We start from the raw sequence: 259,735 nt of genomic DNA, 5'->3' as shown, positions 1-259,735 counted from the left end.
CCCTCACATTCCTGGACTCTAAGCTCAGACCCATAGATGGACTAGCAGGTGGATATGTAAGACATGCATGTGCAAGGTGTCTGAGGAGAAGAATGGGGAGAGACGGATTCTGTCCGAGTGGTCAGGCGGTGTCTCTGAGAAGACAAAACAAATTGGCAGGAATGTTAGTGTTGTGGCCCGGGCTCCAGGCCATCCAGGCAGCATGGGTCCACACACACAAGGCATTCACAGTCTGTCTCCTGGGAAAGAAGAGGAGAGCATCTTCCCCTATGACCACGGCTGAAAACAGTGCCGCAGCTCAGTGACAAACATTCCCTGCCCAGGACTGACTCTCACTTTCGGAGACATGAGAAGACACAGGCCTGGAGTCTGTGACAAGGTGAGAGTGACAGACACAATTTAAAACAACTAGAAATGAACAGGCTGGGGAAAGGCCAGTTTTCATGGAAACTGTATTCTGCGACATGCTGAAGAAAGGCACTTGGGATGGGAAAGAAGTATCCCAGCAGGTGATGCAAAGGGGAAGCCAGCTGTGCAGGAGGCAAGACTCAGAGAACCTGTGAGGGTAGGGGGACATGAAGCTTGCAGGATCTTGAAATGTGCTCCCAGAACAGGTGGTGGAGATCCCCCCCCGCCCCCGCCCAGGAAGAGACGCTTTGTATCAGACGCAGGTGCTACCACAGGCCCAACACCTGGCCTGAGCAGCTGAGAATCGCCAGGGAGTTTCCCTGTCTCCTAATGCTGCCTTCCTCTGCCCCGTCACCCATGCCTGCCTTCACACACAAAGAGGGTCTGCACCCAGTGCCCCTTCACCCAAGGTGCCACATTCCTTTTCTGAAGTCTTCTTAGCCAAGTGCCAGGGTCTGGGAGGCTCCAAAAGGCAAAAGCGGCTCCTTTTTGTCATTGGATTAGAGGTTGGAAGACTGAGGCCATATGCTGGCAGGACCTCAAGTCCTTGGCTTGGGGTGGAGAACGAGGACCCTGCTGGATGCCTCTAGCCTGTCTGTGTCTTCACTGGTGGATGCTTCTCCATCTCCCCTCTGACTGCAAATGACTTCCCCAGCCATCATTCTGTGGCCATCTGTGTCTTCTCTTCTTAAGGACACAGGTCCTATTGGATTAGACCCAATCTAATGACTTCATCTTAATTTGATTACCTTTGCAAAGACACTATTTCCAGATGCATGGCCTCAGGACTGTAGGAGGGGCTTGAAATGAAGGCTCCAGGTGCCTGGAGGCTGGGAGCTGACTCTGGAGGTCATATCACTGGAAGCAGCTGCAAGACAGAACTATATTTTTGCCTGTACACGTGATTTTGGTTGTTTTGTCTTTGAGAAAGGTTCTCACTATGTAGCCCTGACTGGCCTGGAACTCACTATGTAGTCCAGGCTGTCTTCCATCTCAGAAAGAGCCACCTGCCTCTGCCTCCCAAGACTTGTGTGCCACTATATCCAGCCTTTGTTGACGTTTTTATGAATCTCAAGGGCCTCAGACAGACTCTTCTTCTGTGTTTGGTTCATTTACCTGCCAATCCTTGGGACTTGTGGAGACAAAGCCGGGTTGGAGAGCACTCACGCTTGCTCTTCTGTGAATGAGTGGCTTTCTGGAGCAGTCATTGTAGGGGGGCTGGAAGAGTGTCTCTGGGGAGGGGCTGTGGGACTCTGCCAGGACACAAGAGCTAGAAAGGCAGAAGACTGGCCAGATGCAGGAAGTAGGGGTCCCAAGATGCTTAAGATGTGGGGTGCTAGAACCATACAGGAGATGAGGGAGCAGATTAAGCGAACTGCCCAACTGAAGACAGCCTTCAGGTTTGGGATTAGGTCAGCCTCAGGGCAGGGGACCTTCCTGGTCAACAACAGGACACCGATTTATGTAATGGGTTTATTTAATATTGTTATGTAACATCATTAGAAGCATCATCACAAATTGGATTCTGTTTGAGGTTCTGCAGGAGCCAGACCAGGGATCCCTTCCAACCCTGCAAGGCAGCCCCCACGGGGTCAGAGCCCCTGTTCCTCCACCAGCATTTCTTTCCAAGACTCAGGGTCTCACTCGTTATGATCTTTAGGGTCTTCCTACAGGATCTGGAGTTTAGATAGATGAAGCCAACTCCATTCTGGGGATCCCTGGGATCTTTTCTCTCTAGACAGAGCAACCCCTGGGGCCATTCAAATGCCTCTTCTCCACCTCCTGATGCTGGCACTTCAGTCGGTTGTGCACATGGCTCTCTAAACGTTTGTTGGTACTGATGTGAGACTTTTCACACGAGTGCAGTGTGCACCTTTTATACACACACACACACACACACACACACACACATACACACACACACACACACATGTCCCTTCCAGGCATCGTTGCTCACCTCTGCATTCAGGTCCATCTAGCTCAGCTTCCTCACATGAGAGAATTTGTGTCTGCTCATTTCACCCAAAGATTTCTGGTTCCAAATGGGAGCATGTCACTCCTCCCTGTGCACATGGGCTACCTTTTCTTTCTTTCTTTTTTTTATATATACAATATTATGTCAGTGTATATGCCTGCAAGCCATAAGAGGGCACCAGACCCCATTCCAGATGGTTGTGAGCCACCATGTAGTTGCTGGGAATTGAACTCAGGACCTTTGGAAGAGCAGGCAGTGCTCTTAACCTCTGAGTCATCTCTCCAGCCCCATGGGCTACCTTTTCCTTACCCAGTATTCAGTCAGTGGGCACCTAGGCTATTGTGAATAGTGCCATGATAAGCATGGATAACTCTCTCAAAAGAATGCGTGTTTAAGTAAGTTTGTGTATAAATTCAAAGTCTATGATCCACTCTTAATCCTATCCATGTGCCCTCGGGGCTGTCATAGACTCTGTTCTTTTCCTACATGTGAGACAATTTGGGCCTAGAGAGGGAGAGATGATCCCTCCCCCCAGGTGGAGGGAGGGAATGATGAACCTGTGGTGTAGTAGGGCAGGCCCTGCTTGCAAGCTTCAGGCTCCCCGTGTGGCCCTGTGCCCATACCTACTATAGCAGAGGCTAAAAGAAATTCTAGAACAGGTGGGTGTGCACAAGAAACACTCAGGCCTCAGTATCCCCCTTCTCTTTCAGGAGGAGGGTGGGATAGGTAGGGGAGGGTGGAGTAGGAAACAAACAGAGAGGCTAGGGCTGACCTGAGCTCATAGAGAGAAGCCTGCTGCAAACTAGTGGGGTGGCTTGCTGGGCAAAGGTGCTTGCTGCCAAGTCCAATGACTGGAGTTAACTTCCTGGAATCCTTATGCTGGAAGGAGAGAAGCATCTTCCATGAGTTGTCCATTGATCTCCACACTGACACCGTGACATGAGAATGTGAGGGGTTACTTACAAGGAGCACCTGTGACTCAAAGGCACCCACGTCACTGAAAAGCCCACCCACAAGGAGGGACAACTTAGGAAAGGCGCATCCCGTGAGCTCTTTACACTATCAGCGGACAATTGGGCTGCCCAGTCTCCTCTCCCCAGCAGCTGTTACCCTTAATAACCTTGGGAAGGGAGGCTTGGAAACCTTGTAAGTTTCAGGAACTTCCTGCGACTTGTGAGTTTTGTTCTATTCCTGAGCCTTTTAAGCTTCATTTACTTCCTGAGTCTTAATGCACCTCCTGTCCAGAGACAACAACACAGCGACGCAGCACCCTTCCCTTGGACAGCTCCAACAGTGTCCTGGGCACACTTGGGCCTTTCCTACTGTGTGTGATTTGTCTCAGGAAGGAAGCGCAGCACAAGGGAGATCTCATCCCCACCCTCACTTCTATTCCTAGCCAAGGTCACAATTGGGAGCTGTACAGGTTCTGTGGGTGATGTCTCAAGGGGAGCACTGCTGACTGGAGTAAAGAGTTCTCATGGGGACAACCAGGTAGGTACTTAGGCATCAGAGAATATGGGGGAGGGGCGCATCCAGACTCTATATAGCACCACTGTGTTATCTGCCGTTTGGTCACATAGCTAGTTCAACAAATTGTACTTAGTAGGTGGCAAGCAGGAGATCAGTATGTCTCCCACTACCACTTTCAAACATATTCTATTGGATTTCTTTTCCACCCTGTTAGTTTTCTATAACTGAGCAACGCGCCAATCCCAAACCAAGTGGGAAACAACAAGCCTTATTTGCTTTGATTTCATGACATATTAGTTACTCTTCTACATGCTATGTGAAGGGACACTGGCCCACTTCAACATAAGGTTGTGGCAGGTCTTACCCTTCTCTCTATCCCCTCTGTGCCTTCCTAAAAACCATTAAATTGCTTTCCTAAAGCTAGCCACCAAGTTCTATTCCCTTATTTGGCCACTTTTTCATTATGAGGCAATCAAAAGCCTCCTTTGGGTCACCTAATTAACATGCCCAATTAAAATTAAACCCCTCATCCTAACACAGGGTTTCCCCCTTTACTTTTATACACTGCCATTTACCTATGGGCCACGTCTGTCTCCTCTCTATCCAGAGGCAGTCCTTGCTCCCTCCAGGACAAACATCCCTGCTCTCATTCCCTTGTCCCCTTCCCCTTCTCCCTCATCCTCCATCTCCTTTACCATTGCTTCCTAGCTCATTCTAACACAGACCTCCCCCTTTTTCTCTTCTTCAGAATGACACCTGCAAGGTCATTTTGCTGCTGTTTTTCTGCTTAGTCAGAAAGCAGCCACTTGAACTTTTCTTCTCTACTTGATAAAGGATCTCTCCGAAAAAGGTGTATGGGTGTGGTTTCTGCCTAATCCGGGGTCTGAAAGGAAGCCCCCTGCTGTGCAAGAGTCCCCTTCACTCTGACAAAAGCATCTTATGGAAGGAAGGATTACTTTGGCTCATGGTTTAAGGAGAACACAATTATCTTAGTCAGGGTTTCTATTGCTGTGACAAAACACCATGACCAAAAAGCACGTTGGGGAGGACCGGGTTTATTAGGCTTACACTTCAGCATTGCTGTTCATCAGGACAGGAACTCAAACAGGGCAGGATTCTGAGGCTACTCAATGACAGGAGAAAAGCCCCAGGTCTCCATGGTCTCTGTCTTGTTTTCTACTGGGACACTGTGGACTCTCCCAGAAGAAGACAGGGGTTATGAAAAGAGAAAGAAATATCCCATTTGACTCATTCATTGTCACCCAGCAAGGGACCTTTGTGTGGCTGGATGCTGTTGGGATACTAACCTTCTATGTTCTAAGAGGCTGGCATGAGACCACATGAGGCTCAACTGTTCTCTGATGGGTGCCCACCCTTCACTTCCTGCCGAGCTGAGACACCACAAGCGACGGCTTTCTTCATTATGAATTGCTATAACTGCGTGCCTTGGTCTGAGTAATTTATAACAAATGCAATTGGATTTGGCTCATGGTTCATGGTTCTACACACTGAGTACCCCTTAGTTCAGTTACCTTGATGTATGACATGGACCATTATAAACAGCTCAACTAAACTAGCAAAGATAAAGAAGAAAATGATTCACTAAATCCATGGGAAGGCTTGTTTGGCCAAGCAGGACAGAATGAAAGGTTTATGAGGTAGTTCCCATGAGAGGAAAACAAAAAGCAAAAAAGGAAGGCATCCGAACCATACCATGCATATGGCCTCCTGAAAAGTAAAATGGGGGTCACGAGTAGACTCACATAGGCGGAGCCTCACACCTCTGTGCTCAAAACCTCAGCAACTCATCAGGGAGTTCTGAGCCAAGGATGGGTTGTCAGATGAGTCTACTGGGAAAAGGAGAACCCAGGCTAGTGCCCTGCCATGCTCAGGTAGGGCTGGTACTTCCCAGGGAAAGTGTGCCCTCAGCTCATGAGCTGAGGTGAATCCTGAAGTCCAGTGACTGCAGACGTCAGCCATTGCTTTCTTGAACTGAGCAGCACTGGGTTTACGTGAGACATTCAAGGGTGGCATCTCTCCAGTTCCTAGGAATGTAGGGCTCTGATTCAGTCTTGGGAATAACAAGAATCCGTGGTTCATTTGATCCCAGGATTCCCTCCCTGTCTCCTGCTTTCCTCCTGGGTCATCTCTCACTGGTGAGCAGCCTTCTCCACATGACAAGAAATATGGTCATGAAAGCTCTCAGGATTTGCTGCTTATGGCTTTTGCTAACCAAGAGAGTGATGCACACACTCCCTGATTTTAAGTTCCTGACCTTGAAAAAGGTGTTCTAGCTGGTCCAGCTTGGTGGGTACTCCCTTTTGGACCAATCAGCAGATGCCAAGAGCAAGACCACAGGGAAACATGGCAGCTATTGGCCAGGCAGGTGAAGCAGGAATAAAGAGCCACTGTAGCACAAATCTAATTTCTCTTAATAATAAAAACCTGGAGTCAGATATTAGGGGATGAAAGCTGAAAGATCAGAGAAGTAAAGCAGCCAGCCACTAACGTTCTTCACCATTTCATCATTGGTGCCCGGCAATGTTAGGCATGCATGAACAGCCTGTTTATGGTGGTTCTACTGTTCCTATCCTGGGCAGTCCTAGATGCTTGTGTTATTGTCATACCCAAGGTTCCACAGTCTTCCTCTATGATGTCTATCCAGCATTTTCTGAGCCTTCCTCTTCTCCTTATTCTGCGCACTCCTCCAAGCAGTGCTGTCTGTCTTCAGGTATCTTCTGTCATTCATTCTCATAACATGGCTGAAGTATCTCAAGCGCCATTGGCATCTCCTGTAGTTTACTTCCTCCTGTAGATAGTGATGTTTCTTCATGTCATCGTTGCATAGCCTATTTCCTTGTGTGATGCCTAGAACCCTCCTGATCTATGCCATCTTAAACACATTTAGTCACTGTTCTAAGGATCCTTTCATTGTCCAGGTCTTGGAGTTGTGAAGAAGGCAGCCCAAGACAAATGTCTCATAGACTTGTAATAACGTTGTTAATGTTATGTCGCTTGCTGACCAAACTTTTCCTAGTGCCTGGAATGCAGCCCTCGCTATCCATATCCTCCTCTTGACATCTGAAATAGTTCCCTCCTTTGAACTGAGGTTTCCTCCCAGATGGACAAAGTTTGCTTGATGTTCTGATTCTTTATTACAGTGTTAAAATCCCTGTGCACCCTTCCCGTGTGTTGCATCTCAGTCTTCTCGATGTTTGCTTTCATACCAAGGTTTTCACTGACTTCCACCATGCTGTTTACTGTGGCCTGCAGCTCATTTGGACTTTCGGCAAGTTGTGCAGTATCATCGGCGAAACTTAGGTTATTGATTCACACTCCACCTATCTGCACGTCTTTCTCCTCATCCTGCAGGACTGTTACTATTATTAATTTCAGGAATATATTAAGAGTAGTGGTGAGAGGACGCATCCCTGCAGCACGCCTACTATTGTCTTAAACTGATCACTTAGGTCTCCACAGACTTTGACTGGTGCAAAGGTATCTCTATAGACATTTTCTAGTATTCTTATGATTTTCTCTGGGTACCTGCTGAACCTCATTGTTTCCCAAAGTCCTTTTCTCCAAATGCTATCAAATGCCCTCCTGAAGTCGATGTAACGGACATGTAAGTCTTTTCCAAATTCTTCATATTTTCCTGCCAGTCGCCTCAAAGTGAGGATCTGATCAATTGTGCTCCTGTTAGCTCTAAATCTGCACTGGGCCTCTGCTAGGATTTCCTCTGTTCTGCCCTTGATCCTTTGCAGGATAATGGAAGAAAAGATCTTGCTGCTATGGCACAACAGACTAATGCCCCTGTAATCTGAGCAGTCAGCTTGTCCTTCTTCTTGTACATGGGACTTATGGCTGAGTGCTTCCATTCTGTGGAAATCACTTCGTGTTCCCATATCTCCCTAAGGAGTCTAAGTGCCTCGGCCCCTGAGTCTATTGTGGCCACCTTCAACTCCTCTGCCATGATGTCATCCGTTCCCAGAGCTTTCCTGCATTTCACTCTCTTGATAGCTTCCTCTATCTCGTTCCTGTCAGTATTTAATATTTCCTCATCATCTCTGGTGTTTGAGTGGCTGCTGAAGTGTTTCTTGTTGTAGTCTATGTTAACAGCCTTAGAACACCTTTGTATAGGGTGTCAAAGTATTGTCTCCATCTTTGCTTTACTCCCCCAGGTTCTGATAATAAATGATATGACCTTGCCCATCTTTAATCACTCGAATCTGAGGAGCCTATCTGTCAGTTATCTGTCTGATAGCTTCATAGACAAAATGTGTTTTATTTTGGAGTCTAGCCTCTTTGACCCCTTTGCAAATACCTTGTATATACAACTCTCTACCCTTCTTTTGATCACCCTGCACAGGTAGTTGTGGTGTTTTGCTGTCTGCAGATCGCCTCTTCATTTACCTTTTAGCTTCCTTCTTTCTTTCGCCAGGTTGGTCTCCTGGTAGCTGCCTTCTCCTTGGCGAGACTGGAAGCGACCATCTGGGCCCTCTGGAAACCTGGGGAATTTAGTCCGTGGGTGGAAAGAAGTCCAGCTGGCTGACTAAAAGCTACCACATGAAGAGGAAGAGACCTGGTTAGTTGTCCTCATCAACTCAGACCGTGAAACTCAATATAAACAAGTTCAACAGATTCTGGGTTAAAGTCCCAGAATCTGATAGGGTCCAAGTACCGCCATGTCCTAAGAGCAGGACAGATGTTGCTTTTCTTTTAAAGTCAAAAAGGAGGAGGAAAGCTGATAGAAATGGACAGGAAAGGCGCTTCCTCACACCGAAAAGAGTCACAATAGGGACCAGGAATGTGAGAACATTAAACATAGTCGGGGGAAATGGCTTGCTCGTGCATGAGCTCAGTCACTTCAGGTGGGATGTCATTGGGTTGGCAGAAATGCATTGGACAGGATGCAAGATTATAAACTCAGGTGGAGAGGGATGGCATCCAGCAGGTGTAGCTTTAGTGCCATCCAAAAATGCATGCTCGGGTACAGACCTGTAAGTGACCGAAGTAATCAGCCAGATTTCAGACACTTCGAGTACCTATCATACAGGTATATGCACCAACAGCTGAAGCAGAAGAGGATGTTATCAACTATTTCTACACAGATCTACAGGATGCGGTCAGCAGGGCACATGAGAATGACATACTAACAGTTATGGGTGACTTCAATGTCACCCATGAGCAGGATCTATGGTATCATGGGAACATGTGGATTCAGACAAAGAAATGATAGAGAAAAATAACTGCTTGACCTCTGCTATGCAAGTGATTGGTACATATCTAACACAAAATTCAAGCAGGTCAAACTATCGAGATACTGGATGTGGGAATCCCCTGACAAATGCACATACAACCAAATTGACTACATTCTGGTCAGCAGGAAACTTTTATCTAGCACCCAAAACAGCCAATCATTTCCTAGTGCTGACTTAGGGTCAGAACACCAACTTGTTCTGGCCAACATTCAGCTGAAACTGAGGAGAGGCATGCCAGGCAAGATGAACCGGAAAACAGATAGTAAACAACTCATGGACCCAGCTCGACGAAGAGAGTATAAGAGAACTGCTGAAAAGAAAATGAGGGAAATCACTAAACAACCCTTTACAAATATAGAAATTAAAAAAGCTATACAGGAGGCTTCAAAGGAGATGCTTGGTTGTGCAAAAAGGGCAACACCAGTAGAATGGCTTACTGCAGAGACTAAAGTTCTTAACTCTACAAAATCCTTAGACTGAAAGGGGCTGAGCTCTTCCTGTCTCTATGAATCCTCAGACTGAATGGTCAAGAGATCCTGTCTCTATCTGCCTTATATTCCTATCTTTACTTCCCTAGTGCTGGGACTACAAGCATGGGTCTCCCAAGTACTGGGATGAAAGGCATGAGATTTCAAGTGCTGGGATTAAAGGTGTGTACTACTACTGCCTGGCCTCTGTGGTTAACTAGTGGTTAGCTCTACACTCTGATCTCCAGGCAAGCTTAATTTGTTAGAGCACAAACAAAATTCACCAATTTCCCCTTTTTATGTCCAAAGTAGAAAAGGTTATAACTAATATAAGAAAAACTATATACAATAAGTACAATAACTATATACAATATGTACAGGCAATAAATACATCAACAATGTCTAGTCCATTACATTTGACAAATTCAGAGAAAATACTCCATATCTATCCTATCTTAGTGAGTCCAAAAGGTTGTACCTTGTTCATCTTATCCTAACTTGCATTAGCAACTCAAAGCTATCTTTTGATGTCTCTCAACCCCATATACTTTACACTGAATCTGGTAAAAAGGAAAATTATAACTACAAAGTCTTTAACTCCATCAGAGACCCAAGAAGGAAATATTATTACCTTAGTATGCAAGAAGTGCAAGCAAGCTACTTCCAAAAAATGTGAGAAATGACAGAAACAGCAGGCTCCCTGGGCAGTCACCCAAGACTACTCTGTAATGTTGGAGCATCCATCATTGGCTTACAGGCCTAGACTATCTGACAGAATTTTCTGCAAAGCAGGATATTCTGAAGGATTGTCCTAACTTGCCTTGGCAAAGTTCAGTAGTCATTTCTTTTGTGTCCTGCTTGTATAATTTGGATAGCATACTGCCAGCAGTTGGGGCACAAGCACTTCCTTGCCCAGTGGCTAACTTTTGGCACAAAGAAAGTAAGCTCCATGTGGAGTTTCTTTAACACCTATCATCTTCTCAGAAGTAGATTGGTGCTGCCAGGAGCAGACATGTCTTGTTGTCATAAAAAAAATAAACCTATGTTATTAAAACATCTTAAATAGCATATTCTGCAAATCTCTGAAGTGCTTGAAGTTCACCTGTCTATCTAAAATATATCTCTGTTTGACCTTGAAAACATACCTAATATAACTACAAGTTCAATTGTAATACTAATTACTAACCTGCATTTCCTTATCTTAAATAGTTGGTAATAATAACTTTCAAAGACTAGAAATTTGCATTACATTTTTAAATGACCTGTATACATACAATACCTTGAACAAGATTAGAAGCATATGTATATATATGTATTATATCACAAAGACAATCTTAAATTTGTATCAATATATAAAAATCCATATCAAAGTAAAATATTTAAGACTATTAGTTGCTTTTTTTCATTTAAAAGTAGATTCAATAATCTACCCTTATCCTATCATATCAATATCCCCCTTTTTTCTTTTCAGAACAAGATCCCTGAATCCAATCTCCTTTGTTCAGTTTTTGTTTTCTGATCATTACCAATAACAACTTATAACCAACCACCCCAAACAATGAAAAATATCCATAACCCAATGAAAGACCAAAAATCACCCACTCCACCTCTTGGGAATGTGGGTGTCATGTTCTTAAATTTACTTCTTGTTGTCTGGGGCGATGGCATCTTTAGGTGATCCTGAAATGAAAATTTTGGGTTAATTATCAAGTCCTGGGAGAAATATCATTTGTTATCCAGTCTCTGCATAATGTGAAAGGGCAGTCTCTGCATAAAGGGAAAGCTTGTCTCGAGTCCTGGCTAGAGTAGTCTGTGAGGCTGGATCATCTCAGCTAGCCACCTTGAAATTGTTCTGAGCAGTTTTTAGTCAAAAGGTGATCTCTAAATTGTAAATGGGCTGGGACTACAATGGGTCATATGTCTGCAGAGAAAAGCAGAAACAAACATTTAGGAAGGTTTATGAAATTTTATCCCGTTGGAGATATGATATACTTATAAGCCAATTTAGTCTTTTCCTTGGACTTTTTTTTCTGGATGGTTTATCCTTCTTCACATGTCTTGTTGGTCTACTGGTCTCCAGATTCCTTAGCTGGATGTCTTCACTCTCCCTAAAAGACAAAACCAAAATCCTGCCCCAACCCTAAATTTGGGGAGGTTCTCTTTTGGCAAGTTATATTGGATCAAATAAAAAGCATTTGTAAGTGTTATAAGTTAGTTTAGATTGAACAGTCACATGGTTTGATGAACTAAGAGATCTCTCTTGTTCAGATCTAATCTTTATACTTTATGCATATACTTAAAGCATAAAGCATATGCTTTATGGTTTCTCTTGCAATTTTTGTTTTATCTTCTAAGTTGTTCTATCATCTAGAGCAGTGTGGTTTTTTTACAATAGGCATTAGATTTTTTTAATTGCTCTGGGAAGTAGTTTCCTCCACAGTGACAGGAAATTATTAAACCACATTTGGTGGGGGGGTCTTCAGAAGCATCCCCCCAAGGTGGTTTCTGATGGCAAAGGTTGACTGTCCCTTGTTGATCTGGATTCATTAGTCCAGTGCCTGCCTTTGCCACTTTGTTTGGATTATGCTTAGAAAAAACATTTTTTCTAGAAATGCCCTGTTTACAATCCTTTTTTTTTTTTAGGTGATCTTGTTTATCACAATTAAAACACTTGACATTTTGATTTTTCTTCAAACCTCTGAAAATTACCTGTCTTATCATTATATCATCATCATGGTTATGAGACTCAATGCTGATTGTATCTTGGACCCGTTCCTCCAAGGGTGCTGATCTTGCCTTTAATGGCCTAATTACCCCTTTGCATTGTGCATTAGCATTTTCAAAAGCCAGAGATTCAATTATTATTCGTCTAGCTTCTGAATCTGATGTCATTCTATTTACTGCTGATGTCAATGTTTGTAAGAAATCAGTGGTTTCCTGTGTAACCTTAGGAAATGACTCAATTCTCTTTCCTACTTCTTCAGTTCTGTCCCAAGTATTCAAAGCTGCTGCACGGCATAAAGTAAGGGTGTGGCCATCATATATGGATTGCCTTTATACATTAGCATAATCTCCCTCTCCAAGAAGTTGATCTTGGGAGATTTCCATACTTCTAGCCCTACTTCATCGTTCAATGGTCTTAGCCTCTTCTTTCCACCAGGTTCTCCACTGTAATTGAAATCCAGGCCCCAAGACTGCGGTAACCAATTCTCCCCAGTCGTGAGGGATAATTATATTACAAGTGGACCACAATTTTAACAACTGTTTCACAAAAGGTGACAGCATTCCATATGAAACTATTGCTTCCTTGAATCTCCTTTAATCTAACATTTCCACAGGAGTCCATTCAGCTCCTACACAGCCTTGGTTATATCTAGCATTTGTCAATCCCTGTAAGGCTACTGGATAAATGAATGTTTGTTGTTTGAAAATCTTAGGCTGGTTCTCTCTAACCTTAGAAAGCAAGGCTGAAATTGGTTCTCCTTTAAATTCCTCTGTCTTAATGTGAACATCTCTATGATCTGTTTTCATAAGTTTTTCTAAAGTCTGTATCTTGGCACACATATCAACCAACTTTTTTTTAGAGATAAACCAAGAATTATCAAACCTTAAGTTGATTATCCCTTCATTTAATTGATTTAATTGTTCCAAATTTAAACCATGCATTGCATAATCATACAGAGACCTCTCTCCATCGTAATAGTGTTTCCCATTTTTTAATGTGGGAAAAAAATTCTCTCTTTTAACTAATTCTTCCCTTTAATAATTCCCAGTTGTCTCACTAAATCTGCTGACAACGATGACAATTCAGAAGACAGTGAAGAGTAAAGCTGACTGCTGTGTAGAACAATAGGAGCCCAAGAGGGTTTTCAGGACAGCTACCTAGTTTGGCAGCAGCCCAAGGAGGGGGTCCAGAGAAAAGCCAACCCACTGGGAGAAAACAAGTCAAAGAGGCGGCCATCTGCTTGAGGGAGCATGCAAGATCAGCTAACTCCTGCGGTTTGGAGCCAAAACACCTGTGGAATCTGCGGCAGAGAGGCTGTAACAGAAAAATTCAGACCTGCTCAGAGGGCTTTGGGGAAAAAAGAAAGGAAAACCTAGCTGGTGAGGCCGTGATTGAGGCGGGAGCAACTCTGGTGTTCGCTGGTGGCTGCAAAACCACAGGCAAATGGCTTTTTTTTGTGAATTCAGGCCCCCAAAATTGAATGCCAGATGTGCTGCGAATCTAATTGGTTTTAATAATAAAAACCCGGAGCCAGATATTAGGGGGTGAAAGCTGGAAGAGCCGAGAAGTAAAGCTAGTTCTTACCTCTATGAAAACCTCAGACCAAAAGGGGCTGAGCTTCTGTCTCTCCGAATCCGCAGGCTGAATGGTCAAGAGATCCCGTCTCCACCTGCCTTATATTCCTATCCCCACCTCTCTAGCGCTGGGATTAAACGCATTTGCCTCCCAATACTGGGACCAAGGGCATAAGATCCCAAATGCTGGGATTAAAGGTGTGGGCCACCTCTGCCTGGCCCCTATGGCTAAGTAGTGACTAGCTCCGCATGCTGATCTCCAGACAAGCTTCATTAGTTAGAGCACAAACAAAGTATCACCACGAGCTGCTTTATCCTGAAGAAGAGCACCACTAGGCAAATACAAATTGCATGCCTAGTCTATGCATGGTGGTGCATGCCTTTAATCCTAGGACTTTGGAGGCAGAGACAAGTAAATCTTTGTGAGTCTGAGGCCAATCTGCTCTACATAGTGAGTTCCAAGCCAGCCAGAGCTACGCAGAGATACCTCGTCTCAAAAACAGAAAGAAAATTACATATCTATTCTAAATAGTTGATACATCTTGTCTCTGCTTCCTCACTCCCATTTGTCACTAAACCGCCACGCTCTCATTCTCCTACGGAAGCAACCTTCTAAGTGACACCCAGCGGTTCCATGATTAGTAAATCTGACTGTCCCCAGGCTAAGCAGACAACTTGCCTATCTCTGCTTCAATTTCCTTTTCTGCAAAATAAGTATAAAACAACACTTTATTGGGTTGGCACCAGCATTAAATAAAATAATGCAAAATGATGATATAATATAACAGAGGGCATAGAGCATTCTGGATGTATTTCTAAGCTAGATTTAATTTTTAAAAAGACAATAAAACCATTAAATCTTATTTCATCAAACTGATCAAGAAATAGTCCCAAATCTTCAATGCAAGTTCTTTTAAAACACATGTTGAGGTTAGCACATAGGAAGTCTCCTCAGGGCTGGGGAGATGGCTCAGTGGGGAAAGAGATGGCTGTGCAAGCGTGGAGACCGGAGTTCAGATCCTCGACACTCATGAAAGGCCGGGTGTGGCAGGGCGCATCCAGGGCTGGGGATAGGTCAGAGGCAGGCAGATCCTAGGAGCCTGCTGGCAAGCCAGACTGGCCAAAATGGTGAGCAGCTGGTTTATTGAGAGACCGTGCCTCATAAAAGAAAATATAAAAACAATAAAAATAGGCATCCTGTTGCTGGCTTCTGACCTCCACATATGCACACACAGGCAAGTGTACCCTTGCACACACATACAAGTGTACCCTTGCACACACACACACACACACACACACACACACACACACACACACAGTGCATACCCCCTCTGTCTCTAAGTGATAGTTATGGCGATGCTGGTGGAGGCCACTATTCTCACCAGTAACATGTAGTACGGAGCTAATTTGCTAGCAAAGCTTCTCTCTGCAGGCCCAATGTGAAGTGTTGTACTGGGAAGCCTGTGGCAGAAAACCTTGGGTGCTCTCCTGGGCTCTGAGAATGGCTTTCCAGCTAGGCTATTAAGAAGCTGGCACCTCTCCCCTCAGCCCTGCAACTTCAACAAAATGAAATCTGCCAGCACACACCCAGGATGTTCTGTGTCCTCTGGTACCTTATCATCATTTTACATTAAATGCCTGTAACTCTAGCTCCAGGAGATCTGATGCTATCTCCTGGCCTCCGAGGGCACCTGCACTCAGGTGCATGGGGGTGGGGCATGCACACACAAAATAATAATAACATAAAAATAACTCTTTGAAACAAAATGCGGGAAAGGAAAGTATAAAGAAGAAAATGAAAATGTCTTCGTATGCCTCTTACACTCAAGTGTTTGCTATAGGCTTTCTCTGCCCAGGGCAGTTTTGCACGCTTACACATCCGAGCAGGCTGGTAAAGTGACCAAGACTTTGAGAAGTCAGGGCTTGCCGGGCCTCACATGCCTAGGTCACAAGCACGCATCCTCTCGGGATTTGAGGGATCCTTTCACACAGAGCTTTGACAGTGCACAACAAGAGATTTGAAGATTTGAAATAACGTTACGTGAGTCTGGAAAAGCCAAACACTACCACAATGACATTTAAAAAAATGTCTCAACAAGTCTAAAAGATTATCCCGCTACCCAGTTTATTTGGTGGCCTTTCCTTTCTGTCCCACTATTTAAAAGACTGAGTTGGAGCCAACACACCATTCTACCTGAGGCTCCTGTAGCAGACTTCCTGGGCTTTTCAGCGGCACCTCTTTGGCTGTCACATGACTTCTGTCGTATCATTTGCACTTCTGCTTGCTGTGACTGGTGCCTTACCCGATTCAGTGGTCTAACACCGTGTGTGTGTGTGTGTGTGTGTGTGTGTGTGTGTGTGTGTGTGTGTGTGTTAGTGTATGCCTGGTGTAGTGGCTTGAATGAGAATGCCCGGCATATGCTCAGATGTTTGAACATGTGGTATCCAGCAGGTGGCGCTGTTTGGGGGAGGGTTAGGAGGTGCAGCCTTCTTGTTGGAGGAAGCCACTGGAGGCTACTTTGGAGAGTTTCAGGTCTCTTGCCACTTCCAGTTTGCCCTCTCTCTCTGCTTCAGGCTTGCAGTTGAAGATGTGCCCTCTCTGCTGGCTGCTCCTGCTGCCATGACTCCCCACCATGATGGATTCTTACGTCTCTGGAAATGCAAAACCAGTTAAATGCATCCTTTTACAGGTTGCCTGGGTCATGACGTAAACTGAAGCTGGGATAGGCAAGTTGTCTGCTTAGCCTGGGCAGGCAGATGTACTAACCGTGGTCATGGTAGCGTTTTATCACGCTCACAGAAAAGTAACTACATATGGGAAAAGATGAGTGAGTGTACCAGTGTGTGTGTGTGTGTGTGTGTGTGTGTGTGTGTGTGTGTGTGTGTAACTAAGGGCCAGGTGGATCCAGAACTAACTCGATCTGTGTGTGAACTTCAGCATCAGTTTGCTTGTCTTAGATACTAGCTCACAGGCATCTCCTTCAATGTTGTTGAGCAGAGGAAAGACTTTCCCTATGACCATTCCAGAACATTCTCTTCTATCTATTGCTGCTGAATATAAAAAGGTCACTGCAGCTGGGCATGGTGGCACACACTTTCAATCCCAGCACTCAGGAGGCAAAGGCAGGCCATCTCTGTGGTTTGAGGGCATCTGGTTTGTGTGGCGAGGTCCAGACCAGCCAGGGCTACAGCATGATGTCCTATCTCTCAAAGACCAATCAAGGAAAAGACGGATAGGCCCAATCGAGGACCTGTGATGCTGAGAGAATCAAGAGTCAAGAACAAAGAGGCACTGGAAGTCAGGAGGAAAGGAATGCCAATGAGAGGCATTCCCAGGTTTAGGTAATCTCACTTTTTTAAAAAAATTTTTTATTAGATTTATTTGTTTTATTATGTATACAACATTCCTTCCATATATGCTTGCAGGCCAGAAGAGGACACCAGATCTCATTATAGATGGCTGTGAGCCACCATGTGGATGCTGGGAATTGAACTCAGGACCTCTGGAAGAGCAGTCAGTGAATCTCTCCAGCCCTGGTAATCTCACTTTTGAGAGGAGTTTATGGAGAAGAGTCTGATGGACGGTTTGCATGTCTTGGTGTGGCTTAGACATTGGGAACAGAACTCTGAACAGGCCTGTCCCTGTTCACAGGAAGCGGGAAGAGCCTGGTCTGACTCCCAAAGGAGACTACGTTTAACTGTAGCAGATGGAATCAAGCTTGCGAAGCTCTCAGTCAGCTGTTAGAGACTCCGACATGAGAGGGAAAGCTGACTTTCTGGGAGGGCAGCCAACACAGACGATGAGGACGCTGGGAGAGGAGATCCATGGAACAGTGCCACCTAGACCCCATCTTGGGAGCCTGTAGACTCAAGGGCCCCAGCCCAGGACTGTGAAGGCCACGTTGGGCACTGGTATAGAATACGCCATCTTCCCAGAGAGCTGCCTACATTGTGCTGAGCTGAGCTAGGTCCCACGGTGCTGAACTAGAGAATTCCTAAGATGCTGTAGAGCATTAAAAGTCAAAGTTACAACCAACTGTAACACTGCAGTCTGCAATCCTGGCACACAGGAACCAGAGCCAGGGGAATAGCAAGTTTGAGGCCAATCGAAGCTATATAGTGAGACTCCTGACTAAAGATAAAAGCCGTTAAGTCTCATCTTCAATGAAAGACAGACTTGTCTAAAATTTATTTTCTCTGGTTTCTTGGTGGTGGGGATGGGATAGTGGGGTTAGGTAGGGGTGTGGGTGTGGGGTGAGTTGGGGTGTGGAAGTGGCTAGAGCAATCTTCTGGATGATAGCACCTGATTACTGGGGCACGCACTATAACTATGTTTTGAGTGTTAACCTGAATGTATGTCTGTGCACCACATTTAAGTCTTATGCCCATGAGGTTTAGCAAAGGGTGTCAGACCCCCCAGAACTGGAGCTCTGCTGGGAAACAAATCCAGGTTCTTTGCAATTACAATAAATAAAAACCACTGAGACATAATCCCAACCTTTTTTAAAGAACATAAACAAATTTGTTTAGTGGGTTCACTCTTTATTACTGAGAGGCACTGGATTGATTTTAAATGTTTATTGTGGAGGCTCAAGAGATGGCTCAGCAATTAAAAACACTTAGTGCTCTTGCGGAGGACTGGATTGGGTTTCCAGCTCACGCTGCCTGTAACTCCACTTCCATGGGATCCAAGGCCCTCTGGCCTCTGAGGGTACCTGTATGTACCTGGTGCACAAAAACATACACACATATACACACTATGTAAAATATTAACTGTGCACCTGTTGTGTGTCAGGTACTGTGGGCGTAGCAGCTGAGGGAGCAGGAGTGGACAAAGTGACTTAATAGCACCTTGTCAGCAAAGTGCATTCGGGAAGGGGTAAGGAGGGCTATGGGCCACACTGCACTTTTAGCAAAGTGGCCAGGAAGGTCATAACTGAGGAGGTGACATTTACATTTAGTGACAGTATGTTTCAGTGGCACAGATGAATAAATACAACAGCTTCTGTGTGTGTTTTCCTACCTTCCCTTAGAGTTTTTGAGACAGGGTCTCACTGTGTAACCCTGGCTGGCCTGGAAATCACTTCGTAGAGCAGGCTGGCTTCCAGGCGTTCGGTCTCACGTGTGCACTAGCATGCCAGCTTTAACTGGCCGTCCTTTCTGAAGCTACTGATTGTGAGATCTTTCTCCTTTAGTTAATGATGGTGGTGGGTTGCCACTGGTGATTTCCAGATGTTAAAGTCGGTTTGGGACCTCACAGACACACCCAATGTGATCATGACTTTCTGCCCTTCTAATGTACGACTGGTTGTTGGTGTTCTGGTGCGATTTCAGCTTCCATGAGCTCCGAGGCTCATACTGATGCCCTTCTTTTGGATCGTCAGCAAGTTTTAGCTTCAAGGATGAGGTAGCCTCATACCAAGCTGGAGCCCCGACCTCCATGTCTCTAGATTATTTGGTTATTTCTACTCTTTGGGTAACCCATGAGGTTCTTGGTTTCTTCTGAAAGAAGATGCTTTATGAACAATCTTCTCAGCAGTATAAAACTCAGGCTTCCTATCCTTGTCAGTCTGCTTATATGTACTTTATGCTGATGTGGGATTCCCCTCTGTATGCTATGAATGTTTTATTACCATTGGTTAATAAGCTACTTTGGCCTATGGCAGATCAGAACACAGCGAGGATGGAAGAATATACAGAGAGATATAAGAGCTAGCTGGCAATACACCTAAGAGATTGGCCAAGCAGTGCTATAATTTTGTTTCTGTGTGATTATTTCGGGTCTGGGTGGCCAGGAATGAATGAACAGTCTCTGTCTGCATGATGCTTTAATTTTCAAGGTTTTGGCAAAAGGTTTCTTGCATCATCTTGTTACCTTTTACAGCCATAATGTCTATAGTAATGTCTTCTTTCATTCCTAAAGACAGGTTATTTGTGCTTTCTGTGTAGCACAAATTTACCACGGGCTAGCACATTTTACTACTTGCACTAGTTTTCATAGTATAATCATTGCTTTTTGAACGTACAAACGTCTGGGATTTGCTATTTGACTCTAGTAAGAAGGTAAATTTTGGACAGAGAACACAGTCCATGTAATTTCAAAACTTTTAAATTTGTTCAAACTTGCTCTGGGGCTTAGTTGGTTAGGTCAGTTTCTGCACTGTTCTGCATACTTGTGGACCAGCAACCCTGCGGCACTGTGTGCTTACATTGGGTCAATTTTGTTAATTAACTTGTTCAGAATTTTGGCTTCTTTCCTAACCTGTCTTATCAGTTTGAGAAAAGAATATCGAAATCTTCCAAAGAGAATTATGAATTTGAAATGTTTTACCTTCTAGTCTCTAGGAAGAGTAAATTTGGGAGAAATGGAGTATGAAAAAATTAAAGATGAAAATACATGATAGCCAATCCAACAAAACAAAACAAAACAAAAACAGGAAAGAAGGAAAACAAAACCCAAACCCAGCCGATCAGCCCCAAACTCTGAAGTGGAACAAAGCCCAAACTACAAAGGTGTGTTCAAGTGTAATGTATCAGTAACCAATGTCACCTAATTGGGCTATAAGGCCTCCAAGAACAAAAACTGTCAAGGTGGATTATGAGGGAAAAGCCTTGCAACCGTGAGTTATTCGTAGGAGCCACATGTGAAATCCAGAGACCAGCCAGTCCAGAGTTAAGTCATGTCACCAATGGGCGACACTGCTTTGGTGGAATACGGACTCTTAGGGAGCTGTAGAAGTCACAGATGTCCCCGTGACCACCTCCTTCAGCCTTCCATCTTCCTGCTCAGTGACCTGCACACTCCCATTTTTCTGCCCCTCGGGCGTTAGGAGAGAAGTTCCCCACCCAGGTGTGGCCTAGGGTCACTTCCCAGAACAGTATGGGACAGACCCTCCCCGGGCCCCACCTCCAGGCCCTAGATCTACACCAGATTTAAACAGGTTGTCCAGAACAAGCATCTGGTGGATTCCTTCTCAGTGAATGCAGAGGGCTTTCTGGTCATCAGTGGTGGCAGCAGTAGGTCCTGGGGGCCCTGTAGTGTGACTGCAGCAACCACCACACGACTTCAGCTGGTTATGTTACACTGTCTGACTAGATAGGAACCACGCAGGTTCTGTCCCAACTGCCATTATCCATCCTAACAGGCACAGCAAAGGGAGGTACTTAACACCCAGCAGAGGCCAGGCCCTGGCAACTCAGTCCTGCATTGCTGTTTGTCCACTCGTGCCGGCTGTCTGCAAGGCAGATGGGCCTGGCAGAGCATCACAGGGAGCCCTTTTCAGTGACTGACAGAACAACATGGCCTCTTGTTTAGAATTAAAGGAGTCACTCAACCAGGGTACACACCCCTGTCCTAGCCAGGGCCACCCACACCAGGTGCTGATAGACTTATCAATTTAAGAATACCTAAGTCTTCCAAGGATTTTGAATGTGAATGTTCCTTCTCCACCCTCTGAACCTCTTACCCCTGCCCACTGGCACTGGAGGCACCACACTGCCCCTCTAGCCCGGAGTGCAGCTGCCCATTCCTCACAGGTGGAGGCTGCCGCCCTTTGGTTCTGCTCCAACCTGCAGGCAGGGAGCTGGACCTGCTCCAGTCAACGCCCTGTGCATACTCTGTGCTACATTCTAGGCAGACTTTTGGGGGTTTTCCTTAGTCCCTAGGTCAGTGGTTCTGAACCTTCCTAATGCTATGACACTTTAATAGAGTTCCTCATGCTGTGGTGGCCCCAACCATAAAATTATTTCTTTCCTACTCATAACTATTATTTGGCTACTGCTATGAATTGTAATATTAATATCTGGTGTGACCTCTCGGGGGCCACGAACCACACACTGAGAAGTATGGCTCTAACACACTTTAATCTCTGCGCAAACCATACTCATCAAGTCCCAGGCATGGCTGCCTAAGGGACACTCAAGTCCTGGATGTCTCCAGAGACCAGAGTGTCACTGGCAGAGCAGCCACAAGACAGCTTTTGATTGTCACGGACAAGGTCACACTACCTTCCCAGCTCCCGTGTGTACAGGCACATCTCCTGAAACGTCCTCTTGTTCACAAGGAATTCAGATCAGCTCCAAAGGACATGAGCTGAGCAAAAGTGGATGGGCAGCTGCGGCACAGAGCCAAGCATCTCACCAGGGCAGAAGCAGGCAGTCAGGCCAAACCCGAGACCAGCCCAGGTCTCGGCTGTATTATAAGCTAGATGGTGCCCTCCTCCTAGTTTATATGTTGAAGTTTATATCCTGATAGGCACAGTCAACCTGGAACCCTTCTAACCTGCTTGTAGCTAAGGAATATTACATATGCAATCTAGCACAAACTTGTAAACATATTTAAAACATGAGGTGTTTTTTTTTTTTTAATCTCAACTGTCTGATTCTTGAATGTGAACTTTCTAGATGACAACACTATGTCATAATGTGGAAAGGCCGACCATACTGTGCACTCCGCTGGCACTTCAGAATGTGATGTTCCTTAGAGTCTTTGGAGATTAAATTCAAATGAGAATGAGTGCCATCCAAAACATCTGTGTTGTGGCAGGAAGGGCATTTGGAGAAGATGCCATGTGAGTATGAAGACAGCCCCCAGCAGAGCCAGATGCCCTCTGGAGAACCAACCCTGACAAGACCTTGATTTGGGACCCCTGGTTTGAGCTGCCCAGACTAAGCCTGTAACACTTGTGCACAGCCCGGGAGACTGATAGATGTGCTGTGCTCTTCCCCAGGAGCCCTGTGGCATGCTGCACCAGCCTCACAGCACATGCTCAGTTTTCTTGAGGTGTATGTATGGAAGAAGGGAACATGCCTAATTCTCACTGTACTGGTGACAATCCAGGCCACCATGCCGAAGTGCTGTCCCCTCTGAGCACCCTTCCACAGAAGCCGATGGTCTTTTCTTAGCAGCTAATGTATTTAGTTTTAGAATCCATGTGGATCAATTCAGCTCAGACCACAGGCCAGGCTCTCCCTAATCGGGAGCAGGTAATCAGATTAAGGTGCCTTTACGGTGCCACCAGCAGCTGGCTCTGTGCATATGCGATATGCATGACACCACCTGGAACGTAGACGGCTCTGATAACGGAGGAAGAACTGGCTGACTGAACCTGAGCCAAGGAAGTCAGAGGTATGGCTGAGAAATGCCTCTCTAGTGGCTCTATGCAGACACCATTGGAACCTGGCACAGCAGAGGCAAAGGGTCAGACTTGCAGCAGCACTGAGAGGGAGACACAACCCCTGGGAAACAGGCAGCCTGCAATGGCTGTACCCCAGAGGGTCCCACCAGGCACTCTCACAAGCCTGAGCAGAGGAACAGTACAGTTAATGAGCCCCCCACCTTGGATCCCTGTGGTCACCTCCCCAGAGGTCTTTGCTGAGGGCTCCCCCTAGCAGGCTGTTAGGTTCCTTGTGCTGGTTTGGAATGCTGGTTGCTGCCACTCTAGCTGCCTGAGGTTCTGTGTCTGCACTGGTTGCAGGTGAGGCCACAAGGGGGACCAAGGCAGGAGGCACTGAAGGGGAGAGGGGATTCTGGTGGCAACCAGTGTGTTCCAGAAGGGGATGTGCAGTCAGCATGGTGTGGCCTCCAGGTACTGAGACCTGCTGGGATGAGCTACAGGTGGACCTGGAAGATTCTACCAAGGAACCATCTGGAGGCAGTTGAGGCACCAAATTGCCCTTCCCCCTAGAGAGTCCTTGGCGGTCACCAGCCTTGCAGCCATCTGACTGGGCCCGCAGGATCTTTGGTCTGGGCTTGGTGGGGCCCTTCTGCCTCCAGTAGGGTAGGTTTCTGTGGTCCAGTCTGCTGGCCCAGCGAGGTCTCCGGGGAAGGGCCAACCGCCAGGAAGCCTGGCCTTTTGGTCCAAGGCTCTGTGGATGCCTTCCCAGTCGGTCCATCTGGGTCCTCATGGTGGTCACTTCCTGAGTCAAGCCTGCCAAGGCTGCTGCAAGCTGGTCCAGCTTGTTTGTAAGGGCAGTACCAAGGTTGTGCAGCTCTTGCTGCAGGGATCTACCACAGGGGCATGGTGGCTGTGAAGAAGTAGGTGGCCACTTTGACACGTCAGTTGTGGGAAGGGGAGACTTGCTAGGTGGCTCCAGAGGGTCCCCAGAGAGCAGCTTTCTTTGGGTCCTGGCTAAAACCAAAGAAACAATGGGTAAGAGTGCTTAGGTTGTAAGGGCCTTCTCTATGGTCTCAGAGACGTTTTTAGTGTAGTCAGTGTCCTGCCCCCATAAAGCCCGGTTTCCAGAGAATTTTGATCTTAGGGCTGCACCAACCCAGAAAAAAGTCTAGTTAATTCTTCAGTTCACATCCCCTGGAGTAGGTCTCACCCCAGGCAACATGGTGCTGGTCAAGGCCCCTGCCATTCTTCAGCCATTTAGCTCAGAATGGAAGAGGGTTCTGCTGTTTGCTAAACCCCAGCCAAGGCTCTGTCTTTGTCTTTTCAGTACCTTTCGGGCTGCAGACAGGGAAGGACCCACACCCGTCTCACTAAGTTCTTGAATTAAAGCAAGGATCTGAAATTGAGGCAGGGGATCACAAGTTTCAGGTGGCCTGGGATACTTGTCTCACACAAAATCTTTGAAACCTTGACTGAAACAAAAACTAACAATTCAACTTCACAAAACACTGTGGTCTGATGCTTCATCTGCGGGAGGGCAGCCAGGGCTTGTAACAAAACCTCGCATTCTTGGAGGGGCCAAAGCTTACATACAGGAAAACCCAGAACCCAGCACAGGGACACAAGTCAGCAAGGGGTGGCAAGACACCCGAGTCCTGCAAACCAAGAACGGCTCAGGATACGGGTGCACCATCCTGCCTGTTGTCAGTGTGGGTCCCTGAACAAGAGGATGTGAAGCCTATGCTCTGTGCAGGATCCCAGCCAGGTCACTCAACAGTGCTGAGGTTCAGTTCCCTCAAACCCAAACTTTGTCTCCAGATGCTTCTCAGTGCCTCTAAAAGGTGAGCCTGTGCACTTTTATGAAAACCCGGAAGTAAACCATGTACCTGAGTGGCTTCAATGAAGACTTCTACCCATGGCCCAGGTGATGGACTTGGACCACGTTTACCTCCTTAGGCTGGGGCCTGGGTTCTGATTTTCCCGGAGGCCACTAAAGCACAGCAAATGCTGGAGAAGCCACCAGCTCACCTGTGCTGCTGGGTTGCCCATGTCCAGGCTCCAGGTCCCTGGGGTCTTCAGTACCCTTGGGCTCAGGCCTTTCCTCTGGCTGAGAGGCAGGCCATGGGTATGCAGTTGCCTCTGCAGAAAGAGCACAGAGCACTTGGGACACGGACAATATTGTTTTCTTAGTGCCACTCCAACAGGGGGATATTCTGATGAGCCACATGTACCCATTCCCACCCTCATCCCAATTGCAAATGTGTAACTTTTAAGCAGTAATTAAGTCAGGTGCAATATGTTAGGGACCCTAACACTGGTGGGCTGGCCTGCTGTGGCATGTGGAACACATGTTGCCGTGTCCTAGAAATCCTCAGTGACTTGTAAGGAAATGGGAGGACTGTGGCTCATCTGAGTCCTGCACAGTTGGCAGCCTGTGAGCACAGCAGCCTCTGAAGACAATTCCAAGGTCCCTACCTCCTCTTTTTTCTTCTCCTTTAACTTCAGCACTGCTGACAGGGCCAGGCTGGCATGTGTGCTCTGCAGTTCCTTCTCTTCTGGGTGACTGGGCCTTGACTCCTGTCCCCTCTGCTTTTCCTGTTAGGAACAAAGTCTGAGTCATAGCTCAGGTGGAGAGTAAAGTGGCTTGTAATACCAGGTGTTATTTCTATACTTCTGGGCTAATCCCAAGAAGTTCTATTCTCACTGTGTATGAGATGTTGGGGAGACCCAGGGCCTCACGCATGCTAGAAAAGTGTATACCACTGAAAAAGATCACTTCTGATATTCCCTTTGTTTGCCAAGTTTTAAAAATGTTATTGAATACTAACTATATGGTATGTGTACACACACACACACACATATATATATATATATATATCTGTATATATACACACATATATATATGCATGTATTAATGAGCATATATGTATATATTATGTACCTATCATTCAGTGGTTTACCAAGATCTCCTTACAGAACACAGCCCTTGGTTCAGCTTCCCTCACAAGATCTAAAGTTCAACAAATTAGGGGGATGTTTTAATGAGAGTCAGCAGAATGTCAGTGAGACTCAGAGAATCGAGTCTGGACCTATGGACCAATGGGGACTGGTCTCTGTCATCCTAGGGGACTCCAGGCTTACCTGAACCGAGGCTGCTGCAGTCCCTGGGCTCTGTTCTCTCAGGGTCTTCAGGAAGACAACTATTGTTGTTGACTCTTGGAGATGCTCCAGAGACAGGGCACAGAGCGCCAGGACCCTTACTGGAGGGAAGGGGGTCTCTCTCTGTGTCATAAGTAAGCCAGCATCAGAGTACTGACAGGCACCTCAAGGAGCAGCTCACTGCCACCCCCACCCCCACAGCAGCAGACTCACTCTGGAGGGGTGGCTGCCAGAATGCAGGCTCTGGCCTTAGGTCTTCTCCATCAGAGCTGCTGATGCTGGAGCTGGAGCAGGGGCTGGGACTGGGGGCGGGGCCAGTCACGCAGGTGAACCGCAAGGGCCTCACGGGCAAGATTCCCCTCAGAGAGCTCTCCAGGCAGTGCAGAGGGGAGGGCATGGTGGCTGTCTCTAAACAAAGGAGAAGAAGAGTTCACTGCCCAGTACCTGACAGCATAGTTTTGAGGGTCAGGTACTCAGGATTCATCTTTTTCTGCTCAGCCACAGTCCATCTGGGCTCTGGGAGAGGGGCCTGAACAACTTACTTTCTGGTCCCATGTCCCTTGCCAAGTGAGCTGATGAACTTTCTGGAAATTCCAATCTCCTAGAAGCTACTCCTGGTCAGGTTCCAGTTAGGTCCCGAGTCTTGCAGGCTAGGCAGCCCTTCCCATTGGGTAGACCGCAACTATCAACTTAGCAGACCCTCTACCCAGCACTATGTAAGAGCTGGCAGTTGAGGGCTACCGATGAGCTAGGTCACCCTTCCACCCCACGCAGACTACAATGTCCTGCTGGAGCTGCCTAAGGTCAACAGTGTGTGCAGGAGTCTCCACTGCAGACACCCCACAGTGTGTGCAGGAGTCTCCACTGCAGACACCCCACAGTGTGTACAGGAGTCTCCACTGCAGACACCCCACAAGTAAACCACACATCCTATTCTTTCTCAGTCCACTCTGTTTCTGTCTACTTCTATATTCCATGCAAGAGAAGGAACAGAACAATAGAGAGACAGGAAGGCTATTGTCTTGGCAAAAGCTAACTGGAGGGAAACTATGGTGTGAACACTGAAGGTAGCTCACCATCTTTTGGCCATTGCCACGTTCCTGGTCTGGCAGTCATCTGTGGACTGCCTAGACGGAGACTCCTGCTGGGTACGTCTCCTCGACCCTGTCCGAGGTGGGGTGGCTCACAGGCCTCACCCCTCAGTCCTGTTTTAATGAGAAGAGTTCTGACAGTCCTATGGGACCTCATACTGTCACAGAATGGACAGATTTCTACCACTGCCAGGCTTTTAGCACACAAGTTTCAGGTGTGGAAATGTCCGTGCTTGGTCACCACACCAGCCCAAACCCCTGGGATCTCTTTACTCCCAACCCAAATGACATGGAATCCCAGGAGGTGTATAACTCAGTGCCCAGACAACAAGGCACAGGGGATGACACAGTCACAACAGAGACACTTGGCCAGCAAAGCTCTGGCTCACTGGAGCAGCAGACAGTGGTGCTGGGCCTTCCCATCCTGGACTCCATCACTCATTTAACTGAGTCTGCGTGACTGGGGAAGTGACTCTTTCCAGAACATCCTCTCAGCTCAGCTACACCACTGCCAAAGTCACAGTGAAGGAGGGATTGCTTTTCTTCCAGGTACCCACAAATACCTTCTCTGTCTGCAGTCCAGTTCCTGGGCTCTGGTCTCTTCAAGCCCCTGTCTATAGTCAAGGAACAAGGCCAGGCAGCCTGTGGCCTGGGAACAGGGATCTCTCTCAGACAATTCTCCAGGCCTTGGAGTGGAGAGTTTCCTGGTGGATATCCTGTAGACAAATATGAACAATCTTAGATGAGTAGCCAGTGCTCTGTGAATCCCTGAAGCCTGCCTCTTTTACCCTGATTAGGGCAGAGGAAGGAGGTTCAGAATATAGGACATGTCCTGGGAGCTCAGGGCCCCAGAAGGAGACATAGCCCCACATACTTGTCATCCTGGTTTGGGGTAGCCCTGCTCAGGCTGCCCTGAAAGAAGTCGACACAGAAGTCTGCCTTGGGGGTTAGAAAGAGAGCGTCTAGTTTAGCACAGCAGTTCTCACCATGTTGAGGGGTGATGCTGCCTGCTGAGAGCGAAAGACACCCCAACAATCAAATGTGCACAAGGCTTCTTTCACCCCTCCAAGGAGGGCAGTCATACAGGCCTTCTTGCCTCTCGGTGCATGCCTACTGATAGAGTCTTGTGCAGACACGGGAACTAGGCGATGTGAAATTCTAGAGGGATAAGGTAAGTAGACAGTACTGCCACGAGGCCACGAGGCACCTGCTGTCTGCTCTGGAACCAGGCAGAGGTGTAAATAAGAGGATCTCATGTGGGGCTGCTGTAGCATAGCAGTGAAGTATAGGCCAAGTGAGTGCCGAGCACACCTGAGTTTGGTTTGATCTCCAGAACACATATGGTGTTGGAAAATTTAGAACTGACTCTTGCAAATTATCCTCTGACCATATGGAAGCCACGGTACACATGGGGGGGCACTGAAGTTGAAGCACATTTGAGTTCTATATTGGGGGAGGTTCCTCAGTGGATTCAGGAAAAGAGAAAGCAGGCTCTGTAATGAAAGCAGTCTCCCATACGCTACAATAGTAACTCCTACTTGTAGCAAAATGTCACTTAGCTCTTCTATGTGCCAGGCAAGAGCAAAGCAAGGCATTCTGCCCACGATTAGGCAGTGTTTGGCAAGACTACCAGCATCTCTGATCAGGGCAATAATAGAGTAGACATATACGTGTGACTTGCCCAGCGTCTGGTTTTGTCTGTGCCTTCTGTCGTCTGGGCCTGTGTTCAGCTCTGCTGCTGTAACACTGGGTAGCACTTCGAGCCAAGCCTTACACTGATTCTGCCGTAGACTTAGAGTCATATAAATTAGGAGCTTGGTAGGCATGGGCTTGGGGACCTTGAGAAAATGCAGCTGTTTACAGTTGTCCATGATGCTAAAAACAGCAGGCAGACTTGTGTGACTCCTCTGGGCTGCTGGCGCCATGCGACCAAGGCAGATGTCAATTTACATTTCCAGGTCTTTAACAATGGATGTGGCCAGGGCACAGCTGGGCAGATGCACTGAGTATTCACTCACAGGACAAGACAGACATGATTGTTCCAAGAGGAAAGCACAGGGGAATGCTGAGAGAGCTCCTCCAGAAGACCCCACAGTTTCCAAGAGTGACTTCCCTTGGCAGGGCCCAGGGAGGCACAGGTGACTGAGTCTTCTGAGATCCTTATTCTATTTTCCCTAAGTCAGAGGTCATTTAGTATTATAGACACTTCTTTTTGTCTGTGATAGGGAAGTGTTTATTATAAGGGAGATTCAGGGCACACTGCCAGTCACTGTCCTATCCCTTCTGGGCCAAGCTAGTACAATAGACCCTTCTCACCCTGCCAAGACAAATCCTGGGTCTGTTTCTGCCTTGGTATACCCAGCTCTTCTGGCACTATGGCAGAGGTCATAGTGGGCAAGGACCAATGTATTCCTTCCCTGAGGATTCCAATCTCAGGCTGGACCAGCTCACCTTTCCCAAGTCGTTGCCCCAGATTGTTCCTGGCGCTCCTGAAATCCAGATCCCCATCACTGCTGCTGGCTGAGGAGAAGCTGGTAGGGGTACCCTGGGAACCAGAGGGTTGAATCCCAGGACCCTCTCTCATGCAGCCCTGCAAGCTCAGAGGTAGAAGTGGCTCTCTTGTAGCTTCTGTAGAATGAAGTATAATTGGGTCAAGGTAGAACATGATGGAGAAGTCCTTTAGCCTTACAGTATATGGCACCAGAAGACCCAGGCCAGGGAACCCCTTTCCCTTCCAGGGTTTCCCATAGCACTGATGAAAGTCTATGTACCACTCCCGTCCCCCCGCAATATAGTCTTGGGAATAGGGAAGTGGGTGGGTAGAATGTGGCTCTCACCAAACCTGGATAGCTATTTAGATCAGGCATGAAGCAGGGGTTAGGGAAGAAAGACACATATTCAAGGAGGCCCGGAGAGGATGACCAGATGGTGCCCTCAGTATCTCCCTCACTGTGTGCACAGGAATAACTGTCAGCCTGGGCCCAAGTACCTTCACTGTGGGATCCTTGTGGTTGGAGTTCAAGCCTCTGAGATCCAGAATCTCCTGGCTGGGGACTTCTGGACCATGAGGTGGCTAGCGGCTGAAGAGGTGATGACCCACCTGGAGGAATGCCCTTTAGACAGGCCTCTAGAGCTTCTAGTGGTGAGCTTGAGGCCCTGCTGGCTAGACAAGAGAGGTCACCTTGTCATCTTCTCTTGCTGGGCTCCGGCCTGCTAGTCAGACCCCAGCTTGGCCCCTGGCTGGCTGGCTGGCCCACAGCCTAACTTCTACAGTAGGCTCCAAGGATCTGCTACGCAGGAGATCCTCCAATGAGGAACCTTGAATGTGTTTTCTGCTTCTACAGAAGGAATGACGCTGTCCCCAGTTCTGAGGAGAAGGGTGGACTAGCCACCTGTGTGTTGTGGTCAGCTTCCACAGTCAGGACCTCACTGTAAAAAGAAGGTCCTGAAACCAGAGGGTGCCTGAGCATGGGCCTGGATTGAGAACACAGACTAAGAACAGCTTGAGAGTAGAGGCAGGGGAAAGGCTCACTGACCAAAAGAGAAGCAGGTTCTTCCCTGTGGGCTTTGGAACCCAGAACTTACCGAGAGTCATGGGGCCCCAGCGGGGTACACGGACCTCTCTGGTATCTCCAGTGAAATAGGGACTGTGGCCTTGCCTGCTAAGCTGGCAGGATGCTGGCGCTGGGGGACTCTGAACCCAGCCATCTTCTACTTTCACCATAGCAAGCGCATTTCCAGCTCCATGACTCCGGCGGAGAGGAGGAGTCTGGGGGCATCTCATCCCTGTGGGAAACCCAGGTTTCAGGCTTAGACTCAACCTAAGTCTTGGGAGCTCTACTTCATAGGGCTAGGAGAGACTTCCAAGGCTCCTCTGCCTACACAGCAGTCACTGTCTCTGGGTATGATCACCTCTCAAGCCCAAGCACAGTTCCAAGTAACACCCCTACCACCTCTAGGATGCTTGGGAGCTTTTTAAGGGACGTTACAGCGAACCATTCCCTGGTCAGCAACAAATCAGATCTTGTTCCTTGTGCAGCAGGTTTGGCTCAACCCCACCCTCTCAAGGCCAAGTTTTCAGGAACACACGCTATTGATAAGCTGACAAATAATCCCGGTCCAAACTTACACGCTAGGAATCACATCCTCCAGCCATAGACCCTAGCCTGAACACAGGAGGGCAGGAATCCCCCAGCCACAATTACTGTCTACTGTGCTACAACTCTTGCCTATTTCATTTCCTGTCCCTCCCCAATAGCCCCTCAAAAAAGTTCCTGTAACCCTTTTCTTCCTATAACAGGAGCCAGTTTGGAAAATTATGAGACACTCTATACACTTTGCTCTTGCACAGCATGATGAGGTTCAGCATGGGATTGCCTGACCTGCATGCTGACTTAAGGCATGAATTTGGTTGGGAAGGGTCACATACAGCTGTGCTCAGAGCAGAGAAGCCAAAGACAGACATCTAGCTCCCCAACCACTAATCTAGTCGATGACCTTTACCTCCAGAACTCCTTTTCCCTGGATCCTCCTGCAGTCGCACGTCCCCTGCTCCTGAGGGACTGGGACGCCTGTCTGGGGCTTCTGGGATTTCCTTCAGACAGTTCAGCAGGCCTTGAAGGGGACAATCCCCAGACACGGCCTCCGTCTTCACTAGGGGAAAGGACACACGTTTCACTTGAGCTCAGTGTCCTTCGTCTCCTGACAGACAGACAAGGACTGCCCTGGATTGAGCAGCACAGGGCTAAAAACCAGGACCTGTAAACCCTATGTGTGGGTAGCACCTAGCCACAGCTAGCACCCAGAGTGCAAACTGAAGGGTGTAGGCTGGCAGTTTCTGAGCATAACTTCAAGGTGTATCAGGCCTTGACATACACATGAGAGGAATTCTGTAGTTAAGTTCACCCCAACCCAGAGAGTGGAACAGCTATCCTCCACAGATGCAAGATCAAAGCTCAAAGCTTCAGTAGTCTTTTGAGGGGAAACCTCAGGCAGACCTCAGGGTCCATTGACACGTCATTCATGTCAAGAGAAAGTGACATTTGAGCACCAAAGTCCTCCTCAGAGTCGCATATCAGGAGCAGAGGACAGTGAAGAGAACAGGACAAAGTCTGCTGCTGCCGCCCTTGAAAGCCACTGACCCCAGGGACACAGGAGACAGCACGGAGCACAGCAATAGCTATGACCGGCAATCTGAGCTTCCCAGGGACTGTGGAGACTTTGGTCTGAGCAGGCCAGGTGCCCAGGGACTCACCCGGGCAGGGCAGGCTTCCTGGCTCCACCTCAGCTCTGGTCTGCTTCAACACACTCAGGCCAGGGAGAGAAGGGGGCAAGTCTGGGGCAGTCCCACGGTGCTGGGGCCCGGGCACAAGGATTTCCTTCAAACAGTTGATGAGGCCTTGCAAGGGACTGTTCTCAGGAGCAGTTCCTGTGCACACACAAAGCAGCTGAGGTCAGTGTAGTCCTAAGAGGCAGCACAAGATCCTCAGTTATCTCCGCCATCCCTGGGCAGCTGAGAATCATCCATACAAACACACAAGGCTTATCTTACAGCAGTGGTTCTCAACCTGTGGGTTGTGACCCCTTCAAGGTCACATAGCGGATATTTACATGATTCATAATAGTAGCAAAATTATAGTTATGAAGTAGCAATAAAATAACTTTATGGCGGGGGGTCAGCATAACATGAGGAACTGTATTAAAGCATTGCAGCACTAGGAAGGCTAAGGATCACTGTCCCGTAGGGTTGTCTTGAAGTTCAAATGAGAGAGACATGGCCTTCTCGACTGTGCTCAGCTTTAGACTGCGAGACCCCAGGGAAGCCAGTCTTTCACCTGTTCCTGTGCTGTCTCTATCCTGTCCTCGATGGCTCTTGCACTGGTCCAGGCTTTGAGTGGGATGGACGGAAGGCTCTCCTGAGGCTCCCAAGCCTTCCTTCTCTACAGACAGTGGGTTATTAGCAGTTCCTACTGCAAAATACAAAGAAAACAGTGTCACAGGGGACTTGGATTCTGGAATCACCCCAGATGTGCTCCCCAAGAGGACAGACCACTCGAACTCTCCAACCCTCTGAGAGTCACCGAAATCCTAAAAATTAGCCTCATGCCAGTGCTATCTTTGGAGGATTTGTTCCAGGAGGGTTGGAGGCTATTTCCTGTTTCCTTCTGGTTTAGCTGTAAATACCCAGACTCATTTATGCTGAATGTTTCCAGACCCATTCCCTGACCCCAGTGTCTATTTGGCCCAGATAAAGAAGCCAACAGTCACACACAGGTCAAGCTTGTACTCAAGCTTCTTCTTCTTGTGGTGTGTGTGTGTGTGTGTGTGTGTGTGTGTGTGTGTGTGTGTGTGTAGTGTTTGTTTGTTTGTTTTTTGTCTTATTTTCCCTTAGAGACACTCTTTCTCTGTGTAGTTCTGGCTGTCCTAGAACTTGCTTTGTAGACCAAGCTGGCTTCAAACTCACAGAGATCAGCCTGCCTCTGCCTTCTGAGTGCTGGGATAAAGACCTGCGCCACCACCACCCGGCTGCACTCAGCTTCCTCTGTGGGGCTTGTGAGACAGATGGTACACGGAACCATAGGTAACTGGGGTATATTTTAGGGGAGTGTCCATTTTAATCCTTATTCCTTTAAATATTCTCAATTAAAATACCAAAACAAGGCTAGAGAGATGGCTCAGCCATTAAAGGCTAAGCTTGCAACCAAAAATAAAAATCCAAAACATTCAGACAAATACAATTTAGAAGTATTTTAGAAGACAAACTGAGATCCCAGTAATGCTAGTGGGTAGCATTACTTCCCTGCTGCTAGCTTTGCTGAGGCAGTCTGAGAATCAAAGCAGGTGCACACAGATAAGTGACCAGCCTGGTGTGCACATTAGGAACTGCCCAGAGTTCTGTGTGTGTCTACAGTCCTCAGCAATCAACAAAGGGATGGGCCATCTGGAACTGAGCATCAGATCACCGGGTCTGCAGCAGAGGCCAAGCGTGTTTTCTCATGATTCAGAGACCTCTGTCTCCAGTCGCCTACAGAGGAAGCTGAGCCTGAGAAAGTGAAGAGGATGCAGGGTCCAAGGCCTTTGCAATGCTGGGTGTCCCTGTGTGCATCAGGTCAGACTCACTGGTAGGTAGGGGGCTTTCTTGTGTCCAGTCTCCAGAAGGGCCACCGGAAGATGAGCTGCCTGTGGGTGTGGCGGCCAGGCTGGGGTGGCTTGCGGGGCTCTCCGGCAGAGAAGTGAGCTGGCCACGGAGAGGGTAAGTGTCCACAGCCCCGGCTACTGTGGGAGATGGAGGAGATGCCAGCTGGTGAGCTGTCTGACATTACCAGTCAGTGCTTTCCCTGCCACGCTCCATTCACGACAACCAGAAGCCAGGGACCTATTCTTTGCCACTGCTGAGCTCTGAAACTTGAAGAGTTCTGACTTGGCCACGTCCTGAAGAGCACAGAGCAGTGAGTACGAAGTCGGTGCCGCTCTACACCTCTGCTCCCTTCCTGTGTCACCCAACATTAACTGAAGAGGGCTGCAGTAGGTAGAGGGACATGGTCTAGGGTGAGGTGGGTCCTGAGCTGACCGAGTGGAGAGGGGAAAAAAACGACAGTTGCTGAAGCAGAAGAGAAAGGCTGGCAATAGGATCTAGGACCCATTAGCCATCTGGACAAAGCTCTGCTTCTCTTCTGTTCCCCTTCTGTTTAATAGGGACCAACACCCTGCCCACCGCCATGCAAAGTGTAAGGCAGCAGGGAGGGACCGCCAGGTGACTGGACAAAGAGACACCGAGAGATGGCAGGAGCCGCTCCTGTACCCACTAGGACACCGAGAGATGGCAGGAGCTGCTCCCGTACCCACTAGGACACCGAGAGATGACAGGAGCCGCTCCCGTACCCACTAGGTCCCAAAAGCTCAGAGGACGAGCACACAGAGGAGGTCAAGAGCTGGGCTGAAAGACAGCTATGCAGTGCACTGTGGACTGTAGGGAGGTCACTCTTGCCGCTTGCGTGACTTACCCTCAGGGGTCGCTCGATCCCCTTCCAGACTGGTGCTCCCACTCTCGGAGTAGTCCTCAGCGCCCTTCACCTCTCCAAACAGGAACTCCGGTATCTCCTTTACCAGCTGCACTAGGGCGGTGAGGTGCAGGCTCTGCTGGGACTGCCCTCCTGTGGAAAGTGTGAGCCCTGTGCTCAGCCACCTAGCTCCTCAGGGAACCCTACCACAGATGGAGCAGCCCCAGGGAGCAAATGGCCCAGAGAAGGGAGGGCTGAGCTCATGAGGTTCTGCACTGTTACCCAGTAGCTCCTCTTGCATCCTTACCATTGGAGCAATACTGAAGGGCCCTGTGGCTCTATCTGGCCTGCTACCTTTCTTCCCTTACTCCGGCCCCAGGTGCCACCTCTACTGTCTAAGCTGCAGGCTGGCTCTGGGTAGTGGTAAGTGAGGTCAAAGGCAGACTCCTCCATGTGACCTCAGGTTTTATTCTGAACATTTCTCCATGGACTAGACTACATGCAACGAGCCTCCAACTCAGAGGAATAAGGGGTAAGCCTCGAGGAGGCCTAGGCTGAATTAGCTGAAAAACATGACAAGAAGGAGGTGCTCAAAGTCTATGGGGAGGACCTACCCCGGGACCCATGCTCCAGTGGGGGTTCTTGTCCCTTATCATGGTGGCTCTCTCCTGCTGTGGCTCCTCCAGGCCCCGAGGGTGACAGGAAAGCAGAGAGAGGAAGCAGCTCAGAGGTCCCTGGGGAAAGAATGAGCAGTTACTCTGGGAACTGAGTGGCTTCTACCCTCCCACAGTCATGTGATGGCCCAGATGCCTGCTTATCTATGTATAGCTTTCCATACGTCTGTGCAGTCAGCAAATTCAAAGGCCATATACCCCTAAATCTCTGTACCCAGACCCCCACTCCGGCTCACAGAAATGGACAAAGGAACAGAGAAAAGTGGGGCTCCGGGGAGCCTCGAGCTCTGAGCACCCCTAAAACTACTCAATTCACAGATGAGGCCAAGGCCTGGAGGAGTCTCGGGTCTCACAGAGACTCAAGACCCCTGGGCATGAACCCTGGCCTCCTTCACTGCTACCCTCTTCTGTCCCTGCAGCCCACACTCTGGAGGCCTCGGCCCTCACCCACAGACACCAACGTCTCGTAGTTCTCCCGCATCACGTCTCTGTAGAATTCCCGCTGCCCCTCCTGCAGGAGCCGCCACTCTTCCTCAGAGAACCGCACGGCCAAGTCCTTGAAGCTGATGGGCACCTGTGGGCACAGTCTCCGGGGGGGTTGGCTGCATCTATGCCAACAAGGCCCACCCAAACTGTCCCTTAGCTCAGTGAGCCACATGGGTCTCCTGGTAGACACTGGGAGCAGGCAGTGCAGACATGCGTGGGACCTGGCCTGGGTCTAACAGTTACTGGGACAGTGCTGCAGCTAGCTGGGCACCCAGGAAGATGGCCACCAGTCACATTTTAGAAACAAGGTCACCAGAGGTGTAACTAGGAATGAAATTACATTCCTTAGTGCACAGCCAGCCCTACTGGCTGTGCCAGTTAATAGGTGGCCATCTGGGAACCTGGAACTCCAGCACGGTGGCACCAAGAAGAAGACACCGGTTACTGTAAGACCAGCTTGTTACCAATGTCTGGTATTCTTTATCCCAAATTCTTGGGGTCGGACGTGTTTTGAATATTTAATTTTGAATATTCTCATGTACATAATGAATTATTAATAGAGATTCATCTATATTTTGTTCTTGACACACCTGAAGGTAACTTTACAGTGTTTTTTTTTTTGACAGCATTTGGACTGCAAGTGATCCTAGGAGCTCTTATGTGGACTTCTCCACACAGGGCATCTCAGCACTCTGAAGTTTGCCTTTTGGAGCATTTCTCATCTCAGATTCCCAGACTAGGGTTAACCAACTCATAGAACAAAGAAAAACCCCACTCACTGCTCCTCAGCAGTGATGACATAATTCATGTCAGAAATTAAACGCCCCCATGCTGGGGGGAGGGGCAGCAACAACAACAAAAAACCCTCACGAAGCCCTGAAGGTCTAAAGAACATCGACCCCTTTCCACCTGCCAGCCAGGCGCAGGTGAGCTAGGCACTCGTAGGTCTGACCTGTGCTTAGGGCCCCTCATCTCCAGACTCCAATCTGGTCCAGGTTCCGAGCTGCTGGGCAGAACCCACCTTCACTTTTCCAGTCCCACCTGCCCTGAAAGGCTTCAACTCTCCACAAACCCTGGTCCAGCTGTGGTCAGTTCCACAGGGAAAAGCTGTGACAGCCACCAGCAGGTGCATGTAGCAGAAGCATGCAGAGGGAGGTGAGGGTCACAGAGCCCTACTAGGCGCCCCACCTAGAGGCCCCAACTCACCATGCTCCCTACCCCACGTCTCCCACAACTGCAACTTAGCACTGAAAACCTCTAGTATATAGTCCTCAGGGACTCAGAAGAAACCCGAAACCCGGGAGCTTCAAATAGTTCTCCATAGCCACACTCCACGCCTCTATCTGCTACGCTCACCTCCTGCACCCCGTGACTTTGTAAGATGAAAGCAATCTCTTCCTTTAAAAGTCATCATTCAGTAGACTTTAAAACAGCCAGGAAAACTGAGACAATGACCAACATCTGATAGCCATGAACTTAAATTATGGGAGAAATTAACCACACAAGTGACACAAACAGAATGTAAATTATGGGAAGAATCCATCTAGGTTAGAAACAAGCGTGATCTGCAGGCAGGACCTGTGAAGAAAGCGTGGACACTTCTAATAAAGCAGAGGAGAGTTGACTGTCTAGTTCACGCATTTAAGTCAGTGACTTTAAAAACTGTCTCTCCTACTAACTGGCAGTCTTGCCACCCACTGCCTGCCATCTCCCTGCCTTCCATTCCTGACAGCTGACAGCTACCACTGTGCACACACTGAGCTCATATACCTAATGCCCTGACATTTTGAAGTAGTTAGGCTCCAACAACACATCTGGCTAGAGACCACATTTCCAGTGACTGTTGACAGCCAGAAGGCCAGAAGGCATCAGAGGCAGTGAGTGTCCTTTGCCTCTTAGCTCACTGTGTACTCCCAACCACCTCTGTGGTCTGCTGGTCAGCAGTCTCCCTCCCCAAGCTTAACTTGTGGCTCTGGCCCACTACAGCCACTATCCCTCAGACACCTCAGATACTCCACAAACCTCTAGCAGAGAGCCATTTTGCATTTCTTATTGGTCTCCAAGCATATAAAATGTGGACAATCTTAGGTTCTGTAGTGAGGAGCCAACGGAGCAGGCCTGCCACTGCTGTCCTTCAAAATGCCTAGACCTAGGCAGGCACCTGGGAATGTGCATCTCGAAGGATTTCTACCTAACCAGTTAGGGGCTAATTGGTTAACACAGTGGCTAATTTGTATGATACAGCTTGTGCTGAACATTCGTCTTCTTTCTAGGTGTCTGCTACTGAGGCAGGTGCCAGCAGAAGGTGCCAGAGTGACCTGTTCTCAGCAACAATCCTGGGTGCTGAGTCTCTGGCAAGATTCTCCCAGCTGGCATTCCACATGGGTCATTCACCATTATCCTGGGGGAGCTTAGTGCTTCTTGGAGACTGCACTGGAGGCCTCTGGGAAGCTGCCCTCAAGTTTCTCCTAACTTCGCTCTTGCACCTTTGCTATCTGCTGAATTTGTCGGATGTTTTCCTGTTGTCATGGAAATAGCTGTGAGTCTAACTACCTGCTGAGCCTGAATCCTTATGGGCATCTCTAATTCTCAGATGCTCTTGGGTATGCTACCACAGGGCCCCATTACACTTGGCCACCTTATAACACCTCCCCCACACCTATGCATTCAACCTATCACTTCTAGTCTCGCCTTTGGCATCTCTGCCACAGCTCTGTCCTCTGGTCCTTTCTGTGCTGCCCCCTTCTACCTCTTTCTTCTGGTATCCTATCAGCCAATGCCTGGGAGCCATGGGGGCCGGGTGGTAGAGGGGGAAGAAGCTGGTGAGTTCTCATGTGTGAGCCGCAGGCCCCAGGCCTGTGACAATAGGTTCAGAGTCCAAAGGGGCATACACATGCTCCCTACAGACCAAATACGCATTTTTGCTTACACACTTTAATTATTGTTTAAACATGTTCAGATGCTGCTGTGATGAAAGAGCATGTCCTTTAAAAATCATACAAATTATGACGTATGAACACCTACCATCCAGCAGCACTAAATAGAAAACTATGGGGGATCAGGGAAGGCTTGACCCAATGGGGCCTGCAACCTAAGAACTGGAACCTGGTCAACTGTTCCAGACCCTGTCAGAAGCAAGGGTGCTCCCACAGAATAGCATACGTTTGTGGATGGAGTCCAGCAAAAGAGAAGGACTAGCTTCTGAGCCCTTGACCTTAACCACAGGACGTGTGTACTCTGGCCTACATTGCAGAACTCTTCCTAAACAGCAGTGTGGTTCAGGCTACTAGAGCTCCATGCTGCCAGCTGTCAAGCTTGTCCGGCACCTCTGTGCTTAGAGACAGCTCTCCACTAGCACTTGGCTTCCCATGCAGGGTCCACTCTAGGCACAGGAATGAATGATTAGGCCATGCATAGATTAGGGCCATTATCTGGGGGAGCCATTTTCTGATGAAAGGATGGGTTCGGCCCTCTTCTTCCTCTGTTTACTTATGTTCTTCTGCCCTTCTTCCTTCCACTGTGGAGCAACACTGCTATTGGCTGAATGTGAAGTTCCCCACCCCACAAGCTCAGGTTTTAAAAGCTTGTTCCCTGCCCGCTGAACTTCTTTAGAAGGTTATAGACACTATAGAAAGTGGACCTAGTATGTCACTGGAGGTGGGTCCTTTGGGGTGTAGTACTCCTGGTCCCTTCCTGGCACACCCACTATCTCCCAATCATCAAAACTTGGAGAACATACACTTGCTGCAGTGATGTTCTGCCCAACTACAGCGCTCAAATGACCATGACTGAACCCTCTGAAAGCACAGACCAAAATAATCCTAGCCTCTCTTAGGTGTTTCTGCTGGGTGTTTGTCAACACAATCCTTGCCAGATGTCAGTTCCTTGCCAGACACTGGTCCCTTGATTTTGGATTTCTCGGCAACCCAAACAATAAAAGAAAGAAAGAAAAAGATCTATTTTGTAGTTGTTTGCTTTTTGAGAGCGGATCTCACTACTGCAGCTGTCCCAGAACACACTGTGTAGGCCAGGATGGCTTTAAACTTAGAGATTGGGCTGACTCTGCCTCTCAAGTGCTAGAATTAAAGTCGAGAGCCACCACATGCAGTCACAATCTCTGTTCATTGTCAGTGGTTCATGTTAGGCATTTTACCATAGAAATACAAACAAGACCCGTGGCCAGACATTCCATAGCTGTCTCTTCATGCTTCATGCATTCTCAGTTTGTCAGTTCCAGTTTTTACTGGCTTCCTCTCTGTCTGTGTCTGTTTCTACTTCTGTAACAGATACCTGAGCAGGGAGATTTATACAGAAAACAAAGTGATTTCTTATAGTTGCAGATGCCAGTAAGTCCAAGGTGACGAGGCCATGTTGGCTGAGGCCCTCTTTGCCACATCATTTAGTCCATAACAGTTTGATGGGGGGACCTCACACGGTGAAACAAGGCAAGCAAGCCAGAAAGGCCTTTTAAACAAGGCTACTCTCTCAATAACTCATTAATAATAAGTCCAATGACTTCCCCACAAAGCATGAACATGACACTGGGAACTGAGTTTCTAATAGGCAAAATTTGGAGAATATTGTTAAACTCCAGCATTCTAATTCTTTTGTCTTTTGTGATTCTGCTTAGTGTTAAGTTGGTTCTCTTGAGAACCACAACCTAAGGTGCACTGAATGCCAACATATTAGTTATGAGACGTCAAACAGTGCCCCATCTGAGCCTTGGCAAACTCATCTGCAATAGTGGCTCATGTCCTAGTTCACAGGGATATTGTAAATAAATAAACGCTGGGGCACGCAAAGTGCGAGACTTGTGTCACTGTAGCCAGGTCTATCTGCCTGACGTCCATCTCCAGAGCACGGTTTGTCACCTCAGGCTCTTCTAAACACATGGCCTGGGGGTGGGCACGTGAGGTTCTTTATCTCAAGGCTAAATATATCTGGCTCTTTTAGGCCTCTGTGTGCAATATTTTCCAGACCTCTCTTCATCCTCACTTAGGAAATCTTCACTGACAATGTTGTTTTATAAGATGTGAATGAGAACTCGCTGTGACTCCCAATGTTCCCTTCAGGGGTTTCCCAAACAGAAGACAGGGAGCTGGGATGTTGGTCAGATGGTAAACTGTTTGCCCAGCATGTTCTGGGATTAATCCCCAGTGCTACACAAGCCAGATACAGTGACACATGACTGCAATTCCAGGTGGTTGTAGGATGATCAGAAGTTCAAGGTCATATTCAGCCACATGAGTCCTTGTCTCCAAAACAAATAATAAATAGATGGTAAAAATAAAAAGTGAAGAAAGAGTGACTAGTGTGAGAGGGAGAAGGAACAGGAGGAGGAGGTGGGGAGACTGATGGAGGAAGATAGCTACCACTGGTTTGTCACATGGGTTCCTGCCCCCAACCATCAGAAGAAAAGTTTCTGGAGCTAACTTAGGACCATTGCAGATGACCGACCTCTTTCTGAAGGCTTCCACAATGGGCCTCCTAAAAAACTGCCTTTACTGTGTCAGTCTCTAAGACACTGCGGTTTCCGCACTCAACAGTATTGGTCGGTCCGCCTCACAGTCTTTGTCAACCCCATTGCCCCAGCATGCCTCAGGCTACCAGGTCCGGAACTTGTAGTCACACTGCCTACAGATTGCAGGCCTTCCCTATCCATCTCCAGCAGACCGTGTCTTTGCATTCCCAGAGACCATACTTGATCATCTTCTCCATGCAGCTACACAGTATGAGACATCCTTCCTTGAACATCAGATCTGAGAGGTTCAACTCCCTCTGGATACAGAACGGGAAATCCAAATAAGCAGTCTCTACTACAGGGTCAGTAAGAATTTCTGAGCAAGAGTGTTCTTGGGTTGCCTGTCAGCCAAAGCTACAAAGGACACTTCTGGGCCAGGCAATATCCCATTTCCCTTACTTACTGTTTCTCCCAAGGTACTAGTGCTAGCCACGACCCCAACACAGCTGCCCAAGTCTGTCAAAGCTTCTAGGCAACAAAATTGCACATCTGATTCTAGGTGTCTACCTACAAGGCAGTGCAGCAACTGCCCTGGCATTTTCACAGCCTATGACCCTGCCCAAACTGTGCCTAGGCCACAACAGATAAGACTCTTCTTCCAGCGCTGGGATTGACACATTTTACAAGCATAACTTGGATTTGTTTTCTTTTTTCCCACTTTCTTGGCCCCACTCCCCGGGATTCTATTTCTTAACAAAAGTAAATGTCAGATTTAGTTATCCCCTCAAATCCCGCCGAGGCCTCGATCGTGCACACCCTCTCATGGTATCTTATACTGAAAACCACAAGGAATGAGCTCCCCAGGTAGGAAAAAAAAAAACCTCCTGGGAGAAGGGGAGAGCGCTAGACTTCTGGCCTGGGAATCCTGGGCATCTAGCTGTCAGGACTGGGTTCACCGGAGCTCAAAGTCGGCGGTAACGGCCCCTTTCGCCCCCCGGGCCGCGCAGCACCGAGAAGCACGGCCGAGGCGTCCATCGGTCCGCAACGGCTCGCCTTACCTGGAGCGCCATGGCGGAACTCAGCTTCGCGACTCCCTGGCCCACCCAGCTTCCGGCGCGGCTCCGGCAGGAGGATGCACCGAGACCCTCGAGACCCTCGAGGACAGCGGCCCAGCTCCGCACGACAGGAGGCGGGGCCAGGGGCCGGGCCGCGCGGGGATCCGCAGTGTTGGCTCGTCTGGGTCGGCCCGGCAGCTCGCATCCCGGGAGGGGGGTGGTCCCGCTTCCGCCCGCAGCCCCCCCGGCCTCACCGCGATAACGACGCAGGCGCAGACTACACTTCCCAGAGGGCTCCGTGGCTGGGACGTGGCTCCGGGAGGTGTGGCGGGGACGCTCTTTACTGCTCCGCCCCTCGCACCTCCAGCTCTTCAGGTTCTGGGACCCGCTTGGAGTCGGCTTCGCCCAGGCAGGCTTGCGGCTGCGCATGCTCAGGTGCAAAGAACCGTTCACCCAAACAACCACCCACCCACCCGTGCCTTCTGAGCGCGTCCTGTGCAAGTGCCAGGTGGGGATGCGTGGATAAGAAGGGACCTGTTTCTCCCATAGGCCGCAGTCACGCAAACCCGACCCCGAGTGACTGAGGGGCCAGGGCACAGTGACTCATAGCCACCCTGACCTGCGTCTTTATATTTTGTGTGACTGTTTGCTGATCTCGCCCGCTGATGATGGCAGCCCCAGTAGTCTCTGACAAAGAGTAGGCCTAAGTATATGTGTGATGTGTGGGCTAAGTGTGAGTCCCACCACCCCTGGGTTCGTTTGTGCTCCTGTCAGAGGTGCGGGCGCAGGCCGCAGGATGAGCCCTGGAGGCTCCTTTTCCTTCCTGGAGGAGCTCCTGCCTGTTATATGGGAAAACTCAATGAGGAGAAGGTTGTGAAGCTTCACCTGATCTTTGAAACAGGTGCTTGGAACCCCAGCCGAAGCCACCCTGCCCAGTACTTGTGCCTACCACCCCCGCCCCGGCACCCACCCGCAGACGCCTGCAACAGTGTCCCCACTTCTGTGATTTTCCTAGGAAAGCCAATTTCTCTCCTAGTCACCCCAGTGTAGTTCTTCTTTAGCGACACTGGCCTACATGAGCTCCCCTGGCTTTGTATTCTGATACGCCAGAACACTGTGGCCCCGGAGGGAACAAGTGAGCACAGCTGAGAGAATTTCCTGCTTCATACTGCAGGACAGTACTGGAACCCGGAAAAGGCGAACAAAGTTCAATCTCATCTCCAGTAGCATCTCAGGGTAAGTCCTAGGCCTGAAGCCAGTGACTCATGATCCCTAAGGCTTAAAATCCTCTCAAATTAAAACCTTAAAAAGAAGGAAAGAAAGAAAGAAAGAAAGAAGGAAGGAAGGAAGGAAGGAAGGAAGGAAGGAAAGAAAGAAAGAAAGAAAGAAAGAAAGAGAAAGAAAGAAAGAAAGAAAGAAAGAAAGAAAGAAAGAAAGAAAGAAAGAAAGAAAGAAAGAAAGGCACAATGTCCATTATGTAAAGTCCTCCTCCTGGCTGGGCTTGGTGCAGCATTTGTAGATTCTGGGCCATCTGTCACTAAGAACAGCTTAGCAACATCAAACTTGCTGAATGGCCAGTTGTTAAATTTAATGGGAAAAAATCATTATCCCTTTGATGGTTCTTGCCCCTTCTCTAGCCCTTGTATCTCTGCGTTAAAAATTTTACTCCAAATGGCAGGGGTTGTAGTCTGGGGTGTGCTACCATGACAAACTATGATTATGTTAAGAGAGGCAAAGGTTTTGTTTTGTTTAGTTTTTTTTTTTTAATGACCAAGGTTGCAGAATTATTTTGAAATGAGTCCTTGGCTATAAGAATCAGAAAGGATCAATAAAATGTTGTTAGTCCCACTCTGAATAGGCCCTCGCTAAATTGGCATCCTTTGTAGAAGTACTTTTTTCCTACAAGGTTGCTGTGGCCTTTGTATAATAAGGTGGCCTTGGCAATCTTTTATGACCATTTTTGTTATCAGCAAATATGTTTGAAGAAAGCCCCATGGCTTTTTTTTATCACCATGGCTTCCTGGCTGCATTCTGTCAGCAGCTGACATAAGCGATTCTGTCAGTTTAATGTCAGTGGCTCTGGTTTGATCTCAACAGTTACCCAGGAGCTCTGCATGTTGACAAAGGGTGGAGCAGAAATGGAACACATTTGAAAAATCTCCGTGATTCAGATTGGTTGTTCAGGAAATTGATATTCAGGGGCTTAGTTTTCCGCATATCTGGCATTTGGTTACCTGGCCATTCAACGCATTGGATGGACCCAGTCGGCTGTTCTGATCAAATGAAACAGCTGGCTTTCAGTGGTAAGCTGTGCTGACCGTTACTCCGCATGAAAAATGCCTGGGACTTGAAATAGTTTCTGATTTTCATTATGGTTTTCTTTTCCATCCCTGAGTTAACCTAAGACGACGTTTGAATTCCCCATGATGAGGTATGTTGACCGTGGGGGGTGTGGCCAAACTTTGGACGTTGTGATAAAGTTTACCACCCAATCGACTTACAAAAAACAGCAAGAGAAATCTCATAAGGTTTTAAGTAAGTTCATTATTTTGTGTAGAGTTGCATCCATAGCTATTGTGGGTCGGGGGTTAGGCACACCTGCTGGAATTTTCTGAGGCTTATTTTGTGGTCAGTAAAGCAAGAAACATTGAAATGTTTCATATTTCCTTCAGAAGACTGTTCATGTTCTAATATCGGTTGTAATGAGCTAGTTAGAGATTACCAATCATATTGATTGTGTTATTTATGCCTTTTATATATTATCATTTATTTGTCTTTTGAATTATTGGTTATTGGTCTGTGATAAAATCTCAAGAATATGCATTTGTCTATTTTTCACTTTGTGTATTTGGTATTTAGAGTTATAGTATTTTCCAAGAGAATTGTTTAATTTTCAGAAGTAACACTATTTCCAACAATATATTTTGTCTATGATCTATTTTTGTCTTATACTGTGCTTGCTAGGTGTGGTGGTTTGAATGAGAATGACCCTCATGGGCTAATATATTTGAATGCTTGGTCCCCAGTTGGTGAACCTGGTTAGGAAGTATTAGAAGTTGTGACTTTGTTGGAGGAGGTCTGTCACTGGGCATGGGTCTTGAGGTTTCAAAGGACTCCCATCCCTAGTGTGTCTCTCTGTTTGTACACTGTGTGAAGGTGCAGTGCTGTGATTGGGGTAATAAAAAGCGGAATGGCCAATAGCTAGGTAGGAGGTATAGGTGGGGTTTCCAGGGAGAAAAAAGAAGAAAAGGAGAAATCTAGGCGCAGGGAAACTCCAGGAGGCATGGAGAAGAAACAGGATGCACAAAACAGAAGAAAGGTAATGTCAAATGGTAGAATGTAGTTTAATATAAATGACTTAATTTAAATTATAAGAGCTGGCTAGGAGCAAGCCTAAGCTATAGGCTGAGGTTTTATAATTAATAAGTCTCCATGTCATGATTTGGGAACTGGCTAAAACTGACTTGTTACATCTCTCTGCTTCAAAGTTGTGGGTCAATAGTGAGTTCTCAGCTATTTCTTCACTTTGCCATCACGAACTCTAACCCTCTACAAGGTTAGAGTAGCCAAATTAAATGTTTTCTGTTATAGGTTACCTCAGCCATGCTATTTAATTGCAGCAATAGAAAAGTAACTAAGCTGGGGGGTGGTGACATGCGCCTTTAATCCCAGCACTTGGGAGGCAGAGGCAGGCAGCTTGGTCTATAGAGTGAGCTCCAGGACAGCCAGGACTGTTACACAGAGAAACCCTGTCTCAAAAAACAACAACAACACAAACAGAAAGGAAGGACGGAAGGAAAGAAAAGTAACTAAGATATTATGTCTGTCTTTTCTTCATTCACTGAATGCTCCAGATAGGTCAAGTCCCTGAGGCTGTGCAAGGATAGTTTGATTCCCAGAACCCACATGACAAAGCCAGGCATGGTGGCTTGTACTATAATGCCAGCACTAGGGAGATGGAGGCAGGCTGGTCCCTGACTAGCCAGCCTAGCCTACTTGGTGAGTTCCAGGCCAGTAAGAAATCCTGTTAAAAACATCAACAAAAAAGTAAATGATACCCGAGAAACAATATCTGAGTTGTCCTATAGCCTTAGCATATATATCCTTGCCCAGCGTGCGTGCCCCCCCCCAGATACACACAGACACACAGACACAGAGAGAGAGAGAGAGAGAGAGAGAGAGAGAGAGAGAGAGAGAGAGAAGGAGGGAGGAAGGGAGGGAGGGGAGAGGTACACTTTAAAAGGAAAAAGAAAAAATAATTAAATTTGGTATGTGAAATTTGAAGCTTGGGTTGGAGGGACTTGCAGTGCTGGGTCCGTGACACTCGATGACCCAGTTTTAAATCACTCTGAATTTTCCCTGAGATTTTAGGAAGCGCAGTACCCTAAGCTTTAGGATTAGAGTAAAGAATGAGCTTTCAACACTTAGCCTTCGTAATAAAAATAATGATAATAATAGAAAAGCAGGGGGCACCTGGATTTGAACCAGGGACCTCTTGATCTGCAGTCAAATGCTCTACCCCTGAGCTATACCCCCTAATGATGATTAGGATCTAAGTAGTGCCTTCTACCTGTGTAACCATGCTTAACATGTCTATAAATTGTTGCTATGGGTATTCATTCAACTGTGACTCCCAGGAGCCACCAAGCTTGCCTGACTACAAATTTACCTCTACAATATAAAACAAGCAACAGATTCTCTTCCTAATCTTGAACTTTTTGGGACAGGACTGGCACTGGCACTGATGACTGATAGGGTCCTCAGGGTAGGGACTATGGGAGAGGGTAGAAGGGGAGGGGAGAGGAGAGGAAGGGAGGGGAATGGAGAAAAATATAGAGCTCAGTAAAAGCAATAAAATAATAATAATAATAATAAACCATGAGGAAACTTATTTTAAAACAACTCTGGAATTTTTTTAAAAAAAGGAGGCAGTCCTCTGTCCTCTGTGCCCTTCATAGCAGGCATCTGGCAACAGAATGTCAAAATTAACATGCTTCTCAGGCACACACAGCATTAGGAACCGAGTTCATTCTTCATCACTGGGTTTAGGACCCTTTACTAAACTATCTTATATTTTTCCCTTGCCTCAGTGCAAAGACCATACCAGGAGCTATGCGGATAGATTTATATGCTCTTAAGGCACTGGGGCAGGGAGGACTGGAACACGGATTTGAGAGGTCAGGAACATCCTCTACAACTTAAGGACCTCAGAGTTGACTGATGGGGACTCTGAGGATTTGAACAGGTGCTGAGTTGCTCCTCTGGGGACAGTCTGCAGACTTTATGTCCCAGAAATCATCCAGGGAGCTTGCTACAGACATCACTTGATATTAGGAATAAGTTACTGATGACAGTCAGGAAACCCCTTGGAAGAACTCCTGCCCCAGATCTAGATCTGCTGTCTGCACTCAGAAGGAAGAACTGCAACGTAAGAAGAGTCCAGCATGGGCATCTCATAGCGGCACCTAGTGTTGTTGGCCCAAAGTGCCAGGATGCTCTGAAATGTGCTCTAAACTAGGGGCTCCTAATTTTAGGGTGCATCAGGGTACCAGAAACAAACTCAGAGAGTAGGTCTAGTGGGAAAGGGGAGCATTCCAGTGAGGGAGGTCAGTACTAGCGGGAAGGCGCTGGCAACGTACCAGTCCTGTGTCTGCAGGTAGCACCTAGGTGGTGTCTGACCTTGTGACCAGGGAGTCTGTGAGCTGAGAGTAGGCCGGGCGTACTCCAGGGGTCTGACTGGGGACCCGGGGAAGTGACACTGCCAGCCCAAACACTAATCCACTTCAGGTATGTGCTGCACCAGGATCTGGGCTTTTGCATCCTTGTTCACTATAAACCTAGACTCCACATGGAGTGCTGCACGTAAGCTGAAGCTTTGTTGTGGGAGGGACAGGTGTGCTCTGTGCCAAAGTGACCCGAGTCCTCCAGAACAAAAGGATACTGCTTTTCCTTGGCGCCTCAAGAAGGAGCTTCAACCTGTTCACACTCTTGATTTTGGTCCAGTGATAGAAATTTTGAATATCAGTCCTCTGGGTCTATAAGAAGATAAGTTTGGTTTGCTTTAAGCTATGAGTTTTAAATGGATTTTTGTATTCTGACAGGCAACGTTGAAGTTCTGGTAGTCTGACTTTGGAAGACAGTAGTTTCTCAAAGAAGGGGCTGGTTTTGACATTCTGGAGCCTTGACTTTGGGAGAAATAGCTTTCCATGGTAACTTTACAGTTTAATTTCATAACTGCCTGTTGTTAATCAGAGATGATATTCACTTTTATACACTGAATTGATTGTTACTTTTATGGTCTCTTTTTGTGGAACAAAACAAAACAAAGCAATAACAACAAAAAACCAGTAAATAAACAAGGTAGATGTGACTTTGAACCAAGGACCTCTTGACTGGCAGCTAAATGCTGCCCTAAATTGTAATCCCAGTGTATTAAACACATCCTAATTGACACCTTTAACTCTTGGCAGCACATCTAAGACTCCAGTAACTCGTGGAGGCTTTGAGTGTGGGTTGAGTTGTGTCTTGAATCTATGTATATTAAAGCCCTGTTCCTGGTGAATGTGATCTAGTTAGAATTAGTCACTCAGTCATAATCGTCATAATCAAGTTGATTCATGCCGAGGTAGAATGGTTCTAACTCAATATGGTGGGTGTCTATATAGAAAGAAGAGGGGAGACACAATCAGGAAGAAAGGCTGTGGGAATAAAGACAGAGATGGGAGTGGTGCATTTACAAGATGAGGTAGGCCAAAGACTGCCCGCAGCTACCAGATGACTTGATTCCAAACTGTTAGCTTCCAGAGCTATGAAATAATAAATTCCTTTTTAGTCACCCAATTTGTGGTAACCTCTAATCACAGCTCTAAGAAGCCAATTCTCCTCCTATTACTTACGACTCCTCCTTCTACTTACTAAGGTGACATGGCTTCTGGTCATGCAGACTGCTCCTGTCTGGTCCTCATCTCATCAGAAATGGAATTGACCTCTAAGGAAATAACCCCCCACATAACTAATAAAAAAAAAGTGCTTCTGAAGATAGGAGGTTGTTGTGGGGTGGCAGAGCTCCTGGTTTGGGGGTGACAGAGTTTCTGGTTTTGGGTGGGCCATGGTGAAGGAGTGTAGTATGAAATAAGGATGTAGGTTCAGGGTCAAAACTGAGTAAGTGCTTACGGACAACTGCTGTAGGAAGGCTTGTGGCTTGTGGCTACCCGCCTACTGGGGCGTGGCCTCTTACACTACATACATGGATGCAGAGCCTGCATTCGGCCCCTTTTCCCTCCTTTTCATGGGCTGCTTGTTCGGATTGTTGGATTGCTGGATTCGATCTATGCCCACCGTTCAAACAGAGAATTCTGATTTGTGAGTTTACCCCTAAATAAATATCTATTTCTCATTTCTGAGCTAGTGTGGGATTTCTTTCAAGTGTCCATGCATCACTTGGGTCGTTCATCACGTGGATTTAAACTCCATGCCTACCGGCTGGACAGCCTGCCCGTCCCACTGCCCAGATGGGCTTGCCTTTGCCTAAGTGGTTTTTTTTGTAGAATCCCCGTCACAGAAAGAAGGAGAAAGTTAGTTTAGCCAACTAAATATTTTTGTTCCTGACAGACAAATCTAAAACATAAGAATACAAAACTGCTAAGAAATAAAAGAACAGGAGAGAAAACCTTCCAAGAGAAGCACAAAGTAAAGCAGTTAATGACCAGTAAACCTCTGCTGCGGAAGAATTCCACACACAAGTGAGGAAGAAGTACGGTGACAGACATTACAGCTCAGGAGAGAAATTAGGTGAGAAGAGTGATTGGAACCAAGAATTAGAAAGGCATCAAACACATTGTACTCAGTAAACCAGGAAGCCCCTACACTGAACAAGGGGTAAACAAACGAGCAAACAGTGCTTGCATCAACCAGGAAAAAAATACAACGAAATTTCAGGACTCATAATACTCAGTGACAATCCTAAATGTGAATGATTTTAACTATCCTGTTTAAAGAAAATGCAGACTAACTGACTGGATTGAAAAAACCATAGCCAGCTGGGTTGTTTTATTTATTTATTTATTTATTTATTTATTATTTTTTTAAAATTTTTTTTTCTGCAAGAAACACACCTCGCTGGCAAAGACCCATGCAGAGTCAAAGTGAAAGGATAGAAAATAACATACCAAGTGGTAGCTGAAAGCACATCGAATATATTTAAGCTAAAATAGTTGAACGAGACAAAGAAGCACTGTATATTAAGAAAATAAACAAGCAATCCACCACATAGATATAATGATACGAATACATACACCTGATGCTCATGCACCCAATTTCATAAAACTAATTACTGGGCATAAAGAGTTGGATAGGCTGAGACAGTGACCGCGGTGCCTCCAGCACACCACTGTCTTTGAAAGACAGATCAGGCAGATCAGCAAAATGAAGAGAAGGGCTCCAGCGGCACAGGCATCAAACCCCATGCACACAGAGTTGCAGCCCTTGTCCTGTCAACGTTTCAGAAAGAAAGGATGTCTTACACTTCTGGAGAATAGTGCTGATTTAAAAATGGTGTCTGAGTCTGTGAGTCCCCCACTCCAGAAAGGTGGCTTCTGTATTCATCTCACAAACTGACAAGATCTATTTCTGAAATGGCCCAGACTAGGATCCCAGGGTAAAGGAGAAGAATCACATACCATTAACACAGATGAAGAAAGCTTTTGGAAAGAGTGAATGCATGTTCATGGTTTCAAAATGGTTTTGGTCGATTAGGACAAGAATTTTATCTCTTTAGTGTACTCTGAGGAATCTCTATAAACGTAAAATAAATCCTATGAATGGTGGGGTGTTGAAATTTTTTCACTGAAATGCAAAACAAGATAAAATTATTCATTGTAGCTACATTTGATCTTTGATAAATGAGGGTCTTAGCCAGGGAGGAAGGAGATGATAAAAGATGAACAAAATATACGGTTTTAAGGGCAGAACAATATTTTTTCTGAAGACGAAATTATTATAGTATAGGTGAGAAATTTGCAGACGACCACATATATAAGTCCAAATTAGAATCCATCCTTTATTTTTGACTGACAATCGAGAGTGGTGTAGAGCCTCAGTCTCTTGGTGCCAAAGCTCAGGGGTGCAACATTTTCAAAAGTAAAACCCAGAATTACATCCATTTTAGAGATGCAGTCAGAGTTATTGCAACATTTGTTTTGGCAGAACATAGCAGTTATTGCAAACACAATTAATTTTGACTTATATTCTTTTAAATTATTTTAGCTTGTATTTAGTTTTATAAACATTATTTTGGCTACTACATCTGGACCATGGTCAAGATCTTGGAAATCTCAAATGTGTTGTCAAGGCAGACATGGATGTTGGGGGTGTAGAGAGCTGAAATGTATGTAAGCAGACAAAATGGAGTCAGGATATACCTAACTCATTTTAATATGATCATATGTGTAGAACTTAAAAAGATATCAAAGGCACACTAATTAGGATTATTAGCTGTTCGGCAATGTTTCTGGATTTAAAGTTGAAATTATTAGATCAATAATTATATTTCAGTGTACCTACAAGAAACTGGAAAAGGGGGGAAATTCCGTTTAGAATAACAAAATGTCAACCTTCTGTGTCAGTTAATTTCCTTATTGTTGTGAAAAATACCTGGCAAATACAACTCAAGGAAGGATGCATTTTGTCTCACAGTTTTTAAAGAGATACAATCTTTCATGGTGAGGGAGGCTTGGTGGGATAAGCATAAATGACTGGCTAAGTCACTTCTGCAGTCAGGAAGCAGAGGAAACGGATGCTGCTCCCTTTCTCTCTTATACTTAGTCCTGGACTACAGTTTGTGAGTTAGTGCACCCCACCTTTAGGCTTGTTCTTCTCTCGCCAGTTTAAACCTTTCTGGAATCACCTTCATGAATACCCACAGGTCGGTTTCCATGATGGTTTTAAATGTAGTCAAATTTATAACATTAACTGTCATCCTTCCTAACCAAAGATGAGCAAAAATTACACAAAATTTTCTGCAACTGCAAAACTCTGAAAAGTAACATATGAACCAAAATTCTGAGAAGACAGATGACTGTGGGTTGGGAACTGGTTATCAGAATTATATAGATTCTCCCTGCATTTGTCTAAAACGCCAATGCAAAAAAAAAATACTGGAAGTGTGTTTGTACTTGTGTGTGTTTAATTGCACAAATAGTTCCTAAAACATTTAAGTAAGTACAGTAGCCAAAAATAAGGATGGTCTTGGGTAAAATATAGAAGGATATATTGAACTAGAGCTCAAAGCTCACTTTAGAGAAAGGAAGGAAGTGTGGAGTTCTCATAAAGATGGGCAGATTCACAGGCTGAGGCTAGACGCATTAGAAAAAAATCATTTCTAACACTCCTCCATTACTGGTGGGAGTGCAAACTTGTACAGCCACTTTGGAAATCATTATGGCGGTTTCTTAGAAAATTGGGAATCAGTCTACCTCATGACCCAGCAATACCGCTTTTGGGCATATACCCAAAGGATACACAGTCATACCACAAGGACATTTTCTCAACTGTGTTTATAACAGCATTATTTGTAATAGTCAGAGCCGAGAAACAACCTAGATGCCCATCAATCAAAGAATGGATAAAGAAAATGTGGTACATCTATGCAATGGAGCACTACTCAGTGGTTAAAAAAAAAACAAACAATGACATCTTGAAATTTGCAGGCAAATGGATGGAACTAGAAAAAAAAATCCTGAGTGAGGTAACCCAGACTCAGAAAGAAAACATGGTATTTTTTCAGTCATTAGTGTATATTAGATGTAAAGCAAAGGATAACCAGGCTACAATCCTTAACCCCAGAGAAGCTAGGTAGAAAGGGGGACCCTAAGAGGGACACACACATAGAGGGCCCCAGAAAGGAAAATAGTTAAGATCTCCTGGGTAAACTGGGAAGGGGAGTAGAAGGAGGGAATGGGGGATAGGAACATGAGATGGCTGAGTTGGGGGAGGCACAGAGAAGGGGAGCAATAAAAGAGAGATCTTGATAGGGGGAGCCATTATGGGGTTATGGAGAAACCAGGTGCTAGGGAAATTCCCAGGAGTCCGCGAGGATGACCCCAGCTAAGACTCCTAACAATAGTGGGGAGGGTGCTTGAACTGGTCTTCCACTGTGATCAGATTAGTGACTTCCCTAATTATAATCATTAAACTTACATCCAGTAACTGATGGAAGCAGATACAGTGGCCCACAGCCAAGTGCTGGAGTTCAGCTGAAGAGAGGAAGGCTCATATGAACAAGGGGGCGGGGTCAAGAGCATGATGGGGAAAAGCACAGAGACAGCTGACTCGAGCTACTGGGAGCTCACCAACTGTGGGCTGACAGCTGGGGAACCTGCGTGGGACTGAACTAGACCCTCTGAATTGTGGCTGATAATAGTTATATGACTTGATCTATTGGGCAGGGGTCCTGGCAGTGGCACCAGGACCTGTCCCAGGTGCATGAACTGATGTTTTGGAGACCATTCCCTATGGTGGGATACCTTGCTCTGCCTTGATGCAGGTGGGGTGGCTTGGTCCTCCCTCAGTTTGGTATCCCAGACCTTGTTGACTCCCCAAGGAAGGCCTTACCCTCTCTGAGGAGTGGATGGGGGTTGGAGCAGGGAGGGAAGGATTGGGAGAAGGGACAAGAGGGGTAACTGGGTTTGGTAGGTAAAATGAAAAGTAATTTTTTTTTAGTGAAAAAATATGAAAAAGAAAGAATCCTTTCTGTATGGCTTGAATGTAAAATGTCCCCAAAGGCGAATTAATATGTTGAAGACTTGCTCCCTCCAACCCCTAACCCCCAGCTAGTGGATCTATGTTAGGAGGCTGTAGAAACTTCAAGAGGTGGGGCCTAGCTGGAAGAAGTAGGTTACTGAGGTGTTTTTAAAATAGTTTTTAATTTTTGAAATTATAATTACATCATTTCCTTTTCCTTCTTCCAGCACCTCCTTTGTACTTTGTTTTCTCTCAAATTATGGCCTTTTTCTTTAATTGTTGACACACACACACACACACACACACACACACACACACACTTCTAAATATAACCTACTCAGGCCATGTGATATCACGTGTGTGTATATGATTTCAGATTTCAGAGCTGACCATTTGGTACTGGATAATCAATTAGTGCTCTTCCCCAAGGAAGACTAGTTCTCCTGCTCTCATAACTCCGTGGTTGCCTATAGTTCTTTGTCTAGGGCTGAGGCCTTGTGAGCTTTCCCCCTTCCATGTTAGTATGTCTGTTGGTGTTGTCCTGCTCAGGACTTGTGTAGGCAGCCACAGCAATGAGACTTCATGGATATAGCTTCACTGACATTTCTAGGAGGCAAAATCTCACAGCAAACTTCCTGTTCCTCTGAATTTTACAGTCTTGCCCTGCCCCGCTTCCTCTGCAGTATCCCTGAGCCTTAGGCACAGAGCTGTGCTGTAGATACATCAGCTGGGGCTGGGCCGCAGGCTCTTGTTCTCTGGGTTTTGATCCGTTGTGGTTTTCTGTAATGGTCTCTGTTGCAAACAGAAATTTTCTTGATAAGGGGTGAGAACTATACTTGCTTGTGGGTATAAGGACAAATATTTAGAGTTTGTACTCCAATCAGGAATGCAGAAGTGTTCCCTTTTCCCCACATCCTCTCCAGCATAAGTTGTCATCAGTGTTTTTGACCTTGGCCATTCTTACAGGTGTAAGATGGAGTCTCAGAGTTGTTTTGATTTGCATTTCTCTGATGGCTGAAGATGTTGAACGTTTCCTTAAGTGTCTTTCAGCAATTTGAGAATTATCTGTTGAGAGTTCTCTGTTTAGGTCTGTACCCATTTTTTATTGGGTTATTTGATATTTTTGATGTCAAGTTTCTTTAGTTCTTTGTATATTTTGGAGATCAGACCTTTGTCTGATGTGGGGTTGGTGAAGATTTTTTTTCCATTCTGTAGACTGCCATTTTGTCTTGTTGACTGTGTCCTTTGCTTTACAGAAGCTTCTCAGTTTCAGGAGGTCCCATTTATTGTTTCTCTCATTGTCTGTGCTACTGGGGTTATATTTAGGAAGTGGTCCCCTGTGCCAATGTGTTCAAGTGTACTTCTGATGCCCTCTTCTGGCCTCTGTGGGTATCACACACACACACACACACACACACACACACACACACACACACACACACACACTGTGCACACAGTGCACAGACACATATACAGCCAAAACATTCCTATACGTAAAATAATATAAATTTTAAAAATGTTTCTTTTATTCCAAAAACGTCAGGAGCCTGGATCATTTTACAGGTTTCAACTTAAAAAAAAATGCAAACACAGGTTCTGAATACATCAGTCAGCTTCAGGTCCCATGGTTGGTTTTCTTTCTCCTGGGCTTTCTCTCATTCCTCCTTAAGGTCTCAGCTTTTCCTCCTTCCAGGTGCGACACAGGCTGCCACTTTACTGACTGCTCCCATCTGTAACCTAGGAAACACTTCTCACAATGCTGCTATGCTGGACCTAGAGCCTTCTACTGCTCGGCCCTCAATTCCTGGCCACAGAGCTTGGCAGAGTATCCTGTGTCCTGTTGCTGATGGGAGAGAGCTAGAGAGTTTCAATGGCCCCACAGAATTCCATGCAGAAGGCAACATCCCATCTTTCAGGCTGGGCAAGCAGAGGAGAGGCTTCTGGGCCACCTCATGAGAAGGTGGATAGGAGTTCAAGGGAGAGGCCTGTGGGTAGAAGAAGAAAGCTCCTTAAGAGGAAAAGATTGGGGGGGGGTAAACACATGCCCTTGGTTGTCTTAGGAGGTTGAATCGTACTAAGGGAAGTACATATTTTTCTAGATGAGGTAGGGCTTTGTAACTGACTGCCAGATCTGATGGGATCCATTGCTGGCAGCATTTCCTGGTCTTGATCTACGCTGCCATCTTTGCTTTCACACTCATAAATCCCAAATCCGCGTTTAAATATTTCTTTGAGGAACTCATTGTCTATCATATTTACCTATTTTAGCCGAAGAGGAAATTGGAGGGGCCCTCATATATCCTAGTCTGTAGTTGTGTAGGAAGTGCTATGAACTCTGTATTGGCCCAGGTGGGTCAGGCTTGACTTTGTCATTAAGTGTGAAAGGAAAGACATTTTGGTCTACAGTTTCTGTTTGTAGGTCTCCATCATGGTGGGTTCTGGCTTTGATGCTAAGGACGATTCTAGCAGACAGGTCCATGCTTCTCTAGGCACTAGCTAGTTCTAGGGGTTTGTGGAGAGGACACAACTGTAGAACTCCCAGGGTAGTTATCTTTTGGTGCACAGCAGAAGATAGGTTTCCTTTGACTCAGGCTTGGTGCTGCTGAGATCTCCATCCTGTACTGTCAGTAAATAGGTTATAATTGATATGAGTGTGATTCTAGGAGTAAAATATGTTAATTAAACTCCATGTGAGTAGAAGGGGGTATAGCTCAGGGGTAGAGCATTTGACTGCAGATCAAGAGGTCCCTGGTTCAAATCCAGGTGCCCCCTAACTTACATTTGCTTTTGTGTGTCAGGGATGGGCATCTATTTGTTTTGTTTGTTTGTTTGTTTTGTTTTGTTTTGTTTTTTTGAGACACGGTTTCTTACTGTATCTGGAGTTTACTGGTTGGCTGTACTGACAACCCCTCCTTGTCCTTCCTTGCACCTCCACTAGACTGGGTGGTCAGCAAGCTGCCTCCCAGTTCTCCCAGATCCTTTCTCTCTCCATCTTCGTCCTTCTGTGCCTGTCTCCCAGTTCTGGGATAACAGGGACACCATACCTCTCTACGCTTTTTGCACGGGAGCTGGAGATTTGAGCTTAGCTGTTAGTGCTCACAGGGCAGGGCACTTTCCCCAGTGAGCAGTCTTCACAGCCCTGCCACTAGTTCCAACCACTGAAATAGATGCTGGAATTCAAGTTCTTCTTCCCTAGCGGATATAAGGATACATTTTATTTTTCCAGACCCAGTACATGAGGCTTTATTGTGGTGGTTTTGAACCCCAAATATACATTAGGAACACCTCAAGAGTCTATAAAAGCTTCCTTTCCCAGGCCTCACCCATACCAATTAAACCAGAATATCCTGGGTGGGGCCCATACACCATAAAAGCTTCCTGGTGGTCTCTGTACCACGGAGGTGGGAAAAAGCACCACAGAGCTTCCTGGGAGCCTCCTCAGCCTACGGCACCCATCACCCATGTTATTTATTTTTTTATTTTAAATATTTCAAAGCAAGGTTTCTCTATAGCTCTGGAACTCACTCTACGTCACCCATGTTCTTAACCCTTGCTTAGGTCAACAGTAATCTGTGTATGCTTATACTTGCAACGCAGATAATCAGATCACTCCGGGGTAAACTTCTTCTGGGGACAGCCGCTCTCTCAGCTCTCTTTGGTTTTCTTGATTCTTCCTGTCTCTCCAATAATCCTGCTGGGAAGTAGGTGGAATTGGTCTTCTGTTCTTCAGTTTGAAGTGGCCTGGATTCTTTCTTCCTGTCAGGATTTTTCAAAACATAAAAGGTCTTATTTTGTGTTGCACCCTATGTCTTTGTAAAGAGGAGATAGTCTTTACAAAAAAATTTTTTTTTTTACTTAGGTTTGACTTAATGCTTTTCTTGACTTAGGTTCTTTTTTCTGTAAGCAACTGTTTTAGTTATTTCCATTTGGAATACCCTGCAGCTGTGCATGTCAGAGCTTATGTGACTTGCCTTCCACTCTGTTACCGAGTGGATGGTGGGTAGGTGCATATCTGCATTGCACTTTAAGAAAACAACACAATGTATTTCACCCATGGACTTTCTTGGCACTCAAATGAACAAACCTATATCCACTCATTTGCATATACCAGTTCCTTACAAAACACAACACACTTGTATAGAGAAGCTACTTAATAACCAACTAAATTAAGACATAAGGTTTTAAAAATAATCGATTTCTTTTATTTTGTGACCGTTTTGCCTGCATGTATGTATGTGTACCACATGTGTGCCTAGTGCCCAGGTTGGTCAGAAGAGGGTGTCAGATCCTGAATGTGGGTAGCATCATAGTGAGTTGAGCGTTAACATGCATCTCTCTCTTCACTTCCTGTTTGTGGAGAGAATGTGTCCAGCTTCCCCATGTTCCCTCTGCCTTGCCTGCCCCAGCATAATGGACTGTGCCGCCTTAGACTGTGAGCCCAAATAAAACCTCCATTTTTTCCTTAACTTGGCTTTTGTCAGGTAGTTTGTTACAATAAAGAGAAAAGTACTAATGCAGGGAGAGAATTCAGAGTACAGAAGGATGATGCTTAAACACAGTGACATTACTGAGTCTCTCCCGAATCCATGGCTGAAGCCTGATAGGTCTTCCTAACGTCGTCGCTTGGGAGTTCAGCTGCTTGGGCTCCAGCACAGGGCTTCTGTATCTTTACTGTGGTTCCAGAAATAGTAGCCGTGCCTTCGGACTGAAGCTCTGTGAGCTCATCACGTTCCTTCTGATCAGTGACGGACCCTTCACACCTGTTCTACCCCACTCCCTGTGTTCACTCATTTCAACATAGTCTCTCCTTCCTCTCTCTGCCTGTCTCAGGGGATGTGTGCAGAGGACAGGAGAAAACCTCAGGTGTTTCCTTAGGTCCCTTCCACTTTCAGTGCGCCCATCTCACACACGCACACACACACACACTCGCACACACGCACATACACACACACGCACATGCACACACACAGACACAGAGAAAGAGACAGAGGCCCAGAAAGAGACAGAGACAGAGGCAGAGAGAGCCATTTAAGAGTAGAAATGTAGAAAGTAAGGGTTTCACACAGAGAGAGTGGAAACAAAGAATGCCCTGGTGAGGGTGAAGGACTGGGTTCTTGGTCAGATAATATTCATTATCTGATGGCCCACATGTAGAAATTTGTTCTGAAAGATGTTTTATAGAGAAACCAAATTTTGTGAAAAAATATAGATACAAGAGCAACACCTCCGCCCCATGTCATTTGACTGGGGCTGGCAGAGCTCAGCGGATCACAGCCTGGGCTTTCTAGCTTACTCTCCAGCAACACCTCCATACCAACCAGGAGCCCTATCCGGTGCCTGACAGTTGGGTACTGTTAGGATCTCTTTGTGATGAGGAAGCATGGTCCTGCCCAGGGCTTGACACTCTAAGTGGGACAAGGAGACCCACACGCAGGCCTGGGGTAGTCTGACTAACCTATAAGTACCCAGGCCAAGAACCAGGGTTAAGTGTTGGCCCACCCCAGCGTCCACCCATCTGTGATCTGTTGGAGCGCAGTGGGGGAGTCGGTTCTGCAGACCCAGGGCTGCAGGATCTCCGTGACACAGAACAGTAACTGGATGTTCAGTCAGAGCCCCAGTGAGGCCCAGGGGCCTAGAATTGGACCGCTGATTCTTTTCAATAAACACCTGCACGTAAAATATATGGAGAAAGGGATTTGCTGCATGACTCACTGTGTCATACTGCAGTTTCCACGACAGATTTTTTCCCATTTTTTAAAAAAAATTTAATTTTTTGAGTATTTTTATTTAAAATTTTTATTCATTTTACATACCAACCACAGTTTCCCCCTCCCTCCCCTCCTCCTGACCCCCACCCCATCCATTTCTCAGAGAGGGTAAGGCTTCCCATGGGGAGTCAGCAAAGCCTGGCATATCAAATTGAGGCAGAACCAAGTCCCTCCCCACTGCATCAAGGCTGAAGCAAGGTAGCCCTCCATAGGCAGTGGCCCCCAAAAAACCATTCCAGGAATAAATCCTGGTCCCACTGCCAGGGGCCCCACAAACAGACCAAGCCACATAACTGTCACCCACATTCAGAGAGCCTAGTTTGGTCCCATGCAGGCTTCCCAGTTGTCAGTCCAGAGTCCATGAGCTCCGGCCAGGTCGGTCAGCTGTCTCTGTGGGCTTCCCCATCATGGTCTTGATCCCCATTGCTCATGTGATCCCTCCTCCCTCTCTGCAACTGGACTCCAGGAGCTTGGCCTGGGATCTCTGCATCTACTTCCATCAGCTACTGGGTGAGGGTTCCAGGATGACAGGTAGGGTGGTCACCTATCTGATCACAGGAGATGACAGTTCAGGTCACCTATCTGATCACAGGAGATGACAGTTCAGGTCCCCTATCTGATTACAGGAGAAGACAGTTCAGGTCCCCTATCTGATCACAGGAGATGACAGTTCAGGTCCCCTATCTGATCACAGGGGATGACAGTTCAGGTCCCCTATCTGATCACAGGAGATGACAGTTCAGGTCCCCTATCTGATCACAGGGGATGACAGTTCAGGTCCCTATCTGATCACAGGAGAAGACAGTTCAGGTCCCCTATCTGATTACAGGAGAAGACAGTTCAGGTCCCCTATCTGATTACAGGAGAAGACAGTTCAGGTCCCCTATCTGATTACAGGAGAAGACAGTTCAGGTCCCCTATCTGATCACAGGAGATGACAGTTCAGGTCCCCTATCTGATTACAGGAGATGACAGTTCAGGTCACCAATCATCTGATCACAGGAGATGACAGTTCAGGTCCCCTATCTGATCACAGGAGAAGACAGTTCAGGTCCCCTATCTGATCACAGGAGATGACAGTTCAGGTCCCCTATCTGATCACAGGAGATGACAGTTCAGGTCCCCTATCTGATCACAGGAGATGACAGTTCAGGTCCCCTATCTGATCACAGGAGATGACAGTTCAGGTCCCCTATCTGATCACAGGAGAAGACAGTTCAGGTCCCCTATCTGATCACAGGAGAAGACAGTTCAGGTCCCCTATCTGATCACAGGGGATGACAGTTCAGGTCCCCTATCTGATAACAGGAGAAGACAGTTCAGGTCACCTATCTGATCACAGGAGAAGACAGTTCAGGTCCCCTATCTGATTACAGGAGAAGACAGTTCAGGTCACCTATCTGATTACAGGAGAAGACAGTTCAGGTCCCCTATCTGATCACAGGAGAAGACAGTTCAGGTCACCTATCTGATCACAGGAGAAGACAGTTCAGGTCCCCTATCTGATCACAGGAGATGACAGTTCAGGTCCCCTATCTGATTGCAGGAGATGACAGTTCAGGTCCCCTATCTGATCACAGGAGATGACAGTTCAGGTCCCCTATCTGATTACAGGAGATGACAGTTCAGGTCACCTATCTGATTACAGGAGAAGACAGTTCAGGTCCCCTATCTGATTACAGGAGATGACAGTTCAGGTCCCCTATCTGATCACAGGGGATGACAGTTCAGGTCCCCTATCTGATCACAGGAGATGACAGTTCAGGTCCCCTATCTGATCACAGGGGATGACAGTTCAGGTCCCTATCTGATCACAGGAGAAGACAGTTCAGGTCCCCTATCTGATTACAGGAGAAGACAGTTCAGGTCCCCTATCTGATTACAGGAGAAGACAGTTCAGGTCCCCTATCTGATTACAGGAGAAGACAGTTCAGGTCCCCTATCTGATCACAGGAGATGACAGTTCAGGTCCCCTATCTGATTACAGGAGATGACAGTTCAGGTCACCTATCATCTGATCACAGGAGATGACAGTTCAGGTCCCCTATCTGATCACAGGAGAAGACAGTTCAGGTCACCTATCTGATCACAGGAGAAGACAGTTCAGGTCCCCTATCTGATTACAGGAGAAGACAGTTCAGGTCACCTATCTGATTACAGGAGAAGACAGTTCAGGTCCCCTATCTGATCACAGGAGAAGACAGTTCAGGTCACCTATCTGATCACAGGAGAAGACAGTTCAGGTCCCCTATCTGATCACAGGAGATGACAGTTCAGGTCCCCTATCTGATTGCAGGAGATGACAGTTCAGGTCCCCTATCTGATCACAGGAGATGACAGTTCAGGTCCCCTATCTGATTACAGGAGATGACAGTTCAGGTCACCTATCTGATTACAGGAGATGACAGTTCAGGTCCCCTATCTGATCACAGGGGATGACAGTTCAGGTCCCCTATCTGATCACAGGAGATGACAGTTCAGGTCCCCTATCTGATCACAGGGGATGACAGTTCAGGTCCCTATCTGATCACAGGAGAAGACAGTTCAGGTCCCCTATCTGATTACAGGAGAAGACAGTTCAGGTCCCCTATCTGATTACAGGAGAAGACAGTTCAGGTCCCCTATCTGATTACAGGAGAAGACAGTTCAGGTCCCCTATCTGATCACAGGAGATGACAGTTCAGGTCCCCTATCTGATTACAGGAGATGACAGTTCAGGTCACCTATCATCTGATCACAGGAGATGACAGTTCAGGTCCCCTATCTGATCACAGGAGAAGACAGTTCAGGTCCCCTATCTGATCACAGGAGATGACAGTTCAGGTCCCCTATCTGATCACAGGAGAAGACAGTTCAGGTCCCCTATCTGATCACAGGAGAAGACAGTTCAGGTCCCCTATCTGATCACAGGAGAAGACAGTTCAGGTCCCCTATCTGATCACAGGAGATGACAGTTCAGGTCCCCTATCTGATCACAGGAGAAGACAGTTCAGGTCACCTATCTGATCACAGGAGAAGACAGTTCAGGTCCCCTATCTGATCACAGGAGATGACAGTTCAGGTCCCCTATCTGATTGCAGGAGATGACAGTTCAGGTCCCCTATCTGATTACAGGAGAAGACAGTTCAGGTCCCCTATCTGATTGCAGGAGATGACAGTTCAGGTCCCCTATCTAATCACAGGAGATGACAGTTCAGCTCCCCTATCTGATTGCAGGAGATGACAGTTCAGGTCCCCTATCTGATTACAGGAGAAGACAGTTCAGGTCACCTATCTGATTACAGGAGATGACAGTTCAGGTCCCCTATCTGATCACAGGGGATGACAGTTCAGGTCCCCTATCTGATCACAGGAGATGACAGTTCAGGTCCCCTATCTGATCACAGGAGAAGACAGTTCAGGTCCCCTATCTGATCACAGGAGAAGACAGTTCAGGTCCCCTATCTGATTACAGGAGAAGACAGTTCAGGTCCCCTATCTGATTACAGGAGAAGACAGTTCAGGTCCCCTATCTGATTACAGGAGAAGACAGTTCAGGTCCCCTATCTGATCACAGGGGATGACAGTTCAGGTCCCCTATCTGATCACAGGAGATGACAGTTCAGGTCCCCTATCTGATCACAGGGGATGACAGTTCAGGTCCCCTATCTGATCACAGGAGAAGACAGTTCAGGTCCCCTATCTGATTACAGGAGAAGACAGTTCAGGTCCCCTATCTGATCACAGGAGAAGACAGTTCAGGTCCCCTATCTGATTACAGGAGAAGACAGTTCAGGTCCCCTATCTGATCACAGGAGATGACAGTTCAGGTCCCCTATCTGATTACAGGAGATGACAGTTCAGGTCACCTATCATCTGATCACAGGAGATGACTGTTCAGGTCCCCTATCTGATCACAGGAGAAGACAGTTCAGGTCCCCTATCTGATCACAGGAGATGACAGTTCAGGTCCCCTATCTGATCACAGGAGATGACAGTTCAGGTCACCTATCTGATTACAGGAGATGACAGTTCAGGTCCCCTATCTGATCACAGGAGAAGACAGTTCAGGTCCCCTATCTGATCACAGGAGATGACAGTTCAGGTCCCCTATCTGATCACAGGAGAAGACAGTTCAGGTCCCCTATCTGATCACAGGAGATGACAGTTCAGGTCCCCTATCTGATCACAGGAGAAGACAGTTCAGGTCACCTATCTGATCACAGGAGAAGACAGTTCAGGTCCCCTATCTGATCACAGGAGATGACAGTTCAGGTCCCCTATCTGATTGCAGGAGATGACAGTTCAGGTCCCCTATCTGATTACAGGAGAAGACAGTTCAGGTCCCCTATCTGATTGCAGGAGATGACAGTTCAGGTCCCCTATCTAATCACAGGAGATGACAGTTCAGGTCCCCTATCTGATCACAGGAGATGACAGTTCAGGTCCCCTATCTGATTACAGGAGAAGACAGTTCAGGTCACCTATCTGATTACAGGAGATGACAGTTCAGGTCCCCTATCTGATCACAGGGGATGACAGTTCAGGTCCCCTATCTGATCACAGGAGATGACAGTTCAGGTCCCCTATCTGATCACAGGGGATGACAGTTCAGGTCCCCTATCTGATCACAGGAGAAGACAGTTCAGGTCCCCTATCTGATTACAGGAGAAGACAGTTCAGTTCCCCTATCTGATTACAGGAGAAGACAGTTCAGGTCCCCTATCTGATTACAGGAGAAGACAATTCAGGTCCCCTATCTGATCACAGGGGATGACAGTTCAGGTCCCCTATCTGATCACAGGAGATGACAGTTCAGGTCCCCTATCTGATCACAGGGGATGACAGTTCAGGTCCCCTATCTGATCACAGGAGAAGACAGTTCAGGTCCCCTATCTGATTACAGGAGAAGACAGTTCAGGTCCCCTATCTGATCACAGGAGAAGACAGTTCAGGTCCCCTATCTGATTACAGGAGAAGACAGTTCAGGTCCCCTATCTGATCACAGGAGATGACAGTTCAGGTCCCCTATCTGATTACAGGAGATGACAGTTCAGGTCACCTATCATCTGATCACAGGAGATGAGTGTTTAGGTCCCCTATCTGATCACAGGAGAAGACAGTTCAGGTCCCCTATCTGATCACAGGAGATGACAGTTCAGGTCCCCTATCTGATCACAGGAGATGACAGTTCAGGTCACCTATCTGATTACAGGAGATGACAGTTCAGGTCCCCTATCTGATCACAGGAGAAGACAGTTCAGGTCCCCTATCTGATCACAGGGGATGACAGTTCAGGTCCCCTATCTGATCACAGGAGAAGACAGTTCAGGTCACCTATCTGATCACAGGAGAAGACAGTTCAGGTCACCTATCTGATTACAGGAGATGACAGTTCAGGTCCCCTATCTGATCACAGGAGAAGACAGTTCAGGTCACCTATCTGATCACAGGAGAAGACAGTTCAGGTCCCCTATCTGATCACAGGAGATGACAGTTCAGGTCCCCTATCTGATCACAGGGGATGACAGTTCAGGTCCCTATCTGATCACAGGAGAAGACAGTTCAGGTCCCCTATCTGATTACAGGAGAAGACAGTTCAGGTCCCCTATCTGATTACAGGAGAAGACAGTTCAGGTCCCCTATCTGATTACAGGAGAAGACAGTTCAGGTCCCCTATCTGATCACAGGAGATGACAGTTCAGGTCCCCTATCTGATTACAGGAGATGACAGTTCAGGTCACCTATCATCTGATCACAGGAGATGACTGTTCAGGTCCCCTATCTGATCACAGGAGAAGACAGTTCAGGTCCCCTATCTGATCACAGGAGATGACAGTTCAGGTCCCCTATCTGATCACAGGAGATGACAGTTCAGGTCACCTATCTGATTACAGGAGATGACAGTTCAGGTCCCCTATCTGATCACAGGAGAAGACAGTTCAGGTCCCCTATCTGATCACAGGAGATGACAGTTCAGGTCCCCTATCTGATCACAGGAGAAGACAGTTCAGGTCCCCTATCTGATCACAGGAGATGACAGTTCAGGTCCCCTATCTGATCACAGGAGAAGACAGTTCAGGTCACCTATCTGATCACAGGAGAAGACAGTTCAGGTCCCCTATCTGATCACAGGAGATGACAGTTCAGGTCCCCTATCTGATTGCAGGAGATGACAGTTCAGGTCCCCTATCTGATTACAGGAGAAGACAGTTCAGGTCCCCTATCTGATTGCAGGAGATGACAGTTCAGGTCCCCTATCTAATCACAGGAGATGACAGTTCAGGTCCCCTATCTGATCACAGGAGATGACAGTTCAGGTCCCCTATCTGATTACAGGAGAAGACAGTTCAGGTCACCTATCTGATTACAGGAGATGACAGTTCAGGTCCCCTATCTGATCACAGGGGATGACAGTTCAGGTCCCCTATCTGATCACAGGAGATGACAGTTCAGGTCCCCTATCTGATCACAGGGGATGACAGTTCAGGTCCCCTATCTGATCACAGGAGAAGACAGTTCAGGTCCCCTATCTGATTACAGGAGAAGACAGTTCAGTTCCCCTATCTGATTACAGGAGAAGACAGTTCAGGTCCCCTATCTGATTACAGGAGAAGACAATTCAGGTCCCCTATCTGATCACAGGGGATGACAGTTCAGGTCCCCTATCTGATCACAGGAGATGACAGTTCAGGTCCCCTATCTGATCACAGGGGATGACAGTTCAGGTCCCCTATCTGATCACAGGAGAAGACAGTTCAGGTCCCCTATCTGATTACAGGAGAAGACAGTTCAGGTCCCCTATCTGATCACAGGAGAAGACAGTTCAGGTCCCCTATCTGATTACAGGAGAAGACAGTTCAGGTCCCCTATCTGATCACAGGAGATGACAGTTCAGGTCCCCTATCTGATTACAGGAGATGACAGTTCAGGTCACCTATCATCTGATCACAGGAGATGAGTGTTCAGGTCCCCTATCTGATCACAGGAGAAGACAGTTCAGGTCCCCTATCTGATCACAGGAGATGACAGTTCAGGTCCCCTATCTGATCACAGGAGATGACAGTTCAGGTCACCTATCTGATTACAGGAGATGACAGTTCAGGTCCCCTATCTGATCACAGGAGAAGACAGTTCAGGTCCCCTATCTGATCACAGGGGATGACAGTTCAGGTCCCCTATCTGATCACAGGAGAAGACAGTTCAGGTCACCTATCTGATCACAGGAGAAGACAGTTCAGGTCACCTATCTGATTACAGGAGATGACAGTTCAGGTCCCCTATCTGATCACAGGAGAAGACAGTTCAGGTCACCTATCTGATCACAGGAGAAGACAGTTCAGGTCCCCTATCTGATCACAGGAGATGACAGTTCAGGTCCCCTATCTGATCACAGGGGATGACAGTTCAGGTCCCTATCTGATCACAGGAGAAGACAGTTCAGGTCCCCTATCTGATTACAGGAGAAGACAGTTCAGGTCCCCTATCTGATTACAGGAGAAGACAGTTCAGGTCCCCTATCTGATTACAGGAGAAGACAGTTCAGGTCCCCTATCTGATCACAGGAGATGACAGTTCAGGTCCCCTATCTGATTACAGGAGATGACAGTTCAGGTCCCCTATCTGATCACAGGAGAAGACAGTTCAGGTCCCCTATCTGATCACAGGAGATGACAGTTCAGGTCCCCTATCTGATCACAGGAGAAGACAGTTCAGGTCCCCTATCTGATCACAGGGGATGACAGTTCAGGTCCCCTATCTGATCACAGGAGAAGACAGTTCAGGTCACCTATCTGATCACAGGAGAAGACAGTTCAGGTCACCTATCTGATTACAGGAGATGACAGTTCAGGTCCCCTATCTGATCACAGGAGAAGACAGTTCAGGTCACCTATCTGATCACAGGAGAAGACAGTTCAGGTCCCCTATCTGATCACAGGAGATGACAGTTCAGGTCCCCTATCTGATCACAGGAGAAGACAGTTCAGGTCCCCTATCTGATCACAGGAGAAGACAGTTCAGGTCACCTATCTGATCACAGGAGAAGACAGTTCAGGTCCCCTATCTGATCACAGGAGATGACAGTTCAGGTCACCTATCTGATCACAGGGGATGACAGTTCAGGTCCCTATCTGATCACAGGATAAGATAGTTCAGGTCCCTATCTGATTACAGGAGAAGACAGTTCAGGTCCCCTATCTGATCACAGGAGATGACAGTTCAGGTCCCCTATCTGATTACAGGAGATGACAGTTCAGGTCACCTATCATCTGATCACAGGAGATGACTGTTCAGGTCCCCTATCTGATCACAGGAGAAGACAGTTCAGGTCCCCTATCTGATCACAGGAGATGACAGTTCAGGTCCCCTATCTGATCACAGGAGATGACAGTTCAGGTCACCTATCTGATTACAGGAGATGACAGTTCAGGTCCCCTATCTGATCACAGGAGAAGACAGTTCAGGTCCCCTATCTGATCACAGGAGATGACAGTTCAGGTCCCCTATCTGATCACAGGAGAAGACAGTTCAGGTCCCCTATCTGATCACAGGAGATGACAGTTCAGGTCCCCTATCTGATCACAGGAGAAGACAGTTCAGGTCACCTATCTGATCACAGGAGAAGACAGTTCAGGTCCCCTATCTGATCACAGGAGATGACAGTTCAGGTCCCCTATCTGATTGCAGGAGATGACAGTTCAGGTCCCCTATCTGATTACAGGAGAAGACAGTTCAGGTCCCCTATCTGATTGCAGGAGATGACAGTTCAGGTCCCCTATCTAATCACAGGAGATGACAGTTCAGGTCCCCTATCTGATTGCAGGAGATGACAGTTCAGGTCCCCTATCTGATTACAGGAGAAGACAGTTCAGGTCACCTATCTGATTACAGGAGATGACAGTTCAGGTCCCCTATCTGATTACAGGAGAAGACAGTTCAGGTCCCCTATCTGATCACAGGAGAAGACAGTTCAGGTCCCCTATCTGATTACAGGAGAAGACAGTTCAGGTCCCCTATCTGATCACAGGAGATGACAGTTCAGGTCCCCTATCTGATTACAGGAGATGACAGTTCAGGTCACCTATCATCTGATCACAGGAGATGAGTGTTCAGGTCCCCTATCTGATCACAGGAGAAGACAGTTCAGGTCCCCTATCTGATCACAGGAGATGACAGTTCAGGTCCCCTATCTGATCACAGGAGATGACAGTTCAGGTCACCTATCTGATTACAGGAGATGACAGTTCAGGTCCCCTATCTGATCACAGGAGAAGACAGTTCAGGTCCCCTATCTGATCACAGGGGATGACAGTTCAGGTCCCCTATCTGATCACAGGAGAAGACAGTTCATGTCACCTATCTGATCACAGGAGAAGACAGTTCAGGTCACCTATCTGATTACAGGAGATGACAGTTCAGGTCCCCTATCTGATCACAGGAGAAGACAGTTCAGGTCACCTATCTGATCACAGGAGAAGACAGTTCAGGTCCCCTATCTGATCACAGGAGATGACAGTTCAGGTCCCCTATCTGATCACAGGGGATGACAGTTCAGGTCCCTATCTGATCACAGGAGAAGACAGTTCAGGTCCCCTATCTGATTACAGGAGAAGACAGTTCAGGTCCCCTATCTGATTACAGGAGAAGACAGTTCAGGTCCCCTATCTGATTACAGGAGAAGACAGTTCAGGTCCCCTATCTGATCACAGGAGATGACAGTTCAGGTCCCCTATCTGATTACAGGAGATGACAGTTCAGGTCCCCTATCTGATCACAGGAGAAGACAGTTCAGGTCCCCTATCTGATCACAGGAGATGACAGTTCAGGTCCCCTATCTGATCACAGGAGAAGACAGTTCAGGTCCCCTATCTGATCACAGGGGATGACAGTTCAGGTCCCCTATCTGATCACAGGAGAAGACAGTTCAGGTCACCTATCTGATCACAGGAGAAGACAGTTCAGGTCACCTATCTGATTACAGGAGATGACAGTTCAGGTCCCCTATCTGATCACAGGAGAAGACAGTTCAGGTCACCTATCTGATCACAGGAGAAGACAGTTCAGGTCCCCTATCTGATCACAGGAGATGACAGTTCAGGTCCCCTATCTGATCACAGGAGAAGACAGTTCAGGTCCCCTATCTGATCACAGGAGAAGACAGTTCAGGTCACCTATCTGATCACAGGAGAAGACAGTTCAGGTCCCCTATCTGATCACAGGAGATGACAGTTCAGGTCACCTATCTGATCACAGGGGATGACAGTTCAGGTCCCTATCTGATCACAGGATAAGATAGTTCAGGTCCCTATCTGATTACAGGAGAAGACAGTTCAGGTCCCCTATCTGATCACAGGAGATGACAGTTCAGGTCCCCTATCTGATTACAGGAGATGACAGTTCAGGTCCCCTATCTGATCACAGGAGATGACAGTTCAGGTCACCTATCTGATCACAGGAGAAGACCAGTTCAGGCGTCCTCTCCACTATTGCTAGGAGTCTTAACTGGGGTCATCTTTGTGGATTCCTGGGAATTTCCCTAGCACCAGGTTTCTTTCCCTAACCCCATAAACGGCTCCCTCTATCAAAATACCTCTTTCCTTGCTCTCTCTCTCTGTCCCTCTCCTAACTCAACCACTGTATTTCCTCATGTTCCCCTTCTTCCTTTTTTCTTTCTTCTTTTTTTCTTAAATTTTATTTTGTTTTAGTTTGGACTGGTAAGGGAGATAAGTGATACCAGGAATTCTTTGTGTGAAAGACAGAAAGAATTAATTAAATAAATAAGTAAATAAATGAAATTTCACTCAATTAAAAAAAATAAAGAAGATTGTTACTATCCTCAGGAAAAGCAAAGAGTTCAACTCAAATTCTTAGCCCTGTGTAGCATGGCATTTACACTCACTGTTGGCTCTTCCCCGCTGCAACACAGAGGATTGAGCTCAGAGTGGAGGTATAAATGTATTGGAAAGTGACATGCTTGTCTACAAAAGAATGCTAATGATTCCTAAACTTGATTACTTTCCACCTACCTATACCTAGTCCTAAAGATGCTAAAGTACCAGAAGAAACAACCAGAACTATGGAAAGTGGCTGCCTGTGGCTGACAGGAGGTCTATACAAAGCATCGGCAGGTTTTTAGGCCAAGCTTTAGAACAGTATTTGACTCTGAAAAAATAACTGTAAAAGATACTTTGAAATAAGTGATACTTTGATATAAGTGCAAATATATACAAAAGTGGACATATCCATGTAGAGGGGACAAAGGTCACGGTAGAGCTGTCTCCATTGAGGCCCTTTGTGGCCCTCATTCTGTTTCCTCATGATGGGTGTCAGAACTCCTTCATTGTCCAGTCAAGACCTGGGAAGTCCACGGCCTTCTTTTGACACCACCCTTAGGATCCTTGGGCTGGAGAGATGTGTTCAGATGTGGGTACTTCTGGTGTCTCAGATAAGTTAGGCATGCTCCTTCCCTGAGTCTTTGTGGTATATGTACAACATGAGGAAGCATGGCGTCTGAATCCTAGAGCCTCTCAAGTATTGTGTGTGTATATATGTGTGTTGTTCCCACAGCCTGAAGAAAGGACGAAGGATGTGCAAGACGTGTGAGCAGGGCAGAGCTGAGGACTGGAGAAGGAGCCTCTAGGTCGAGTGTAAGAGGAACTAGTGCTGGTCTTACAACTCTCTAGAGGTAAATCAAAACTTCCAGCACATTGTCGAAATGCTATGTGTGTGAATATAAAAGATAATTAGTAGACCCTTATCCTAGAGCAGAGGGTATAGAGCATCTAGCTTCTAACCAGTAAGGTCCCTGGTTCAAGTCCGGGTGCTCCCTGCTAAGTCTTTTTGTTTTTCCTCTTAGAAACTGTTGCTCATATTCATTTCTGCTTTTCTCTCACTTATTCCAGTTCTTCTGGACCTTTCCTAGGCAGAGCAAATACATAGCTTATAGAAAGAACCCACATCCCAGCAAGGAGCCAACAGAGCACTCACCTGTGAAGTCCCATCCAGGTCACAGTCAGTCACAACTGCTATGACCCAGATAGTCTCCTGAGTGACCCTGAGACTTATTTCAGGAAGTCTAGTCTAGAGGAGTCTGAGGGGTTGTTGTAGTTTGAATAAGAATGACCCACATAGTCTTAAATATTTAAATGCTTGGTCGCAGGGGAGTAACATTATTTGAGAAGGATTGGGAGCTGTGGCCTTGTTGGAGTGGGTGTGGCCTTCTTGGAGAAAGTGTGTCACTGGGGATGGGCTTTGAGGTTTAAATAAGTCCACACCAGACCCAATCTCTTTCTCCCTCCACTCTCTCTGTCTGCAACTCGATGGCAAGTGTCAGAAGTGACAATTACTGGCTTTTTCTCCATCTATATTCAGGAGTAGCTGCAGAGCAGCTAAAGAGACCAAACACAGAGATTGGCTGATGGAGGGGCAAGGACATCAAGGGAGCATGAAGATGGGGTTATGATGATGGATACTGAGTGGGTAAAGAGGGAATGGGAGCTTTGGTGGACAGGAACAGTGATGAGGAGGTGATGTACTCGATGCCAGGATGCCTGCTGTGGAGTGTGTATGCCCATCACAGCCTGGGTGCATATTCTTGTTCTTTGAGTCAGGACTTGTCCAGCCGAAGAGAAACTTCTGGTATTTGCTGCTCCGCCTGGGCTGACCATCTGGTGTGCTCATGCTGTGCTTCTAAGTCCAATAATTATTAGGGAGTGACTTTTTCTATTTATTCCTGAGCTCAGTTAAGCTCCTGCCCCAAACTAAGACATAACTTAGGGGAGAATTAGAAAGAGCAGAGGGAGAAGCTGGCCAACAAAGCTCCCAAATGGAGGTTGTGAGGGAAGAGAAGTCTTCCAAGTTTACTGCCAGTAAAGCTTACTGAAGATGCAGAAGAAGGGACGGAGGGAAAGAGAACAAGAGGGAGAGTGGAGAAAAGAAGTATCCCAGATCTTAGCAAAAGTTTTTCAATTAGATGCCTCAAAATGGCACAAAGAAAAATGAGCTGGAAAGATTTTGTAGAGACACTTTCTGGGTACCAGCATGAGGATGAGGGCTCTATGGAAGAGAAGGACAAAAAGGTAATAATCTGCTGTGAGATAAAATGTGTTTATCATCAAAACTTTCTTAGGATTCATATAAAGTCTGCTCATAGGACAAATGGTGTTAGAATGCAGATAAGATGGTGTTTATTAGACATCCTCAGCAGGACTGATGGTATAGCTTAGGGGTTGAGAACCTGACTATGGATCAAGAGGTCCCTAGTTCAAGTTTCTATACCCCTGTGAGGTTTGCTTTTAGCGCCCTATACACAGACAGTACTTCTTCAGGTTGCGTCATGCCATTTTCCAGGTCAATGGGCACTAATAGAAGGTGACAGGAGAGAAACAGAGACACACTAGGCAGGAAGGACACTAGTCTAATCACCCATTGAGATGAATCAGTGGAATGTTCCAGAACCAGAAATGTGGTTCTAGAACATGATCATGTTACTAAGCCTCATGTGACTTAGGCAGGCTGCCTGTCATAGTCTTTTCCTTCAGGAATACAACATAGAAGTGCAGACTAAAACAAGTGTTTCTACATGCGCCTGAGCTCCAGAATGATCTGATTCTTGTACAGAGTCCCTGATCCCATCTCAAGACTTTCTGCAGGCAGAGACTGGAGCCGACCAAGGCAGAGCTTATATATGCTGCAGGGAGCAGAGTTGGGAATGTAATGTAATGGGGATGTACAGATGTCTATCATGAGCCTGATACCAGGCCTGAAGCGGAAGGCGTTTCCCTGTTGAGTTGCAGTCTGATTTTGGCCCAGTATTTCTCTGCTGCACTCCCATCCCTACCTTTGGGAACAGGAATGTCTGTCTGTTGTATGTGGTGGTTTGAGTGAGAATGGCCCCCACAGGCTCGTAGATTTGAATGCTTGGTCCACAGTTGGTGGAACTGTTTGGGAAGGTTAGCAGGCAGGCCTTGTTGGAGGAGGTGTGTCACTGGGGGTGGGCGTGAGGTTTCAAAAGCCCACACCATTCCCAGTCGGCTCCCGCTCTTTCTCTGCCGTGTGCTCCAGTCATCCCTGCCTGCCTGCTGCCGTGCTTTTCACCCTGATGGCCATGGACTAGCCGATCCTCTGGTACCGTGAGCTCCCAGTTAAATGCTTTCTTTTATAAATTACCTTGGTCATGGTGTGTCTTCACAGCAGCAGAACAGTAATACTGCAGATTGGAAGTATACAACTTCATTTTCTTATCTTTCAGTGACTTGTGGTTGCGAGAGTTCCTTGGTTCTCAGAAGGCACTCTGGACTTCGTGCAGTGCTGAGGTTGTTAGGACTTCAGAGGCTGACTAAAGCTGCTGTGTGCTAGGAGAGGAACCAGGGCTGCAGCGTACAGTTCACAGAGGGCACAGTGATCATCAGATTCGCTAAATTCAGAATCACCATTGAAACACATAGGTGTATCTATGAAGGTGTTTAAAATATAAAGTTGTCATTAGCTTCCAGGAAAGCAAAGGTTCTACTCAAAACCTTTGCCATGCTTAACACCATCTGGGTAATCCATGAATCCTATTACCTAATCATCATGATAGAAACGTTAAAGACAATTTTAAAAAAAGTTGAGGTAGAAATATATTTGAAAAATGAGCCTAGCAGGAGGTACATGGGGAGGTAAATAATTCTTATTTACAGAGTCAGTCAGTTGCTGATTTCAAGGCTGAATTGAGTTAGACAAACCACACAGTAGTGATTTTATTTAGCAGCACACAGACCAGGACATGCAGCCAGATGGAACCATCATAGAAACAGACCAGGATATGCAACCAGAATGGAGCCATCTTAGAAACAGACCAGGGCATGCAGCCAGATGGAATTATCTGAGAGGCAGAAAGTAGATATAAAAAGATGGTTTTCTTGATAAAGCTTAAAAAAATTAACTTCTAAATATACTTGTGCAAGATTCCTTGATAAAAACAAAAGCACATTATCTTAGATACTGTTCTATTGCTGCAAGAAGAAACCATGACCAAGGCGACAGTATAAAAGGAAGCATTTAGTTTGGTGCTTGCTTACAGACAAAGGGTTAATCTGTGAAGAGTGCTGTAGGGAGTGTGATGTCTGTCATGAAGGCACGGTGCTGAGAGCTCACATGAACCATACGCTGCAGGCAGAGAGAGTGATATTGGGCCTGCCTCCGGCTTTTGAAACCTCAAAGCCAACCCCAAGTAACATTCTTCCTCCAACAAGGCCACACCTCCTAATCCTTCCCAAACAGTTTCAATAACTGGGGACCAAGTATTCGAATATTAGAGCCTAGGGGCCACTCTTACTTAAATCACCACACACATGTCAAATTAAAACCATGCATGTCATGGGGATAGATCTGAAAGGCAAGGTAGAGCCTATAGCTTCAGCATTACCTAGTTCTAAAACAGAGGCTCTCGCTATCACCTCCTCTGCTGCCAGAACTCCTTGACCCACTCAGGCCTGAAGACACATCTTCACAGTCTAACCAGCAACCTCCCTCAGGAGCTAACACAGAGATCATCCATGAGCTCAAGAGATGTCTTCACATGCAGGTACCACATATGTTGCAAAACACAAAACAGACAGGGTCTCTTGGCCCCAAGGGCTTGCTGTATTACTGAAGAAACAAGGCATGTAAATTAAAAACCCTTGTAGCTCATGTCCTCCTGTTTCCAGCTGTGCTGTTTCCACAGCTGAGATGTGTGCGTGTGTGTGTGTGTGTGTGTGTGTGTGTGTGTTATGTCATGGTAACAGGGGCCAGAGTTGGAGACACTGGGGATGCTGGTCTTGGCAAATCTTGTGATACAAATAATATAGGAATGTTGGGTGTGACTATGAAGGTGAAACACACTTCTTAAACATCTCTGACAAGGAGGGGGCATAACAAGGAGGTAGCATGAATAATAGGAACCCAGAGATAGATATTAGGGTTCAAGCTGAAGATCAGGAAAACAAAATAGCTAACACCTGGAGAGACCTTTTACCTCTACCAAACCATCACATTTAAAGGACTAGATCCTGTCTCCACAAATCCTCAGACTCCACACTCCACTGAGTTCCTGTCTCTTTCCCTTTATATTCCTCTCTCTGCCAAGCCATATCGTTCCTGTCTCCACCTCCTTAGTGCTGGGATTAAAAATGTGTCATTCCCAAACACTGGGATTAAAGATGTGAACCACCACCACCTGGATCTGTTTCTGGATTGATCTTGTATACACACACAGAACTCTTTTTGCCTCTGTCTCCTGAGTCCTGGGATTAAAGGTGTGTGTCACCACTCACCACTCCCTGGCTCGTGTGGCTGACTAGTGTGGCTGTTTTGCCCTCTGATTTCCAGGCAAGCTTTATTTATTAAAACACATATAATATACCACTATAACTCAGGGGTAGAACATTTGACTGTAGATCAAGAAGTCCCTAGTTCAAATCCAGGTGATCACTATCATGAATTTATTCTTTAGTTTATACCCAAAGAGTTATCACTCAATACTATTTTTCTTCCATTTATTCCACTTAATGGTCTTCAGCAGAGCTGGGAGCTACAGATCATGTGCATGGATGGCAACCTCTCATCTATTCCTATTAGTTCAATTGTCCCCACCCCGCATTCTTATTAAGACTCCTCTCTTCCAACATATATCTGGTTTCTCTGGTTCTGTTGGAGTCTTAAAGACAAGGCAAGGACTATGTTGGAGAATTCTTCTGAATTTTCCAGGCACAGCAGCCATACAGAAAGCTGGTATCCGGGGACCAGAAAGGAGGCCAAACATAAATTTTCTCCCTCTATGACTGTCTGGTGAAAATGTGTTCAGAACTAAGGAAATAAATCCCAGAATCCAACTTTCTGTGGAGTGTGGATGTTATCCATGTGAGCTTCTTCCCTTTCAAGAGCACCCTGCTCACTTGATCCTCACAGGCTAAAGCCCAGCTCAGCTGCTGTACCAGGGAGAGAGGACCCTGCAGTGGTGCTGCTCCAGTGCCAGCCGGGGCCCTGGGAGAACCCTGAGTGACAGCCCACTCTGTCTTCAGGGAAGGAGGAGAGAGTGATGGAGACTCAGGTGGAAGGCAGTTGGCCAGCTGAGGAGCTCACCCAGGATAGCAGGGTGAAATGGGCTCAGGTCTGCAGTCTGCTCCTCTAATTTCCTTGGCTGATGATGCTCATCAAGGATGGACCTAGAGAGCTACAGAGCTGAGGAAGGCATCTCACCAGTCAGGTCTGGCTGCTTCTGGGAAGTAGGTCTCAGAGGATCTGTAATTTAACTTTATAGTCAGAATTTATCACCACATGGATGAAATGTATTAACTGAGCACACTGGTACCAGTGGGGGTATAGCTCAGGGGTAGAGCATTTGACTGCAGATCAAGAGGTCCCTGGTTCAAATCCAGGTGCCCCCTTATTTATGTTGGAATCTGGTTACTGACTTACTGCATTCATCTAAGTCAGAATGCCCATGAGGTTAGAAAGTCTTCGTTACCTGAGGTTTCTGGAATCAGAGCTTCTATGCCCCGTTTACTTACATGGGTTCCATTCTCAGCCACACTATAATCAGCCACTGGCCCAAAGACTGGAACCCCAAAGTGTATCAGACCATTAGACAATGCACACAGCTGACTTCTGAATCCTCTCTACCTTCTTGTTTTCCCCATATGGATTCTTTCTCTCATCCTCACTGGGATAGTGAATTTTATTTGTTAGTTTAATACACTGTCGAATCACCTTGGAAATAAAGTCTCCATGAAGGAAACAGTGTCTAGATTAGGTTGGCCTGTGTCCCTGTCAGTAGGAGTTGTCTTGATGATTAGGTCAACTGATGCCTGAGGACACAGCACTGTTCCCTAGGCAGGGACCCTGGCTAGTGAGAGTGTAGACGTGAGCTCAGCACTAACAAGCATGCGCGTGTTCATTCTTCTCTGCTCTTAAGGGTAGATGGATGTGACTAAAACTTGTAAAGTTCCTGCTGCCTTGACCTCACTGAAATAAATGATTGTATCCTGAAATTGTGAGCTAACAGAAACCCCTTCTTCCCATCCTTTGCCTCTTGCCTCAGCATTTTATCAGAGCAGCAGAAATGTGGCTACAACAAATCTCCTTCCAGTGTCTACTCTTACTGAGCAATGGTCTCAGTGTGGTCCAGAGCTGCCCATGGAGTGAAGAACAGCATTCTGAATGTAAGGATGTGCTGACAGGCTATGATGGGTAGCGGGAGCTCAGAATCTGAGGCTGTGTCAGCATGGACAGACACTACCTGGAGGCAAAGACTCATAGTAAGTTCAGGACGTCAGCAGAGGTTGGCTGAAGCATTTCAGTCACTAAGCCACTAATACCCTCTGCTGAAGGGATGCTGGAACAGTGCTCATTGATTAGGAAGGTGATTTGTGCCTTTCGTAAGTTTGGCAGCATTAGGATGTCACTGAAATGTCCACTGGGCCATCTTATTTGATTCCAAAGTACAGGGCCTACAAGATGCTCACTGCTGGAAAGATAGTGAGTAAAATGGCTGTCGTGAAGATCTGCAGGCATAAAAATCTGTACTTGAACTTACAGAACTGGGAGGCTATTTCAGAGTAAAGCAATGGCTGTGTGAGCCATTTCTCACAGACTGCTTTTGTCACAGAGTCTAGACTTCCCATGAGAACCAACTGGTCATGAAGAGAATTCAGAGGCAATGGCAGATAGCACTTTGCTGTTGGAAAAGTGAAGCTGATTCCGCTCCATGGCAGGAGGTCTCGACTACATCAGTTCAAGGCAGGAAGAGAACCGGGCGTCTTCCAGTTACATACATCCTTGGCTGTGTGACTTGCATACCTTTGTGAAGATGGATTTGATTCAAATGCTACCTAGTCAGTTTTCTTAGATGGAAGCGAGTATCTCAGAAGAAGGAAGACTGTCCCACAGTAGCCCAGCGCCTGCAAAAATGCACCACTGAGCTGCACTGTGACCATGGCTTTTGAAAAATGGAGTAAAATTATTTGAACCCCAAACTCTTCTTTGGGAGCTCTGTTGACAAGCTATGATCTCCACCCCTGCTCCCCACACTCATCAGGTACTAACCAAGGAGAAGGCAGACTCTGTCTTGTTATAGGAATTCAGATTGTGGTTCATGGTTGAGAAGAACCCTTGAGATAAATTAGGGGCCTCTGATGATGGAGAAGGAAACTCATAGCCTTAGTCAGCTTGTTGACTGGAGGTTTCTGTCTTGTCTGGGCCTTATATGGGGAGGCAGTCACATCTTGCTTCTTCTGTGGCTGGGTCACGACTGAGGAATAAGCTTCTTTCCTCTTGTTGCCCCACCTCAATTTCCTACCTGGATACTGACCAATCAGCATTTTATTAAAATAAAATTGACAGGGTGCAAACCATAGTCCCATAACACTTTTCCTCCTTAAAAAAAACCTCTGAATCTAATATCCTTTATTTAGCTTTTCTCCTGACTATTATTCATAACAACTTATAACCAACATTCTAAACAAAGGAAAATATCCATAGTCCATTTTGGGGGAATGTGGGTTTAGTTTTCTAGGCTACTTCCTGCTGGTTAGGGCCGCTGGTAATCTCATGGGGACCTAAAGAAAATTTGAAATTATTATCAAGTCATGACTGGAGTAGGTATCCTCTGAGGCTTGATCATCTCAGGCAGCAGTTTTGAATCTGCTCTGGATGTAGAACTCTGACATCTGGACCATCTGTTCCTACCGAAGTTTTCTCAGGTGGTCTTCCTTGATCAAACCTGATTTTTCGTATCCCTTAATAAATCGACAGCCTCTCATTTCTTATGGAAACAAAAACAAAACCTCTTCTCCAAAGTAACATACCTTTTGACTTCAATTTTGAAGTCAAGGTATTTTCAAAATACCTATCTTTGATTAATTTGGCAGCATTTATAAACAAATATCTTTTAGCAGCTGTTGTTCCTTCCTCAGCATCCAAACAACTCAAAGAGAGCACAATAACATACAGTATCAAGATTCTCTGTGTGTTTTCCATCTTTACGTGGCTTTATTTTAAACTCTATTTCTTTTGTTTTTATTTTTTAATTTTTGGCGTTTTGAGACAGGGTTTCACTGTGTATCTTTGTCATGGAACTCATTCTGTAGACCAGGCTGTCCTTGAACTCACAGAGATCTGCCTGCTTCTGCCTCCCAAGTGTTGGGATTAAAAGTGTGTGCTACCATACCCTAAACTCACAGAGATCCATCTACCTCTGCTTCCCAAGTGTTGGGATTGAAGGTATGTGCCACCACACCCAACTACTCTCTTTTTTTCTTTTTTCTTTTAAGGACTTTATGCTTTTCCCCCCCAAGCCTGCACATATTTTTAAACACACAGTAAACCATTTAGAGGTTTTTTTTTCCGTCTTTGAATCTATATTTACTATATATCTCTCTATTTTTCTGACCACATGAGTCTTTAATTTGCTAATCAATATGGGTAGGATTAAAGTTGTAGCTTTGATGGCTGAGATCCAGCCTTGGGTTCAGAGGTACCGGCCGGAGCCATGTTTATTGCCACAACTCTATGGCATTTCAAGGTCCCTGCCACCATTAAAAAAGCATGCAGTTAGCTTTTCATCAACACCATTTAAGTGTTTTGTGGCAGGACCTCTTAAAAAAGTTTCAGGATTTTGCAGCTAATGCTGAGTCAGGAAGCCTCTCTTAAGTGAGAGTGCTTGCCTCTAGCAAGCAGAGCCCACCCGAGAAAGTGCTGCTATCAAGAAGCCATGCTTTACTCTATTTTTGTTTTCTGTCTAGAATTACTTCCCAAGCCCTCTCAGGCTTTATGTGGATGCAGTTGTCCACGTGGGGTGCCATTTGTTGATTGGAGGTTTTTGTCCTGTCTGACTTATTTGGCGAGGCAGTCACATCAACTCCAGTTGATTCTCCAGATTTTGGCATTGGGGATCTCAGACTGTGGGGGTGAAGCACACCACCTCCTGGGTTCGTGGTTTCTTGTTGGTCTGGTGGGCATCCTATGGCGGCCATTGGCTGTCACCTCTTCTAAATGGTCAAGATCTATTTTTTGTCAGCCATGCTTTAGTATTTTAGGTTTCATTCCATAGAAGAGAGTTCCTACCGAACATCTGAACTGCTCCAGACAGCATTTACTACAGCGCCATCTGTAGGGCTGAGCAGAGCTGGACTGTTCTGGATCTCCAGGATTTACCACAGATAGCTCCACAGCGTGCAGTCTTTGCTGAAGACAAGAAGGCAACAAGAATTTCTCCAGCATGGTGTAGAGGACCTTAGCTATTTCTGCAGAGTGACTAAGATGGTATGAAAGATTATATGAAACAATAATCAAATTATCACAATTGTGTCTAGTGATATGGCACAGCAGTCATTTGGGCGTGCTGTACAAGCCAGTAAATCTGAGTTTGGACACACATGCACACACACACACATTTCCCATAAAAAGAAAGGAGACATGGAGGCACATGTATGTAACCCAAGCACTCCTAAGGGAAGGGAGTTGGAGACAGGAGATTCTGGAGCTCAGGGCCAGTTAGCCTACAGTGTGCATCTCAGTTTCAAGAGATGAAAGGGTCTCTGCTTCAGTTAAAGGAGAAGGTGAGGTCTGACACCCCAGGCTTTTCTCTCTTCCCACATGCTCCATGTGATACACATGCTCTCATGTAAAAACACACACACATCATAAGTGCACATGCACACACACAGGGTCACCAGTGTTGGGAGTCTACAATGCCCCTGTCTCTCTTTAATACTACTTTTCATTTGTGATATGAGTCTGGTTCCCTAGGGCCCTGGAGATGAGAAGTCACATAACATATGGCCTTGGGTGAGAAAGTGCAGGGATGTGATAATGAAGAGAGTCCACGCAGGTACAAGGGCAAAAATCAAGGGCAGAGCAATTGCTTACATGTCAGGCAATCCCTGACTCAAGACTGTGTGTCTGGGCACAGCAGTGTCCTGTGCTGTGCTGCTGAGTCATAGACTCTCTGATTCTCACTGCACAACTGTGAGGACTGAATCAGTTCTTCAGGCTTAGCTTCCTCTGATTCATCCAGGGAGTCCACAGATGGAGACTAAGAGGGAGGAAGAAGAAAGGCTGCATCATTACAGCTCAAGAGACTGTTTCAAGATGAATTGAATAATAATCGTGAACTCCTATGGCTGGGTCATTATGAGGAGTGAGTGTTTGGGCCTGATTATCCAATGTTTCCCACATCTATAGCATGGACATGCTTATAAAAAGTTAATAGGTATAAGCAACCAATGAGTCTGAATCATCGCAGAGTGTCTTAGACATGCAGTGATCCTCAGAGCGTGCTCCCATATAATCTGGTGTAGGGGTTCTCAAGTGGGGACCAGGGACATTTGATCCTGGCCTACCTTACCCTACCTGCTCTGTGTTCTTAGATTTGCAGTACCAAACATCTATTACTTGGATTCAACAAAAAGGGAATGGTTACCCATGACCTGCCATTCAGGTCACTATTGCTCTTCACAGAGTCCACAGCTGGGTAAGACAGATTGCCAAGCACCTTTCAGCTCGACCAAAGCTAGTCAACAGGAACAAGTTGGTTCTTACTCAGTACCAACTTGGCTCCCCACCTCCTCTGACTGATCTGTGTGGTGTCTTCAGCAGGAGGGTTTTCTCAACCGAGAGCAATGGCAATAGCCTGTACCATCCTGGGGATTCTCTGGGACACCAGAGTTTAACTGGAATTGCCCTACACAGGGGACTGTGATCATCTGAGAAACAAAAGATTACCAAATAAAACATACAGTTCCACGTCTGGGATACCTCCCTTTGGGTTTTTCTAAGAGGTGTCCTGGAGCCCCCAAATGTGTTTCTTATTGTCTTCTAGTGTCCAGAACTGCTGTGGAAAGGTTACCTAACATGATGATTTCTTGTCGTGTGTGTATCGCCTGCTCCTTGTTGCCTAGGTTTTTAACATCTTCCCTTTGATCTTATATTTCATTGGCATTTGCAACTGAGTTCAATTTTCATCCATTGAGCTGTGAACTTGCAAAAATCTGATGGAAGTCCATATCTTCCTTTAGGATAAATTTTCTTTTATTTTGTGCTTCCATAATTTTCAGTTTCTGATCATTGTTCTAATGGGGGAAGTGGGTAGATTTAGAGATGTGAGATTTTGGGTCCTTGGATGAGAGTTCTCTTATGTAAGGTTAAGTCATCCTCACATAAGACATCAAATTACTGTGTATTATGAAGCCCAGAGGGGGAGGCTCTGGACTTTCAAGAAACTTCAACTCATGAAGACCTCCTAGCTACACCGAGGTTCTCGCCAAGGTGAATCTGATAGGTTAATTACCAAAATCATATTTAAGGAAGGGGGCACCTGGATTTGAACCAGGGACCTCTTGATCTGCAGTCAAATGCTCTACCCCTGAGCTATACCCCCACTTATAGGTAAAGTAGCCTCTCATTAGCACCTCTTCATCCTTGGAACCACGCCCAGTATTTTTATATATTCATGATCTACTGATTATTCCTAATGATCTTGACATGGCAAGATTTTTCTATTTAAGTCAGCCTCCACTTCTCCTCTCTAACCTTTGTCAGACCATCTCAATGCCCTCTCTCTCAGGTGTGCTAAAGACATCAGGTTTGGCCCTGGAAAGGACACTTAACTGTGGTGTTTTCTTAAGTTCACATTTAGTTTCCTTAGGTGGCCAAGACAAGAATTAACGGCTCTGGGTCTTCAATGGCCCAAACATTTTCCCCAGAGAGAACTTTATCTGTCCTCCAAGATATCAGAAGTGTGATCTTTATGTTACGCCATCATTTATTCATTCAACAAACATTCATGCAGCTTCTAATATTCTATTCACTTTCAGCCATGTTAAGGACACAAAGAGATGTCAGTCATTTTCCTTTTCCTCAGAGTCTTAGTGTAAATAGGAGACAAATTAATGGATCCAAGTCTTCACTCAGAAGAAGCAGGAGTCAATGCATAGGCTAAGGGGGGAGTAGCATGTAAGAAGCACCCTTTCTGCAGACTCTGGAGGGACACTCCAAGGGCTTGACTCTGAAAAGTCGCCAGAAGAACAATCCTGCACCTCAACTTCATAGGATTCCTCTGTGTTGATATCCTGAATTGACTGAGTCATACAGAGCCTTGGAGGCCAGCGTGTGCCACAACATGAGTGTGACCTGGATGGGCCTCACTGAGAATTCTGTACTAGCTTCTCTCAGAGAAGAGACAGGGTTCAGTCCTGAGCAGAACACAGAGCACAGGGGAATACAGTATATTTGTCAACTCTCTTTTAACAAATACTTCAGATTTGGTTTCTTATATCTAAAAGAGACACCTAGAAAGGGGGCACCCGGATTTGAACCGGGGACCTCTTGATCTGCAGTCAAATGCTCTACCCCTGAGCTATGCCCCCCATCTGCTATGTGTATATCTAATAAACATCTCTGAACCTGTATAGTCTTTCCCTGACATGTGTACTTGCTAGTACTCTGTTCTCATCTGTTTATTTCTGTGAGGCCCAGCCCTGTGCCAACTGCACACCTGTCTGCCACCTCCTCATGCCAGCGCCTTCCTATCCTAGTTCACAGCTGCGACAGAAGCACCAATGCATGGAAGCCTGCATTCAGATCTTCCACTCACCCACCTGTAAAGCAAATTTCAAAGGGTTGGGTCTTAAACAATTGATGGCTTATCTTATGAGGGAGAGAAAACCATTTTCTTTAAGGGTGTGGCTTGTGATATGTCAACAGTATTCCAGTGGATGACTCCACACCCAGAAGCCTGGGATAGCACAGATCGAAGGACATTAGCTGGGGTGCAGATGTAGGATGCATCTGGAAAGAGGAGTTAAGGAGTTGAGGGTAGATATGATCAGAATACACTGAATGAAATTCTCCAAGGATTAATGAAAGCATTTTAAAGAGACAGTGTCCTCAGCAATAGGGTCTTGCTACCACCTTTGGAAGAACAACCAATAATAGTCTTGGGAGTAGCTTGTATCGTTTTTTTGCAGGGGGATTCCATGGGATCCTTTTGACCACCAGTTTAACAAGATATAACCCATTCCTGGCTCTGGATGTTTTATTTAATGACATTTAAATCCCTCTCCTATAGGCATTTTTTTTTATTTTAGGAAGCTTCTGAAGTAGTTGGTTTCTATTTAGTTTTAAAAGACCAGTGTTAATTGTCCCTCCCATTGTCCTTCCCTTACCCTTATCTCTCATCCTCCTCCCTATTTAAATCTTGCTTTTTCAGTTTCCCCTTTATCTCCCCATAAGACTCTATTCTGTTTTCCATTCTTTTGATGATACTTTCCTCCCCTTTGGTTTCTTAATAGGTACCTAATCTCAGTGGTTATTTAGATCGTAATCCACTGATCAAATGGTTGAAAGTCTACATCCACATATAAGTGAAATCATGAAATATTTGCCTGTTGGGTTCTTTGAACCTCACTTGGGATGATGTTTTCTAGCTCCATCTTTTTCCTGAGATTTTCAAAATTACATTTTTATTAGAAGCTGAATAATATTTCATTTTGTAAAAGTACCACTTTTTCTCACTCCATTGGTAGATATCTAAGGCTGTTCCCAATTTCTGACTAGTATGAATAGAACAACAATGAAAATGGATGGGCAGGTACATCTCTTGTAAGATGGAGAGTTCTTTGGGTAGATACCTCTGGTGATTTGAATGAAAATGGCCCCTAAAGTGAATGACACTATTAGGAGATATGGCCTTGTTAGAGGAAGTTTCTCACTGTGGAGTAGGCTTTGAGGTCTCATATATGTTCAAGCCATGCCCAGTGAGACTGACCACTTCCTGTTTCCTATGAATCAAGATGTAAGAACTCTCAGCTACCTCTCCAGCACTGTGTTTGCCTTCACACTGCCATGTCCCACCATGATGATGTTGAACTGAACCTCTGAGTCTTTTTTTTTTTTTTTTTTTTTTTTTTTTTTACAAAAATTGCCATGTTTCTGGTGTCTCTTCACAACTAAGACAGAGTTGGTACCAGGAGTGGAGTATTTTTTCAATGTTTTTTTGTTATTGCTGTTGTTCCTCTTATTGTTTTTTGTTTTTGTTTGGCAGTAGTATGGACTTTGAGTTAGGAAAGCAGAGGAATGCTTTAAGCATTGCTCAATGGGCCATACTAGAAGGAGAGAGGCAGTGGTGCTAAGAACTATTTGAACGGTGGGGGCCTGACTCAAGAGTTTTCAGAGGAGGAGAATATTAATATGTGGCCTAAAGACTGGCCTTATTATATTTTGGTGTAGAATGTGACTGCTTTTGCCTTTGTCTAAAGAATCTGTCTGAGGCTGAAGCAAAGAGTTTTGGATTAATTCCATTGTCAGAGGAAATCTCAGAACAGCCTAATATAGACTCTGTTGTGTGGTCATTTGTGTTTCCTCTGATAAAGATTTATAATGGAAAGGAGTAAAGCTGAACAAATAAAAATACAAAATGTACAGATTGAAGAAAGAGGCACTAGGAAGTAGAATGGAGATAAATCATTTGTTCAAGGAAATAAACAGATTAAGAAATGAAATAAAGGGAGTGCTGACCTCAGGGCAAAGTCCCACCTAGCTAAGAGTCAAACTTGTGAAAAGGAATTAAAGAGAAACTAAAAACTGGGTGTGGTAGTGCATGCCTTTAATCCCAGTACACCAAAGGCAGAGGCTGGCAGATCTCTGAGTTTGAGGCCAGCCTGGTCTACAGAGCAAGTTCAAGGACAGCCGAGTTTAGGCAATGAAGGGAACCAGGGAGAAACAGAAAGCTGGTGAAGATGTAACTGGTCAAAGGAGCCGTGTTCCCCTCCAGCAAGCAGTAGAGCTTGGCAACTTCAGCCACGCAGCTCTGGCTTTAGAGTACAGGTAGAAGAGCGGCCTAACGGAACCTTCCTCCACGACTAAAGACCACTGAGACCATGTGTGTGTTGGGGTGGCCTTGAATCAAGGCCTAGAAATGAAGTTGTGAAGTTGAAGCCTGATTGGCTTGGAGACTCCAAGAAATTGGAGATGACAGATCTGTAAAATACCTGCCAGGGAAAGCTGCTAACAGAGTGTGGAACCAGCTCAAGAGAAAGAAGTGCCCCGTCAACGAAGCAGAAAGGAGTTGGAGATCTGAAGAGTATTTTGACATCAGACATGGAGATGCAGAGTTTGGCGTTTGTCCAGCTTGCTTTGATCCAGTATTTCCTTGCTATACTCCCTTCTCTGTGTTTTAGAACAGTGATGTATTGTTGGTCATCTATTCTTTTTACTCGTTTGACTTTGGGAGTGCCCTTTGCTCTTGGGGACCCACCACCCATCTCCCAAATAAGTCACATACATGGAAGGTTATTCTTTCTTATAATTGCCAAGCCTTAGCTTGGCTTTTTCTAGCCAGCTTTTCTTATCTTAAATTATCCTGTCTATTTTTTGCCTCTGGGCATTTATCTTTCTCTATTTCTGTATACCCTTATTTATATCTTTCTCCTTGGCTTGCTGTGTAGCTAGGTGATTGGCCCTTGATGTACTCTTCTCCTTGTCTATCTGGCTCCTTCCCTCCTCCCAGATTTTTTCTTTTATTTATTCTGTCTTCCTGCAAGCTCCAACAATCCTTTCTCCTGCCTCACAATTGGTCATTTGCTCTTTACTAGACCATCAGGTGTTTTAGACAGGCAAAGTATCACAGCTTCACAGAGATAAACAAATGCAATGTAAAAGAATGCAACACATCTTTGCATCATTAAAAAATTTTCCACAGCACAAACAAATGTAACGTATCTTAAAATTATATTCTACAACACCAATGTGTATCCTGTGCCATTATATATTGGAAGTACAAGATTTGATATTTTTAATTTTGATTTTATGGATGATTATAGTTAATAGAACGCATTAATCTCAGAAGAGACTTTGACTTTGGACTTTTAAACACTGTTGAGACTGTAATAAACTATGAGACTTTTGAAGTTGGACTGAATGCAAATTTGCATTGTGATATGGATGCAAGCCTTTGGGGGCTAGGGGGTGGAATATGGTGGTTTGAAAGCGAATGGTCCCCAAAGAGAATGGAACTATTAGGAGGTGTGGCCTCATTGGCTTAGGTATGGACTTCTTGGAGGAAATGTCTCACTGTGGACATGGGCTTTAAAGAATTCATTATGATGAAGCCTTGTGCAGTGAGACAGACCAATTCCTGTTGTCTGTAAGTCAAGATGTAAGAACTTGACAGACAGGGGTGGCACACATCTTTAATTCTAATACTCAGGAGCCCTAGTAACATGGATCTCTGAGTTCAAGGGAAGCCTGGTCTACAGAGTGAGTTATAGAACAGCCAGGGTTACACAAAGAGACCTGTCTCAAAACAAAACAATGTTAATAACTCTAAGCTACCTGTCCAGCACCATGTTTGTCTATATGCCACACATCTTATCATCCTGCCATGATGATAATGGACTGAACCTCTGAACTCCAAGTGAACTGCCACAATGAAATGTTCTCCTTCATAAGAGTTGCCATGGTCATGGTGTCTCTCCACAGCAAAGGAAACCCTACTGCTGTGGGATACTGTGGGACACTGCTCTTGGACACTGTAAAGATTTGTCATTCATATTGGTTTAATAAAATGCTGATTGGTCAGTAGCCAGACAGAAAGTATAGGTAGTGCAATCAGACAGGGAGAATACTGGGAAGAGGAAAGGCAGAGAGTCTGTCACCAGTCAGATGCAGAGGAAATAAGATGCGAATGCTACACTGAGAAAAGGTACCAAGTCACATGGTAGTCGTGGACAAGAATTATGGGTTAATTTAAAGTGTAAGAACTAGTTAATAATAATCCTGAGCTAATAGGCAAAATAGTTTATAATTAATATAAGACTCTGTCTTTCTTTGGGACTGGACAACTCTGGGACCATGCAGGACAGAAACTTCCATCTACACCCTACCTAAGAAAATACCCAAATATTGTATAGCTCAATCTTCAGGTAGATCAAGTATGAAAAAAAACCACTTATGTCATAAAATAGAGTTGCTAATATGGTATTCAACTTCTTCATACATACTGATAGAAATTCATGATGCTGAAAGGTACTCTGCACACTATCTTAGAAGATATAATCTATATAAAACCCTGTGACCTACAACTGTCATTTGCCCACAAAACATACTCGTCCAATTCTGACACAAATATGGGAATAACAAATTTTTAATAATTGACTTTAAGGTCCACTCCATGACACAGAATCCATATCTGACACTGTTATAGTGGCCATGAAACTGAGACTGTCTAGGTCATGGGCCTTAGGAGACAACCTACTGCCATTATACTGCTAAGGAACATAGCAATAACACACCTCCTAATGGCATACTGCTATACCCATAGATCAGTGCTTCGTTCAATCCCCACCATGGAGCTTCTCTTTGCAGTGGATGGAAATTAGCACAGAGACCCACAGCTGAGCAATGTACAGAGAGTGAGAGGCTTTGGAGCACGCAGTCCTAAATTGGATGCCTTCATCAACCTGCTCAACTCAAGAGTCAGTGTTCAATGCTGAGGAGGAGGCAGAGAGATGGCAAGAGCCAAAGGTGATGGATGACTCCAAGGGAACAGTCATCCACATTGTTTTGCCCTCTTGATTCTTTCCACTGTAGATCTACTTAAGAGTGATCAGTAATAACCACGTGACAGTCAACATTAAATTGTCCTGGAATCTCCTCTGCCAGCAACATTAGTCCAAGACTCTTCCCTTTAGCCTCTGGCAGATTTTTACTTAAGGGCAACAAGCAACCACATTCTTTGCTAATTTATGATGATAATGCTAATATTTTTCACTTCTGAAATTTTTTAAGCTGGACCTCAACAACCACATTGTTCTGAGTACTACTGTTTTCCAAACTCCTATTATTACCTTGGCCAGTTAAGCCACACTTAAAATATTTAACTGATTTTCAAACCCAAATTCCTAACATCTTCCATATTCTTTCCATGAAGCAATATGGTTGGATCTGTCATAGCAATAACCCTGGCCCTGATATCAATTTTGCACATACTATTCTGTGTTGCTGTAGTGTTGTATATTTAGTTACTACACAGTTCTATTGTCATGAAGACATACCATGACCAAGGCAACTTATAAAGAAAACATTTAATTGGAGACAACTTTCAATATCTGGGGTTAGTCCATGATCATCATGGTGGGAAGCATGGTGGGCAGGCAAGGCACTGGAGCAATAACTAACAGTTTACATCTGATCTACAAGCAGAAGGCAGAGAGTAAGACTGTGCCTGATATGGGATTCTGAGACCACAAAGCCCCTCCTTGTGGACAGCTCCACCAGTATGGTCACACCTCCTAATCTTTCCTAAACAGTTCACCAACTGGGGACCAAACATTCAGATATATGAACCTATGGGGTTTGTTATCATTGAAACTACCACATTATTTATGAAAAAATATTTAAATTATGTGTCCTGACCATCAGGATAGTATGTGAGAAGAGTTGTAGGTCTTATCAGTCATCAAGAGGCTAGAACTTTTACTTCTATTCACCTCTCACATGAGTAGTTTGTTAAGAAACACTGAAGAAGTTGGCATGTGGGAGAGAGACTTGTACAGAGAAGAGATGGTGGAACAGAAGAACGTCATGGTGAAGATGAAGGAAGTCACAGGGCATTGACCGTGCAGCAGATTTTGGGGGCAGCTGGAACAAAAGGAGCAGGAGTCCAGGTCACTCCTGGAAAACAGAAGGGAGAAATATTCATCAGACAGTAGAAACATTTCCATGCATGGGAAATTATTCTGAAAAGTATTTGGAAGAGAACTCAACGTTTGTGAAAGATGTAGATGTTTAAAGAAAATGAAACAGTTTAAACATAAGGTTGACATTAACATCAGAATAAATAAAAGTTCTACCAAATGTCTTCGTGCTGTTTAGACTGATGCACTTCAACCACACACAGTGTTAACAGATTATCATGATAAAAACATAGAAGCACATCCAACTAAAACTTGGAACAGGCAAGTAATGGGAAATTGAGAATGGAAGAAGGCATGGAAGTTATAATCCTCATCAACAAGCCAGTCAGTTACTGATGTATAGTCCTGTTAAATAGGACATCCATGTTGTACGTAGTTTACATAAGTGCACAGGCAGAGGAGAAGAGGTGGCTAAGCCTTTGGAGAATGGCTCCCTTTGGGTGACAGGAGCAATAAGAAGAGGACTCGGGTATGTGTGTGTTTTCTTCTTAATAATCTTTTAAAATATTATCAAGTTTTTAAAATAATTGAATTGTGCCATATTTGTTGATTAAAACTCATAGCAATGAGTTTGTGTAATGGCGGTAGATCTGAAGGACAGGTAGGGTCCACAGCTTCATCATCCCCTGACCCTCTGTCCTCCTGCTCGGCTGTCGGATCTCCTGGATGACCCACTCAGGCCTCAAGAGACATCTTCACCATCTCCCCAGGAGCCACCCTCAGGGCTAACACACAGATCATCCATGGAATGGAGAGATGTCTTCACAGGCAGGTACCACATAGTTCCCCAGAGAAGTTAGGCAGGGTCTCTTCACACTGAGGGCTTGTGTTTAACTGAAGAAGTCAGACATGTAAATCTGAAGTCCTTTGGAGTAGCTTATGTCCACCTGTCTCCAGATGTGTTGCTTCTACAGGCTCAGAGGTGTGTGTATGGGGGGAATGCTGACAAGAGAACATGAGGCAAACTTGGAAATGCTGGGGACTGTAGAGGGACTTGTCTGGGCTGAGTCTGGTGAGGCAACAGTGCTGGTCTTGTCAGAGCCAGATGCTGGTGGTACATACCTTTTTATTACCTTTGTGAACTCAGAGGCATGCAGATGTCTGTGTTTTCCAGGCCAGCCTGGTCTATAAAGGGAGTATGAATTCGAGGTCAGCAGGCTCTACAGAGTAAGTTCCAGGACAGTCAATGCTACACAAGGAAACCTTGTCGCAAGAGAAAAAAAAAGGAGTTGAGTGGAAACTTAGCAGCAAGTTTTCAGAGTGCTGAGTGTGAATATAAAGGCCAAAAGACACTTACTTATATATCTTACAGGGGGGAGGGACCCTGGGGTGGTGCTGCTCCAGTGCCAGCCGGGGCCCTGGGAACCCTGAGTGACAGCCCACTCTGTCTTCAGGGAAGGAGGAGAGGGTGATGGAGGCCCAGGTGGAAGGCAGTTGGCCAGCTGAGGAGCTCACCCAGGACAGCAGGGTGAAATGGGCTCAGGTCACAGACTGCTCCTCTAATTTCCTTGACTGATGATGCTCATCAAGGGTGGACCTAGAGAGCTACAGAGCCGAGGAAGGCATCTCACCAGTCAGGTCTGGCTGCTTCTGGGAAGTAGGTCTGAGAAGATCTGTAATTTAACTTTATAGTCAGAATTTATCACCACACAGATGAAATGTATTAACTGGGCACACTGGTACCAGTGGGGGTATAGCTCAGGGGTAGAGCATTTGACTGCAGATCAAGAGGTCCCTGGTTCAAATCCAGGTGCCCCCTTATTTATGTTGGAATCTGGTTACTGACTTACTGCATTCATCTAAGTCAGAATGCCCATGAGGTTGGAAAGTCTTCATTACCTGAGGTTTCTGGAATCAGAGCTTCTATGCCCCGTTTACTTACATGGGTTCCATTCTCAGCCACACTATAATCAGCCACTGGCCCAAAGACTGGAACCCCAAAGTGTATCAGACCATTAGACAATGCACACAGCTGACCTCTGAATCCTTTCTACCTTCTTGTTTTCCCCATCTGGATTCTTTCTCTCATCCTCACTGAGATAGTGAATTTTATTTGTTAGTTTAATACACTGTCGAATCACCTTGGAAATAAAGTCTCCACAAAGGATACAGTGTCTAGATCAGGTTGGCCTGTGTCCCTGTCAGTAGGGATTGTCTTGATGATTAAGTCAACTGATACATGAGGACACAGCACTGTTCCCTAGGCAGGGACCCTGGCCAGTGTGAGTGTAGACGTGAGCTCAGCACTAACGAGCATGCGCGCGTTCACTTTCTCTGCTGCTAATGGTACTTGCGATGTGACTAACTGTGTAAAGTTCCTGCTCTCTTGACATCTCTGAAATAAGGTACTATAATTGTGAGCAAACATAAATCCTTTCTTCCCATCCCTTGACTCTTGCCACAACATTTTATCAGAGCAGCAGAAATGAGGCTTGTACAAATCTCTCTCTCCAGTGTCCCCTCTTACTGAGCAATGGTCTGAGTGTGGTCCAGAGCTGCCCATCAGGTGAAAAACAGCATTCTGAATTTAAGGTTGTGCTGACAGGCTATGATGGGTAGCGGGAGCTCAGAATCTGAGGCTGTGCCAGCATGGACAGACACTACCTGGAGGCAAAGACTCATAGTAGGAACAGGGCATCAGCAGAGGTTGTCTGAACCTCTTCGGTCACTAAGTCACTAATGTCATCTGTTGAAGAGATGCCAGCAGAGCAGGGCTATCTGATTAGGAAGGCGATTTGTTCCTTTTGTAAGTTGGGCAACATTAGGATGTCACCAAAATGTCTACTGGGTTGTCTTGTTTGATTCCAAAGTACAGAACCTGCTGGATGTTCACTGCTGGAAAGATAGTGAGTAAAATGGCTGTTGTGAAGACCCACAGGCACAAAAATACATACTTGAACTTACAGAACTGGGAGACTATTTCAGAGTAAAGCAATGACTGTGTGAGCCATTTCTCACAGGCTGCTTTTGCCACAGAGTCTGGACTTCCCATGAGAACCGACTGGTCATGAAGAGAATTCAGAGGCAATGGCAGATAGCACTTTGCTGTTGGAAAAGTGAAGCTGATACCTCTCCATGGCAGGAGGCCTCGACTACATCAGTTCAAGGCAGGAAGAGAACCGGGCGTCTTCCAGTTACATACATCCTTGGCTGTGTGGCTTGCATACCCTTGTGAAGATGGATTTGAGTCAAGTGCTACCTAGTCAATTCTGTTAGATGGAAGCGAGCATCTCAGAAGAAGGAAGACTGTCCCACAGTAGCCCAGCGCCTGCAAAAATGCACCACTGAGCTGCACTGTGACCGTGGCTTTTGAAAAATGGGGTGAAATTATTTGAGCCCCACATATTTCTTTGGGAGCTCTGTTGACAATACATGATCCCCACATATATATCTGCCATATGAAGAAGCCAGATGTGGAGGCACATGTATGTAATGCATGCACTCCTAAGGAAATATGCGGGTTGGAATTAGGAACATTTGAAGGAACTCATAGCCAGTTAACATGGAGTGTGCATCCCAGTTTCAGAAATAAGAGGAACTCTGCTTCAAAAAAAAGCAGAAGGTGAAGTCTGACATCCCAGGCTTTCCTCTGACCTCCCCACATGCTCCATGGCATACACGTGTCCCCTCACATGACCACCAGTGTTGGGAGTTTACAGTGCCCCAGTCTCTCTTTAATACTGCTTTTCATTTGTGATGAGTCTGGTTCCCTAGGGCCCTGGAGATGAGAAATCACATAGCATATGGCCTTGGGCGAGGCAGTGCAGGGATGTGGTAATGAAGAGAGTCCACACAGGTACAAGGGCAAAAATCACTGGCAGAGCAATTGGCTACATGTCAGGCAATCCCTGACTCAAGACTGTGTGTCTGGGCACAGCAGTGTCCTGTGCTGTGCTGCCGAGTCATAGACTCTCTGGTTCTCACTGCACAACTGTGAGGACTGAATCAGTTCTTCAGGCTTAGCTTCCTCTGATTCATCCAGGGAGTCCACAGATGGAGACTAAGAGGGAGGAGCAGGAAAGACAGTGGAGGCTGCTTCACCCCTGCCCAAGACAGATGTTACAACATAGGCATCATAAATGTGAACTCTGCTGTGGCTGGGTCATTATGAGGAGTGAGTGTTTGGACCTGATTATCCAAAGTTTCCCACATCTATAGCATGGACATGCTTATAAAAAGTTAATAGTTATAAACAACCAATGAGTCTGAATCATCGCAGAGTGTCTTAGACATGCAGCGATCCTCAGAACGTGCTCCCATATAATCTGGTGTAGGGGTTCTCAAGTGAGAACTAAGAACATTTGTTTCTGGCCTACCTTACCCTATCTGCTCTGTGTTCTTAGATTTGCAGTACCAAACATCTTTTACTTGGATTCAACAAAAAGGGAATAGTTACCCCATGACCTGCCATTCAGGTCACTATTGCTCTTCACAGAGTCCACATCTGCATAAGACAGATTGCAAAGCACCTTTCAGTTCGACCAAAGCTAGTCAACAGGGAGGAAGCTTCCTGGTCAGTACCAACGTGGCTCCCCAGCTCCTCTGACTGATCTGTGGTGTCTTCAGCAGGAGGGTTTTCTCAGCGAGTTCTGTCAGCAACCGAGAGCAATGGCAATAGCCTGTACCATCCTGGGGATTCTCTGTGACACCAGAGTTTAATTGGAATTGCCCTACACAGGGGACTGTGATCATCTGAGAAACAATAGATTACCAAATAAAACATACAGTTCCATGTCTGGGATATCTCCCTTTGGGTTGTTTTTAAGAGGTGTCCTGGAGCCCCCAAATGTGTTTCTTATTGTCTTCTAGTGTCCAGAACTGCTGTTGAAAGGTTACCTAACATGATGATTTCTTGTCGTGTGTGTATCGCCTGCTCCTTGTTGCCTAGGTTTTTAACATCTTCCCTTTGGTCTTAGATTTCTTTGACATTTGATACTGAGTTCAGTTTTCATCCATTATGCTGAGTATTTGCAAAAATCTGATGCAAGCCCATATCCTTCTTGGTGATACTTTGTTTTGTCCTCACATCACTTTCAGTTTCTGATTTTTGCACTAATGGAGGGCATGGGTAGACTTAGATTCATGAGTGTTTGGTCCCTTGGGCGAGAGCTCTCTTTAAAGGCTAAGTCATCTTCACGTAAGACATGAAATTATTCTGTATTATGGTGCCCAGAGAGGGAGGCTCTTGATCCCTCAACTATTCAAGAACCCTCAACTCATGGGGACCTCCTAGCTACACTGAGGTTCTCCTGAAGGTGAATGTGGTAAGCTAATCATCTCTAAGGAAGGGGGCCCCCGTATTTGAGCTTCTTGATCTGCAGTCAAATGCTCCACCCCCACTTATAGGGAAAGCATCAGCACCTCTTCCACATTGGCACCACACCCAGGCTTACTATGTGCTCACGATCTACTGATTCTTCCTAATGATCTTGACCTGGAAATAGTTTTCTATTTAAGTCAGCCTTCCATCTTCTTATCTCCAACCTTAGCCCACCCATCTCAATGCTGTCTCTCTGAGGTGTGCTAAAGACATCAGCTTTGGTCCTGGAAAGGGCACTTAGCTTTTCCTTAAGTTCACACCCAACTTTCCTTAAGTGGCCAAGGCAAGAGTTAGTGGCTTTGGGTTTTCAATGGCCCAAACCTTTTGCCCAGAGAGCACTTTATCTGTTCTCTAAGATATGAGGAGGGTGCCCTTTATTTTACATCATCATTTATTTGTTCAACATGGTACTTCCTATGTCATGGTCACTATCAGCCATGTCGAGGACACAAAGGGATGTCAGTCATTGTCCTTTGCCTCAGAGTCTTAGTGTAAATAGGAGACAAATTCATGGATTCAAGTCTTTCCTCAGAAGAAGCAGGAGTCAAAGCACAGGCTAGGGGGAAACAGTATATTAGAAGCTTTCTTGGGGCTCAGGAGGTACTTCCTGAGGGACTGACTCTTGAAAGTTTCCAAAGGAAGAATCCAATTCCTCAACTTCATAGGAGTCCTCTATGAGGACTTCCTTCACTGAATGAGCCTTGCAGAGCTTTGGAGGCCAGCGTGTACCACAACATGAGTGTGACCTGGATGAGTCTCACTGAGAGTCCTGTACTAGCTTCTATCAAAGAAGAGACAGGGTTCAGTCCTGAGCAGAACACAGAACACAGAGGAGCACAGTATATTTGTCAACTCTCTTTTAACCAATACTTCAGATTTGGTTTCTTGTATCTAAAAGAGGAAGGGGGCACCCGGATTTGAACCGGGGACCTCTTGATCTGCAGTCAAATGCTCTACCCCTGAGCTATGCCCCCATCTGCTATGTGTATATCTAATAAACATCTTTGAACCTGTATGGCCACTTTCTGACGTGTATACTTGCTAGTACTCTGTTATTATCTTCTTTCTCCTGTGAGGCCCAGCCATGTGCCAACTGCACACCTGTCTGCCACCTCCTCTTACCAGTGCCCTCCTATCCTAGTTCACAGCTGTGATGGAAGCACTAATGCATGGAAGCCTGCATTCAGATCATCCACTCACCCACCTGTAAGAGCCAAGTACAAAGGATATGGTGTTAAGGAATTCAAAGTTTCTGAGGGAGGAATAATAGTTTTCTCTAAGGATATGGCTCCTGGTCAGTCAATGATATTCCAGTGGATGGCTCCGCTCCCAGAAGAATGTGATAGCGCAAATTGGAGGACACCAACCTGGAGGGGCAGATGTAGGATTGACCAGTAAGAGACTTGAGGGCTAATATGATCAAAATACATTGTATGTAGTTCTCCAAGAATTAATGAATAGATTATAAAGAAATATTTTTTCTTAAGCCATAGGGCCTAACCATCAGGTTGTGTAGAACCATCATTAATAGTCTTGGGAATAGCTGGTATATTTTTTTTTGCAGTGGGAGGTTCCGTGGGACCCCTTTGGCCACCAATTCAACAGGATATAGCCCATTCTTGGCTCTGGAGGCTTTATTTACTGGAATTTAAATCCCTATTCTTTAGGCATATATTTTAGGAAGCTTTAAAGTAGTTGGTTTCTGTAAAGTTTTAAAAGATCAGTGCTAACTGTCTGTAAAAGGAGGTTCTGTTTCCGTCTGCTGGCCCTCAGACCCAAATAATCACACAGAAACTGTATTTGTTGCAACACTGTTTGGCCAACAGCCGGCATATTCCTAACTAGATCTTACATCTTAAATTATCCCATTTCTATTAGTCTGTGTATCTCCATGAGGCTGTGGCTTACCGGTATTGTTCCAGTGTCTTTCTCCTTCAGCAGTTACATGGTATCTCTGAGACTCTGCCTTCTTCCCTCCTCTATCTCTGCTTGGATTTCCTGCCTTGCTATATTCTGCCCTGCCATAGTCCAAAGCAGCTTCCTTACTAACTAATGATAGTAAAACATATTCTGCAGCCTACAGAGGGGAATCCCACATCATCTCCCCTTTTCTGTCTAAATATAAAGGAAGGTTTTAACTTTAACATAGTAAAATTATATATACCAAAAGAGGTATCAAGCAAGAATTATAGTTACAATATTTCTTTGTGAGTCTAAAGTTTCATGTCTAATTTATCTTTTAACTAAGGAAAACTATAAGTATCTGTCTTCAACTCTATCAAAGACTCCAGAAGCATATAATATTACCTAAACAGGAAGTTCATTGTAAGCAACTTCCAAAACTTTAGAATAGACAGAGACATCTTGCTGCCTGGAAAGTCAACCAAAGTTCTTTTGTAATGTTTGGGCATCCATATTTAGCCTATAGGCTCATCAAACCTGGAAGACTTTTCAGTGAAGCAGGAAATTTGAAGATTTGTTCTGCCTATATTGGAAGTTTGCAGTCATGTTCTTCTATGTCCTTCAGAATGCCTGGCACTTTTTTTGGTGGAGCAGGAACCCTGAAGTACTGTCTCACCTTCTTTTGTAAGTTCAGCAGTCATTTTCTTCTGTGGACCCTACATGTCCAGTTCATGTACAGTATGTGCCATCATACCGTCAAGCAGTCCAGGAAAGCGCAGTTTCTTGCCCACATGTCTAGCTTTATCACATTGAAGGCAAATGCCATACGAATTTCTTCAATGCCTATCAACCTCTCTGAAGTAATTGGTATTGCCAGAAGCAGACATACCTCACTGCTGATAAAAGTCTAAGTTCTTAAAACATTTTAAATGTCATATTCTATAGATATTTGAAGTATTGAAGATTATGTATCTAACTGAACTATATCTCTGTATATTTAGAAAACCTAATAAGTTTGGCTATTATAAATGACTATCTGTTACATTATATTTTAAAATGAGCTGTATGAACATAATACCTCAAACAAGAGTAGAAAAATACATGTAACAAAATTTACCTTAAATTTGTATCAATAAAACGAAGTCCATACCAATGTAAAATATTAATTTCTGTATCATTTCCCCCTTTAAATGAAAACAAACATTTATAAACAATTATTTTGGAATTTGGGCATAGTTCTCTAGACTACTTCCTGCTAATTGGGTATACGGTTAATCAGGTCTTCTATGGGGTATTGTGTATGGGTAGGTCCATCTCAGCCAGCAGTCCTGAAGATGTCGTGGATGTTGGACCACATGGGCCATTGCTTCAGGAGGTCTTGTTTGATCAAAGCATATCAGCCAGTAAGGAATCCACAGCTTCCTATCCTCTATGGAAACAGAAGCAAATCCCTTTTCCAAACTAAAATGTCCTTAATTTTTGAAGTCAAGATAGCTTTAAAATATATGTTAGTTTAGCTTAGCAGCCTGTACAACAAAATGTCTCTCTGTAGTTAGCTCATTCACAGTCAAAAAATTCAAAGAAAATACAATAATACACATAATTTAGACTCTCTGTGTATTCTTCCATCATTACATGACCTGTTTTATTTTTTTAGTTTGTGGTGTTTTGAACAGGGTTTCTCTGTGTATCTTTTGCTGTCCTAGATCCCACTCTGTAGACCAGGCTTTCTTTGAACTCACAGAGATCCACCCACCTCTGCCTCCCAGGTGCTAGGATTAAAGACGTGTGCCACATCCAACTATTCTATTTTTTTTGGAGGACTTTCTATATTCATTTTCTTTTCTTTCCCCAACCTATATATATTTTAAAACACATTATAAACCATGTAGAGGTTTTTTTCATCTGAATCTGCCTTTACTGTGTACCTCTCTTTTTCTCACCACAGGAATCTTTAATTTGCTACGTGATATGGCTAGGATTAAAGCCACTGCGTTGACAGCTGGATCCGCCCAACTCCTTGGCTTCCTGAGAGTCCAGCTTCATGGCTGAGGTACTGGCGGGACCCACATTTTTTACTACAACTCTGTGGAGTTTCTAGGTTTACGCCACCACCAAGAAGCATGTCGCTGGGTTGCACACAAACACCATTTAAGTGTTTGGTGGCATATCCTCTTTAAAGAGCTGCATGGTTTTTGCTGCTCAGGCTGAGTTGAAAACCCTCTCTTAAGAAGCCATGCCCCTGTTTGCCTCAAGCAAACAGAGCCTACGGGAAAATATGCTGCTACCAAGAAGTCATGCTTGACTCTGTTCTTTTCTGTCTAGAATCCTTTTCTTCAACGCTTTCTCGGGCTTTCTATAGAAATTCTTACTAAACATGTGAGTACCATTTGTAGACAGAGACTGCACTTTCATTTCCAGCCACCCAGACCTCCCCCTCAGTCCCTCCCTTAACCTTATCTCTCCTCCCCCTCCCTATGTAAATCTTGTTAGTCCAATCTCCCCTTTATCTCTCCATAAGACTATATTCTTTTTCCATTCTTTAGATGATACTTTCCTCCCCTTTGGTCCCTTAAAGGGTACCTAACCTCAGTGATTATTTAGGTTGTAATTCACTGATCAAATGCTTAATTTTTTTGCCTTTTTATTTATTTTTATTGAGCTCTACATTTTTCTCTGCTCCTCTCCCTGCCTCTTGCCTCTTCCCTCCCCTCTTCAGTCCTCCCCCAAGGTCCCCAGGCTCCCAATTTACTCAGGAGATCTTATCTTTTTCTACTTCCCTGTAGATTAGTCTCTCTTAGTGCCCTCATTGTTGTCTAAGTTCTCTGGGATTGTGGTTTGTATGTTGGTTTTCTTTGCTTTTTGTTTAAAAACTACCTATGAGTGAGTACATGTGATAATTGTCTTTCTGTGTCTGGGTTACCTCACTCAAAATAATGTTTTCTAGCTCCATCCATTTTCCTGCATAATTCAAGATGTCGGGTTTTTTTCTGCTGTGTAGTACTCCATTGTGTAAATGTTCCACATTTTCCTTATCCATTCTTTGGTCAAGGGACATTTAGGTTGTTTCCAGCTTCTGGCTATGACAAACAATGCTGCTATGAACATAGTTGAGCACAAGACAAAATGACAGCCTACAGAGTGGGAAAAGATCTTCACTAACCCCACATCAGACAGAGGTCTGATCTCCAAAATATACAAAGAACTCATGAAATTGATCATCAAAAGAACAAATAATCCAATTAAAAATGGGGTACAGACCTAAACAGAGAACTCTAAACAGAGGAATCTAAAATGGCTAAAAGACACTTAAGGAAATGCTCAACATCTTAGTCATCAGAGAAATACAAATCAAAACAACTCTGAGATTCCATTTACATCCGTAAGAATGGCAAAGATCAAAAACACTGATGACAACTTATGCTGGAGAGGTTGTGGGGAAAAGGGAACACTTCTGCATTGCTGGTGGGAATGCAAGCTGGTACAGCCCCTTTGGATGTCAGTGTGGCGATTTCTCAAATGCTTAAATTTTAAATTCACATATAAGTGAAGACATGAAATATTTGCCTTTTGGGTTCTTCGAACCTCACTCAGGATGATTGTTTCTAGTTCCATCCATTTTCCTGAGGTTTCCCAAACTACATTTTTTTTTAAAAAGTTGAGTAATATTCCATCTTTAAAAAGTATCACATTTTTGTTAATCATTTATCAGTAGGTGGATATCTAAGGCTATTCCCAATTTGTGGCTAGTATGAATAGAGCAGCAATGAAAATGGATGGGCAGGTTATCTCTTGTAAGATGGAGAGTTCTTTGGGTAGACATCTGTGGTGATTTAAATGAAAATGGCCCCTAAGGTGAGTGGCACTATTAGGAGGTGTGGCCTTGTTGGAGTAGGTGTGGTCTTGTTGGAGGAAGTTTCTCCTGTGGAGTCTGCAGACTGCTCCTCTAATTTCCTTGGCTGATGATGCTCATCAAGGATGGACCTAAAGAGCTGCAGAGCTGAGGAAGGCATCTCACCAGTCAGGTCTGGCTGCTTCTGGGAAGTAGGTCTGAGAAGATCTGTAATTTAACTTTATAGTCAGAATTTATCACCACACAGATGAAATGTATTAACTGGGCACACTGGTACCAGTGGGGGTATAGCTCAGGGGTAGAGCATTTGACTGCAGATCAAGAGGTCCCTGGTTCAAATCCAGGTGCCCCCTTATTTATGTTGGAATCTGGTTACTGACTTACTGCATTCATCTAAGTCAGGGCACCCATGAGGTTGGAAAGTCTTCATTAGCTGAGGTGTCTGGAATCAGAGCTTCTATGCCCCATTTACTTTTGTGAGTTCCATACTCAGCCATACTATAATCAGCCACTGGCCCAAAGGCTGGAACCCCCAAAGTACATTAGTACAATGCACTCTGCTGATGTCTGACCTGTGCTGAGTCCTCTCTACCTTCTTGATTTCCCCATCTGGATTCTTTCTCTCATCCTCACTAGGATAGTATGTTCTAATTGTCAGTTTGACACACAGTAGAATCGCCTTGGAAATGAAGTCTCTGTGAAGGATACAGTGTCTAGATTAGGTTGGCCTGTGTCCCTGTCAGTAGGGATTGTCTTGATGATTAGGTCAACTGATACATGAGGACACAGCACTGTTCCCTAGGCAGGGACCCTGGGCAGTGTGAGTGTGGACGTGAGCTCAGCACTAACAAGCATGCGCGCATTCATTCTTCTCTGCTCTTAAGGGTAGATGTGCTGTGACTAAAACTTGTAAAGTTCCTGCTGCCTTGACCTCACTGAAATAAATGATTGTATCCTGAAATTGTGAGCTAACAGAAACCCCTTCTTCCCATCCTTTGCCTCTTGCCTCAGCATTTTATCAGAGCAGCAGAAATGTGGCTACAACAAATCTTTCTCCACTGCCCCCTCTTACTGAGCAATGGTCTCAGAGCTGCCCATGGAATGAAGAACAGCATTCTGAATTTAAGGATTATGCTGAGAAGCTATGATAGGGTTGGGGGAGGCAGAATGTAGGCGGTGCTATCATGGACAAATATTACCAAGACGTGTAGGAACTGGTGATGGCAGTGAGGCTGGTACTGGGGCTGCCTCCTGTGCATGTACTGTCCAGGGAGCTCACAGAGGAGGTATTGTCTTCTAGTGTCAAGAACTGCTGTTGAAAGGTTACCTAGCATGATGATTTCTTGTCCTGTGTGCATCGCCTGCTCCTTGTAGCCTAGGTTTTTAAGATCTTCCCTTTGGACTTAGATTTCTTTGACATTTGCTACTGAGTTTGCATTTTTTTCAATTATGCACAGTACATGAAAAACCTGATGAAGTACATATCTTCCTTTAAGGTAAATTTTCTTATATTTTTTCCTTCCATAATTTTCAGTTTCTGATTATTGTGCTAATGGGGAAAGTGGGTAGATTTAGAGTCATGACTGTTTGGTTCCTTGAGTGAGAGAGAGTTCTGTTAAGAGACTAAGCCATCCTCACCGGAGTCATGAAATTACTCTTTATTTTGTATCCCAGAGAGGGAGGCTCTAATGGAGGCATCCTAGCTTCTCTGAGGTCCTCCCCAACGTGAATGTGGTAGGTTAACTAGTAAAATAATATTTAAGGAAGGGGGCACCTGGATTTGAACCAGGGACCTCTTGATCTGCAGTCAAATGCTCTCCCCCTGAGCTATACCCCCACTTATAAGGAAGCCAACCTGTCTCTTATTAGTACCTCTTCCACCCTGGTACCACACCCAGGTTTCCTGTGTGTCCACGATCTACTGGTTCCTGATAATGATCTTGACGTGGCAATATTTTTATGTTTCAGTCTGCCTCTGCCTTCTCTCCAACCTCAGTCAACCCAGCTCAATGCCCTCTCTCTCAGGTGTCCTAAAGACATCAGCTTTCACCCAGAAAAGGACTCTTAACTGGTGTTTCCCTTAAGTTCACACTTAATTTTCTTGAAGTGGCCAAGATGAGAGCTGATGTTCTGGGTTTTCAATGGTCCAAACCTTTTGCTCAGAGAGGACTTTATATGTCTTCCACGATAGGAGGAGGATGCCCTTTAAGTCACACCATCATTTATTCACTCAGCAAACACCATGGAGTTTCCTATGTTGTGGTCACTATCAGTCATGTTGAGGACACAAAACAAGGTCAGTCATTTTCCTTTTTCTCAGAGTCTTAGTCTAAATAGGAGACAAATACATGGATCCTAGTATTTCTTCAGAAGTATCAGGAATCAAAGCACAGGTTGGGGGGGGACACCATGTAAGGAGTCCCCTTTCTGGGGGCTCAGGAGGGTTATCCCAAAGGCTTGACTCTGGAAAGTTACCAGAGGAAGAATCTGCTCTTCAACCTTGTAGAACTCCTTCATCAGTCCTGCACTGATGGAGCCTTCCCAGTGCATTGGAGGTCAGCCTATGCCACAACATGAGTGTGACCTGGATGGGTTCACAGTGAGTGCTGTACTAGCTCCTCTTGGGGAACAGAACAGGGTCCAGTCCTGAGCAGAGCACAGAGCACAGGGAAACACAGTATATCAGTTGCCTCTGTGTTAACCAATATCAGGTTTTCTTTCTTGTATCTAAAAGAGACACCAAGGAAGGGGGCACCCGGATTTGAACCGGGGACCTCTTGATCTGCAGTCAAATGCTCTACCCCTGAGCTATGCCCCCATCTGCTATGTGTATATCTAATAAACATCTCTGAACCTGTATGGCCACTCCCTGACATGTGTACTTGCTAGTACTCTGATATCTGCTTTCTCCTGTGCGTCCCAGCCCTCAGCCAACTGCACTCCTGTCTGCCACCTCCTCATGCCAGGGTCCTCCTATCCTAGTTCACAGCTGTGATGGAAGCACTAATGCATGGAAGCCTGCATTCAGCTCATCCACTCACCCACCTGTAAGAGCCAAGTGCAAAGGGTTGGGTCTTAAGCAACTGATGGCTTATGAGGGAGAGAAAACAGTTTTCTGTTTGGGTATGCCTTGTGGTAAGTCAATGATATGGATGGCTTCCCTCTCAGAAGCATGCGATAGCACATATTGAAGGACACAGTCCTGGAGATGTAAGATGAATTGGATCTGTGAAGAAAAGTGAAAAGAAACAGTTGAAAGCAAATATGATCAAAATGCATTCTATGAAGTTCTCTATGAATCAATGAAAATATTTTGAAAAAATAATTTTTCGTTTAATCTTTGGGGCATTCACACCAAATCCCACACATTTGCTGTTCCTTCCATATTTGCCCTCCAACCATGTAGAATCCACCCCAAAAGTAAATAAAAATAAATTAAAAATAGAAAAGAAGGAAGTCAAAATAAAACAAAGAAGCCATCTAATCGACCCCTCTAGTCAACAACCTGCTCCTTTATCAATCACAGATTTCTGTGTATGTACCATTCTGCTCCCCTGTCTTTCTCTAATCTCCATCACATATTTGTCATTGTGCTATTGGAAGTTGTGGTATGTTGCACAGTATATACCCTTTTGCCAAAACAATTCAAATACCTTTACTTGCAAATGTTCTTTGCAATAAGTCATGAGGCTAGTTCATGGCCTCTGGCTTCTGCTACAACATCAATACTGGACCCTCATAGAAACTCAGATATCTTGCTGTTGCTCTGAGTTGTGGGATTCTGTAGCTATGGACCTGCAGGGCCACCTCCCTCATGTGCTCCAACACCTCCTAGGCTGGGAAGATGTTGGTGTGAGCCTGGATGGTAGTTGAGTTGGTCCACGTGGCAACTCTCCCGCTCTCCCATGCCCAAGCCTCTGGGGCCAGCAATCCCATACCACCTGTGCAAGAGATGGTCGCAGCTTTCCTACCCCCATGCAATCAGGGCCAACTCTCCTGCACTCAAACCACCAGGGTCAGCTCTCCCACTCTGCCCAGCCGAAGGATGTGACAATCTTTCCCACACCAGGAATGCTACAGGTGAGGGGTAAGACTGGTTCTGCTCCCATACCACCAAAGCCACTTCTCCCACTCTGCCCAGGTGGTTTTGGGGGCCAGTCCTCTTGCACCCCTGCCATCAGGCTGATGACTCTCCTGGTCTGCTGAGGGGAGGGAAGAAGCCAGCTCTCCTGTGTGTATGTGTTAGCTGGTGTGGGATGGGGCCAGCTCTCCAGTGCCCCTTCCTTTCCTGCACCTCGCCACCAAGGCCAGTTTTCTAAATAACTCCAAGCAAGAGGTAGGACCAGCTCTTCTGAGTCTACACCATCTAGCCTCTGATAAGGGGCAGCGCCGGTGCTCCAATAAGGCGCATCAATGAGGAGAGGGGACAGCTCTGCCCTGCACACATGATCGGGGCCAGCTCTTTTGCTCTGGCAAGGGTCAGGGCTCTCTCACCCATGTCCATGCCAACGGGACCAGCTTTCTCACCTTGACTCTTTTGAACTAGAATTCCACAACCACATTGTTGTGAGCACTACTGTTTTCCACGTTCCCAATGATATGGCCCAGTAAGTCAAACTTATAGTACTCAATTGCCTTTCTAATCCAAAATCCCAGCTTCTTTCATGTTCTTCCAACAAGCAGCATGGGCAGGCCTGTCAAAGCAATACCCAGGCCCTGATAATCAAATTCTCACTTACTATTCTGTGTTACTATGCTGTTACATAAATAGTTAATATACTGTTCTATTGCTGTGAAGACACACCATGATCAAGGCAACTTATAAAGAAAGCATTTAATGGGGGATTGTTTACAATATCTGAGGCTAGTCCATTATCATCATGGTGGGAATCATGGTGGCAGGTGGGCAGGAATGGCACTGAGCAATAACTGACAGTTTACATCTGATCCACAAGCAGGAGGCAAAGAGTAAGACTGTGCCTAATGTGGGATTCTGAGACCACAAAGCCCCTCCCAGTGATGCATCCCCTCTAATGAGGTCACACCTCCTAATCCTTCCTAAACTGTTCAACAAGTAGGGACCAAACGTTCAAATATATGAGCCTATGTATTTGTTCTCATTCAAACTACCACGTTATTTATGAAAAAAATATTTAAGGTAAGTATCCTGACTATCAGTATAGTGTGTGGAAGAATTATAGGTCTTATCAGTCATATAAAGGCTAGAAATTTTACTTTTATTCAGCGCTCACAGGAGGAGTTCATTGCCCCAAAGGAATGTCATTTTGTTAAGAAACATTCAAGAAGTTGGCATTTGGGAGAGAGACTTGCACACAGAAGAGATGGTGGAGCAGAAGCAGGTTATGGTGAAGGTGAAGGAAGTCGCGGGGCACTGACTGTGCAGCAGATTTTGGGGGCAGCTGGAACAAAAGGAGCAGGAGTCCAGGTCACTCCTGGAAAACAGAAGGGAGAAATATTCATTAGACAGTAGAAACATTTCCATGCATGGAAAATTATTCTGAAATTTTTTTTGTAGAGAACTCAAGGTTTCTGGAAGATGTGCATGTTTAAAGACAGTGAAACAGTTCAAACATAAGGTTGTCATTAACTTTAGTACAAACAAAAGTTCTACCAGATGTCTTTGTCCCGTTTAGAATGACACACATCCACCATACATGGCATTAACAAATCGTCGTGATAGAAACATAGAAGCTCATTCAACTAAAACTTGGAACAGGAATGGAGTAGGATACTGAGAATGGAAGAAGGCGTGGAAATTATAATCCTCATCTGCAACTCTGTCAATTACTGATGTCTAGCCCTGACTAAATAGGACATCCATGTTGTACGTAGTTTACGTAACTGCACAGGCAGAGGAGAAGAGATGGCTAAACCTTTGGAGAATGGCTCCCTTTGGGTGACAGGAGCAATAAGAAGAGGATTCAGGAGAATGCATGTTTTTTTAATAATTTTAAAAAATATTATTGAGTATTCAAAATAATTTAATTATGCCATATCGGTTAATTAAAACTCATGGCAATGAGTTTGTGTAGTGGCGATAGATCTGAAGGACAGGTAGTGTCCACAGCTTCATCATCCCCTGACCCTCTGTCCTCCTGCTCGGCTGTCGGATCTCCTGGATGACCCACTCAGGCCTCAAGAGACATCTTCACCATCTCCCCAGGAGCCACCCTCAGGGCTAACACACAGATCAGACAGGTACCACATAGTTCCCCAGAGAAATTAGGCAGGGTCTCTTCAAACTGAGAGCTTGTATATAACTGAAGAAGTCAGACATGTAAATCTGAAGTCCTTTGTATTAGCTCATGTCCACCTGTCTCCAGCTGTGCTGCTCTTACAGGCTCAGATTTGTATGGGAGGGTGCTGACATTACAACATGGGACAAAGTTGGAGATACCGTGGACAGGAGAAGGACCTGTCTTGGATGAGTTTGTGGAGGCAGCAGTGCTAGTTTTGGCAAGTAAAAAGTATAAGTTGTAGGAATGCTGGGTGTGACTATGAAGGGTAAGGCACTTATAAAACATCTCTGACATGGAGGGGGCATAGCTCAGGGGTAGAGCATTTGACTGCAGATCAAGAGGTCCCCGGTTCAAATCCGGATGCCCCCTACCATAAATCTATTGGTTTATGTTTTTACTCATGGAGTTATCATGTACGATCAGTCCTGTGTTTCTTCCATTCATTCTGCTTATGGTACTCAACAGAGCTGTTCAGCCCTTCATGAAGATGAATGGCTGCCTCCCATCTCTCCCTACAAGCTCAGTGTCCTTCCCATTCTTATTATGTCAGCTCTCTTCCTACATGTATCTGGTTTCTCTGGTTATGTTGGGTTCTTAAAGAGAAGGCAAGGACGATGGTGGAGAATTCTTTTGAAATTTTCAGATTCAGCATCCATACAGACAGCTGGTGTCCAAGGACCAGAAAGAAAAGCCAAACCATAAATTATCTCCTTTCATGGCTGTCTGGTGAACATGTGCTCAGAGCTAAGGAGACACATCCTAGAATCAGGTATTCTGTGGAGGGTGAACATTACCCATGTGAGCTTCTTCCCTTTCCAGAGCCCCCTGCTCTCTTGCTTCATCCTCAAAGGGTAAAACCTGACTCAGCTCCTGTACCAGGGAAAGAGGGACCCTGCAGTGTTGTGGATACCAATGACAGTATGGCCCTGGGAGAACCTTGAGTGACAGCCCACTCTGTCTTCAGGGAAGGAGGAGAGGGTGATGGAGGCTCAGGTGGAAGGCAATTGGCCAGCTGAGGAGCTCACCCAGGACAGCAGGGTGAAATGGGCTCAGGTCTGCAGACTGCTCCTCTAATTTCCTTGGCTGATGATGCTCATCAAGGATGGACCTAGAGAGCTGCAGAGCTGAGGAAGGCATCTCACCAGTCAGGTCTGGCTGCTTCTGGGAAGTAGGTCTCAGAGGATCTGTAATTTAACTTTATAGTCAGAATTTATCACCACATGGATGAAATGTATTAACTGGGCACACTGGTACCAGTGGGGGTATAGCTCAGGGGTAGAGCATTTGACTGCAGATCAAGAGGTCCCTGGTTCAAATCCAGGTGCCCCCTTTCTGTTTGATTTAGTAAACAAAGTGACCACATTCACAGAATAGACCTACTTTCTTTCTTGTCTCATATGTCTTGGGATTCATCCAGTTAGGGCAGAGTTCTGCCATCATCTATCAGATCCAGTGCAAGAATTTGATAAATGCATTTATCTAAAAATAGCTCATTTGGACACACACACGTATACACACACTTTCTAGAAGACTGAATATTAAGGTTATGTTGGCTCCACAGTGCGTGCTCTTCTGTTCGTGTTATTTGCTTACATATTTGAAGGAATTCACCAATGAGGCTTCTGAGCCTGGTTTTGGTGTAATGGTTTTTACTACTAAGGGGAAATCTTGTTCTATAGATGAAATATATACCATAAGTATATTTATGAGATAAAATTTGCATGAATACTTTCCCAAGAAGAAGCATCCTGTGATTGCCCTGATATCTTTTTTAATTTTAATTGCATTTTACATTCCAAACACAGTTCTCCTTCCTTCCCTTCCTCCCACACCCTGTCGCCTTCCCCCCAGCCTACCTGCTATCCCTTCCTCCCAATGGGTAGGGCTCCATGGGGAGTCATAAATGTCTAGCACATTAAGTTGGGGCAGGACCAAGATCCTCTCTGCTGCATAAAGGCCTCCCACCATAGGGAATGGGCTCCAACAAGCTAGCTCATGCACCAGGGATGGATCCTGATGCTACTGCCAGGGGCCTCTCAGATGTTCGAAGTGTCACCACTGTCTTCACCTTATGGAGGACCTGGTTTGTTCCCACAGAGGCTCTAAATCTGATAAATAAAGCAAAATGACAGCCTACAGAATGGGAAATGATCTTTACCAACTCCGCATCTGACAGAGGGCATCTCAAAAATATATAAATAACTCAAGGAACTAGACTCCAAAATCCAAAATAATCCATTTTATTCTCAGCAGAAGAATCTCAAATGGCCAAAAGACATTTAAGGGATTGTTCAACATCCTTAATCATCAGGAAAATGCAAATCAAAATGACACTGAGATACCATTTTACATCTACCAGATTGACTAAGATAAAAAATACTGAGGACATCTTATATTGGAGAGGATGTGGAGTAAGGGAAACACTCCTCCACTGATGGTTGGAGTGAAAACTTGTCCAGACACTTTGGAAATCAGTATGGCAGTTTCTCAGAAAATTAGAAATACATCGACCTAAAAACCCAGCAATAACACTCCTGGGCATATACCCAAAGGATACTCAGTCATACCACAAGGACACTTGCTCAACTATGTTCTTAGCAGCATTATTCATAATAGACAGAACCTGAAAATAACCTAGATGACTCTCAACTGAAGAATGAATAAATAAAATGTGGTACATTTACACAATGGAATATTACTCAATGCTGAAAATCAATGACATCACAGACATTGTCTCAGAGTAAAGGGTTGGGATAAATATACCAATCAAATGGACCTAAGAAACAAGGGGGTATAGCTATCCTAATATCTAACAAAATAGACTTCAAGTTCAAATCAGTCAAAAGAGACAAAGAAGGTCATTTCATATTAGGCACAGGAAAAATCCATAAAGAGGAAATGTCAATACTGAACATCTATGCCCCAAATACAAGGGCACCCTCATATTTCAAAGAAACACTTCTAAAGCTTAAATCATACATTAAACCACACACACTAATAGTGGGAGACTTCAACACTCCCCTCTCACCACTGGACAGATCAATCAGACAAAAAGTGAACAGAGAAATAAGAGAACCAACAGATAAAACAATACGTAGCCACAAATCCAGCCTTATAGAAAGTGATAGAAGGAAATTCACATTGGAGACTTAACAGCACAGCTGAAAGCTCTAGAAAAAAAGAAGCAGATTCACCCAGGAGGAGTAAAAGGCTGGAAATAATTAAACTGAGGGCTGAAATCAACAAAATAGAAACACAGAAAACAATCCAAAGAATCAATGAAACAAAGAGCTGGCTGACAAGATTGACAAAACTTTATCCAAACTAATCAAAAGGCAGAGAGAAAACATGTAAATTAACAAGATCAGAAATGAAAAGGGGGACCTAACAACGGACACTGAGGAAATTCAGAGAATCATTAGGTCTTACTACAAAAGCTTATATGCCACAAAGTTGTAAAATCTAAAAGAAATGGACTTGTTTTTAGATAAATACCATTTATCAAAATGAAATCAAGACCAGGTGAACAATTTAAATAGACCTATAACTTGTGAGGAAATAGAAGCTGTCACAAAAACATCCCAACCAAAAAAAAAAAAATCCCAGGACCAGATGGTTTTAATGCAGACTTTTATCAGAACTTCCAAGAAGAGCTGATACCTATACTCCTTAATGTGTTTCACATAATAGAAACAGAAGAGTCATTGCCAAACTCTTTTTATGAAGCTACAGTCACCCTGATTCCAAAACCACACAAAGACCCAACCAAGAAACAGAATTACAGACCAATCTCACTCATGAACATCAATGCAAAAATTCTTAATAAAATTCTGCCAAACAGAATCCAAGAACACATCGAAAAAATATCCATTACAATCAAGTAGGCTTCATCCCAGAGATGCAAGACTGGTTCAACATATGAAAATCTATCAATGTAATCCATCATATAAATAAACTGAAAGAAAAAAGCATGATCATTTCATTAGATGCTGAAAAAGCATTTGACACCCCTTTATGATAAAGGTCTTGGAGGGGTTAGGGATACAAGGATCATACCTAAATATAATAAAAGCAATATATAGCAAGCCAACAGCTAATATCAAATTAAATGGAGAGAAACTCAAAGCAATTCCACTAAAATCAGGAACAAGAAAAGGTTATCCACTCTCACCATATCTATTCAACATAGTGCTTGAATTTCTAGCAATAGCAATAAGACAACATAGGGGGATCAAGGGGATTTGAATCGGAAAGGAAGAAGTCAAACTTTCATTATTTGCAGATGATATGATAGTGTACATTAATGACCCCAAAAACTCTACCAAAGAACTCCTATAGCTGATAAATACCTTCAGTGATGTTGCAGGTTACAAGATCAACTCAGAAAAATCAGTAGCACTCCTATATACAAAGGATAGAGAAGCAGAGAGGGAAATCAGAGAAACTTCACCTTTTACGATAGCCACAAATAGCATAAAGTATCTTGGGGTAACTCTAACCAAGGAAGTGAAAGATCTATTTGACAAGAACTTTAAGGTATTAAAGAAAGAAACTGAAGAGGACACCAGAAAATGGAAGGATCTCCCATGTTCTTGGATGGGTAGGATCAACATAGTAAAAATGGCAATTCTTCCAAAGGCAATCTATAAATTCAATGCAATCCCCATCCAAATCCCAACAAAATTCTTCACAGACCTTGAGAGAACAATAATCAACTTTATATGGAAAAACAAAAAACCCAGGATAGCCAAAACAATCTTATACAATAAAGGAACTTCTGGAGGCATTGCCATCCCTCACTTCAAACTCTATTACAGAGCTACAGTAATGAAGACAGCTTGGTATTGGCATAAGAACAGAGAAGTCGACCAATGGAATTGAATAGAAGACCCGGATATTAACCCACAGACCTATGAACATCTGATATTCAACAAAGGAGCTAAAAGTATACAATTGAAGAAAGAAAGCATCTTCAACAAATGGTGCTGGCATAACTGAATGTTAAGCTGTAGATGAAAATAGATCCATATCTATCACCATGCACAAAACTCAAGTCCAAATGGATTAAAAACCTTAATATAAATCTGACCACACTGAACCTAATAGAAGAGAAAGTGGGAAGTAGACTGCAACACATGGGCACAGGAGACCACTTCCTACATATAACCCCAGTAGCACAGACAATAAGGGCAACATTGAATAAATGGGACCTCCTAAAACTGAGAAGCTTCTGTAAAGCAAAGGACACTGTCATTAAGACAAAAAGGCATCTTACTGAATGGGAGAAGATCTTCACCAACCCCACATCAGACAAAGGCCTGATCTCCAAAATATATAAAGAACTCAAGAAACTAGATTTTAAAATTCTAATTAACCCAATTAAAAAATGGGGCAGTGAACTGAACAGAGAATTCTCAACAGAAGAATTTCAAATGCCCAAGAGACACTTAAGGTCATGTTCAACTTCCTTAGCAATCAGGGAAATGCAAATCAAAACAACTTTGAGATACCATCTTACACCTGTTAGAATGGCTAAAATAAAAAAAAAACCCACCAATAATAGCCTTTGCTGGAGAGGATGTGGAGTAAGGGGAACACTCATCCATTGTTGGTGAGAATGCAAACTTGTGCAACCACTTTGGAAATCAGTGTGGTAGTTTCTCAGGAAATTGGGAATCAACCTACCTCAGGATCCAGCAATACCACTCTTGGGAATATACCCAAGAGATGCCCAATCATACTACAGAAGCATTTGTTCAACTATGTTCATAGCATCATTATTTGTAATAGCCAGAGCCTGGAAACAACCTAGATGCCCCTCAATGGAAGAATGGATAAAGAAAGTGTGGAATATATACACATTAGAGTACTACTCAGCTGTAAAAAAGCAATGACATCTTGAATTTTGCATGCAAATGGATGGAAATAGAAAACATTATCCTGAGTGAGATAACCCAGACTCAAAAAGATGAATATGGTATGTACTCACTCATTTGTGGAATCTAGCCATAAACCGAGGTCATTAAGCCTATAGTTCACAAGCCCAAAGAAACCAAATAACAAGGTGAACCCAAAGAAAAACATATATAGATCCTCCTGAAAATTGGAATCAAACAAGATTGCAGGGCAAAAGTTGTGAGCATGGGGGTGGGGGCAGGGGTGAAGGTGAGGTTGGGGGAAGGGAAGAGGGAGAGAGGGAAGGAAGAAGGGACTCACTGGCAAGAGCTTGGGGGAGTGGGAGGGTGGAGATGAAGGAAGGGCGGATAGAGGAGCAGGGAAGAAGATACCTACATTAAGGGATCCATTTTAGGTTGGCAAGAGATTTGGCTCTAGAGGGAATCCCAGGTGTGCACGGGGATGTCCCCAGCTAAGTCCTTGGACAGCAGAGGAGAGGGTACCTGAACTATCCTTACCACATTATCACACTGATGATTATCTTGAGTATCACCATAGAATTTTTGTCCGGTGACAGATGGAGATAGAGACAGAGACCCTCATCAGAGCAATGAATGAGCTCCCAAGGTCCAGTTGAAAGACAAAAGGAGGGAGAAGATAATCAAGGAAGTCAGGACCGTGAGGGGTTGGTCCACCAACTGAGGCAGTGTGCCTGCTCTAATGGGAGCTCACCAAATCCAGCTTGACCGGGTCTGAATGAGAATGTGATCAAATAGGACTCTCTGATTGTGACTGACAATGGGGGCTGACTGAGAAGTCATCGATAAAGGCACTGGGACTTGTTTTTACGGCATGTTCTGGCTTTTTGAGACCCTAGTCGATATGGATGCACAGCTTCTTAGGCCTGGATGTAGCAGGGAGGGCCTTGGACTTCCTACAGGGCAGGGTTCCCTACCCTCTCTCAAGCAGGATGGGAGAGGGAGGAGGGGGTGTGGGGGAGCGGGAGGGGATTGGGAGGAGAGAAGGAAGTGTAAATATTTGAATGGAAAAATAAAAATTAAAAAAAGAAAGAAAAATATTTAGACCCCTTAGGATAGAATATTTATTAAAACATTTAGCATATGTTTCTTGCTTAATATTGTTTATGCTGGTTGTAATTCTAATCTTATGCTTGATATCTGTTCCTTGTGTATATAGTTTTGTATTGGGTTATTTAACAAAAAGGGGGACGTTTTGTGGGAGCTTCTTCCTCTCCTTCAGCCAATAGCCTTTAAGATACCAACCCACTTGGTCATGGTCTCTTATATCATAAATGCAGCTGCAAAGCCTGAACTTACTTTCTTGATTCTGGCTCTCACTTCCAGCTGCTAGACCCTGTTCCTGTTCCTTGTTTGTGCAGAGGATTGTGATCTAGGACAGTGATCTGTAAGTCTCCCCTAAATAAATAACCCTTTATTGTATGTAAAAAAAAAGTCTCCCAACTACAAAAGCCAAGGGCCAGATGGTTTCAGCTCAGAAATCTACAAAATTTTCAAAGAAGAACTAATACCAATACTCCTCAAAGTATTTCACACAATAGAAACAGAAAGAACATTGCCAAACTCTTTTTATGAGGCTTCAATTACCCTGATACCCAAACCACAGAAAGACATTTCTAAGAAAGAGATTTACAGACCAGTCTCACTCATGAACATTGATGCAAAAATACTAAATAAAATACTGGCAAATAGAATCCAAGAACACATCAGAACCATCATCCACCATGATTAAGTCAGATTCATCCCAGAGATGCAGGGATGGTTCAACATATGAAAATCTGTCAACGTAATTCACCATATAAACAAGCTGAAAAATAAAAACCATATGATTATCTCACTAGATGCCAAAAAAGCTTTTGATAAAATACAACATACATTCATGATAAAGGTCTTGGAGAGATCAGGGGTACAAGGAGCATACCTAAACATAATAAAGGCAATATACAGCAAGCCAACAGCCAACATCAAACTATATGGAAACTCCCAGTGATTCCACTGAAATCAGGAACAAGACATGATTGTCCACTCTCTTCATATCTATTCAATATAGTTCTTGAGGTCCTAGCTAGAGCGAGAAGACACCAAAGGGAGATCAAGGGGATACAAATTGGAAAAGAAGAAGTCAAACTCTCACTGTTTGCTGATGATATGATAGTTTACATAAGCGATCCCAAAAATTAACCAAGGAACTTCTATAACTCATAAACACTTTCAGTAATGTAGCAGGATACAAGATTAACTCAAAAAATCAGTAGCCCTCCTGTACACAGGTGATAAAAGGGCTGGAGAGGAAATCAGAGAATCAACACCCTTCACAATAGCCACAAATAGCTTAAAATATCTCGGAGTAACTCTAACCAAACAAGTGGAAGGCTTGTATGACAAGAACTTTAAATCTTTGAGGAAAGAAATTGAAGAAGACACCAGAAAGTGGAAAGATCTCCCATGCTCTTGGATAGGCAGAATTAACAAAGTAAAAATGGCAATCTTATCAAAAGCAATCTACAGATTCAATGCAATGACCATCAAAATCCCAGCAAAATTCTTCAAAGAACTCGAAAGAACTGTACTCAACTTCATATGGGAAAGCAAAAAATCCAGGCTAGCAAAAACAATCCTGTACAATAAAAGAACTTCTGGAGGCATCACAATCCTTGACTTCAAACTCTACTACAGAGTTACAGTACTGAAAACATCTTGGTATTGGCATAAGAACAGACAGGAAGACCAATGGAACCAAATAGAGACCCAGATATCAATCCACACATCTTTGAACACCTGATTTTTGACAAAGAAGCAAAAAATATCAAATGGAAAAAAGAAAGCATATTTAACAAGCGGTGCTGGCATAACTGGATATCAACATGTAGAAGAATGAAAATAGACCCATATCTATCACCATGCACAAAACTCAAGTCCAAATGGGTCAAAGACCTCAACATAAAACCAGCCACACTGAACCTTATAGAAGAGAAAGTGGGAAATACACTTTAATGCGTTGACACAGGAGATCACTTCCTAAATATAACCCCAGCATCACAGACACCGAGAGAAACAATTAATAAATGGGACTTCCTGAAACTGAAAAGCTTCTGTAAAGTAAAGGACACAGTCAACAAGACAAAATGACAGCTTACAGAATGGGAAAAATCTTCACTAACCCCACATCAGACAGAGGTCTGATCTCCAAAATATACAAAGAACTCAAGAAATTGGTCACCAAAAGAATACATAATCCAATTTAAAAAATGGAGTACAGACCTAAACAGAGAACTCTCAACAAAGGAATCTAAAATGGCTAAAAGACACTTAAGGAAATGTTTAACATCCTTAGTCCTCAGAGAAATGCAAATCAAAACAACTCTGAGATTCAATCTTATACCTGTAAGAATGTCCAATATCATAAACACCGATGACAACTTATGCTCGAGAGGTTTTGGGGGAAAGGGAACACTTCTGCATTGCTGGTGAGAATGCAAGCTGGTACAGCCCCTTTGGATGTCAATGTGGTGATTTCTCAGAAAATTAGGAAACAACCTTCCTCAAGACCCAGCAATACCACTTTTGGGTATATATCCAAAGGATGCTCAATCATGCCACAAGGACATATGCTCAACTATGTTCATAGCAGCTTTGTTTGTCATATCTAGTACCTGGAAACAACCTAAATGCCCCTCGATTGAAGAATGGATAAGGAAAATGTTGTACATTTACACAACAAAGTACTACACAGTAGAAAAAAATAATGGCATCTTGAATTTTGCAGGAAAATGGATGGAGCTAGAAAACATTATTTTGAGTGAGGTAACCCAGACACAGAAAGAATTATCACATGTACTCACTCATAGGTGGTTTTTAAACATAAAGCAAAGAAAACCAGCCTGCAAACCACAATCCCAGTAAACTTAGACAACAATGCGGACACTGTGAGAGACTTACTTAGATCTAATCGACATGGGAAATAGAAAAAGACAAGATCTCCTGAGTAAATTGGGAGCATGGGAATCATGGGAGGATTGAAGGGGAGGGGAGTGGCAGAGAGGGTAGCAGAGAAAAATGTAGAGCTTAATAAAAAATCAATTAAAAAAAGGAAAAAAATAAAGTAGGAAACAAAATAATCAATGACATTGTAAAAATTGCGGGCAAATAGATAGAACTAGAAATAAACAACCTGAGTGAGGTAACCCAGACTCAGAAAGACAAACACGGCATGTACTCACTCATAAGTAGATACTAGATGTAAAGCAAAGGACAGCCAGGCTACAGTCCGCAGCTCCAAAGAAGCTAGGTAACAAGGAAGACCCTAAAAGGGACACATGGATTGCCCTGGGAAGGGGAATTAGATAAACTCCTGGGTAAACTGGGGGAGGCGGATGGTAAAGGGGAGGGGATGGGAGATGAGAACGTGAGGGAATGGGATGGTTGAGGCCGGAGGGATGGAGTTGAAGAACAGTGAAAGAGAGATCTTCATAGGGAGAGCTACAATGGGGTTAGGGGAAAACCTGGTGCTAGGGAAATCCCCTGATCATCTTATGCCAATCACAAAAGTTCTGCTTTAGACTCCCTGATGCCCCCCTCCCGTTCTGTCTCCACACACTGCATCCTCTGGCTGTGGTCCTCTCTTAGATCTTGGCATTTGTGTGGTCTTTTAGCCTCATTGTGATGGAGCCCAGGAAAGTTCCACATGGGAGAGCTACCTGACCCCACTTCAGCGCGGCCCGAGGGCTGAGCTCTGAGTCTCTGTACCTGGTCCCTGCAGATGCTGAGCTGATGGTTTGGGGCAAGCACGGGGCCAAAGATCTCTCTGATTTTGAGATTTTCTTTCAAATATAAGACCAAAAAGTGACAAGACAGGAGAGCGGAGAATGAAAAGCACAGAAATGATTCCCAGTACAGGCTCTGCTGAGGGACAGAGTGAAGTGGAGAGAGAACAGCAAGGGTGGGGAACGTGGAGGCAAAACCACAGGAGGGAAGTACGGCAGGACGCCGGCCCTGCACCGTGATTCTCCTACCGAGGCTGCTCATTGCTGAGCAGCAAAGGCTGCGGTGTGCTGGGCATGCGTGGATGCTGGGCTCCTGAGATAGGTCTGTGGGGAAGGACACGATAAATCAAGCCTGATAGAGTCCTGTCTGAAGGCGGTGATTCAGCTCCCTGAGGGCATTGGAGACGAGAAGTCACCACGTACACTACATCCCTGGGTGGGGCAGTGCAGGTGGCCTGTGCTCATGGGAGTCTACACAGGTACAAGGGTAAAACTTGGGGACTTTTTGTCAGTTAAGCCCTGCCTGCCAAGACTCTGTCACCTGCTGATCATATGTTAGTTCTGTGTCATGCTTTAGTGCCCATGGCTCAGAGCCCTTTGTCAGATCCCCAGACTCTGCTTTGACTTAATTATCAAGCAGAAGTGTTTTATTTGTCCTTAATTTAACCGTAGTTTATTTATTTCACATCTACAGCATGGAAAGGCAGAGGGGAAAAGGAATAACACTAAGTAGTGTGTCAGTGAGAATTGTCCACAGACCTTGCTAGAGACACATCAGACCCTGGGTCCCTCCCGAGAGTCTGACCAAGGAGTTCCCAGTGGACAGAGAACTTTCCCTTCTGTTCACTCCTGTATCCCATATCCCACTCACCTCCAATCAGCCAAGCCACCAGTGTGTTTGCACGTGGCTCCTTTGGTTGGGTTAGAGAAGGCTGTAGCAGCAGGTCTCCTGAATTTACTGCCCCTGGCTCAGCTAGGATCTAAGGCAGGAGGGTGCTAGTCATTCCTGAGGACAGGGCAGTCATGTGCAGAGGCAGCTCAGGGCTGGGCCTCCTAGGAGGAGGCAGATGATGGCAGAGCACTGGCAAGTGTACCTGTGATGTTAACAGTCAGGGAGCGGCCATGCAGGTTCTGAGTGCCTGTGAGACATTAATAAGCAGGTGGGGGTATAGCTCAGGGGTAGAGCATTTGACTGCAGATCAAGAGGTCCCTGGTTCAAATCCAGGTGCCCCCTTGCTTAATTATTTTGGCACTTCACTTACCACATTCACCTAGGAGAACTCAAGTGAAGCTAGGAGGTCTTTACTAGTTAGGAGTTTTCTCAAATAATCACAAATTCTCCCCTCTGGGCTTCATAATTCAGGGTGTGTGTAGCTTCGCTCCTTAGCCCACTAGAGTTCCCCAAGGTCTCAAAGCCCACAAGGCTCCCAAGCCCTCACCTGAGCACCACAGGTGCTCACTGCAATGTTTTCCCCAAGTCCATGCATCTCCCTGCTTGCACGTCCCACTCCACTCCTCACTTCTGTCCTGTTTTCTGACCACAGAGAGATCAGCTTTACACTGCTTCAGTTGGGCACTGCAAGATGAGGTGTGTTCTGAATACCCAGCTTCCATCTGGGAGTCTATTTGACAGGAAGGGCTGTGGCTATACTGCTAATGATAAACTCAGAACCAGCTGACTCCTGCGTCCTTAGTGTGTTGACCTGTGGGAAAGCAGGCAGCCAGACTGCAGCAGCTCTCAGACCCAGGAAAGTGATTATTAGGGTACCTCAGAAGCCAGCCTGGTACTGTGGGTTCCCCCAACAGTCAAGAGCCAGGGCAGGAGCCCATACTTGTTCCACAAAGTTTGTGATCTCCGTCCCCATGTGCCCACTTCCCTGGGCACAGAGTTTGTGACATTGAACTACACTTTAATAAAGAAATTTTAGACTGAATAGTTCATGTGGAGGTTTGAACCAGAGAACTCTCAGTCTACATCTAATCCTTAGATCCCAGCTATTACCTATCTTGATAGCCAACAAATAAATGGGTATTTCTTTCTAATTAGTTTTTTTTATGTGTAAAAACCACACTGCAGCTTCACCCTCCTCAGTAAGCAGGGATGATCCATTGGGTACAGGCAACCGTGGTAGACTGGATGCCAATCTCTGTTTCTGTCGCATGTTTCTTTTCTAACTCACTCTCATGAGGCCCCTGCCTGATGCTATCAGATACTGAAGCCCTGCCAGCTCTCTCCCTCATCTCTGAGTGTACCTTGAAATAAAATCTAGAGAGCCGTGGAGTTATGGGGTGTCATAACTCAGCCCCCACAATTAACACCCTGTGTCTGGGAGTGGGTGACTACAGAGACTAAGGAGACCTGGTCATGACACATCATCCTTGTCCTATTTTGGTGGACTCTGGTCCAGAGAAAATGATGTGCAACAGAAAATCCTACTAGACGTAATGGGAGGAGAGCAGCACAGGGCAGGGCTGACTGGGCTGGACTTAGTCATAGCCCGGCGGAGAGGGCAAGGTTAGTGGAGTCTTAGACACGAGAGTGTGATGAACTAGAGTTGCAACCCTATTGCTGAAGGCAGGGCACATTTTTGTCATAGGACCTAGAGAAACAAGCGGGACCTTACCTGAGCACTTCCTCTTTGGAGGCTGGTTTTCCTAGTTCTGGAAGGAGCTACACAGCTGCTGGAGGGGAACAGATATTGACAGTGTCCCTGCAAGGAACCCTACATGCCACAGTTCTGACCTACGAGGCAAGGTGTGCCCACGTGGCATGAGTCTACGGGTTTATCAAACTGCTTTGGATTGGTTTTAAGGTTTTGATTGGTTTCGAGGCCTGCTCCACAGGAAGGAGTTCCAGCCTTGTGCTGCAAACCTGGTCAAAAGCCCAGCGCTTGGGAGGTCACAGGTCCTAGGCAGGAATCTACTACTATTGTTTTGATAAATGACACGCTGTCAAACTGCCCTTTAAATATGTCTATACTGCTAGATTAATGCTTCTTCTCCTCAGCCTTGGCAGGAAAAGCTTCTCTCTGTAATGATCAGAAGTTAATGCAGACTCATAACTGGCCAAAGTGCTAAGTATATGTGACTGTTGAGTATTCAGACTTAAATTGGACATCTGCATCAACTCCTGACCAAAACCAACAGGTCGTTCTTCAGCGACAGGATCCTAAGTGGGAGAACCAGGAGATGAGAAGATGAAGAAGACAGATAGTTGGGGTCAGTAGGTCTTGCACAGATGATGTTTTATGTCAAGCAAGTTTATTAAGAAGCACAGCATCTTGTATACAGTTTTCAGAGGAAAATTGGGCCAACGTCAGCAGAAAGCTAAATCAAACACTGTTGGCAAAGAGAACACAGGATACCTTAGACAGGACTGCCGGGGGACTGATAACCACTGCCCTCAAAGGGGGAAATCCAGGTTCCTAGGAGCTGAAACCTTAACTCCTTCAGGCTCTGCCCCTAGCACCAGAGTAGACCTTACCAAGTCTGGCCCTATGCAAGGACCTAGAACTAGGGTCCCCCCCTTTTTTTTATCAGGCATCTGACAAAGCCTTGGGTACATCTGGCTCCCAATGAACTTCTCTCCCCAAAGCTCAGCGAACACCTCAGGGGATGAGCAGAAAACAATGTACAAGACATGGACATTGTACCATGAACTCACTACAGCTATGGCACCTGTACAAGATCAAGTCAGCAAGATAAGTCAACAGGCGGTACCAATAGGATTCAGCAGGTTATTAACAGAAGACATGAGAGAACATGGAGCAGGAAGAAGGGTGTGTTGGTGCTCCTACGGGGAGTAGGAGGGAGAGATGGGGAGTATACGATCAAGATACATTGCTTATATGTATGTAGTTATCAAGGGATAATTAAAAGACATTTCCTTTTCAGGTTTTTATTATTATTATTATTAAAATTTTTCACCTCCTCTCCTCCTCCCATTTCCCTCCCCCTCCCTCCAAGATGAGAGTGTACACAGCATACAGGAAGGTTCCACCTGACAGACAGTGGGAAAACAGGACTAGCTTATAGAGAGCTTTCTAGAACTCAAAGAGGTGTGTGTGGAGGGGGAATGTGATGCATATAAGGGTCAGAGGTTAATGATTAGATGGAGAGGTAATTTTCTAAGAAATGGATTAGAGTTCAGACTTTGTTTTGGGAGCCCCAGGCAGTCTGGTACCAGTTGCAAAGGAGCATCAAGGTGGATATTCATTTGAGGAGATTTCTTAGGGCATATGACAGACACTGGTTTGGAACTATCCAAAAAAAAATTAAACCCAGGTATAAATGGAGACCTCATTTTTATTTCCTGGTCACCCAGACCTAAATAATCACACAAAACTATATTAATTACAATACTTTTTAGCCAATGACTCAGGTGTATCCCTAGCTAGCTCTTATATCTTAAATTAACCCATTTCTATTAATCTGTGTATCATCACAAGGCTGTGGTTTCTCTGTAAGTTTTTAGTGTCTTTCTCATTCAGCATTTACATGGTGTCTCCCTGACTGTGCCTTCTTTCTTCCTCTATCTCTGCTTGGATTTCCCACCTTGCTGTATTCTACCCTGCTATAGGCCAAAGCAGATTCTTTATTAACCAATGATAATAAAACATATTCACAGCATGCAGAGGGGAATCCCACATCACCCAGGATATGATGCTTGCATTACTTTTAAAATCAAAAGAAATAAAAATTATGAATAACTAATGAGGGCATTAAAATTACAATAAAATTATTTGTCCTTAAAATATTACTATCATGTCTGGGCAGTGGTGGCCCATGCCTTTAATTCTAGCACTCTGGAGGCAGAGACAGGCAACTCTCCGTGAGTTCGAGGCCAGCCTGGTCTACAAGAGCTAGTTCCAGGACAGGCTCCAAGGCTACAGAGAAACCCTGTCTTGAAAAACCAAAATAAAAATATTACTGTCATTAAAATAAACAAACAAAACTCCCACAGGATAAGATTGTGTTATGTATACCAAAAGTTTCAGAAATAACTTAGACAAACAATTACAGGAAATTTTTAAAAGGAGGGATACTTACCTCAACTCATTTATAAGTCTCATTAAGGATGCTGTGAAAACCATCAAAGAGTATAAGAAAAACAAGACAACTGGCCAGCCTTGCTTATTAAACCTGTATTTTTCTAAACCATGAACAAAAATTTTAATAAATAAAATTCAGCAGTGTATTAAAGAAGAGTAACAGGTATTAACCAAGCTAACGTTATTTGAGGGGTGCAAGGTTGGCTTCGCCTTAGAAAGCTCTGCATTCATACTGTGCTACCTTGTACTATATCGCAAATAACTCTAATGTACACAGTTAGGTCCTCAGCACATTTCTGGGCATGCAGGCCAAATGGTAACTTTATCACTTAACGACTGAAGTCTGTCCATGTTGCAGAACATGCAACACGCTAAAAACATCAAGAAAACAACACTCTGTCCCATGAACAGCCTTGGCAAATGCTGCTGGAAGGTTGTAGCTAAACATACCAGAGGGTGACCTGAGGCATCCTATATGGTTCAGAATAAAGCCCTAGATACATATGACAGATGAATGCTTCATCCTTTCTTCCTTTCCTGGCATAACTTAATAGCCCTCTACCAGTGTTTCCTAGATTTTTCTGCAAAGCAAAATTACTTGTTGTCAAATTCTAGTTTTAATATCTCCTTGTAAAGAAATGCAAACTAATATACCAGATTAATGAGAAAATGATGTTATTATAAAATAACAATCAGATGTAACATACACCATGATTTATTTATTCTAAAGTGCACTTAGTTAATAAGGGACTATAAATTCATACAAGGACAGGCTAAGAATCTAACAGAGGATAAAAGCTATGTTAGACAGACACCCCCATGTACACACACTTTCTCTAGATGGAATAAGGCTTTGTCCACCACCAACTTTGGGTCACGTGGGTTAGCCTTGTAATATTTCCTGGTCCTAGACCTTTGTGACTGTTGGTCTTTTAACAGTTTGGAGATTCCAAAGTCTACTTCCAACTATTCCAAGAGGGGTTTATTCCTCATCGTTCTCTGTCTGTGTTAACTAAGTGAGAAGTGATCATCTTTCATCTTTCATCTTTCATCCCAACCTGTCGTTCCACAACAATTCCCCTGATCCTAACATTAGTCCAGGAAAGTAAGGCCTGGCTTTGTCATCACATGTAAGAGGAGAAACACCCCAGTCCTGTGGAGTTCCTGTTTGTAGGTCACACCCTGATGAACTCAAAGCTCGACTCTGAGAATCATCTTAGCCAGTGCTGGTGCCTCTCCAGGACTGTCCAACCCTGGGGACTGAAGCCTGGGAGAACATAGGCTGGAGGGTTTTTAAGGAAGGAAGCCTGTGACTTTTTATTCAGGAGAGTGATGTATTTCCTCTGACTTTAGCCTCGGAGTTCCAAAGTGATGATGCATAGGGTACGAGTGATGTGGGTGTAACTCTAGAAGTGAAGGATATTAATTAAGCTGTATATTAATAACAGGGGGTATAGCTCAGGGGTAGAGCATTTGACTGCAGATCAAGAGGTCCCTGTTTCAAATCCAGGTGCCCCCTACTCATACCTAGTTTTTTTAACCTTTTTTTATATAGATACTGAATTTTAATTTCTTCTTCCTTACTATACAACAATATTTTCTTGGAAACAGCAAATATTAAGGCTTTATTATTGTAGTTTGCCATAGAAAATAATTATTATTAGTCAACGTGCCTCTAAAAATTCCATTTCCCAGGCTTCACCTCAAACAATGAGAACACCCTGTGTGGAGCTAAGGTACCATAAAAGTTTCCAGGTGCTTTCTAGAATCAACTGAGATGAAAAACAGCCTGACAGAGCTTCCCGGAAGCTGCCTCAGCCCACGCGGCTTCAGCACAGCGCTGTCTGTGCAGTTCTGTGCTCTGGACCTTCACTCATTTCTGCAAGCTTCTGTGTGTGGCATGCTGGTGTGTAAGATGCCTGTAACTGTACCACAACTGCACCTTTAAGGAACAGACAATTTATTTTCAGTTCCTTTACTTTCTTCATTTTTTTTTCTCTTCTCTATTCAAGAATTTTCTCCAGGAAGGGATAAGATTGGTCTTCCATCCCTGCCATATCTAAGTCTAAGTCCAGGGGTGGAGTGTTGCAGAGAGTGAACTAACAAGTCAGTAAGGGGTAAATCAAGCTATGTATTGTGTTTAGTGCAACAGACAAAGGTAACGCCATATGCTATTCAAGGTTTGGGAAAAAATATTCTGTTCAGTCTCATCTTACTCTTCTTGGGGAGACAAATCTCTCATGTGATTTTCCATTCTCACACTTTCTCAAGCCTGTGAAACCTGTCCACATTTTAAGAACCATCAGTGGTGGCCCTCTGTGAAGAAATGACTGCTTATAGCCCCACAATAGGGTAGGCAACAACCTAGCCCTCTACCCAGCCAGGTTCCCCTGACTCAAGTTACATGTGCTGGGTATGATATCCAACATGCAAAGTCAACAGCTTCACATAGAATTCTTCAGTCATATGATGCACAATTAGAGAGACTCAAAGAGTGTATATTATATATATTGGAAGGTACATTTCCTAGCTAGTAGAAATAATCAAGTAAGTTATTGCCCAGAGAATAAAACACAGTTGTTTTCCTGAATGTCTCTTGCATATCATGCTTCACTGTTGGGTTGACCTCCATGGCCTCCTTCCCACAATCACTGTCCCAGTGGGTAAGGCCCCTTTGGAGCATAGTTCTCATTGTGCATCATGCAGTCTATGGGGGTCTTTGGACTTCAAAGGCAGCTAGAAGGGTCCCCATGGAAGAGAGCCCTGACCCCACTTGACTGCATCCTGATGCCAACCTCTGGGTGTTAGAAAGCCTGTTTTCATGTTGGTTCCTGTTCTCACAGCCGGGCTGAGCTGACAGATCATAAACATTCCAGCAAAATATCTCCCTTTCAAACCCAGTACTAGGAAGTGAGAAAAACAGAGAATAAAAGTCAGAAAACGAGTTCTACATGAATGGGCAGCGGTTGAGAGTGAGATCAAGAGGGTGGTGTAAGCTTTGGGTGATGTAAAAGAAGATATTAGGAGGGAAGGAGAGAGGTAGACTCAATTTTCCAAACTGAGCTGCCCCACAGGACCTGAGGAGGAAACTGGAGGGCCCTGGGTAGTGCAGATGTCTAGAACTCCAGAGATAGGTCTGTGAGAAAAGGCAGGGAAAGTTGAGAGCAGATAGAGGCCTGTGTGGATAAAGCCAGTCATGTCCCGCTAATGCACAAGAGTCCATGGCAGGCTACCGGGTAAGCCAACACAGGTGACAAGTGATTACAGGGAAAACCTGCACAGGTCAGGGAGAAAGCCTTTGTCTCTACATGAAGCTGCTCCTGTTCGGTGACAGTCACCTGGCGGCTCTTCCTGGTGTAGTGACATGCTGGCAACACCATCAGGCTGCAGCCCAACAACCCCTCTAAACCTCTGTGGATGGATCCTTTCTTAGGGTAACTTCTGCCTGCAAATGGAGAATAAGGAGGAAAAGAGACAAACCAGGCAGTTCATCTACGGTCCCAGGACACCTTCAATGAGGCCACTTAAGTGTAAATGTGGGTCCTGGTTATGACTTGGTTACTAACGAGGTGTATTTCCTTTTGAAGTGAATTGAATGACAGTGATTTTTTTCATGCCTACAATACGAAAGGTCACAGCATCAAGTAAATATCTCTAATCTGTCTGTGAGTGAGAATTATCATTAAGCTTGACAGACACATATTTCTCCTGGCTCCCCTTCCCGAAGAGTCTAGATCAGTTTTGAGATGAGTACCAAGAACTTTTGCTTTTGCCCAGGCCTGCCCTTTCCTTTACCTCCATAGGATCTGTTGAACAGCTAGCTTCCCGGATCGAGCTCCTGTGTGTGAGTCTAAATGGTATTTGTCTGTAGAACTCTATGATGCTTATTATTATTTTATACATATGGCTGCTTTACTTGCATAAATGCCTGTGTACCATATGCATGCCTATCATCTGCCAAGGTCAGAAAAGGGAATCAGGTTCCCTTGGACTGGAGTTACAGGTGGTTGTGAGCTGCTGGGTGCTGGGAATTGAATCTGGGTCCTCTGCGATAGTAACAAATGCTCTCTAAACCACTGATCCATCTCTCCAGGCCTTGGTTTCCAAGATTTTTAATGTGATTGCCTCAGCTGGCAACTAGGGCAGGAGGGTGCTGGTCACGAGGATGTGACAGTCACACATACAGAGATAGGTCAAGGCTGGGCCTCATAGGAGGAAGCAAATTATGGCAGAGCACTGGCAAGTGTACATGTCAGATGTCAACAGCCAGGGAGTGTCCATGCAGTTTTAGAATATTTATTAGACATGTATAAAACAGGTGGGGGCATAGCTCAGGGGTAGAGCATTTGACTGCAGATCAAGAGGTCCCCGGTTCAAATCCGGGTGCCCCCTTGACTTTTTTTTTTCAATGAACACACTGTTTCTAGTCCTGTTTTATTTAATCCACATTAAATTCTGCATGGGAATATGGTGAGAGAAGACAACAGTGGCAGATAGTATACACTGGTTTGGATATGTGTGTTTAATCAAGGCTGTCCAGAGAGAATAAGATAGGAGGGTGAAGGGAAATAAAGACAGGGATAAGAGAACATTTTTATCTGGGCACCCCTCAGTCCATAGAGGGTGACATTTCCTCTTCTTTAAAGACATGAGTGGTGGTTTTACTCTTAAGACTTCAACAGCTACAGAGCCTACTAATGCACCTTATTGAGAGCAATGGGATTTTCTCAAAGTCTACAGAAATACGATCACATCCCCAAAATACATGTATAGCCAACATATGCATTTGGCCAGACTTCTGGTCTTGACAGCCTCATCAAGTTGATCATGGCATTATTCAGTATAACAGGTAACGCCTTGGCCAATGGCATGTTCACAAGTAAGGCCATGAGTGTCAGGAAGTTGCACAGATGATGGGTGGCTTTGGATCATCCCGGAGGGGATAAAGCTCAGGCTATATAGCAACCAATGACTATGGCTAGTGTTCATGGTACACCTTCATTGACTGTATAACCACATTGGCTAAAGTTCTGGTCCCTGGCTTCCTTCATGCTTCATGAAGCTGTGACACTATGCCTCCCTTTGTGCATGAACTACTCACATTCCTACCAATGACTCTCTGTTTCCATTAGCCTGAGATTACTGAATTATTGACACCGTTGAAAAGGAGAGCAAAGGCTGATCCTGCAGCAGCCAGGCTCCTGTGCTTCCTTAGTTTCTTTATGTGGGTGTAACTCTGGAAGTGAAGGGTATTAATTAAGTTATATATTAATAACAGGGGGCATAGCTCAGGGGTAGAGCATTTGACTGCAGATCAAGAGGTCCCTGGTTCAAATCCAGGTGCCCCCTACTCATTCCTTATTTTTGACCTTTTTAAATACAGATACCTAAGTTTTAATTTCTTTTTCATTACTATACAGTGTCTGCTATATACTTATAATATATTCACTGCACACAAGTGAATATATTAAAGGGCAACTTTTGAGAATTGGTCTTGTCCTTCCAGCATGTGGGTCCCGGGGATCAAACTCAGCCTTGACAGCAACTGTCTTTACCACTGAGCCATCTTGACAACTCAAGTGTTTGTTTGTTTTTAATCAAACTATCTGCAGTGGTGAATATTGACCATCAACTAGACAGAATGTAGGATCACTTAGGAGGCTAGCCTCATGGCATACCCGTGGAAACTAATCACAATTAGCCTAACAAACCTGTGAGGGGCTAAGTTAAGCTGTTGGCAACTGTAGGTGACAGACACCTTACCCTGGGTTGGGGCGCTGGAGAGAGCAGGCTGGGCACCAGCGTGTCTCATTCTCTGCTACCCAACTGCAGGTGCAGTGCAGGTGCAGATGCCACAGGCTCCTGCCTCCATGCCACAATGACATGTGTTCTTGCAAACTGCAACCTAAAATAAACCCGTCCTTCCTTGAGAAAAGTTTTTCAGATATTTGACCAAAGCAATGAGTGGTTTAAAAAGTTAAAATGGAGGTGAGTAGGGTTAAATAACTGCCTGTAATGGAGGTGAGTGGGTGGTAACTCCTGTGTGGAGGTGAGTGGGGTGGTAACTCCTGTAGTGGAGGTGGGTGGGGTGGTAACTCCTGTAGTAGAGGTGGGTGGGGTGGTAACTCCTGTAGTGGAGGTGAGTGGGGTGGTAACTCCTGTAGTGGAGGTGAGTGGGGTGGTAACTCCTGTAGTGGAGGTGAGTGGGGTGGTAACTCCTGAAATCCCTGCACTCAGGGGGCTGAGAAAGGAGAGGGGAGGATTTTTAAAGAAAAACTTGAGTTACATTCTGCGACCCCATTTCTAAAATCCAAAACAGGCCAAGTATTTTTTTTTTAATGACGATTGTCCTACAAAGACATGTGTTCAGCTATGTTCATAGCAGCATTGTTTGTCATATCCAGTACCTGGAAACAACCTAAATGCCCCTCGATCAAAGAACGAATAAGAAAAATGTGCTGCATTTACACAATGAAGTACTACACAGCAGAAAACATAACAACATCTTGAATTTTGCAGACAAATGGATGGAGCTCAAAAACATTATTTTGAGTGAGGTAACCCAGACACAGAAAGACAATTGTCATATGGACTCACTCATAAGTGGTTTTTAAACATAAAGCAAAGAAAACCAGCCCACAAATCACAATCCCAGAGAACCTAGACAACAATGAGTACACTAAGAGAGACATACATAGATCTAACCTACATGGGAAGTAGAAAAAGACAAGCTCTCCTGAGTAAATTGGGAGCATGGGGACCTTGGGAGAGGGTGGAAGGAGAGGGGAGAGCTCAATAAAAACAATTAAAAAACAAAGAACGAACCAGACTAAGCTCCCTTTCACATAGCAGCAGTGCCCTTTCCTTGTGAAATGGCCTCACTGGAGTATCCTTCCTTGATTGTGCCCAGGACCCATTTTATTTTCATGGTTGTGTTGTGTTCTGTCCTATGAGTGTGCCGTCGCCTTTTCAATAATAGCCTCTGATGAGCGTGCGGACAGCACTAGTTCTTTGCTGATTAAAATCAGGATGCAACGAATCTCAACATCTGAGTACACCTATGCGACTACCTCTAAAAGAAAAATTCCTACAAATCTACAAATGGAACAAATTTTCGCAAGGAACTAAAAGCAAAAACAATAAAAAAAAACCCAACCTCACTAAGTAGTCGAGGCTAACCTCAGACTCAGAACCCTGCCTAAGTCTTGAGTGTTATTGTCTTCACCAGACCTGGCTAACTATTTTTCTTTTAACAAAAGCAGTATGTTTGATATGAACATTTAAAATATAAACAATAGTGTGTTGTTAAAAGTTGGATTTATCTGTAATTCCACTCACATGAATTCTGTATTGTGCCTGTGTGTAGACAGAGGCTGCTTGTTTGTTTCCCAGCCACCAAGACCCGAATAATAACACAGAAACTATATTATTTACAACACTGTTTAGCCATATTTTTAGCTAACTCTTACTTAATGTAACTTACTTAAATTAACCCATAATTCTTGTCTGTGTTAGCCATGTGAATTGGTACCTTTTATCAGTGAGGCATTCTCATCTTGCTTCCTCTGTGTCTGGGTAATGACTGCAGACTGAGCCTTTCCTTTTCCCAGAATTCTCCTATTCTGTTCCACCCGCCTATACTTCCTGCCTGGCTACTGGCCAATCAATGTTTTATTAAACCAATATAAGTGACAAATCTTCAGAGACCGTTGTCCCACAGTACCTATATGCTTGACAAATGATCAGAACCCTTGGTTTTTTATTAAATAAACATCAAGTCAAAAGCTCTGAAATACTGTTCCTTGCAGAGGAAGATCCTGACATGTAGTGATTGTCAGGTACCCACCCCAGGACAGCTGCTACAGTCAGTACTCCAGCATTGCTGCTGTTGAAGATAAATCTTTGGCTGGTTTAAGGGTATCCTCAGTTGTGTAACTCAACAAACCAGGGGGCCTGAAATCAGTCATTATGAGAAGTAGTGAAGAACACTTTCACAAGAGGGAAGTAGAATTCAGAGAGGGCCTGCAGCACCATCCAACTTATAGGACTGCCTTGTTTATGGTATTCCAGTCGAGTAAAGGCTACTAATGACACCTCTTCTTAAGCCACGGGGTGTAACTCAGGGGTAGAGCAGTTGACTGCAGATCAAGAGGTCTCTGGTTCAAATCCAGGTGCCCCTTCAGGTATTTCTTTTGCTTTCACAATTTGGGGCTATCCTCACTGGAATTGTCTTCTGTCATTCTTTTTATTTTTTCAACATATTTTAATTTTTTTCTTTGGGAATTTCATATCATGTACCCCAATTACACTCACTTCCTGGTTCTCCCATGTCCACCTCCACCCTCATGACTCCCCTTCCCAATTTTTTTAAATAGAAAATTTTTAAAGTCCAGTCTGTGTTACTATAAACTCACTGGAGCATGGTTAAACTCTCCGTGGCCTGATCTTTAAATAAAACTGAGTCATCCCCTCTTGCCCCCTGCCAGAAGTTATGGAGAGCTACACTTCCGCATCCTTATCACACTTTTTAAGAGTTCTATTTGATAGCTTCCTGTTTAGGATGCTACTTTGGGAAATGAGGGGTGCTTGGGAAGGTGGGGTTGTCAGGGAAGCCTTCCATGTCCCTCTTTTTCAACCATGTGTCTGCAGTCATCGACATCCCTGCCAAAGTATCTTCCTTGCTCTTTTCAGCCAGCATGCGCCCTGAACATGGGCTTCTACATGGTTCCTGGTGACAGTACACACCACGAACACAGTCCGCAGCTGTAGCGGGACCATGGACCCAGACATGGCCCTTGGAGGCAGCCCAGACAATGGACATCAACATGGCTTCAGGTTGCAACACAGATTGTGGAGATTTGCATGGCCTTTGGTGATAATACAGGCCATGGACATCAACACAGATGGCGGCCACCGTAGGACCATGGACCCAGACATGGCCCTCAGTGGCAGCACAGGCCCAGAAATCGCCATGGCCTCACGTGGCAATGCAGGCTACTCACATTAATAAGGTCCCCAGTGGCAGCAGTGAATTGGGGTTCAACCTGAAGATCTAAAAAGCAAAGCAGTCAGCCACTGGCTTTTACCTTGACCTCAGTATGAAATGATGATTCTGCCTCCGGGAATCTCAGAATGAGACTGTCTCTGAGAGCTGATTCCTCCCATTTGAATCCTCTCTAGGGCTGGGATTAAAGGCATGCATCACCCAGTTTCTATGGCAAACTAGTGTGGCTACTGGGATTAAAGGTGTGTGTTATCACTGCCTGGTCTGTAAGGCTGACCAGTGGGGCTGTTTTACTCTCCAATCTTCAGGCAAGCTTTATTATTAAAATACAAATGGAATTCCACTACACAACAAAGCCTTCAGTCATTCTTAACCCCTCTTTGTGAGTCTTATGCTTGTCCCTCGATCACACTGAGTGGCAGTTCACACCTCTACCTGGTTCCTCACCTCTCTGAGTCCACACTCTGAGCTTTGTGACACTTTCTCCCTCTCTTGGTAGCCAGGAACTTCTACATCCTGTGCATGAAGCTTGTGAGATGCATCAGTCACAGTCAAATAGGAGATATAAGGCCAGTGGTTACACAGGGAGAATTAGGCAAAGACAGAGAGTAGAGATACAGAGAAAACTCTGTAAATAATTCTGTAGGAGTGTGAGACCCAAACAAGGCCGAATGAGAACAGTAAGCGTCCAAGCAAAGGGTCAGCCTCCTGGAGAAGGTTTTGTTTGTTTCCAGTTACAGCTTTGGGTTAGTATACAAAGTTCAGGGTTTCACCACAGGGTAGTGTTTCCATACATATGGGTCCTTACACCTTGTCCTCTTTTGTTCCCTTCTCCTCCATCCCCATTCCTACTCAGGTCCCTTTCATTCTCAAATTACTCCGCTCCTTCTTTCTCATTATGTGTCCCATTACTCCATGTACCCCTTCATTAAGATCTTTCCTCCCCCTCACAATTACTTTTCTAGTTTTATGACCTACACATACACACACACACACATGTCTAGAGGTGTGACAAGGACTTTCTGAATCCACTACCTGGCATAAAGCACACTGAAACCTTACCCAGAAAATACGCAGGAAATACAGAGGCCTGTCCAGTGTCTACCTGTTCAGTTGTGAGCAGGCACCACCTCATTACCAACCCTTGTCTCTGATAATTGGATAATTGTTTCAAATAGTGTATGCAACCTCATTTTCTCTTGCTCTCCAAGTGTGCCTGTGGGTTGTCAGATCCTGTGTATCCTGGATTCTAATATCTCTTCTGTTTCTGAACAAACACATTTCTATGTCACCCTTTTTGGTGGACAAAAAGCCCAGCCTAGATCGTTCTATTCACATCCCAATTGCAGACTCACAGGCACCAAGACAGATGGGTGTATTTTGTGACTCTAGATTTCCCCATGGCTTGTTATGCAACATCACTGTGAATGAGACTGCCAAATGCTGAAATGGGTTTTTTCTGGGACAAATCCCAAAATACATGACTTTCTGTGTGGCAGGGCGTGGCAAGTAATCTGTTCCTTCAGCTGCAGGAATGGGGAGGAAACTATGTTGAGAGCAGGAAGACAGTAATCTGTGAAAGCCTGGAAAGCAGAGGGTGCTCTTGTGGTGCAGAGCAGTGGTGTGGAGAGTCCTTCTGTATATGTGTTGCTTTTGTTGGTTACTGAATAAAGAAGCTGCTTTTAGCCAATGGGTTAACAGAATATAGCCAGGCTGGAAAAGATGTATAGAGAGAATAGGTGGAGTCAGGAAGAAGCCATGAAGTCACCAGAGACAGATGTGCCAGAAACTTGACAGTAAGGCACAGCCACGTGGTGATACGCAGATGAATAGAAGTGGGTTGATTTAAGATAGTAGAGCTAGCCAATAAGAAACTAAGGCTAATAGGCCAAGAAGTGATTTAATTAATACAGTTTCAGTATGGTTATTTCGAGTCTGGGCAGCCAGGAAAGAATGAGTTACTTCCAACAGCAGAGCAGGCAGGGGATGTTGGGCAAAAGGCTCAGTGCATGAGTTACTTGCTCTAGGCTGCATTTGACAAGGGGTCTCCAAAAAAAAATCTGAGTTCAGATGAGAACTGTCTTGCTTTATAAGCAGAATTCAAGGATGGTATGGATTACTCAGAAATTGCGTAACTGGGAAAATAGAATTGATCTGTCCAAAATCACCATATTAGTTAAAGAGGAAGGAAACTTGGCACCTTCCATAGAAACAACCTCAGGTAAAGGACTAACTCAACTGGGTGACTTAAAAGTCTTTTATCAAGACTACTGACATCACCAAGGTGGCACGAGCTAGATCCTCTCATTGGACAAGTACTCCTCGGAAGAGGAAGGGTGCAGTCCCACAAGAACCAGATGTGCCCAAATACTTAGCCCAAATACTGAGCCAGGAAAAAGCAGTATCAAAGAGGAGTGTGGTGATAGCTGTTGGGAACAGAACTGAATTCATAAGCAGCCCATGAGTTTCCTGAGAGCCTGTATTAGCCAGGCTTCTGTGCTGATGTGTCCAGATACCCTAGGATGGCATCTTAAAGGAGGAAGGTTGGTTCTGCTTATGATCACAGGGTTTCTACTCTCACGGCAGGGGTGGAGAGCATGTGTGGAGCAGAACAGTTGATATCATGGTGACTGAAGAACAGGAATACAGAATGGTGCCGGGACAAGATGTACTGCCCAGTCTGTGCCGATGATCTACTTCTTACAGAGTGGCCCCGCTGTTTCAGTGCCTTCCCCTAACTCTATACTATGGGAATTCACAGAAGGGTAAGTCCTTCATTAGGTCAGAGCCCCCACTAGCTAACCGACTCTAGGAACTGCCTTCTGGTCAACCTCAGTATCTTAGTGTTTTCTCCATCCCTTCGAGCTGTATTTCCAGAAGAGTGAGCAACTCACTCCAAAGGAAATAAGAAGGACTGTTGTGTCAGAGACATTACACACTTGTGAGACAGGCAAGATAACTTCTCGGCCATCAGAATTCACGTATTTCTAGTGATATTTTCAGGTATTTTAAAGGATGGTGGGAAAGGAATGTTTTAAGATGGCAGAGCCAAGAGTCATGTAGAATGATGGAGACAATCACTCCTGTGTGGCAGAGCAAGGATATATAAAGGAAAATTTCTAATTCTGGGATATGTTTTACTTTGGGGGTAGTTTATCATGTGTTATGATAGTGAAAGGCTGGAAATGCTCAAATTGGCATGGACAAGGGGACACATGGAGCTGACAGTAATAGAGACACGGATACTTCTTCCTGTATTAGAATTTCTTTTTCTCTTTCTTTGTTCCTTCCTGACTTCCTTCTTTCCTTCCTTCCTTCCTTCCTTCCTTGCTTCCTTCCTTGCTTCCTTCCTTCTTTCCTGTCTGTCTGTCTGTCTTTGACCTAGGATGTACTATATAGCTAAGGATGACCTTGAACTTCTGACCCTCTTGTCTCTACTTCCTGCCCTACCACACCAGGCTTATGCGCTGCTGGGGTTCCAACTCAGGGCTTCATGCATTTTGGTCAAGCGCTCTCCCAATGTACCTACATTCCCAACTGTATACTTGCGGTTTGGTTGTTTTTTTATAGCCAGTTTCTAAGACCATGTACATTCCTACCATTTCCCAGTATTTGGATATAACTGTACTGATGAAAGTCTGTACTACAGGTCCTCTGAATTTGGAGTTTAGTGGGGACCAAAATCTTGTCTATTAGTTCATGAATCAAAGAAGCCTTGGGTATTGCTTTCCTTGTTGCTAGACAAAAGACCTTGCAAAGGCAGCTGAAGAGAAAGATTTGCTAGTGGGGACGGCATCACAATCAGAATGCATGACACCTGCTCAGTTAGTGTCCACCGTCAGAGTACAGTCAGGTACTTCTGTTCAGTTAGTGTCCACCGTCAGAGTACAGTCAGGTACTTCTGTTCAGTTAGTGTCCACCGTCAGAGTACAATCAGATCCTTCTGTTCAGTTAGTGTCCACCGTCAGAGTACAATCAGATCCTTCTGTTCAGTTAGTGTCCACCGTCAGAGTACAGTCAGGTACTTCTGTTCAGTTAGTGTCCACCGTCAGAGTACAGTCAGGTACTTCTGTTCAGTTAGTGTCCACCGTCAGAGTACAATCAGATCCTTCTGTTCAGTTAGTGTCCGCCGTCAGAGTACAATCAGATACTTCTGTTCAGTTAGTGTCCACCGTCAGAGTACAATCAGGTACTTCTGTTCAGTTAGTGTCCACCGTCAGAGTACAGTCAGGTACTTCTGTTCAGTTAGTGTCCACCGTCAGAGTACAATCAGATCCTTCTGTTCAGTTAGTGTCCGCCGTCAGAGTACAATCAGATACTTCTGTTCAGTTAGTGTCCACCGTCAGAGTACAATCAGGTACTTCTGTTCAGTTAGTGTCCACCGTCAGAGTACAGTCAGATACTTCTGTTCAGTTAGTGTCCGCCGTCAGAGTACAGTTAGGTACTTCTGTTCAGTTAGTGTCCACCGTCAGAGTACAGTCAGATACTTCTGTTCAGTTAGTGTCCGCCGTCAGAGTACAATCAGATACTTCTGTTCAGTTAGTGTCTGCCGTCAGAGTACAGTTAGGTACTTCTGTTCAGTTAGTGTTCGCCATCAGAGTACAATTAGATCCTTCTGTTCAGTTAGTGTCCGCCGTCAGAGTACAATTAGATCCTTCTGTTCAGTTAGTGTCCGCCGTCAGAGTACAATTAGATCCTTCTGTTCAGTTAGCTTTCCCTTTTACTTTAGCACAGGATCCTAGACCCAGGCATGACACCGCCCATGTTAGGGTAAGTGTCCCTAGCTTACTAGCTGGACCTAGGAAATCCTCACAGACTTGCCCAGTATTTGTTTCCACAGTGGTTCTACATTCTATCAGGTTGACAATTGAGATAAACCATCAAACTCAATAGGATTTAATGTGGAACACAAAATCCTGAGCTGTGATTGGCACCTGGGCTGGGAGCAGTAGGTGGTAGCGAGCGTGTTGGACGCAGAGGCCCATGACAAATCAGGCTCTGAGCCCCCGAGCTCTACTATTCCTGCCCAGACCTTCTGATCAGAGGTGGAGCACACTTCCTGGTCCAAGCCTGGGATGGTAGAGTGCCCAGCAGAGTCTGAAGACCTGTTCATCCAGTCAGCCTTCCTCACTTGCATTTCCGGTATTGCCAGCTGCATTCCTCTTCATGAACATGAAGCAGGCCGAAACCATAACCCAAAGAGAAGAGGAATGCAGATGGGCCCACAGCTTGCGGCAGAGCCAGCTAAGCACAGCCTCGACCTAGAAGGGCGTCCACGGGGGTGAGCTATGAGAAAGAAAGTGATGCTTATCATACATGGGACTCACCTTTGTATCAAGTAATTGGAGTTATTGCTGTAGAGGTGACTGACTACCTCAACCACGGTCCCCACACCTTCCCCCAGAACCCACCAAGTGCTGACTAGAAGAGGAAGAGGCTTAAATCTGTTGGGCTCAGAATGTGTGGACGGAGCAGATGTTCAGAGAAGCAAGAGAAGTCTCAGAAATGTAACGGCAGGTTCATGGCTGGAAATGGAGTATCTAAGCAGCTGATGGTGGGTTGCCAGTTTTCCTTGCCTACCAATGAGTAAGACTTACTGTCCAGTGTGAGCTGTTTTGCTGCAGTAACATTGGTGCTATGGTTTGGATGTGAGTGTTTCCTGAAAGGCTCATGTGCTGGAGGCTGGGGAGATGGCTGAATGATTCAGAGCATGTAATGATCTCACAGAAGATGTGCGTGCAGGCCCAGCACCCACATGGTGGCCAACAGAGGCCTCTAACTCCAGTCCCAGGGCAGCCAGTGCTCTGTTCTGGCCTCCGTGGGCACTTCCCACAGTGGCGCATATAAAGTCATACAAGCACACATTTAGACACATAAAAAGGAAATAAAACATCTAAAAAAAAAACCAACATAGCAAGGCTCAGAGGTGGGGCTTTGGGGAAGTGACTCCATTTTGAGGAATCTCACTTCACCACTGGCTAATCCACCCATGGGGTCACACCATTATGTACTATTGATGAGGATAGGCATTTGGAGATGGGGCTTCAGAGAGGAAGTAGACCATTGGGACATGGGCTGGAAAGCCATTCCTTGTGTCCTGCCTCTTTCCGTCTGTCTTTCCCTGCTCCTGCCTGTGGTGAGGAGGACCCCTCTCCTCCCCCACATCCTCTCTCTCTCTCCCACTGTGCTCTGTCTCACCACAGACCATGGGCTGAAACCTCTGAGGTGTGGAGCAGAGTCAGTATGCCGTCATTTTACAGTCTTTCTTTTAGGTATCTTTAGCAACACAAAAATGACTGACAGAATAGGTCAAATACGCTGAGGAGCAACCCTGTCAGGAAAAGGGTTTTAACTCTACTGGTTCAAATCTGGGAACCTTCACCTGGTACTGGCTGTGCTGCAAACTTAAAATTCTCCAATGATCCCCCCATATAGTGCTGAGGATTGAGCCTGGAGACTTCACATGCTAGAAAAGCACCCTACCCCTAAGTTAGATCCCCAGTCCTAAAATGGTTTTGTTGTTGTTGTTGTTGTTTTGCTTTGTTTTTTTGTTTTTTGTTTGTTTGTTTGTTTGTTTGTTTGTTTGGTTTTTGACTGACATGAGCCAGCAACCAGCACCGCACCAGCAGCCCGTCAAAAGCAGGCAAAGGGAGCTCCCATCCCCAACCACGGCACCAGGGGACAATGTTCTCTTTTGATTCAGTGTTCTGATTGCTAGTCCCTCTGATCAGCACTCCTTTAAAGACCTTACTTTTTAAGATTTATTCCTTTTATCTTATGTATCTGGGTGTTTTGTCACCATGTACGTCTACACCACATGGGTGCAGTGCTGCCAGAGAGCAGAAGGTGTCAGATCAGCTGTTAGCTGCCATGTGGGTGCTGAGAACCTCGGTCCTTTGTAGGAACAACAAGAGCCGTATCGCTCCAGTGCGCCCCTCTGTTTCTAGTTCTAGGCCTGGCTGACCTAGAACTCTTTATGTAGACTAGGCTGGCTTCACACAGAGACGCACCAGCCTCTGCCTCCTGGGTGCTGGGATTAAAGGTGTGCACCACAAATGCCTCTCTCTGATCGCCGCTCTTGCCTAGAACTTGTTTCGGGGTTCTCTGGTGATATCACTGGTTTGACATGCAACACGGTTACTATTGCTGTGATGAAACATGGTGACCAGGCAAGTTTGGGAGAGTTTGCCTTACACTTCCACATCACCGTCCATTATAGAAGGAAGCTGGGGCAAGAACTCCAACAGGGCAGGAAGCTGGAGGCAGAAGTCAATGCAAAGGCCATGGAAGGATGTTGCTTAAGGGCTTGTTCAGCCTGTTCTCTTATAGAACCTAGGCCCACCAGCCTAGGATGACCCCACAAACGATGGGTTGGGCACTCCCACATCAATCACTAATTGTTAAAAAATGCCCCACAGCCCTACAGATATTATGGAGGCCTTTTCTCATTTAAGGCTCCCTCCTCTTTAATGAATCTAGCTGTGTCAGATTGGCATAAAACTAGACAACACAACTGACCTCTTGTCTATTTGACACAAAACCACATCACTATTAAGCCGTAACCTTTCTTCTCTTGTTCATCCCCAAGATCACACATTAATACAAACATCACAATATAAAACATTTTACAAATTTTAAAAGCTCCAAAATCATTCAAACACTTTAAAGGTTGTTTCTTTAAAAATATCCATTCCCTTTTAAAATCCAAAGTCTTGATAAAACTCCAAATTCTCATTTTTAAAAGTTTACAGTCTCCCAGCGGTGGGCTCCTGAACAATCAAAAGTAAACTAAATACTTCCTTCCAAAGGGACAAACCAGGGCACAGCTGCAATCTAAACAAAACAAACAGAACTACAACAGTGTAAATAACTCACTGCCCAGTATCTGAGATTCACTCAGGATCTTCTAAGAACCGTGAGTCGCCTCAGGCTGCCCCCTCTGCAGTGCACACGGCTTGTTTTCTAGACGCCTGCTGGCTCCACTCCACCATGGCTACTTTTCTTGGTAGTCGTCCCTTGTATTGGCATCTCCAAAAGGCTGGGATCTCTGATGCAACTGAGGCTTCCCTTTCACCAGTCGCCTCTCATAGGCTCTCGTCATAATGCTAAGTCTGAGCATCTGCTCATGATCCCTTTAGTCCCAGCCTTCAACTGCCATCCAGGCTGCATCTTCACCAATGGCCTCTCCTGGCCTCTCCCAGTGCCAAGGCTCAGCGGCTCTCCATGAGCCCTGACGCCTTCAAAACCAGCACCACCTGGGTGATGCTTACACCACCAAGCTGCCAGAGTGAGGTCCAGCCTTGGCCACCTCTGAACACTGCTTCTGCGTGCTGGCTCTGAGGAAACTGCTGCCGCTCTTTTCTTAGTCCCCTCTGGTGTCTCAGTCCCAGCATCAACTCCCAGCAGAGCTAAGGTTTCACTTCAGTGGTTCTGGTCTCTTGTTAATCACAGCCGATTCTTTAGCCCAGCTGACCAAAACCACTGATTCTTAACTCAAAATAGCAACCAGCCTTGATAATCTTTAAGTAATTCTCAGAATTCCCTCTAGAACAGTGGTTCTCAGCCTGTGGGCCATGACCCCATTTGGGGGTTGGATGCTCCTTTCATAGCGGCTGTGGATCAAGCATTTATGTCACCATTAAAACAGTAGCGAAGGTATGGTCATGAAGCAGCCATGAAAGGAATGTTATGGCTGGAGGTATCACCACCCCATGAGGAACTGTATTTAAGAGTCACAGCATCAGGAAGGTTGAGAACCCCTGCCCCAGGCCCTCACAAGCCAGGCCTCCATGGTCTGTATTTCCCTCAACACTCTTTTTCCCAGCTCCCACAGAACCCTAGATGGCTTCTCTTGCACAAGTTCCAAAGTCCTTCTTCAGTCTGCCCCAAATGAACACCGTCAGGGCTGTCACAGCAACACCCCCACTAGCCTGGTGCCCATTTCCGCCTTGGTTAGGGTTACCATTGTTGTGATGAAACACCACGATCAAAGCAATTTGGAGAGGAAAGGGTTTGCTTCGCTTATGCTGCTATATCACTGTTGGTCATCAGGGGAAGTCAGGACAGGAGCTCAAACGGAAATGGGGAGGGTGGGCCTGGAGGCAAGAGTTGATGTAGAGGCCCTCAGGGGATGCTCCACATGACCTGCTCAGCCTACTTTCTTTATTCTCTTCTTCTTTTTCAAAAAAAATCTATTTTTGTAGACTGGAAGAGGTGAACATCTGATCTTTTATTGCAATCTTAATTACTAATATTATCTCTCGTATCACACAGCATGTAGTAAATATGTCGATAAGTGTATACATGCGTATATGTGGGTTACAGGATGAATATAAATTAAAGAGGCTGAAACAGAATTAAAGAGGTTTTAGAAATAGCCTTAAAAGAGTCTGTTGACAAGGGAATGAACCAGACCAGTTCAGCCTGCTTTCTTATAGCACTCAAGATACCAGCCCAGGTGTGGTCCCACTCACAATGGGCTGGGCCCCAGTGACACACAAGGTTCAACAAGTCTAAACCTCCTAACCCTTGCCAAATGATCCCACAAACGGGGGACCAAATATTCAAATATATGACCTGTGGGACATTCTCATTCAGACCACCACAGAGGGAAAGTGGGTACTAGTCCAGAGGAAATGGCAGTCAGATGTGCCAAGGTGGCTCAGACTAGGCCCCATAGAAAGAAGCTGACGATGTCTAGAACTGGCAGTGAGTGTGTCAGGGGTGTGACATCCAGGGAGTGGTCCTGAAGGTTTAGAATGCCTATGAGACACAAACAGGAAGGTAGGAGTATAGCTCAAGGGTAGATAGAACATGTGACTGCAGATCAAGAGGTTCCTGGTTCAAATCCATGTCCCGTCCCCCCCCCCCCCCGCCCGAATCTGTTTTGGATACCATAGAGCAAAATCCCTGAAGTGTCATTAACAGAGAGTCACCCTACATACACTTCCCAGTATGCCCCACTGAACTGTATCCCCTTGTGCTGTAATTTCTTCTCAGGCCTGGTCTGTGTCCTTACCTCAGGTAGGAGCCAACGAAGAGCAGGTTATGAGACCCATCCGGGTCACTGTTGCACGACTGTCCTTTGGTTAGTGATCATGGAACTCACTCGCTGTGGTAACTCTTCCTTATCACCCCCAAGCAGCTCACCCTAACTTCCTACAGGGTGCTTCTCACTCTCAGCCCTCAGTGGGTCCTGCTTAGCCTCCGTGGCTTTGTCCCCTATTTGTGATCAAACTCTGAAGAACAAGAAAATGTCTTGCTGTCTCTTTTTCTCCGAGTGTTGTGAATGAACGCTGGTGTGACTAAGGAGCACCTCCTGAGGTTGTACAGTTTCTAAGAGAACAGGCAATGTAGGTGGTTCATATAGGCCTACTCCAACAGCTCCTGTCCTGACTCCCTACCACATGTGGACTGGGAGGAAGAAAATCACAGCAAGGTACACCTTCCAGAGGCTGGTGCCCTCACCACACCCCAAGATGGAGGGGCCTTGGCAGCTAAGTAAGGTTGGGGAGGAAAAAAACAGATTGCAGCACAGAGACTTTCCAGTCCTCAGAGCCTGCTGAGCAGCCAATGGAGTATAAGTACACTGTAGTCTGGGTGTGGTGTCGTGGGTGGATAGGTGCTAGAGGGAGACTTCACTAAAGTGAGGGTGTAACTCGGGTAAAGCATTTGATAGATCAGTAGGTCCCTGGTTCAAGTTTAGGTACCCCTATTATTCCCTCAGTGTACAAAATATCTTGAGTCTGAGTTATAACCACTGAACCAGGGGCCATTTCCTCACTAGCTCAGTCTAGGTGGAGACGGGATCCTGCATCTGGTTACAGAAGACAGTGGTAGCGATTGCTGTGTGAGCGTGTTTGCCATGGCTGTCCAGAGCAAACAGAACCGATAGGGCATGAATATGAGTGTGCATGTATTTGTGCAGCGAGGATTTTGGCAGGCAGTTTGAGACAGGGTTTCTCTGTGTAACCTTGGCTGTCTTGGAACTAGCTCTGCAGACCATGCTGGCCATGAACTCACAGAGAGCCACCTGCCTCTGTCTCCAGAGTGCTGGGATTACAGGCACACACCAACACTGCCACCACCTGGGATTTTTAAGAAGTGACTCACACAGCTGTAGAGAGGACAAGTCTCATGTTTGCAAAGCAGGGGGTGACAGGAAGATGGGGTCAGCTCCAGATAGCAGACTGACCTCATCCTTCCCTAGAGACGTCAGGCCTTTCCTCCTAAGGCATCTATCTGCTGGTGCGGGAGACCCACCCACCTTATGGAGAGTAGTAGGATTTACTCAAAGTCTACCGATTAAAATATATATCACAGACAAAACATGCTTTGACAGATGACACAGTTGTGTTGGGCCAAACATCTCTGTATGGTGGCTTCTCCAAGAGGGCCACATAAGTTACCTAATGCAACAAATAATTGTCTCAAGTTCTTCCTACCATGTGCTCCTAATTAAACCTGAGTGATACAGAGGAATCATTCCAGAAGAGGTAGAGCTCAAGTAATAACAAGGGCCAAAAACGTAGGCAGTATTTATTGAGCAGCCCCAGTGGCTTGTTGACACCCTGCCTTCCTTGAGTCCTGCCTACTTCTAGGCCATCAGTCTTCCATAGTAAGCCAAGAACTCATAGTCCTGTCAGCGTCTACCTCTGTGTTTCCACAGATGTCTGTATTGATGACATCTCTAGCTTCCATGGCTTCACTTTCCTTGCTGACAAAAAGGCAATGATTAAGAAAGTGTGGAACTTCGGGGATGGCCATGCGGTCTTATTAGAGCATTGGGACGACTCAAGTCTTAGCCAAACCCACAGCTCTGTATAATCTCCCTGTCAGCCCAAAAAGCCCCTTCTGTCTGAAGGCCAGCCCGGTGCGCTGGGGACTTGCTTTGCAGTAGGAAATTGTCTCACTCTTGGACACCTCAGTCAGAGCCAGAGCTCCGTGCTCCAGCTGCCTCCGACTGCTGTGAGCAGCAGATGTTCTGAAACCATTTTAGCCAGCTAATTGACATCAGTGAATTAGAGAGAGCATGCGTAGAGGGGGATTTTTACAAACTGTATGAAGTTAGAAGAGTATAAATTTAAGTAAGTCTAATCAGCATTATGACTACACTCAATTACCCTCATGCTTAAAATGTCACATCGGGAACAATTTAAAAATCTTTTGTTTCAGTGGAGTGAGACAGATCTGGATCCACAGATGGTCAATTCAAACGTAGCTAAGATGTGAGGGATTTCCTAGCATAATGTAGAGAGACTCTCTAGACTCGGGGGGGGCGGGAAGCCAGGGCATAGACTGTTGATTGTGACTTCCTGGGGATAGACTGTTGACTTTAATTTACTCATCTAATCAACAGTGCTGACTCTCTTCAGTCCCCACATTTGAAAGATGTCAGAGACTGTGTTCTTTGATGGCTGAAGGATCTAAACTTTAAACAAATGCAGTCATAATATCCAGCCATGCTCTATACGTGTTCCCATTAGATTCCCCAAAGCCTCCTCCATCCTCTTACCTGACAGCTCTGTGCTGAGGGGAGATGCCTACAGCATGCTGGGATGACTAGAGATCTAGCACCTCACGAAACTTGTAGAGATCTAGTACTTTGGGGAATCTCAGAACACCCCATAAGAAAAACGCTATATTCTATATTTCTACCATTCTCACCACCCCCCACCTGAGGGGTTTGAGAGACGACATTGGTTGCTTTGGGATGATGTTCTTTACTGTCCTTGGGGATTCATGAGTCTCTGAAAGATGAAGAGACTGTGACATCTCTGAACAGTTTGGTAGTGAACCAACTAAACAAATTCCTTCTACTGCCTGTATATCTTATTCCTTGAGCGATACGTCGCCTGGGACTGCTGTTATGCCTGGTAACCTTGCTGCCCTAGCTGCTTCCATTCCCTGCCCCTAGCATATGGGTGAGCATTTTCAGGAGCTGTCCATGGTCTGTTGAGATGGTGTGAGTCACCCTAGCAAACAGATTTAAGGTATTGTCTGTTGCTTTGGCATCATTTCTATCCTGTATCAGTTCCTTTTGTGTCACTGTAACCGTTTTATCTGACTAAACTAGCTTAAGGGAGGGAATACTTATTTAGTCTCATGAATTCAGGGGGCTCAGTTCTTCATGGTGGGGAAGGCATGGCAGAGTTCATGAGACAGGAGCACATGACAGGCCCCTCACAGCAGGATGGAGCAGGAAGTGAACTGCAAGGCAAGAGCCAGAACAGGTATAAACTTCAGAGGCCACACCCCTAGTGACCTGTTTCTGCCAACTAGACCCCATATCCTAAAGGTCCTAAAAAACAGTGCCATGAGCTGGGAACCAAGTATTCAAATCATGAGCCCATGAAGGGCAATTGAAATCCCAACCATAACATCCAACTCTTGCCCCAGAGATTCAGGATCATTGTACAGTGCAAAGCACCTTTTCCAAGATCAAGACTCTCTAAAGTCTAAATGATTCTAATACCATTCGAGAGTCCAAGTCCAGAAGCAGTCTCACAGCTGTGAGTCTGTAAAATGAAGAAAGAAATTAGCATGTTTCTAATCACAATGTCACAAAGTAAACACTGTCATTTCGAAAGTGAGGAGGACAGCAAGCTCTAAACTCCACAGGACCAATGGTAGATGCCACAGCCCATATGTAGCATCTAGGGCACATGGTGGCAATATCGGTGCTGCAATAGGTTTCTCTTCCCAACCATAACCTTATTTTTTATAGTATGCATGGCCTCTATTGGGCCAGTTCTGCTCAGTGCCTGTAGGCTTCCTTGACAGACGTCCAATGTTCCTGGCAACTCTAATATCCTAGTATCTCTATTGCAGCTTAGGCTTCATCTTCACAGCCGCATAGCTCAGCTTCTCAGAGAATCCCTTCAGAGATTTGACCTAGGCTATATATCGCCTAGTCTCAAAGGCTGACCTTAAAGAGTCTTTTCATTCCTTATGGGTACAAGCTTCTATGATCCTATGACCCTTGCTTTCTGCATACCTGAAAAACTAGAACCTTGGATGATGTCAAGCTCTACTGTAACTTGAATAGCAGATGGGCCCTCCTAGGACCAGAATTTTCTGAGTCTAGATTGTTAACTTTCAGAGGCAGTCCTTTACCAGCAGAACACCACATTGATTTTCTCTGTTGTAGGAAATCTTGCCAGTGAGTCTTCAACTTTATATCTTGAAACCTGTGAGCAGCGATGCCATGCCTTTCAGCCACTTTTCCTATAGTTTCACTGCAAAAACACATGCCTTCTTGTTTGACAGCCATAAGAGGCCAGTGTCAGAGACAAATTTACAGGCTCTCAGGTGTCCGCCATTGTAGCGACTCTGAGACTACCATGTGAGACCACAAGCCCAGATGGGTATAGCCATGCTGATTTTTATTATTTTTGTTTTTTATTTTAAATTTTGTAATCATAAAATTAGGAGAATTCTCGGATCCTCTCCTCTGTTGAAACCATAGATTTATCCATTATAGGCTTCTTGGCTCGTGAGCCAAATAGCCCATAGGCATTTCTATTGACGACTCTGGACACTGACTGTGGGACATAGAGCCCTTGAAACTTTCTTAACTCCTGTCTTTCCTGGCTCCACAGCACAGCATGGGTCAGACTCAGCTGGCCAGAGCACGTGTGTGTGGACTGCCACAACCTCAGAGGTGACCGAGGCCATTGCTAGGCTAAGCCACATTCCCTTCACTCTTTTCACCCATTTAACAGCTACAGAGGTTGCAGCTTGGAGACCACAGAACCACCACTTCCAGGGGCAAAGGCGAGGTCATATTTTGGCCTCTCTGAGTCCTGGAGCAGCCCACAGGCATCAGCACGTCTGCCTCCAGTGCACGGGTGGGAATATAGTATTTACAAACTCTAAAGATCTTTGCCTTTGTTTTTCTGTTTCACTTCAGCTCCTCTGGATATCAAAATACACCCAAACAACTGTACAGAGAGTTGAATACTGTTTCCTTGTCCCATATTTACCGTTTTACTCCCATTCTTTTTGCCCTGCCTTTCTCTTTGCGTTTTGATTATCTATTCATTATTTTTGAGCACTCATTACTCACCTCTTAACCCGTAGTGTAATTCTTGTGGGGTTCCTCACATATTCTCCTGTACACCTGGCCACACTTTTGTGCGTTTTGGGGTCTACAGGTCAGACCCACGATGGGTGCCATATGTGAGTGACTGGACCACATTGGGCTTCCACATGTCAGGGACCAGCCTCAACAAAAACACCTTTTACCAGGGTAGGGGATTGGGATATAGAAATATTAGTAAAGAGCACAAAGATGCATGAAAATAATAAAAACAGAAACCATAGAAAGTGCCGGGAGGGCATTCCACTGAATATTGAAGTCACCCATGTTTATTTCTCCATATGCTTTTATACCCAATTCTAAAGGGGGAAGAAGGTAACAAAAGACTTTATTAACATGATACAAAGGACAACTCAAACAGTTAATTGCTTTAACACTTTGAAATATCAAATTATTAACATTCTGTTAGTATGTTAGTATGTTAGACAGTAAAGCTACCCTAGACCAGATATCTTGAAGGTGATCTCATAATTACAAAAAAAAAGAGCAAAAGTACATTTGCCTATCCTGACTATCTGTCAGGATGGAATGGATCCACTTGTAAAGTCATCTTAATGTCAAAAGAACCAAGTAATCACATCCTGAGTTAGGATGTGCAGTTACACTTGTTAACCATTTTGAGCAACCTCCAAACTCTCTGACCGACAAGACAAGGTAAAAATAGGCTCACATTTTTTTGTTTTGGACCTCCACAATCCTGGTAATAATACAGTTTACAAATGAACTGAGAGTGGTTTTAGAAGTGAAATATATTAATTATACTTTACAGTAGTAGATGGTTGTGATCTAGGGGTAGAGCATTTGATTGTAGACCAAAAGGTCCTTAGTTCAGATCCAGGTGCCCCCTATTTGCATCTAGTTTTTCTCTTTTTTTTTTAAAGTGCCTTACTTTCAACTCCTCCATTTTAGTAGACACCATGATAAATACCATGGCCTTTTTAGAACAAGTGAGTGGTGGGGATAATTACAATGTTCTTAGGTCAATGCTTTTCTCATTACTGTGACGGAATGCCTGACAGGAGCCACTTAAGGAAGGAAAGATTTATTTGTGCCCATGATTTCTGTCTACCACACTGAGGAAGGCATGGTGGGGGTCATGGCAGCAGGAGCAGCAGGGAAGGAGACTTGGAGACAGGGACAGACGATAACCTGCAAGCCGTCTCCCAGTGACCTGTGATGGCCACTTAGAGCCTGTATGACTCACAGCCTCCCAGAACAGCTCCGCCATCTGAGAACCAAGGATTCAAACTCATAATGTGTCCACCAACCCTAACTTTCTGCCCCCGCCTCCTCCAGGCTCACGTCTGTAATAATGCTAAGAACATTCAGTCCACCTCATAATCTTAGCAGGCCCCATGCTGTTCACACCTCCAAAGGCTCTTCTGAGACCTAAGACAAACTCCATCTGTAAAATCAAATACAATTTGTGTGCTTCCACAGTCGGCCTACAGAAAACATTCCCATTCCCAAAGGAAGAACAAGAGGACAGCATGGAAACACGGGACCAAAGCCGAGGAGGTCAGACATATTGTCATCCTATGTCTGCTGGGAGCAGATCCTTCAGTGGGTTTTGTCCTGCTATGGGGCCAGAGTTTTGCCAGAAGATCCCCTTTGTATGGCAAAGCTCAGGGGCCATACATTGTGCTCTTGAAATCTCCTCGTGGGAGGGAGCCAGTAGCCTGGTGTAGAGCCTGCAGCCTTTCTGGCCAAATACCTACCCTGGCGCTGAGCAGGTCTGTGGGGACTCTGATCAGGCTACACACTTGCCACAGGATGATACAAGAAGACCCTGAAGGCGCAGATGGATTTTAAAAAAAAATCCAAAACTCCATTCACTGGTTCTGGATGGGAATTGTGGGAACCCCAGATGGTATTAAGGGAGGAAAACATTAGATCAGACAAAGGAGGCATTGGGGGAATCCCCTCAAAGATCAGAGGAGAGGGAACTTGCAGTCTATACCAAGACCAAAGGGAGCCCAAGATGAGATTGGAACCACAATACTTAATAGTCTTAGAATGAGAGAGGGTGACCTGGTTATTAGTGCTAATCATAAGCTATATTACAACGGGGGTATAGCTCAGGGGTAGAGCATTTGACTGCAGATCAAGAGGTCCCTGGTTCAAATCCAGGTGCCCCCTAATATTATTGCTTTTAGGCCACCTGAATCAACTATGGTCCCCCAACATTTAACATTCTAATGCTAAGAAACAAGAGGAAGGCAAGGCCAACCCAGTGATGTACAGACCCAGCAGGACTTATGCAGTGTTTGTGACTGTCTTACTGCTTGAGTCAGTCCTTGATGGTGGAGTCAGACCTTCCAAACCATCAGGACCTCTGTTAAACAAGTTTGAACTTGAGCTTGGATTTTGCAGCTGAGATGCTATGTGACCTCTAGTTATGCCTTGGGGGAAGATGCGTAGTAAACCTGTGGTTTGAGGAGCCTAGGCTGGGACTCAGCAGCAGCCGGGGAGCCTTCTTCTTAGCTGAGAAATCCCTTTGGCTCCTGAGACAACCCAATCCCCGTTCTTCCAAGTGTGCTGACCTGAAGATAAGAGGCTTTCTGAGACCATGAGATTGGTCACTGGATTTGGCATCAGGCTCCTCACAAGCTCAGCCTAGCAAGACCAGTGCCATGAATTTGGCCTTGGGATAAAAGAAAAAGCTACAAGATGGATAACAGAGTAAAACTCCAGGAAGTGGTCTAAAGGATGATAAAGGGTGGGAAAGAATCCAGGACGGCACACAGAGGTCGTGCCACACAGCAAGAGCTGATTCCAAAGCTGTGTCCCCCACTGGACACAGGAAGAGAAGGTACTAGGCATGACTTAGGAGCTCTCCCATGTTCAACCGAGGGGTTAGGAGGCAGCTAGTGACTGGAAGAGGAGTGATTTGGATGCAGAGGTTAGGCTACGATATGGGGCCTAGCCTTTGATAGACAGAACTGCTAAGGGTTACAGGAAGAAGCCCAGAGTGGATAAATAGCACGAATGATAGAAATTGCTTGAATGAGCTCCAGCTTGATGGAAGAACATTCAAATGCAGGTCGGGAGGTTCATGATACAAGTTCTGTGTGTGTCCGCATCTGTCTCTCTATTTCCTTTGAGATCTATCTATCTCCTTAAGGGTATAATGAGACTAGTACTAACTAAACTGAAAATCTTTGGGACCATTTCATAAGAAGACCCAGCTCATCAGGTCTTTAGGTACTGAGCAGCAGGTGTGGCCAACAGGTTATATTGTGGGTCCAGGCTGGGTTGGCAGAGAGAGCCCAACTCTATTTTTAATAAGGTGAGTATGTATAGACATATCTCATAATCATGACCTGTTTTCAAGCTACTATAGGGCATCAAACAAAGTTGGAGGTTTTCAGTTCCTACTGAGATCATGGAAAGATCTTGTTAAAAAAAAATCAGTCCTTGCCCTACTCAGGAGCCGGAGCAGTGAGGTGGGGCCTGTGGGTCTTTATTCCCCTGCAGGCACACCCTTTGTCATCAGCATCTCCCTCATTTGAACCTGTGCTGGATGGCCCAGCAGGAGAGCCAAGCCTCACATGCTTCTGCAAATCTTCAAGGAAACATTTCCCATGATGCCTGTGGCTGTGGAGTCCTGCACATAGAGAGTACCAGGCATTAGCAGTCCTTAGGTCGTCACTAGACAGGGAGGTGAGCTTTTAAGGACAGATCAAGTTTCTAATCAAGGTCTTATTGTTCCTAATCATTGATGTGACCTTGATTTTCTTTTCTTGCTTTTGATTCTTAGCCTGTTAGAATGTAGGGCAGAGGGAAAGAGGCCCAGAAGTTCAGGTCAGTCCTCTAAGAAGCCCTAGGTGACTTCCATCACCATTTCTCCCTAGAGAGCCTCCTAGAACCCTGTTCTTCCCCTAACTCCAGGTCTGAACAGGGTAAGGCATAAGTGCATGTGGCCATTAAATCTGCAGTAGCCCAGGGAAGGAGCTCCAGATTTGGGGCACAGAAACCTGAGAGTCACCCCATTGCTATGATCCATGTCTTAAAACCTCTAACAGGTGCATCTAAGTCACCTGAGTAATAGCGAGCCTGTGCTTGTACTGTGGATTAGAGTTTGGTGTACTTCATCATTCTCTTTCAGGTGCCCTGGTCTAAAAGGAAAACAATACAGGATGCACTTCAGAGACAAAAGGTAGGGGGCACCTGGATTTGAACCAGGGACCTCTTGATCTGCAGTCAAATGCTCTACCCCTGAGCTATACCCCCACTTGCCTATAACCTCTCATTAGTACCTCTTCAACCATAGCACAGCCCCCAGGCTGCCTACATGTTTATAATCCACTGTGGCCTCTCTAGTCTAGAAACTAGAAATCATTCTTCACCACATACTGCCTGTCTTCCCTTTTCTCCAACCTAAACCTGTATTCCTCAGCACCCCATCCCTCAGGGTGTGGCAAAGGTACCAGCCTTTCCTTGACCTGGGAAGGCTACCTGTCTGTGGAGCCCTCTAAGTCACACTCTAGTCGGGACAAGAGCAGCTCACACTTTCACACTCGAGGCCTCAGGGGGTGTCCCTGGTGTGAGGTGTCAGTCCCTGCCCATGCTGTGCACACAGGGACAAGTAAGACATTTCCTTCTCTTGAGACAGCTTCCAGGTAAACGACTGACGAAGGCTTTGAGGAGTTTAGCGAGAAGACTTACCCCGTGGCCGGCAGACGGGGAGATTGTACACCACTATTGATGTGACTGAGATCTGCGCTATCCCAATGCTCTCACAGAGACACATTTCCCTCCCTGGAGTCCCATTCTTCCTTAACCACTGACCTGTTTGCGGCAAGGAAACCGGGGAAGCTGAAGATGCTCCTCACACGGAAGTCAGACAACCAAGGCTCAGCCTTGGCTCTCTGTCTTGGCTGTTTTTCATCGTCAGTAACCAGAGGCCAGAAAGTCAAACAGTACAGCTAAGATGGCCCTGTGTTTTAGCCTGCATGAGGACCAAGCCACGCATTGTGACATTCGAGTATGTCCTGTGCTGAGTCAGCAGGCACCGGCAGTGATCTCTGGAAACTACATAGTGATCTCGGGGCACTGAGGGTTCTGGAAAATCTGGGATTCTCCATTCTACCCCCTGGAGCCTACTGTGTTGTGGTGGTTTGAGTAAGAATGGCCACCATGGGCTCATATGTTTGAATGCTTGGTCCCCAGTTAGAGGAAATGTTTGGAAAGGATTAGGACTATGGTTTCACTGGGATGCCCTTGTTGGGGAGGTATGTCACTGGGGGTAGACTTTGGTTTCAAAAGCCCACACCAGGCTCAGCCCTCCTTCCTCTATGCCTTCAACTTAGAAGTCAGATGTGAGCTTCTAAACTACTGCTCCAGGGCCATGCCTCCCTGTCGTGATGGTCATCGATTCACCCTCTCTGAAACTGTAATCAAGCCCCTAATTAAATGCTTTCTTTTATAAATCTCTAGGTCATGTGTCTCCTAACAGCAATAGAACAGTAACGAACACACGGGTTTTCATTATCTTTGGGCCCAGGGAGACCTGATAACCAGCACGTCCCTGGGAATCTTTCTTGTTACCCAGTTTGGCTCCGGTGGCAGTATTTTGTTTAAATAAGAGCTTATCTCTGGTTGATAGTGGCATGGAAGGCCATTGTTGGCGGGATTACAACGGCCTCAAGATGAGGCAGGAAAATAAACCGGACCTAAGGAACTATGGAACCAGGTCTTCAGTCAGGCATCTTGCCTTTGTGTATGAGAATGATACGATGAACACTGGCCTCCGTGTCTGGCCCCTCGTCATTGCCTGAGTCAGCCAGCTCCAGGATGTTTCCAAATCTGTCCTCCTCTGCGTGTGACTCACTCAGCACTCAGCCTTGTTTCGAGACACACCACTGACGAGCTCAAGGCATTGTCTGTTGTGCTGGACGATCCATGCTGTCAGCTGGCGAGGTTGTGCCACCCAGACGTTTGGGTAAACAGCAGTGAAGAGGAAGCTGAGGGCAGTTTGGGTCAGCATCCAAACTTCAGTCAGCAGATTTTAAGCAGAGCCCATTAGATCCTCTGAGGTGGGTGGGTCTCCTGTAGCAGTGAAATGCCTGGGAGGAAAGAATAGTGTCTAGAAAAAAATTGACCCCAAGACCTTACCATGTCACCTCTTCCCTGTCTCCATCCTGTGTTCTGTCCTGCAGAAATCAGACTTTCCTACCCCACACGGGGGAAGGAGGGGCTTTTCTTAGAACACGCAGAACCACAAATGCACACACTCTCTCTCAATTTTGTTTTCTCTGGGCAGCTATGACCAATGTGTCCAATTTAAACATCTGCCACTGTTGTCTTCCTTAACCAGACACAGCAGAACTGAGTCAATGAAAACTAGGCTCAGCCCCACAAGCATAACACAAGTTTTCAGTAGACTGAGACTCCCCTGAAAGGTATGCAGTCATTTCCGTGTTCATGGGAAGAAAAGATAGGGGGCACCCGGATTTGAACCGGGGACCTCTTGATCTGCAGTCAAATGCTCTACCCCTGAGCTATGCCCCCACCTGCTTATATATGTCTAATAAATATGCTAAACCTGTATGGCCACTCCCTGCCGGACACCATCTGGCATGCATACTTGCCAGGGCTCTGCCATTTTCTGCTTCCTCCTAGGATGCCCAGCATTGAGCTAACTCTGTGCACCTTACCACCTCTTCCTCCTGGCAATCTCTATCCTGCCCAGTTCCCAGTTGAGACATAGTTATTAAGTCATGGAGGTCTGTACTAGAGATCTTTCAGACTCAACTAAAAGGTTCAGATGCAGAGATCTGGCTGCTCAACTGACATCTGGAGACAAAAAACCTGGGTAGGACTAGAGGAAAGAAAACTTCTTTGCTCCTACCCAACAACTACTAAACTTGACTCACTGAGAAAGAGACCAGAGGATCACCTCTATCTCAGACAAGCTCAGGGGATGGCTCTGGCTTGCAGACAGTTTCAACTAGTGGTTTAATCTGCTCCCATCCATTGTATAGATATGGTTAAAAATATGCAGAAAATCATATACACATGATTTATGACCATAAGCAGAGTCCACATTTAGGGTGAAGAGCCTCTGCACCAAGCAGCCCAGGACAAAGGATCCCTGACTCCCTGCCTCTCCCCCTTCTCCCTTTTATTTCTCATTTGAAGAAGGCTTCAGATTCTTTCCTCTGAGTTGTACTTGCCTCCTGTTTTTACTGTTGGGATTCACATCTCTTTCCTGTGCTTTGCCATATGCAAAGACCCACAGGATTATGAGGGTTCCTCACTTTTAGTAAGATAACCACAGTGAACAGACCTCCTTTAGATGGGCCTGGATTTAACCTCCAGACTGGTGTTTTGGGGTCTCCACAGAGAAGACCACCTGGATACTGGTTTAAGGCAATAGAAAGTTTTATTAGCTGGCCAGCTACTACACCGGGTGTTCAGGATCCCATTATAGCCCCAAACCTTTCTCAGAGTAAGATTTTAAGTACAAAAACCTTTTCCTGGGTTGACATACTTCAGTTAACAAGAACAGCTAGTCAGAAACAGAACTACAAAATCCAAAAGGCAAGGTTAGTACATTCAGAGACTTTACCAGAACTATGGATTTTGAAGAATTAGGACTTTAGTTTCATTTTGGTTAGTGGTGCTGTCTAAATGATGAATGGATTTGTTGTTGTTGTTGTTGTTTTTATTGAGCTATATATTTTTCTCCACTCATCTCCGTTTCTCTCCCCTCCCCTTCAACCCTCTCCCATGGTCCCCATGCTCCCAATTTACTCAGGAGAGCTTGTCTTTTTCTCCTTCCCATGTAGATTAGATCTATGTATATCTCCTTTAGGGTCCTCTTTGTTGTCTAGGTTCTCTGGGATTTTGAATTGTAGGATTTTTTTTTGCTTTATGTCTAAAAGCCACTTATGAGTGAGTACATATGATAATTGTCTTTCTGGGTCTGGGTTACCTGACTCAATATAATGATTTCGAGATCCATCCACTTGCTCGCAAGTTTTAAGATGCCATTGATTTTTTTCTTTTGTGTAGTACTCCATTGTGTAAATTACCACATTTTCTTTATCCATTCTTCAGTCAAGGGGCATTTAGGTTGTTTCCAGGTTCTCGCCACGACAAACAATGCTGCTATGAACATAGTTGAGCGCATGTCCTTGTAGTATGATTGAGCATCCATTGAGTATATACCCAAAAGTGGTATTGCTGGGTCTTGAGGAGTTGTTTCCTAATTTTCTGAGAAATCATCACACTGACATCTGAAGGGGCTGTACCAGCTTGCATTCCCACCAGCAATGCGGGAGTGTTCCCTTTACCCCAAATCCTCTCCAGCATAAGTTGTCATCAGTGTTTATGATCTTGGCCATTCTTACAGGTATGAGATGGAATCTCAGAGTTGTTTTAATTTGCATTTCTCTGATGACTAAGGATGTTGAACATTTCCTTAAGTGACTTTTAGCCATTTTAGATTCCTCTGTTGAGAGTTCTCTGTTTAGGTCTGTACACCATTTTTTTTTAACAGGATTATTTGTTCTTTCAATGACCAATTTCTTGAGTTCTTTGTGTATTTTGAAGATGAGCCGTCTGTCCAATGTGGGGTTGGTGAAGATTTTTTCCCAGTCTGTAGGCTGTCGTTTTATCTTGTTGACCATGTCCTTTGCAATACAGAAGCCTCTCAGTTTCCGGAAGTCCCATTGATTAATTGTTTCTCTCAGTGTCTATGTTACTGGGGTTATACTTAGGAAGTGGTCTCCTGTGCCAATGCATGCAAGTGTACTTCCCACTTTTTCTTCTATAATGTTCAGTGTGGCTGGCTTTAGGTTGAGATATGTGATCCATTTGGACTTGAGTTTTGTGCGTGGCGATAGATATGGATCTATTTTCATTCTTCTACATGTTGGCATCCAGTTATGCCATTTGTTGAATATGCTTTCTTTTTTCCATTTAATATTTTTTGAATCTTTGTCTAAAATCAGGCGTTTGTAGATGTATGGATTGGTAGCCAGGTGTTCAATTTGTTTTAATTGGTTCTCCTGTCTGTTTTTATGCCAATATCAGGCTTTTTTTTTCAGTATTGTAGCTCTGTAGTAGAGTATGAAGTTAGGAATTATGATGCCTTCAGAAGTTCCTTTGTTGTACAGGATTGTTTTGGCTATCCTGGGTTTTTTGTTTTTCTGTATGTAGTTGAATATTGTCCTTTCAAGGTCTGTGAAGAATTTTGCTGGGATTTTGATAGGCATTGAACTGAATCTGTAGATTGATTGCTTATGGTAATATTGCTATTTTTATTATGTCAATTCTACCTACCCAAGAGCATGGGAGATCTTTCCACTTTCTGGTGTCTTCTTCAATTTCTTTCTTCAAAGATTTAAAGTTTTGTCATACAGGACTTCCACTTGTTTGGTTAGAGTTACTTCAGATATTTTATGTTATTTGTGGCTATTGTGAAGGGTGATGTTTCTCTGATTTCTTTCTTAGCCCATTTATCATCTGTGTACAAGAGGGCTACTGATTTTTCGAGTTAATCTTGTATCCTGCTACATTACTAAAGGTGTTTATGAGTTGTAGAAGTTCCTTGGTAGAATTTTTGTGGTCTCTTATGTAAACTATCATATCATCAGCAAATAGTGAGAGTTTGAGTTCTTCTTTTCTGATTTCTATCCCTTTGATCTCCTTTTGTTGTCTTATTGCTCTTGCTAGAACCTCAAGCACTATATTGAATAAATATGGAAAGAGTGGACAACCTAATTTTGTTCTTTTTTTATTAATTTATAAAAGTTTCCACTTCCGCCCCTCCTTCCAATAGCCTCCCACTCCCCCCACTCCCTCTCCTCCTCCCTCTCCAGCCCTAAGAGCAGTCAGGGTTTCCTGCCCTGTGAGAAGTTCAAGTTCCTTCCCCCTCCCTCCAGGTCTAGGAAGGTGAGCATCCAAACAGACTAGGATCCCAAAAAGTCAGTACATGCAGAAGAAACAAGTCCCAGTGCCATTATCAATGGCTTCTCAGACAGTCTCCTTGCCAGCCACATTCAGAGAATCCGGCCACATTCAGAGAATCTGATTTGATCACGTGCTCATTCAGTCCCAGTCCAGCTGGCCTTGGTGAACTCTCATTAGATCAGTCCCCTTGTATCAGTGGGTGAACGCACTTTTCACAGTCCTGCCTTCCTTGTTCATGTTCTCCCTCCTTCTGCTCCTCATTTGGACCTTGGGGGCTCAGTCCAGTGCTCCAATGTGGGTCTCTGTCTCAATCTCCATCCATCATCGGGTGAAGGTTCCCTCTGATCCTGCCTTCCTTGCTCACGTTCTCCCTCCTTCTGCTTCTCATTTGGACCTAGGGAGTTAAGTCCAGTGTTCCAATGTGGGTCTCTGTCTCTATCTCCATCCATCACCAGATGAAGGTTCTAAGGTGATATGCAAAATGTTCATCAGTATGGTTATGGGCCAAGGCCAGTTCAGACACCCTCTCCTCTGCTGACCAGGGAACAATCTGGGGATCTCTCCTTGGACCTGGGAACCCCTCTAGAATCAAGTCTCTTGTAAACTCTAAAATGGCTCCCTTAGTTGAGATATATACTTCCCTGCTCCCATATCCATCCTTCCTCCCTTTCCCCCATCCCAATCCCCCAAGCTTTCCCCAATCCTCCCCTACTCCTTTCCTCTAACCCTCTCCCCTTCTGTCCAACCCCCCCGACCCCCGTGCACCCAAGGTTGCCTGGCACTCTTGTCTACTTCCAATATCCAGGAGGATAACTACATAATTTTCTTCAGGTTCACCTTCTTATTTAGCTTCTCTAGGATCACGAATAATAGACTCAAAGGCCTTTAATTATGGCTAGTATCCACTTATGAGTGAGTACATACCATATTCCTCTTTTTGTGTCTGGGTTACCTCACTCAGTAAAGCGTTTTCTATTTCCATCCATTTGAATGCAAAATTCAAGATGTCATTGTTTTTTACTGCTGAGTAAAACTCTAATGTGTATATGTTCCACACCTTCTTTAACCATTCTTCTATTGAGGGGCACCTAGGTTCTTTCCAGGTTCTGGCTATTACAAATAGTGCTGTTATGAACATAGTTGAACAAATCCTTTTGTAGTATAATAGGGCATCTTTTGGGTATATTCCCAAGAGTGGAATTGCTGGGTCCTGAGGGAGGTTGACTCCCAGTTTCCTGAGAAACCGCCACACTGATTTCCAAAATGGTTGCACAAGTTTGCATTCCCACCAACAATGGATGAGTGTTCTCCTTACTCCACATGCTATCCAGCATAGGCTATCATTGGTGTTTTTGAGTTTAGCTATTCTGACAGGTGTAAGATGGTATCTCAAAGTGGTTTTGATTTGCATTTCCCTGATCGCTAAGGAGGTTGAGCATGACCTTAAGTGTCTTTTGGCCATTCGAAGTTCTTCTGTTGAGAATTCTCTGTTCAGATCAGTACCCCATTTTTTAATTGGGTTAATTAGAGTTTTAGTGTCTAGTTTCTTTAGTTCTTTGTATATTTTGGAGATCAGACCTTTGTCTGATGAGGGGTTGGTGAAGATCTTCTCCCAGTCGAAAGGTAGCCTTTTTGTCTTACTGACGGTGTCCTTTGCTTTACAGAAGCTTCTCAGTTTTAGGAGGTCCCATTTATTCATTGTTTCTCTTATTGTCTGTGCTACTGGGTTTCTACCTAGGAAGTGGTCTCCTGTGCCGATGTCTTGTAGACTACTTTCCACTTTCTCTTCTATAAGGTTCAAAGTGGACTGATTAATGTTGAGGTCTTTAATCCATTTGGACTTGATTTTTGTGCATGGTGATAGATATGGATCTACTTTCATTCTTCTACAGGTTGGCATCCAGTTATGCCAGCACCATTTGTTAAAGATGCTTTCCTTCTTCCATTGCATACCTTTAGCTCCCTTGTCGAAAATCAAGTGTTCATAGGTTTGTGGGTTAATATCTGGGTCTTCTATTCGATTCCAAAGGTCAACTTCTCTGTTCTTATGCCAGTACCAAGCTGTTTTCAATACTGTAGCTCTGTAATAGAGTTTGAAGTCAGGGATGGTAATGCCTCCAGAAGTTCCTTTATTGTATAAGATTGTTTTGGCTATCCTGGGTTTTTTGTTTTTTCCATATAAACTTGACTATTGTTCTCTCAAGGTCTGTGAAGAAGTTTGATGGGATTTTGATGGGGATTGCATTGAATCTATAGATTGCTTTTGGTAGAATTGCCATTTTTACTATGTTGATCCTCCCAATCCAAGAGCAGGGAAGATCTTTCCATTTTCTGGTATCCTCTTCAATTTCTTTCTTCAAAGACTTAAAGTTCTTGTCAAATAGGTCTTTCACTTCCTTGGTTAGAGTTATCCCAAGATATTTTATGCTGTTTGTGGCTATCGTGAGAGGTGAAGTTTCTCTGATTTCCCTCCCTGCTTCTTTATCCTTTGTGTATAGGAGGGCAACTGATTTTTTGGAGTTGATCTTGTATCCTGACACATTACTAAAGGTGTTTATCAGCTGTAGGAGTTCTTTGGTAGAGTTTTTGGGGTCGCTTACATAAACTATCATGTCGTCATCAAATAACGAAAGTTTAACTTCATCCTTTCCAATTTGAATCCCCTTGATCCCCTTATGTTGTCTTATTGCTATTGCTAGAACTTCAAGCACTATATTGAAGAGGTATAGGGAGAGTGGACAGCCTTGTCTTGTTCCTGATTTCAATGGAATGGCTTTGAGTTTCTCTCCATTCAGTCTGATGTTAGCTGTTGGCTTGCTGTAAATAGCTTTTATTATATTAGGTATGATCCTTATATCCCCAATCTCTTCAACACCTTTATGGGATGTTGAATTTTGTCAAATGCTTTTTCAGCATCCAATGAAATGATCATATGGTTTTTTTCTTTCAGTTTATTTATATGATGGATTACATTGATAGATTTGTGTATGTTGAACCAGCCCTGAATCTCTCGGTTGAAGCCTACTTGATCATAATGGATAATTTTTCTAATGTGTTCTTGGATGCGGTTTGCCAGGATTTTGTTGAGAATTTTTGCATCAATGTTCAAGAGTGAGATTGGCCTGTAATTCTCTTTTTTGGTTGTGTCTTTATGCGGTTTTGGTATCAGGGTAACTGTAGCTTCATAAAAAGAATTTGGCAATGACTCTTCTGTTTCTATATTGTGAAATACATTAAGGAGTATAGGTATTAGCACTTCTTGGAAGTTCTGGTAGAATTCTGCATTGAAACCATCTGGTCCTGGGCTTTTTTTGGTCGGGAGGTTTTTGATAACAGCTTCTAATTCTTTGCGACTAACCGGTCTATTTAGATTGTTCACCTGGTCTTGATTTAACTTTGGTAAATGGTACTTATCTAAAAACCAGTCCATTTCTTGTACATTTTCCAACTTTGTGGCATATAAACTTTTGTAGTAAGATCTAATGATTCTCTGAATTTCCTCTGTGTCTGTTGTTATGTCCCCCTTTTCATTTCTAATCTTATTAATTTGAGTGTTCTCTCTCTGCCGTTTGATTAGTTTGGCTAGGGGTTTGTCAATCTTGTTGATTTTCTCCAAGAACCAGCTTTTTGTTTCGTTGATTCTTTGGATTGTTTTCTGTGTTTCCATTTTGTTGATTTCAGCCCCCAGTTTGATTATTTCCAGTCTTCTACTCCTCCTGGGTGAGTCTGCTTCTTTTTTTTTCTAGAGCTTTCAGGTGTGCAGTTAAATCTTCAATGTGTGCTTTCTCCGTTTTCTTTAATTGGGCACTTAGTGCTATGAACTTTCCTCTTAGCACTGCTTTCATTGTGTCCCATAGGTTTGAGTATGTTGTGTCTTTATTTTCGTTAAATTCAAGGAAGACTTTAATTTCTTTCTTTATTTCTTCCTTGACCCAGGGGTGATTCAGTAGTTGACTGTTCAGCTTCCATGAGTTTGTAGGCTTTCTGGTGTTAGAATTGTTATTGAATTCTAACTTTATTCCATGGTGATCCGACAAGACACAGGTGGTTACTAATATTTTTTTGTATCTGTGGAAGTTTGCTTTGTTACCAAGTATGTGGTCAATTTTCGAGAAGGTTCCATGAGCTGCAGAGAAGGTGTATTCTTTCCTATTTGGGTGGAATGTTCTATAGATATCTGTTAAGTCCATTTGATTCATTACCTCTATTAATTCTCTTATTTCTCTGTTGGGTTTCTGTCTGATTGACCTGTCCATTGGTGAGAGAGGTGTGTTGAAGTCTCCTACTATTAGTGTGTGTGGTTTGATGACTGCCTTGAGTTCTAAAAGTTTTTCTTTTACATAAGTGGGTGCTTTTATATTAGGGGCATAGATATTCAGGATTGAGACATCCTCCTGATGAATTGTTCCTGTTATGAGTATAAAATGTTCATCTCCATCTCTTCTGATTAATTTTAGTTTGAAGTCAATTTTGTTGGAAATTAGAATGGCCACACCTGCTTGTTTCTTAGGTCTTGGGTCTTGAAAAAACCTTTTCCCAACCCTTTACTCTGAGTAGATGTCTGTCTTTGTGGTTGAGGTGTGTTTCTTGTAAACAGCAAAATGTTGGATCCTGTTTTCGTATCCAATCTCTTAGTCTGTGCCTTTTTATAGGTGAGTTGAGTCCATTAATATTAAGTGATATTAATGACCAGTGGTTGTTGACTCCAGTTATTTTTTTTATTTTTTTATTTTTTTTTGTGTGTAGTAGAGTTTGTTTGTTTCCCTTCTCTGTTGTTGTGAAGGGTCGCTAGATATCTGAGTTATTGTAGGCAGTGTTGGCAATATTGGGTTCCTTGGGTTGCGATTTTCCTTCTATTACTTTTTGTAAGGCTGGATTTGTGGCTACGAATCGTTTAAATTTGTTTTTATCCTGGAATATTTTGTTTTCTCCATTGATAGTGAACAATAGCTTGGCTGGGTAAAGTAGTCTGGGCTTGCATCCATGGTCTCTTAGTTTCTGCAGTACCTCTATCCAGGACCTTCTGGCTTTCATGGTTTCCATAGAGAAGTCTGGTGTAAGTCTGATAGGTTTACCTTTATAAGTTACTTGACTTTTTTCCTTTGCAGCTCTTAATATTCTTTCTTTAATCTGTACGTTTTGTGTTTTGATTATTATATGGCGAGGGGATTTTTTTTTTGATCAAGTCTATTCGGTGTTCTGTATGCTTCTTGAACCTTCATAGGAATATCGTTCTTTAGGTTGGGAAAGTTTTCTTCTATAATTTTGTTGAATATATTTTCTGGGCCTTTGATCTGCAATTCTTCTCCTTCTTCAATCCCTATTATTCTTAGATTTGTTTTTTTTATTGTGTCCCAGATTTCTTGAATGTTTTGTGATGAGAATTTGTTGGATTTGCCATTTTCTTTGATCAGAGCATTTATTTTCTCTATGGTGTCTTTAGAATCTGAGATTCGTTCTTCCAGCTCTTGTATTCTATTGGTTATGCTTGATTCTGTAGTCTCTGTTCATTTACCTAGATTTTTCATATCTAGGCCCTCGGTTTGTGTTTTCTTCATTGCCTCCATTTCAGTTTTCAATTCTTGAACTGTTTCCATTACCTGTTTGATTGTTTTTTCTTGGTTTCCCAGGGTATCATTCACGGATTTACTCATTTCTTCAAACTTTTTCTTATACTTCTCATCCAATTCTTTAAGGGAGTTATTCATATCCTGTTTAAGGGACTCTATTGCTTTCATAATGGCACTTTTTTCCACTTCTTCTGGATTAAGGTGTTCAAGTCCTTCTATTGTAGGGTCGTTGGGATCTGGTGTTTTCATCTGGTTGTTTTTCAGATTGTTGGAGGAGTTCTTGCCTTGGCGTCTGCCCATCTCTTCCTTCAAATGCTCTCTATTGGATCTTCTGATATTGGGTCAGGTTCCCTTGTTGGGCAGGGACTTCACTGAGAGAAGGCCTACCTTTACTCAGGCAGGCTATTGAAACACAGGAACTGCCTCCTGCTGGGTTGCGCTTACCGCCCAGGCCCAGCACGCAAGGCTGCTGAGCTGGGGAAATTTTATGGCCCCAGGGGGAAGGGAGGGATGGAGGAAGGTGTACCTGGATGAAAGCTGGGATGGGAAGTGGGAGAGCTTAGCAGGGTGGAGCCACCACTGCAGGGTGACCAGGGAGTCAAGGGGGTCAGGGAAAGTCTGAACTCCTCCTTGCCGGGCTTCTGTCACGGGCCAGGAGCAAACTCATCCCTCCGATGTATGTCCGCCAGAGGCTCAGTGCCCCTTGCTGGCCAGGAATATCGCTGATCTCCCTAATTTTGTTCTTAATTTCAGTGGGATCACTTTGGTTTTCTCTCCATTTAGTTTGATGTTGGCTATTGGCTTGCTGTATATTGCCTTTATATGTTCAGGTGTTCCTTGTATCCCTGCTCTCCAAGACTTTTATCATGAAGGGATGTTGTATTTTGTTAAAGACTTTTTCAGCATCTAATGAGATGATAATTTTTTTTGCTTATATGGTAGATTACATTGACAGGTTTTTGTATGTTGAACCATCCCTGCATCTCTGGGATGAAGCCAACTTGATCATGGTGGGTGATTTTACTGATGTGTTCTTGGATTCAGTTTGCCAGTATTTTATTGAGTACTTTTTGCATCAATGTTCATGAGTGAGATTGGTCTGTAATTCTCTTTCTTAGTAATGTCTTTCTGTGATTTGGATATCAGGGTAATTGTAGCTCCTAAAAAGAGTTTGGCAATGTTCCTTCTGTTTCTATTATGTGAAACAATTTGAGGAATATTGGTATTAGTTTTTCTTTGAAGGTCTTGTAGAATTCTGAGCTGAAGCCATCTGGTCCTGGGCTTTTTTTGGTTGGGAGACTTTTGATGACTGTTTCTATTTCTTCAGCAGTTATAGGTCTGTTTAATTTGCTTATCTGGTCTTGATTAAATTTTGGTAAATGATATTTATCCAGAAAATTGTCCATTTCCTTTAAGTTGTTCAGTTTTGTGGACTACAGGTTTTAAAAATATGCCCTAATGATTTTCGGGATTTCCTCCATGTCTGTTGTTATGTACCTCTTTTCATTTCTGATTTTGTTAATTTGGATATTGTCTCTCTGCATTTTGGATAGTTTGGTAAAGATTTGTCTATTTTGTTGATTTTCTTGAAGAACTAACTCTTTGTCTCATTGATTCTTTGTATTGTTTTCTTTGTCTCTATTTTGTTGATTCCAATTATCAATTTGATTATTTCCTGCCATTTAATCCTCCTGGGTGAGTTTGCTTCTTTTTGTTTTAGAGTTTTCAAATGTTCTATTAACTCACTAATGTGGGATTTTCCCACCTTCTTTATGTATCCATTTAGTGTTATTAATTTTCCTTTTTAACACTGCTTTCCTTGTGTCCCATAAATTTGGGTATGTTGTGTGGTCATTTTCATTGAATTTTATGAAGTTTTTAATTTGTTTCTTTATTTCTTCCTTGACCCATTGATACTCCAGGTGAGCATTGTTTAATTTCCATATATTTGTGGGCTTTCTGGAACTAGTGTTGCTATTGAATTCTAGTTTTAAGCCATGGTGATCTGATAAGATACATGGGGTCATTCCAAATTTTTTTGTATCTGTTGAGGTTTGCTTTGTTACCTAGTATATGATCAACTTTTTAGAAGAAGGTATATTCTTTTATGTTTGGATGGAATGTAATATAGATGTCTGTTAAGTCCATTTGAGTCATAACATCTGTTAGTTCCATTATTTCTCTGTTAAGTTTCTGTCTAATATACCAGTCCAGTGGTGAAAGTGGGGTGTTGAAGTCTCCCATTATTAGCATGTGGGATTTAATTGTGATTTAAGCTTTAGAAGTGTTTCTTTTACATATGAGGGTGCCCTTGTATTTGGAGCATAGATGCTCAGTATTGAGATTTCCTCTTGATGGACTTTTCCTGTGACTAATATGAAATGTCCTTCTTTGTCTCTTTTTATTGATTTTAGTTTGAAGCCTATTTTATTAGATATTAGAATAGCTATGCCCGCTTGTTTCTTAGGACCATTTGATTGGAAAAATTTTTCCTAACCCTTTACTCTGAGGCAATGTCTGTCTTTGAGGTTAAAGTGTGTTTCTTGTATGCAGCAGAAGAATGGATTCTGTTTTTGTATCCAATCTGTTAGCCTGTGTCTTATTATAGGTAAGTTGAGTCCATTTCTATTAATGGATATTAATGAGCAGTGATTGCTAGCTCCTGTTATTTTAGTTTTTGTTGATGGTTATATTATATTTTGTGTTTTTCCCTTCTTTGGGATTTGCTGCTGTGAGATCATCAATTGTCTGTGTTTTTGTGGATGTAGCTAACTTCCTTGGGTTGTAGTTTTCCTTCTAGTACTTTGTGTAGGACTGGGTTTGTATGTAGTCATTCCCTGATGCACCCATTTTGATGCCGGGTGTGGGAATCACAACTGAGGGAGCCAGCACCCTCCACATTAGTCACCCCAAATTCAGCTGCATCAGCAACACACATTTACCCTTACACTCACAATTCAACACTGTGAGAACCAAGCAGCTGGAACAGGCTGGTATTAGAAAGCTCCGCCTCAAGCCTTGAGTCTTCCTCTCTTTGATTTTATTCTGTGATCTGGATTTGGGTCTGCTTCTTTTATGTTCATTATAGGCTCCTCTCAGACAAAAAGGGTGACTTGATGTTGTGGTTTGGATGAGAATTAGTCCCCCACAGTCATGGGTGTTTGAACACTTGGTCCCCATGTGGTGGCACTGTTGGGGAGGTTTAGGTAATGCAGCAGTACTGGAGGAAAAGCCTCATGCCCCTTCCAGTGCTTTCCATCCCTTGGGCTTGTGGTTGATGACAGGACTCTCGGTTTCCGGCTCTGGCCCCCATGTCTGCCACTTGCTGTCCTGTTTCCCCACCAAGATGGACTCTTCCTCTAAATCCATAAGTCAGAATAAGCCATTTCCCATAAGTTCTTTTCGGTCATGCTATTTTCTCATAGCAATAGAAAAATAATGGATACACTTGGTAAACAAGGAAGGACAAGGAGAGGTTGCCAGTACAACCAACAAGTAAACTCCAGATACAGTAAGAAACCATGACTCAAAAACAAGTAGATGCCCATCCCTGACACACAAAAGCAAATGTAAGTTAGGGGGCACCTGGATTTGAACCAGGGACCTCTTGATCTGCAGTCAAATGCTCTACCCCTGAGCTATACCCCCTTCTACTCACATGGAGTTTAATTAACATATTTTACTCCTAGAATCACACTCATATCAATTATAACCTATTTACTGACAGTACAGGATGGAGATCTCAGCAGCACCAAGCCTGAGTCAAAGGAAACCTATCTTCTGCTGTGCACCAAAAGATAACTACCCTGGGAGTTCTACAGTTGTGTCCTCTCCACAAACCCCTAGGACTAGGTAGTACCTAGAGAAGCATGGACCTGTCTGCTAGAATCATCCTTAGCATCAAAGCCAGAGCCCACCATGATGGAGACCTACAAACAGAAACTGTAGACCAAAATGTCTTTCCTTTCACTCCTAAATGTGTATTCTTTCTTATGTTAGGCAAGGAAACGATGGGAACCAAAGATACACCTGGTGTGGAGCCTGGTGGTTCTAGTATCAGCCTTTTCTCTCCTTTTCAGATGTTTCACTGACTCAGGCATTCTGGACTAATGGAAATACATGGGGCAGTTGTTAACACAAATGTGAGACGTTCATGGCTCCGCAGGGAAGCACGAGAACCCAGGTTCACAAAGTGACGGGACTCTGAGAGAAGCTATAGGCCAAGACTTCAATCAGCCAAATCAAAAAGTCACTGTTGGTGGTGTGCAGTGATGGCGCACACCTTTAATCCCAGCACTAGGAAGGCAGCGGCAGGCAGATCTCTGAGTTCCAGGCCAGCCTAGTCTACAAATTGAGTTCTAGGACAGCCAGGGCTACACAGGAAAAACCCAGTTTCAAAACAAAACAAAACAAACAAAAAGAAGCCAGTGGAACTTCACAGGGAATGCTGGCCTCAGCTTCTGGCTCCCAGCATTGCTGATCTCTGACACATCCAGGATCATTCTCTTTTCTCTGTGATTTTCTCAGTACTCACCAGCCAAGGTTAAGATGATGCCTTTTGTTCCGGTTAATTTTATATGACCCTTTGTTGGGGTCATGTGCACAGATGCTTAGTCAAATACATCCACATTAGCTGTGAAGGCACATATTGGTTATGAGCAATGTTTCAACCAGTAAAACCAATAACTCTCTGTTGGTGGGAGGGCAGCTTGCTGGTTCCCAGCTGCCCAGATAGCTTATACCTGAAATAACCACACAGAAACCATATTAATTAAATCACTGCTTGGCCCATTAGCTCTAACTTCTTATTGGCTAATCTCTTACATCTTAATTTAACCCATTTCTAGTAATCTGTGTATCGCCATGTGACAGTGGCTTACCAGCTAAAGTTCTCAGCATCTGTCTCTGGCAGCTCCATCACTTCTCTCTGCCTCCACCTTCCTGCTCCCATGCTATAGGCCAAGCCAGTTCTTTATTCATTAAACAATAAGAGCAACACATAGACAGAAGCACCTCCCACACCAACCCTTCATAATGTTACTGGGCCTCATGCACCATTTCTAAACTCAGGGGGGAAGACGAGTGTCTCTGCAGTAGAAGGAATTTGGCTAGCGTTATATGAAACTCCATCTGCTGTGTCACTTCTTCCTGGTGCCCTTCCTACAGACATCAGAATTAACTTTGAATCAGGGTTGAAGAAAGTGCTCAGAGGTTCAAAACACTGGCTACTCTTTCAGAGGACCCAGGTTCAGTTCCCAGAACCCACACAGCAGCTGACAATGGTCTGGAATTTCAGTTCCAAGGGATCCACTGCTCTCTGTATGTGTGTGATGCACAGATATACATATAGGAAAAAAAAAGATAAAAAATAAATCTTTAAAGAAAAGAGAAAATGGCCACTCCTTAAAATCTCTACCTCCATAGACACACAAGCAGACTCACACGCATAACCTGTCCTGTTATCTGTGGACAGCTGTGGCTAACATACCCCCATCCACACATCTGCCACTGTCATCCCCTGTTTCCTCCAGGGCTGAGCCAAAGAAGAACTGGCCTCTAGCCTTATGTACAGAACTCAGGCTAGAATAAGTAAACCAGGACTCTCCAATAAAAGCCCAACCTTCCACTCCTCTCTCTTAGAGGATAAGTCAGTGCAGGAAAACTAGCTTTGTGTACATTGAAGGAAAAGAGGGGGACCTTGGATTTGAAGAAGGGACCTCTTGATCTATAGTCAAACGTTCTACTCTTTAGCTTTGCCCCTCACATAGGGGGACACCTTTCCACCCGTGACACCATACCAAAACTAGCTGTCTACTTCGACTCCAAGATCCCTGCATATTTGTAAGACCCCGCACTTTTCTGTGGATACCCACACCGAATCCAGGCTCGCGCCTTCCCGAATGCGGGCCCACGAGAATGGACGATTGTCCTGAGGGTTAAAAGAGACACACACAAAAAGAGACCTTTGCTCATTTACCAGAATAAATGGCCTCTTTATTAAACTCAAGTCGGGTATTTATACCAGTGGGCAGGGGGATCAAAAAAGGGCAAGGCCTCCTCCCAACAGAAGCAGGAAGAAGAAGATTAAAGGCCCCAGTAAAGGAAAACTCCTCCCACCCAGAGGGGGCTGGGGAAACTGGCCTCTGTGGGAGTTTTTCCCCAGGCAGGTGGTCGAGGGTACAAGGCAATGTCAGACAGGTTAGATGGGCCTTGGCGCCTGAGCTTCTTTGAGGCAGGTTGAGAAATTACCATTTTAAAGTAAAATAGATCCCTCAGGCTAATGTACCAGACTGTAGCAGAACCAAGGACGGAACTAGCAGGAAGCTTAGCTGGTTAGCGTAAACATTATTTACATCCAGTATTTTGGTCTCAAGGATCAGGGAGGACAGGGTCCCACACATATTCTCAACACTGGCAAGCTCTCTGCACAATCTGTCCTTCCTTCATTCTCTACTTGACCTTCACTACCACCTTGAAGCCCCTCTGTCCTGAGGTGTGGTGAGGGAGGGTGTGCCCAACAGTGGCACTTTCTCGGAGTCCACACATGGTGGTCAGAGCAGGAGCTGCTGGTTTAGGGGCTTCTGTGAACCCCAAATGCAGCCCAATACATGCAGTGTGAAGAGCCTCCGCCATGTTCATTTCACTCCTTCATTCATTTATTGAGCAAACACTCATGGGACTTATTAGATATTGGTCTCTGTCATCCACGTCAAGTACATAAAGACAAGTAAATTGTTCTTGTTATTCAGAATCCAGATAAGAGACAAGTCCATGAACCAAAGTATATCCACAGATATGGCAGGAACCTATGCAGAGGCCACTGGTTGTGAAGAATGTGAAAAGCATCTTGGGTGTCAGACAAGGCTTCGACGAAATGGTATGGAAAACTGGCAAGAGGGAAAAGCCGCGTCCTGCATCCCACAAGCCTCCAGGGATGAATTTCCTGCAGTGAATGAGCCTCAAAGAGCAGAGTGACCTGCATGCACCCCATAGCCAACCCTTTGTTGTCCCCTCTCAGAGATAAGGCTATAGACTTGGCCTGGGCAGAACCCAGAGCAAGACAGAAACACACAACAGTGCGTACTTAGGGCACCATTGTGGGGTAAGGACCAGTGAGTGACAATGGCCTTTACTTGACTCCATGTTGATGACTACTTCACTTTTGCTTTCTTGCATCTAAAAGAGATTCTAGCAAGGGAGCACCTGGATTTGAACCAGGGACCTCTTGATCTGCAGTCAAATGCTCTACCCCTGAGCTATGCCCCCGCCTTTTATGTACACATCTAATAAGCAATCTAAACCTGTATGGACAATGCCTGGATGTGCACTAGGGTTTTACCATCATTGCTCCCTTTGATGAGGTCCACGCCTGAGCCACCTCTGCATGCCTAACTCATATCTTCTCTTGACCCTCCTGCCCATAGTTCCCAACTAAGCAGGGGGATCAATGCCTGGAGGTCTGCACATAAAATAATCCTTGGACTCAACAGGGGTCAGGCTCAAAGGGTTTGTTTTGGATGTGGCATAGGTGGGTAGGGCTGAGCAAAACTAGCAGTCTTGGTTTCTACCCTAGACTGGAATGTGTGGGAAAGGGTCCTATGTGTGGACCAAGCAAGCTCAATAGACGAATCTGACTTCTTGACAGTTTAAAGACATTGATTTAATCTGTTTCTTTCCCTGGTATAGATGCGGAGGAAAGGTGGGGATGCTTAAAATCATATCCAAACAAAGCACATATGACTCATGACCAAATCATAAGCAGAGTCCATTTCAAGGGCCTCTGTACCGATCACTCAAGACAGGAAAATAAATGACTCCGCCCCTACTCTTCTGCCCCTCTTACTCCACATATTTTGAATCCTTCAGTGTGTGATGCAGAATATTCCCTGAAGGAAGGGTCCAACCCTCAGGAAGGTGCTGAAGTGGGAGTCAGAGCAGTCTGTGGCCCCAGGGGCATGACACAGAGATGACATTATGTGGTAGGTATGGAAGACAGGGCCAACAGATGACAGGAACTTGAACTAGGAATGGCTTCATATGCAGGCAATTGAATTATGCCTTTGTACCTATGGAGACTTTCCTAATTAGCCCACAGTACCTGCAATAGATGGTGTGTGGTTAATTACCCAAGGATGGCACGTGCCTGCAATTCTTCCTCATTCACAGTGTATTAGTGGGAAGAGACTGACCTCCTTCAGAACTGGCTTCTAACATACCCTGTCCCTTTCCATAAACGTAGCAAAAGACTTCTAGACACCTTCATGCCCAGCACCCTGCTCCGGCGCCTCAGTGTTCAGAACTGGAGTCTTGTCCAGCACTCTGGTTATGAGGGTCTCTCTGCCCCACTCCCACCCTCTGGTACTTCAATAGTCTTTGAAATTTGCCTTCTGCTTGCCACTCTCTGCTTTCCTTCAAAATCTCTTATTTTCTAGTTCTGGGTTTGAAAGTCAGGCACATTACCAGTGAGGTTTCACGCCACTATGACTCCAAACACCAACTCAGACTGCTGAAAAAGTGAGGGTGGGCAGACTGGCTGGCTATTGGTGTACCCAGAGCTCAGACCTCAGAATGCACCATAGTGGGGCCTTCCTTTGGGAGCTCTTTTGGGCCCCTATCCTGAAAACTGTCAGGTCAGAAGACCACAGATCTCAAAGATGCAGGAAAAGACCGGTGACCTGGGGGCAGGGCCTGTGGAGGATGTGGGGGAAGCTAAAACCCAAACCCACCTCTGGTTTTCCAGAGATGATGAGGAAATGAGTATTTTCTTCCTGAGCAAAAACTGCCTTGATCATGTTGATTAGCTGGGACATATGGTTCTGGAATAAACTCTGTCTGCTCTGAAAGTCCCTGTTGCGACTTGAGAGCTCAGGGTGTAAATGTCGAGCTGACTGCGCCTGCGTCGCTCGCTTGGCACGTGTCAGGAGTCGGGGGACGCTTGGCACGTGTCAGGAGTCGGGGCACCTGTGTGGACGGAACCGCTGTGGAGACAAAGGGATGAGGTTGCCCTCTACTCTGGCTTCCAACCCTTCCACGAGAGGTCCCATGGCAAGTCTTGGGCAGTATATCTTGTCCCGGCACCTTCCTGTTTTCCTGTTCTCCAGCCACCATGATATCAACTGTTCTGCTCCGCACATGCTCTCCACCCCTGCCATGAGAGCAGAAACCCTGTGATCACAAGCAGAACCAACCTTCCTCCTTTAAGATGCCATGCTAGGGTATCTGGACACAGCCGCACAGAAGCCTGGCTAATACAGGCTCTCAGGAAACTCGTGGTTGCTTATGAATCCAGTTCCATTTCCAATAGCTATCACCACACTCCTCTTTGATTCTGCTTTTCCCTGGCTCAGTTGTAAGTATTTGGGCACATCTGGTTCTTGTGGGACTGCACCCTTCATCTTCCTAGGAGTACTTGTCCAATGAGAGGATCTAGCTGGTACCACCTTGTTGATTTCAGTAGTCTGGAGAAAGGGCTTTTATGTCACACAGTTGAGTTGGTTTTTTCCTTGAGGTTGTGTCTATCTATGCAAGGCACCAAGTTTTCTTTCTCCTAAACTGATATGGTGACTTAGACAGATCAATTTTGTTTTCTCAACTATGCAATTTCTGAGTAATCCATACCAACCTTGAATTCTGCATATAAGACAGTTCTCATCTGAATTCAGATATTTTGGGAGACACTTTGTCAAATGCAGCCTGCAGCAAATAGCTTATGCAATGAGTCTTTTGCCCAACATCCCCTGCTCTGCTCTGCACCACAAGGACACCTCTGCTTTCCAGGCTTTCGCAGACTGCTGTCTTCCTGCTCTCAGCATAGTTTCCTCCCCATTCCTGCAGCTGAAGGAACAGATTACTTGCCACGTCCTGCCACACAGAAAGTCATGTATTTTGGGATTTGTCCCAAAAAGAACCCCTCCATCAACCCATTTCAGCATTTGGCAGTCTCATTCACAGTGATGTTGCATAACAAGCCATGGGGAAATCTAGAGTCACAAAATACACCCATCTGTCATGGTGCCTGTGAGTCTGCAACTGGGATGTGAATAGAACAGTCTAGGCTGGGCTTTTTGTCCACCAAAAAGGGTGACACGGAGAGAGGCTCAACATAGAAATGGCTTTGTTCAGAAACAGAAGAGAAATTAGAATCCAGGATACACAGGGTCTGACAACCCACAGGCACACTTGGAGAGCAAGAGAAAAGAGATTGCATACATTATTTGAAGCAATTAATCCAATTATCAGAGACAAGGGCTGCTAATGAGATCGTGCCTGCCCACAGCTGAACAGGTAGACACTGGACAGGCATCTGCCCAGAAGCATTTCCTGTATTAGACTGCAGTGCGCCTTATACAAGGTTGTAAATTCAGAAAGTCCTTGCTGTACTTTTCTTCACAGGCATGGGTACATGTGACAACTCTTCTTTCATGCCCTCCTCACTCCTTTTCATTAAGATTTGGCATAGGAGACTCTATTCTGGTTCCAACTATTTTCATAGCTCAGAACCGCTGGTCCGGCTGGCCTTGGCTCCTCAGCGCCACCTAGACTCAGGTTAATTATGTGTGCTCATTCTAAGGTCCAGCTGAAAAGAAAGGCACCAGTTCAAAGGACAAGCACATATCATGCTGTATGGACGGACCAGATGACAGTCTTACCAAATGGCCTCATGTCCTGCCTGTATCACATCTTTGAACAGCCACTGACCAAAGCAAACAAGTCATACTTCAGCCACTATCAGTCTGTGAGTCTCAGCTGTCAATCACCTTCCATATTTACTCTACCATAATGAACCTGGTCCAAGAAACCATGATGTGGACTGGAGAGATAGCTCAGCAGTTAAGAGCACTGGCTGCTCTTCCAGAGGACCTGAGTTCAATCCCAGCAACTAGATGGTGACTCACAACCATCTATAGAAAGATCTGGCATCCTCTCCTGACTTGCAGACATACAAAAAGTCAGAATATCATATATTATTCATATATATATGATATTCAGAATATCATACATAATAAACAAACATTTTTCAAAAAATACAAAAAAGAGAAAGAAAGCATGACATTAACAGTTGTCATTAGGGGTTGCTACAGGCATGGTCCCAAAACAGGCTAGCTGCTAGCCTGCCCAAGCGTGCCTGATTCCCTGGTTCTCGATGGTTGTTCAGTAGTGTATACTCACTTCTGCTGGTGCTCTATCCAGAGAAAGAAGCCCCTTGGAGACCTCACAGCCCTAGCCAGCCTTGTAACCACCCTCTGCATACCAGACTCAGCCTGCTCCCCTGAAGCCCTTGATTCCTGGCCCTTCGTGGGAAATACTGCAGTCCCTGATCTCGATTCCATGATGTTCACATACTATACACAGGGCTAGTCCCTGCTTGGGTGGAAGCTGTGACCAAGAACGGCTGGTCATCTGCCAATGCCCCTTCCCCAGCTAGATGAGAATGGATAAGAAGACTGAGATTTTATTCAGCTAGGCAGAATAAGTGAAATCATGACATTTTGAGGAATGGTGTGTGTGTGTGTGTGTGTGTGTGTGTGTGTGTGTGTGTGTGTGTGTGTAAGAGAGAGAGAGAAAGATTGAGGCAGAGACAGAGAGACAGAGACAAAGAGAGAAAGAGAGAGAGAGCTCTAGAAAAGGGATCGTGAGAAGAGAGGAAGTCATCTGAAGGGGAGAAATGAAGAGTAACAGAACACATGTGATAAGAAGCCAGGAAGTACAACTAAGTTGAGGGAAGAGAGGGAACACAGTGGAAGGCAGTAGAGTGTGAGAATGAGAGCAAAATATATTATCCATGAATACAGATGCCATACTGAAGTCCATAACTTTGTATGCTAACATAAAAATAATAATAATTAAAAGCAAACAAAAACCATTTCTCCAATGTGAGCTGAACCTATGGAGGGGAGTCCCTTCCAGCTTTGAACTCGCATGGGCCGCTTCCCACAGAACCCATTATAGGTTTATTTGCGGTTTTATTCTCTTCTTTCTTAACATAATCATTCTTCCTCTTAAATTACTAGGTTTCTGTGTTCAGGCTCTCTGTGATTGATATAAACAGCCAAGCTTGAAGGAGAGGACGGGAAAATGTTTCAGTACAGGAGGAGAAGAAATGTCACAGAGATCAAACTATGGCCAAAAAGTGGGGAAGGTTCCGGATGAGTTGTGAACCTCAGTAGGGCGGAGGAGGGACAGGTTGACAAAACCCACATGAGTTTCTTCCTTTGCAGAGCCCACTGCTCTCTTGTTTCATCCTCTCAGGTTAAAGCCCCTCTCAGCTGCTGTACCAGGGAGAGAGGACCCTGGGGTGGTGCTGCTCCAGTGCCAGCCGGGGCCCTGGGAGCCTTGAGTGGCAGCCCCGCTCCTCACCAACTGCAGCACTCAGGAGGGTGGGCCCTGCACACCTCGCCTTCCAGCACAGTAGAGCCACACCTGCTAATGGGGTGCAGGGGATCCCCAACTACAAAAGAGCATGGGGACTATAGCTCCACCCCTCTTCTGCCATATGGTGCAGTGTGTGAGGGAGAGAAGATCTTCCTCTACCTCGCCCCTCACTTCCTGTGGTGGGTGGGAGAGCTGACCCTGAGGTCATGAGAGTGGGGAATCGGCCCTACACCACAATTGGGCAGCATGGAGAGCTGGCCTGTCCCTTCCTCATATGACATGTGGTGCATTGGATGAGGGAAATATGCCCTCCCTCCAACCCATTGCAAACTTCAGCATGCAGAAGAGGTGGCCTCGGGGCATGAGATCAGAGGATCTGGCCCTCTACCCCACTGACTGTAGCAATCAGGAGAGCAGGCCATACACCTCCCCTGGGAAAACAGTAGATCTGGCCCTGATGGTGAGGACTGTGAGCCAGACCTGAGGGCAGGAGAGCAGGAGAACAGGTCCTGCTGCTGTCTGCTGCACTGGGTGAGCTATGTTGGAGAGCTGACCCTCGTGACCATGAGGGACAGCTGAATCAGGGCTATGACTTATCCCACTTCAACATCCACCTCGTCTATGAACTGCTGGAGATTGTGAAGTGGCCAGGCCTGCAGATCCAAAGCTACAGGATCTCCATGACACAGCAACACAACAGGACACCCAGGAGGAGTCCCAGGAGGGCCAGTATTGATAGGGTAGCAGAAGCCAGAGGGCCTGAGTCAGACCAATGATCCATTCAATAAACACAAGTAAAGATGTGTGGACGAAGAGGTATACACTGTGACTCACTGGGCCACAATACAGCTTTAACAACAGGTTGTGATTTCATTCTTTCTTTTTTTGTCAATGCTTTTAAAGTTTGTTTTCCTTGGTGGGGGAAGGTCTCAAAGGCACAAGGCAGAGATGAGGGGTTGGAGAAATGAGTGAGGGTGGGATGCAGGGTGTGAAACCCACAAAGAGCCAGTAAAAGTCAAAAAACAAAAACAAACCCAAAAGCAAAACACAAAGCACAACACAACAGAAAAGAAAACAAAAATGAACCAGGAAGAGTCAGTCATCAGGTGGAGCTCAGATAACTCCAGGGAAGAGTGGGAGGAGGATTGCAGGAGCCAGAGGGGTCAAAAACATCAGTAAACAAGGCCCATAGAATCAACTAAGCAGGGCTCATAGGGCTCACAGATACTGGAGCAACAATCACAGAGCCTGCCTGTGTCTATGCTAGGGCCTCTGCATAGATGATATTGTGGGACTCCTAACAATGGTAGTGGGGGTGTCTCTGACCCTTTCCCCTGCTCTTAGGACCCTTTCTCTCCTACTGGGCTGCCTCATTCAGCCTTAATATGAGGGTTTGTGCCCAGTCTGACTGCATCATTACACCACATTCAGTTGATATCCCTGGGAGTCTCGCTTTTTTTCCTGAAAGGAAACACAGATTCAGTGGGTCTGGGGAATTCTGGAAGTTGGGGGAGAACTAGGAAGAGTGGAGGGAGGGCAGGCTTCAGTCAGGATGCATTGTATGAGAGAAGAATAAAGAAACAAAGAGAGGAACCTAGAGAGCTTCAGAAGCGAGGAAGCCATCTCACCAGTCAGGTCTGGCTGCTTCTGGAAAGTAGGTCTGAGAAGATCTGTAATTTAACTTTATAGTCAGAATTTATCACCACACAGATGAAATGTATTAACTGGTACACATGTACCAGTGGGGGTATAGCTCAGGGGTAGAGCATTTGACTGCAGATCAAGAGGTCCCTGGTTCAAATCCAGGTGCCCCCTTATTTATATTGGAATCTGGTTACTGACTTACTGCATTCATCTTAGGCAGGGCACCCATGATTAGAATGTCTTCATTAGCTGAGGTTTCTGGAATCAGAACTTCTATGCCCCATTTACTTCTGTGGGTTCCATTCTCAGCTACATTATAATCACCCACTAACCCAAAGCCTGGAACCCCCAAAGTACATTCATACAGTGCACACAGCTGACCTCTGATCTGTGTTGAGTCCTCTCTGCCTTCTTGTTTTTCCCCATTAGTGTTTCTCCCCTCAATCCTCATTGGTATAGTAAGTTTTAATTGTCAGTTTGACACACTGTAGAATCACCTTGGAAATAAAGTCTCCACAAAGGATACAGTGTCTAGATCAGGTTGACCTGTGTCCCTGTCAGTAGGGATTGTCTTGATGATTAAGTCAACTGATACATGAGGACACAGCACTGTTCCCTAGGCAGGGACCCTGGGCAGTATGAGTGTGGACGTGAGCTCAGCACTAACGAGCATGTGCGCATTCATTCTTCTCTGCTCTTAAGGGTAGATGTGCTGTGACTAACTTGTAAAGTTCCTGCTGCCTTGATCTCACTGAAATAAGTGACTGTATCCTGCAATTGTTTCCATTTACATTCTCTGAGTCCTTTTGGGTATTTAGTATTGGAGGTTTGTCAGAGGTGATTATTGGATAAGTAGCTAAAACCCTTGGTAAGTCATCTTTGACTCTAACATATACTGGCAAGGCTAAATCCTGTGCTTGTACCTCCATCCCCTCCTCATCACGTCTGATAATTTCCTCAATAATTTCAAATATTTTCACCACTGTCCTTTGTAAAGTCTAAATCTCTTGACCTGTGAATATTTCTAGTGATTTCATCGACTCACATAACCGCTGAACCTCATTCTGCAAATATGATTCCAAGGTATGAAGTTGTTCCATTAACGATAACTTCCCACCCTTGGATATTATTTGTATGGGATGCAGAGTGCCTTCCGGGAGAGATCTCTATTAGCTAAGTATCACAATGTTTTAACAGATTTTGATTGTAAAACTCAACAGTATAAATTCTTTCAGATGATTTTTCAGCACCCTTTGACATGGATAGAATTTTTCTGTCAAATTAATGTTATCTTTTTCAATGGCATTGATTTTTTTCAGTTACTTTTTGATTTTTGAAGGTATAAATCCTGTCAGCTAGCTGTTCATTATTAGTCCATAAAGACTGTATTATTTACAAAAATGACTCATTCTTAGCTCTGTCATCATAACCTTTATAATGATATAATATAAAAATCAAAACTAAGTCACAATATCAAATAAATGAGTGTATCAGAAAAACCATATAGGGTTTGCAGTATATCGTCCATAATATAAGAAAAAAGGCAATTAAATTCCTCGATGAGGATACTGTCTGCAATTATATAACTTACAAATTTATTGATTTATTTATTAATCAAATGAACTTACCTCTGTTATGAGATTTTAGTAAAATTTTGTGTTGTCAGGGAACACAAACTGGAAGCTGCAGAAGTCGCCACAAGGCAGGGAGAGCAGCAGGGGGAAAAGTGTGCACAAGTCCACGAAATTGCCACGTCAGCATGCGGCTTGCCCACCAAAGGGGAAGTTCCATTGTGGTGGGATTTTTGGGAAAAAACTTAGTAGATGATGACAAGCCAGGTGTGTGTCTGGGGTGTGGGAGACCTTCGGCCGCGCACTATTTGAGCTGGTCTCAGTAGTCATGGCTTTGGAATCCATATGGGTGCCAAATTAAACATGATTTGAAAAACACAGGAAGAAAAATTAGGGTTCAACCTGAAGATAAGAAAAGCAACACAGTCAACCACTGGCTCTTACCTCAACCTCAGTCAGAAACGGCGATCTTCCCTCTAGGAATCTCAGGATGAGACTATGTTGAGAACAGTTTCCTCTAATTTTCCAGTCCTCTGTAGGGCAGGATTAAAGGCACCACTGTCATTAACGGCATGCACCACTCAGTTTCTGTGGCAACCAGTGTGGCTACTAGGATTGAAGGTGCAGGTCATTATAGCTACTGAGATTAAGGGTGTGTGTTACCATAATCTGGTCTGTAAGACTGACCAGTGGGACTGTTTTACACTCAGATCTTCAGGCAGTCTTTATTTATTAAAATACAATGGAAATGCCACTACATTGCACTTCTTAGAGTACAATGCTGGGTAGGACAGTTTGCAAATCACCTTCCAGCTCAACCAAAATTAGTTAACAGGGAGGAATCTTCCTGGTCAGTATCAACTTGGGTCCCTACCCTCTGTGACTAATATGTACAATGTCTTCAGCAACAGGGATTTCTCAGCAAGTTCTGGTGAGCAACACAGAGCAATAGTGATAGGATGAATAGTCCTGGAGGGTCCCTGGAATCCCAGAGATTAATTGGAATTGTTGTATACAAAGAATTATGCTCATCTGAGCATCCATAGATTGCCAAATAAAACATGCAGTTCCAGGCATAGGGTAGATCCCTTTGAGTTGTTGGACAGAGGTATCCTGAAACCCCCAAACATGTTTCTTATTGCCTTCTAGTGTTATGAAATTTTAGTGTCATTTCATCTGTATTTTAATAATAAAGCTTGCCTGAAGATAAGAAAAGTAAAACAGCCACATTGGCCAGCCTTACAGACCAGGCAATATGACACTCACCTTTAATCCCAATAGCCACAATGGCACACAACTTAATCCCAGTACTTGCCCTAGCCTGCCATAGCAACCAGGCAGTAGTGGTGCATGCCCTTAATCCCAGACTGGAGAGAATTATAGAACAGAAGGAAACAGCGCTCAGGTTCAGTCTCATTCTGAGGCTTCCTGGAGGCTGGATCAACATTTTCAGAATGAGTTATAGGTAGCAGACAGTGGCTGGCTGCTTTTATTATCTGGTCTTAAGGTTGAACCATAATTTCTGTCTCTAAGTTTTATTAGTTGTGCTTCAAGAACTGGCATAGGAAGGCTAACTCCCATGACGATTTCAGTCCTGTGTGAGTCACCAGCTCCTAGTAACCTAGGCTTTTAAGATCTTCCCTCTGGTCTTAGATTTCTTTGACATTTGTCACTGAGTTCACATGTAATCCATGGTGTCGAGTACTTGTTAAACCTGATGCAACCCTATATCTTCCTTTCTGGGAAATTTTCTTGTGTTCTGTCAATCCATCATTTCTAGTTTCTGATCACTGTGCTAATGTGGGTAAAGTGTGGACTCAGAGTCATGAGTGTTTGGGCCCTTGAGTGAGAATTCTCTTAAGAGGCTAAGTCATCCCCATGTAAGACATGAAATTACTCTGTGTGATGGAGCTCAGCGAGAGAGAGAGAGAGAAAGAATGACAGAGAGAGAGAGAGAGAGAGAGAGAGAGAGAGAGAGAGAGAGAGAGAGAGAGAGGTTCTGGAGTTTATTCACCTAGTGGAGAACTTTTATCTACACTGAGGTCCTCCCCAAGGTGAGTGTGGTTTGTTAACTACCAAAATCATATTTAAGCAAGGGGGCACCTGGATTTGAACCGGGGACCTCTTGATCTGCAGTCAAATGCTCTACCCCTGAGCTATACCCCCACTTATACTTAAGGCAGCATGTCATTAGCACGTCTTCAACCTCGGCACCACATCTAGGCTTCCTATATGTTCACGATCTACTGGGTCCTCCTTTTGATCTTGACCTGACAAGATTTTTACTTAAGTCAGCCTTCCACTTCCTCCTCTCCAACATCTGCCCATTTCAATGTCCTTTCTCTCAAGCGTGTTAAAGACTTCAGCTTTGGCCCTGGAAAGGACTCTTAACTTGTATTTTTCTTAAGTACACACCTCATTCCCCTTGAGTGGCCAAGGCGAGAGGTGATGGTTCTAAGTTTTCTATGGTCCAAATCTTTTGCCTGGAAAGAATTGATATGAGGAGGATGCCCTTTATTAGATATGAGCAGGATGCCCTTTATCTTATACCATCATTTATTCACTCAACAAACACCATGACACTTTCTATGTTGTGGTCACTCTCAGCCATGTTGAGGACACAAATAAATATCAGTCAGCCGGGCAGTGGTGGCTCATGTCTTTAATCCCAGCTCTGGGGAGGCAGAGGCACGCAGATCTCAGTGAGTTTGAGGCCAGCCTGGTCTACATGAGCTAGTTCCAGGACCGGCTCTAAAGCTACAGAGAATCCCTGTCTTGAAAAACCAAAAACAACAACAAAAGAGATGTCAGTCATTTTCCTCTTCCTCAGAGTCTTAGTCTCAATTGGAGACAAATATGGCCCAAGTCTGTCCTCAGAAGTAGCAGAAATCAAAGCACAGGCTGGGGGCGGGGAGCAGCATGTAAAAGGGGCTTTACTGGGACCTCAGGAGGGACTTCCCAAGGGGCTGACATTGAAAAGTTGCCAGAGGAGGAATCCTGCTCCTCACCTTCATAGGACTCCTCTATGCTGACTCCCTGCAGCGACGGAGCCTTCCAGGTCCTTGGAGCCTGTGTCACAGGTGAGTGTTACCTGGATGGGTTCACAGTGAGTTCTGTACCTGATCCTCTTAGGAAAGAGAACAGCATCCAGTCCTGAGCAGATCACAGAGCACAGCGGAACACAGTACCTTAGTTGCCTTTGTGTTACCCAATATCAAATTTGGTCTCTTGTATCTAAAAGAGACATTGGAAGGGGGCACCCGGATTTGAACCGGGGACCTCTTGATCTGCAGTCAAATGCTCTACCCCTGAGCTATGCCCCCATCTGTTTTATGTGTATCTAATAAACATCTCTGAACCTGTATGGCCACTCCCTGACGTGTACTTGCTAGTACTCTGTTATTATCTACTTTATCCTGTGAGGCCCAGCCCTGAGCCAACTGCACTCCTGTCTGCCCCCTCCTCATGCCAGCGCCCTCCTATCCTAGTTCACTGTGATGGAGAAGCGTTCATTGTGCTGTAATGTACTCCACACAGCACCAGAGGAGAAAGGTAATCGTCAAATACAAACCCTGTGACAAATTACAGCCACCTGCCTACAAGACATATGAGTCCAAAAATGACATGAATGTTATGGGAATAACCACACCTTTTCATTTACAATTTAAATTTAATTTATTTTTTTTTTTAGTTTATTTTTTATGAGACAGAGTTTCTCTGTGTGGTGCTTGCGGTCCTGGAACTTGCTCTTCAGACCAGGCTGGCCTCAAACTCAGAGATCCATTGCTTCTGGTTCCAGAGTCCTGGGATTGAACGTGTGCTGTCACCACCCACCATAACCACAAATTTTTAAAAAATTGGGTCTAAGGCCAATTCCATGCAATGGGACACATATCTGGTCTTGCTAACAGGGACATGAACCTGAGATTAGCCAGCACATGGGCCCTTGGAGAAAATCTGGTACTAATTTTCTGCTAAGGAGCATAGCAGTACCCCGACTCCTAATGGATACTGCTGTACCACAGGTCAGTGCTTTACTATATCCACACCATGGAAGCTTCTCCTTGCAGGGGAGGGAAATTAACACAGAGACCCACACAGATAAGGTACACACACAGAGAGAGATTTTGACACTCTCAGTTGCCTTCATCCACCCCCCTCATTCAATTCTCAGGGTTCCATGCTGAAGAGGAGGCAGAAAGGTTGTTAGAGCCAAAGGTGATGGATGACTCCAAGGGAACAGTGTCATCCATGTTGTATTCTGTTTTACCCTCTTGGTCCTTTCCATTGTAGACCTGGGTAAGAGTGATCAATAATAACCACGTGACAGTCAACACTAAGCTATCCTGGGATCACTTTGCCGGCAACATTAGTCCAAGATTCTTCATTTTAGCCTCTGACAGAATTTTGGTCAAGGGCAAAAAGTGGTTACATTCTTTGCCAAAATATGAGCATACCAATTTTCTTCCTCTCAAAAGCTGTTTGAGCTGAACCTCTACAACCACATCGCTCTGAACACTACCATTTTCCAGGCTTCTATTAGCATGGCCCATTAAACTCCACTTACAGCATACAAATACTTTTCTAATCCAAAGTCCCCACATCTTCAAGAATCCTCTAACAAGCAGCAGTGTCAGGTCGGTCAGAGCAATAACTCAGGTCCTGACATCAATTTCTCACTTAGTATTCTGTGTTACCACTGTTTTACATACTATGTTACTATCTATTCTGTTGCCATGAAGTCACACCAAGGTCATGGAAACCTATAAAGCATTTATTGGGAGCATGATTACAGTTTTGGAGAGTTAGTCCATGATCATCATGGAGGGAAGCATGGTGGCAGGTGGGCAGGCATGGCACTGGACCAGTAACTGACAGTTTACATCTGATCCACAAGCAGGAGGCAGAGAGTGTAACATGAGGGCCAGCTTGTTGGGGTATCTGTTAAAAAAAAAAAAGGAAGAAAGAAGTAGTGCAGGAGAATTGTCTGTATTCTGTCAATCATGTTTTAAATAAATGCTGATTGCCCAGGCAGGAAGTATAAGTGGGTCACCAGACAGGATGTAGAGGTTGAGCAAAGAGAACAGGAGTATTCTGGGAAGCAGGAAACTCCCTCTGCAGTTCTGCCCAGATCTCCAAAGAAACAAGATGTGAGTTTCCCCGCTGAGAAAGGTAGCGAGCCATGTGACTAACATAGATAAGAACAATGGGTTTATATAAGCTACAGGAGCTAGTAAGAAGCCTGAGCTAATGGGCCAATCAATTTTATAACTTATGGAGATCTCTGTGTAATTTTCTTTGGGGCTTTCCGGCTGTGGGGAACTTGGCAGGACATAAACCACAACAATAAGGCCCCTTCACGTTACAAGAGATAAGTCTGGGCCCATTATGGGATTCTGAGACCACAATGCCCCTCCCTGTGGACACCTCCTCCAACAAGGTCATACCTCCTAATCTTTCCTAAACAGTTCATCGAGTAGGGACCAAACATTTAAATATAAGAATCCATGGTGGCTGTTCTCATAAAAATGCCACATTGTTCTATGAAAAATATTTAAATTAAATATATAGACCATCTGTACATTGTGTGGGAAGAGTTATAGGTCTTATCGTGAATACAACATCTAGAAATTTTAGTCCTATTTACCTCTCACAGAAGGGGCTCATCTCCCAAAGGGAATGCCAATTTGTTAAACATTCCAGAACTTGGCCTCTGGAAAAAGAGACTTGCACACAGAAGAGATGGTGGAGCAAAAGCAGGTCATGGTGAAGGTGGAGGAAGTCACAGGGTCTTTACAGTGCAGCCGACCTTTGGGGGCAAAGCTCAGGAGCCCAGGTCTCTCCTGGAAACCAGAAAGTAGAGACGTTCACTGTCTGTTGATCCGTCTATGGAAAATTACCCTGAAAGAACTTCCCAGAGAACTCAAGGTTTGTGGAAGATGTAGATGTTTAAGGAAACAAAGCAGTTTAAACATCAGACTGCCATTAACTCAGAATAAACAAACCTTCTACCAGACATCTTCCTCCTGTTCAGAATGGCACACGTCAGCTGCACAAAGTGCTCACAGATCATCGTGATGGAAACACAGACGGTCGTCCAGCTAAAGGTTGAGCCATGAATGTAACGGGAAAATGGAATGGAGGAAGCCATGGATTTATATTCCATTTACAAGTCCGTTACTGATGCCATCCCTGCCACCCTGTGTGTAGTTTACATAAAGGCACAGGCAGAGAAGAAACAGCTAAACTTTGGAGGATGGCTACCTTTTGAGTGACAGGAACCTTAAGAGAATATTCAGAGGGGCATTGTGTCTCTTTAAAATATAACCAAGTTTTCAAAGTAATTGAATTGTTCTACAAATTTTTATCTAGGCATTTGGCAATGACTTTGTGTAGTGACACAGATCTGAAGGTCACGTAGAGGCCACGGCTTCAGCATTCCCTGACTCTCTGTGTCCTCCTGTCAGAGTTCCTTGATGACTCACTCAGGCATGAAGAGATATTTCTACCCTGAAACTACCCCCAGAGGCCATCCATAGATTGGAAAGTCGTCTTTATATGCGGGTGCCACATAGTTTTCTAGAGAAGTCAGGCATGGTCTCTTTACACTAAGGGCTTGGTTATAACTGAAGAAGTCAGACATGTAAATCTGAAGTTCTTTGTAGTACCTTACGTCCACCTGTCCCCAGGTGTGCTTCTCTCACAGGCTGAAATGTGTGTTTGTGTGTGGAGGATGCTAAGATTACAACATGGGAGATACTGGGGACAGGAGAGTGGCCTGTCGGGGCTGAGTTTGTGGCGGCAGCAGTGCTAGTCTTGCCAAGTAAAAAGCAAAAGTTCTAGAAATGTTGAGTGTGACTATGAAGATGAAAGACACTTATAATCATGGGGTAGAGCATTTGACTGCGATCAAGAGGTCCCTGGTTCAAATCCAGGTGCCCCCTACTGTAAGTCTATTTGTTTATGTTTTCACCCATGGAGGTATCACCTATGGTCAGTCCTATGTGTCCTCCTTTTATGACATTTATGCCCTTCAGCGGAGCTGGGAGATACAGGTTAGTTCATCATAGGAATGGATGGCTGCCTCCCATCAGCCTACAAACTGCATGTCTGTCCTATTCTTATTAAATGTCTCCACTCCTCCTCCATATATCTACTTTCTCTGGTTCTGTTGGGTTCTTAAAGGGAAGGCAAGGACTATGGTGAAAATGCTTCTGGATTTTCCAGGCTCGGCATTCATACAGACATCTGGTGTTCAGGGAACAGAAACAAAAGCAGCACCATAAATCTCCCTCCTTGACTTTCTGGTGAACATGTGTTCAGAACTTAGGAGATAAAACCAAATCTGACCTTTCTGTGGATGGTGAACATTGCCCACGTGAGGTTCTGCCTTCCAGAGCCCAGTGCTCACTTGATCCTCACAGGCTAAAGCCCGGCTCAGCTGCTGTACCAGGGAGAGAGGACCCTGCGGTGGTGCTGCTCCAGTGCCAGCCGGGGCCCTGGGAGAACCTTGAGTGACAGCCCACTCTGTCTTCAGGGAAGGAGGAGAGGGTGAAGGAGGCCCAGGTGGAAGGCAGTTGGCCAGCTGAGGAGGTCACCCAGGACAGCAGGGTGAAATGGGCTCAGGTCGCAGACTGCTCCTCTAATTTCCTTGGCTGATGATGCTCATCAAGGATGGGCCAGTCTTGCTGCAGTGTGATCTCTGGTGAGGTCATGGTGGCTCCTGTTGCCTGCCAAGGCCGAGAGGATAGAGCTGTACGGAGTTGGCCCTGCTCCTCACCCACTACAGTACTCAGGAGGGTGGGCCCTGCACACTTCACCTTTTAGCACAGTAGAGCCGCACTGTTGGGGTGATGGTGCAACGGATCCCTAACTAAAGAAAGAGCATGAGAGATATGGCTCCATCCCTCTTCTACCATATCGTGGTGTGTGTGAGGGAGAGAAGACCTTCCTCTACCCCTGTCCCTCACTTCCTGTGGTAGGTGGGAAAGCTGAGCATGAGGTGATGAAAGTTAGAGAACTGGAACTACACCTTAAATGGGCAGCAGGGTAGAACTGACCCTCTTGGTGGGGAGCACAGTTGAACGGCCAAGGGGCATGAGAGCTGGAGAGCTGACCTGTTCCTCCCTTGTATGCCACGTGGTGGATTGGGTGAGGGAAATATGCCCTCCCTCTTGGTATCTTCAGCAGGCAGAAGAGCTGTCCTCTAAGGCATGAGAAGGGAGGATTGGGCCCTGTCCCCCACTGACTGTAGCAATTGAGAGAGCAGGTCATATGCCTCACCTGGGAAAACATTTTGTCTGTCCTGATGGTGAGGACTGTGAGCTAGAACTCATGGCAGGAGAGGAGGAGAACAGGTCCTGCTGCTGCCTGCTGCACTGGGTGAGCTATGTTGGAGGGCTGGCCCTTGTGACAATGAGGGACAGCTGAGTCAGGGCTATGACTTATCCCACTTCAACATCCACCTCATCTATGAACTTCTGGAGACTGCAAAGTGGCCAGTTCTGCAGATCCAAAGCTACAGAACCCCCATGACACAGCAAAACAACAGGACACCCAGGAGGAGTACCAGGAGGGCCAGTATTGATGGGGTAGCAGAAGCCAGAGGCCCTGAGTCAGACTAATGATTCATTTCAATAAACACAAGTAAAGATGTATGGAGTAAGAGGTATACAGTGTGACTCACTGGGCCACAATACAGCTTCCACAGTATGCTGTGATTCTTCTCTTCTTTGCTTACTTTCTTTCTTTTTGTTTTGTGGGTATACTTTTTAATTTTGTTTTGTTTTGGGGGGAAGGTCTCAAGGGTAGAGGGCAGAAATGAGGGGATAGGGAAATGGGTGAATTTGGAACTCAGTATGTAAAATCCACAGAGGCAGTAAAAAATCAAAACACCGATAACAAAACCCAGGAAGAGCCAAACGTTAGGCGAGGCACAGAGATCTCCAAGGAAGAGCAGGAGGATTGCGGGAGCCAGAATATTTGAGATCAGTAAACAAGGCCTATAGAATCAACTAAGTAGGGCTCATAGGGCTCACAGATACTGGAGCAACAGTCACAGAGCCTGCCTGTGTCTATGCTAGGGCCTCTGCATAGATGATATGGTAGTTTATCTGGAGTTTTGTGGGACTCCTAACAGTGGGAGTGGGGGTGTCTCTGACTCTTTCCCCTGCTCTTGGAACCCTTTCTCTCCTACTGGGTTGCCCTATTCAGTCTTGATATGAGGGTTTGTGCCCAGTCTGACTGCATCATTACACCACATTCAGTTGATATCCCTGGGAGGCTTGCTTTTTTTCTGAAAGGAAACACAGATTCAGTGGGTCTGGGGGATCCAGGAGGTTGGGGGAGAACTAGGAAGAGTGGAGGGAAGGCAGGCTTCAATCAGAATGCATTGTATGAGAGAAGAATAAAGAAACAAAGAGAGGAACCTAGAGAGCTTCAGAGCCAAGGAAGGCATCTCACCAGTCAGGTCTGGCTGCTTCTGGAAAGTAGGTCTCAGAGGACCTGGAAGTTAATTTTATAGTCAGAATTTATCACTACGCAGATGAAATGTATTAACTGGGCACACTGGTACCAGTGGGGGTATAGCTCAGGGGTAGAGCATTTGACTGCAGATCAAGAGGTCCCTGGTTCAAATCCAGGTGCCCCCTTATTTATATTGGAATCTGGTTACTGACTTACTGCATTCATCTTAGGCAGGACACCAATGACATTAGAAAGTCTTCATTAGCTGAGGTTTCTGGAATCAGAGCTTCTATGCCCCATTTACTTCTGTGGGTTCCATTCTCAGCTACATTATAATCACCCACTAACCCAAAGCCTGGAACCCCAAAGTACATTAGTACAATGCACATAGCTGACCTCTGACCTATGCTGAGTTCTCTCTACCTTCTTGTTCTCCCTATCTGGATTCTTTCTCTCCTCCTCACTGGGATAGTAAGTTTTAATTGTCAGTTTGACACACCTTAGAAATAAAGTCTCCACAAGGGAAACAGTGTCTAGAGCAGGTTGGCCTGTGTCCCTGTCAGTAGGGGATTGTCTTGATGATTAGGTCAACTGATACATGAGGACGCAGCACTGTTCCCTAGGCAGGGACCCTGGGCAGTGTGAGTGTGGACATGAGCTCAGCACTAACGAGCATGCGCGCGTTCATTATTCTCTGCTCTTAAGGGTAGATGTGCTGTGACTAAAACTTGTAAAGTTCTTGCTGCCTTGACCTCACTGAAATAAGTGACTGTATCCTGAAATTTTGAGCTAACACAAACCCCTTCTTCCCTTACTTGCCTCTTGTCTGTGCATGTTATCATTTTATCCCAGGCTATGGCAGTTTCAGCAGAAAGAACCAGTATTTGCGTGTAGAACCATGTATGGGAGCTGTCACAACAACTGGGGTGGGGAGTGGGCAATGACTCTAAAGATAGGGGTTAAAGAGCGAGGTGCTTTTCTGCCTTAACTGGATAACTTGACTTGTTCAGGTTTGGAGACCCCAAATGTGGTGTTAAAGCACACAGCCTCCTGGATTCCAGGCTGATTGTTGGTCTGGTGAGCATCCAACGGTGGTCATTGGCCGGCACCTCTCCTAAATGATCATGATCTATGTATGGCGTGGCAGGTATGCCTAGAATTTTTGAAGTCTCACTCCACAGAACAGAATTCTCACCTACATTCTAACATTTATACCCAGCATTTGCTTCAGCGCCTGTGAAGGGCTTGGCAGGGCCTTACAGCTCTGAAGCTCCAGGTTGTACCATGGACAGCTCCACAGCATGATGTCTTTGCTAAGGACAGGGAAGGAGCATGGAGACCCTCAGCACTGGGCAGAGGCCGCAGCTATTTATCCAGAGTGACCTAGATTGCATAAAACCAGAAATGCAAACGATAATCAGATTATCACAGTGTTGTCATACAGTGGTGGCATGTGCCTTCAATCCCAGCACCCAGGATGGCAGAAGCAGGTGGATCTCTGTGAGTTAGAGGCCAGCCTGGTCTTCAAAGTGAATTCCAAATCAGTCAGAGATACACAGAGAAATCCTGTCTCACAAAAGCTAAAGGGAGGGAGGGAGGGAGGGAGAGAGAGAGAGAGAGAGAGAGAGAGAGAGAGAGAGAGAGAATGATCACAATGCTGTCTAGTGATATGGCTCAGTAGGTATTAGACCTTGCTGCACAAGTCTGAGAATCTGAGTTTGGACATAAACCCACCTACAAATCCCATATGAAGAAGTCAGATGTAGAGGCACATGTATGTAATCCTAATATGCATAAGAAAAGTTGGAAATTGGAGTCAGGAGACTCTTTCTGAAAACTCATGACTGGTGAACTTGGAGTATGTATCTCAGTTTCAAGTAATAAAATGGACTCTGCTTCAAATAAAGCTGAAGGCGAGGTCTGACACCCCAGTGATGTGGGAATTCCCTCTGTATGCTGTGAGTACCATTGGTTAATAAAGAATCTTCTTTGGGCTTATTGCAGTGCAGGATAGGGTAAGGCAGGAATTCCAAGCAGAATGAGGAGGAGAGAGTAGGTGGATTCAAAGGGATGCCATGTATCTGCTGGAGGAGACACACCGTGGATCTTTATCCAATAAGCCACAGTCACATGGCGATACAAAGATTAAAAGAAATGGATTAATTTAAGATATAAGAGTTTGCCAGGAATATGCCTAAGCTAAGAGGTCAAGCAGTGTTTTAACTAATATAGTTTGTGTGTTATTATTTGGGTCTTGGCAGCCAGGAATGAACAAGCAGCCTCTGCCTACAAAATGGCGTGCCAACATGGGGCTGACTACATCCACATAAAACCTGAGAAAGCGTGGAAAGTAATTCTAGACACAAAAGAACAGAGTTAAGCACGACTTCTTGGTTACTGACATTTGTTTTCCTGATGGGCTCTGTTGGCGGTAAGCAGAGCTACCGCAACTCTCTTAAGAAAAGGTTTTCTGACTCAACATAAGCCATGGTGGCTTCCTGGTTTGTGCAGCACACACCAGGCTCTTTCAGGAGGCCAAGCACTTGAGTGGGGTCTGTGGGCTGCGTGCTGCAGATTACTTGGTGGCAGCACGACAGACAGGCTACCAGAGTTGAGGTGGTGAGGATAGCTGCACACGGCAGTCTCAGAGGCAGTGAACAGACCCGCCATGTTGGACTGGGTGGAGCCAAAAGGCAAAGCAGAGATTGTCCTAGCCATGCCAGCTTAGCGTTTAAAATAAAAAGTGCTCCTGGTCCAAAAATAGTTACAGATACACACACAATAAAGACAAACCCAGATGGAAATGACCTTTAAATGGATCACAGTTTTGGAAAGATGTTTATAGGCTTGAAAGAGAGCAGAAAAAGACTATAGACTCTTATAAAAAAAGAAGTGAAGTCTTTAACAAGACAGTAAAAGTAATATAAAATAATATAAAAGTAATATAAAACAGCCATAGATTAAAGGAGTAAAGAAAAATATGCCACGTAAAGATGGAATATACACCAAGAGTCTGGATAATGTATCTTATTGTGGTTTCTTTGAGTATTTTGATTACAGAGAGACATTTGATTCTGGGGGCTGCTAAACTAAAGGAAAACACACACACACACACACACACACACATACACACACACACTTAAAAGGATTTTTACTTGAAAATTTGGGTCTAAGGATATGCTGCATTGGAAAAAAGGTTCTGCTTTTGTTTCCATAGAGGATGAAAACCTGTGGATTCCTTCCAGACAAATGTGGTTTGATGCAGCAAAACCCCCTGAATGGTACCCACAAACTCCAATATTACTTCACCCAACAAAAATCAGGAAGCAGTTTGGAGAGAATGACACCCAAATTCCATGATTGTTTATAAATGTTTGTTTACATAAAGGGTGATTTGCTATACATCGCTTTAAGTATTTGGCCAGAGGTATCCTGGAACCCCCCAAACATGATTTTTATTTTCTTCTAGTTTTAAAAACATGTAGTAGCATTTCATATGTATTTTAATAAATAAAGCTTGCCTGAAGATCAGAAAAGTAAAACAGTCACACTGGCCAGCCTTACAGACCAGGTAGCAATGATACACACCTTTATTTCTAGTAGCTACTATGGCACACACCTTTAATCTTAGTAGCCACACTGGTTTGAGGTAGAAACCAGGCAATAGAGGTGTCTTCCCTTAACCCTATACCGGAGATAATTATGAGACAGGAGGAGACAACTCTAGGTTCAGTCTCAGTCTGAGGTTTCCTGGAGGCAGGATCAACATTTTCAGATTGAGTTCAATGTAAGAGCCAGTGGCAGGCAGCTTTTATTATCTTGTCTTCATGTTGAACCATAATTTCTGTCTCTGAGTTTTTATTAGCTATGCTTCAAGAACTGGTGTTGGAAAGAAAGGGGGGGCTAGAGAGATGGCTCAGTGGTTAAGAGCATTGCCTTCTCTTCCAAAGGTCCTGAGTTCAATTCCCGGCAACCACATGGTGGCTCACAAACATCTGTAATGAGGTCCTGAGTTCAATTCCTGGCAACCACATGGTGACTCACAACCATCTGTAATGAGGTCTGGTGCCCTCTTCTGGCATGCAGGCATGCATACAGAAAGAATATTGTATACATAATAAACAAATAAATAAATATTTTTAAAAAACTGTTGTTGGAAGGTTAACTACCATGATGATTTCTTGTCCTACCTGCTCCTTGTAGTCTAGGTCTTTAAGATCTTCCCTTTGGCCTTATATTTCTTTGACATTTGTCACTGAGTTCACATTTCATCCACTGTGTTGAGTCCTTGTTAAAACCGGATGCAACCCTCTATCTTCCTTTCTTGGAAATTTTCTTGTATTCTTTCAATCCATCATTTCTAGTTTCTGATCACTGTGCTAATGCAGATAAATTGTGGAATCAGAGTCTTGAGTGTTTGAGCCCTTGGGTGAGAGTTCTCTTAAGAGCTTAAGTCATTCCCATGTAAGACATGAAATTACTCTGTAATGTGGAGCTCAGTGAGAGATGTTCTAGACTTTATTCAAGAACTCTCACCTAATAGAGACCTCCTATCTACACTGAGGTCCTCCCCAAGGTGAATGTGATAAGCTAAATACCAAAATCATTTTTAAGCAAGGGGGCACCTGGATTTGAACCAGGGAACTCTTGATCTGCAGTCAAATGCTCTACCCCTGAGCTATACCCCCACTTATAGTTAAGGCAGTATGTCATTAGGACCTCTTCAACCTTGGCACCACACCTAAGCTTCCTATATGTTCACGATCTACTGGTTCTCCTTTTGATCTTGACCTGACAAGATTTTTACTTACGTCAGCCTTCCACTTTCTCCTCTCTGACATTAGTCTGCCAATTTCAATGCCCTCTCTCTCAAGTGTGTTAAAAATTTCAGCTTTGGCCCTAGAAAGGACTCTTAACTCGTATTTTCCTTAAGTACACTCCTAATTTCCCTTAAGTGGCCAAGGCAAGAGGTGATGGTTCTGAGGTTTTTTTTCAATGGCCCAAATCTTTTACTGGAGAGAATTTTACCTGTTCTCTAAGATATGAGGAGGGTGCCCTTTATTTTATACCATCATTTATTCAATCAACAAACATCATGGAGCTTCCTTTGTTGTGGTCAGTGTGAACCATATTGAGGACACAAAGGGATGTCAGTCATTTTTCTTTTCCTCAGAGTCTTAGTCTCATCTGGAGACAAATCTATGATCCAAGTCTTTCCTCAGAAGTAGCAGAAATCAAAGCACAGTCTGGGTGGGGTGAACAGCATGTATAAAGGGCCTTTACTGGAGACTCTGAAGGGACATCCCAAGGGACAGACATTGAAAAGTTTCCAGAGGAGGAATCCTGCCCCTCACCTTCACTGGACTCCTCAGTGCTGCCTCCCTGCAGTGATGGAGCCTTCCAGATCCTTGGAGGTCAGCCTGTGTCCCAACATGAGTGCTACATGGAATGGTCTCTGTATGGGAAAAGGACACCTGGAGCAGTAGACCAATCAATCACTGAGCACCCTGACGCTGAACCCAGAGCCAGTCAATGAAACACACCCTGGATCTGAGACCTGAGCCAGGAAAAGAAACGTCTTTATCCCTGAACCCAGGGCCAAAGAAACATGCCCTGACTCTGAAATCAGTGCTAAAGAAACACATCTTGCCCCCAGAATCAGAGCTAGTTAAAGAAATATGCCGTGGACAAAGATTGGTGCCATAAAGCTAAAAAGGACCAGTGAAAGAAACACAGTTTGGCCATGAAATCAGAGCTGTCTCTGCCCCTGACCAACTAAACTAACCAATCCCTGAGCAGGGAAAAGCTAACCAATAACTCTTCTCCGTGGGACATCTCTCCCCCTAAGAAGCCCTATATAAGCCTCTCTGCCTGTTCAGTTAAGGGCTTCCATTAAACCCACGCTGACAGAGGTAGCCAGTCTCCTGTTCTCCTCCTTCCCTAAGAAATCTCTTTCTCAAAAGAGTCTTCGGTGACAATCTTCATTTTATAGCATAGAATAGAAGAACCTGGCTGGGACATCCCTAAGGGGACTGAGCTGAGAAAGCTTGCTGAGACGTTCCCTTAGGGGGCCTGAGCAAGGCTGAGCAGAACAAATCAATCTGACTAGGATGTTCCTCATGGGGTGGAGTGAGCAAGGCCAAGCAGAAAAAGTAACAACTTTTCATTGGAGCTGAAGGAGGCTGCTACATTTTTGCAAGGGCTTTTCCTGTAGCAGAGTGTTAGCAAAAGATGTAACATCCTGGGCCAGAGAAGAAGCAGATAGCTCTGCTAGGATGTTCCCTTATGGTAACACAGCAGAGCTCAGTTATGGTGGCTCTCTAGGAGAAGAGAAGGATTGGTATGTCCTGCGGGAGTACACCATCCCCCACTGCAACCCAGCTTCAGGTAGCCTTGCTTCCCAATAGTCAGGACACCATTCCACCAGGGCTGAGCTGTCCAGTTGCAGCTCTATGTATAACCTAGTTTCCAGATAAATCAAGATATCTCTTCAGTCCAGAGATAACACATTTCTCTACAGTCTCACTGGGAATCCTGTACTAGCTCCTCTCAGAGAAGAGAACAGGTACCAGGCCTGAGCAGATCACAGAGCACAGCTGGACACAGTGCCTTAGTTGCCTCTGTGTTAACCAATATTGTATTTGTTCTCTTGTATCTAAAAGGGAAGGGGGCACCCGGATTTGAACCGGGGACCTCTTGATCTGCAGTCAAATGCTCTACCCCTGAGCTATGCCCCCCATCTGCTATGTGTATATCTAATAAACATCTCTGAACCTGTATGGCCACTCCCTGACATGTGTACTTGCTAGTACTCTGTTCTCATCTGTTTATTTCTGTGAGGCCCAACCCTGTGCCAACTGCACACCTGTCTGCCACCTCCTCATGCCAGCGCCTTCCTATCCTAGTTCACAGCTGTGACAGAAGCACCAATGCATGGGAGCCTGCATTCAGATCTTCCACTCACCCACCTGTAAAGCAAATTTCAAAGGGTTGGGTCTTATACAATTGATGGATTATCTTATGAGGGAGAGAAAACCATTTTCTTCAAGGGTGTGGCTTGTGATATGTCAACGATATTCCAGTGGATGGCTCCACACCAAGAAGCACGGGATAGCACAAATCAAGGGACCTGAACCTGGGGGTGTAAAGGTTGGATGTATAGGGGTGGGGGAGGAGTTAAAAGAGGGAGTTGAAGGTTAATTGATCAAATACAGTATGAAATTATCAAAGATTTACTGAAAGTATTTTTTTTAAAAAAAAAACACATTTTGTCTTCAGTAATAGGGCCTTACCATCACTCTGTGGAGAACACTCTTGGGAAGAGGTGTCAATGTTTACAGTGTTCATGAGACCCACTTGGCCACCAAGACAACAAGATATGATGCAATTCTGGCACTGGAGTTTTACTTGGGGCATTTAGAGTCCTTGCATAAAGGCATATATTTTAGGAATCTTCTACAGTCGTTGGCTTCTCTATAGTTTGTAGTAGACCAGTGTTATTCTCCCTCACCATCGTCCTTCTCTTTCCCTTCCCTTCCCACCCTTCCCTGTATTTAAATCTTCTATTCTATTCTATTCTAATTTGCCCTTCTATTGAAGATCCTGTTCCACACCATGGTTTCTTAATAGATATCTGACCTCTGTGGTTATTTGGGTTGTAACTCATCGATCAAATGTTTAAAAGCTTACATCCACATTTAAGAGTAAACATGGAATATTTGTCTTTGGGTTTTTTGAACCTCACCCAGGATAGTTGTTTCTAGCTCCATTTTCCTGAAATTATCAAATTTCTTAATGGGTGAATAATAGTCCATTGTGAAAATACCATATCTTCATTATCCATTCATCAGTTGATGGATGTCTAGGGTGTTTTCAATTTCTGGCTCTTATGAATAGAGCCACAATGAGAATAGATGAGTGAATATCTCTTCAGTAAGACTGAGAGTCCTTTGGAAAGGTACTTAAAAGTGGTATAGCTCAATCTTGAGGTAGATTAATTCTCTGAAGACAACACTTATTTATGTTGTGAATCATGGAGAAGTTAGACTTGTGCTAAACTTCTTCATCCATATTGACAAGCATCATGGTGCTGCAATGTCCTCCATGCAGCACCAGAGGAGAAGGGTAATCATCAGATATAAATTCTGTGACCTATTACAGCCACCTGCCTACAAGACATATGAGTCCAATAATGACATGAATGTTATGGGATAACCACATATTTTAATTCGTTATTATTTTTATTTATTGTTTTTCTGAGACAGGGTTTCTCTGTGTAGTTCTTGCGGTCCTTCAACTTGCTCTTCAGATCAGGCTGGCCTTGAACTCAGAGATTCATTGCTTCTGGTTCCAGAGTGCTGGGATTAAACGTGTGCGGTCACCACCCACCATATCCACAACTTTTTAAAAACTGGGTATAAGGTCCATTTCCTGTGATCTAACACTTATCTGACCTTGATAAAATGAACATGAACCTGAGACGAGCTAGCACATGGGCCCTTGGAGAAAATCTGGTACTATATTTCTGCTAAGGAACATAGTAACACCCCGACTCCTAATGGATACTGCTGTACCCACAGGTCAGTGCTTTACTATATCCACACCATGGAAGCTTCTTCTTGCAGGGGATGGATATTAGCACAGAGACCGACACAGATACGGTACACACAGTAAGAGATTTTGGCACTCTCAGTTGCCTTCATCAACCCCCCCCCCCCCAGTTCTCAGGGTTCTACGCTGAAGAGGAGGCAGAGAGATGGTAAGAGTCAAAGGTGACGATGACTCCAAGGGAACGGTGCCATCCAAGCTGTATTCTGTTTTGCCCTCTTGATCCTCTCCATTGTAGACCTGCGTAGGAGTGATCAGTAATAACCACGTGACAGTCAACACTACGCTGTCCTGGAATCTTCTCTGCCAGGAACATTAGTCCAAGACTCATTACTTTAGCCTCTGGCAGATTTTTACTCAAGGGCAACAACTGGCCACATTCTTTGCCAAAATATGAGGGTACTGATATTTCTCCTCTCTAAAGCTGTTTGAGCTGCACCTCTACAACCGTATTGCTGTGAGCACTGCCATTTTCTAAGCTCCTATTAGCATGGCCCATTGAGCTCCATGTATAGCATTCCACTGCTTCTGTAATACAAAGTCCAAACATCTTTCGGAATCCTCCAACAAGTGGCATAGTCTGGTTTGTCAAAGTAATAACTCAGGCCCTAATATCAATTTCTCACTTAGTATTCTGTGTTAATACAGTATTACATATATAGTTGCTATACCTGAAGACTCACTGTGATTATGGAAACTTATAAAGAAAGTATTTAATTGGCGCATGCTTATGGTTTTTGAGAGTTAGTCCATGATCATCATGGTGGGAAGCATGGAGGCAGGTGGGCAGGCATGGCACTGGACCAGTAGCTGACAGTTTACATCTGATCCACAAGCAGGGGGCAGAGAGTAAGACTGGGCCTGCTGTGGGATTCTGAAACCACATTGCCCCTCCCTGTGGACAGCTCCTCCAAGGAGGTCACACCTCCTAATCTTTCCTAAAGAGTTCATCAAGAAGAGACCAACCATTCAAGTATAAGAACCTATGGTGGCAGTTCTCATCAAAACATGACATTATTCTTTGAAAAATTATAAATTAAATAGATAGACCATCAGTACAGTGTGTGAGAAGAATTATAGGTCTTATCGTAAATACAAAATCTAGAAATTTTACTCTTATTTACCTCTACAGAAGGGGCTCATCTCCTAAAAGAAATGTCAATTTGTTAAACATTCCAGAACTTGGCCTCTGGGAAAGAGAGACTGGCACACAGAAGAGATGGTGGAGCAGAAGCAGGTCATGGTGAAGGTGGAGGAAGTCACAGGGTCTTTACAGTGCAGCCGACCTTGGGGGACAAAGCTCAGGAGCCCAGGTCTCTCCTGGAAACCAGAAAGTAGAAATGTTCACTATCTGTTGATCCGTCTATGGAAAATTACCCTGAAAAGAACTTCCCAGAGAACTCAAGGTTTGTGGAAGATGTAGATGCTTAAGGAAACAAAGCAGTTTAAACATCAGACTGCCATTAACTCAGAGTAAACAAACCTTCTACCAGACATCTTCCTCCTGTTCAGAATGGCACACGTCAGGTACACACAAGGCTCACAGATCATCATGATGGAAACATAGAAGGATGTTCAGCTAAAGACTGGGGCATGAATGTATTGGGAAAATGAGAATGTAGGAAGCCATGGGAATATTATGCCACATCCACGAGTCAGCTACTCCCTGATTCTATTCCTCCCAAGCAGTGTGTAGTTTATATAAGGCCACAGGCAGAGAAGAAACAGCTAACCCCTTTTGAGTTAATGCTCAAAACTCAATGGAAAGGAATGCTAAGAGAATATTCGGAGGGGCGTTATGGCTTTTTTCTTTAAAATAATAACAACTTTTCAAAATAATTGAAGTGTGCCACATTTTTATATAAACATTTGGCAATGACTTTGTGTAATGACAAAAGATCTGAAGGTCAGGTAGAGGTCACAGCTTCAGCATTACCTGACTCTCCGTGTCCACCTGTCTCAGGTCAGCTGTCCACAGTTCCTGGATGACTTGCTCAGGCCTGAAGAGACAGTGTCACCACCTACCCAGGCGCTGCCCTCAGGGTCTAACACAGAGAGCATCCATGGAATGGAGAGATGTCTTCAAATGCCAGTACCACATAGTTCCCCAGGGAAGTCAGGCAGGGTCTCTTCACACTGAGGGCTTGTATATTACTGAAGAAGTCAGACATGTAAATCTGAAGTCCTTTGGAGTAGCTCATGTCCACCTGTCTCCAGCTGTGCTGCTCCCACAGGCTCAGATGTGTATGGGAGGGTGCTGACATTACAACATGGGACAAAGTTGGAGATACCGGGGACAGGAGAGGGACCTGTCTGGGATGAGGTTGTGGAGGTAGCAGTGCTGGTCTTGCCAAGTAAAAAGTATAAGTTGTAGGAAAGCTGGGTGTGACTATGAGACAAAAGACACTTATAAAACATCTTTGCAAGGTGGGGGTATAGCTCAGGGGTAGAGCATTTGACTGCAGATCAAGAGGTCCCTGGTTCAAATCCAGGTGCCCCCTGCCATAAGTTTATTTGCTTACATTTTTACCCAAAGAGTTGTCATCCATATTCTCTCCTGTGTTTCTTCCATTCATTCTACTTACATGGCCCTCAACAGAGCTGGAGGAGATAGGCCAGGTCACCATGTGGATGGACGGCTGCCTCCCGTCTCTTGCTGCAATCTCCACGCCCCTCCTATGTTTATGCAATGTCTCCACTCTTGCTACATATATTACGTATGTTTGGTTTGTTGAGTTCTTAATGAGAGGGCAAGGACTATGTTGGAGAATTCATCTGAATTTTCCCGGCATATCAGGCTTACAAACTGCTGGTGTCTAAGGACCAGAAAGGAAAGCCAGACCATCAATTATCCCCTTCCCTCACATGTCTGATGAACATGTGTTCAGAGCTAAGGAGACAAATTCAAGAACCAGACTTTCCATGGAGGGTGGACATTACCCATGTGAGCTTCTTCCCCTTCCAGAGCCCACTGCTCTCTTGCTTCATCCTCACAGGCTAAAGCCCGGTTCAGCTGCTGTACCAGGGAGAGGGGGACCCTGCAGTGGTGCAGCTGGCAGTGCCATCTAGGGCAATGTGAGAACCCTGAGTGACGGCCATTCGGTCTTCAGGGAAGGAGGGGAGGGTGTCTCGGGGATTGTAGGCGTCAGGTTGGTGGAGTACACTAGGAGAACACACTCCAGAATCAACTAATCAGGGCCCCTAGGGCCCACAGAGACTGATGCTGCAGTCATGAACCTTCAGGGACCTGTGCTAGCACCTGGGCATTCCTGCTGCAGCTGTTCAGCTTAGGGTTTTTGTGGGGCTCCTATCAGTGGGAGTGCAGGTGTCTCTCACTCTTTTCCATCCTCTTGGGACCCTTTTTCTCCTATTGGGTTGCGTTGTTCAACCTCGATACAAGGGTTTGTGCCTAGTCTTATTGTATCTTGTTATGTTGTGTGTGGTTGATATCATTGGGAGACCTGCTCATTCCTGAAGGGAAATTTAGAAATAGTGGTTCTCATGGATGGGTGGGGTGGGGGTTGACTGGGAGCAGTGGAGGAAGGGGACACTGATGGTCGGATGTATTATAGGAGAAAAAAAACAAAATTAATAAAAGGATGGGCCCAGAAAGTTGCAGAGCTGAGGAAGGCATCTCACCAGTCAGGACTGGCTGCTTCTGGGAAGCAGGTCGGAGAGCAACTGTAATTTAATTTTACAGTCAGAATTTATCACCACACAGATGAAATTTAATAACTGTGTACACTGGTAACAGTGGGAGTATAGATCAGAGATGGATTACACCCAATAGTGTGACAGAAATGTCTATAAAGTTTGCTCGAGACATATCAGAACCTGGGTCCCTACTGAGAGTCTGACCAGGGAGTTCCCAGTGGACAGAGAACTTTCCCTTTTTTCCACTCCCGTATCCCACTCACCTCCAATCAGCCAAGCCACCAGTGTGTTTGCACGTGGCTCCTTTGGTTGGGTTGAAGAAGGCTGTAGCACCAGGTCTCCTGAATTTACTGTTCCTGACTCAGCTGGGATCTAAGGCAGGAGGGTGCTAGTCATTCATGAGGACAGGGCAGTCATGTGCAGAGGCAGATCAGGGCTGGGCCTCCTAGGAGGAGGCAGATGTTGGCAGAGCACTGGCAAGTGTACCTGTGATGTTAAGAGTCAGGGAGCGGCCATGCAGGTTCTGAGTGCCTGTGAGACATTAATAAGCAGGTGGGGGTATAGCTCAGGGGTAGAGCATTTGACTGCAGATCAAGAGGTCCCTGGTTCAAATCCAGGTGCCCCCTTTCCATGTAGTTTTTGGAAACAATTGACCACTCTCACAGTGTAGACCTATTTCTCTCTTGTCTCACATCACTTCGTATTCACCCAGAGAGTGCAGTACTCTGCTATCACCCATCAGATCCCTCACCAGTGTAAGAACGTGACAGCCGGCTTTGTGTGTGCATTGGATCTCAAGGTTTTCAGGTGATCTAGTCTTCATTTGATTGATTCACCTCAACACAGAGTAACTTTCTAAACCTAGAAAGGTCACATTTAATATAAACAACCATTGGTGGTTCTCAGTCAGATTATGGAAGTCAGCACATCGACGCAGTGGTCATCAGGCAAAGAACCCTAAAGAAAATGAAGTGGGGATACTATTGTTCTGCTCTAGGTGAGGACAACTAATTGGTTCACCAGAGCTGGAGATGTGGGATCCCAGGCTGTCGTAGGTGATGCCTAAGAGCCATAAATTATATGGATTCCATAGATCACAGGGGTGATGGGTTATTTATGGGCCTGGTTTGCATACAGTGGTGGCTTGTGACTGGCATCCTTTCTAAAGACCTAGCGTCTGTGCTGTGGCAGCCATGTGCCCATGGCTTAAATGTTACTCCTTGGAATAAACTTCCTACCAAAGATTCAGACTTTCTTGGCAGCTGTTGCTATAGCTCAGTGTGAAGGGCCAAGCAGAGTTGGACTAGGCTGGCTCTCTGGTGCATACCACACACAGCTCCTCTGTCTGCTGCTTTTTCTGAAGACACAGAGAGAACATGCGAATATTTCCCACACATATGCACTGAGTTGTTGGCCTCAGCTCTTTCTGCAGAGACTGGGATTCCACAAGCCCAAACAGAGAATCATACCTCTACAGTGCTGGGCTCCCGATGTCCCCATCTCTCCTGTGAATGGCCGCATTCTGACAAACTTCAGTGGAGTTTTGAAGAATTGTTAATCTCCCCAAACTTGAAGGACAAGTCCCTCGTCTCACATGACCCCTTAACTGGGATATTTTCTGTACCGAGTGACAGTGCTTAGGAATATCTACTGCTGAATCCAGGGATTCTGGAATAGTCATGTGAATCCCTGGGTCTGGGTTGATGCTTAGTGGTCACCAAACACCAACTGCATGCTTTCTAGTCCCAATGACATGAGAACATTTATCTAAAATAGTTAGCTCCTTTGAGGATACACACACACACACACACACACACACTAGAAGGCTAGATATTGAAGTTGTGCTGGATCCACAGTGAGCCATGGTATTCTTCTGATATTTGCTTACATATTTGAAGGAATTCATCAATGAGGCTTCTGAGCCTGGTTTTGATGTAATGGTTTTATTACTTTGGGAAAGTCTTGTTCTATAGATGAAACATACATCAGAAGTAAATTTATGAGATGATATTTGAATGAATATTTTCCCAAGAAAAAGCATTTTGTGATTTGATTGCCCTGATCATCTTATGCCAATCACAAAAGTTGTGCTGTCACCTCTTCGACATCCTCCCCTGTTCTGTCTTCACACACTACATCCTTTGACTGTGGTCCTCTCTGACGTCCTTGGCATCTGTGTAGTCTTAGCCTCGTTCTGATGCTTCCAAAGGAAGGGTCCGCATGGCAGAGATACCTGACTCTACTTTAGTGCCATCTAAGGGCAGAGATCTGGGACTCTGTACATGGTCCTTGCTGATGCTGAGACATTCATTAATTTGGGGGCAAGCAGGGGGCTAAAAATTTCTCCGATTTTGAGATTTTCTTTCAAGTATAGGACCAGAAAATGATTAGGCAGGAGAGCAGAGGGTGAAAAACACAGAAATGATTCCCAGGACAAGTTTTAGCTGAGGGCCAGAGTGAGCTGGAGTGCAGCAGGCTTTCTTTGGACCACCAGCCCCCAAATCATGACACGGAGACTTATTAGCCATGAATGCTTGGCCTAATCTTATGCTTGTTCCAACTCGCTCTTGTAACTTATTTTAACATGTTTCTCTTCATTTACATGTTGCTTCTGGACTTTTTATTTCCTTTCAGTCTGTGTGTCCTACTTTCCTGATAACTCTGTGTCTGTCTGGCTGGAGGCCTACTGGCTGTCTTGTGGTGTCTTCCTTTCTTTCTCCCTCATTCTCTCCCTTTTGTTCTTTCCTTCGCCTATTCAGTCCCATCTATCTGTTCTCTGCCTAGATATTGCACGTTCAGCTTTTTATTAGATTAATCAGGTGTTTTAGGCAGGCAAGGTAAAATGGTACCACATCTTTACACAGTTAAACAAGTGCAGCATAAACAAATGTAACACATCTTTACACAGTAAAGTAATATTCTGCAACAGCAACACTGCAGTGTGCTGGGCATGCATGGGTGCTGGGCTCCTGAGATAGGTCTGTGGAGAAGGACATGGTAAATCAAGCCTGATAGAGTCCTGTCTGAAGGTGGTGGTTCAGGTCCCTGAGGGCGTTGAAGACGAGAAGTCACCACGCACACTACATCCCTGGGTGGGGCAGTGCAGGTGCCTGTGCTCATGGGAGTCTACACAGGTACAAGGGTAAAACTCGGGGACTTTTTGTCAGTTAAACCCTGCCTGCCACGACTCTGTCAAATGCTGATCATATGTTAGTTCTGTGTCATGCTTTAGTGCCCATGGCTCAGAGCCCTTTGTCAGATCCCCAGACTCTGCTTTGACTTAATTATCAAGCAGAAGTGTTTTATTTGTCCTTAATTGAACCATTGTCAATTTATTTCACATCTACAGCATGGAAAGGGAGAGGGGAAAAGAAATAACACTAAATAGTGTGTCAGTCAGAATTGTCCACAGAGCTTGCTAGAGACACATCAGAACCTGGGTCCCTCCCCAGAGTCTGACCAAAAAGTTCCCAGTGGACAGAGAACTTTCCCTCTTGTCCACTCCTGTATCCCACTCACCTCCAATCAGCCAAGCCACCAGTGTGTTTGCACGTGGATTCTTTGTTTGAGTTGAAGAAGGCTGTAGCATCAGGTCTCCTGAATTTACTGTTCCTGGCTCAGCTAGGATCTAAGGCAGGAGGGTGCTAGTCATTCATGAGGACAGGGCAGTCATGTGGAGAGGCAGATCAGGGCTGAGCCTCCTAGGAGGAGGCAGATGATGGCAGAGCACTGGCAAGTGTACCTGTGATGTTAAGAGTCAGGGAGTGGCCATCCAGGTTCTGAGTGCCTGTGAGACATTAATAAGCAGGTGGGGGTATAGCTCAGGGGTAGAGCATTTGACTGCAGATCAAGAGGTCCCTGGTTCAAATCCAGGTGCCCCCTTTTTAGGATCTATTTTAGATGCCCTATCACAAAATGTCTTGTGTGGTCCTAGAAGATCCAAATAAAGCTTGTGTCACCTACCTTGTCCTGGTGTGGGAAGTCCTTCTGCTTATGTGTTGCTTTTATTGGTTAATGAATAAAGAAGCTATTTGGCCTGTGATAGGGCAGAGTAGAGCTAGGTAGGAATACTAAACTGAATGCTGGAAGAAAGAAGGCAGAGTCAGTGAAAAGCCATGTAGCTGCCACTGGAGACACACCTCTGCTGGAGTCCGCCGAAACTTCACTGGTTACCTCGTGGTGATGCACAGATTAATGGATATGGCTTAGTTTAGGACATAAGAGCTAGCTCAAAATACGCTTAAGCTATTGGCCAAACAGTATCACAATTAATACAGATTTCTGTGTGATTTCTTCAGTCTGGGTGGCCAGGAAACAAATGAGCAGGCTCCCCGACCATTGTCCCTTATCCTGGATGTTGTTACATTTGATACTGATCTTTGTTCACCTGTTTCCTAGATTCTGTCAGGCCCATCCAGGTCACAGTCATGCGTGTTGAGGCAGAGGTTGTCCTCTAAGGCTGTGATCAGGAGGTTCACTCACTGTAGGAAACTGAGCTTATAGGAGTTGGGAGTAGAACCAACTTCCTGCAGCCCTTGCCTTTCTCTCCTCTGGAAGCCCCTCTGGAGCCCCAGACAGGGTGCTCCTCGCTTCCAGTTCCCTGCCTGTGCTTCAGCTCCTGCCCCCTGCATGGAAACATTTCACCCTTTATTTGTCTCCCATGTAGAGTAAACCTTCTGAACTGAAAGGACAGTGTCTTACACGTGTATCTGTACCCAACTCTGACGACAGGGTCCCCAAACTAGCAAGCTACTTAGGCATTTGCTGAATGAATCAATCAAGGAATGTGATAGTATCTTCCTGAACACTTAGATCTCGGAGAAGGCTCTCTCTGAGCCTCATGGGAGGGTCATCAACAACCTAGGACCAGAAGAAGGTCCTATCTCTTCCTTTGAACCTATGGTGTCTTCTTCAGGTCAAAGTTGATTCCTTTACCATAGGCTGAGTGTGTGCATGTGTGCATGCGTGCATGTGTGTGTGTGTGTGTGTTGGTCTAGTCAAAGCTGGAGAGGAGAAGACACCAATGTAGAAATCTTGTCAATTTCTGAATTATTAGCAGCACATCATGAATACGGAGTTACCTTGGGTGTGGAACCAAGGTTGAAGAGGTACGAAGGAGACGTTAGTTACACTTAGCCATCTTTGGGATCAAGTTCAGGTAACCCATAGGCATATCTTTAGTTTTGCCCTTTTACATAGATGCCTACATTTAATTTCTTTTTCTTAATAGACACTGGTGTTAAAATATTTTTCCAAAAAACAAATTTTTCCTTGAACCAGTAAATTCTAAGGATTTTGTTTTGTTTTGGTTCCCCACCCACCCACCCCGAGACAGAGTTTCTCTGTAGCTTTGAAGTCTGTCCTGGAATTATCACTTGTAGACCGGGCTGGCCTGGATCTCACAGAGATTCATCAGCCTCTGCCTCCCAAGTGCTGAGATTAAAGGTGTGTGCCACCATGGCCCAGCCCAAAGATTTATTACTGTGGTTCTTTACCCTCAAATTATAATCACTTAAAGAGTCTATAGAAGGTCCCTTCCCCAGGTTTTCTCCTAGAAGAGTTAAACTACAACATCCAGGGTGGGGCTCAGGCACCATGAAAACTTTCCAGTGGCTTCCAGACCACAAATAAAGTGGAAACAAGCCTTACAGAGCTTCCTGGGAGCCTCTCAGGACAGGCGGCAACATCCCCATCTGGACGCCAGCATCTGTGCTCTGGACCTTTGCTCATGTCTCTAGCCTCTGGGTGTACGACACCGATAGCAGCCAGCACCGGTGTTTTCTGGGGACAGTTGCTTCTTAGCAAACTTGGTTTGTAAATTCTCCCCCTTTATAGCCATTATTCCTTGGGATGGGATAGACTCGACCCTCAGATCCCAGGCAGGATGCTCTCTGGGTTAGCGAGAGAGGCCTTGTCAGTCCAAGGGAGTTTGCAGAGGGTTGAACAGCAACTTGGTGATGTGTGCGTCACGTTCATACCTGTTTCTGTCAGTTTCTGCTGCAGTCGTCGGCAATTCTGTGTCTTATTTTAAGCTTTGAAAGCAAAACTCCGCAGAAGGGATTGAGGCATTATATTGTCCATCTCAAAACTAAAAGAGCAAAAGGTTTTTATGTTTTGGAGAACAAATGGCTTTTTATAGAAATATCTCAGGGCACATTGTGGATCCAGAAAGAATATAGTTCAGAAGTACACTACCAGCTTTTTATCATTCTTCACAAGAATCATCTTTTACGATCTTTACAAAGAACTATCTTGAACATATTCCTTGCTAATTTGGATTTGTATAAACACTAGAAATCTGTAACACACATGTGTCAAACATGGGTGCTTATAATAAAGCCATTTGGTGGCATGGGCGTCTGGATCTCTGCACTGAATGGCAGAGAAATTGCCACATATGACAGGGCCTGGCCACGTCTCATGTCCCTGGAGGCTTTGCCTACAGCTAGCAGCTCTTAGATTCACTGAGCTGTGTGTATTGTGACCTCTCTCAGCAGAAGAGCAAGGACCTGCCAAAACAAAACCTTGATCTTCAGTGATCACCCCCTTTTCATAAAGCTGGGCCTCATTTATATGAGCGTTTACTTAGTGGTTTTGTCCTGCATGGATGAGACTGTTTTTTTTTTCCAGTTTCATAAACACTCAGAATGTTGTCTGCAGCTAGTGGATGCTGGTCCCATGCTGCCCTTCCTGAGGCTAAAAAGATGGGTCGGCTTTTTTAGGTCTGGAGGTCCTCCCCAATCCTGCCAGCCCTCCAGATGCTCTATGGATAGTTTTCAGCCACTTGCATTTTTCTTGAATCCCTGCTTTTATGCCTCATTACACATACGACACCTAGCTTTCCCAGAGGTCAGCTCTTCCCTCAGACTCAAGCAGAGAAAGTATCTCCTCTTCTTGCTCCTATCTTTTGACGGTTCCTCGTGGATCCAGATTTGGCCCTCTGCCAGCCCTCAGCACCTCTCCTCCTTTGAGGTTGTCTCCATCTCTGTGCACCGCTCCCTCCGTGTCCTCAGTGACGCTCTCGCCCGTATTTGGAACTCAGATGGGGTACTGATCTGAACAGAGAATTCTCAACAGGAGAAGTTCAAATGGCCAAAAGACACTTAAGGTCATGCTCAACCTCCTTAGTGATCAGGAAATGCAAATCAAAACAACTTTGAGATACCATCTTACACCTGTCAGAATGGCTAAAATCAAAAAACACCAGTGATAGCCATTGCTGGAGAGGATGTGGAGTAAGGGGAACACTCATCCATTGCTGGTGGGAATGCAAACTTGTGCAGCCACTTTGGAAATCAGTGTGGCAGTTTCTCAGGAAACTGGGAGTCAACCTCCCTCAGGAGCAAGCAATTTCACTCTTGGGAATATACCCAAGAGATGCCCAATCATACTACAAAAGCATTTGTTTAACTATGTTCATAGCAGCACTATTTGTAATAGCCAGAACCTGGAAGCAATCTAAGTGCCCCTCAATAGAAGAATGGTTAAAGAAGGTGTGGCACATATACAATTTAGAGTTTTACTCAGCGGTAAAAAACAATGACATCTTGAATTTTGCATGTAAGCAGATGGAAATAGAAAACACTTTACTGAGAGAAATAACCCAGACCCAAAAAGATGAATATGGTATGTACTCACCCAAAAGTGGATTCTAGCCATAAATAAAGGACATTGAGCCTATAATTCGTGATTCTAGAGAAGCTAAATTAAGAAGGTGATCTCAAAGGAAAACATATAGTTCTCTTCTCTTCTCTTTTCTTCTCTTCTCTTCTCTTCTCTTCTCTTCTCTTCTCTTCTCTTCTCTTCTCTTCTCTTCTCTTCTCTTCTTTTCATCCAGTCTAAGACCCCAGCCTGCAGGGTGGTGCAGCCTGCTGCTCAGTTAAACCCTTCTGGAAACACACACACACACACACACACACACCCCATAGGTGTGTCCATAGTGATCCTAAGTCCAGTATAAGCTGCCAGTGAAAACAAAAATCACCACACAACCTATGCCTGATCCTCCTTCGTAGCTATTTTATCTCATTATCTTAGACTACAAACTTTCACTTTTGTTTCTTCTTGTTACGAAAACGGAGAGCCACAGTTTCACCTCAGTTTCTTTCATGTGCCTATGATCTCAGAGCTACACTGTGCTTCACTAACCCACTATGGACCTACCAACTACGGCCTTTGCCTGTAGTTTTCTTTTCTCTTTAAAAAATTAAATTATGCTTTTTGCCAAGGTGGCACCAAAAGCAATAAAAAGGCAGTTCCTGCCCCTAGCAAAGCTCAGATTAAAGGAAAGGCCCTGGAAGCCAAGAAGGCAGGGCTGAAAGGTGTCCATAGCCACAAAAGGAAGAAGAATTCCACGTCACCCACCTCTGACAGCCTTGTAGCGCTGGAGGAAGCACAAATACCCTCCTAAGAGTGTTTGGTCACTATGCCATCATCAAGGTCCCCCTGACCAGGGCCATAGCATGCTTTCTCATCAGACTTTCTTCTGGTACTGACAACATGGAAACTTCTTATTAATTACGAAAGCTTGGCATTTAGCTGAGGCTTGTTCCCAACTAGTTCTTATAAATTAAATTAACCTGCTTCTATTAATCTATATTCTGTAATGTTGCTTTTTAAAACCTCTTCTTCATTCTGTATGTGCAACTAGGTCTGTGTCTTGATGGCATCTCTGTATGCCTAGATTTATCTCCTCTTCCTCCCTCTCCCCAGAAATCCTGCCTATCCTGTGCAGCTACTGACTATTCAGCTCTTTATTAAACCAATCAGAAGGCACCTTGTCAAAGACACATGTTCATAGTTACAGAAAGATTTTCCCACAACACACTGAGTCAGCCATGAAGAAGACTCATTTGTGGTCATTGTGAATGCCAAGGTTAATAAGCACCAAGTCAGACAGGCTGTGGAGAAACTGTAACATTGATGTGGCCAAAAGTACTGACAGGGAGAAGAAGGCACATATTTGACTGTTTCCTGATTAGGATGCTCTCATGGTGTCAATAAAATTGGAATCATTTATACTGAGTCCAGCTGCCTAATTCTAGGTATACATTTTTTAACCACAAAAATTTTGTAAATCACATTAATTTTTGTGTGTTCTCATACCTGTGCCAGAACACAAGTGTGGAGGTCAGAAGACAAATGTGTAAGGTTATGGTTCTAGCAGCTTGTGACAGTGGGACACTGGGATCAAACTCACATGGTCAAGTTTGACAGTAAGTGCCCCTATCTACTGAACCATCTTGCCAGCTCTCTGTGGTCTTCTAAAGATTTTCTGGATTTTCTCAATGTCTGTTGTTATATTTCCTGTTTCATTTCTGATTTCATTAATTTGGATATTCTCTCTTTGTTCTTTGTTTAGTTTGGATAAATATTTTTCAATCTTTTTTTAATATTTATTTATTTACTCATTATGTATACCATACTCTTTTTGAGTGTGTGCCTGAAGGCCAGAAGAGGGCACCAGATCCCATTACAGATGGTTGTGAGCCACCATGTGGTTGCTGGGAATTGAACTCAGGACCATTGGAAGAACAGGCAGTGCTCTTTACCGCTGAACCATTTCTCTAGCCCCAAAGTTTTTCAATCTTGCTGATATTCTTGAAGTACCAACTCTGTGTTTCATTGATTGTTTTGTATTGTTTTCTTTGTTTGTATTATTGATTTTAGCCCTTAGTTTGGTTATTTCCAGCCATCTACCTCTCCAAGGTGAGTTTGCTTCTTTTTGTTCTAGAACTTTCAGTTATTCTGTTAATTCACTAGTGTGGAATTTCTCCAGCTTCTTCATGTAGACATTTAGTGCTATGAACTTTTCTCTTAACACTGCTTTCATTGTGTCCCATAAGTTTGGGTATGTTGTGTTGCCATTTTTATTGAATTTTAGGAAGTCTTTAATTTCTTTTTTGTTCCTTCCTTGACCCAGTGGTGATTCAGTTGAGCATTGTTCAATTTCCATGAGTCTATGGGCTTTCTTCTATTAGTTTTGTTATTGAATTCTAACTTTAAGATACAGGGATTTATTTCATTTTTTCTTTTGTCTGTCGAGGTTTGCTTTGTTACTGAGTATGTGGTCAGTTTTAGAGAAGGCTCCATGGGGTGCTGTGAAGAAGAAATGTTCAGGTGGAATGTTCTATAGATGTCTGTAAGGCCCATTTGAATCATATCTGTTAGTCCCCTTATTTCTCTGTTAAGTTCCTGTCTGACAGACCTGTCCATTGGTGAGGGTGGGGTGTTGAAAACTCCCACTATTACTGTGTGGTGTTTAATGTGTGATTTAAGCTTTAGTAATATTTCTTTTACAAATGAGGCTGTCCTTGGATTTGAGACATAGATGTTCAGAATTGTGACTTAATTTTGATGGATTTTTCCTCTGAAGAAATAACCTTCTTCATCTCTTTTGACTAATTTTAGTTGGAAGTCTATTTTGTTAGATATTAGAATAGCTACATCAGCTTGTTTCTTAGGTCCATTTGATTGGAAAAATATTTTCCTGGCCCTTTACTTTGAGGCAATATCTGTCTTTGTAGTTGAGGTATGTTTCTTAGATGAAGCAGAAGGATGGATTCTGTTTTCATATCTAATCTGTTAGTCTATGTCTTTTTATAGGCAAATTGAGTCCATTGATATTAAGAGATATTAATGACCAGTGATTGCTAGTTTCTATTGTTTTTGTTTGTTGGTGTTGGTGGTATTATGTGTGTGTGTGCTTTTCTTCTTAGGGATTTGCTCATGTGAAATTATTTATTGCCTGTCTGCCTTGGGTTGGTGTTTTCCTTCAAAAACTTTCTGTAGGACTGGATTTCTGGATTTGTTTTCTTTAAATCTAGTTTTGTCATGGAATATCTTGTTTTCTCTGTTTATGCTGAGTGAAAGTTTTGCTGGGTATAGTAGTCTGGGCTTACATTCATGGTCTCTTAGTGTCTGCTTAATGCCTTCTGGCTTTCGTTGTTTCCATTGAGAAGTCAGGTTTAATTCTGATAGGTCTGCCTTTGTATGCTACTTGGCCCTTTTCCTTTGCAGCTCTTAATATTCTTTCTTTATTCTGTATGTTTACTGTTTTGATTATTATGTAGTGAGGGGACTTTTTTTTTGGTCCAGTCTATTTGTTGTTCTGTATGCTTCTTGTACTTTTATAGGTATGTCCTTCTTTCCTTCTTTAGGTTGGGAAAGTTTTCTTCTATGATTTTGTTGAATATATTTTCTGTGCCTTTGAGCTGTACTTCTCTTTCTTCTATCTCTATTATTCTTAGGTTTGGTACTTTCGTGGTGTCCAGACTTCCTGGATATTTTGTGTTAAGAATTTGCTGGTTTTAACATTTTCTTTGACAGGTGAATCTATTTCCTCTATTGTTTCTTCAATGCCTGAGATTCTCTCTTCCATGTCTTGTACTCTGTTATTTATGTTTGCAACTATAGTTCCTGATCATCTACCCAGATTTTTCATTTCCAGAATTCCTGTGATTTGTGTTTTTTTTATAGCCTCTATTTCAGTTTTTAAGTCTTTAACCATTTCTTTCATCTGTCTGATTGCTCTTTCTTTCTTTCTTTCTTTCTTTTGGGATTTGCTGATGTCTTCCAATTTTTTGTTTGTCTTTTCTTCCGTATCTTTAAGGGAATTTTTCATTTTCTCTTTAAGGTCCTCAATCATGTTCATAAAGTTATTTTTAATGATGTTTTCTACTGCTTCATCTGCATTGGGATGTTCAGGCCTTGCTGTTGTAGAACCACTGGTTTCTAGTGGTATTGTACTGCTCCTTGTATTGTTGAGTGTATTCTTACCCTGTTGTCTACCCAACTCTTCCTCTACTTGGTACAGGTGGAGCCTGTGCTTTAGGCGAGGGTGTGAGCCCTCCTTCTCCAATTGGTGTAGCTGAGGGCTGTGGCTCCATTGGAAGCTCCTTTAGGTACAGGCAGTGTTGAGCCTCTGATGATCTCTCCCCTAGCTGTATATGGGCCCAAGGCTCAGATGTTTTGGTCTTATCATTGTAGGTGGGGCCACAGCGCCAGTGATCACTCCCCCAGCTGCAGGAGCTGTTGTGGTCCCAGGGAGCACTCCTCCAGGTGCAGGGGAGACTGAGGCTGAGGCTCTGGTGGTTGGATAGTTTCTAGAGACCACTGCTCTCTCTTTGGCCCACCAGGACACTGATGCTGCCTCCTGGCCCAGCCCAGTCATGCCACCCGGTGCTGACCAACATCATTCCTCTTTGAATTCACTTCTGTTTCCCAAAGTTTGATTTTCTTCTTTAGCATCACATATCTCCTTTGTTCTCTTTAGGAAGCCTCGTTTCCTCCTCACTGAGAAGACTGAGGCCGTCTGACGGGGGCACCTCCACATTTTTATGCTGCTGTCTTTCCCATATCACTTCTCAAGTCTAAAAGGAAAAGGTTTGCGACCCACCCCATCAGCTCGTCCTCTCTATCCTGGTCTGTCTCTTCACTTTCCCCGAGTTGCCACTAAAGCACTAGCGACCTCTTTGGCATCCTCACACAGGGACATGCTGACAGATTCTACTCAGTTTATAAGACAGATATTAAAGGCTCAAGGTTGCAGTGATTGTGGTTAGGTTTGTGCAATGGGATAAAGTACAGGTGTACCATGGCACATGGCAGGACCCACCTCTCAGAGAAGATGGTGCTTCTCAGGAGAGCACCGTCGGCTACCCTTCATCTCGCTCACCTCCCACAATTTCTTGAGGCCTTTTCTTAGTCATGAACCAATTCCTAGAGGACCGGCTCCCACTGACGTGGGGGCTCTCACTCTTTCTTCATCATGATCTTTCTACTTCACTGCCCATTTTTTTCTGTCTCTTTTGCTTGTAAACTTGTAAATATCCAAGTGCCCAGGATTCAGTCCGTCGGGTGTTCCTCATTTTGTCCTGGGGATGTTGTGTGCCTGTGACCCTCATATTCCTAGCATTAGCCAGGACTTTCCTTGTGTGGCCGTTTCCTCCAGGAGTGACGTCCCCACCTTACAAGAAAGTTCCTTAAAACAGAAGATTAACGACTCAAAATAGTGCTGAGACAGTGTGAGCTAAATCGGTCCCTGACAGACTGACTTATCAGAGCCATTAGGGACTCTTAGTTATCTCTGTCTGAAGTTCCCATCAATGTCTGGGAATCGAGAACCCATTTATTTGTTGGCTATCAGGGTAGGTAATAGCTGGGATCTAAGGATTAGTTGTCGACTGAGAGTTCTCTGGTTCAAACCTCCACATGAACTACTCAGTCTAAAATTTCTTTATTAAAGTGTAGTTCAATGTCACAAACTCTGTGCCCACAGACGTGGGCACATAGGGATGGAGATCACAAACTTTGTGGAACAAGTATGGGCTCCTGCCCTGACTCTTGACTGTTGGGGGAACCCATAGTACCAGGCTGGCTTCTGAGGTACCCTAATAATCTCTTTCCTGGGTCTGAGAGCTGCTGCAGTCTGGCTGCCTGCTTTTCCACAGGCCAACACACTAAGGATGCAGGAGTCAGCTGGTTCTGAGTTTATCATTAGCAGTATAGCCACAGCCCTTCCTGTCAAATAGACTCCCAGATGGAAGCTGGGTATTCAGAACACACCTCATCTCATAGTGCCCAATTGAAGCAGCGCAAAGCTGATCTCTCTGTGGTCAGAAAACAGGACAGAAGTGAGGAGTGGAGTGGGACGTGCAAGCAGGGAGATGCATGGAGGTGGGGAAAACACTACAGTGAGCACTGTGGTGCTCAGGTGAGGGCTTGGGAGCCTTGTGGGCTTTGAGACCTTGGGGAACTCTAGTGGGCTGAGGAGCTAAGCTACACACACCCTGAATTGTGAAGCCCAGAGGGGAGGATATGTGATTATTTGAGAAAACTCCCAACTAGTAAAGACCTCCTAGCTTCACTTGAGTTCTCCTAGGTGAATGTGGTAAGTGAAGTGCCAAAATATTTAAGCAAGGGGGCACCTGGATTTGAACCAGGGACCTCTTGATCTGCAGTCAAATGCTCTACCCCTGAGCTATACCCCCACCTGCTTATTAATGCCCACAGGCACTCAGAACCTGCATGGCCTCTCCCTGACTGTTAACATCACAGGTACACTTGCCAGTGCTCTGCCATCATCTGCCTCCTCCTAGGAGGCCCAGCCCTGAGCTGCCTCTGCACATGACTGCCCTGTCCTCAGGAATGACTAGCACCTTCCTGCCTTAGATCCTAGCTGAGCCAGGAGCAGTAAATTCAGGAGACCTGCTGCTACAGCCTTCTCTAACCCAACCAAAGGTGCCACGTGCAAACACACTGGTGGCTTGGCTGATTGAAGGTGAGTGGGATACGGGAGTGGACAAGAGGGAAAGTTCTCTGTCCACTGGGAACTCCTTGGTCAGACTCTCAGGAGGGACCCAGGGTCTGATGTGTCTCGAGCAAACTCTATAGACAATTCTGTCACACTATTGGGTGTAATCCATCTCTGATCTATATTCCCACTGTTACCAGTGTACACAATTATTAAAGTTTATCTGTGAGGTGATAAATTCTGACTATAAATTTAAATTACAGATGCTCTCAGACCTGCTTCCCAGAAGCAGCCAGACCTGACTGGTGAGATGCCTTCCTCAGCTCTGCAACTTTCTGGGCCCATCCTTTTATTAATTTTGATTTTTTTTCTCCTATAATACATCCTACCATCAGTGTCCCCTACCTGCACTGCTCCCAGTCACCCCCCACCCCCACCCATCCATGAGAACCTCTGCTCCTAAATTTCCCTTCAGGAATGAGCAGGTCTCCCAATGATATCAACCACACACAACATAACAAGATACAATAAGACTAGGCACAAACCCTTGTATCGAGGTTGAACAAAGCAACCCAATAGGAGAAAAAGGGTTCCAAGGGGATGGAAAAGAGTGAGAGACACCTGCACTCCCACTGTTAGGAGCCCCACAAAAACCCTAAGCTGAACAGCTGCAGCAGGAATGCCCAGGTGCTAGCACAGGTCTCTGAAGGTTCATGACTGCAGCATCAGTCTCTGTGGGTCCCAGGGGCCCTGATTAGTTGATTCTGGGGGTGTTCTCCTAGTGTACTCCACCAACCTGACGCCTACAGTCCCCCAGACACCCTCCCCTCCTTCCCTGAAGACCGAATGGCCGTCACTCAGGGTTCTCACCACTGCAGGGTCCCCCTCTCCCTGGTACAGCAGCTGAGCCGGGCTTTACCCTGGGAGAATGAAGCAAGAGAGCAGTCGACTCAGGAAGGGGATGAAGCTCACATGGATTATGTCCACCCTCCATGAAAAGTCTGTTTCTTGAATTTGTTTCCTTAGCTCTGAACACATGTTCCCAGACATGTGAGGGAAGGGATAATTTATGGTCTGGCTTTCCTTTCTAGTCCTTGGACACCCACTGTTTATAAGCCTGATATGCCTGGAAAATTTAAATGAGTTCTCCAACAAAGTCCTTGCCCTCTTTTTAAAAACTCTACAGAACAAGATATACAGGATATACATAGGAGGAGTGGAGACATTGCATAAACATAGGAGGGGCGTGGAAATTGTAGCAAGAGACGGGAGGCAGCCGTCCATCCACATGGTGACCTGGCCTATGTCCTCCAGCTCTGTTGAGGGCCATGTAAGTAGAAAAATGGAAGAAACATAGGAGAGAATCTGGATGGTAACTCCTTGGGTAAAAACGTAAGCAAATAAACTAGATGTGTTTTGACATAGCATGAACAGGAGTTGATAGTGATTTGGATGCTGTCTTAGTCAGTGTTTTATTGCTGTGAAGAGACACCATGACCATAGGACCTGAAGTGACCCATGTGAGATAGTGACTGACAGCCGCACTGCCTAAGCCAATTATAGCTTTTAGTCCTCTTAGTGATAGCCAAACTAAGAGTGGGTTCATGCCTCTGAAAAGTCTCTTGGTCCCCAGACTGAGGGGTACAGTGTTTTTAAAGACAAATCCACAGTTATATCAGCATTTGAAGTGGGGTGCATTAGTGAGGAATTTGGGGTGGCCTAGCAGCATCTGCTCTCTTTGTAAAGCTCAGTGGTATTAGGTACTTACACAATTCATTTAGACCATGGTCACAGTTGTGAAAAGTCGCCCAAGGCACTGCCAAGGCGAATGTGACTGCTGGGGGTAGAGAGCTGAGAAAAGACCCAGCAGGCACAAAATAAAGTCAGGATAGGATAGCATTACCCTAGTCATTCCATCCCCCATTAAAAGTTGCTTTTAAACCTTTGAATTAGACTAAGGGGTAAATACTGAGTGTTAAGGATCAAAAAGGTGAACTGAGGCTGCTGTTTTGTTTGATGAATAATTTACTTCATTGGAACAGGGAGAAGGGCAGCTATCCTGTCTGCCAGTGGCTCAGCCCAAAGGGAAATAAGAGGTAACCCTCTCTATCCTGAATAAACGTACACTTGGGGAAGTACATGTACAACCGTACATAAACTGGAGTATTATACAGAAGTTCTAAGGTCATCCAGCTGGTGAGACCAGTAGTACAGGTAAACCAATATGGTGACTTGAAAGACAATGGCCCCCAAAAGGAGTGGTACTAGAAGGAGGTGTGGCCTTGTTGAAGTAGGTGTGGCTTTGTTAGAGGAAGTACGCCACTGTGAGGGTGGGTTTTGAAGTCTCTTTTGCTCAAATTTAACTCAGTGTGGCACTCAGTCTACTTCCTGTGGCCTACATACCAACATTTAGCAGCTCCTTCTCCAGCACCATGACTGACTGCATGCTGCCATGCTCCCCACCGTGATGATAATGGACTGAACCTCTGAAACTGTAAAATGCCACCTCAGTTAAATGTTTTCCTTTATAAGAGCTGCCATGGTTATGGTGTCTCTTCACAGCAATAAAAACCCCAAGACAACCAAGTTCCTGTTGTTACAGGGTAGAGCCCCAAAGACTACTCAATACATCCAAAGTCTGAATTGAGAGACTACATTAAGCCTGGAGAGAAACAATTCTCACAGAACAGCCTCAAGTGCATTTTGGGGAGCATTTAAAAAGACAAAGGACACATTAAAACTACCCCCTGGATGACAGTTGCAGGAGAAATGAAGCAAGAAAACTGCTTAACAGAAGTCAAAAACATGCAGTTAGGTGGATCATTTTGACCCCAAGTTCTAGAACATGGTTGGGTGATTTCCTATGTGTGCTTATTTAAATAGGAATGCCCACATAGACTCATGTGTTTGTATGATTGGCACATAGGGAGTGACACTATTATGAGACATTGCCTTGCTGTAGCTTTGTTGGAAGAAGTGTGAAACTACTGCGGAGGCAGGCTTTGGGGTCTTATATGCTCAAGCTACATCCTATGTGATACACAGCCTCCTTCTGCTGCCTGCCAATCAAATGTACACCTCTCTGCTCCTTCTTCACCACCATGTGTCCCTCCATGACAATAATGGACTGAACCTCTGAACTGTAAGACAACCCCAATTAAATGTTTTCCTTTATAAGAGTTGCCATAGTCATGGTGTCTCTTCACAGCAATAAAACCCTAATGAAGTTCCCCAAGGGACTTTTTCACAGCAGAGGTAGAAAAGATGGGGAGTTCAGTTTCAAGCTAAAGCAAAGGTGGCTCCAGCTGAGACAAGGCAGAGGACCTTCGCCATGTCACACTGTGAACTAAAGAAGCTTCTGAGTTGGGAGTAACTGTAAGACTAGTATTACAAGCGACAGAAAATGGGGAACAGATACATAACCAAACAGGAGTTTTTTGTGTGTGAGAGTCTTAGCCTGAGTGGACCTGGTTCAGGTGAGATAGATCATTTCCAGTCCTGGTCTGGAACAGGCTTGGCATGGGAGGATGAATCCAGCAGTGATCCCATCAACCTGAACTATATGTTGAGTCCATCAACAATGACTGAGCATTGTCAGGATGGCAGTGTAAGGCCCATGACTGAACATTGTCAGGATGGCAGTGTAAGGCCCATGACTGAGCATTATCAGGATAACAGTGTGAGGCCCTTTCCAGGCAGGTGTCAGGGTTTTGTTTGTTTATTTGTTTGGTTTTTGCTTTGTTATTGTTTTTGTTTAAACTTTTTTTGTATACTTGGTCCCTGGGTTGGAATGAATGATAGGGTACCAAGAAAGGATCCAGAAGGGCGTCTCAAACCCTAGAATGGACTGAAGTCTGGACCTGTTGGAGAGATGGGAAATACTTTAAAAGAAACTTATGCACCAAAAGGCTTCCGATGGCCTTAGGGAGGATCATTCTTGAGGCTGGTAAGATTCACCATTCAGTCAGATCTTCTTTTGCAGGTTTTGTCCTCTTTTTCCATAGGAGTATATGGGTTAGGGAGGAAGGTATGGGTCAGGAAAAACAATAGGCAGGACAGAAATGGGCTTCCTGGCATCTCTGCTGCTCTCTAGGCTGCCCGGCTGCCCTCTGATTTCCTTGGGCTTCAGGTGTATTGGCCGTTTGATGGTCCTTGCCATGAATGGAGAACAGCCTCGGTGCGTCAAACCACATTAAGGAGAGCAAGAATTTTTTCTTTGTTTTTTTAACAGTTTTGTTTCTTCAGTCAATAGACTCTCTCATTCTAAATCATGGCATGGACATGAAGGGTAGCAAAAGCATACCAGTTGTCTATATAATGTTTACTTGGCTGTCCCTTTTCCAGCCTAAGGCTTGACTGAGAGCAATTGGCTTTGCCTTTGGGCTGGTGTGTCCTGTGGCAAGGCATGCGTCCATATGGTGGCCCATTATGTAGTCATTGCTGCTGCAGCCTTCTTGACTCCGTTAGTGACCAGGCTGCTTCCATCAGTAAACAAACAGACCTGTCTCTGGAAGGGGAATGTCCTGGAGGTCTGGGCAACAGGCCTAAGAATTGTCCATTGAGTTCTCACAGTCATGGAGAAAGGTCTCAAGGTCATCGTCAGGCACTGAGGTCTTTCAAGCAGGGTTGAGGTTCAGCAGCAACATTGAGATGGGTCTGATCAAGCCACAAACTCTGCTTTTGAGTGATGTGGGCATTTGGCATCCCCTGGGCATTTTCCACTCTTAGGGTTTCTGTTAAAGTTGTCTTCCCTTCCGAGTGTAGCGGCTGTGACTATGGCACAAAAGCGGGATGGCCAACTAGAGGCCATCAGGTCTAGAAGCTTAGACAGAAGGGCTACAGACCTCCACCAGGGGTCCAGGATTTGAGTCAAAATGCCCTTTGCAGTGTCCCAAGTCTCATGAATGAGAAGGTGGAATGGTTTAGTGACATCTAGTAGGCTCAAAGCTGGGGCTCAGCTTAGAGCCTGCTTTGGTTCCTGGAGACCTTATTCCTCTGTTTCAGTTCATTTCAAAGGCTGGTATCCCAATGTGACAGAATAAAGGGGCTGGGCTATTTCAGCAAACCCAGGCATCCAGAGCCTTAATATCCCACTGCCCCCTCTGCTTCTTGATCTTGGGGATGGCTTTCTTCCAGTCAGTACTGAGACTTGACCATTGGCTCAATCCACAGACTGACTCACTGGTGCCAGGGAAATTGAACAAAAATATCCTTAAGGCACAGGACTTTATAGACCATATATGTCTGTCAAGAGACTGAGCAATGTGTATGAATTTGGAATCATAGAATGAATTATTTCAGTCCTTTTATTTACCTCCCAGAAATCCTGGACTGGCCAATAATCTGAGGTCCCTGGTTAATGGGCAGGCAGGAAAGGCATATTCAAAGCTGACTGGCACAGGGTACATAGGGTATTGCCAGACCATTTTGATTGTCGGTGTAGCCAAGAAATTTATCACAACTGTTGGGTGGTGTGCTGCCATGCTTGGCGGAGGTGTCTCAACCATACCTTGGAAAACAATTGTTTCAAGTCCCAGAGCAGGGTCCCTGGGCCTGGATTTGTTTCTGCTGTGAAGTCTTGAAGAGCTAAAGATGATCTTCAGATGGAGAGGCAGCTAAGCTGAGTTGGGAATTCTTCAGACAGAGAGGCAGCTTAGCTGAGTTGGGAATTCTTCAGACGGAGAAGCAGCTAAGCTGAGTTGGGAGGTGGGAGTAAAGAAAATTTTAGTTTCTTGAGGAGTCAAGGTGATGATGGTGCCTAATTTTTGAGGAAATCTCTGCCCAGAATGGGGAACCAGCAATCTGGGATCATCACGGAGGGGGTCACCTGTTTGTGTCCTGGACTAACTGGCCCCATTGGATTGTTCAAAACAGAAGCTTCTGTACCACTATCTACCAAAAACTTGGCCACCAGTCGGATGGCCTCCTAAAGCTGCAGTGACAAAGGGCTCTTGGAGGCCTAAGAGGGTAGAACCTGGCCCCTTCATTTTGATTCAGTAGCATCTCTTGTCGGTCAAGAGGACCATTGTTTTGCTGGGTTTGGGATGGTTTGGATGTTCTTTCCGCTAGGGTCCCTTTTCCCTGAAACAGCAAGGCACATTGAACTCTTCCTAGTGGGTTCTTCTCCTCATCCCCTCTTTATTTGGGGGGGGGGAGCAGAATTTTTTTCTTTTTATTGGACGTAAGTAGTGCAAGCTATAGGAAGCTTGGAGTGAGCAGACTGGGAAGCAGCCAGCATGGGTGCGACTTAATCACAGGCATCTTGTTTTTGTCTTTTATGCTTTGGTTATTATTAACTTTTGGGGCCACTTTGATGATCTGAGGGGTATTTATCCCTGCAAATTCCTCTTGCTTTTGAAGTTTTGTTTTTGGATGTCCAGAGTTGATTGAGTGACAAGCTAAATTTAATGTCCTAGCATTTCATGGAGCCTATGGATCAAAAGAGGTATATATTTGGGGGGAAATTGTAATTGGTTGAGAAATGCATCCAGGATACTTTTTGAGGCCCCCCAAACCTCAGTTGTCTTAGACAAATTAGTGAGCTTTTGAGCTGCAGCCTGAATTCCAGTCATAAGGTACCAATGAAAAGTGTCCAGGACCTACGTGTAATGGATTAAGTAAAATGCTACAGATCCTCAAGTGACTGCAGCAGCAGAAATGCTGCAGGTCCCCAGGTGGCAGCAGTGGGCAGCGGGTCCGGAGAGCAGCCAATCCCAGGCAGGAATGACGCAGTTATCAAGTGGCTGCTGTGGCCTTTGGGAGGCAGCCAGTCTAACGAGGAGAGACAGACAGATGGGCACGTCACGAGACCACGCCGCAGGTCTCTGAAGGCGGCTGGTCCTAGGCAGGAAGCCATGTGACAGGCAAGAGACAGAGACATGGATAGGCATGCCATGCAGAGGGAGGTTGTATTTTATTTAGTGGGTTATGGAAGGGAAGGGGGAGAGAGAGTAAGGGAAGAGGGGGAAGAGCGGAGAGAAACAGAGAGATAGAGAGGTTAAAGGGAGAAGTGGGGAGAATGGAACAAGGCAGAAGCTGCCTCTTCGGGAGGGAGAGAGACAGAAAACAGAAGGGACTCAGGCTAGATGCTGAAGATCAGCTTGCCTCAGTGGACAGGGAGGGAGTGGGCGTGGCTTGTCTCTTAAAGGGACAGAGCAGACCATTACACTGGAAACTGCATTGGTATTAGAGTCCTAAATGGGGAGGTTGAATGGGAAAGTTGTCTCAGAATCCATACCAGTGACTTGAGGCCAAAAATGCTTTTTCACCCTCTGTCCCAAAATGTCCCCTTTTCTCTGAAGTAAAGAGTCAGAAGGTGTTATTGACAATATAGGAGGCAGTGGGTGTGGAGGATGGAGTCCAGGAGGTCTAGTAGGGATCGGGTCTTATCAGAAAAAGAGGGGTCTGAGTCTTCCTACACAGGTCTGGAAGAGAAGGATCATACTTTGGAAAAGGGTAATGCCCTTCCTTATGGCATTGCCTCTGCCCCAGGAGAGAGCAGCGCTTTGTGCAATGGAAAAACAGGCCCAGGACAGGGATCCCAGCAGAAAACGAAGCAGCCTGACCCAATCCCTGAGGAGCCCACCCGCTGCTGCCTCTGGTCGCCCAGGCCTCAGGACAGAGGGGAGAGCAGTAGCTTCCTCTGGGGGTCCCGGGGTTCAGCTCTCTGGCTGATGCAGCGTGATGGGGTGGGGTGGGGAGACCAGAACCTCCAGCAGGTCCTCCATCTTCTGGACACAAGTGAGCATCCGGGCACCCGGGATCAGTCTGGACGGGAACCGAGGCAAGTGTAGCCTGGGCCGGGGGCCCAGCGTTGGCCAGGAATGGCACTCCATTTCACACCCTGTGTTCAGTCACTCCCTCCCCCCAGTCAAAGAGGTGCTGGGAGTGGGGCGTAACTCCAGAGGCGGGCTGGTGTGACTGGAAATGTCCTGTCCTGGAGATGAAGAGACTGTTTGGAAGGCAAAAAGAGAGCTACTATCTAGGCAGTAGATACTATCTATCCCAGCACTCAGGAGGCTGAGTCAGGAGGATCTCTGAGTTCGAGGTCAGCCTGAAGAAACCCTGTCTCGAAAATAATAATAATAATAATAATAATAATAATAATAATAATAATAATAATAGACAGCTAACAACAGTGTACAGAGGTTGCCACCTAGTGGCAGAATCCAGAGAAACTGGCTGAATTTTAAGTCAACCAGAGCAAGTACCCCCCCAGCTCCCCTTTGGGGAGAGGAGACAAAACAAAAACACCAGCAACTAAACCAAGAAATTAAATAAAAAACTTCCTGGGCCGAACTTGCCCACCACACATCCATTTGTTTGTACAGTTGGCCGGCCATTCACTCGAGCAAAAGTGAAGCCTTATCTCTGTGAGACGCAGAAACAGGATACCCCGTCCTAATTTAGCGTGGGAGGACTGGGGTAGGATTTTCTGTCAGATTTCATCTCCCCAGACAAAGTTTCCAGACCTTAATAGAACTCCTTGAATGAGCACACCATCCATAATCTCAGGGAAGATCTCTTGGGCCTTTCCCCCTGAACCGGAAGAAGACGACTCTGCCAGAAAGAGGACCTATTCCTCTTAGTTAGGGACAGACATTGGGTCTGTCACTCTTAGTTATAAGGCTGTGGGGCTCCTCCTCCTCATCCAGAACCAGAACTGAATGCAATATACAGACCTAGTCCTGCTCTGAGAGTCAGGAACACGGCTGTCCCTCCACACCTCTCCGGACTCAGTGAAAGGGACTGGGGCCTAGAACATCTGTCAGGGTCACCTCTCCTGCAACCTCTCTCTGGCAGTGAAGACCAAGAGTGAGGCCGCCCCCCTGAGCATGGCAGATTCTCCCTGGGGCCTCCAAATGAAATGATCCATACAAGATAGCTATTCACAACCACAGTGACTAAGGCAGTTAAAGCCAGTGCCTCTGGAAAGTCCCTTTGCCCAAGCTGAGGGATACGGTGTTTTCAAAAGCAAGAGTTACACTAGTGATGGACTTGGGGTGTGGGACCCTCACCCCTTATTCTCAAAGGGGCAAGAAGAAATTTCTTAGCCAAATGTTTTCCCAGGAGGATAGTGGCCTTCCACTCACCCACCCAGGATATTCTGAGCACAAGGTCACTTAGCTCAGCCCAGCCAGCCACCTGGTACAGGCTGATAAAGATGGCCTAACTCAAGAACAGTGGCCTTGCTCTAAAAGCAAGGAAAAAGCTGACTTAACAGAATGTGAAGGAGCAAAAGTCCTTGAACCCATGCTAAAGCATCTTCAAAGATTCTCTTTGTATTTATGCCTTTAAAAGCTTACCCCACAGAGGAGCTACAACTCCTCTCTACCTTGTTGTAATGGGGATGGAGATGAGTTCCAAACATGTTTGTATTATGCTGATTAAACCTTGCTTATTACAGTCTGGGCCTCTCTGGTTGTCTCTCTCTGGGGGTCGTGATCTGGGCACAACAGGGGCAGCCTAGTAACTTCTGCTTTCCTTGTAAAGATCAGCAGTATTTTCTTTAGTACATTTGGACAAAGGTCATGGGTCAGCTCAAAAGTGTTGCCAAGGTGATTGTGGCTGTTTGGGGGGCAGGAGGGTAAGGATAAAAAAAAACAGACTGACACAAAGCAAAATTAGGAAAAGATAGCAGTACCTTAATCATTTAAAACCAGATGGAGATGCCCAGGTGATGGTGGGGGCTAAAGGGATGCTGCGTAACAAGAGTTTTCCTGGAGAGACACAATACACACGGACACACACACACACACACACACACACACACACACACACACACACCCCTGCTCATCACAGACAGGGAGTCCATGACACGGATACTACCAAAGTCCAATTTGGTGAGCCAATGAGTTTAGTTGGAATTACCTGCAGGATTATGGGTGAGAAGTTACTTAGAGCAGCAGAAATGACTCAAAGACAGACAACAGGGGGGATAGTTCACAAAAGCTGGGAACCTGGATCACACTGCACAGCTTACAACCTACAACAGGTTGGAGAGTGTTTTTCCCAAGTGATTCAAAACTCTTCCAGGCAAGTCAGCTGGTCTCAGAGTCTTAACAGCTTGGTTTGTCTGAGAATGACCCTCAGCCATCTTTACTGCTTACTCTGGGAGAAAGGGAACCCAGTGTGGATCTGGTCAGTTTCAGGGACTTCCTGAAGCTATTTTGAGTTCTTACCTGCTGCTTCAGGAGCTTTCCTGCAGGATGAAATGTTTCAGTATCACAGCGGTCCGCCCCTTCCTACTCTGACTTCTCTTCCCCAAAGTCCCCTGAGCCTTGGAGGCTGTGGCTGTGGACGCTCATCTCAGTGGAGGCTGACAGCAGAGGTCCAAGGGTAAACACGAGAGTTTGACAGCTGCATCACATCCATCTGGAAAATGATAGAAGTTGCTTCCCTGCTGAGACCTATAATCTCTCCAGCCACAGGTTTTTGTCCTGGTTTATAGTACTGGGCATCTGGACATGAAACTCCCTCTTGTGGAGCAGGCCTTAAGTCCAAAGGCTGTTGGTCTTTCACATAATAGTGGAGCTACTATTTTACAAGCAGGCATATCCTGTGTGGCCCTGGGGTTTTAATCTAATAACACTATGACCTCTGGGAGTGTCCTTGTCCACCCACATAGTATAATTTCTGAATTTTTTCCTTTCACTTGGCCCAACCCTAGTAGGGTTGTAAGGTAGGTGTGAGGACCATGGTACCTGGTTGTCTCTCCAGTGGCTTTTCACATCTGCAAAACACTCAGAAATTAGCATTATATCATCAATATAACAAAATCTTTATCCATAGGATAGGCAAGAGAGGGCAATGTCCTGAATCACCATCCCATAACGGAAACATTCTATCCATTTGTATCAATCACTTCTTCCACAGACCAAGGTTGGGTACAGAGCGTGGAGAGAAGGCACTAACTTAATTAGCTTCCTGTAATCCTCAGCCATTCTCTGAGCCACTATGCGTCCATATCCTGGAACTCTTCCATGGAGTTTCCCTACATATTCCCATGCCTGATGAACTCAGTGGGCCTAACCTAATCTGCTCAACCCTTCCCAGGGCCAAGAAGTAAGGGTCTCTTTTCTCCCCCTGCTATACCTGCTGGAGTCCTGGGTCTGAGAGGTTCTGGGTTAGCAAGGTAGCTGTAGCTCCCATTCACCTTACCTGGCTGTTGGGGGAGTTCCTGGCCGAGCAAACCATCTCCACCCCTAGCACAACCCTTATTAGAGGGAAATGTGCCCTCCTTGACCTAGAGCGGGGGAACTACCCACTCCTGGGTCAGGCTTGGTCATCTTCACCTGTGTTGTTCCAGCTTCTGTGACCCACCCCTGGGCTTTAACACCATCCAGAAGCTCCTGAGCACACAGTTTAGCTCTCTATCTGGGTTTTCCAGGGGTTCCAGCTACTTCTTACCTCATTTGTCTTTGAGGAACCCAGACAGACCTCTTACTCTGCTTTCCCTTTCATCCTCCAGGCTGCTCTCGAACTTTCCAGATGCTTGGCTTGCTGCCAAAGCCCTTCCAACTTTACACAGACATTGTCCCACCAAAGGCCTCAGCTAAAGCTCCATACCAGCCATGATGTCCCTGCTAGGTTAATCTTTTCTTTAACCGCTCTGTGAACACATTTCCATTTGGACAAGTGAACTGGGGTTCACACAGCTTTCCTATTTCCTAGTCCCTTCAGCAATGCCTTTCCCCCATCTTCGGTTCTCCATTCCCAGACATTGCTGGGAACTTCAGACAGAGATAACTAAGAGTCCCTAATGGCTCTGATAAGTCAGTCTGTCAGGGACCGATTTAGCTCACACTGTCTCAGCACTATTTTGAGTCGTTAATCTTCTGTTTTAAGGAACTTTCTTGAAAGGTGGGGACGTCACTCCTGGAGGAAACTGTCACACAAGGAAAGTCCTGGCTAATGCTAGAAATATGAGGGTCACAGGCACACAACATCCCCAGGACAAAATGAGGAACACCCGACGGACTGAATCCTGGGCCCTTGGATATTTACAAGTTTACAAGCAAAAGAGACAGAAAAAAATGGGCAGTGAAGTAGAAAGATCATGATGAGGAAAGAGTGAGAGCCCCCACGTCAGTTGGAGCAGGTCCTCTAGGAATTGGTTCACGACTAAGAAAAGGCCTCAAGAGATTGTGGGAGGTGAGCGAGGTGATGGGTAGCCGACGGTGCTCTCCTGAGAAGCACCATCTTCTCTGAGAGGTGGGTCCTGCCATGTGCCATGGTACACCTGTACTTTATCCCATTGCACAAACCTGACCACAATCACTGCAACCTTGAGCCTTTAATATCTGTCTTATAAACTGAGTAGAATCTGTCAGCATGTCCCTGTGTGAGGATGCCAAAGAGGTCGCTAGTGCTTTAGTGGGAACTCGGGGAAAATGAAGAGACAGACCAGGATAGACAGTACGAGCTGATGGGATGGGTCGCAAACCCTTTCATTTTAGACTTAAGAAGTGATATGGGAAAGACAGCAGCATAAAAATGTGGAGGTGCCCCCGTCAGACGGCCTCAGTCTTCTCAGTGAGGAGGAAACGAGGCTTCCTAAAGAGAACAAAGGAAATATGAGATGCTAAAGAAGAAAATCATACATTGGGAAACAGAAGTGAATTCAAAGAGGAATGATGTTGGTCAGCACCGGGTGGCAAGACTGGGCTGGGCCAGGAGGCAGCATCAGTGTCCTGGTGGGCCACAGAGAGAGCAGTGGTCTCCAGAAACTATCCAACCACCAGAGCCTCAGCCTCAGTCTCCCCTGCACCTGGAGGAGTGCTCCCTGGGACCACAACAGCTCCTGCAGCTGGAGGAGGGATCACTGGCGCCGTGGCCCCACCTACAATGATAAGAGCAAAGCATCTGAGCTTTGGGCCCATATAAACGTAGGGGAGAGATCACCAGAGGCTCAACACTGCCTGTACCTAAAGGAGCTTCCAATGGAGCCACAGCCCTCAGCTACACCAATTGGAGAAGGAGGGCTCACACCCTCGCCTAAAGCACAGGCTCCACCTGTACCAAGTGGAGGAAGAGTTGAGTAGACAACAGGGTAAGAATACACTCAACAATACAAGGAGCAGTACAACACCACTAGAAACCAGTGGTTCTACAACAGCAAGGCCTGAACATCCCAATGCAGATGAAGCAGTAGAAAACATCATTAAAAATAACTTTATGAAGATGATTGAGGACCTTAAAGAGAAAATGAAAAATTCCCTTAAAGATACGGAAGAAAAGACAAACAAAAAATTGGAAGACATCAGCAAATCCCGAAAGAAAGAAAGAAAGAAAGAAAGAAAGAAAGAAAGAAAGAAAGAGCAATCAGACAGATGAAAGAAATGGTTAAAGACTTAAAAATTGAAATAGAGGCTATAAAGAAAACACAAATCACAGGAATTCTGGAAATAAAAAATCTGGTTAGATGATCAGGAACTACAGTTGCAAACAAAAATAACAGAGTACAAGAGATGGAAGAGAGAATCTCAGGTATTGAAGAAACAATAGAGGAAATAGATTCACCTGTCAAAGAAAATGTTAAAACCAGCAAATTCTTAACACAAAATATCCAGGAAGTCTGGACACCACGAAAGGACCAAACCTAAGAATAATAGAGATAGAAGAAAGATAAGTACAGCTCAAAGGCACAGAAAATATATTCAACAAAATCATAGAAGAAAACTTTCCCAACTTAAAGAAGGAAAGAAGAACATACCTATAAAAGTACAAGAAGCATACAGAACAACAAATAGACTGGACCAAAAAAAAAGTCCCCTCACCACATAATAATCAAAACACTAAACATACAGAATAAAGAAAGAATATTAAGAGCTGCAAAGGAAAAGGGCCAAGTAGCATACAAAGGCAGACCTATCAGAATTAAACCTGACTTCTCAATGGAAACAACGAAAGCCAGAAGGTCCTGGTCAGGCATTATGCAGACACTAAGAGACCATGGATGCAAGCCCAGACTACTATACCCAGCAAAACTTTCACTCAGCATAGACAGAGAAAACAAGATATTCCATGACAAAACTAGATTTAAAGAAAACAAATCCAGAAATCCAGTCCTACAGAAAGTTTTTGAAGGAAAACACCAACCCAAGGCAGACAGGCAATAAATAATTTCACATGAGCAAATCCCTAAGAAGAAAAGCACACACACATAATACCACCAACACTAACAAACAAAAACAATAGAAACTAGCAATCACTGGTCATTAATATCTCTTAATATCAATGGAATCAATTTGCCTATAAAAAGACATAGACTAACAGATTAGATACGAAAACAGAATCCATCCTTCTGCTTCATCTAAGAAACACACCTCAACTTCAAAGACAGATATTGCCTCAAAGTAAAGGGCCAGGAAAATATTTTTCCAATTAAACGGACCTAAGAAACAAGCTGATGTGGCTATCCTAATATCTAACAAAATAGACTTCCAACTAAAATTAGTCAAAAGAGATGAAGGTTATTTCTTCAGAGGAAAAATCCGTCAAGATTAAGCCTCAATTCTGAACATCTATGTCTCAAATCCAAGGACACCCTCATTTGTAAAAGAAATATTACTAAAGCTTAAATCACACATTAAACACCACAGACTAAGAGTGGAAGATTTCAACATCCCACTCTCACCAATGGACAGGTCTATCAGACAGAAACTTAACAGAGAAATAAGGGGACTAACAGATATGATTCAAATGGGCCTTACAGACATCTATAGAACATTCCACCCAAACATTTCTTCTTCACAGCACCCCATGGAACCTTCTCTAAAACTGACCACATACTCAGTAACAAAGCAAACCTTGACAGACAAAAGAAAAAATGAAATAAATCCCTGTATCTTATCAGATCACCATGACTTAAAGGTAGAATTCAATAACAACACTAATAGAAGAAAGCCCATAGACTCATGGAAATTGAACAATGCTCAACTGAATCACCACTGGGTCAAGGAAGGAACAAAAAAGAAATTAAAGACTTCCTAAAATTCAATGAAAATGGCAGCACAACATACCCAAACTTATGGGACACAATGAAAGCAGTGTTAAGAGAAAAGTTCACAGCACTAAGTGCCTACATGAAGACACTAGAGAAATCCCACACTGGTGAATTAACAGAGCAACTGAAAGTTCTAGAACGAAAAGAAGCAAACTCACCTTGGAGAGGTAGATGGCTGGAAATAACCAAACTAAGGGCTAAAATCAATACAAACAAAGAAAACAATACAAAAAAAATCAATGAAACACAGAGTTGGTACTTCAACAATATCAGCAAGATTGAAAAACCTTGGGACAGGAGAAATGGCTCAGTGGTTAGGAGCACTGACTGTTCTTCCAATGGTCCTGGGTTCAATTCCCAGCAACCACATGATGGCTCACAACCATCTGTAATGGGTTCTGGTGCCCTCTTCTGGCCTTTAGGCACACACGCAAAAAGAGTATTGTATACATAATGATTAAATAAATAAATATTAAAAAGAAATTGAAAAAGATTTAACTAAACTAAACAAAGAACAAAGAGAGAATATCCAAATTAATGAAATCAGAAATGAAACAGGGAATATAACAACAGACATTGAGAAAATCCAGAAAATGTTTAGAAGACCACAGAGAGCTGGCAAGATGGTTCAGTAGATAGGGGCACTTACTGTCAAACTTGACCATGTGAGTTTGATCCTAGTGTCCCACTGTCACAAGCTGCTTGAATCAAAACCTTACACATTTGTCCTCTGACCTCCACACTTGTGTTTTGGCACAGGTATGAGAACACACAAAAATTAATGTGATTTACAAAATTTTTATGGTTAAAAAATGTGTACCTAGAATAAAGCAGCTGGACTCAGTATAAATGATTCCAATTTTATTGACACCATGAGAGCATCCTGATCAGGAAACAGTCAAATATGTGCCTTCTTCTCCCTGTCAGTACTTTTGGCCACATCAATGTTATAGTTTCTTCACAGCCTGTCTGATTTGGTGCTTATTAACCTTGGCATTCACAATGACCACAAATGAGTCTTCTTTCTGGCTGACTCAGTGTGTTGTGGGATAATCTTTCTGTAACTATGAACATGTGTCTTTGACAAGGTGCCTTCTGATTGGTTTAATAAAGAGCTGAATAGTCAGTAGCTGCACAGGATAGGCAGGATTTCTGGGGAGAGAGAGGAAGAGGAGATAAATCTAGGCATACAGAGATGCCATCAAGACACAGACCTAGTTGCACAAACAGAATGAATGAAAGGTTTTAAAAAGTCACATTACAGAATATAGATTAATAGAAGCAGGTTAATTTAATTTATAAGAGCTAGTTGGGGACAAGCCTCAGATAAAGGCCAAGTTTTCATAATTAATAGGAAGTCTCCATGTTGTTACTTGTGTGCTGGCAGTACCAGAAGAAAGTCTGATGAGAAAGCATGCTACATCTGTGGTCAGGGGATCTTGATGATGGCATACTGATCAAACATTCTTAGGAGGGTATTTGTGCTTCCTCCAGCGCTACAAGGCTGTCAGAGGTGGGTGACGTGGAACTCTTCTTCCTTTTGTGGCTATGGACACCTTTCAGCCCTGCCTTCTTGGCTTCCAGGGCCTTTCCTTTAATCTGAGCTTTGCTAGGGGCAGGAACTGCCTTTTTATTGCTTTTGGTGCCACCTTGGCAAAAAGCATAATTTAATTTTTTAAAGAGAAAAGAAAACTACAGGCAAAGGCCGTAGTTGGTAGGTCCATAGTGGGTCAGTGAAGCACAGTGTAGCTCCGAGATCATGGGCACATGAAAGAAACTGAGGTGAAACTGTGGCTCTCCGTTTCCGTAACAAGAAGAGACAAAAGTGAAAGTTTGTAGTCTAAGATAATGAGATAAAATAGCTACAAAGGAGGATCAGGCATAGGTTGTGTGGTGATTTTTGTTTTCACTGGCAGCTTATACTGGACTTAGGATCACTATGGACACACCTATGGTGTGTGTGTGTGTGTGTGTGTGTGTGTGTGTGTGTGTGTGTGTGTTTCCAGAAGGGTTTAACTGAGCAGCAGGCTGCACCACCCTGCAGGCTGGGGTCTTAGACTGGATGAAAAGAAGAGGAGAGGAGAGGAGGGGAGGGGAGGGGAGAAGAGGGGAGGGGAGGGGAGGGCAGGGGAGGGGAGGGGAAGAGAGGAGAGGAGAGGAGAGGAGAGGAGAGGAGAGGAGAGGAGAGGAGAGGAGAGGAGAAGAGAAGAGAAGAGAAGAGAAGAGAAGAGAAGAGAAGAGAAGAGAAGAGAAGAGAAGAGAAGAGAAGAGAAGAGAAGAGAAGAGAACTATATGTTTTTCTTTGGGTTCACCTTCTTAATTTACTTCTCTAGAATCACGAATTATATGCTCAATGTCCTTTATTTATGGCTAGAATCCACTTATGAGTGAGTACATACCATATTCATCTTTTTGGGTCTGGGTTACCTCACTCAGTAAAGTGTTTTCTGTTTCCATCCATTTGCATGAAAATTCAAGATGTCATTGTTTTTTACCGCTGAGTAAAACTCTAATGTGTATTTATTCCACACCTTCTTTATCCATTCTTCTTTTGAGGTGCACTTAGGTTGTTTCCAGGTTCTGGCTATTACAAATAGTGCTGCTATGAACATAGTTAAACAAATGCTTTTGTAGTATTATAGGGCATCTCTTAGGTATATTCCCAAGAGTGGAATTGCTGGCTCCTGAGGGAGGTTGACTCCTAGTTTTCTGAGAAACCGCCACACTGATTTCCACAGTGGCTGCACAAGTTTGCATTCCCACCAACAATGGATGAGTGTTCCCCTCACCCCACATCCTCTCCAGCAAAGGCTATCATCGGTGTTTTTGATTTTAGCTATTCTGACCGGTGTAAAATGGTATCTCAAAGTTGTTTTGATTTGTATTTCCTGATTGCTAAGGAGGTTGAGCATGATCTTAAGTGTCTTTTGGCCATTTGAACTTCTTCTGTTGAGAATTCTCTGTTCAGTTCAGTAGCCCATCTGAGTTCCAAATACGGGTGAGAGCATCACTGAGGACACGGAGGGAGCGGTGCACAGAGACAGAGACAACCTCGAAGGAGGAGAGGTGCTTAGGGCTGGCAAAGGGCCAAATCTGCATCCACGTGGGACCGTCAAAAGATAGGAGCAAGAAGAGGGGGGTACTTTCTCTGCTTGAGTCTGAGGGAAGAGCTGACCTCTGGGAAAGCTAGGTGTCATATGTGTAATGAGGCATAAAAGCAGGGATTCAAGAGAAAGGTAAGTGGCTGAAAACAATCCACAGAGCAACTTGACGGCTGGCAGGATTGGGGAGGACCTCCAGACCTAAAAAAGCCGACCCATCTTTTTAGCCTCAGGAAGGGCAGCATGGGACCAGCATCCACTACTTGCAGACAACACACTGTTTATGAAACTGAAAAACAACAGTCTCATTCATGCAGGACAAAACCATTAAGTAAACGCTCGTATAAATGAGGCCCCAGCTTTATGAAACGGGGGTGATCACTGAAGACCAGGGTTCTATTGTGGCAGGTCCTTGCTCTTCTGGTGAGAGAGGTCACAGTACACAGCTCAGTGAATCTAAGAGCTGCAAGCTGTAGGCAAAGCCTCCAGGGACATGAGACGTGACCAGGCAATTTCTCTGCCATTTAGTGCAGAGATCCAGACGCCCATGCCACCAAATGGCTTTATTATTAGCACCCATGATTGGCATATGTGTGTTACAGATTTCTAGTGTTTATACAAATCCAAATTAGCAAGGACTATGTTCAAGATAGTTCTTTTAAAAGATCATAAAAGATGATTCTTGTGAAGAATGGTGAAAAAAAAAACAGGTAGTGTACTTCTGAACTATATTCCTTCTGGATCCACAATGTGCCCTGAGATATTTATATAAAAAGCCATTTGTTCTCCAAAACATAAAAACCTTTTGCTTTTTTAGTTTTGAGATGGACAACATAATGCCTCAATCCCTTCTGCGGAGTTTTGCTTTCAAAGCTTAAAATAAGACACAGAATTGCCGTCGACCGCGGCAGAAACTGACAGAAACAGGTATGAACGTGACGCACACATCACCAAGTTGCTGTTCAACCCTCTGCAAACTCCCTTGGACTGACAAAGCCTCTCTCACTAACCCAGAGAGCATCCTGCGTGGGATCAGAGGGTCGAGTCTATCCCATCCCAAAGAATACTGGATATAAAAGGGAGAATTTACAAACTAAGTTTGCTAAGAAGCAACTGCCCCCAGAAAACACCGGTGCTGGTTGTTTATCGGTGTCGTACACCCAGACGCTAGAGACCTGAGCAAAGGTCCAGAGCACAGATGCTGGCGTCCAGATGGGGATGTTGCCGCCTGTCCTGAGAGGCTCCCAGGAAGCTCTGTAAGGCTTGTTTCCACTTTATTTGTGGTCTGGAAACCACTGGAAAGTTTTCCACAAACCTGTAGAAAGAAGCCACAACCCTGAATGTTGTGGTTTAACTCTTCTAGGAGAAAACCTGGGGAAGGGACCTTCTATAGACTCATTAAGTGATTATAATTTGAGGGTAAAAAACCACAGTAATAAATCCTTGGACTGGGCCATGGTGGCACACACCTTTAATCTCAGCACTTGGGAGGCAGAGGCTGATGAATCTCTGTGAGATCCAGGCCAGCCCGGTCTACAAGTGATAGTTCCAGGACAGACTTCAAAGCTACAGAGAAACTGTCTCTGGATTGAGGAGGGGAACCAAAACAAAACAAAACAAAATCCTTAGAATTTACTGGTTCAAGGAAAAATTTGTTTTTTGGAAAAATATTTGAACACCAGTGTCTATTAAGAAAAAGAAATTAAATGTAGGCATCTATGTAAAAGGTCAAAACTAAAGATATGCCTATGGGTTGCCTGAACTTGATCCCAAAGATGGCTAAGTGTAACTAACGTCTCCTTCGTACCTCTTCAACCTTGGTTCCACACCCAAGATAACTCCGTATTCATGATGTGCTGCTAATAATTCAGAAATTGACAAGATTTCTACATTGGTGTCTTCTCCTCTCCAGCTTTGACTAGACCAACACACACACACACACACACACATGCACGCATGCACACATGCACACACTCAGCCTATGGTAAAGGAATCAACTTTGACCTGAAGAAGATACCATAGGTTCAAAGGAAGAGATAGGACCTTCTGGTCCTAGGTTGTTGATGACCCTCCCATGAGGCTCAGAGAGAGCCTTCTCCGAGATCTAAGTGTTCAGGAAGATACTATCACATTCCTTGATTGATTCATTCAGGAAATGCCTAAGTAGCTTGCTAGTTTGGGGACCCTGTCGTCAGAGTTGGGTACAGATACACGTGTAAGACACTGTCCTTTCAGTTCAGAAAGTTTACTCTACATGGGAGACAAATAAAGGGTGAAATGTTTCCATGGAGGGGGCGGAGCTGAAGCACAGGCAGGGAACTGGAAGCGAGGAGCACCCTGGCTGGGGCTCCAGAGGGGCTTCCAGAGGAGAGAAAGGCAAGGGCTGCAGGAAGTTGGTTCTACTCCCAACTCCTATAAGCTCAGTTTCCTACAGTGAGTGAACCTCCTGACCACAGCCTTAGAGGACAACCTCTGCCTCAACACGCGTGACTGTGACCTGGATGGGCCTGATAGAATCTAGCAAACAGGTGAACAAAGATCAGTATCAAATGTAACAACATCCAGGATAAGGGACAATGGTGAGGGAACCTGCTCATTTGTTTCCTGGCCACCCAGACTGAAGAAATCACACAGAAATCTGTATTAATTGTGATACTGTTTGGCCAATAGCTTAAGCGTATTTTGAGCTAGCTCTTATGTCCTAAACTAAGCCATATCCATTAATCTGTGCATCACCACGAGGTAACCAGTGAAGTTTCGGCGGACTCCAGCGGAGGTGTGTCTCCAGTGGCAGCTACATGGCTTTTCACTGACTCTGCCTTCTTTCTTCCAGCATTCAGTTTAGTATTCCTACCTAGCTCTACTCTGCCCTATCACAGGCCAAATAGCTTCTTTATTCATTAACCAATAAAAGCAACACATAAGCAGAAGGACTTCCCACACCAGGACAAGGTAGGTGACACAAGCTTTATTTGGATCTTCTAGGACCACACAAGACATTTTGTGATAGGGCATCTAAAATAGATCCTAAAAAGGGGGCACCTGGATTTGAACCAGGGACCTCTTGATCTGCAGTCAAATGTTCTACCCCTGAGCTATACCCCCACCTGCTTATTAATGTCTCACAGACATTCTCACTCAGAACCTGCATGGCCACTCCCTGACTGTTAACATCACAGGTACACTTGCCAGTGCTCTGCCATCATCTGCCTCCTCCTAGGAGGCCCAGCCCTGAGCTGCCTCTGCACATGACTGCCCTGTCCTCAGGAATGACTAGCACCCTCCTGCCTTAGATCCTAGCTGAGCCAGGGGCAGTAAATTTAGGAGGCCTGGTGCTACAGCCTTCTCCAACCCAACCCAAGGATCCACGTGCAAATACACTGACTGCTTGACTGATTGGAGGTGAGTGGGATATGGGAGTGGACAAGAGGGAAAGTTCTCTGTCCACTGGGAACTCCTTGGTCAGACTCTCAGGAGGGACCCAGGGTCTGATGTGTCTCCAACAAGGTCTGTTGGTAATTTTGACTGACACACTACTTAGTGTTATTCCTTTTCCCCTCTGCCTTTCCATGCTGTAGATGTGAAATAAATTAACAACGGTTAAATTAAGGACAAATAAAACACTTCTGCTTGATAATTAAGTCAAAGCAGAGTCTGGGGATCTGACAAAGGGCTCTGAGCCATGGGCACTAAAGCGTGACACAGAACAAACATATGATCAGCAGGTGAGGAGTCTTGGAGCAGGGCTTAACTGACAAAAAGTCCCCGAGTTTTACCCTTGTACCTGTGTAGACTCCCATGAGCACAGGTACCTGCACTGCCCCACCCAGGGATGTAGTGTACATGGTGACTTCTCGTCTCCAACGCCCTCAGGGACCTGAACCACCACCTTCAGACAGGACTCTGTCAGGCTTGATTTACCATGTCCTTCTCCACAGACCTATCTCAGGAGCCCAGCACCCATGCATGCCCAGCACACTGCAGTGTTGCTGTTGCAGAATATTACTTTACTGTGTAAAGATGTGTTACATTTGTTTATGCTGCACTTGTTTAACTGTGTAAAGATGTGGTACCATTTTACCTTGCCTGCCTAAAGCACCTGACTAATCTAATAAAAAGCTGAACGTGCAATATCTAGGCAGAGAACAGATAGATGGGACTGAATAGGCGAAGGAAAGAACAAAAGGGAGAGAATGAGGGAGAAAGAAAGGAAGACACCCCAAGACAGCCAGTTGGCCTCCAGCCAGCCAGACACAGAGTTATCAGGAAAGTAGGACATACAGACTGAAAGGAAATAAAAAGTCCAGAAGCAACATGTAAATGAAGAGAAACATGTTAAAATAAGTTACAAGAGCGAGTTGGGACAAGCATAAGATAAGGCCAAGCATTCATAGCTAATAAGTCTCCGTGTCATGATTTGGGGGCTGGTGGTCCAAAGAAAGCCTGCTGTACTCCATCTCACTCTGACCCTCAGCTAAAACTTGTCCTGGGAATCGTTTCTGTGCTTTTCACCCTCTGCTCTCCTGCTTTATCATTTTCTGGTCCTATACGTGAAAGAAAATCTCAAAATCAGAGAAATTTTTAGCCCCATGCTTGCCCCCAAATCAATGAATGTCTCAGCATCAGCAAGGACCATGTACAGAGTCCCAGATCTCTGCCCTTAGATGGCACTAAAGTAGGGTCAGGTATCTCTGCCATGCGGACCCTTCCTTTGGAAGCATCAGAACGAGGCTAAGACTACACAGATGCCAAGGACGTCGGAGAGGACCACAGTCAAAGGATGTAGTGTGTGAAGACAGAACAGGGGAGGATGTCGAAGAGGTGACAGCACAACTTTTGTGATTGGCATAAGATGACCAGGGCAATCAAATCACAAAATGCTTTTTCTTGGGAAAATATTCATTCAAATATCATCTCATAAATTTACTTCTGATGTATATTTCATCTATAGAACAAGACTTTCCCAAAGTAATAAAACCATTACACCAAAACCAGGCTCAGAAGCCTCATTGATGAATTCCTTCAAATACGTAAGCAAATATCAGAAGATTACCACGGCTCACTGTGGATCCAGCACAACTTTAATATCTAGTCTTCTAGTGTGTGTGTGTGTGTGTGTGTGTGTGTATCCCCAAAGGAGCTAACTATTTTAGAAAAATGTTTTCATGTCATTGGGACTAGAAAGCATGCAGTTGGTGTTTGGTGACCACTAACCATCAACCCAGACCCAGGGATTCACATGACTATTCCAGAAGATCCCTGGATTCAGCAGTGGATCTTCCTAAGCACTGTCACTCGGTACAGAAAATATCCCAGTTAAGGGGTCATGTGAGACGAGGAACTTGTCTTTCAAATTTGGGGAGATTAACAATTCTTCAAAACTCCACTGAAGTTTGTCAGAATGTGGCCATTCACAGGAGAGATGGGGACATCGGGAGCCCAGCACTGTAGAGGTATGATTCTCTGTTTGGGCTTGTGGAATCCCAGTCTCTGCAGAAAGAGCTAAGGCCATCAACTCAGTGCATATGTGTGGGAAATATCCACATGTTGCCTCTGTGTCTTCAGAAAAAGCAGCAGAGGAGCTGTGTGTGGTATGCACCAGAGAGCCAGCCTAGTCCAGCTCTGCTTGGCCCTTCACACTGAGCTATAGCAACAGCTGCCAAGAAAGTCTGAATCTTTGGTAGGGAGTTTATTCCAAGGAGTAACATTTAAGCCATGGGCACATGGCTGCCACAGCACAGATGCTAGGTCTTTAGAAAGGATGCCAGTCACAAGCCACCACTGTATGCAAACCAGGCCCATAAATAACCCATCACCCCTGTGATCTATGGAATCCATATAATTTATGGCTCTTAGGCATCACCTACGACAGCCTGGGATCCCACATCTCCAGCTCTGGTGAACCAATTAGTTGTCCTCACCTAGAGCAGAACAATAGTATCCCCACTTCATTTTCTTTAGGGTTCTTTGCCTGATGACCACTGCGTCGATGTGCTGACTTCCATAATCTGACTGAGAACCACCAACGGTTGTTTATACTAAAATGTGACCTTTCTAGGTTTAGAAAGTCACTCTGTGTTGAGGTGAATCAATCAAATGAAGACTAGATCACCTGAAAACCTTGAGATCCAATGCACACACAAAGCCGGCTGTCACGTTCTTACACTGGTGAGGGATCTGATGGGTGATAGCAGAGTTCTGCACTCTCTGGGTGAATACCAAATGATGTGAGACAAGGGTCTACACTGTGAGAGTGGTCAATTGTTTCCAAAAACTACATGGAAAGGGGGCACCTGGATTTGAACCAGGGACCTCTTGATCTGCAGTCAAATGCTCTACCCCTGAGCTATACCCCCACCTGCTTATTAATGCCTCACAGGCACTCAGAACCTGCATGACCGCTCCCTGACTGTTAACATCACAGGTACACTTGCCAGTGCTCTGCCATCATCTGCCTCCTCCTAGGAGGCCTGGCCCTGAGCTGCCTCTGCACATGACTGCCCTGTCCTCAGGAATGACTAGCACCCTCCTGCCTTAGATCCTAGCTGAGCCAGGGGCAGTAAATTCAGGACGCCTGGTGCTACAGCCTTCTTCAACCCAACCAAAGGAGCCACGTGCAAACACACTGGTGGCTTGACTGATTGGAGGTGAGTGGGATACGGGAGTGGACAAAAGGGAAAGTTCTCTGTCCACTGGGAACTCCCTGGTCAGACTCTCAGGAGGGACCCAGGGTCTGATGTGTCTGTCTCTAGCAAGCTCTGTGGACAATTCTGTCACAATATTGGGTGTAATCCATCTCTGATCTATACTCCCACTGTTACCAGTGTACACAGTTATTAAATTTCATCTGTGATGTCATAAACTCTGGCAATAAAATTAAATTACAGATGCTCTCAGACCTGCTTCCCAGAAGCAGCCAGACCTGACTGGTGAGATGTCTTCCTCAGCTCTGCAACTTTCTGAGCCCATTCTTTTTTTAATTTTGTTTTTTTTTCTCCTATAATACATCCTACCATCAGTGTCCCCTACCTGCACTGCTCCCAGTCACCCCCCACCCATCCATGAGAACCACTGTTTCTAAATTTCCCTTCAGTAATGAGCAGGTCTCCCAATGATATCAACCACACACAACATAACAAGATGCAATAAGACTAGACACAAACCCTTGTATCGAGGTTGAACAAAGCAACCCAATAGGAGAAAAAGGGTTCCAAGGGGATGGAAAAGAGTGAGAGACACCTGCACTCCCACTGTTAGGAGCCCCACAAAAACCCTAAGCTGAACAGCCGCAGCAGGAATGCCCAGGTGCTAGCACAAGTCTCTGAAGGTTCATGACTGCAGCATCAGTCTCTGTGAGCCCCAGGGGCCTTGATTAGTTGATTCTGGAGTGTGTTCTCCTAGTGTACTCCACCAACCTGACGCCTACAATCCCCAGACACCCTCCCCTCCTTCCCTGAAGACCGAATGGCCGTCACTCAGGGTTCTCACATTGCCCTAGATGGCACTGCCAGCTGCACCACTGCAGGGTCCCCCTCTCCCTGGTACAGCAGCTGAGCCGGGCTTTAGCCTGTGAGGATGAAGCAAGAGAGCAGTGGGCTCTGGAAGGGGAAGAAGCTCACATGGGTAATGTCCACCCTCCATAGAAAGTCTGGTTCTTGAATTTGTTTCCTTAGCTCTGAACACATGTTCATCAGACATGTGAGGGAAAGGGATAATTGATGGTCTGGCTTTCCTTTCTGGTCCTTAGACACCAGCAGTTTGTAAGCCTGATATGCCGGGAAAATTCAGATGAATTCTCCAACATAGTCTTTGCCCTCTCATTAAGAACTCAACAAACCAAACATACGTAATATATGTAGCAAGAGTGGAGACATTGCATAAACATAGGAGGGGCGTGGAGATTGCAGCAAGAGACGGGAGGCAGCCGTCCATCCACATGGTGACCTGGCCTATCTCCTCCAGCTCTGTTGAGGGCCATGTAAGTAGAATGAATGGAAGAAACACAGGAGAGAATATGGATGATAACTCTTTGGGTAAAAATGTAAGCAAATAAACTTATGGCAGGGGGCACCTGGATTTGAACCAGGGACCTCTTGATCTGCAGTCAAATGCTCTACCCCTGAGCTATACCCCCACCTTGCAAAGATGTTTTATAAGTGTCTTTTGTCTCATAGTCACACCCAGCTTTCCTACAACTTATACTTTTTACTTGGCAAGACCAGCACTGCTACCTCCACAACCTCATCCCAGACAGGTCCCTCTCCTGTCCCCGGTATCTCCAACTTTGTCCCATGTTGTAATGTCAGCACCCTCCCATACACATCTGAGCCTGTGGGAGCAGCACAGCTGGAGACAGGTGGACATGAGCTACTCCAAAGGACTTCAGATTTACATGTCTGACTTCTTCAGTAATATACAAGCCCTCAGTGTGAAGAGACCCTGCCTGACTTCCCTGGGGAACTATGTGGTACTGGCATTTGAAGACATCTCTCCATTCCATGGATGCTCTCTGTGTTAGACCCTGAGGGCAGCGCCTGGGTAGGTGGTGACGCTGTCTCTTCAGGCCTGAGCAAGTCATCCAGGAACTGTGGACAGCTGACCTGAGAGAGGAGGACACGGAGTCAGGTAATGCTGAAGCTGTGACCTCTATCTGACCTTCAGATCTTTTGTCATTACACAAAGTCATTGCCAAATGTTTATATAAAAATGTGGCACAATTCAATTATTTTGAAAAGTTGTTATTATTTTAAAGAAAAAAGTCATAACGCCCCTCCGAATATTCTCTTCGCGTTCCTTTCACTCAAAAGGGGTTAGCTGTTTCTTCTCTGCCTGTGACCTTGTATAAACTACATACAGCTTGGGAGGACTAGAATCAGGGAGTAGCTGACTCGTGAATGTGGCATAATATTTCCATGGCTTCTTCATTCTCATTTTCCCAATACATTCATGCCCCAGTCTTTAGCTGAACATCCTTCTATGTTTCCATCACGATGATCTGTGAGCCTTGTGTGTACCTGGCGTGTGTCTTTCTGAACAGGATGAAGATGTCTGGTAGAAGGTTTGTTTACTCTGAGTTAATGGCAGTCTGATGTTTAAACTGCTTTGTTTCCTTAAACATCTACATCTTCCACAAACCTTGAGTTCTCTGGGAAGTTCTTGTCAGGGTAATTTTCCATAGACGGATCAACAGATAGTGAACATTTCTACTTTCTGGTTTCCAGGAGAGACCTGGGCTCCTGAGCTTTGCCCCCAAAGGTCAGCTGCACTGTAAAGACCCTGTGACTTCCTCCACCTTCACCATGACCTGCTTCTGCTCCACCATCTCTTCTGTGTGCAAGTCTCTCTTTCCCAGAGGCCAAGTTCTGGAATGTTTAACAAATTGACATTTCTTTTAGGAGATGAGCCCCTTCTGTAGAGGTAAATAAGAGTAAAATTTCTAGATTTTGTATTTACGATAAGACCTGTAATTCTTCCCACACACTGTACTGATGGTCTATCTATTTAATTTAAACTTTTTCAAAGAATAATGTCATGTTTTGGTGCAAACAGCCACCATAGGTTCTTATACTTGAATGGTTGGTCTCTTCTTGATGAACTGTTTAGGAAGGTTAGGAGGTGTGACCTCCTTGGAGGTGCTGTCCACAGGGAGGGGCAATGTGGTTTCAGAATCCCACAGCAGGCCCAGTCTTACTCTCTGCCCCCTGCTTGTGGATCAGATGTAAACTGTCAGCTACTGCTCCGGTGCCATGCCTGCCCACCTGCCTCCATGCTTCCCATCATGATGATCATGGACTAAACCTCAAAAACCATAAGCATGCGCCAATTAAATACTTTCTTTATAAGTTTCCATAATCACAGTGTGTCTTCAGGTATAGCAACTATATATGTAATACTGTATTAACACAGAATACTAAGTGAGAAATTGATATTAGGGCCTGAGTTATTACTTTGACAAACCAGACTATGCCACGTGTTGGAGGATTCCGAAAGATGTTTGGACTTTGTATTACAGAAGCAGTGGAATGCTATACATGGAGCTTAATGGGCCATGCTAATAGGAGCTTAGAAAATGGCAGTGCTCACAGCAATACGGTTGTAGAGGTGCAGCTCAAACAGCTTTAGAGAAGAGAAATATCAGTACCCTCATATTTTGGCAAAGAATGTGGCCACTTGTTGCCCTTGAGTAAAAATCTGCCAGAGGCTAAAGTAATGAGTCTTGGACTAATGTTCCTGGCAGAGAAGATTCCAGGACAACGTAGTGTTGACTGTCATGTGGTTATTACTGACCACTCCTACGCAGGTCTACAATGGAGAGGATCAAGAGGGCAAAACAGAATACAGCGTGGATGGCACCGTTCCCTTGGAGTCATCGTCACCTTTGACTCTTACCATCTCTCTGCCTCCTCTTCAGCATAGAACCCTGAGAACTGAGGGGGGGGGTTGATGAAGGCAACTGAGAGTGCCAAAATCTCTTACTGTGTGTACCGTATCTGTGTCGGTCTCTGTGTTAATATCCATCCCCTGCAAGAAGAAGCTTCCATGGTGTGGATATAGTAAAGCACTGACCTGTGGGTACAGCAGTATCCATTAGGAGTCGGGGTGTTTCTATGTTCCTTAGCAGAAATATAGTACCAGATTTTCTCCAAGGGCCCATGTGCTAGCTCGTCTCAGGTTCATGTCCATTTTATCAAGGTCAGATAAGTGTTAGATCACAGGAAATGGACCTTATACCCAGTTTTTAAAAAGTTGTGGATATGGTGGGTGATGACCGCACACGTTTAATCCCAGCACTCTGGAACCAGAAGCAATGAATCTCTGAGTTCAAGGCCAGCCTGATCTGAAGAGCAAGTTGAAGGACCGCAAGAACTACACAGAGAAACCCTGTCTCAGAAAAACAATAAATAAAAATAATAACGAATTAAAATATGTGGTTATCCCATAACATTCATGTCATTATTGGACTCATATGTCTTGTAGGCAGGTGGCTGTAATAGGTCACAGAATTTATATCTGATGATTACCCTTCTCCTCTGGTGCTGCATGGAGGACATTGCAGCACCATGATGCTTGTCAATATGGATGAAGAAGTTTAGCACAAGTCTAACTTCTCCATGATTCACAACATAAATAAGTGTTGTCTTCAGAGAATTAATCTACCTCAAGATTGAGCTATACCACTTTTAAGTACCTTTCCAAAGGACTCTCAGTCTTACTGAAGAGATATTCACTCATCTATTCTCATTATGGCTCTATTTATAAGAGCCAGAAATTGAAAACACCCTAGACATCCATCAACTGATGAATGGATAATGAAGATATGGTATTTTCACAATGGACTATTATTCACCCATTAAGAAATTTGATAATTTCAGGAAAATGGAGCTAGAAACAACTATCTTGGGTGAGGTTCAAAGAACCCAAAGACAAATATTCCATGTTTACTCTTAAATGTGGATGTAAGCTTTTAAACATTTGATCGATGAGTTACAACCCAAATAACCACAGAGGTCAGATATCTATTAAGAAACCATGGTGTGGAACAGGATCTTCAATAGAAGGGCAAATTAGAATAGAATAGAATAGAATAGAATAGAATAGAATAGAATAGAATAGAAGATTTAAATACAGGGAAGGGTGGGAAGGGAAGGGAAAGAGAAGGACGATGGGGAGGGAGAATAACACTGGTCTACTACAAACTATAGAGAAGCCAACTACTGTAGAAGAGTCCTAAGATATATGCCTTTATGTAAGGAATCTAAATGCCCCAAGTAAAACTCCAGTGCCAGAATTGCATCATATCTTGTTGTCTTGGTGGCCAAGTGGGTCTCATGAACACTGTAAACATTGACACCTCTTCCCAAGGGTGTTCTCCACAGAGTGATGGTAAGGCCCTATTACTGAAGACAAAATGTGCTTTTTTTAAAAAAAAATACTTTCAGTAAATCTTTGATAATTTCATACTGTATTTGATCAATTAACCTTCAACTCCCTCTTTTAACTCCTCCCCCACCCCTATACATCCAACCTTTACACCCCCAGGTTCAGGTCCCTTGATTTGTGCTATCCCGTGCTTCTTGGTGTGGAGCCATCCACTGGAATATCGTTGACATATCACAAGCCACACCCTTGAAGAAAATGGTTTTCTCTCCCTCATAAGATAAGCCATCAATTGTATAAGACCCAAACATTTGAAATTTGCTTTACAGGTGGGTGAGTGGAAGATCTGAATGCAGGCTCCCATGCATTGGTGCTTCTGTCAGAGCTGTGAACTAGGAGAGAGGACGCTGGCATGAGGAGGTGGAGACAGGTGTGCAGTTGACTCAGGGCTGGGCCTCACAGAAATAAACAGATGAGAACAGAGTACTAGCAAGTACACATGTCAGGGAGTGGCCATACAGGTTCAGAGATGTTTATTAGATATACACATAGCAGATGGGGGGCATAGCTCAGGGGTAGAGCATTTGACTGCAGATCAAGAGGTCCCCGGTTCAAATTCGGGTGCCCCCTTCCCTTTTAGATACAAGAGAACAAATACAATATTGGTTAACACAGAGGCAACTAAGGTACTGTGTCCAGCTGTGCTCTGTGATCTGCTCAGGCCTGGTACCTGTTCTCAGCTCTGAGAGGAGCTAGTACAGGACTCTCAGTGAGACTGTAGAGAAATGTGCTATCTCGGGACTGCAGAGATATCTTGATTTATCCGGAAACTAGGTTATACATAGAGCTGCAACTGGACAGCTCAGCCCTGGTGGAATGGTGTCCTGACTATTGGGAAGCAAGGCTACCTGAAGCTGGGTTGCAGTGGGGGATGGTGTACTCCCGCAGGACATACCAATCCTTCTCTTCTCCTAGAGAGCCACCATAACTGAGCTCTGCTCTGTTACCACAAGGGAGCATCCTAGCAGAGCTATCTGCTTCTTCTCTGGCCCAGGATGTTACATCTTTTGCTAACACTCTGCTACAGGAAAAGCCCTTGCAAAAATGTAGCAGCCTCCTTCAGCTCCAATGAAAAGTTGTTACTTTTTCTGCTTGGCCTTGCTCACTCCACCCCATGAGGAACATCCTAGTCAGATTGATTTGTTCTGCTCAGCCTTGCTCAGGCCCCCTAAGGGAACGTCTCAGCAAGCTTTCTCAGCTCAGTCCCCTTAGGGATGTCCCAGCCAGGTTCTTCTATTCTATGCTAGAAAATGAAGATTGTCACCTAAGACTCTTTTGAGAAAGAGATTTATTAAAGAAGGAGGAGAACAGGAGACTGGCTGCCTCTGTCAGGGAGAGTTAAATGGAAACCCTTAACTGAACAGGCAGAGAGGCTTATATAGGGCTTCTTAGGGGGAGAGATTTCCCACGGAGAAGAGTTATTGGTTAGCTTTTCCCTGCTCAGGGATTGGTTAGTTTAGTTGGTCGGGGCAGAGACGGCTCTGATTTCATGGCCAAACTGTGTTTCTTTCACTGGTCCTTTTTAGCCTTATGGCACCAATCTTTGTCCACGGCATATTTCTTTAACTGGCTCTGATTCTGGGGGCAAGATGTATTTCTTTAGCACTGATTTCAGAGTCAGGGCATGTTTCTTTGGCCCTGGGTTCAGGGATAAAGATGTTTCTTTTCCTGGCTCAGGTCTCAGATCCAGGGTGTGTTTCATTGACTGGCTCTGGGTTCAGAGTCAGGGTGCTCAGTGATTGGTTGGTCTACTGCTCCAGGTGTCCTTTTCCCATACAGAGACCATTCCAGGCAGCACTCATGTTGGGACACAGGCTGACCTCCAAGGATCTGGAAGGCTCCATCACTGCAGGGAGGCAGCACTGAGGAGTCCAGTGAAGGTGAGGGGCAGGATTCCTCCTCTGGACACTTTCCAGAGTCAGCCCCTTGGGAAGTCCCTCCAGACTCTCCAGTAAGGGCCCTTTATACATGCTGTTCCCCCCACCCAGACTGTGCTTTGATTTCTGCTACTTCTGAGGAAAGACTTGGATCATAGATTTGTCTCCAGTTGAGACTAAGACTCTGAGGAAAAGAAAAATGACTGACATCCCTTTGTGTCCTCAATATGGGTCACACTGACCACAACAAAGGAAGCTCCATGGTGTTTGTTGATTGAATAAATGATGGTATAAAACAAAGGGTACCCTCCTCATATCTTAGAGAACAGGTAAAATTCTCTCCAGGAAAAGATTTGGGCCATTGAAAAAAACCTCAGAACCATCACCTCTTGCCTTGGCCACTCAAGGGAAATTAGGAGTGTACTTAAGGAAAATACGAGTTAAGAGTCCTTTCTAGGGCCAAAGCTGAAATTTTTAACACACTTGAGAGAGGGGGCATTGAAATTGGCAGACTAATGTCAGAGAGGAGGAAGTGGAAGGCTGACTTAAGTAAAAATCTTACCAGGTCAAGATCAAAAGGAGAACCAGTAGATCGTGAACATATAGGAAGCTTAGGTGTGGTGCCAAGGTTGAAGAGGTCCTAATGGCATGCTGCCTTAAGTATAAGTGGGGGTATAGCTCAGGGGTAGAGCATTTGACTGCAGATCAAGAGGTCCCTGGTTCAAATCCAGGTGCCCCCTTGCTTAAAAATGATTTTGGTATTTAGCTTATCACATTCACCTTGGGGAGGACCTCAGTGTAGATAGGAGGTCTCTATTAGGTGAGAGTTCTTGAATAAAGTCTAGAACATCTCTCACTGAGCTCCACATTACAGAGTAATTTTATATCATACATGGTGATTACTTAAGCTCTTAAGAGAACTCTCACCCAAGGGCTCAAACACTCAAGACTCTGATTCCACAATTTATCTGCATTAGCACAGTGATCAGAAACTAGAAATGATGGATTGAAAGAATACAAGAAAATTTCCAAGAAAGGAAGATAGAGGGTTGCATCCGGTTTTAACAAGGACTCAACACAGTGGATGAAATGTGAACTCAGTGACAAATGTCAAAGAAATATAAGGCCAAAGGGAAGATCTTAAAGACCTAGACTACAAGGAGCAGGTAGGACAAGAAATCATCATGGTAGTTAACCTTCCAACACCAGTTTTTTTTTAAATATTTATGTATTTGTTTATTATGTATACAATGTTCTTTCTGTATGCATGCCTGCATGCCAGAAGAGGGCACCAGACCTCATTACAGATGGTTGTGAGTCACCATGTGGTTGCCAGGAATTGAACTCAGGACCTCATTACAGATGTTTGTGAGCCACCATGTGGTTGCCGGGAATTGAACTCAGGACCTTTGGAAGAGAAGGCAATGCTCTTAACCACTGAGCCATCTCTCTAGCCCCCCCTTTCTTTCCAACACCAGTTCTTGAAGCATAGCTAATAAAAACTCAGAGACAGAAATTATGGTTCAACATGAAGACAAGATAATAAAAGCTGCCTGCCACTGGCTCTTACATTGAACTCAATCTGAAAATGTTGATCCTGCCTCCAGGAAACCTCAGACTGAGACTGAACCTAGAGTTGTCTCCTCCTGTCTCATAATTATCTCCGGTATAGGGTTAAGGGAAGACACCTCTATTGCCTGGTTTCTACCTCAAACCAGTGTGGCTACTAAGATTAAAGGTGTGTGCCATAGTAGCTACTAGAAATAAAGGTGTGTATCATTGCTACCTGGTCTGTAAGGCTGGCCAGTGTGACTGTTTTACTTTTCTGATCTTCAGGCAAGCTTTATTTATTAAAATACATATGAAATGCTACTACATGTTTTTAAAACTAGAAGAAAATAAAAATCATGTTTGGGGGGTTCCAGGATACCTCTGGCCAAATACTTAAAGCGATGTATAGCAAATCACCCTTTATGTAAACAAACATTTATAAACAATCATGGAATTTGGGTGTCATTCTCTCCAAACTGCTTCCTGATTTTTGTTGGGTGAAGTAATATTGGAGTTTGTGGGTACCATTCAGGGGGTTTTGCTGCATCAAACCACATTTGTCTGGAAGGAATCCACAGGTTTTCATCCTCTATGGAAACAAAAGCAGAACCTTTTTTCCAATGCAGCATATCCTTAGACCCAAATTTTCAAGTAAAAATCCTTTTAAGTGTGTGTGTGTATGTGTGTGTGTGTGTGTGTGTGTGTGTGTTTTCCTTTAGTTTAGCAGCCCCCAGAATCAAATGTCTCTCTGTAATCAAAATACTCAAAGAAACCACAATAAGATACATTATCCAGACTCTTGGTGTATATTCCATCTTTACGTGGCATATTTTTCTTTACTCCTTTAATCTATGGCTGTTTTATATTACTTTTATATTATTTTATATTACTTTTACTGTCTTGTTAAAGACTTCACTTCTTTTTTTATAAGAGTCTATAGTCTTTTTCTGCTCTCTTTCAAGCCTATAAACATCTTTCCAACACTGTGATCCATTTAAAGGTCGTTTCCATCTGGGTTTGTCTTTATTGTGTGTGTATCTGTAACTATTTTTGGACCAGGAGCACTTTTTATTTTAAAGGCTAAGCTGTCATGGCTAGGACAATCTCTGCTTTGCCTTTTGGCTCCACCCAGTCCAACATGGCGGGTCTGTTCACTGCCTCTGAGACTGCCGTGTGCAGCTATCCTCACCACCTCAACTCTGGTAGCCTGTCTGTTGTGCTGCCACCAAGTAATCTGCAGACGCAGCCCACAGACCCCACTCAAGTGCTTGGCCTCCTAACAGAGCCTGGTGTGTGCTGCACAAACCAGGAAGCCACCATGGCTTATGTTGAGTCAGAAAACCTTTTCTTAAGAGAGTTGTGGTACCTCTGCTTACCGCCAACAGAGCCCATCAGGAAAACAAATGCCAGCTACCAAGAAGTCGTGCTTAACTCTGTTCTTTTGTGTCTAGAATTACTTTCCACGCTTTCTCAGGTTTTATGTGGATGTAGTCAGCCCCATGTTGGCACGCCATTTTGTAGGCAGAGGCTGCTTGTTCATTCCTGGCTGCCAAGACCCAAATAATAACACACAAACTATATTAGTTAAAACACTGCTTGACCTCTTAGCTTAGGCATATTCCTGGCAAACTCTTATATCTTAAATTAATCCATTTCTTTTAATCTGTGTATCGCCATGTGACTGTGGCTTATTGGATAAAGATCCACGGTGTGTCTCCTCCAGCAGATACATGGCATCCCTTTGACTCCACCTACTCTCTTCTCCTCATTCTGCTTGGAATTCCTGCTTTACCCTATCCTGCACTGCAATAAGCCCAAAGAAGATTCTTTATTAACCAATGGTACTCACAGCATACAGAGGGAATTCCCACATCACTGGGGTGTCAGACCTCACCTTCTGCTTTATTTGAAGCAGAGTCCATTTTATTGCTTGAAACTGAGATACATACTCCAAGTTCACCAGTCATGAGTTTTCAGAAAGAGTCTCCTGACTCCAATTTCCAACTTTCCTTATGCATATTAGGATTACATACATGTGCCTCTACATCTGGCTTCTTCATATGGGATTTGTAGATAGGTTTATGTCCAAACTCAGATTCTCAGGCTCGTGCAGCAAGGGCTAATGCCTACTGAGCCATATCACTAGACAGCATTATGATCCTTCTCTCTCTCTCTCTCTCTCTCTCTCTCTCTCTCTCTCTCTCTCCCTCCCTCCCTCCCTTTAGCTTTTGTGAGACAGGATTTCTCTGTGTATCTCTGACTGATTTGGAATTCACTTTGAAGACCAGGCTGGCCTCTAACTCACAGAGATCCACCTGCTTCTGCCATCCTGGGTGCTGGGATTGAAGGCACATGCCATCACTGTATGGCAACACTGTGATAATTTGAGTATCATTTGCATTTCTGGTTTTATGCAATCTAGGTCACTCTGGATAAATATCTGCGGCCTCTGCCCAGTGCTGAGGGTCTCCATGCTCCATCCCTGTCCTTAGCAAAGACAGCATGCTGTGGAGCTGTCCATGGTACAACCTGGAGCTTCAGAACTGTCAGGCCCTGCCAAGCCCTTCACAAGACTCTGAAGCAAATGCTGGGTATAAATTGTTAGAATCTAGGTGAGAATTGTGTTCTGTGGAGTGAAATTTAAAAAATTCTAAGGCATACCTGCCACGCTATACATAGATCATGATCATTTAGGAGAGGTGCCGGCCAATGGCCACCGTTGGATGCGCACCAGACCAACAATCAGCCTGGTATTCAGGAGGCTGTGTGCTTTAACATCACATTTGGGGTCTCCAAACCTGAAAAGTCAAGTTATCCAGTTAAGGCAGAAAAGCACCTCGCTCTTTAACCCCTATCTTTAGAGTCATTGTCCACTCCCCACCCCAGCTGTTGTGACAGCTCCCATACATGGTTCTACACGCAAATACTGGTTCTTTCTGCTGAAACGGCCATAGCCTGGGATAAAATGATAACATGCACAGACAAGAGGCAAGGAGGGGAAGAAGGGGTTTGTGTTAGCTCACAATTTCAGGATATAGTCACTATTTCAGTGAGGTCAAGGCAGCAGGAACTTTACAAGTTAGTCACAGCACATCTACCCTTAAGAGCAGAGAAAAATGAACGCGCACATGCTCGTTAGTGCTGAGCTCACGTCCACACTCACACTGCCCAGGGTCCCTGCCTGGGAACAGTGCTGTGTCCTCATGTATCAGTTGACTTAATCATCAAGACAATCCCTACTGACAGGGACACAGGCCAACCTGATCTAGACCCTGTATCCTTCATGGAGACTTCATTTCCAAGGCGATTCTACTGTGTGTCAAACTGACAATTAAAACTTACTATCCCAATGAGGATGAGGGGAGAAATGCAGATGGGGAAAAACAAGAAGGCAGAGAGGACTCAACACAGATCAGAGGTCAGCTGTGTGCATTGTCTGAATGTACTTTGGGGGTTCCAGGCTTTGGGTTAGTGGGTGATCATAATGTAGCTGAGGATTTAACCCACAGAAGTAAATGGAGCATAGAAGTTCTGATTCCAGAAACCTCAGCTAATGAAGACTTTCTAATGTCATGGGTGCCCTGCCTAAGATGAATGCAGTAAGTCAGCAACCAGATTCCAATATAAATAAGGGGGCACCTGGATTTGAACCAGGGACCTCTTGATCTGCAGTCAAATGCTCTACCCCTGAGCTATACCCCCACTGGTACCAGTGTGCCCAGTTAATACATTTCATCTGTGTGGTGATAAATTCTGACTATAAAGTTAAATTACAGGTCCTCTGAGACCTACTTTCCAGGAGCAGCCAGACCTGACTGGTGAGATGCCATCCTCAGCTCTGACACTCTCTAGGTCGATCTCTTTGTTTCTTTATTCTTCTCTCATACAATGCATCCTGACTGAAGTCTGCCCTTTCTCCACTCTTCCTAGTTCTCCCCCAACCTCCTGGATCCCCCAGACCCACTGAATCTGTGTTTCATTTCAGAAAAAAAGCGAGACTCCCAGTGATATCAACTGAATGTGGTGTAATGATGCAGTCAGACTGGGCACAAACCCTCATATCAAGGCTGAATGAGGCAACCCAGTAGGAGAGAAAGGGTTCCAAGAGCAGGGGAAAGAGTCAGAGACACCCCCACTCCCACTGTTATGAGTCCCACAAAAACTCCAGATAAACTACCATATCATATATGCAGAGGCCCTAGCATAGACACAGCCATGCTCTGTGATTGTTGCTCCAGTATCTGTGAGCCCCTATGAGCCCTGCTTAGTTGATTCTATAGGCCTTGTTTACTGATCTCAAATATTCTGGATCCCGCAATCCTCCTGCTCTTCCTTGGAGATCTCTGAGCTCCGACAAACGTTTGGCTCTTCCTGAGTTTTGTTGTGGTTGTTGTTTTGATTTTTTACTGCCTCTGTGGATTTCACATCCTGAGTTCCAAATTCACACATTTCTCTATCCCCTCACCTCTGCCCTCTACCATTGAGACCTTCCCCCCAAAACAAAACAAAATTAAAAAGTATACCCCCAAAACAAAAAGAAAGAAAGAAAGAAAGAAAGAAAGAAAGAAAGAAAGAAAGAAAGAAAGAAAGAAAGCAAATAAGAAAAGAATCACAGCATAGTGTGGAAGCTGTATTGTGGCCCAGTTAGTCACACTGTATACCTCTTACTCCACACATCTTTACTTGTGTTTATTGAAATGAATCATTGATCTGACTCAGGGACCCTGGCTTCTGCTACCCCATCAATACTGGACCCTCCTGGGATTCCTCCTGGGTGTCCTGTTGTTTTGCTGTGTCATGGAGATCCTTAGCTTTGGATCTGCAGACCTGGCCACTTTGCAGTCTCCAGCAGTTCATAGATGAGGTGGATGTTGAAGTGGGATAAGTCATAGACCTGATTCAGCTATCCCTCATCGTCACAAGGGCCAGCCCTCCAACATAGCTCACCCAGTGCAGCAGGCAGCAGCAGGACCTGTTCTCCTGCTCTCCTGCCCTCGGGTCTGGCTCACAGTCCTCACCATCAGGACAGACAAAATGTTTTCCCAGTTGAGGCATATGACCTGCTCTCTCAATTGCTACAGTCAGTGGGGCACAGGGCCCAATCCTCCCATCTCATGCCTTAGAGGACAGATCTTCTGTCTGCTGAAGATACCACTTAGAGGACAGATCTTCTGTCTGCTGAAGATACCAAGAGGGAGGGCATATTTCCCTCACCCAATCCACCACGTGGCATACAAGAGAGGGACAGGTCATCTCTCCAGCTCTCATGCCCCTTGGCCGTTCACCTGTGCTTCCCACCAAGAGGGTCAGTTCTACCCTGCTGCCCAGTTGAGGTGTAGTTTTAATTCTCTAACTCTCATCACCTCACGCTCAGCTCTCTCACCTACCACACGAAGTGAGGGGCAGGTGGAGAGGAAGGTCTTCTCTCCCTCACACACTCCATGATATGGCAGATGAGGGGATATCTCTCATGCTGTTTTGTTAATTGGGGATCCCTTACACCAGCACCCCAACAGATTCGGCTATACTGTGCTAAAAGGTGAAGTGTGCAGGGCCCACCCTCCTGAGTGCTGCAGTTGGGGAGGAGCAGGGCCAACTCTGTACAGTTCTATCCTCTCGGCCTTGGCTGGCAACAGGAGCCACCACGACCTCACCAGAGATCACACTGCAGCAAGACTGGCCCATCCTTGATGAGCATCATCAGCCAAGGAAATTAGAGGAGCAGTCTGCAGACCTGAGCCCATTTCACCCTGCTATCCTGGGTGAGCTTCTCAGCTGGCCAACTGCCTTCCACCTGAGCCTCCTTCACCCTCTCCTCCTTCCCTGAAGACAGAGTGGGCTGTCACTCAAGGTCCTCCCAGGGCCCCGGCTGGCACTGAAGCAGCACCACTGCAGGGTCCTCTCTCCCTGGTACAGCAGCTGAGCTGGGATTTAGCCTGTGAGGATCAAGTGAGCACTGGGCTCTGGAAGGCAGAACCTCATGTGGGCAATGTCCACCATCCACAGAAAGGTCAGATTTGGTTTTATCTCCTAAGTTCTGAACACATGTTCACCAGAAAGTCAAGGAGGGAGATTTATGGTGCTGCTTTTGTTTCTGTTCCCTGGATACCAGATGTCTGTAGGAATGCTGAGCCTGGAAAATCCAGAAGAATTTTTCACTATAGTCCTTGCCTTCCCTTCAAGAATCCAACAGAACCGGAGAAACTAGATATATGTGTGGAGGGCCGCAACCACATTCTCCATTGCTTCAAGGAACAAAGGTAGAGATTGACCTCTGTGACCTCAAGGTGTGGCGGTACATGCCTTTAGTCCTGATGCCTGGGAGGCAGAGGCAGATTGACCTCTGTGACCTCAAGGTGTGGTAGTACACGCTTTTGGTCCCAATGCCTGGGAGGCAGAGACAGGCATATCTCTGTGAGTTCAAGGTGATGTAGCACACGCCTTTAATCCCAGCGCATGTGCTTGGTAACTCTCTACTGCTGCGTCCCTGCCTACTTCCAAGGCATCACCTGGGATAATGGGCAGCGGACCAATCCAAGAGTGACACGTCAGAAGTGAGGACTATTTCCTTTATAAGGGCTGGGTTCCCCCTCATTCTGGGTCTCCGCCATGTAAGCTTATGCTCTCCCTCTCAAGAGGCATTAAAGTTTTGCTGCAGAAGAATCCTAAGTGCACCGCGTCGTTCTTGCTGGCGAGGCCGAGCGCGGGAAATATATGGAGGAGGAGTGGAGACATTTAATAAGAATAGGACAGACATGGAGCTTGTAGGGTGGTGGGAGGCAGCCATCCATCCATATGATGAACTAACCTGTATCTCCCAGCTCTGCTGAAGGGCATAAATGTAATAAAAGGAGGAAACATAGGACTGACCATAGGTGATACCTCCATGGGTGAAAACATAAACAAATAGACTTACAGTAGGAAGCACCTGGATTTGAACCAGGGACCTGTTGATCACAGTCAAATGCTGTACCCCATGATTATAAGTGCCTTTCATCTTCATAGTCACACTCAACATTTCTAGAACTTTTGCTTTTTACTTGGCAAGACCAGCACTGCTGCCGCCACAAACTCAGCCCCGACAGGCCACTCTCCTGTCCCCAGTATCTCCCATGTTGTAATCTTAGCATCCTCCACACACAAACACACATTTCAGCCTGTGAGAGAAGCACACCTGGGGACAGGTGGACGTAAGCTACTACAAAGAACTTCAGATTTACATGTCTGACTTCTTCAGTTATAACCAAGCCCTTAGTGTAAAGAGACCATGCCTGACTTCTCTAGAAAACTATGTGGCACCCGCATATGAAGACAACTTTCCAATCTATGGATGGCCTCTGGGAAGTAGTTTCAGGGTAGAAATATCTCTTCATGCCTGAGTGAGTCATCAAGGAACTCTGACAGGAGGACACAGAGAGTCAGGAAAAACTGAAGCCGTGGCCTCTACGTGACCTTCAGATCTGTGTCACTACACAAAGTCATTGCCAAATGCCTAGATAAAAATTTGTAGAACAATTCAATTACTTTGAAAACTTGTTATTATTTGAAAGAGACATAATGCCCCTCTGAATATTCTCTTAAGGTTTCTGTCACTCAAAAGGTAGTTATCCTCCAAAGTTTAGCTGTTTCTTCTCTGCCTGTGCCTTTATGTAAACTACACACAGGGTGGCAGGGATGGCATCAGTAACGGACTTGTAAATGGAATATAAATCCATGGCTTCCTCCATTCCATTTTCCCGTTACATTCATGGCTCCACCTTTAGCTGGACGACCGTCTGTGTTTCCATCACGATGATCTGTGAGCACTTTGTGCAGCTGACGTGTGCCATTCTGAACAGGAGGAAGATGTCTGGTAGAAGGTTTGTTTATTCTGAGTTAATGGCAGTCTGATGTTTAAACTGTTTTGTTTCCTTTAAGCATCTACATCTTCCACAAACCTTGAGTTCTCTGGGAAGTTCTTGTCAGGGTAATTTTCCATAGATGGATCAACAGATAGTGAACATTTCTACTTTCTGGTTTCCAGGAGAGACCTGGGCTCCTGAGCTTTGCCCCCAAAGGTCGGCTGCACTGTAAAGACCCTGTGACTTCCTTCACCTTCACCATGACCTGCTTCTGCTCCACCATCTCTTCTCTGTGCAAGTCTCTCTTTCCCAGAGACCAAGTTCTGGAATGTTTAACAAATTGACATTCCTTATGGGATATGAGCCCCTTCTGTGAGAGGTAAATAGGAGTAAAATTTTAACTCTTCCCATATAATGTGCAGATGGTCTGTATATTTAATTTAAATATTTTTCATAGAATAGTGTGGCATTTTTATGAGAACAGCCACCATGGATTCTTATATTTAAATGTTTGGTCCCTACTCGATGAACTGTTTAGGAAAGATTAGGAGGTATGACCTTGCTGGAGCAGGTATCCACAGGGAGGGGCATTGTGGTCTCAGAATCTCATAATGGTCCCAGTCCGACTCTCTTGTACCATGAAGGGGCCTGCTTGTTGTGGTTTATGTCCTGCCCAGTTCCCCACAGCTGGAAAATCCCAAATAAAATTACACAGAGATCTCCATAAGTTATAAAACTGATTGGCCCATTAGCTCAGGCTTCTTACTAGCTCTTGTAGCTTATATAAACCCATTGTTCTTATCTATGTTAGTCACATGGCTCGCTACCTTTCTCAGTGGGGAAGCTCACATCTTGTTTCTTTGGAGATCTGGGCAGAACTGCAGAGGGAGTTTCCTGCTTCCCAGAATACTCCTGTTCTCTTTGCTCAACCTCTACATCCTGTCTGGTTGACCCACTTATACTTCCTGCCTGGACAATCAGCATTTATTTAAAACATGATTGACAGAATACAGACAATTCTCCTGCACTACTTCTTCCTTCCTTTTTTTTTTAACAGATACCCCAACAAGCTGGCCCTCATGTTAAACTCTCTGCCTCCTGCTTGTGGATCAGATGTAAACTGTCAGTCACTGGTCCAGTGCCATGCCTGCCACCATACTTCCCACCATGATGATCATGGACTAACTCTCCAAAACTGTAATCATGCTCCCAATAAATGCTTTATAGGTTTCCATGACCATGGTGTGACTTCATGGCAACAGAATAGTATAGTAACATAGTATGTAAAACAGTGTTAACACAGAATACTAAGTGAGAAATTGATGTCAGGACCTGAGTTATTGCTAGGACAGACCTGACACTGCTGCTTGTTAGAGGATTCTTGAAGATGTGGGGACTTTGGATTAGAAAAGTATTTGTATGCTGTAAGTGGAGCTTAATGGGCCGTGCTAATAGAAGCCTGGAAAATGGTAGTGTTCAGAGCGATGTGATTGTAGAGGTTCAGCTCAAACAGCTTTTGAGAGGAAGAAAATTGGTATGCTCATATTTTGGCAAAGAGTGTGACCACTTTTTGCACTTGACCAAAATTCTGTCAGAAGCTAAAATGAAAAATCTTGGACTAATGTTGCCAGCAGAAGAGATTCCAGGACAGCGTAGTGTTGACTGTCACGTGGTTATTACTGATCACTCCTACGCAGGTTTACAATGGAGAGGATCAAGAGGGTAAAACAGAATACAATGAGGATGATACTGTTCCCTTGGAGTCATCCAAGGGATGTCTCTAATAATCCAAAGATTGTCTCTAACAATCTTTCTGCTCCTCTTCAACATGGAACCCTGAGAATTGAATGAAGAGGGTTTGATGAAGGCAACTGAGAGTGCCAAAATCTCTCACTGTGTGTACCTTATCTGTGTGGGTCTCTGTGTTAATTTCCCTCCCCTGCAAGGAGAAGCTTCCATGGTGTGGATATCATAAAGCACTGACCTGTGGTACAGCAGTGTCCATTAGGAGTTGGGGTATTGCTATGCTCCTTAGCAGAAAATTAGTACCAGATTTTCTCCAAGGGCCCATGTGCTGGTTAGTCTCAAGTTCATGTCCGTGTTAGCAAGACCAGATATGTGTACCATTGCATGGAATTGGCCTTAGACCCAATTTTTAAAAAAAAAAAAAAAGTTGTGGTTATGGTGGGTGGTGACCGCACATGTTTACTCTCAGCACTCTGGAACCAGGAGCAATGGATCTATGAGTTTGAGGCCAGCCTGGTCTAAAGAGCAAGTTCCAGGACCGAAAACACCACACAGAGAAACTCTATTTCATTAAAAAAAATAATAATAAAAGTAAATAAAATTTAAATTGTAAATTAAAAGGTGTGGTTATTCCCATAACATTCATGTCATTTTTGGACTCATATGTCTTGTAGGCAGGTGGCTGTAATTTGTCACAGGGTTTGTATTTGACGATTACCTTTCTCCTCTGGTGCTGTGTGGAGTACATTACAGCACAATGAACGCTTCTCCATCACAGTGAACTAGGATAGGAGGGCGCTGGCATGAGGAGGGGGCAGACAGGAGTGCAGTTGGCTCAGGGCTGGGACTCACAGGATAAAGTAGATAATAATAGAGTACTAGCAAGTACACATGTCAGGGAGTGGCCATACAGGTTCAGAGATGTTTATTAGATACACATGAAACAAATGGGGGCATAGCTCAGGGGTAGAGCATTTGACTGCAGATCAAGAGGTCCCCGGTTCAAATCCGGGTGCCCCCTTCCAATGTCTCTTTTAGATACACGAGACCAAATTTGATATTGGGTAACACAAAGGCAACTAAGGTACTGTGTTCTGCTGTGCTCTGTGATCTACTCAGGACTGGATGCTGTTCTCTTTCCTGGGAGGAGCAGGTCCAGAACTCACTGTGAACCCATCCAGGTAACACTCACCTGTGACACAGGCTCCAAGGATCTGGAAGGCTCCATCACTGCAGGGAGTCAGCATAGAGGAGTCCTATGAAGGTGAGGAGCAGGATTCCTCCTCTGGCAACTTTTCAATGTCAGC

General features: G+C 44.9%; 2 protein-coding genes, 1 long non-coding RNA gene and 14 other non-coding genes across 26 annotated transcripts; 9 read left to right on the top strand and 8 right to left on the bottom strand.

The window, feature by feature from the left end:
- Positions 1 to 21,724: 21,724 nt before the first annotated feature.
- Positions 21,725 to 43,066, bottom strand: Krabd3 (KRAB domain containing 3). 8 transcript variants are annotated; one of them, XM_085683604.2, is made up of 18 exons: positions 42,926 to 43,066; positions 36,368 to 36,507; positions 35,861 to 35,980; positions 35,250 to 35,399; positions 34,366 to 34,521; positions 33,081 to 33,215; positions 32,501 to 32,674; positions 31,750 to 31,899; positions 30,832 to 31,032; positions 30,236 to 30,409; positions 29,698 to 29,874; positions 27,810 to 27,962; positions 27,232 to 27,360; positions 26,369 to 26,563; positions 26,138 to 26,278; positions 25,472 to 25,591; positions 25,025 to 25,135; positions 21,725 to 24,010 (listed from the first exon to the last, which is right to left on the bottom strand). In XM_085683604.2, exons 2-18 carry the CDS (start codon positions 36,399 to 36,401, stop codon positions 23,202 to 23,204), a joined length of 3,129 nt encoding a protein of 1,042 aa, XP_085539730.2. In that variant the 5' UTR covers positions 36,402 to 36,507; positions 42,926 to 43,066; the 3' UTR covers positions 21,725 to 23,201. The 8 variants fall into 8 exon arrangements, with proteins under 8 accessions (XP_085539730.2, XP_085539724.2, XP_085539727.2 ...); XM_085683598.2 differs by having other exon boundaries at positions 36,368 to 36,494; positions 42,926 to 43,056; XM_085683601.2 differs by having other exon boundaries at positions 33,081 to 33,212; positions 36,368 to 36,494; positions 42,926 to 43,056.
- Positions 42,495 to 86,294, top strand: LOC146889575 (uncharacterized). 2 transcript variants are annotated; one of them, XM_087901663.1, is made up of 4 exons: positions 42,495 to 44,158; positions 71,977 to 72,094; positions 78,473 to 78,593; positions 79,040 to 86,294. In XM_087901663.1, the coding sequence occupies exon 1, from the start codon at positions 42,719 to 42,721 to the stop codon at positions 43,406 to 43,408; it is 690 nt and encodes a 229-aa protein (XP_087757789.1). In that variant the 5' UTR covers positions 42,495 to 42,718; the 3' UTR covers positions 43,409 to 44,158; positions 71,977 to 72,094; positions 78,473 to 78,593; positions 79,040 to 86,294. The 2 variants fall into 2 exon arrangements, with proteins under 2 accessions (XP_087757789.1, XP_087757788.1); XM_087901662.1 differs by having other exon boundaries at positions 42,495 to 45,353.
- Positions 84,726 to 84,797, bottom strand: Trnac-gca (transfer RNA cysteine (anticodon GCA)). The gene has a single exon. It is a non-coding gene; the product is annotated as a tRNA-Cys (tRNA).
- Positions 86,295 to 97,346: 11,052 nt separating the features above from the next.
- Trnac-gca (transfer RNA cysteine (anticodon GCA)) lies at positions 97,347 to 97,418 on the bottom strand. Its single transcript has one exon. It is a non-coding gene; the product is annotated as a tRNA-Cys (tRNA).
- Positions 97,419 to 104,945: 7,527 nt separating this feature from the next.
- Positions 104,946 to 105,017, bottom strand: Trnac-gca (transfer RNA cysteine (anticodon GCA)). The gene has a single exon. It is a non-coding gene; the product is annotated as a tRNA-Cys (tRNA).
- Positions 105,018 to 107,415: 2,398 nt separating this feature from the next.
- On the bottom strand, positions 107,416 to 141,617 carry LOC146889572 (uncharacterized). 2 transcript variants are annotated; one of them, XR_015736649.1, is made up of 3 exons: positions 141,086 to 141,617; positions 109,485 to 109,643; positions 107,416 to 107,652 (listed from the first exon to the last, which is right to left on the bottom strand). It is a non-coding gene; the product is annotated as an uncharacterized LOC146889572 (long non-coding RNA). The 2 variants fall into 2 exon arrangements; XR_014999850.2 differs by lacking the exon at positions 141,086 to 141,617 and adding an exon at positions 121,780 to 121,921.
- Trnac-gca (transfer RNA cysteine (anticodon GCA)) lies at positions 128,527 to 128,598 on the top strand. Its single transcript has one exon. It is a non-coding gene; the product is annotated as a tRNA-Cys (tRNA).
- On the top strand, positions 129,484 to 129,555 carry Trnac-gca (transfer RNA cysteine (anticodon GCA)). The gene has a single exon. It is a non-coding gene; the product is annotated as a tRNA-Cys (tRNA).
- A 13,134-nt stretch (positions 141,618 to 154,751) lies between the features above and the next one.
- On the bottom strand, positions 154,752 to 154,823 carry Trnac-gca (transfer RNA cysteine (anticodon GCA)). The gene has a single exon. It is a non-coding gene; the product is annotated as a tRNA-Cys (tRNA).
- Positions 154,824 to 182,639: 27,816 nt separating this feature from the next.
- Positions 182,640 to 182,711, bottom strand: Trnac-gca (transfer RNA cysteine (anticodon GCA)). Its single transcript has one exon. It is a non-coding gene; the product is annotated as a tRNA-Cys (tRNA).
- A 6,255-nt stretch (positions 182,712 to 188,966) lies between these two features.
- Trnac-gca (transfer RNA cysteine (anticodon GCA)) lies at positions 188,967 to 189,038 on the top strand. Its single transcript has one exon. It is a non-coding gene; the product is annotated as a tRNA-Cys (tRNA).
- A 6,480-nt stretch (positions 189,039 to 195,518) lies between these two features.
- On the bottom strand, positions 195,519 to 195,590 carry Trnac-gca (transfer RNA cysteine (anticodon GCA)). The gene has a single exon. It is a non-coding gene; the product is annotated as a tRNA-Cys (tRNA).
- A 4,299-nt stretch (positions 195,591 to 199,889) lies between these two features.
- Trnac-gca (transfer RNA cysteine (anticodon GCA)) lies at positions 199,890 to 199,961 on the top strand. The gene has a single exon. It is a non-coding gene; the product is annotated as a tRNA-Cys (tRNA).
- A 1,707-nt stretch (positions 199,962 to 201,668) lies between these two features.
- On the top strand, positions 201,669 to 201,740 carry Trnac-gca (transfer RNA cysteine (anticodon GCA)). The gene has a single exon. It is a non-coding gene; the product is annotated as a tRNA-Cys (tRNA).
- Positions 201,741 to 204,924: 3,184 nt separating this feature from the next.
- On the top strand, positions 204,925 to 204,996 carry Trnac-gca (transfer RNA cysteine (anticodon GCA)). The gene has a single exon. It is a non-coding gene; the product is annotated as a tRNA-Cys (tRNA).
- A 42,962-nt stretch (positions 204,997 to 247,958) lies between these two features.
- Positions 247,959 to 248,030, top strand: Trnac-gca (transfer RNA cysteine (anticodon GCA)). The gene has a single exon. It is a non-coding gene; the product is annotated as a tRNA-Cys (tRNA).
- Positions 248,031 to 259,377: 11,347 nt separating this feature from the next.
- On the top strand, positions 259,378 to 259,449 carry Trnac-gca (transfer RNA cysteine (anticodon GCA)). Its single transcript has one exon. It is a non-coding gene; the product is annotated as a tRNA-Cys (tRNA).
- The last annotated feature ends 286 nt before the right edge of the window (positions 259,450 to 259,735 follow it).

This window comes from Myodes glareolus, chromosome 25 (genome assembly GCF_982192425.1).
Source record: "Myodes glareolus chromosome 25, mMyoGla1.1, whole genome shotgun sequence".
Lineage (NCBI taxonomy): Eukaryota > Metazoa > Chordata > Mammalia > Rodentia > Cricetidae > Myodes > Myodes glareolus.
Note: the sequence above shows the minus strand (reverse complement) of the source record. Positions and strands in the feature narration are given on the sequence as shown.

Excerpts from the sequence above, each read along its gene's own strand:
- LOC146889575 (XM_087901663.1), top strand. The coding sequence starts at position 42,719 with ATGAGCTCCCCAGGTAGGAAAAAAAAAAACCTCCTGGGAGAAGGGGAG.
- Krabd3 (XM_085683595.2), bottom strand. The coding sequence starts at position 36,578 with ATGTGGCTCACTGAGCTAAGGGACAGTTTGGGTGGGCCTTGTTGGCAT. Across the intron at positions 33,216-34,365 it reads AGAAAGCCCCCTACCTACCA|TAGGAACTGCTAATAACCCA; the intron begins GTGAGTCTGACC and ends TGTATTTTGCAG. Across the intron at positions 25,592-26,137 it reads CTGCAGCAGCCTCGGTTCAG|GAAAAGCAGAGGGGACAGGA; the intron begins GTAAGCCTGGAG and ends TGTTCCTAACAG.